General features: G+C 51.6%; 12 protein-coding genes across 48 annotated transcripts; 6 read left to right on the top strand and 6 right to left on the bottom strand.

Moving 5' to 3' along the window:
* Positions 1-7,567: 7,567 nt before the first annotated feature.
* CDIPT (CDP-diacylglycerol--inositol 3-phosphatidyltransferase) lies at positions 7,568-12,777 on the bottom strand. Of its 2 annotated transcripts, XM_054454578.2 has the most exons (6): positions 12,012-12,777; positions 11,783-11,917; positions 10,308-10,461; positions 9,783-9,864; positions 8,653-8,734; positions 7,568-8,545 (listed from the first exon to the last, which is right to left on the bottom strand). In XM_054454578.2, the coding sequence occupies exons 1-6, from the start codon at positions 12,052-12,054 to the stop codon at positions 8,400-8,402; spliced, it is 642 nt and encodes a 213-aa protein (XP_054310553.2). In that variant the 5' UTR covers positions 12,055-12,777; the 3' UTR covers positions 7,568-8,399. The 2 variants fall into 2 exon arrangements, with proteins under 2 accessions (XP_054310553.2, XP_054310552.1); XM_054454577.2 differs by lacking the exons at positions 11,783-11,917; positions 12,012-12,777 and having other exon boundaries at positions 10,308-11,732.
* LOC129015108 (putative protein T-ENOL) lies at positions 12,776-17,085 on the top strand. The gene is made up of 5 exons (XM_054452740.2): positions 12,776-12,926; positions 13,499-13,586; positions 13,923-14,070; positions 14,594-14,642; positions 16,901-17,085. The coding sequence occupies exons 2-5, from the start codon at positions 13,503-13,505 to the stop codon at positions 17,064-17,066; spliced, it is 447 nt and encodes a 148-aa protein (XP_054308715.2). The 5' UTR covers positions 12,776-12,926; positions 13,499-13,502; the 3' UTR covers positions 17,067-17,085.
* Positions 17,086-19,972: 2,887 nt separating this feature from the next.
* On the bottom strand, positions 19,973-47,872 carry SEZ6L2 (seizure related 6 homolog like 2). 4 transcript variants are annotated; one of them, XM_054454571.2, is made up of 18 exons: positions 47,259-47,872; positions 46,147-46,278; positions 45,115-45,414; positions 44,010-44,149; positions 43,550-43,751; positions 36,807-36,992; positions 35,916-36,084; positions 33,840-34,003; positions 28,075-28,275; positions 26,805-26,943; positions 25,795-25,991; positions 25,269-25,463; positions 22,010-22,201; positions 21,712-21,903; positions 21,169-21,207; positions 20,873-20,990; positions 20,651-20,747; positions 19,973-20,194 (listed from the first exon to the last, which is right to left on the bottom strand). In XM_054454571.2, the coding sequence occupies exons 1-18, from the start codon at positions 47,335-47,337 to the stop codon at positions 20,165-20,167; spliced, it is 2,772 nt and encodes a 923-aa protein (XP_054310546.2). In that variant the 5' UTR covers positions 47,338-47,872; the 3' UTR covers positions 19,973-20,164. The 4 variants fall into 4 exon arrangements, with proteins under 4 accessions (XP_054310546.2, XP_054310547.2, XP_054310550.2 ...); XM_054454572.2 differs by lacking the exon at positions 21,169-21,207; XM_054454575.2 differs by lacking the exons at positions 43,550-43,751; positions 44,010-44,149.
* Positions 47,873-48,651: 779 nt separating this feature from the next.
* Positions 48,652-68,085, top strand: ASPHD1 (aspartate beta-hydroxylase domain containing 1). Of its 3 annotated transcripts, none has more exons than XR_008494678.2 (4): positions 48,652-50,205; positions 53,153-53,266; positions 54,083-54,254; positions 67,758-68,085. XR_008494678.2 is itself a non-coding variant. In XM_054454543.2 (3 exons), the coding sequence occupies exons 1-3, from the start codon at positions 49,257-49,259 to the stop codon at positions 54,190-54,192; spliced, it is 1,173 nt and encodes a 390-aa protein (XP_054310518.1). In that variant the 5' UTR covers positions 48,652-49,256; the 3' UTR covers positions 54,193-54,352. The 3 variants fall into 3 exon arrangements, 1 of the variants encoding a protein (XP_054310518.1); XR_008494679.2 differs by lacking the exon at positions 67,758-68,085 and adding an exon at positions 54,457-54,586 and having other exon boundaries at positions 48,798-50,205; XM_054454543.2 differs by lacking the exon at positions 67,758-68,085 and having other exon boundaries at positions 54,083-54,352.
* On the bottom strand, positions 54,627-74,700 carry KCTD13 (potassium channel tetramerization domain containing 13). Of its 2 annotated transcripts, XM_054454544.2 has the most exons (6): positions 73,957-74,700; positions 71,369-71,538; positions 60,257-60,346; positions 60,112-60,164; positions 59,287-59,482; positions 54,627-55,390 (listed from the first exon to the last, which is right to left on the bottom strand). In XM_054454544.2, the coding sequence occupies exons 1-6, from the start codon at positions 74,198-74,200 to the stop codon at positions 55,154-55,156; spliced, it is 990 nt and encodes a 329-aa protein (XP_054310519.1). In that variant the 5' UTR covers positions 74,201-74,700; the 3' UTR covers positions 54,627-55,153. The 2 variants fall into 2 exon arrangements, with proteins under 2 accessions (XP_054310519.1, XP_054310520.1); XM_054454545.2 differs by lacking the exons at positions 54,627-55,390; positions 59,287-59,482; positions 60,112-60,164; positions 60,257-60,346 and adding an exon at positions 67,862-70,140 and having other exon boundaries at positions 73,957-74,377.
* Positions 74,701-86,531: 11,831 nt separating this feature from the next.
* TMEM219 (transmembrane protein 219) lies at positions 86,532-123,990 on the top strand. Of its 7 annotated transcripts, none has more exons than XM_054454539.2 (6): positions 86,532-87,265; positions 114,036-114,237; positions 114,337-114,526; positions 118,968-119,197; positions 122,334-122,504; positions 123,892-123,990. In XM_054454539.2, exons 2-5 carry the CDS (start codon positions 114,073-114,075, stop codon positions 122,469-122,471), a joined length of 723 nt encoding a protein of 240 aa, XP_054310514.1. In that variant the 5' UTR covers positions 86,532-87,265; positions 114,036-114,072; the 3' UTR covers positions 122,472-122,504; positions 123,892-123,990. The 7 variants fall into 7 exon arrangements, with proteins under 7 accessions (XP_054310514.1, XP_054310513.1, XP_054310516.1 ...); XM_054454538.2 differs by lacking the exon at positions 86,532-87,265 and adding an exon at positions 112,932-113,067 and having other exon boundaries at positions 114,039-114,237; XM_054454541.2 differs by lacking the exon at positions 86,532-87,265 and adding an exon at positions 112,932-113,067.
* A 665-nt stretch (positions 123,991-124,655) lies between these two features.
* Positions 124,656-143,150, top strand: TAOK2 (TAO kinase 2). 4 transcript variants are annotated; one of them, XM_054454507.2, is made up of 19 exons: positions 124,656-125,588; positions 128,678-128,844; positions 129,029-129,100; positions 129,192-129,293; positions 129,741-129,786; positions 129,916-130,012; positions 130,137-130,250; positions 130,340-130,431; positions 132,586-132,679; positions 132,784-132,865; positions 133,658-133,825; positions 133,995-134,255; positions 134,426-134,587; positions 136,108-136,473; positions 136,553-136,756; positions 137,160-137,399; positions 140,488-140,700; positions 141,675-141,857; positions 141,939-143,150. In XM_054454507.2, exons 2-19 carry the CDS (start codon positions 128,713-128,715, stop codon positions 142,458-142,460), a joined length of 3,150 nt encoding a protein of 1,049 aa, XP_054310482.2. In that variant the 5' UTR covers positions 124,656-125,588; positions 128,678-128,712; the 3' UTR covers positions 142,461-143,150. The 4 variants fall into 4 exon arrangements, with proteins under 4 accessions (XP_054310482.2, XP_054310481.2, XP_054310484.2 ...); XM_054454509.2 differs by lacking the exon at positions 141,939-143,150 and adding an exon at positions 141,434-141,538 and having other exon boundaries at positions 124,798-125,588; positions 141,675-141,808; XM_054454508.2 differs by lacking the exon at positions 141,939-143,150 and having other exon boundaries at positions 124,798-125,588; positions 141,434-141,814.
* A 729-nt stretch (positions 143,151-143,879) lies between these two features.
* Positions 143,880-147,078, bottom strand: HIRIP3 (HIRA interacting protein 3). Of its 3 annotated transcripts, XM_054454511.2 has the most exons (7): positions 146,437-147,078; positions 146,239-146,359; positions 145,999-146,113; positions 144,799-145,739; positions 144,529-144,697; positions 144,348-144,446; positions 143,880-144,259 (listed from the first exon to the last, which is right to left on the bottom strand). In XM_054454511.2, the coding sequence occupies exons 1-7, from the start codon at positions 146,499-146,501 to the stop codon at positions 144,096-144,098; spliced, it is 1,674 nt and encodes a 557-aa protein (XP_054310486.2). In that variant the 5' UTR covers positions 146,502-147,078; the 3' UTR covers positions 143,880-144,095. The 3 variants fall into 3 exon arrangements, with proteins under 3 accessions (XP_054310486.2, XP_054310488.2, XP_054310489.2); XM_054454513.2 differs by lacking the exon at positions 144,348-144,446 and having other exon boundaries at positions 144,447-144,697; positions 146,437-146,566; XM_054454514.2 differs by lacking the exons at positions 143,880-144,259; positions 144,799-145,739 and having other exon boundaries at positions 144,347-144,446; positions 146,437-146,566.
* Positions 147,079-147,143: 65 nt separating this feature from the next.
* Positions 147,144-156,705, top strand: INO80E (INO80 complex subunit E). 3 transcript variants are annotated; one of them, XM_054454529.2, is made up of 7 exons: positions 147,144-147,292; positions 147,447-147,517; positions 147,707-147,759; positions 151,655-151,733; positions 151,826-151,937; positions 152,311-152,427; positions 156,133-156,705. In XM_054454529.2, exons 1-7 carry the CDS (start codon positions 147,212-147,214, stop codon positions 156,352-156,354), a joined length of 735 nt encoding a protein of 244 aa, XP_054310504.1. In that variant the 5' UTR covers positions 147,144-147,211; the 3' UTR covers positions 156,355-156,705. The 3 variants fall into 3 exon arrangements, with proteins under 3 accessions (XP_054310504.1, XP_054310506.1, XP_054310505.1); XM_054454531.2 differs by lacking the exon at positions 156,133-156,705 and adding an exon at positions 155,465-155,554 and having other exon boundaries at positions 147,152-147,292; XM_054454530.2 differs by lacking the exon at positions 152,311-152,427 and having other exon boundaries at positions 147,152-147,292.
* On the bottom strand, positions 156,420-174,075 carry DOC2A (double C2 domain alpha). Of its 12 annotated transcripts, XM_054454522.2 has the most exons (13): positions 164,406-164,535; positions 163,022-163,377; positions 161,819-161,909; positions 160,888-161,152; positions 160,395-160,474; positions 160,119-160,193; positions 159,913-160,022; positions 158,090-158,216; positions 157,948-158,007; positions 157,703-157,866; positions 157,514-157,595; positions 157,331-157,427; positions 156,420-157,249 (listed from the first exon to the last, which is right to left on the bottom strand). In XM_054454522.2, exons 4-13 carry the CDS (start codon positions 161,141-161,143, stop codon positions 157,104-157,106), a joined length of 1,197 nt encoding a protein of 398 aa, XP_054310497.2. In that variant the 5' UTR covers positions 161,144-161,152; positions 161,819-161,909; positions 163,022-163,377; positions 164,406-164,535; the 3' UTR covers positions 156,420-157,103. The 12 variants fall into 12 exon arrangements, with proteins under 12 accessions (XP_054310497.2, XP_054310494.2, XP_054310495.2 ...); XM_054454519.2 differs by lacking the exons at positions 161,819-161,909; positions 163,022-163,377; positions 164,406-164,535 and adding exons at positions 166,130-166,185; positions 173,791-174,075 and having other exon boundaries at positions 160,888-161,156; XM_054454520.2 differs by lacking the exons at positions 161,819-161,909; positions 163,022-163,377; positions 164,406-164,535 and adding exons at positions 173,184-173,299; positions 173,791-174,074 and having other exon boundaries at positions 160,888-161,156.
* Positions 173,996-178,472, top strand: C18H16orf92 (chromosome 18 C16orf92 homolog). 4 transcript variants are annotated; one of them, XM_054454535.2, is made up of 5 exons: positions 173,996-174,194; positions 174,517-174,675; positions 174,789-174,876; positions 177,879-177,960; positions 178,395-178,472. In XM_054454535.2, the coding sequence occupies exons 1-5, from the start codon at positions 174,026-174,028 to the stop codon at positions 178,470-178,472; spliced, it is 576 nt and encodes a 191-aa protein (XP_054310510.2). In that variant the 5' UTR covers positions 173,996-174,025. The 4 variants fall into 4 exon arrangements, with proteins under 4 accessions (XP_054310510.2, XP_063510898.1, XP_054310508.1 ...); XM_063654828.1 differs by lacking the exons at positions 177,879-177,960; positions 178,395-178,472 and adding an exon at positions 177,130-177,403; XM_054454533.2 differs by lacking the exons at positions 177,879-177,960; positions 178,395-178,472 and adding an exon at positions 174,996-175,503.
* TLCD3B (TLC domain containing 3B) lies at positions 175,217-187,073 on the bottom strand. Of its 3 annotated transcripts, XM_054454527.2 has the most exons (7): positions 186,890-187,073; positions 186,678-186,737; positions 185,898-186,028; positions 180,241-180,324; positions 177,400-177,634; positions 176,516-176,611; positions 175,217-176,257 (listed from the first exon to the last, which is right to left on the bottom strand). In XM_054454527.2, the coding sequence occupies exons 1-7, from the start codon at positions 186,926-186,928 to the stop codon at positions 175,973-175,975; spliced, it is 930 nt and encodes a 309-aa protein (XP_054310502.1). In that variant the 5' UTR covers positions 186,929-187,073; the 3' UTR covers positions 175,217-175,972. The 3 variants fall into 3 exon arrangements, with proteins under 3 accessions (XP_054310502.1, XP_054310503.1, XP_063510897.1); XM_054454528.1 differs by lacking the exons at positions 185,898-186,028; positions 186,678-186,737; positions 186,890-187,073 and adding an exon at positions 181,217-182,082; XM_063654827.1 differs by lacking the exons at positions 185,898-186,028; positions 186,678-186,737; positions 186,890-187,073 and adding an exon at positions 181,217-181,242 and having other exon boundaries at positions 180,241-180,346.
* Positions 187,074-203,036: the final 15,963 nt, after the last annotated feature.

Raw genomic sequence — 203,036 nt, 5'->3', positions numbered from 1 at the left:
CCTGTTCTAGTTTTCTTTCTCGCTTCTCTCAGTAGGTTCCCTAAGGCCCGCTTCTCATGCCGACATTCTTGTCCAATAGCATGACCTCAGATGGTCTCTGTACTACTGATCTCAGAATCCATTACTCCAGCTCTGACCTCACCCAAGAGCTCTGGACTCATTTCCAATCCATGCCTTGATGTCTCCACATGGACCTCAGTTGGTGATCAGGCTTTGGCTCTTGCTAATAAAATGCAAGGGGAAATGACATCACATGCCCGCTTTTCCCTTTTCCATATAAATGGGTGACCAGCAATGTTCCAAGTGGAGGCTGCTCCAACCACCTGGGTTCCAGGGAGAAAATGGCATGAGGTGCAGCCACAGCTGACCTGCAACAGACATGTGGCAGGAGTGAGAAATGTTTGCTGTATTAAGCAACTGAGATTTGGGGGATTTTGTTACCACAGCATAACCTAGCCTATCCTGACTACTTTGTGTGCCTCACAGGATTGTAAGATCCCACAGGTCATAGGGGAAACTGCTCTAAATTGTATGCATGGGTCCAGGTGCAGTGGCTCACGCCTGTTATCCAGCACTTTGGGAGGCCAAGGCGGGTGGATCACCTGAGGTTGGGAGTTCAAGACCAGCCTGGCCAACGTGGTGAAACCCCATCTCTACTAAAAATACAAAAAAAAAAAAAAAAAAAAAGGCTAGGCGTGGTGGCACACGTCTGTAATTCCAGCTACTCAGGAGGCTGAGGCAGGAGAATCGTTTGAACCCCAGAGGTGGAGGCTGCAGTCTGCCGAGATCGTGCCACTGCACTCCAGCCTGGGAGAGGGCAAAACTCCGTCTCAAAAAAAAAAAAAAAATTATATGCACGAAGAGGGGCCCAGCACAGGCCATAGAGTGGGGAAGACAGAACTTGCTGGAAATACAGTGAGCTTCTGTCTCAAAAAAAAAAAAAAAAAAGAAAATTTAGATTAATTTAACTTTAAATTTTTAAAATTTAAATTATTAGGTTTAACCTCATTTTTTTTTTTTTTTTTTTTTGAGACAGGGTCTTGCTCTGGCTTGGTGGTTAAATATTTTGAATTTCATCCCAGGGGCTTAGGGTTGCCCCAAGCAACCTGTTTTCTGAAAGAAGCCTGAAATATACATTGAATTTTTTTTTCTTTTTAGACAGAGCCTCGCTTTGTTGCCCAGGCTGGAGTGCAGTGGCATGATCTCGGCTCACTGCACCCTCTGCTTCCCAGGTTCGAGCAATTCTCCTACCTCAGCCTCCTGAGTAGCGGGAATTACAGGCGTGTGCCACCACGCCTGGCTAATTTTTGTATTTTTTGGTTTTTTTGAGACAGAGTTTTGCCACTGTTGCCCAGGCTGGAGTGCAATGGCATGATCTCAGCTCACTGCAACCTCTGCCTCCTGGGTTCAAGCGATTCTCCTGCCTCGGCCTCCCAGGTAGCTGGGATTACAGGTGCCTGCCACCACACCCAGCTAATTTTTGTATTTTTAGTAGAGAGGAGGTTTCACCATGTTGGCCAGGCTGTTCTTGAACTCCTGACCTCAGGTGATCTGCCCTCCTCGGCCTCCCAAAGTGCTGGGGTTACAGGCATGAGCCACAGTGCCTGGCCCTAGTTTTTTATATCTTAAAAATTGGGCCTATGTCTAATCCAAAAAAAGTGTTTTTAGATTAAATTAGCCAGGCGTGGTGGCATGTGCCTGTAGTCCCAGCTACTCAGGAGGCTGAAGTAGGAGGATCACTTGAGCTCAGGAATTTGAGGCTGCAGTGAGCTATGACGGCACCACTGTACTCCAGCCTGGGCAACAGAGTGAGACGCTGTCTCAAAAAACATACATACATAGAGAACAGTGTGATCTCTGAAGAAGTTCAACACAGCCTGTTTTTCTCTAGCACTAGAACAAATGGCTTTTCTTTGGTTGAATACCAAAGTAATTGATGTGTTGAAGGACCCCTTTTGTAAGAAAAATCTGTGTCTTTCAACAGCAAACACATTCAGCATGGTAAGATGCTGTTTACCGAATCAGTTTCCTCTTCCACTTAGGCCCACAACTAATCTGTGTCCCAGCTTCCCTTGTCCTTAGACACTGCCGTGTGACCGAGTTGTAGCCAATGGAATGGAAGTGGAAGTAATAAGTGCTAATTTCCTGTCTTTCCATAAAAACTTGGCTCCTGCAACCTCCATACACATCATCTGCCTACATGATGCAAACAAGCCGGGCAGTCCCAGGAGCCACGTGTTGAAAATGGCAGAACCACAGAACAGGAGATGCTCAAATCCCTGAATCACCACTTGCAGGAGAGCTGTCTCCCAGTCGGCAGCATCTGATTAAGATTTAATATGAGTTAGAAATAATGTTCTTTCTTTTTTTTTTTTTTTTGAGACGGAGTCTTGCTCTGCCGCCAGGCTGGAGTGCAGTGGCACGATCTCGGCTCACTGCAACTTCCGCCTCCTGGTTCAAGTGATTCTCCCGCCTCAGCCTCCCGAGTAGCTGGGACTGCAGGCATGCGCCACCACACCCAGCTAATTTTTGTATTTTTTGTAGAGATGAGGTTTCACCATGTTGGCCAGGCTGGTCTCGAACTCCTGACCTCAGGTGATCCCCCACCTCGGCCTCCCAAAATGCTGGGATTATAGGTGTGAGCCACCACGCCTGGCCAACTCTTTAACTTTTTTGTAGCAATGGGGACTTGCTATGTTGCCCAGGCTAGTCTCAAGCTCCTGACTTCAAGTAATCCTCCTGTTTCAGCCTCCCAAAGTGCTGGGATTACAGGCGTGTGCCACCACAACCAGTCTAGAAATAAACTATCATGTTTGAGGCACTACACAGCTTGAAGTTTGTTACAGCAGTTAGGGTTATTAATCACAGAAGGAGAGCCTCGAAGACTGAAAACTGCCTAGAGGAACAGCAGATGTACAGGTACTGATCTCCCGCCCTCCGAGGCGGAGTCATTGAGTGGAACAAACAAATGAAACTTCTTACATAGTGGCGTGGTGCTCATTCATTTATTCTGAAGGCATATAGCTGAATTCCAGAAGGCTATTACTGCACATATAATGTGACTCCACTATGTTCCCTAGATCAAATATAGAGACTCCAGGGCCCAGGTCATCTCAGCCTTTCCCCACTCCCCACCTCCAGATCAAGGGCTCTGCAGGTTCTTCCTGAGCCCAGGCCAGCCACTGGACATGGAACGCAGGCACCAGACTGACTGTGAGCCACGTCCCTGTAGGCCAAGGGGACTTAGAAGCCCTCCTGTGAGTCTTCAGTGCTACCCTATAAGCCTCAGGATGCTCGGGTGCAGATTCTTTTAGACCGCCCGTGCTCACACTCTCCTCCCCAACTCTCTTTTTTAAGATCACATATGGCCAGGTGCAATGGCTCACGCCTACAATCCCACCACTTTGGGAGGCCGAGGTGGGTGGATTACCTGAAGTCAGGAGTTCGAGATCAGCCTGGCCAACATGGAGAAACCCCGTCTCTACTAAAAATACTAAATTACCCGCGGTGGCGGGTGCCTGTAATCCCAGATACTCAGGAGGCTGAGGAAGGAGAATTGCTTGAACCCCAAGTGCAGAGATTGCAGTAAGCCGAGATTGCACCACTTTACTCCAGCCTGGGCTAAAGAGTGAAACTCTGTCTCAAAAAAAAAAAAAAAAAAAAAAATCACGTATGGCCAGGCATGGTGGTTCATGCCTGTAATTGCAGCACTTTGGGAGGTTGAGGTGGGAGGATCACTTGAGCCCAGGAATTCAAGACCAACCTGGGCAACATAAGGATACCCCATCTCTACAAAAAAATACAAAAATAATTAGCTGGGGGTGGTGGTGCCGCCTGCAGTCCCAGCTACTCAGGAGGCTGAGGCTGGAGGATCACTTGAGCCCAGGAGGTGGATGTTGTGATGAGCCGAGATGGAGCTACTGCACTGCAACCTGGGTGACAGAGACCTTGTCTCAAAACAAAACAACTCAATGTAGCTGGATTTACACAGTCAGCCTTCTGATGTCACTGTAAATGGTTAGAGCCAAGGAGCCTAGGAGCCAGCCAGGGACATGGGAGTCAGGCAGGCCAAGGGCTCTGTCCTCTGGGGCTGGAGAGAGAGGACCCACCGTGCTGGAGGAAGAGCCGACAGGAAGGAGAAAGGGCTGCAGGGCAGGCACAGGGACAGCCCCTGACCCAGTCTCCTACCTCGACTGCAGCAGGCCAGGTAGTGGGGTGCCCATGAGCTGGAAATGCACCTCAGTTTTTTCTTTTGTTTGTTTTTTGTTCTTTTGAGACGGAGACTCATCTGTCACCAGGCTGGAGTGCAGTAGCGCAATCTTGGTTCACTGCAACCTCCGCCTCCTGGGTTCAGGCGATTTTCCTGTCTCAGCCTCCTGAGTAGCTGGAACTACAGTAGGCGCGTGCCACCATGCCCAGGTAATTTTTAGTAGAGACAGGGTTTCACCGTGTTAGCCAGGATGGTCTCTATCTCCTGACTGCGTGATCTGCCCACCTTGGCCTCCCAAAGTGCTGGGAGTACAGGCGTGAGCCACCACACCCACTGCGCCTCTGTTTTGTGGACCAATAGCTTCTTCAAGCACAGGTCTGTTCCTGCCACTGTCCTGCTTTAAGCCCCTCAGCGTTTATCCTATACGTGTCCCCCAAAAAGTGCGAGATGATTTACCACAGCACCATTCACAGTGGCAGGACCAGGTTAAACTGAATTTTTTTTTTTTTTGAGACAGAGTCTCACTCTGTCACCTAGGCTGGAGTGCAGTGGTGCAATCTCAGCTCACTGCAACCTCTGCCTCCCGGGTTCAAGCGATTCTCCTGCCTCAGCCTCCCGAGTAGCTGGGATTACAGGCGCCTGCCACCACGCCTGACCTTCCATGCAACCATTCAGAAGCCCGCTGGTGTGAAAGTGCTGCATACAATTAAGTGTTCAGGTACAGGCTCTGGAACCAGACTGGCCAGGCTGCCACCTCTCGGGGCCTGTTTCCTCTCTGGGGAATGAGGACAGTAACAGGGCTGTCGTATTGTGTACAACTGTACAATCGTGAGAAAGATAATGCACGCAAATAGCACTTAGAGCAGGGTAGCTTGTGTTAGCAGAACAGCACATACATAAAATAAATGTTAAGATATGGAAATGGGCTAGACACAGTGGCTCACACCTGTAATTCTAGTGCTTTGATAAGCCAAAGCAGGAGGATCACTTGAGGCCAGGAGTTTGAGACCAGCCTGTGCAACACAGTGATACCCCCATCTCTACAGAAAAATATAAAAATTAGCCGGCCATGGTGGTGCATTCCTGTAGTCCCAGCTATTCAGTAGGCTGAGGCAGGAGGACTGCTTGAGCCTGAGAGGTTGAGGCTGCAGTGAGCTATGATCATGCCACTGCACTCCAGCCCAGGTGACAGAGAGAGACCCTGTCTCCACAATAAAATTTTAAAAAGTCCTCTGGGCTCCTAGGCCACCCCAGCTGGCTTCTGCCTCGCCTCTCACCAGCTCTCCCAGCCCCCAACCCCCAGCACTTGGTGCTCCAGGCCCTGTGATCTAGATCCGTTTCTTTTTTTTTTCCCCCACCTTGACTGGAGCAGGCCAGGTTGGCAGGGATGGTGGGGGTGCCTGATGCGCTGGAAACACACCTGCTTTGTGCACCAAATTTTTTTTTTTTTTTTTTTAGACGGAGTCTCGCTCTGTCACTGGGCTAGAGTACAGTGGCATGATCTTGGCTCACTGCAACCTCCACTTCCTGGGTTCAAGCAATCCTCACACCTCAGCTTCCTGCGTAGCTGGGACTACAGGCGTGTGCCACCACACCTGGCTAATTTTTGTATTTTTTGTAGAGATGGGGTTTCACCATGTTGGCCAGGCTAGTCTTTAACTCCTGACCTCAAATGACCCACCCCCTTGGGCTCCCAAAGTTCTGGGATTACAGGTGTGAGCCACTGTGCCCGGCCTAGATTTGTTCCACTTTCTGATGTCACTGTAAATGGTTAGAACCAAGGAGCCCAGGAGCCAGTCAGGGACGTGGGACCCAGGCCGACCGAGGGCTCCATGCTCTGGAGCTGGAGAGTGCTCAGAGGACCCACCATACTGGAAGAAGAGCTGACAGGAAGGAGAAAGAGGTGCAGAGCCCAGGGGCCTCTCTGGCCTCCCTGCCTTCCCATGCCATTCCCTCAGCTAAGAACCAATCTCCTCTGCACTAACCCTTTCCTCTCCAATCCCTACCAGCCTTCTACATGGGATACCCAGCCCCTTCACCAAACCCTAAATCAGGTCCTAGGTATCTTCTACTCCCACCCCCAACGAGCACTTTTCTGTTATTGTAGAGGAAGCCAGCTGCCCAGTACCCAGTGAATCCCCTGGGCCTAGCACAGGAGTTGAGGCTCAGTACATGTCTGGTAAATTTCCGCTCTCCTGGACACGCGGGCCTCTTGGGCCTCTTGGGCCTCTTGGGCCACTTGGCTAAGCTCTCAGGCAGATAGAATGAGTAACATCTGCAAAGAACCCGCAGCACAGAGTCTGGCATACGGTACAGTAGTTTAAAAACCACAGATGGCAGGGGATAGATGCCCAGAACAGTGCCTAGTATATGATAGGAGCCCATAAAAAGAGGGAACAGTGTTTCTCAACATTACTGGAAGAAATTCAAGTTGCAGGTTTCTGGGCCCATCCCTAGAGCTTCTAATTCTGAAGGTCGGCTGCAGGGTCCAAGAAGTTGCATTTATTTTATTTTTTGAGACATCTTGTTTTGTCGTCCAGGCTGGAGTACAGTAGCACCATCATGGCTCACTGCAGCCTTGACTTCCCAGGCTCATTCAGTCCTTTCACTGCAGCCTCCCCAGTAGCTGGGACTAAGGCACACACCACCACACTTGGCTAATTTTTGTATTTTTTTTTTTTTGTAGAGACGGGGTCCTGCCATGTGAGCCAGGCTGGTCTCGAACTCCTGGGATCAAGTGATCCTCCCACCTCAGCCTCCCAAAGTGCTGGGATTACAGGCCAGGCGTGAGCCTCCAAGACGGGCCAAAGTTGCTTTTTTTTTTTTTTTTTTTGAGACCGCCTGGCTCTGCCTCCTAGGCTGGAGTGGCACCATTATGGATCACTGCAACCTCTCCCTCCTGCCTCCCAGGCTCAAGCCATCCTCCCACCTTAGCCTCCTGAGTAGCTGGGACCACAGGCATGTGCCACCACACCTGGCTAATTTTCGTATTTTTTTGTAGAGATGGGGTTTCACCATGTTGGTCAGGCTGGCCTCGAACTCCTGTACTAAATCCACCCAATCTTGGCCTTCCAAAATGCTGGGATTACAGGCATGACCCACCACACCTGGCTTAAATTTGCATTTTAAAGAAATATCCAGCCAGGCTTTGTGGCTCATGCCTGTAACCCTAGCACTTTGGGAGGCTAAGGTGGGAGGATCACTTGAGGTCAGGAGTTTGGGGCTGCAGTGAGCTATGATTGCACCACTGCACACCAGCTTGGATGACAGAGTAGGACTCTGTCTCTAAAAAAAAAAAAAAAAGGAAAAAAGAGATATTCCACAGGTGGTCTAAGGACCACACTCTGAAAAACCAACTCATTGACAGACGAGTATTTATTAAGCAGCTACTATATACCAGGTTCACGCTGGTCTTATTCTAGGGATAGAGAAGGGAACAAGAAAAGTCTGTGCCTTCATGGAGTTTATATTCTAGTGAGGGTAGAAAATATCAAGAATATAAATACATGTAGACAGTCAGTGACATCAAACAAGTGGGCGGCGGGGACACCGCATGAGCATGGGTGGCAGGAGGGCCTCTCTGTGAGGTCACTGTGGGTAGACGCAGAAGCCAGCCAGCAAACTGGAGGAAAAGCACCCAGACGGACGTCCTTCCCTAAGCTCCCTCAACCCAGGCCCTGAGCCAAGAATATCTGAAAGGAAAGCAAGTCAAATAGTGAAGTCCCACCAGGACCAGGGTAGGCAGGACAGAGGAGCCGGTGACAGGGAAGGCTGTGGATGGCTTCTTCCTTCCTGGGCATGGTGCCCCAGGCTTGCTCTGGCTGGGGGCGGAGGTCTGACTCCCCTGCCTTTCAGGAAATCTGGTCCTCACACCACCTCCCTCACTCAAGCGTCCCTAGCATCTCGGACCCCAGGGCTGAGCCAGCAGGGTGTGACACTGCCCCGTCCTGGCACCGCAGGAGCACTGCCTGTATGGATGGGGCCTCCCGCATATCCTCCGATTTGAGGCCCGGGTCCTCGGGATCCCAGAGAACGTGACGTCACCAAAGAGAGGCTGACCCCCATCCCAGCAGGTAGAACAACACATGAGGAAGGCGTGAGACTGGGACCTCCTAGCAGGGGGCAGGGAGCTGTGTGGCACAGCAAGACTCCCAGGGCAGGTGGGCAGCCAGGACCCGGGTCTCCAGCGTCACTTCTTCTTGGCGCGGTCTGCTGCATCCAGGGCAGCCATGTTGCGGGCAGCTGTGATCAGGTGGATGACGCTGATGAGCGACTTCAGCAAGGCGATGGGGGCAGTGACCCAGAGGCCCATCCGGAACAGTCCCACGGAGCCAACTGCAGGAAGGCAGCAGGGAAGTTTGGGGCCTGAAGGAGGGGGCCTCCATCTCCCTAGGCAGGCCAGATCCCCCTCCCATCCTCCTGCCCAGCCCCTCATCTCCTACCTAAAGGTCCCTCAGAGAAATGGAACAGGTAGAGGAGGCAGTAGAAGAGCTCATTCCCAGCACACAAGGTGAACAGAGCAGGCTGCACACACAGCAAACAGGCCACGTTAGCAAGAGGCAGGCGTGTGCCACCCCCTGCCCGCCAGCACTAATGAGGGCACAATCTCGGCATATTACTTCTCCTATTTTTTTTTCTTTTTTACAGACAGGGTCTCGCTCTCTCATCCAGGCTGGAATGCAGTGGTATGATCATAGCACTGCAGCCTCAAAACTCCTGGTCTCAGCCAGGCGTGGTGGCTCATGCCTAGAGTCCCAGCACTTTGGGAAGCTGAGACAGGAGGATCACCTGAGGTCAGGAGTTTGAGACCAGTCTGGCCAACACGGCGAAACCCCTCTCTACTAAAAATACAAAAATTAGCCGAGTGTGGTGGCACGCGCCTGTAGTCCCAGCCACTCAGGAGGCTGAGGCACAAGAATCGCTTGAACCCAGCAGGCAGAGATTGCAGTGAGCAGATAACCCGCCACTGAACTCCAGCCTGGGTGACAGAGCAGGACTCTGTCTCAAAAAAAAAAAACAAAAAAAACCCTTGGTCTCACGCAATCCTTCCACCTTAGCCTCCTAAGTAGAGACTACAGGCGTGCACCACTGTGCCTGGCTAAGCTAATTCAAGATTTTGTGTGTGTGTGTGTGGAAACAGTCTCACTTTGTTGCCCAGGCTGGTCTCAAACTCCTGGTCTCAAGCAATCCTCCCACCTCAGCCTCCCAAAGCGCTGGGATTACAGGCATGAGCCACCACCCCCAGCCATTATCTTTTTAAAAATCCTTCCAGAGGCTGCCTGTGTTCCTGGAATCAAGTCCACACTCCAGCCCTGCAGACCTCTCTGGCTTATCTCCCTCCCTGCTTTCAGTCCCTTCTCTTTGCTGGCCTCATTCCCACTTGTTCCCTGGAGTAATTCACACAGGCCTTCCCCACCAATCCTCCACGCCTCAGCTTACAGGCCCCTCCTCCTGGAGTGACTGGGCAGGCCCTGCTCCGTGCCCTCGCCTTCTCCTAGGCTAGGACCAGGATTCAGCCCAGGGCTTCCCACAGCCAAGAGCCTGAGGGGCGGGGTGTGCAGGAAATGCTTACCCTCGAGGTGTAGTAGATCCGAAGCACCGGATTCCCGGACAAGTCGATCATCTTGTGACTCTCACTGCCTCGGACCACAGAACTTGGGGAGAAAACAGGGGAACCCACGAGGTTTCATGACCACTACTATGCATCCAATCCTCATGTTAACACCTATTGTATAGATGGAAAACTGGGCACGGCTAAGGACCAATATCCTGCCGAAAGCCACAGTTACCTATTTGGGGGCAGAGTCAGGATTCAAATGCCACATTTGAAAGCTCCCATGCCCCTTCCTATGAGCTGTCACCTATTTGGAATCCTAGAATACCCAGCCAGAAGAGTCCTAAGAATTGCTTAATGCAACTGTAAACATGACTGAAGCTTTAAAGAGAGGCAGGTTTGGCTGGGGTCTTTCTCCAAAGCAGAGCTAAAAAGGAGCCCTTCCAGGATGCCTAGTGCCATCCCAGACACCCTTCCGTCTAGGCTCAGCCCACCCCACTGTAGTGTCTCCAACTGGCCAAGGCCCCCAGAATCGCGGCAGACCTGTGGAGGTGCAGCCAGTGACTGGCCACATCCAAACTCATGCTGAGTTGGAAGAACAGTGTGGCTCGAGGGTACAGCAGGGCCAGGTTGACCAACAGGCACATGGTGGAGCAGCGGTCCGTCAGCATGTCCAGCATGGCCCCAAACCGGGTTCCTGGAAGATTAGGTGGGCAAGGGCTGTTATGGCGCAGTGGATGCAGGACAGGTGCCCATATTTGGTTTATCACTCTGCTGCAGGGTGTAAACGAAGACTGGAAGTGTCCACCTGCCTGGGCAGGAACGCAGGCTGGAAAACAGGCTGTGTGTGAGGTCAGTGGGCAAAGGTCACCATGGCATGAACTGAGAAAGGCATGAGAGTGGAGGGAACAGGGTAGGAGGAGAGGAAAGCTATGTCTGCAACTCATCAACCCCAGAACCAAGACTCCAGGGCTAGATAAAGAGACTTGATGCCTCAGGGGAAGCCTTACAGTTGGGTCTGGAGAACAGATTAAAAAATCAGTCAACCCTCCAGAAGCCATCACCCTTCTCTCTCCATCCTCCCTCTAAGCATGCCTTCTGGAACCCCAACTGCTTATGCAGGGCACACAGTAGGCCTCCAGTAAACACCTGTTGAATACACTTTTTTTTTTTTTTCCCGAGACAGAGTCTTGCTCTGTCGCCCAGGCTGGAGTGCAATGGCGCAATCTCGGCTCACTGCAACCTCCGCCTCCTGGGTTCAAGCAATTCTCCTGCCTTAGCCTCCCGAGTAGCTGGGATTATAGGCACGCGTCACCAAGCCCGCTAATTTTTGTATTTTTAGTAGAGACAGGGTTTCACCATGTTGGCCAGGCTGGTCTTGAACTCCTGACCTCGTGATCCACCCACCTCGGCCTCCCAAAGTGCTGGGATTACAGGCATGAGCCACCGCCCCTGGCCTGAATGGACTTGTATTCAGAGAGAACTCCAGCAGCGCCACGGCCATGTCATGTCTTGCTAATCCACACCTCTCACAAGCAGTGAGTTCTCAAGAGCTAGCTTAAATCCCTTCTGCTACAAAATCAGTCCATTCTTGCTGGGCGCGGCACTTTGGGAGCAAGGCAGGAGGATCGCTTGAGGCTAGGAGCTGGGGACCAATCTGGGCGACACTGCAAGACCCGGTCTCTACAAAAATTTAAAAATTAGCCGGGTGTGGTGGCACGCTCCCTGACTAGTCCCAGCTAGTCAGGAGGCTGAGGTGGGAGGATTACTTGAGCCCAGAAGATGGGAGCTGCAGTGAGCCATGATCGCGCCACTGCACTCCAGCCTAAGTGACAGAGCGAGACCCTGCCTCAAAAACAAAAAACAAAACAAAACAAAACAAAAAACCCCAGGCCATCCTGTTCTGCTTTTTCCAGAGATGGGAATGACAGCCCTCTGACTCTGAGGTCCCGAGGAGGCAGGGGAAGGGAGCAAGGGATTGTTGGGCCCCAAGGCTGGCTGAGAGGGGTGTTTGTCACCTTGATTAAGAGCGCGAGCAGCGTGTCCATCGAAAGCGTCCAGCAGGCCGCTGAGCAGGTAGAAGGAGGAGGCCGTGAGGGGGCAGCAGGGCATGAAGTAGAAAGAAATGATGGCGAAGACAATCCGGGCATAACCTTGGAACGGGACGCGGGGAGACAGGGCAGGATCAGGGAGCCCGCCAAGGCCCCTCGCCCTCTCGTTCGGCCCGGGGCCGCGGGCAGCACTCACCGATGAGGTTGGGCACGAACAGAAAGATATTTTCGTCTGTCATCGCGGCGCCTCCCTTGCTGCCCGGGCCTGCTCTGGAGATGCCAGTGCTGTCCCAGCCCCGCCGCGCGGCCTCAGCCTCCGGCCCGGCGCATCGGCCGCACCACCTGCGCCCTGGACCCCGTCGCCCCAACCCGGCCCCAGATGCTGAAGCCCGCAGCCGTCGGGAGCATGGGCCGGCCCCGAGATGCGCGGGGCGCAGGGGGCGCGCGCAGCCCGCCCTTCCTACCCGCAACCTCCCTCGCCTCTGCCCGCCCCGCAGGCGCTCCGGGCCTCCAGCTGCGGTCGCCGCTGCTCCAGCTGCGCGTGGCTTCCGGGAACCTCCTCCTCCGCGCCCGTCGTTGCAAAATTGGAGAGAGGAAAAAGTGGCTTAAAAAAATGGTTGCGGCCCCTTTAAGGCCTATCCGCTTCCTTTCCCTTTTCCTCCCTCCGCCCCTCTCCCTTGGCTCGTACCAAAGCGCAGAGGAGGAGAGGGAGGAAGGAACCATTAACATCGAGAAAAAGTAGAAACGGAAAAGGAAAGAGTAAAAGAAAAGACCGAATAAAAATCTCTGCTTTCCTTTTGTGGAGGGTGTGACTTCCTGGAGGCAAAGATAAGGCGATAAAATTCCTCCTCCTGAGTCTTTGCATCCCCGAGAGGCCAGGAGATTTGGTGCAGTCCTCACTTTACTCCCTGCCCCCTAAGTCTCCAGCCGCCTTTACTCTCGCAGGCTCCAGGAGGCTAGAGAGGCTCCAGAGCGCCTTGCAGCTGGGTTGCTTCTCGCGTGCCCCTTGTGATGGGAGGATTAGATCGCAGGCTCCACCCTACGTCATCCTCCCAAGCTTCTCAAGCGTCTGGCGCTTGGGGTCACTGCCCCCAAGGAGGCACTTGGAGGGGTACGGAGGGGAAGCTGGAGGAGCAAACGGGGCGCGCTAGGAAATTCCTCTGTCTTTAGTTCTAGAACCCCTGATCTCCTAGCAACGAGGCTGCGGAACCTCTGCAGACTCCAAGGGTTTTATAGCGTCCGGTAGCGACACGGAGCCGGCTCCCCCTTTTCCAGCCTTCCTCCCCATCTCCCATTCCCCGTCCCCCACGACCCATACCAGAGGTCCTTAGGCCTCCACGTCTCCCCTTCTGCCGAGTAGCCCAAGGTTTCCACCCATCTGCCAGGTCTGGGGCGTCAAGTCGGCTGCCTTGGCTTGGGAAGGTGCTTGGGAGGAAAGAAGGAAGGAGAGGCCCACCAGGCGAAGGGGTGAGGGGTGGGGGGTTGCGGGAGTTCCCTCTTACTCCCGAAGATATAAAGCAACCTTTTTTATTATTATTATTTTTCTTGTGAGAGGGAATGAGGCAGTGGGATGTTGCCTCTAAAGGCCTTGTTTAAACCTGGGCCCGGGGAATGGTGGTGGGCTGGGTTCTGGGGGAAAGCGGGCTGGTTTCTCAGGTCAACTCAGGCTTCGACTGTTCCCAGGGGGATGGCGTCCACTCCGATGGGGAATGAGAGGGAGAAGAAGAGCAGCTGGCCGTCTCAAACTGCACCCTCCTTGAGAGGAGGTCCGGTGAGCACTGCAGGGTACCCTAGAGGTGGGAATGTAATGAAGTGAAGGCCTCCCAGGCAGCGGCACCCCGTCCCAGGTCTGAGCCACAAGCCCTGAGACTCTAGCCTCAACCCTGAGTCCTGAAGCCCAGACCCATAGCTCTCAGCACTAGGCCCTGACTCTAAACCCCCACCAAACCCCCCTCCCCCAGGTCCAGAGCTTTCTAGCTAAATCTCAAGGCCCAGTCCTTCAGGAGCAAGCTCCTTGGACCCACAGGCCCCAGCCTGGGAACTCCCACAGCCAGCACTCCCATGTGGGAGCTCCCAGGCTGAACCCCTCCGGCTTTTCCTTTCCCAGGCTTCGTTATCTCGTTCTGAGGAATACCTGTCCCGGATCAGTGCAGAACTCACCGAGGAGGCTTTGTGCACTGCTTGCTGCCACTTGAACCCTGTGCCCATCAAAAAACAGCAGTCACAAGACCAAGCGACTCAGATATCCAAACGCGGTAACCCCCTGCCTCAGGACCACCGTGTCTAGAGAACTGCTGCCCCCACCATGCCTGGTTCCAGTCCCTGACCCCTCCCACCCCTAGCTGAACTCTCCAGGAGTCTGTGCCCATCTCATCCACCTCACAGCCAGCCCTAGGACCTGCGAAGTGCCCCTCTCACCCGCTAAGCCAGTACCCACTCCTCACTGCTGGCCGAGAATCCCCTTAGCCCCGTCTGCCCTGGCCGCAGCCGCATCCCTTCCTGGCCACGGGGATAGTCCTTTCTCTGACTAGGGCCTCTACTTCCAGCATTCTTCACCAAGACCTGAGGCACAGACACCTGGTGAGTGAGGCTCCAAGGGAGATGCTTTGTCCTGGGAGAGAGATGAGGAACCTGGAGGGGAGAGAGTGAGGGTTTCACAATATCCCAGCAGGGTAGGGGAATTTTTGAACCGTGCACTTCCATTCTATTCTGCCCTGATCCTCAAATTCTGAATTCTCAGCCCTCTCCCCTCTCTTCCGCCATCTCCTGCTCCGACAGAAACCGTACCTGCAGCAAGGCACACCTCCTGCCAACTCCTGGTGAAAAGGTACATGCAAGGTCCATGGCTGCCAAGGCTATTCGATATTAACCAAACCTTTTGAGTTTGCACTATATGTTGGTCCCTGTCTTAGGAGCTTGGGACACAGAAATGAATGATACAGTCTCAGCCCTTGAAGAGTTCACAGTTCAGTATGGGGACAGACAAGGAAATGGCCAATTATAATACAGTATGGATAAGTTTCCATAATAGAAATGGACACAGTGGGATAGTACTCTTATCCCAGCCTCAGTTGGACAGGAAGGACAGGAGCCGTGGAGCTTTTTTTTTTTTTTTTTTTTTTGAGACGGAGTCTTGCTCTGTTGCCCAGGCTGGAGTGCAGTGGTGTGATCTCGGCTCACTGCAAGCTCCACCTCCTGGGTTCACGCCATTCTCCTGCCTCAGCTTCCCGAGTAGCTGGGACTACAGGTGCCCGCCACCACACCCGGCTAATTTTTTTGTATTTTTAGTAGAGACGGGGTTTCACCGTGTTAGCCAGGATGGTCTCGATCTCCTAACCTCATTATCCGCCCGCCTTGGCCTCCCATAGTGTTGGGATTACAGGCTTTGGAGCTTCTTGAAGGAGGTAGCACCTAAAGAAATAATTTTCCACCAGATGCAGTGGCTCACACCTGTAATCCTAGCATTTTGGGAGGCTGAGGTGGGCTGATCACTTCAGGGCAGGAGTTTGAGACCAGCCTGGTCAACATGGTGACAGAGGTTGCAGTGAGCCGAGATCATACCACTGCACTCCAGCCTGGGTGACAGTGAGACCACCTCAAAAAAAAAAAAAAAGAAATAATTTTCCAGGGGAAAAAAAAAAGAAGTTGGTAGGAGTCTTTCAAGCAGTTGGGGTTGCATGAACAAAGGCAAAGAGCAGTCTTCGCAGAGCCAGTGTGAGCATCTGTGTGTACTTAGGGCAGGGAGAAGCAGTTTAGCAGCTGGAGTCTACAGGCAAGGTAAGAGGGGCCTCAAGAGACTTTATGTGCCTTATTTAGAGTCTTACACACTTTCCTGGCTGGGTGTGGTCGCTTATGCCTGTAATCCCAGCACTTTGGGAAGCTGAAGCAGGAGGATCACTTGCGTCCAGGAGTTTGAGACCAGCCTGGGCAACATGGTGATACCCCAGGCATGATGGCATGTGCCTGTGGTCCCAGTTACTTGGGAGGTGGGAGGATTGCTTGAGCCCAGGAGTTCAAGAACAGCCTTGGCAACATAGAGAGACCCCCATCTCTATAAAAAGTTAAAAAATTAGCCAGGTGTGGTGGCACGAACCTGTAGTCTCAGCTGCTTGAGAGGCTGAGGCCAGAGGATCACTTGAGCCTAGGAGGTTGAGGCTGCAGTGAACCATGTTCGTGCCACCACACTCCAGCCTGGGTGACAGTGCAAGACCCTGTCTCAAAAAGAAAATTTAAAAAAAAAGAAAAGAAAGAAATAGTAGGAGGAGCTGGGTGCGGTGGTTCATACCTGTAATCCCAGCACTTTGGGAGGCCAAGGCGGGCGGATCATGAGGTCAGGAGTTCAAGATCAGCCTGGCCAACATAGGGAAACCCTGTCTCAACTAAAAATACAAAAGTTAGGTCAGGTGCGGTGGCTCACACCTGTAATCCCAGCACTTTGGGAGGCCCAGGCAGGCAGATCATCTGAAGTCAGGAGTTTGAGACCAGCCTGGCCAACATGGGGAAACCCTGTCTCTACTAAAAATACAAAAATTAGCCGGGATGGTGGTGTGCACCTGTAATCCCAGCTACTCAGGAGGCTGAGGCAGGAGAATCGCTTGAACACAGGAGTTGGAGGTTGCAGTGAGCCAAGATCGCACCACTGCACTCCAGCCTGGGCCACAGATCGAGACTCTGTCTCCAAAAAATAAAATAAATAAAAATTAAGCACTTAATATGTGCCAGCACTGCGCAAGGGGCTGGGGTGTTGCAGTGAGCGAAACAGAGCTCCTGCTATCAAGAGATTTTAAAAATTAGCTGGGTATGGTGGTGCATAGCTGTGGTCCCAGCTACTCGGGAGGCTGAGGTGGGAGGACCATTGGAGCCCAGGTTGAGGCTGCAGGAAGATATGATTACACCACTGCACTCTAGCCTGGCTGACAGAGGGAGACCTGTCTCGAGAAAAATAAAAAAGACATGAGCCTTGGGTCTAAAGAGTGAAAAGGCTGTGTCTCTTTTATGGAGCTCTTCCTAACAGTCAGTTTGGAAGATGAGCCCACCCCTCTTTGATGCTCTTGGCTTCTCATGCCTCCCCCTTTTTGTCCCTAGAACATGCCTCAAAACTACTCTTTTGCCACTTGTTAACCACTTCCATTTGTGGGGACCTCCTGGTCATGAGCAGCATCATCCCGAAGCCTTCAAAGTGTTCTGGATTCATCACAGGACCCTCCAGCCTCAGCGAGCAAGGACACCAACAGGAATGAAAGCGCTTTAATAAAGAGACAGGGTGTGCATTGCTCATGTGTGGTTTCTCTGGGGTAGAGAAGCAGGCCGGGGGCGCTTTTTTTTTTTTTTTCTAGATGTGGGTGCTGGATGTGGGCATACGACTGGAGTGTTTAGTTTTTAAAAAAATTTTTTGTGGCCGGGCGCGGTGTGTCACACCTGTAATCCCAGCACAGATCATGAGGTGAGGATATCGAGACCATCCTGGCCAACACGGTGAAACCCTGTCTGTACTAAAAATACAAAAAATTAGCCGGGCATGGTGGCACGTGCCTGTAGTCCCAGCTATTCGGGAGGCTGTGGCAGGAGAATCACTCGAACCTGGGAGGCGGAGGTTGCAGTGAGCTGAGATCGCACCACTGCACTCCAGCCTGGGCGACAGATCGAGACTCCGTCTCAAAATTTTTTTTTTTTTGTGGAGACAGGGTCTCACTGTGTTGCCCAGACTAGTCTTGAACTCCTGGCCTCAAATGATCCTCCTGCCTCGGCTTCCCAAAGTGCTGGGATTACTGGTGTGAACCACTGCACCCAGCCTGTTGACACAGATGAGCTCATGGATCCAAATCCAGCCTCCTGGCCACACTTCAGCACCTTAAGGTCTAGGTCTGTGGCATCTGGCAGGACTCCTCTTGCTTCTGAGGAGGCACCTCTGTCACCACCGTTGGGGATGGGGACACTGAACTATGGCCTTGCCCCTCTGAGCTTTGGGCTTCATGCCTGTGAGAACATATCACACCCATTACTAGCCAGAAAGCAGTGCAGTAGGCTTTGCTGTGCAGTTTGCGTTTAGCAATGCAAATGCTAAATGCTAAATTCATTTTAGCATTTAGCATTTGCATTGCTAAACGCAAACTGCACAAAGTTTGGCCATTTATTGGAGCCTCCTGTGGAAGTTAATTCTCATCTCTGAGCCTTAGTTTCCTTATCTGAAAAAATGGAGTAATAAATGATCCCTATCCCCTAGGGTCCTTTAGAGAGTTAAAAGACATAATTGAGTCAGGCATGGTGGCTCATGCCTGTAATCCCAGAGACATACTGGACAGTATGGCAGGAGGATCACTTGAGGACAGGAGTTCAAGACCAGTTTGGGTAACAGAGTGAACCCCCACCTCTAAAAAGGTAAACAAGTTAGCCAGGTGTGGTGTAGCACACCTGTAGTCCCAGCTGCTCAGGAGGCTAAGGCTGGAGGATCACTTGAGCCCAGGAGGTTGAGGCTGCAGTGAACTATGATGGTGCAACTGTACTCCAGCCTACACTACAGAGACATCGTCTCTAAAGAAAAAACACCCGGCTAATTTTTTGTATTTTTAGTAGAGACGGGGTTTCACCGTGTTAGCCAGGATGGTCTCAATCTCCTGACCTTGTAATCGGCCCACCTTGGCCTCCCAAAGTGCTGGGATCAAAGGGCGGGGTGAGCCACCATGCCCGGCTTAAATATAAAATTTTAATTAGGCCAGGCAAGGTGGCTCACACCTGTAATCCCAGCACTTTGGGAGGCCCAGGCAGGTGGATCACCTGAGGTCAGGAGTTCGAGACCAGCCTGGCCAATATGGCAAAACCTAGTCTCCACTAAAAATACAAAAATTAGCCAGGCATGGGTGCCTGTAATCCCAGCTACTCGAGAGGCTGAGGCAGGAGAATGGCTTGAACCCAGGAGGTGGAGGTTGCAGTAAGCCAAGATCACGCCATTGCACTCTAGCCTGGGTGACAAGAGTGAAAAAAAAAAAAAAAAAGATAAAGTGGAAAAGGACACCCCCAAGGATATAAAAAAGTTCAAATTGGTAGATGGGTCACAGCAGATACGCCTAAAATACTAAAAAGATTGGCGTGGGGGGAAGAAATGGTGTACTTGAATGGATACAAAAATTCTCCAAAGGGGGCTGAATTTTAGGCAAACTGGTCATAAGACAAATTGAAAAGCCAGGCTTGGTGGCTCATGCCTGTAATCCCAGAACTTTGGGAAGTCGAGGAAGGAGGATTGTTTGAGGCCAGGTGTTCGAGACCAGCCTGGGCAACATAACAAGATCTGATTTCTACAAAAAATTTAAAAATTAGGCAGGCACCGTGGCTTGCACCTGTAGTCCCAGCTACTCAGGATGCTGAGGCGGGAGGATCCCTTGAACCTAGGAGTTTGAGGCTGCAGTGAGCTGTGATGGCACCACTGCACTCCAGCCTGGCCAGCAGAGCCAGGCCCTGTCTCTAAAAAGAAAGAAATTGAAAGCTGTTTGCCTCCTGCCCAGCAGTGAGAGAAGACGGGTGGCTCCTGTCAGTTCTCTCCCAGCTGGGAAGAGGCCCACAAGGTCAAGCAAGACCTGGTGGAGAGGTCACTGCATCCTGGAGTGAGGCTGGTCGCAGGGAGGGCTTCACAGAGGCTGAGCCTAAAGCCAGGCTTTTTGACCTCAGGCCAGGCCCCCGGACACTGCCCTCTGCCCACTTTCGCATTACCTTTGTTTTTTTTTTTTTTTTTCAAATTGTTCCCCTTTCCCCAGCCCTCTCTCCAGAGAAGTGGTCCAGTGCTCGGTGACCACCTCCCCACACCCCACCGGCCCAATTACAAGTGGTGATTTTCTGTTTATTGCTCAAAAACAAGAATTCAGAAGCAAAGGTGGAGATACTGTGGGTTGGGGAGATGGCAGGAAGGGGGCAAGGCCTTGTCCCAGCTCTCCCCTTCATCCTTCTTCTGACCCTCCTGGCTGGAGTCAGGCCTAGGCCCAGGGCATCTGGGAGGGGGGCGCCTTCGTGGCCAAGGGAACAGTAGAGCTATTGGGGGCAGTCCTTGAGGGGTGCCCTGGGCAGGAGGGGCTGCAAGATTGTAGGAAGGCAGAGTTCCCCTCCTAGAATCCAAAAGCTGGTAGGGTGGGGGGCAGGCCCCTCGTTTGGCAACTGAGAAGAGGCGGCTTTGGGCGGCAGGATGCTGGTTTATTTACTGTAGGATCTCCAGGGCCATCAAAGCCCCCTCGTGGGATGGGGAGATTATTTACACAGCCAGGGAGGAGGGCAGCCAGGAGGCAGAGACCGGGTCCCGTACTTCCGTCTGCCTGAATGAGGAGGGGAGGGGCGTCCTGGGTCCTGCAGCTGTAGTCTTGGGGTTCAGATGGAAACTTCATACTCCCGCGTATCCTGAAGACAGACAGATCAGGTCAGTTGCTGGAGTCTGATAGGGGTGGAAGAGGCAGCCGAATGGGAGGTGGGGCAATGATCCTGGGTTTTAAAGTAACATTGACCACTAGGGGCTGGGGGGCCAGTGAATGTGTTTGGTTCATCCTACAGTGTTGTAAAATGACACAAGAATCTGAATTTCTGGCTTGTCTTGAATAATTGGGAGATCTGCCAATTGTGCCTCAGTTTCAACTATGGGGTAGAGCCGTATTCTTGAGACGGGGCACAAGTCCCCCACTTAGCCACAGTCCTCACCACTCCCATTATCTACACATGGCTTGCTGTGCTCATTGACATGGCCTCTAGGGGCAGCTAAGTTTGAAATTCCCAAGACAGAGATTCCAGAGACCTTGCGAGAAGGTTAGGAGTCCTGGGAGAGCCAAGTGGTGGCTCTTCAGGGGCAGGGGAGGTGCTTACCCCAGCTTCATACAGCGGGTTGCTGAAGTCCGACTCCACGGTGATGGGGCTGTAGGAGTGGGAGCCCGAGAAGCCGAAAAGGGACTTTCCCTGAAGCCTGGGAAAGGGAGAGGACAGAGGAGCTTATCAACAGGTGAGCCCCTGAGCTCCCCTGACCCAGGCTCCGGTGCCAGGCCCGCAAGACGTCTGCCCTGGCCGGCAGTCCCCAAGCAGGCTACTTACTTGGTGTAGTATATGTAAACGCCACTGCCGAGGACAATGACCAAGCCTAGAGGCAGCAGGATGGCCAGGGCCAGGTTCCCCCCTTCCAGCTGCCGTGATGGATCTGTGGTCTGGGTCACTACAGGAGGAGGAGAGGCCGGTGAGCTGTGGCTGGGCCCGGTCCTGGGCTCTCCCAGCCTCCTGCCCTGGGCCTCAAACCCTGGGCTTCATCCCTCCAAGGCCTGGCCTCCTGCCCCGGCCTCTGCCTTGCCCTCCCGACCTGGCCAGCCTGGGTCTCCACCTGTGCTCTCACTGACCTTCCAGTTTTCGGTTGTCCAGGAGCTCCTCATAGGCAACTGCAGGGAGAGGAGGGGGAGGGGACGGGGTCTGAGCCAGGGAGGGGAGGAGGCTGGGAGGGGCCGGGAGCCCGGTGGGGCTGGGCTGGACAGCCTGCTTCTCTCTGCCCTCTGCTCAACCTCAACTTTCTGTCTCCCTTGGTGGGGAAGAGAGAGGAGTGACCAGCACAGGGCCTTTGTCCTCTTTCTCCAGACCCCTAAAAAGTCAGGGTTCCTGGACAGTCTGAGCCAAACTAGAATTTGTCAGAGATAGGGAAACTGAGGCCTATTCAGAGAGAGCAAGGGACTTCCAAGCCAAGGCCCCCTCTATTACACCCCTGAGCCAATCCCATGACCTCACACGACCCAGGGCTTCTGGACACACCCGTGAGGACTCGAGGCCACAGGAGGAGAACCGGGAGCTCTGTGGGGTCGCCCATTGGTCTCAAATGTGCTACCTGACTCTCCCAGCCCTGTCACTTCCCGGACACTGGTGTGCCCCTCCTGCCCTGTCTGGCCAGGCACCTTTGCAGAGTGGGGGCTGGCTGGTCCACTGGGAGGGGTGGCCGGGCACACAGGTGATGGTGACCTCGCCGATAAGCTCAAAGCCCTCATAGCAGAAGAAGCGCAGAGACTCGCCCGCCTGGTAGTGGTGCTTGTACAGCGTCTGGTAGCCATTCTCGGGAACCCCCGGGTTCAGGCACGGCTCGTACTTCACTGCGGGGAGCATGCCAGTCATGTGCCAGCTGCACTATTGCGCACGGGGCAGACAGGCTCTCCCAGGGCTATCCAGCCACCCTCCCAGGGTGTGCCCCAGACTCACAGGCGCATTTGGGAACCCTATCGCTCCACTTGGGTGTGCCTGTGTCCCGGCTATAGCAGGTGAGCATGGCTGCCCCCTCGAGGCTGTACCCTGGCAGGCAGCGGTACTGGACGTGGGAGCCAACGGGGAAGCCGGCGTCCGAGGCGGTGCGGTGCCCGTTGGCAATCTCGCCAGGGTCAGCACAAGTCATGACTGGTGGCAGAAGAACAAGGTCAGGGGGAGCGAGGGCCTTCAAAGATCAGCCTGGGCAACACAGAGAGACCCCATCTCTACAAAAAATTGAAAAATTAGCCAGGAGTGGTGGCGCACTCCTGTGGTCCCAGCTACTCAGGAGTTGGAGGCGGGATGATCGCTCGAACCCAGCAGGTCGAGGCTGCAGTGAATGGTGACCACGCTACTGCACTCCAGCCTAGGTGACAGAGACTCAGTCTAAAAAAAATAAAAGAAAATCTCCCAGAAGCCTAGGGCTGGGAGAGGCCTGAGCCTCAGGCTGTTTCCTCTGAACACCTCTGCACACACACGCACTTCCCACCAATTCCTCAGAAGGAAGAGAGCATGAATTGGAAAAACTTAAAATGCAGTGTATTTATTTTCAGACCAGAATGACAGGCTTAATTTTTTTCAAAATTCAATGTATGTTATATTTCAGGCTTCGTTTAGAAAACAGTTTGCTTGGGGAAACCCCAAGCCCCTATCCTGGGGTGAAATTCTAAATATTTAACCACCATATTAGAGCATACCAGCCAAATCCCAGCAGGGTTAGCCCAACGTGGCTTGTCATCTGTGGAACAGCAGCTGCCCTCTTTAGAGGGGGCCCAGCTCTCCTGTCCCCAGTATTCTCATTATGCCCAGCCCAGTTCACTCACATACACTGCCTGCCTTCAGGAGTTTGAGTTTACAGCCCTGTTGTGAAGGAATCATAATCATAGCCATACACTGCCTGCCCTCAGGCATTTGAGTTTACAACCCTGTTGTGAAGGAATCATAATCATAGCCATTTCTTGTATATAAGCCTGAGCTACGTACCCTGCTAAATGTTTTACAAACAAATACAATTCTGTGTGTGTGTGTGTGTGTGTGTGTGTTTGTTTGTTTTTTTTTTTGAGATGGGAGTCTCACTCTGTCGCCCAGGCTGGAGTGCAATGGCACATTTCGTCTCACTGCAACCTCTGCCTTCTGGACTCAAGAGATTCTCCTGCCTCAGCCTCCCGAATAGCTGCGATTACAGGCGTTCACTACCACGCCCAGCTAATTTTTGTATTTTTAGTATAGACAGGGTTTCGCCATGTTGGCCAGGCTGGTCTCGAACTCCTGACCTCAGGTGATCCACCCACCTCAGCCTCTCACAGTGCTGGGATTACAGGTGTGAGCCACCATGGCTGGCCCCAAATATAATTCTTTGTTTTGGAGACGAGAACTTGCTCTGTCACTCAAGCTGGAGTGCAATGGTGAGATCACGGCTCACTGCAGCCTCAAACTCCTGGGCTTAAGCAATTCTCGCACCTCATCCTCCTGAGTAGCTGGGACTACAGGCATATACCACCATGCCTGGCTATATTTTTTATTATTTGTAGAGACAGGGTCTCACTGTGTTGCCCAGGCTGTTAATCTCCTGGGCTCAAGTGATCCTCCCACCTTGGCCTTCCAAAGCACTGCAATTTCAGATGTGAGCCACCACACCTGGCACAAACATAATATTTAATCCTGATTATCCTGAGAGGCCAATGTCACTGTCATCCCCTTTGGAGCCCAGGGCTCAGGGTGGTCAAAGGACTTGGCCCATGGTCACTCAGCCAGGGAGTGGCAGAGCGGGAATCTGCCCAGGTCACAGCCATGGAGCACTGGACAGGGACTCAGAGATGTGGGTCCTGGCACACCTTCAGGCTCAATCTGCTGCCTTGGGCAGGTTCCCTCCTGAGCCCGAGGCAGCGGGGCCAGCCGAACTCTCAGCCCCATCCAGGCCTGATATCCTGTGAATCCTTCCAGGGGCGGGGAGCTGTGTCCAGCCCAAATATGGCTACCTGAAGCTTCTCCCCTTGGTCCCACCATTGCTTCCAGATGCCACATGGAACTACAGCCCCACGTCCTTGGGGCTGGCTTCCCAAAATTTGGAGAAAGTAACCAGCTGCCATTCCTTTCTGCTCTTCAATTTTCTTTTTCTTTCTTTCTTTTTTTTTTTTTTTGAGATGGAGTATCACTGCCGTGGCGCAGGGTGGAATGCAATGGCACAATCTCAGCTTACTGCAACCTCCACCTCCCAGGTTCAAGCGATTCTCCTTCCTCAGCCTCCTGAGTAGCTGGGATTACAGGAGTATGCCACCACACCCAGGTAGTTTTTTATTTTTAGTAGAGACGGGGTTTCGCCGTGTTGGCCAGGCTGGTCTCGAACTTCTGACCTCAGATGATCCACCGCACCTGGCTCTTTCTGCTCTTCTAAAAGATACACACTCCCAGCTCCTTTAAATGTCACCTCCTCTGTGAAATCTCCTGCCCCAGCCCTGAGAAAATTAGCCCACTGCTCTCCCCACAGCCCTTCGCCACACCCAGGGCAGCATGCACCCTGTGAACTTTCCATCTGTGCTTCACAACCTGAGTCCTACTTCGCCGATGGGGAAACCAAGCCTCAGAAATGCGAAGTGCCTCGCCCAGAGTCACCCAGTGATCACCACCCTGCGTATCCCTCCCAGACTGCGAGCTCCATAAGAGTATGGAGGGGCTTGAACCCCCTTCGCCTAACCCCAACCCAACACGGGGCTTCAATGATGGCATTCAAATAAACCAAGTGCTCTGACAAGCCTTGGTCCTAGCAAAGTGGCTCCCTACAATTTCAACTGAGAGGACTGCGGGATTGGGGCGGGGCGTAGGACAGGAAGGTGGAGCCAAGTGTGGACGCGGGGAGCCCAGTGGGAACCTGGTCGGAGCCCTTTTAGGGGCCAAACTCAGACGCCGCAGAGGAGGGGTCACGAGGGGAAGGGGCGGGGCCATGAGACGAGGAAACAGGGACCGAGCCCAGGTCGGTGCAAGAAAGAGGGATGCAGCCCGGAGAAGATGAGAGGGAGACCCAGAGGGGACAGTTTCGGGGAACCGAGCGGAGGAGTGAGAGCCAAAGGGCATGGGGGCAGGCCTTGAAGAAGATTCAGGAAGGACCCCGAGCGAAGGGATGGAACCCAGAAAGCACGGGGGTCGGGACAGGACAGGCCGGGGGCGGGGCCCACAGGGAAGGGGCGGAGCCGAGGGGACGCGGGCGGGGCCGGCTCACTCTTTTGGCAGGCGGGCGGCGCTGCGCTCCAAGACAGGTCCCACTGGCAAGTGAGAATGTCGGAGCCTAGCAGCTCGTAGCCAGGCTCGCACTGGTAGGTGAGCACCGTGCCCCGGATCAGGTCCCCGTGGGATGCCGTCCTCCAGCCCCACTCCGGAGGTGGCAGCTCGGGGCACGTGTCGTTCCTCGGGACCTCTGCAGGGGAGGGAAGGCGAGTTTGGAGGCTGCGTTTTAACTGCGGGCTCCCTTCCAGCCTCGGAGGCTTTGCTCTGTGCCCCTCCCGGGATCTGTCTCTCTCACTCTCTCTCTCTCTCTCTCTCAGAGACAGGGTTTCCGGTCGCCCAGGCTGGAGTACAGTGGTACAAGCATAGCTCACTGCAGCCTCAACCTCCTGGCTTCAAACGATCCTCCCGCCTCGGCCTCCCAAGGCCCTGGGATAACAGGCGTGAGCCACCACGACCGGCCACCTCCCGGGATCTCTGGCCTGCCCGACCCCTGCCCATCCCGGGACTCTATCCCTCAGTACCTTTGAAGTGCAATACGAAGCCCTGGCCCAGGCCTGGATTTGGGGGCCCGGGCGGTGCCTGAAACTGCAGTGTGAGGTCGGGCCCAGAGGAGAGGAGGCGGCGGCGCGGTTGAGGTCCCCGCAGCTGGGCCAAGACTCGGGCGCTGGGACCGTCCCCGTCGAACAGCGTCAGCATGTCCCCTTCCCGCACATTCAATCTGCAGAGGGTGAGACCAGACAATGGGGCGGGGCTGCGACTGGGCCCTCCCATCCAGCTCTGCCCCATCCTCAACTCTGCTCATTGGTAGCCCCTCCTACTCTCCAGCCCCGCCCATATTCTCCTATCCCAGGTCTGGCACCGCCTCCATTTTGACCAATCATGGTTTCTCCTATGCTAGTGCCTCAGGGTTCCCCTATTCTATGGCTCCTCCCATGTCCTACTACCCAATCCCTAAGCTTGCTCATTACTAACTCCTCCCACTGTCCAGTCCCTCCTCCATCACCATGGGATCCACAGCCTAGCCCATCTCCAGCTCTGGCCAATCACAGGTCAAATTCGCTACCGCCCTACGCAACTCTAGGCCCCGCCTGAGTACCTGCTTTGAAGCCACGCCCACTTCAGCTTCTGTGCCCATCTCATGACACTCATACCAGTTCAGCTCACTGGATTCTCCCCAGACCTCCCCAACTTGCTGGTGTTAACGCAAGTTTGGGTCTGTGTCCCTGGAAATAGCTCCAGGGGAAGCCTCAGAAACCTCCAAAGAGTGAGAGGCACCAGGCCAGGGCCCCTTGTTCACAGTGGCCCCTAAGGAAGGCTGCATTGCCCTATTTATTTGTCCGAGGTTGCCTGGCTAATACGTGATTTGAGCCCGGCTCTCTCACCTCTATCCTGTACCCTTAGTGCACCAGCCTATCCACCGAATTCTGGACAGATACGCAAGAGCCAGGCAGGCTCAGAATGCGGGCTAGTGCATTGGCATGCCACACTTTGCTGAGCCTACACCCGTCCCCTCTGCAGGACCCAAACATACATCTCAACTTGGAGCAAGATGCGCTTCTCTTCCTGGACGTGCAGGCCCCACACGCAGTCTTGGCCCGGGCTATAGCTCTGGGGCCAGTCGGGAGAGAGGACCACGCCAGCTGGTTCCGACAGCTCCCCTCCACACATGGCTAGGGAAAAAGGGGTGTCAGGTTCGGGACCCAGGTGGGCATGCTGTCTCCATTTCACCACAGTCCTCACCACTCGTGATGCGTGCACCACATCACCTCGCTTGTTTCCTATTACCTATGATCCACCTGTTTCTTTTATTCTTTTTATTTATTTATTTATTTATTTATTTTTTACTTTTTTTTGAGACGGAGTCTCTCTGTCGCCCAGGCTGGAGTGCAGTGGCGCGATCTTGGCTCACTGCAATCTCCACCTCCCAGATTCAAGCGATTCTTGCGCCTCAGCCTCCCAAGTAGCTGAGATTACAGGCACGCACTACCATGCCCGGCTAATTTTTGTATTTTTAGTAGAGACGGGGTTTCACTCTGTTGACCAGGCTGGTCTCCAACTCCTGACCTCAGGTGATCCGCCTGCCTGAGCCTCCCAGAGTGCTGGGATTACAGGCGTGAGACACCGCTCCCGGCTTTATGCCTTTATCCACCTGTTTCTTTTTTCTTTCTTTCTTTCCTTTTTTTTTTTTTTTTTGAGACGGAGTTTCACTCTTCTTGCCCAGGCTGGAGTGCAGTGCTGCGATCTCAGCTCACCGCAACCTCCGCCTCCCGGTTTCAAGTGATTCTCCTGCCTCAGCCTCCTGAGTAGCTGGGATTACAGGCATGCATCATCACGCCCAGCTAATTTTGTATTTTAAGTAGAGGCAGGATTTCTCCATGTTGATGAGGCTGGTCTCGAACTCCCGACCTCAGGTGATCCGCCCACCTCAGCCTCCCATAGTGCTGGGATTACGGGCGTGAGCCACCGTGCCCAGCCATGATCTACCTGTTTCTTGCCGCATCTAGGTCCTGTTGTGTTCAATATCCAGTCCTGCTCTTAACAAACCCCGCCCACTCTCCAGCCTGCCGAATCTGTGACTTAACCCAACAGCAGTTCTCGCTCTTGAAGACATTTGGGTTTGTGACCCCTGCATTCAGTAACAAGCCCACCAGTTATTCAGCTAAGAAAACAGCCTCTGAAGGGACAGGGCTTTACCCAAGGCTTGGGTCGATTAAGTCTTCCTTTCTGAACGGCCTTGCTGGCATCCCCAGTTCAGGGCACAACGTGGACTGAGGGACCTGCCTGCGACAAGGAAGGCTCACCTTTGCAGGCCGGCTCTGTGTCGTTCCAGTGGGGTTCTGTGGGATCCACACATTCGATGGCATTGGGGGGCCCAGGGGGCTCCAGGGCATATCCTGGGAGGCACGAGAAGGTTGCCAGTGCCCCTGGGCGATACTCAGGGTCCGTGGTAGTGACGTTTCCATGTGCCAGGAAGGGGGCGAAGCAGCGATCCTCCTCAAAGGCTGGGAAGGAGTCAGTCATAACAATTAAGCATTAGGACAGGCCTCAAGGGATCTCAAATTGGGGGTGTGGGCTGAATTGGGGTGTTGTTTGGCCACTCACTGGGCTTTTTTTTTTTTTTTTTTAACAGTCTTGTGCTGTCGCCCAGGCTGGAGTGCAGTGGTACGACCTTGGCTCACTGCAGCCTCTAACTCCCAGGTTCAAGCAATTCTCATGCCTCAGCCTCCCAACTAGCTGGGATTGCAGGCATGCACCACTATGCCCAGCTAATTTTTTTTTTTTTTTTTTTTTGAGACAGAATTTCACACTTGTTGCCCAGGCTGGAGTGCAATGGCACGATCTTGGCTCACCGCAACCTCCACCTCCTGGGTTCAAGCGATTCTCCTGCCTCAGCTTCCTGAGTAGCTGGGATTACAGGCATGTGCTACTACGCCTGGCTAATTTTTTGTATTTTTAGTAGAGACGGGGTTTCTCCAGGTTGATCAGGCTGGTCTCGAACTCCCGACCTCAGGTGATCTGCCTGCCTCGGCCTCCCAAAGTGCTGGGATTACAGGCATGAGCCACCGTGCCTGGCCAATTTTTGTATTCTTAGTAGAGACAGGGGTTTCACCATGTTGGCTAGGCTGGTCTTGAACTCCTGGCCTCCAGTGATCTGCCTGCCTCAGCCTCCCAAAATGCTGGGATTACAGACGTGAGTCACTGCGCCCAGCCTGGGTTTTTTTTATTTTTTATTTTTTTAGAGACAGGGTCTCACTCTGTTGCCCGGGCTGGAGTGCAGTGGTGTGATCACAGCTCATTGCAGCCTAGATCTCCTAGGCTCAAGCGATCCCCCCACCTCAGCCTCTCTGGTAGCTGGGACTACAAGCATGCACACCCCACCCAGCAGCTCATTTTCTGATTTTTTTTTTTTTTTTTTTTTTGTAGAGATGGGGTTTCACCATGTTACTCAGGCTGGTCTCGAACTCCTGACCTCAGGTGATCCGCTGGCCTCGGCCTCCCAAAGTGCTGGGATTACAGGTGTAAGCCATTGCCCTGGTGTTGGTGGGTTTTTAAAAACTGAATGCCACTGGGTTTAGCATTCACTCTCCAGACTGTCAAAAAAAGTTCTAACACTCCTCATTCACATATTTATATTGCCTCCCTGGCCTCTGGAGGGAAGCCACTGAGCTAGCCAAACCCCAGCCACCATTCTACAGAGCGGAGGTCCATAGACCAAAAAGCCACTTGCTCAAGGTCACACAAAAGACACTGGCAAAAGCAGGTCTCAAACCCAGATGGTTTGATTCCCAGCCACAGATATTTGGCTCTGGAAACAGCAGAGATAGCAGGTAAGGGGAGGGGTGCCTTCGGAGAACTGGCTGGTGTAGGTGTATTCTCTCCTCAGAAATAACAGTTGGATTGTGATCATCCATGCTGTTGCTAGAACCCAAAATTTCAGCTAATGCAAAAACTACTCAGTTTTTACTTCAAGTCAGCAAAAGTGAACATTTGTAGAGCATTTGAGTTTCTGCCCACCTGAACGGATCTTAGCTGCAAAACTCCCTGTAAGTTAAGATTTAGGTGCCTATGATACCAATGAGGAATCCTTCTTTTTTTTTTTTTTTTTTTTTTTTTTTTTGGTTGGTGGGGGATGGAGTTTTACTCTTGTTGCCCAGGCTGGAGTGCAATGGTGTAATCTCGGCTCACTGCAACCTCTGCCTCCCAGGTTCAAGTGATTCTCCTGCCTCAGCCTCCCAAGTAGCTGGGATTACAGGCAACCACAACCACCCCCAGCTAATTTTTGTATTTTTTTAGTAGAGATGGGGTTTTACCATGTTGGCCAGGCTGGTCTCGAACACCTGACCTCAGATGATCCACCCGCCTCGGCCTCCCAAAGTGCTGGGATTATAGGCGTGAGCCACCATACCCGGCCTTTTTTTTTTGAGATTTTTAATTTTATTTTAATATTTAATTTTTTATTTTTTGAGAGTGAGTCTCGCTCTGTTGCCCAGGCTGGAGTGCAGTGGCATGATCTCACTTCACTGCAACCTCGGCTTCCCAGGTTCAAGCGATTCTCATGTCTCAGCCTCCCAAGTAGCTGGGATTACAGGTACGTACTACCACACCTGGCTAATTTCTGTGTTTTTAGTAGAAATGGGGCTTTGCCATGTTGTCCAGGCTGGTTTCAAACTCCTGGGCTCAAATGATCCACCTGCCTCAGCCTCCCAAAGTGTGAAGATTACAGGCATGAACCACTGTGCCCGGGTTATTTTATTTATTTTTAAAAATGAGGCCAGATGCGGTGGCTTACACCTGTAATCCCCATACTTTGGGAGGCTGAGGCAGGTGAATCACCTGAGGTCAGGAGTTCGAGACCAGCCTGACCAACATGGTGAAACTCCGTCTCTACTAAAAACACAAAAATTAGCTGTGCGTGGTGGTGTATGCCTGTAATCCCAGCTACTCAGGAGGCTGAGGCAGGAGAACCACTTGAACCCGGAAGGCGGAGATTGCAGTGAGCCGAGATTGTGCCATTGCACTCCAGCCTAGGTGACAAGAGCGAAACTCTGTCTCAAAAAAAAAAAGAAAGAAAAAAATGACACAGGGCCTTGCTCTGTCACCTAGGCTGGAGCGTGCAATGGTGGGATCACAACTCACAGCAGCCTTGACCTCCCGAGCTCAAGTGATCCTCCTGCCTCAGCCTCCCAAGCAGCTGGGACCACAAGTGTGCACCACCATACCTGGCTAATTTTTTGTTTTGTTTTGTTTTGTAGAGACAAAGGTCTTACTATGTTGCCCGGGCTGGTCTCCAACTCCCAGGCTCAAGTGATCCTCCCATCTTAGCCTCCCAAAGTGCTGGGATTACAGGTGTGAGCCATTGTGCCTGGCCACAGTGAAGAATCTTAAACTCATAGAACAGCAGTGGCCTACAACTCTGGAGTCAGGACTCACAACCTGCCATTTTCGCTAAAAGACCTGTGCTGTTTGCACTTTAACACTCCCAGAATCTATCCCACAATTGATTTTTGCAGATCCACTGTCCTATTTCACTGTTACTTAACCTGCAAGGTATCATGTCCAAATCCTATCCATCCATCACAGCCCAGTGCCAATTCCATTTCTCCCATGATTCATATCAAACACTAGACCCTCCCATCTCTAAGCATTTCATCTTTTTGGTCTCTCTCTTTCTACTGTTTATACAACTCCTCTGTTTCAGCCACAATGAAATTTTGTTTCCCAAACATTCCAGGCATTTCCCTACTTGCTCTTTCTCAAAGTTCCTCTCTTTCCTTTTCTTTTCTTTTCTTCTTCTTCTTTTTTTTTTTTTTTTTTTTTTTTGACAGGGTCTTGCTCTGTTGCCCAGGCTGGAGCGCAGTGGTGCAATCATAGCTCACTGCAACCTCTGGGGTTCAAGTGATCCTCCCACCTCAACCTTCCATGTAGCTGGGACTAGAGGTGTGTGCCACCACACCTGGATAATTATTACTTTTTTTAAATTTGTAGACACAGGATCTCACTATGTTGCTCAGACTGGTTCTCAAACTCCTGGCCTCAAGCAGTCATCCCACCTTGGCCTCCCAAAGTACCAGGATTAGAGACATGAGTCACCACAACTGGCCTCAATCTTCCTCTTTCAAAATATCCTCTGTTGGCTGGGCAGGGTGGCTCACGCCTGTAATCCTAGCACTTTGAGAGGCCGAGGTGGGAGGATCACTTCAGCTCAGCAGTTGGAGACCAGCCTGGGCAACATAGTGAGATGCTGTCTCTACAAAAAATTTAAAAATTACCCAGGCATGGTGGCGAACGCTTGTGGTCCCAGCTACTAGGGAGGCTGAGGCAGGAGGATCACTTGAGCCCAGGAGGTTGAGGTTGCAGTGAACCATGATCGGTCCACTGCACTACAGCCTGGGCGACAAAGCAAGACCTATTTCAATAATAATAATAATAATAATAGTAATAAAATACCCTCTATCCTTTAAGGCCAAGGTCAAATGCCTCTTCCTCCATGATCACTTCCTTGTTTCTACCCCTTCACATTCATTCCTCTTCTTCTGGTAACAGCATCCCAATTTTAATTTTGGGACGCAGGCCTTCCCCACTCCCAGTCCACTAGGTTAAGTTGGAGCCCACCAGGGAAGGCCACGTGAGGCAGATTAGCCAATCCCAAGTCTCCCTTCTCCTAGCTCAGTGATTGGCTCAGGCTAAGGCCAACCAGGATCTTAGTCAGGTCAATGAGCGCCTCTCCTGGCATTTTTGCTGCGCTCTCAGGAAACACATGAGTGTTCTCTCTGATGAGGTTACTCAGTTGGTGGTATGGGCTGGACGAGGTGGCCTATGCCTGTAATCCTGGCACTTTGGGAGTCCCACATGGGCGAATCACTTGAGCCCAGGAGTTCAAGACCAGCCTGGGCAACATGGTGAAACCCCGTCTCTACTAAAAACACAAAAATTAGCTGGGCGTGGTGGTGCATGCCTATAATCCCAGCTACTCGGGAGGCTGAGGAATGAGAATCGCTTGAACCTGGAGGAGGGGGGCTGCAGTGAGCTGAGATCGCGCCACTGCACTCCAGCCTGGGCGACAGAGAGGAACTCTGTCTCAAAATAAATAAATAAATAAAAAATAAAAACTGCCAGGCACAGTGGCTCACGCCTGTAATCCCAACACTTTGGGAGGCCGAGGCGGGCGGATCACCTGAGGTCGGGAGCTCGAGACCAGCCTGACCAACGTGGAGAAACCCCATTTCTACTAAAAATACAACATTAGCTGGGCGTGGTGGCGCATGCCTGTAATCCCAGCTACTCGGGAGGCTGAGGCAGGAAAATCGCTTGAACCCGGAAAGCAGAGGTTGTGGTGAGCCAAGATCATGCCATTGCACTCCAGCCTGGGCAACAAGAGCAAAACTCCGTCTCAAAATAAATAAAGGCCGGGCGCGGCGGCTCACTCCTGTAATCCCAGCACTTTGGGCGGCCGAGGCAGGCGGATCACGAGGTCAAGAGATCGAATCCATCCTGGCTAACACGGTGAAACCCGTTTCTACTAAAAATACAAAAAAATTAGCCGGGCGTGGTGGCGGGCGCCTGTAGTCCCAGCTACTCGGGAGGCTGAGGCAGGAGAATGGCGTGAACCCGGGAGGCGGAGCTTGCAGTGAGCCGAGATCGCGCCACTGCACTCCAGCCTGGGTGACAGAGTGAGACTCGTCTCAAAAAAAAAATAAATAAATAAATAAAATAAAAATTAAGTTGGTGGTATGTAAGTTGGCAGCTATGTCCATCACACAGGGAAAGCCTGCCTGAGAATGAAGCCAACTCAGAGGAAAGAATCGAGATACCGAGATAAATGGTCTCTGGGCTATGTACCTGGACCCAGACATGCATGAAGCTTAAACAGAGAAGGCTGCCTGGGGGAAGGAGAAGGGGTCCCTAGAAGAGATCCTTGCAGTTTTGGGGCAGGGAAGCGAGTCACGTTTCAGGAATCCCAGCGTGGAGATGAACAGGCATGGAGTTTCTGCTTCTGACTATGCTTGGTGTCAGGAAGAGGGGAAGGTGTGGCGGTTGGGGTCCGGTGGGGGAGTGGGTCACTTACCTTCAAATCGGAGGCTTAACAGCAGGGGATTGGCAGGTGTCTCTGACAGCAGCTCCACATAGAGTGACTGGGCGTCACTGATGAGACCCCGCTCGGGGACATCATCCATGTCCGAATCATAGATCACGGGGGATAGGGGGCTGCCCCCTGAGCGCACCATCAGCCTGGGATGGACAGAAACGTGACCAGGAGCTCAACCTCCCTCACAAGCTGCATCACCTCTTGCCTGCTTTCCTAACTTATTTTTATAGCTGTTATCATCACACATAACTATATGCCACACACTCTTCTAAGCCCTTACACATTCTATCTCATTTAATTTTCACAAGAACTCTTGAGTCAGATGCTATTATTGTCCCTTATTTTATAGATGAGGATATTAGGGCATAGAAAGATCAAGTAACCTGTCCAAGGTCACAGAGCAAGTAGTGGCAGGGCTGAGATACCAAGTTGCTAGGTAAAGGATGATAATGATGATGAAGATAGCAGATGCCTGACCAGGCATGGTGGCTCAGCTCACACCTATCATCCCAGCACTTTGGGAAGCCAAGACAGGTGGATCACCTGAAGTCAGGAGTTCAAGACCAGGCTGGCCAACATGGTAAAACCCCATGTTTACTAAAAATACAAAAATTAGCCAGGCATGGTGGTGCATGCCTGTAATCCCAGCTACTCAAGAGGCTGAGGCAGGAGAATTGCTTGCATCTGGGAGGTGGAGGTTGCAGTGAGCTGAATCTGTGCCATTGCACTCCAGCCTGGGTGACACAGCGAAACTCTGTCTCCAAAAAATAAATAAATAAAAAAATAAGGCCAGGTGCGGTGGCTCATGCCTGTAATCCTAGCACTTTGGGAGGCTGAGGTGGGTGGATCACGAGGTCAGGAGATTGAGACTATCCTGGCTAACACAGTGAAACCCCATCTCTACTAAAAAAAAAGTACAAAAAATTAGCCGGACATAGTGGCACGCGCTTGTAGTCCCAGCTACTTGGGAGGCTGAGGCAGGAGAATTGCTTGAGCCCAGGAGGCAGAGGTTGTAGTGAGCCGATATTGCGCCACTGCACTCCAGCCTGGGCGACAGGGTGAGACTCCATCTCAAAAAAAAAAAAAAAAAAAAAAGAGGATAGCAGACACTTTTATAGTGTTTATTGTCCTAGGCGCCATTCTAAGGACTATATAATTTCAGCACTTATCCTCACAGAAACCTGAAGAGGGAGGTACTGTTATCTCCATTCTACAGATGAGGAAACTGAGGTGCAAAGAAGTTAAGTGATTTGTCTAAGGTTGCACAGCTACACTTCCTAAGAAAGGCTTAGGACCGGCCGGGCACGGTGACTCACGCCTGTAATTCCAGCACTTTGGGAGGCCGAGGTGGGCAGATCACCTGAGGTTGGGAGTTTGAGACCAGCCTGGCCAACATGGAGAAACCCCATCTCTACTAAAAATACAAAATTAGCTGGGCATGGTGGTGCATGCCTGTAATCCCAGCTAATCAGGAGGCTGAGGCAGGAGAATCGCTTGAACCCGGGAGGCGGAGGTTGCGTTAAGCCAAGACTGCGGCACCGCACTCCAGCCTGGGCAACAAGAGTGAAACTCCATCTCAAAAAAAAAAAAAAAAAAAAAAAAGGCTTAGGACTAAGCTGTGATGCAGATCTCAACCAGGATCCACCCCAGCTGTGTCCAAGTCCCCACTTAGCCTCCCCACTTCCCTGAGGTGGGGACTTCTTTTTTTTTTTGAGACGGAGTCTCGTTCTGTCGCCCAGGATGAAGTGCAGTGGTGCCATCTTGGCTTACTGCAAGCTCCACCTCCCGGGTTCACGCCATTCTCCTGCCTCAGCCTCCCGAGTAGCTGGGACTACAGCCACCCACCACCATGCCTGGCTAATTTTTTTTGTTTTTTGTTTTTTTGTTTTTTTGTATTTTTAGTAGAGATGAGGTTTCACCGTGTTAGCCAGGACGGACTCGATCTCCTGACCTTGTGATCCGCCTGCCTCGGCCTCCCAAAGTTCTGGGATTATGGGCATGAGCCACCATGCCCGGCCAAGGTGGGGACTTCTGACCCAAGACCCAGACCCTTACCGGTCATTGTCCTCATCCAGCGAGACCCTCTCGAAGTGCAGGTGCAGCCGGCGCCCCTCAGCTGCTTCAATGACCCAACGGCAGGTGAGGTTGGGCCCTACAGCTCCCCCAGGCTCTGGGGACACGATGCGGCCCAGTGTGGCATTGTGGATGGTGCCACCACAGGATGCTGTGGGCAGAAGAGGGGCACGTTAAGGCCAGCCTGAGGTGACTTGTCCTTCTCCTCGGGGCCTCGGCCCGTTTTCAGAGCTGTTGCATTCACACCTTTGGCTGGGACCCAGCCCTGGGCTGGCCTCTGTCCCATGGAGTCACCCCAGAGGACGGGACCTTCTCCAGGCATGAGCTAGGAAAGAAACCAGCCCCGGTACAGGAGAACCCCAGGATTGACACCTCCTAGGATGGAGACACCACTAAAATGAAGACTCTCCAGCTGTGGATACTCTAGGATGGGGAATGACCAGGATCCCTAAAATTCAAAGCCTCAGCTGGGAAATCTTTAGGACAGGACTTTCAGAGTGAAGACACCACGGGATGGGAATCCCAGTAAGAGGCTCTCCAGGATAGAAGCCCTCTGGACATGAACCCTAAAAATGGCTTCCTCTAGGATGAGGACGCTACCCCAGAAGGGACCTCCAGAATGGTGACTCCCAAAATAAAATCTCCAGTGGGACACCCCGAAATGGAGACCACCCAAGGATGGAGACACCCCAAGGAGAGAGACCCTCCACATAAAGAGCTCTGGCTGCAGACCCCAGGATGGGGACTCCTCAGGGTAAACACCCCTTCAGAATGGATTTTCCCCAAAGGTGGACACCTGGACACCCCCGAGATAGGACCCTCCCAATGGGGTTCCCAGAACAGATGCCCTACCCACTGTGGCAGGAGACTCACCCGTGCAGCTGGGGGTTTCACCGTTCCAGGATGGCCGGGTGCCATTGAGGCAGATGAGGGTCTCCTCTCCCTGCAGCTGGTAGCCCGAATCACAGTGAAAGGTGGCAGTGCCCCCGGGGTGCAGGTCCGTCACACTCACGTCCCCATGGGCCGGCCGGGGAGGGAAGCCACAGCTCAGGAGGTAGGCTGCACCAGACAGACAGCGGGTAGCAGGGCTCACTTTCCCATGCCACCCTCTCGTACTGATCCCCCAGCACTTCCCCCCTCTCCTTTCAGGCCAACCTTCCAGGGGCACACACTGGCTCCATACTGGCGTACATACCGAGAAATAAGAGCTCCTCACACAGGCACCTTGCCTCACGAAGAGGAAATACCAACATCCCTTATCTCCCCCACTCATTGTAATTCACCCTCGTTGGCCTCCATTTTATAGATGAGGTATCTGAGGTTCAGACAAGTTATTCTGGACCCCGCTACTCATTTGTTGTGTGACTTCAGGCAAATCAATGAACTACTCTGAACTTCATCCAGCTGTAATAACAGATAGTACTTGCAGAGCTTGTTCAGCTCCCAAAGTGAGTCCACACAGAGATTTTGAGGTCAGCAGACAAAGATTATGTGACCTGGCTAGGTGTGGTGGCTCATGCCTGTAATCCCAGCACTTCTGGAGGCCGAGGCAGGTGGATCACGAAGTCAGGAGTTCGAGACCAGCCTGGCCAACATGGTAAAACCCCATCTCTAAAAAATACGAAAATTAGCCAGGCGTGGTGGTGGGTGCCTGTGATCCCAGCTACTTGGGAGGCTGAGGCAGGAGAATCACTTGAACCTGGGAGGCAGAGGTTGCAGTGAGCCGAGATCGTCCCATTGCACTCCAGCCTGGGCGACAAGAGCAAAACTCTGTCTCAAAAAAAAAAAAAAAAAAAAAAAAAAAAAAGATTATGTGACCTGTTTTGCAGGTGTGAACACTGAGGCTCCAAGTGATTAAATGTCTCTTTTGATTTTTCTTCCCTCCACACACACAGCCCTTCTTCCACCAAGGTGCCCTGTGGTATACACTCAGCTCCTCAGCTTCCATCCAGAAGAACCACTTGAAACTTCTTTTTTTTTTTTTTTTGAGACAGGGTCTCACTCTGTTGCCCAGGCTGGAGTGCAGTGGTGTGATCATAGCTCACTGGAACCTTGAACTCCTGGCCTCAAGCAATCCTCCTGACCTAGCCTCCCAAGTAGCTGGGACTATAGGTTTGTGCCACCATGCCCCGCTAATTTTTAAATTTTTTGTAGAGATGACATCTCAGTATGTTGCCCAGGCTGGTCTTGAACTCCTGGCCTCAAGCAAACATGGAACTTCTTGAGGAAATTTGATTATTTTGTCTTTTTGTTTTTGTTTTTGTTTTTGAGGAGAAGTCTCACTCTGTCGCCCAGGCTGGAGTGCAATGGCATGCAATCTCGGCTCACTGCAACCTCCGTCTCCCGGGTTCAAGCGATTCTTCTGCCTCAGCCTCCCAAGTAGCTGGGATTACAGGTGTGTGTCACCATGCCTAGCTAATTTTTGTATTTTTAGTAGAGATGGGATTTTACCATGTTGGCCAGGGTGGTCTCGAACTCCTGATCTCTTCAGACCTCCTGACTTCATTTTCACTGGGGGATTCATTTACAGGCCACTGAGTATTAAGGTCTTTAAAGACAAAATAGGCTTTAAAGGCACAGTGGCTCACACCTGTAATCCTAGCACTTTGGGAGGCTGAGGCGGGTGGATCACCTGAGGTCAAGAAAAAGACCCAGGCCTTGTCCTCAGGAGTCCATCGTCTACTGAGATAAACATAAGAACAACCTTCTAGAACAAAGTGGTTTCAATAAATGGTAGCCTTGGGAATGGCTGCCCATGCCCAACAGAATCAAGTCTGAATGCTTTAGTTTGACATTCAAGCCCCTTCCACAGTTAAATGCAGCCCAGCACATTCCAGGTTCAGGGTTGATCTCCCAAGACCAATAAAGCCTACACAACACAGTTTTGTGACTCCTTAAGTTTCCACCTCCATATTTTCACTTGTGCTCTCCCCCTACTTTCTCATCTTTTAAGAGATCAGACTGGGGGACTTACGTACCACCTCTTCCAGGAAGCCTTCCTGCCTCTACATCTCTCCAACAGTTACTTGTTCTCTTACCTATACACAGTCCTGCATGCATGATTTTGTCATCACATTAACCATTGTCTTTTTTTTTTTTTTTTTTTTTTTTGAGAGAGTCTCACTCTGTCACCTAGTCTGGAGTGCAGTGGCTTGATCTCAGCTCATTGCAACTTTTACCTCCCGGGTTCAAGTAATTCTCCTCCCTCAGCCTCCCAAGTAGCTGGGGTTATAGGCGTGTGCCAGGACTCCTGGCTAATTTTGGTATTTTTATTATTATTTATTTTATTATTTTTTTTTTGAGATGGAGTCTTGCTCTGTCACCCAGACTGGAGTGCAGTGACACGATCTTGGCTCACTGCAACCTCCATCTCCCAGGTTCAAGCAATTCTCCGGCCTCAGCCTCCTGAGTAGCTGGGATTACAGGCATGTGCCACCATGCCCAGCTAATTTCTGTATTTTTAGTTAAGATGGTGTTTCACCACGTTGGTCAGGCTGGTCTCGAACTCCTGACCTCGTGATCTGCCCGCCTCGGCCTCCCAAAGTGCTGTGATTACAGGCATGAACCACCGTGCCAGTATTTTTAGTACAGACAGTGTTTCGCTATGTTGGCCAGGCTGGTCTCGAACTCCTGACCTCAGGTGATCCACCCACCTTGGCCTCCCAAAGTGCTGGGATTACAGGCATGAGCCACCATGCCTGGCCTAACCACTGTCTACACTGGCCCAAGCCTTATTTATTTTGTGTCCTAAAAGGCTAGTCTATGAGGTCAGGAGTTCCAGACCAGCCTGGCCAACATGGTGAAACCCTGTCTCTGCTAAAAATACAAAAAATTAGCTGGGCATGGTGGCACACGCCTGTAATCCCAGCTACTCAGGAGGCTGAGACAGGAGAATCGCTTGAACCCAGTGGGCGGAGGCTGCAGGGAGCTGAGATTGTGCCATTGAACTCCAGCCTGGGCAGCAGAGTGAGACTCCGTCTCAAAAAAAAAAAAAAAAGGGCTAGCCTGGCTGATCAATGGGTGCAGCCAAGAGGCAGCATGGAACGGTGCAAAGACCACTGGATTTGTCATCAGGCAGACCTGAGTTCCAGTTCTAGCTCCAGAACTTACTAACTACATGACTTTGAGCAGGTGACTTCATCTCTAGGGGCCTCTCACCTATTAACGGCAATAATAATTCCTATCAGGGAAGATTGGCCTGAAAATTAAATAAAAGAAACACACAAAGCACCTGGCACATAGAAGCTGCTGAGAAAACGTTAATCACCCACCCCTCAGCCTCAATTAATGAATGACTGGGAGCCAGGGACTCGGGGATCTGGTGTCTGGCTGTAATAAACGTGCAGGTGGTTGAGCAATCTACATAACCTTTGAGTCTTTTCCTTCCTTTGAGAGATAGAACTGACAATGGCCACTCTCAGGGTTTCCGTGAGAAGCAAATGAAACTAAGGTTGGTGAAAGGGCTTTGTAATGGGAAAGTTTGCTGAACTTGGGGTGAGGGGTGAGGGAGCCTCTGACTTTTCAGAAAAGCTAATGAGGCCACTCTGGACCAGAGGCCCCAGCTAGTGCAGGTTGGGAAGGGCTGAAACAGGGCCTCGGTCCCAAAGGTGCCCAGTGCAGCTGCGAAGCAGGGAAGACTGAGCAATGAAGGCCAATTTATGCAATAGTCCTGCTTCCCCAAATGTTCCACTTAGCCTAAGGAGTCCTATTTTCAGTGCCCTGGGGAAGTGGCTGCTTAAAGGAGCCAGTGGGGAGCCATATCTTCAGATTTCACAATATCTGAAATCCAGCACTTGGCCCGGGCCCTCCAGGAATACTCTTGCTCCCCAATAACCAGGTCCCTACTGCCAAATACACGTCCCCCAGCTTGCTGGCCCCCCGATGAATAGGCACCTTTGCTATGCACACATGAGCCCCTAAGGCAGATCCCGAGCAGAGGCCTCAAAAGAGGCTGGAGAGGACATGAGAACAGGATTCAGGGTGTACCCTGCATGAGGCACACAAGGCATCTGCGGTCAGCAGAACTTTCAAGGAGGGCAGAGTGCATGACACCAGCCAAGGCCATGCGGTGATGTGAAGGGGGCATTGGCCTGACACACAGTTCTCTCTGTCTCCATGAAGCATAGGAAGACAGCGGGGTCTGGAAGAGGGCACTGGCTGGGCCCCTTTCCTCATGCACACGTGTCCGCTAGAACATACCCTTGTACTGTGGGAAGGTTCCCGCACACACAGGTAAGCATGGATGTACACACATGTGCAGGTCATCTGTCATAAGTCCTAAGAAATGCAGTCGTGCATGAATACAGCCCCGCTTTCCCGCCCCCAGAAATCAGAAGGATCTTTCTAAGTTGCAAATCTGAGGCTTTCACTTTCCTGCTTAAAACATTTCAGGCCAGGCGCCATCGCTCACGCCTGTAATCCCAGCACTTTGAGAGGTCAAGGCAGGAGGATCTCCTGAGGTCGGGAGTTCGAGACCAGCCTGACCAACATGGAGAAACCCCATCTCTACCAAAAATACAAAGTTAGCCGGGAGTGGTGGCGCATGGTTGTAATCCCAGCTACTCAGGAGGCTGAGGCAGGAGAATCGCTTGAACCCAGGAGGCAGAGGCTGCGGTGAGCCAAGATTGCGCCATTGCACTCCAGCCTGGGCAACAAGAGCAAAACTCCATCTCAAAAAATAAATAAATAAATAAATAAATAAATAAATAAAATTCAAATGAGGAGGCCTGGTGTGGTGGCTCATGCCTGTAATCCCAGCACTTTGGGAGGCCAAGACAGGTGGATCACTTGAGGTCAGGAGTTTGAGACCAGCCTGGCCAACATGGTGAAACCCCATCTCTACTAAAAATACAAAAATTAGCCAGGCATGGTGGCAAGTGCCTGTAATTAATCCCAGATACTGGGGAGGCTGAGGCAGGAGAATTGTTTGAAGCTGGGAGGCAGAGGTTGCAGTGAGCTGAGGTCATCACCACTGCACTCCAGCCTGGGCAACAAAGTGGACTCTGTCTCAAAAAAAAAAACAAAAAATTCAAATATCTCTCTGTCACACCTGCAGTTTGAAGTAGTCTGGACTGCTTACTGAAGCAGATAAGGCTCTTTATGGTCTGAATCTGACCTGCCTCCCAGCCTGGTCTCTGGCCCATTTCCCCTTCACCCCTTTCTGTGCTTTGAAAGTAATAGCAGTGACTGACAGTTTTAAGCTCTCACTGTGTACCACATGCTGTTTGTGTTTTTGTTTGTTTGTTTTTGAGACAGAGTTTCACTTTTGTCACCTAGGCTGGAGTACAATGGCGCAATCTCAGCTCACTGCAACCTCCGCCTCCTGGGTTCAAACAATTCTCTTGCCTCAGCCTCCCAAGTAACTGGGATTACAGGTGCTTGCCACCATGCCCGGTTAATTTTTGTATTTTTAGTAGAGATGGGGTTTCACCATGTTGGCCAGGCTGGTCTTGAACTCCTGACCTCAGGTGATCCACCAGCCTTGGCCTCCCAAAGTGCTGAGATTATAGGCCTGAGCCACCACGCCAGGCCACACACTGTTTTAAACACTTGACATGTATTAATTCATTTGATCTTCCCCATAATACCAAGTATTGTGATCCCTATTTTTCAGATGAGATCATGAGGCACAGAAAAGTTAAGTAACTTGTCCCAGGTCACACAGCTAGGACAATTCTGTCTTCCATGCTGAATTCCTTCACCTCATCTGGGGGTCACATCTTCTCTCTCTGAGTCTTGGAGTGTGCTTTTTCATCCACTTAGCCATCTGCCTCCCTCCTTCTCTCCCTCCCTCCCACCCTTTCCCTGGCGAATTTATCCTTCAGGTCTCAGCTTAGTCATCATCTCCTCCAAGAAGATGTCCCCATATTCCTTGGGAGAAATTTAGGTCCCTTGGCTATGTGCTGCCCCCGCTGGCGTTTCTGCCATCATATTCCTTATCTCCTTGAATTATAACCATCCAGATTACTCATCTGTCTTCCTACCTAGATTCTGAGCTCGTTGAAGCCAGATTTACACCTGGTTTGTTCATTCCTCCTCCTGCTAACACAGGGCCTGGTATGAAGCAAGCACTTGAAAAACATTTGTTGGGTTCAATGGATGAATTGTCCCTTGGATGTATGCACAGATGTGTGAGTGTGTGAGATAAGTATGTATGGGTCTCCTCTGAGGGCCCTGCCCCCCAGGGTCACAGTCAGGAGGAAAAGCCCCCCTCAGCACCCTGTGCTTCCATGGTTCTTAAAGATGTCCCCTCTATAGGCCAGGCACAGTGGCTCTTGCCTGTAATCCCAGCACTTTGGGAGGTTGAGGCAGGTGGATCACGAAGTCAGGAGATCGAGACCATCCTGGCTAACGCGGTGAAATCCCATCTCTACTAAAAATACAAAAAATTAGCTGGGCATGGGGCGGGTGTCTGTAGTCCCAGCTACTTGAGAGGCTGAGGCAGGAGAATGGCGTGAACCTGGGAGGCAGAGCTTGCAGTGAGCTGAGATCGCGCCACTGACCTCCAGTCTGGGCAACAGAGCAAGACTCTGTCTCAAAAAAAAAAAAAAAAAAAAAGATGTCCCATGTATACAGTATGGCCCCTGCCCTTCCAGCAGCACCCTCAAACTCCTCACCCTGATAGTGGATCCTGAAGCCACCGCCCCTTGGGACCCGTGGGCTCTGGAAGTGCAGAAGCAGCCGGTTGGTTGGGCTCCGAAGGACTTGTCCTTCTCCAAGCATTGACGAGTTGGCCAGGAGTCGGGGGGCCAGGCCTGGGGATCCCCCACCAGCCAGCACCAGGAGCTCCTCTTCCTGTGACAGGTTCAGCGTCTGCACCTAGAGAAGCCAGACACAGACCCACCAGGGCAAGTCAGCCAGGGGTTTGACTTCCAAAGTCCCTGTCCTGTGCCTTTGCCCTGTGTGTAGCAGCCCAAAAGGCACCACGCTGCTGCCCAAGTTGTAGAAATCTAGAAGAGTTTTTGAGGTCACCTGAGTCATCAAACAGGTTCTTTGGCTCCCAGGCCAAACCCGTGCACACCCACAGCCCAGAGGAAAAGGCTTGGAAGCTGCAGTCACATGCTTTGGTCCAGTTACCTGGATCTCAATGCCGTAGCCAGGGTAGACATGGATGCTGTAAGTGCAGTCCAGGAGCCCCAGGGTGCGGCTGGTGGGGCTCCCCAGATCTGGAGACTCGACATACCCTTCGCCCTCGGAGATGTTGTTATTACACAGAACTGAGGAGATACAAATGGCTGGGATGGAAGGAATGCCTGTGCTCTTGCCCTCCCAGCCAAGCAACTCTGAAGGCCTTCATCTACCTTCTCCTTAGCACCTCTCATCATTTTTTTGTTTTGTTTTGAGACAGGGTCTCACTCTGTCACCCAGGCTGGAGTGCAGTGGTACAATCATGGCTCACTGCAGTCTCAAACTCCTGGGCTCAAGTGATCCTCCCTCCTCAGCCTCCCGAGTAGCTGGGCCCACAGGTGCGCATCACCATGCTGAGCCAATTTTTAAAACTTTTTGTAGAAAAGAGGTCTTGCCACATTTCCCAGGCTGGATTCAAACTCCTGGCCTCAAGCGATCCTCCTGCCTTGGCCTCCCAAATCACTGGGATTACAGGTGTGCGCTGCTGTGCCCCCTCACTATCTTTTATTTTTTTATTTTTATTTTTTTTAAGTTGGAGTTTTGCTCTTGTTGCCTAGGCTAGAGTGCAATGGCTGGATCTCAGCTCACCAAAACCTCTGCCTCCCGGGTTCAAGCAATTCTCCTGCCTCAGCCTTCTGAGTAGCTGGGATTACAGGTATGCGCCACCACGCCTGGCTAATTTTGTATTTTTAGTAGAGACGGGGTTTCTCCATGTTGGTCAGGCTGGTCTCGAACTCCCAACCTCAGGTGATCCGCCCGCCTGGCCTCCCAAAGTGCTGGGATTACAGGCTAGAGCCACCGTGCCTGGCACCATCTTTAAGCAATGCTCCCTCTCCCACCTGAGCCAGAACTCCCTTTCCCAACTGTTATATAGCTGAAACAATTGGAACACTGCCTGGTACATAGTAAGGGTACAGAAATGCTACCTTTGTTATTATTATTCTCCCATCTGTACCCAGGACTCCTTCCATAGTTCCCAGCAGCCTCTCTCCCATCCATCCCCAGCGTGTACCTCTCCGGTGCTCCCACCCCCATCCCCTTGCTGTCGCCTCACCTGGGCTGGTCACCGTAGTGGTAACAGTTGTCGTGGTGATGATGGTGGTCGTCGTCTCCTCCTCTCCTCCCTCAGGCCCAAGGGGAGGCCCTGGGGAAGCAGGGCTGGGTGGGGGTGGGGCTGTGGTTCCTGGGGGCGGGGTCAGCAGTTCTGGCGCGGTGGGGCCTGCCCCCCTGACCCCGTTAGGGGTGACGGCTGTTGTCAGAGGCCCTGTCCCTGGCTCAGTGGCCCGTGGCAGGGAGGGCACTGTGACAGTCTGGCTGGCCGGAGGGGTGGCTAGCGTGGGGTCCGGATCAGATCCTGGGACAGTGCAGGGAATGTCAGAGCACAGGAGGAGCACATGGAGGACCTTGGGTGGGGAGCAGGGCTGAGGGAAGCTAGGGGTTCCCCTGCCATACCCCAAAAGCCTCCCGCACAAGGTACAGCACCCCCCACCTTTTCCTTCCCCACCCCAGCCCCTACCTCCTCCCAAGATTTCCACAGCCTGAGTCCCCCCTCTTTCTCTTCTGGTCCCTTCTCTCCACCCAGCCCCTTCGACCCTGATACTCCTCTCCCTGAGCCTCTCTCTCTGCCTCCTCACTCAGATCAGGTTCTCTCTCTGGTTATCTCCTCTCTCCTCTGTCTCATTCTCTCTAGAACTCTTTATTTCCCCATTTCCCTGTTTAGTATTCTGATTGCACTCTGATTTCATGATTCGAGATCCACCAGTTTTTGTGTTTCATTCTCTCTGTCTCTGTCTTCCACCATTTCTCTGATTCTGGTTCTCTGAATTTCCATCTCTGTTACTATGTGTCTGTTTTTCTGTCTGACGGTCTCCTAATCATTCTGTCTCTCTCTCTGGTTCTATCTGTGCCCAGGATTGACTTTCTCCCACAGTCTCGTTCTGTGTCCCCTGAATCTCACAGGAATGCAGGCTCTTTCCTCCTCTGCAGTCTCTCTCTGCCTGCTCTTCTCTAGCCTGGCTCCCCATCTCCCTGAGCCCATGTCCCTCCCTCTGCCTCTAGGCCACTCCTGCCACTCTGGGGGCCTCACCTGGCAGGTAGCCCATCTCTGGGCCCCTCCTCAGCAGGGCCCCATGGAGCAGTTCAGCCAGGGCCTCAGAGGCCACCGTGGGGGTCTCACTTCCAGGCTCTGGCAATATCTCCTCCTCCTTCAGGGGGAGACCTAGGAGGTGAAGTTGTGTGAGCTTCTCCACTTCCCCACACCCCTTCCTTCTCCAGAGAGATATTTTCTAGAACTCTTCCTCCCTCCTCCATCAGCTGGGCCTGCAGGGGCTCAGATGGTCCCAGGCTCGACTGAGGGCCAAGATCAGAGGAGGGGCTCCCAGCTGCCCTCATAATCCCCTCCCACACCTCTTCTTTCCCCTCCCCTCTCCCTTCTCCCTGGGCTGTGTGGGCCTTCATTGAACACCTTAGCTCTTATGAACCCTGGACAGCGCCAGCAAGGCAGAGGGGTCGCCGGTGCTGCCTTCCCTTTCACCTCAGTGCTGATCTCCCCCCAACCCTGGGGCTCTGCAGAGGGTCTGGCCGCACCTCCCAGCCCTTGCTTCTGCAGTGCCTGGCTTTCTCTCTGGGTTTCTGTCTCTGCAGCGTGGCTGTCTTTTCTCTCTCTCTCTCTCTCTCTCTCTCTCTGTCTCTCTCTCTGGTCCTCTGCAGTCTCTGTCTCTCTCTCTGGTCCTCTGCAGTCTCTGCCTCCTTCCCTGGAGTCTGGCTGGGGGTCAGAGTGGGGGACTGAAAATCTGGTCTTTGAGCCCTGCCTCTGCTCATCTGTCTTTGTCCATTCATCCAAGAACATTTGTGTGTACAGCGCCTGGCATCTCTCTCAGCACCTCCATCTCCCACCCAGGTCCCTCCGTGCTTCTGCCGCCTCCACAGACATCCCCCCAACTTTCCCAGCCCTCCTTCGTGGATCTAGCCCCTGAGACACTGCTAAAAGCTTCTCTCATTCATTTCCCTGCCTTCTCAATATTGAAGGTTAAGGGGCTTCGTGTTCAAGTCAGAAAGCTCTGGCTTGCGCCTTCCCCATCAGCTGTGCCTCTCCCCTCCCCCATGTGCTCGGAAGACCCAGGATGTTAAGAGAAAGGAGGGTGGAGGACCCCGCTGGACGCCTTCCTGGGGCCCACCCCCACACTCTCATGTCCTTACCCTGGATCCAGGGACAGCTCAGCAGAATAAGGAACAGCAGCTGGGGAGGCGGCGCGTGCTGGGCCCTGGGAGTCCCCATGGCGACTCACCCCGATCTCTCCTCTGTGCCTCTCTAAGTAATTTGGCTGCCACCTTTCCTCCGTCTCCGTTTATCTTTCCCTTTAATTCTTTTTTTTTTTTTTTTCCTCGTAGGAGTCAGTAAAGAAAGACAATTTCTCTGCCCCTTGGGATGGAGGGGCAGAATTGGGCTAAGGGTCGCCTGGAGCCCACCCCCCTTTGCTCAGTCTCCTCTGTCCTCTTCTCCCGGCTCTGTGGTAGAGGGGGCGCGGCTCCGGCTGCAGGGGGTGGGGCCGAGAGGGCCGAAGAGGCCGGGTGGCCTGGGTTACCCTCCTGCTCAGGCGCCTGGGTCCACTGGGCTGGCTGGACCCCAAGCTAGGGGACTGGGAAGGAGAAAGGCAGCTTCTGGGGGTTTAGGGTGGGGTCGAGGATCGGGGGGGTCCCCACTGGGCTCTAGCGGGGCTTGTCGGGGAGGGGAAGGGGTGGGTTGGGGAACTGGGAGAGCCGAAGCTCGGGCACTGGAGCTGCGGGAGGGAGAAGCTGAGAAAGGTATCGAGCCCACGTCAGATCCTGGGGACGGGCGGAGGGAGGGGCCTGGGATTTATTTGACGGGGAGGGAGGAGGAGGAAGTGCAGATGGAGGAGGGAGGGATCATACGAGCCAGGGCCGTAATCCTCACTCCCGCGGCCCCTAGGGGAGGCAAAGGAAACTCTCTGGTCCCAGCAGTAATTAGCCCCCTCCGCCTGCCATTCCAGCACATCTGGAATCTGAATCTCCTCTTCCCAGGGCGCCGAGGGGCTGCACAGCTTGGTTCGCGCCTGCTCGGCCCCCCATTATGCCCCCTGTTCACATCCAGACCTCCCACGGGGCTTCCCTTCCCCTTTTACAGTAGCTCGGGTGGAATGGGCTCTCCCTCCTCCAGGGGAATGGCGAGCTTCCACGATTGTGACAAGTCTCGTGGGTGACGGGCCGGGGTTTGGGGAGGAGAGACAGACCCCTCCTTTTCCATAAACCCTGACCCCTGCCAGCTAACAGGCGGCCTCGGCTCTGATTTTCCCTCCGGAGCGCCCTTTTCAGCACCAGCGGCGCGCGGACAGCTCCCCTCGCCCCGCCGGGGCGGGCCCGGCCCGACGCCGCCCGCGATTGGCTGAGGCCGCTTTCGGTGTTTGCCGGGCTCGCGGGCTCCTGGGCTGCCTAGGGCCAGCGGGAGTCACAGGCCGACCGACCGAGGGACCAGCCGCCCGACGGACTGGACTCGGCACCCTTGCCCGCAGTCCCGGCCGCCTACCCAGCCGTCAGTCCGCGCTCTCCCCGCCCCTCGGGACCCGCCCCTTCTTTCGCATTGCGGGACGGCTGGAGGCTGGCACCGTGGCCCCTGCGCCCCACGTGGCGCCCTTCCGGGCGGGGGTGGGGGGTGGGTAGGCACATCCAGAGACGACTCTCCCCCCTCCCCCGGCCCCCGGCTGATTTGCTGTGCCACTGGGAGGGTTCGGGGGTGGCTGAGCTGAGAGGGCTCCGGGAAGGAGTGACGTCAGGGTGAGTGGGAGCCCAGGAAGGAGCGAGTAGGAGAGAGGGAGCGAGAGCCAGGCAGGACCGCAGGGTCGGGGCTAGTGAGGAGCGAGGGCAAGGAGAGAGCAGTGAGGCCGGAGAGAAAGAAGCTGCCACGGAGGAAGACAGGCTGCGGGTTCCCGGGACTGCAGGTCCAGGCAGGGTAGGAACCGCTGCCCAGGGGAGCTAGGAGGAAGCGGGGAGAGAGAGAGAGCGAAAAGCGGGGGTGGGGAGGAAAGGGGGAGATTGAGGTGGGAGAGAAAAGCAGAGCGAGAGAGAGGAGGCTGCTGGAAGGAGAAAGAAGAGGGTGAGGAGGCGACAGAGGGAGAGGAGGAAGAAGAGGTAGAAGGAGAGAGAAGGGGGAGAGAAAGGAGAGAAGAGGGTTAGAGGTGCATGAAGGAGGGGAGAGGGAGCTTCAGCGTGGAGAGAGGACCGCGGAAGGAGAGAGAGAGAGCCCAGAGTGGAATGTGGCAGGGAAATAGTCCAGCGGGGAGCCAGGGGGCAGCCATGGAAGGGACAGGTGGGGAGCTGGGGGGACAGGGGAACTGGGGTCCGGAGGACGCCCCAGGCCTCTTGGCCAGGGCCTCCCTGATCATGCTCCCGTGGCCACTACCCCTGGCCTCCTCGGCCCTCACCTTGCTCTTCGGGGCCCTCACTTCCCTGTTCCTCTGGTACTGCTACCGCCTGGGCTCCCAAGACACGCAGGCCCTAGGGGCTGGGAGCCGGGCTGGGGGTGTTCGTGGTGGGCCTGTGGGATGCTCGGAGGCCGGCGGGCCAAGCCCAAGGAGTCCTGGGAATCCCGGGGAAGGACCTAGGACGGAAGGCCTAGTGAGTCGGCGGCTTCGGGCCTACGCAAGGCGCTACTCCTGGGCTGGGATGGGTAGAGTGAGGCGGGCAGCTCAGGGTGGCCCAGGCCCTGGGAGAGGGCCAGGGGTCCTAGGTATTCAGCGCCCAGGCCTGCTTTTCCTACCAGACCTGCCTTCAGCCCCCTTTGTGCCGCGGGACGCCCAGCGGCACGACGTGGAGCTCCTGGAGAGCAGCTTCCCTGCCATTTTGCGGGACTTCGGGGCTGTGAGCTGGGACTTCTCAGGGACTACCCCTCCGCCTCGGGGCTGGTCCCCACCTCTGGCCCCCGGGTGCTACCAGCTCCTGCTGTACCAAGCAGGCCGGTGCCAACCCAGCAACTGCCGCCGGTGCCCGGGGGCCTATCGGGCACTGAGAGGGCTTCGAAGCTTTATGAGTGCCAACACCTTCGGCAATGCCGGCTTTTCCGTTCTCTTGCCTGGGGCCCGGCTCGAGGGCCGCTGTGGGCCCACCAATGCCCGGGTCAGATGCCATCTGGGTAAGTAGCTGCCGCCTACTGACAACCTCCTTGCCTCGATGATTTCCCCCCCAGACCCTTCTCTCCGCCAGAGCCGTCTGCTGTATTGTTCTCATCGTGCCTTTCTTCTTCCACGGCTCCCTGTTGCCACCCACAGCAGCATTTCCTGAGCTTCGGTTATCTGCACCTTCATAAGCTTTGCCGTGGTCATTCCCACCTGTACTGCGTTTCTGCACCTTGGCTCTCCCCCCGACCTTTTGTTCTACATATTTAAAAGAAATATTTATAGCACTATCATCGATATTACTTGCCCTAAATAGTACTCATAAAAAGCCTGGACAACACGGTGAGACCTTGTCTCTACAAATAATAAAACAATTAGCCGGGCGCGGTGGCCCATGCCTATGGTCCCAGCTACTAGAGAGGCTGAGGTGGGAGGTTCACTTGAGCTCAGCAGTTTGAGGCTGCAGTGAGCTGAGATTGTGCTACTGCACTCCAGCCTGGGTGACAAGAAAGTACTCATAAACACAAGCTGAAATTTAAAAAAGAAAGCTTTCAACAGTCTAGAACATTCTAGTTAAGTGCTCTAGTCTCTCCGATCCTGAAGCCTACACACTTTTTTTTTTTTTTTGAGAAGGAGTCTCGCTCTGTCGCCCAGGCTAGAGTGCAGTGGCACGATCTTGGCTCACTGCAAGCTCCACCTCCCGGGTTCATGCCATTCTCCTGCCTCAGCCTCCCGAGTATCTGGGACTACAGGCACCCGCCACTACACCCGGCTAATTTTTTTTTTTTTTTTTTTTTTTTTGTATTTTTAGTAGAGACGTGGTTTCACCATGTTAGCCAGGATGGTCTCCATCTCCTGACCTCGTGATCCATCCGCCTCAGCCTCCCAAAGTGCTGGGATTACAGGCATGAGCCACCGTGCCTAGCCCTACACTTTCTTTTTTAAAAGGGAGCAAGGTTGGTGGGGTGTCAAAGTTACGGTAGCACCAAACTGAGATTTTCTTTCCTTTTTTTTTTTTTTTTTTTTTTTGAGATAGGGTCTTGCTCTGTCACCCAGGCTGGAGTGCAGTGGCACAAACATGGCTCACTACAGCCTTGACCTCCTGAGGTCAAAGGATCCTCTCACCTCAGCCTCCTGAGTAGCTGGGACCACAGGTGCCCACCACCATGCTTGGCTGATTTTTTAAAAATTTGTGTAGGCCGGGCGCGGTGGCTCACGCCTGTAATTCCAGCACTTTGGGAGGCCGAGGCGGGCGGATCACCTGAGGCTGGGAGTTTGAGACCAGCTGACCAACATGGAGAAAACCTGTCTCTACTAAAATTACAGAAAATTAGCTGGGTGTGGTGGTGCATGCCTGTAATCCCAGCTACTCGGGAGGCCGAGGCAGGAGAATCACTTGAACTTGGGAGGCGGAGGTTGCAGTGAGCCGAGATCACAACATTGCACTCCAGCCTGGGCAACAAGAGCGAAACTTCATCTCAAAAACAAGAAAAAAAAATTGTGTAAAGACAGGCTGGACCCGAACTCCTGGAGTCAAGTGATCCTCCTGCCTTGGCCTCCCAAAGTGCTAAGATTACAGGCATGAGCCACTGCACCTGGCACTTTTTGATGTCTTAAAGACTGGAAGAAAATGGAAAAGGAAATAATTTTCTGTTATTCCATGCCGTGACCTTGTTTTGCCCCCAGTCATCTCTTGTGCTGCCAGCTGGATGTGTCCTACACGTCAGGGCACACTAGCCTCAGGATCAGTTCCCGATCCTTCCTCTCTTCCCTCTCTCTGTGCTCTAAATCATGAAACCCTTCTGGCCAATCCTGACAGATGCCACATGTGCTGTTCTTTTCAACCTAGAATCCCCTTCCCCCGTACCCTGGAAAACTCCTACTCAGCCTTCAGTACTCAAGTTTTCAAGTGCCACACTTCCTCTGGGATGGCTTCCTGTTCCCCCATCAGTTGAGTTGGCTGCTCACTTTCCTCACAGCACTCAGCCATGTGGTCCTTGGGCCAGGATCGTCTTTAATCTTATACCTCTCAGTGAGACAGCGCCTATCACACAGTAAGCTCTTGAGTCAAACTGTCAGAAAGCCCAGGAGGAAAAGCCATTTCCTCCAGGAAGACTTCTCTTTTCTCTAAAATGAGAGGTTGCTGCCAGGTGCCATGGTTCATCCCTGAAATACCAGCACTTTGGGAGGCCAAAGCAGGAGGATTGCTTGAGGCCAGGAGTTCAAGACCAGCGCTGTCTGTATAAGAATAAAATAAAATAAAATAAAATAATGGGTCTGGCCAGGTGCAGTGGCTCACACCTGTAATCCCAGCATTTTGGGAGGCTGAGGTAGGCAGATCACTTGAGCTCAGGGGTTCGAGACCAGCCTGGCCAACATGGCGAAACCCCATCTCTACTAAAAATACAAAAATTAGCCAGGCGTGGTGGCGGGCAGCTGTAATCCTAGCTTCTCGGGAGGCTGAGGCAGGAGAATTGCTTGAACCTGGGAGGCGGAGGTTGCAGTGAGCCAAGATCATGCCACTGCACTCCAACCTGGCAACAGAGCAAGACGACATCTCCAAAAAAAAAAAAAAAAAAAAAAAAAAAATTAACCCTGCATTGTGGTACATGCCTGTAATCCCAGCAGCTACTCAGGAGGCTGAGACACGAGAATCACTTGAACCTGGGAGGCAGAGTGAGCTGAGATCACACCACTCCACTCCAGCCTGGGTGACAGTGAGACTTCGTCTCAAAAAAAAAAAAAGATGGGTCACACTATCCACAGCAGCGTTTCCCTAATCTCCTAGCACTTCCCTCCACCAGGACTGTATTGTAATTATACTGTAGCCACTTTCTGGAAAGAAAGGAGGACGACCACAAAACCTGGCATTTAAGACACTTAGAGCTAGCTGCAAATTGACTGGCCAGGATGGGCCCCTGGGATGGAGGCAGGAGTGCTGGATGCCCGCGTCTCTTCTTACAGGCCTAAAGATCCCTCCTGGCTGTGAGCTGGTGGTCGGCGGTGAGCCCCAGTGCTGGGCTGAGGGGCACTGTCTACTGGTGGACGACTCTTTTCTACACACAGTGGCTCACAATGGTAACGGGGTGCCCATTTTGCAGGGGGGTGAGGGACTCAGGAGCAAAGGAGCGTTGACTAGAGGGCAGCAGAATCAGGCCTAACGGACTTCCTGTCCTACCACCACCATCTTCCAGCTGCATGACCTTGAACAAGCCACATAACTTCTCCAATGCCCTAGGACCGCCACCTTCTTCATCAAGTGACTGCAAGGATTAAATGAGATAATATTACGTGCACAGAAAAGCGGTTACCAGCACGGGACTCTGGGTTCCTGTCCTACCTCTTGCACTTGGGCAAAGGACTTAAACCTCCTTATGCCTCTGTTGCTTTGTATAAAATAGGGATAATTATGGTAATACCACAGTTTGTTTTGATGATTAAGAGTTGATACATATCGGCCGGGCACGGTGGCTCACGCCTGTAATCCCAGCACTTTGGGAGGCTGAGGTGGGCGGATCACCTGAGGCCAGGAGCTCGAGACCAGCCTGGCCAACACGGTGAAACCCCGTCTCTACTAAAAATACAAATAAATTACCCGGGTGTGGTGGTGAGCACCTGAAATCCCAGCTACTAGGGAGACTGAGGCAGGAGAATTGCTTGAACCTGGGAGGCCGAGGTTGCAGTGAGCCGAAATTGCGCCACTGCACTCCAGCCTGGTGACAGAGCAAGACTCCATCTCAAAAAAAAAAAAAAAAAAAAAAATTTGATACATTTAAAGGGTTAGAACAAGGCCTGCCACTTATTTACTGTTTGATTTTATGGTGTTTGGTGAGTGCTCTGGTGTGCAAGTACCTAACGTCAGCGGCTCTGCTGTTCCTGTCCCATGTGCCCTAGGCTCCCCCGAAGATGGGCCTCGAGTGGTCTTCATCGTGGACCTCTGGCACCCCAACGTGGCAGGGGCTGAGCGCCAGGCCCTCGACTTTGTCTTCGCACCAGACCCTTGAAGGAAGGTGCTCCCTTCACACACCCAGGCTGGAGAGACACTGCGCTCAGGGACGGCTTGATGGTAGCCAGGACCTCCTCTCTACTGCGGGGGGTGGGCGGGGGCGGAGGATGGGAACTGGCTAGTGAGCACTGAAATATAAATTCTGAATCCTCTCCTAACTCCTGACTACTTCCTTCCCAGGGAGAGGCTGGGGCAGGGCCTTATGTCTTCTCCTGGTACAACCAAACAGGTACCTCCTCTTTTTTTTTTTTTTTTTTTGTAGAGTCAGGGTCTTGCTTTGTTGCCCAGGCTGGTCTTGAACTCCTGGGCTCAAGTGATCCTTCTGCCTCAACCTCCTGAGTAGTTGGGATTACATGTGTGAGCCACCACGCCCGGCTAGATACCTCCTAACACAGGCATCTCCCCGTCCCTCTCCCCAGGAGCCAGCACCAGTTTCTCAACTTATTTCAATAATTTAATAGAAAATTAAAATAATAAATAATATGAAACAGACTGAGAACGCTGAGCTGGGCAGGCCCAGGCCAGTCTAGTACAAAGTTAAGGAGGTAGGGAGGATGGTGGGGAGGAGGGGGCGGACTACCCTGCATGACGCGGGAGGCGGCTCAGACTGTGGTGATGTTAGGAAGGGCCGCACACTTTGGCATGGACGATGCACTAAAAAAAGAGAAAGGGAATTCTAAATCCCTCTTAACCAGCTGGAGAGGGAAGGACACAGGGCCAGGGTGGGGACAAGTGTTGGCTTCGGAAGGCTCTGAGCGGTGGGGCTGGAATGTACCATGTTGTTAGCAATGGGGTTGGGATGGGTGGAGAAGAGCCAAAGTGAGCTGTGCCATGCAATGAAGGGACAGATGAAGACCCTCGACTTGGCCAGCAGAGCCGGGGCAAAAGTCTGGGAAGGGGAGGGAAAGAGAGAGGGACTGGGACCCAAGGCAAGAGGAAGGCAGGGGGAGGGTCAGAGGTCAGTCCTTGAAGACAATTTGTTGGCCATGAGGACGCTCGTCGTGGGTGATGTGGCGCCGGACATGGATCCTGCGGACACGGTGCTCTCGGTTCTCTTCATCCTCCCCTCGGCCAGCCCCACCAGCTCCAGCTGCTCCCGCTGTGGCCTCCAGGAGGGCTGGGTCTGGGCCCCGGGGAGTCTCATAGATGAGGATGTTCAGGGTCTCCTCAAAGATCCGGGCCTCTGGAAATTCCACCTGCAAAAGGCCAGCCGGCCCCAGCTCCTTCCTTCTGGTGCAGTCACACAGGGCCATCCCCCTGCCTAGGGCCCCTGCACCGACACACCTCCTAGCCCTGCAGTCAGGTCCTTGGGCCTGGCCTGGCCTCTCTGCCACTCTTTTACTCAGCAAAGTCATACTTCAAGGCTCAGCTCTGAAGTCAGGCAGGCAGAATTATTTGTTTTCTCTCCTTCATCTCCTTCCCTGCCTAGTCTCTTGGTATATTTTTTCATTTGACAAATACTGAGTGAGTGCACTGCACCAGAGATTGTTCTAGGCACCGCAAAAATAGCAGTGAACAAAACAAGGGTCCTGTCCTCAGGAGGTTACATTCTAGTGGGAGGACTCAGTCATACACTTAAGAAAATATAAACTAGCCTGGCGCAGTGACTCACGCCTGTAATCCCAGCACTTTGGGAGGCCAACGTGGGAGGACAGCTTGAGGCCAGGAGTTTGAGTCTAGTCTGGGCAACATGGTGTAACCCCATCTGTACCAAAAATACAAAAAATCAGCTAGGTGTGGTGGCCCACACCTGTGTTCCCAGCTACTCGGGAGACTGAGGTGGGAGGATCACCTGAGCATGGGAGGTGGAGGTTGCAGTGAGCCGAGATTGTACCACTGCACTCCAACCTGGGTGACAGTGAGACCCCATCTCAAAAAAATAAATAAATAAATAAAATAAAATATAAATGCAGTCAAATGATGATGTTTAGGAAAAGATATAAGCTGGGTGTAGTGTCTCCTGACTGTAATCCCAGCACATTGGGAGGCTAAGGCAGGAGCATCGTTAGAACCCAGGAGTTCAAGTTCAAAGCCAGCCTGGGCAATGTAGCAAGACCTCATCTATTAAAAAAAAAAAAAAAAAGAGAGAGAGAGAGAGATACATCAGGAAAAGAGATACATCAGGAAAAGGGGATGTGATAGCCAGAGCTAGGAGTGTTACAACTTTAAGAGGGACTCCAGGGAAGGCCTCGCTGAGAAGGTGATATTTGACCAAAGGAGTGGGGGAGCGGACAAGGCACACAGAGCAGAAAGAGCAGCCTGGGGAGGGCCAGGGCCAGCGTGAGAGCTGTGGGTCAGGAGTGCACCCAGTGTCTTACTGGAAGATCAAAAGGGAGGCCAATGCAATTGAGGCAGAGATGAGAGGGAGTGAAATGGGATGAAGTCAAAGAGGTGACTGGGGTGTTCCCTTGTGTGGCCTTGGAAGCATCTAACACAGCTCTTAGCAAACTGTTTTTTTTATTTTTTATTTTTATTTTTATTTTTATTTTTTATTTTTTCCTGAGACAGAGTCTTGCTCTGTCACCCAGGCTGGAGCGCAATGGCGCAATCTCAGCTCACTGCAACCTCCGCTTCCTAAGTTCAAGCGATTTTCCTGCTTCAGCCTCCCGGAGTAGCTGGGATTACAGGCATGTGCCACTATGCCCGGCTAATTTTTGGATTTTTAGTAGAGACAGGGTTTCACCATGTTGTACAGGCTGGTCTTGAACTCCTGACCTCGCGATCTGCCCACCTCAGCCTCCCAAAGTGCTGGGATTACAGGTGTAAGCCACCATGCCCGGCCTTTTTTTTTTTTTTTTTTTTTTTTTAATTGTTTGTTTGTTTCTAAGACAAGATCTCACTCTGTTGCCTAGGCTGGAGTGCAGTGGTGTGATCTTGTATCCCTGCAGCCTCGACCTCCTGGGCTCAAGTGATCCTCCCACCTCAGCTTCCTGAGTACCTGGGTGTACCACTATGTCCAGTTAATTTTTTTTATTTTTTGTAGAGATGGGGTCTTGCTGTGTTGCCCAGGCTGGCCTCAAACTCCTGGCCTTAATGGTCCCCTGCCTCAGCCTCCTAAAGTGTTGGGATTACAGGTGTGAGCCATGCACTCTAATTACTGGTTTATCTTCCTATCTTCCCAATTACAGAGGATGTTTCTTGGAAGCTGGGTCACTGATTCATTCATTCATTCAATAAATGTTTCCTAGCTTCCACTGTGTGAAAAGGGCCCGGCTAATGGGAGATAGGAAAGAAAAAGACATGGCCTTGCCCTCAAGGAACTAACACCTCGCTGCTGATGCAAATCCCCTCCCCTCCACCACACATGATAAAACACTGTCTTTAGCTATGAAGGGAGTGTGACCAACTTTGGGGTTGCTGGATTGAAAGTCCATGAGTGAAGGTGACCCAAAGAAAGTGATGCTTAGCTTGAGTCTTAAGATTAAGTACAAGTTCATTAGGCAGATAGAAGGAAAGAATTCCAAGAGGCAACAGTGTGTGCAGAGGTAAGAGGTATGAAATAGCACTGAGTGCTTAGAGACTTGCGATGACTGTGGTGTACCTGAGGCATGTGGCTCATAGTAAGCTTGGAAGGGACCAGATGAGGAAGGGCTTGTATTTTGCTCAGCACTTCATTCCCCTTGACTTCCAGCCCAGTACAGTACTTAGCACAGAGCAGGGGCTTGGGGAATATCTTGATGATTGCCACATTAATGACTCAGGATCTACAAACTCAGAGGATGTTCTAAGAGACATCTGATCCTGAGGTTTTAAGAATCTATTTTTGGCAATGGGCCTTTCTGAGTTTCCCTTTTTTTTTTTTTTTTTTTTTTAATTAGAGTTGGGGCTCACTCTGTCTCCTAGGATGGAGTGCAGTGGCATGATCATAGCTCCCTGCTGCCTCAAATTCCCGGGCTAGGGTGGGCCCGGTGGCTCACACCTATAATCCAAGCACTTTGGGAGGCCGAGGAGGGCGGATCACTTGAGGTCAGGGGTTCAATACCAGCCTGACCAACATGGTGAAGTCTCTACTAAAGAGACTTCTCTACTACATTTAGTCACTACTAAAAATACAAAAATTAGCCGGGCATGGAGGCGGGCGCCTGTAGTCCCAGCTACTTGGGAGGCTGAGGCAGGAGAATCACTTGAATCTGGGAGGTGGAGGTTAAGTGAGCTATCACGCCATTGCACTGCAGCTTGGGCAACAGAGTGAGACTCTGTCGAAAAAAAAAAAAAAAGGCTGGGGGCAGTGGCTCATGCTTGTAATCCCAGCACTTTGGGAGGCTGAGGCGGGTGGATCACGAGGTCAAGAGATTGAGACCATCCTGGCCAACATGGTGAAACCCCGTTTCTACTAAAAATACAAAAATTAGCTAGGCGTGGTGGCACGTGCCTGTAGTCCTAGCTACTGGGGAGGCTGAGGCAGGAGAATAGCTTGAACCTGGGAGGTGGAGGTTGCAGTGAGCGGAGATTGTGCCACTGCACTTCAGCCTGGTGACACAGCGAGACTCCATCTCAAATAATAATAATAATAATAATAATAATAATAATAATAAATAAATAAATTACTGGGCTCAAGCAATCCTCCTGCCTTATCCTCCTGAGTAGCTGGGATTACAGGTGCATGCCATCATGCCACCAAGCCACCACATCTGGCTAAATTTTTTGACTTCTTACAGAGATCAGATCCCACTATGCTGCCCAGGCTGGTCTCGAACTCCTGGGCTTAAGTGATCCTCCTGCCTTGGCCTCCCAGAGTCCTGGGGTTACAGGCATAAGCCACTATGCCTCGCCCCTTCTGAGTTTCTAATGGCAACTATGGACCTCCTATACAGAAAAATGCATACACCCCCATTTCAGGAGTTGCAAACAGCCTTGAAACCCATCCAACAGGCCTAGGCTAAGCACCCTGCTCTAACCCATGACCCCCATTTCACAGAGAAACAGAGACCCACAGGGATAGGGTGGCTTGCCCACTGTTGTACACCCCAGACCCCAGGATCTGGCTCCTGCCTCCTGGTGGTGGGCTCCTTCCCCTGCCAACCTGCTTTTGTCCAGGGTCCTGGTCCTGGCCACCCCCAGCCCCCCATGTGGGCTCTGGAGCCCCTCTGACCTTGGTCTGCTTCTTCTCCGTAGCATAGACAATGGAGGTGCAGCACACCTCGGCGATTTTGCGGCCCTGCCCGTAGAAAGACCAGCAACAGATCTCGTCCCCCAGGACATCCTTGAGGAAGAGTAGCCGCCCGTGGAAGCGCAGGGCCAGCTTGTCGAACAGCTCGATGTTCTTAAGTAGGTTGTCATCTGAAGTGCTGGGGACCAGGGGACCAGGAGGCCTCAGCGCAGTTGGCACCCCTCCCTCTGTACCCCCAGAACACGGTCCTGGATGCATTCCCAGTCCTCGCTCCTGCCCAGGGCTTTGGTGCTTAACAGGGAGCCTCCTCCACCCCTGGGGCCAGGCTAAACGGGCCTCAGAAGGGAAGCCACATGCGCTGAGCAAATCCCAGCACAGCACCTCCTGTGAGGGACCTGGAGCCAGGCCACCTCCCCGGGAGTCCTGGCGTCCCCATTTTTTAACTGGGTGACACTAGGCAAGTTACTTCACCTCTTGGTGTCTCGACCTCCTCATCTGTAAAATGGAGCTCACGACAGTACTGACCTCAAGGGGGAGGACTCTGCCAGTTCCTAGAGAGAGAGCACTTGGGACAGGCTCGCCATTATCACTTCGTCCTCACCCAAACCCATTTACTGATGACTGAGCCGGAGCTGAGAAGCAGAAAGGACCTGCCCAGAGTGCCAGGGGTAAGAGGCAAAGCTGAATCTGCGAGCAGGCACAGATGTTCTTGTAGGCCCCCGTGTGGCGGTGGCCCTCGCCTTGGGCAGGAGCAGGGCTGTGCTGCATCCCAGGGTCCCGCCCAGTGCCCCGCACCCCGGCGGTCACCTGGTGTAGGAGTACTTGTTGTTACTGCGGTTGTGCAGGAGCTTCACCACGGGCTGGCGGGGGAGAGAGGATGGACGAGAGGGGTGAGGCTGCAGGGAGAGGCCCCCCCAGTGAGCCTCCACCCTGCAGGGCTTGGGGGCCTCACCTTGGAGGTGCTGGCCAGGAGCTGCTGCTCCTCCCGGGGAGATGTCACCGTGGGGATGAGGCACAGCGGGGACAGCGTCTCCCTTTTTTGCTGGGGAAGAAGCGGAAGGTGGTTAACAGCACAACCAAAGGCCACGTACTCCCCCACTTAAAAGCCTTCAAAAGCTGGTTGTGAACAACTCCAGACTCCTCAGTGGTCCGCAGGGCTCTGCAGGCTCCAAGCTCCGCCGACCTCTCTGCCACTCTCCCTTTGCTTGCTGGGCCTTGGTCCCACGGATACCTTGCTGCTTCACATATCCAGCTCGTGCCCGCCCCGGCCACTGACTGTGCCCCTGCCCGAGATGCTTCTTTGCTCAGCTGTCAGCGTGGCGGGTCCGTCATGCCATTCAGATCGCAGCTCACACAGTGCCTCCTCAGAGCCAGCCCTCCCCAGCCCCCCTGGCTAAAACAGCCTCCTCTACATCCTGCCTTTCGTGTTATCAGTTTTTTTTTTTTTTTTTTTTTGAGACAGAGTTTCGCTCTTGTTGCCCAGGCTGGAGTGCAATGGCGCCATCTCGGCTCACTGCAACCTCCGCCTCCTGGATTAAAGCAATTCTCCTGCCTCAGCCTCCTGAGTAGCTGGGATTACAGGCATGTGCCACCACGCCCATCTAATTTTGTATTTTTAGTAGAGACGGGGTTTCTCCATGTTGGTCAGGCTGATCTCGAACTCCCGAACTCAGGTGATCAGCCCGCCTCAGCCACCCAGTGCTGGGATTACAGGCGTGAGCCACCACACCGGGCCTATCAGTTCATTTTCTACACAGCAGTTAGTGCCTGACTTTTTCTAACTTTTTGTATTTGTTTATGATCTGTCTCTTCCCACCTAGGAATAACTACCTAGTATACAGCTGATGCTCTGTATTTGTTGAATGAATGAACATATTTGTTGAGTGAATGAACTTCATTGGGTGGGATGACGTTGGAGAAAGAAATCAGAAGCAAACTCATGGGCTTCTTTCTCTTCTGTCTTCTAGAATCTTCATGCCAAAATCCCTCTCACTTCTCCCAACCTTGAAAACTCAATGCGCAATTCTAATACAAATTCCAGATTTGTTTTTTGCAGAAACTCATAAGAGTCTCTAAAATTAACAGAAGAATAAAAGTCTACAATTACTTAGGCCATTTTTTTTTTTTTTTTTTTTTTTTTTTGAGACAGGGTCTTGCTGTCATCCAGGCTGAGTGCAGTGGCGTGATCACAGCTTACAGCAGCCTTGATCTCCTGGGCTCAAGCCATCCTCCCAAACTTAGGTCAGTTTTTAAAAAGAAGAGCAAAGATGAAAGGCCGACCCTGCCAGATATTAAGATAGGCTGCAAAGCCACAACAGTGAGAACGGTATCAGTTTGGGCACAGAAACAAAAATACCTGAGAAACACAACAGAGCGATCAGAAACAGACCACTGTGTATATGAGAACTGGTATTTTTAAAAAGACACCACAAATGTGTGAGGGGAATTACAGAGTATGAATTCGTCATCTATCACTGTGTAACAAACTGCCCCCAATTTAGGAGCTTAAATTAACAATATTTATTACTTCTGTTTCTGAGGGTCAGGAACTCAGTAGTGGCTCAGCTGGGTGGCTCTGGCATGGTGTCTCTTCTGAGGCTGTGGCCAAGATGTCAGTGGGGCTGTGGGCATCTAAAGGCATGACTGCCCCTAGAGGATCCGCACTCTGAGAAAGCTTGTTCATGTGGCTGGCAAGTTCGCACTAGCTGCTGGCAGGAAACAACAAATCCCTGCCATGTAGATCTCTCCACAGGGTTGTTTGAGTATCCTCGCAGCATGGCAACTGGCTTCTCCAGAGCAAATAATTCCAGAGAGGGCAAGGTGGAAGCCTCATTGTCTTTTTTATTTTTGAGATGGAGTCTCACTGTGTCACCCAGGCTGGAGTGCAGTGGCATGATATTGGCTCACTGCAACCTCCGCCTCGCAGGTTCAAGCGATTTTCCTGCCTCAACCACCCAAGTAGCTGGGATTACCGAGCTGTGCCATCACGCCCAGCTAATTTTTGTATTTTTAGTAGAGACAGGGTTTCACCATGTCGGCCAGGCTGGTCTCAAACTCCCGACCTCAGGTGATCCACTCGCCTCAGCCTCCCAAAGTGCTGGGATTACAGACGTGAGCCACAGCGCCGGGCCCCTCCATTGTCTTTTATGACCTAGGTCTGTTGGTCCTATCCAGTGAGGAAGATGACACACAGGAACGAGCACCAGGGGACGAGAATCATCAGGCTGCCTTGGTGGCTGGCTCCACAGGCCACTGCTGGCCCTCAGTGATTTCCCCCTCCCACATGCCAAATATACTCACCACCTCCCAGGATCCCCCATCACCCCATTACAGCATCAGCTCAAAGTACAGAATCTCATCATCTCAATCAGGTCCAGGTGGGGATGTGGCTCTAGCATGCAATTCCTTAACTATGGCTCCTTAAGTGCATTTCTTTTTTTTTTTTTTTTTTGAAATGGAGTCTTGCTCTGTCTCCCAAGCTGGAGTGCAGTGGCACCATCTCACCTCACTGAAAACTCTGCCTCCCAGGTTCAAGTGATTCTCCTGCCTCAGCATCCCAGGTAGCTGGGACTACGGGAATGCACCACCACCCCAGCTAATTTTCCTTAGTAGAGACGGGATTTCACCATGTTGGCCAGGCTGGTCTTGAACTCCTGACCTCAACTGATCCACCTGCCTTGGCCTCCCAAAGTATTGGGATTACAGGCGTGAGCCACCACATCCAGCCCTTAAGTGCATTTCGTATCTGCAGACCTGTGAGCTAAAGAGACAGGTCATCTCCACACTCCCAGTGTGCAGTGGTAGAGGCAGGCACAGGATAACCAGCAAGGACACTCTTGCTCAAAGGCAGGGGAAGCCGGGCGTGGTAGTGTGTGCCTGTCATCCCAGCTACTCAGGAGGCCAAGGTGGGAGGATTACTTGAGCCCAGGAGTTCGAGACCAGCCTGGGCAACATAGCAAGACTGTCTCAAAAAAAAAAAAAAAAAAAAAGGGGGGCAGGGGACAGGAGGCACATATAAGTCACACATATAAGTCACTGGTGTGTGGAAATTCTGTAATCCAGTTGGAGAAATGCTAGGAACTCTTTGATGCCTACTCTTGTTCATGAATGATTCTCCACGGCTCTCCCTGAGTCGTCCCACCTCTTCCATGAAAGATGTTTGCAGCTCGACAGTTTCATCTGCCTGCTTCCTGCTTGTAGAAGTTTGGGTGTGCAAAGCCGTCTTGTCCTTTTGCACTGGATCTGTCCCTTTCAGTCCAAGCTGGCAGTGTCTCTGCCAATATAATTCTCTTCATAACTTATTGGGTATCTTGCATGTCTTAGGGTTCACTACATTAGAAAAAAGCCACACCTAGAAATCTCTGCAAGTGACCAGGCACAGTGGCTCACACCTGTAATCCCAGCACTTTGGGAGGCCGAAACGGGTGGATCACCTGAGGTCAGGAGTTCGAGACTAGCCCGACCAACATGGTGAAACCCCATCTCTACTAAAAATACAAAAATTAGCTGGGCGTGGTAGTGGGCACCTGTAATCCCAGCTACTCGGGAGGCTGAGACAGGAGAATCGCTTGAACCCAGGAGGAGGAGGTTGCAGTGAGCTATCTCAAAAAAAAAAAAAAAAGAAAAAGAAAAAAGAAAATCTCTGCAAGATAAGCCCTTCTCTACTTTGGGCTTGCGCTGAGATGCTGAGAGACAATACCTTTAACCTTCTCAGAAGCGTGATTATTGTTTGATTCGACTGGAAGTCCCCTCTGAAGCATCTTGTTGGTATTTCTGAGGTCTTAACAAAGGACTGTTTCATCACATCCTCAGCTTGACCTTTAGACCACATTTCCCTGTATTTAATGCCTTGTATTTAATCTTTGCATGGAAGCCATTTGTTAATTTTAACATCACTTGTTATCTGGAAAGGCTGGGAATTTTCAAACCCAACAATTTCAGGCTCCTTTTCATTTAAGTGGTTTTTTCTTTAACTTACTCTCTCCTCTTCAACTTTACTATAAGCAGCAAGAAGCCAGGTGGCACCTTCAACATTCTGTCTGGAAAGCTCCTTAGCTAGACCATCAGTTCCTTAGGTATATTTCCTACCCTCCACACTAATGCAGGAGACAGTGTTGCTAAACTTTCTGCCACTACACAAGGATCTCCTTTCCATCAGTTCCCAATAGCGTTTTCCTAACTGTTCTTTAAGCCCTTATTGCAGCTGTCTTAAAGGTCACTGGACTCTTATTAACAGACTTTCTTACCTTTTTTCTTTTAATTTTTTAGAGACAAGGTCTCACTATATTGCCCAGGCTGGTCTCGAACTCCTGAACTCAAGTGATCCTCCCACCTCAGCCTCCAAAAGTTATGGTATTACAAGCGTGAGCCACTGTGCCCAGCCAATACTTTTTAACACTCCTTAAGCTTTTACTAACAATCTCCTCAAAGTCCTTCCAGCTTCTTCCCACTTCTCAGTTGTAAAGTTACTTCTACATTTGAGGTTTCTGTTATGGCAGACCCCCATTCCAGAAACCAAAGTCTGTTCTCTGTTACTGGGTAACAAATTACTACAAATTCAGCAGCTTTAAACAATAGTCCAGGTGTGGTGGCTCATGCCTGTAATCTCAGCATTTTGGGAGGCCAAGGCTGGAGGACTGCTTTAGGTCAGGAGTTCGAGACCAGCCTGGCCGACAGAGCAAGACTCTGTCTCTATTTAAAAATAAACAAATAAAAATAAACATTATCTCACATAGTTTCTGTGGGTCAGGAATTTGGGATGGGCTTAGCTGGGTGGCCCTGGCCCAGAGTCTGTTATGAAGCTGCAGTCTGGATTTTGGCTAGGGCTGCAGTCATCGGAAGGTTTGCCTGGGCCTAGAAGCTCTGGTTCTGAGACAGGTCACCAGTATGGCGGGGAGTCTGTGCTTGCTGTCGGCAGGGGCTTCAGTTGCTCACCAAGTGGACCTATGCCTAGGGATGCCTGAGTGTCCTCACACAGCATTCACATAGAGTGAGTGATCCCAGAGAGAGGCAGAAGCTGTGATGTCTTTTATGACCTAGCTTCAAAGTCACATGCTGTCATTTCTGCAACGTCCTATTGGTCATACACAAGGGTCTCCTTGGTGAGGAACTGAAAAGGTCTGCCCTATTTGGTGTGGGAGGGGACTAAACAAGAGCCTGGAAACCAGGAGGCAACAACCCCTGGTGGCTGTCTTGGGTGCTGGCTACCTCTGGACTGTTTAATACCTGACACTGGGAAAACTACCTCACCCTATGGAAGACAAAAATGAGCTAAATCCCTTCACAATCATATTTACAAAAGTGAGTTCCATTTAGATTAAAATACCCATATATGAAAAATATCCATATTTAAAACTATAGGCCAGGTATGGTGGCTCACGCCTGTAATCCCAGCACTTTGGGAGGCCGAAGTGGGCAGATCGCTTGAGCTCAGGAGTTTGAGACCAGCCTGACCAACACGGCAAAACCCCCTTTCTACAAAAAATACAAAAATTAGCCGGGTGTGGTGGCTCATGCTTGTAATCCCAGCACTTTGGGAGACCAAGGCGGGCAGATCATGAGGTCAGGAGTTCGAGACCAGTCTGGCCAACATGGTGAAACCCCATCTCTGCTAAAATACAAAAATCAGCCAGGCATGGTGGTGCACGCCTGTAATCCCAGCTACTCAGGAGGCTGGGGCAGGAGAATTGCTTGAACCCGGGAGGCATGAACTGAGATCATGCCATTGCACTCCAGTCTGGGCAATAGAGTGAGACTCCGTTTAGCAAAAAAAAAAAAAAGAAAAAAAAAATCAGCCAGGTGTCATGGTACACGCCTGTAATCGCAGCTACTCGGGAGGCTGAGACATGAAAATCGTTTGAACCTGGGAGGTGGAGGTTGCAGTGAGCCGAGATGACACCATTGAACTCTAACCTGGGGGACAGATCAAGACTCTGCCTCAAAAAATAAAAATAAAACTACAAAGCTCACAGGAAACAGAAAATCAGAAAAACATTTTTAAACAAGAAGGATACAGCATTAGGCAAAAAATGGTGAGGAATTGGACTACATCAAAATCAAGAATTTTTCAAGTTGACAGTGGAAAGCATGACTTTACAAATAATCTCATGTAAAAATGTTGAAGAGAAAAGACTTATAGGTATTCTGTGGCACAAATGTAATTACTGGTTCAGGTAAGGATTATCAATTTGTGTGTCACTGATAGGTAACTGCCTTAATACAGTGGCCAAATAATACCATATGCATTATTTTATAGTTAGCAACAAGGAAATGTAATGATGATAGAGAAATCAAACCACCATCCCCTAGATCCAGGGGCCAATTATGAACGTCATTAATGACAAGTCATATTAACAATATTACGGGTTGCTTGATGTGGCCCAACGTGAAATACATACATAATATTACCTAAAATGTATTCTAAACAAAATGTTTAGTATCAGTCATTTTATTTTATTTATTTTATTATTTATTCATTTATTTTGAGACAGAGTCTTGCTCTGTTGACCAGGCTGGAGTGCAGTGGTGCAACCTTGACTCACTGCAACCTCTGCCTCCCAGGTTCAAATAATTCTTCTGCCTCAGCCTCCTGAGTAACTGGGACTACAGGCACCCACCACCACTCCCAGCTAATTTTTGTAATTTTTATTTATTTATTTTTTTTATTTTTTTGAGACGGAGTCTCACATTGTCGCCCAGGCTGGAGTGCAGTGGCGCGATCTCGGCTCACTGCAACCTCCGCCTCCCAGGTTCAAGCGATTCTCCTGCCTCAGCCTCCTGAGTAGCTGGAATTACAGATGCCCACCACCAGGCCTGGCTAATTTTTTTGTATTTTTAGTAGAGACAGGGTTTCACCATGTTGGCCAGGCTGGTCTTGAACTCCTGACCTTGTGATCCACCTGCCTCAGCCTCCCAAAGTGCTGGGATTACAGGCATGAGCCACCGCACCCGGCATAATTTTTGTATTTTTAATAGAGATGGGGTTTCACCATGCTAACCAGGCTGGTCTCAAACTCCTGACCTCAAGTGATCCACCTGCCTTGGCCTCCCAAAGTGCTGGGATTATAGGCATGAGCCACCGTGCCCACCCAATATCAGTCATTTAAAATCTACAGTCTGGTTTACAGGAAATTAAGGATAAGGCTGGGTAATAAACCAAATGATACCGGGAGTAAACAACCAGGCAAAGTGGGAAAGCGGTTCGTTGTGCAGGACAACTGGCAGTCTCTTTAACAAGCCAGCATCGTGAGGAAAAAGGGACCCCTTGGATTGTAATAAAGTAATGCTTATGGTATTATTTGGCCACTGTATTAAGGCAGTTACCTATCAATGAGAATCCTTACCTGAACCAGTAATTACATTCGTGCCATAGAATACCTATAACTCTTATCATCTCTTCAACATTATTACATGAGACTATTTGTAAAGTCATGCTTTCCATTGTCAACTTGCAGATAACCAGACGCAACGTGAAGATCTAGACTGGACCCTGGTTTGATGAACCAGCTGTAAAAACACATTTCTGGAACAACCGCAGAAACCGGAGTATGCCCTGGACTGGATATTAAATAAAAATTTATTGACATGTAAAGATGGCAATTATTAACAACAACAAAAAACAGATTATAAAACATTTCATACAACACGATTGTATTTTGGCAAGCAAACACACACACGCACACACATACTCTCACACAGGAAACGACCTGGAAGAATATTTGGTGCTTTTATTTTTTAGATTATTTGTGTTTCTGAAATTTCTACAATTAATAAATACTGCTTTAAAATAATAAATGGTTATTTGTAATTTTAAAAAATCAAGGATTTCCATTCAATGCTAGATGCCACAAGCAGGTGACATTCTAAGAAAAAATATTGGAGATATCTACATTGACTAGAAATTTTTATCTAGAACAGACTTTTTCAACCGAAGTTCCTCATCTGAATCTCAAAAACCAGCAAATATGGCCAGGCACGGTGGCTCACACCTGAATCCCAGCACTTTGGGAGGCCAAGGCAGGCAGATCACTTGAGGTCAGGAGTTCGAGACCAGCCTGGCCAACATGGCGAAACTCCATCTCTACCAAAAATATGATAAAATTAGCCAGGCATTGTGGTGCACACATGTAGTCCCAGCTACTCGGGAAGTTGAGGCAGGAGAATCACTTGAACCCCAGAGAGGGAGGTTGCAGTGAGGCAAGATCGCGCCACTGCACTCCACCCTGGGCGACAGAGCAAGACTCCACCTCAAAAAAAGAAAAACAAAAACAAAAAAAACAGCAAATAATTTGAGTGTTTTCTGAATTTTGCTGAGAACAGTAGGTAAATAGTCCCATGCTACAGGCTTACAGGTTAATTTGTTATGTATAATCCATGCCCTAGGGCATGTATAAGACATACCCATATGTAGTAGGGCTTAATTATCCCTAGGAACTAAACTAAAATATGCAAGCATCTCCTGCTAAGCAACATGAAAAAGAAAAAAGCAGAAAATCTGGTAAAGAACATGAATAAGCAATTCACAGGAAGGGAAACAAAAAAACACTAGTGAGTATATGAAAAGATGCTGAACCTCATTAGTAATCAGAGGCATGCAAATGAAAATGAGATCACGCTACACTCATTGGATTGGCAAAATTAGAAAGCTGGATGATGCCATGTTTTGATGAGGACATGCAGAAATGGGATCTCTTATGCACTGCTCATTATGAGGATAAAGTACTATAACCATTCGGGAGAGCAATTAGATGATATTTACTAAAACGCCGTTTGCAGGTGTCCTGTTATCCAGCAATTCTACTCCCAGCTACAATCACAGGAGACTGGCACAGAATCAGAAGGGAGCATGTACCAGGATGCTCATGGTGACACGGTTTGTAGGGGCAGGAACTGAAAGGCAATCTAGGTCTCCAACCTCAGGGGAATGTATGAACAAAATATGGTGAATGAACACCACAGATTTTTCTGCAGCTGTTAGAAGCAAAGAACTAGATGTACTTGGAGCAGCATGAATAGATCTTGAAAAAAAGTGCTGAATTAAAAAAACACAATGCAACAGAAACTGATTCACAGCTTCAATGCCATTTATGGACATTTAAAATGCACACATATGCAGAACAATGCTTTAGCTTTTCGAGCATATGTATCAAAACATTAAAATTGGATGGGTGCCCCTGGGGAAAAGGAAAGTAGGCAGGGGATTGGGAATGAAGGGAAAGAAATAAAATTAAAAGACAAAAGGTTTGCATAGACCAATATTGATGAAGTGCCACACACTGAGGAGTGTGCTGAGCTGTGTGAGGTGCGCAGGGAACCTGGAAAGGAGAGAGCAGGAGTACAGAAAACTACTGCCCTTGGGAGGCTGAAGGTCAGATAGTCCGGTAGCCTGGGGTCAAATCTGAGCTCTGCTGCTTCCCAGCTCTTTCACCTTGGACGCGTCATCCAAGCTCCCTCGCGTTTCTTTTTATGTCAAACAAGGGTACAAGATGTATACACAAGCAGATAGCAGAATTGCTCCTGACACACAGTGGGTACATGATAACATTAGTAAATTTAAAACTACAGGCTGGGTACGGTGGCTCACGCCTGTAATCCCAGCACTTTGGGGGGCCAAGGCGGATGGATCACGTGAGGTCAGGAGTTCGAGACCAGCCTGGCAAACATGGTGAAACCCCGTCTCTACTAAAAATACAAAAAAGTAGCAAAGCGTGGTGGCAGGCGCCTGAAATTCTAGCTACTTGGGAGGCTGAGGCAGGAGAATTGCTTGAACCTGGGAGGCAGAGGTTGCGGTGAGCCAAGATCACACCATTGCATTCCAGCCTGGGCGACAGAGAGACTCTCTCAAAACAAAACAAAAATGCTACAGAGCAGGAATGCACTTCCAAGATCTAGTACAATGAATGTTTCTCAAATGCAAGTGGTAATTTATTAATGGGTCATGAAATAAGTAATGGGTCCCAAACAGCATTAAAAAGGAAGATTATCAGAGTACATTTCACTAAAACTATCTTTTTATAGAACTGTCATTTCAGTTACATATAATGAGTACTAAAATGCATTTTTTCCATATGGCAGGCAATCAAAAAGTTTGAAAAATATGGATATTGTCCAAAGGAGTTCTACACCTTTGGGTTTCAAGAACCAGTAAGTATTCCCTGAGACAAAAGTTGTTCAGGGAGGCCACCTTTTAATCTATAAAGGGCATTCGAAAAGAAACTTTTATAAGCTTCTCTTACTATTGTAACATAAAAGAAAGGACATTTTTAACATTGTAAAAATATAACAGAATAACAGGCTTTATGTAAAACTAACTACTTTGTACTTATTTTTCTCCCTTCCCTATCTTTCAGAACCCAAGGACAGAATCCCAGAGGTAGGAATGGACTCACTGAAGGTGACTGAGTCAGCTGTGACAGAGGTGACACAGAACGCTTATGTCCTGGCTTCACTTTCCAAGCTCTGCTCCTCAGAACCCTAAGGGGTCCACAGAAGTGGAGCCCAGCAGGTGGGGTCTCTAGAATCCCCAACCCTGTTTTACTGGGAGTGGCCCTGCTTCTGTGAGATTTCATTTGAATAAAGAATTTCACTGTTTAAAAAAAAAAAAAAATTAGAAAAAGCCCCTGGGGGGCGGAAGCCATGGGAGAATGCTGCCTCCCAGGATAGGGCCAGACCGCAGAGGTTATTATATTTCAGTTTAAATTTAGATGTTTTTCCCTAGTGACATGAGGGAGCTATTTAGGATTTCTGAGCAAGAGAGAGAATAGATCGGGGTTGTGTTGAAAGATAATTACTCAGGTGCGAGTGTAACAGCTGGACTGGCTGCATAGGAACAGTGGGAAGCAGAGAGCAGCTATTTAACCATTGCAAAGGTCCTGGCATGAGGCTGGGGTGGGGGTGCTGCCTGAGGCAGCAGGGATGCAGAAGATGGCACCTCAAATTCTCTGTGGTTATGGCCAGCCAAAGCCAGGCTCTCCAAGCCATACCCCATATCTCCTTTTTTCTGCCCTAATACCTGCTTGGGCAGCTCTCCCAGGAACATAGGCATGGGGACTCGGAAGGCCCTCACCTGCAGCGCCAGCTGGCAGTCCTCAATCAGGCCCTGCACCAGGTAGTAGCGTGCTTCGCCCAGCAGCTCCCCCAGTTCTCTGGTACTCTCCGGCAGTGGCACAGACCCATCCCTCAGGTAATTGAGGATTGTACCAAAGTGACGGCCGCTCCGGTCAATCAGCACCCAACCTAGTGGGGAGGGGAGAGGCAGAGGGAAAGATGGCTTTGCTGCGGGACCTGAAGCTATTAAATTAAAAAAAAAAAATTTGTAGAGATGGAGTCTCACTATGTTGCCCAGGCTGGTCTTGAACTCCTGGGCTCAAGTAATCCTCCCATCTCGGCCTCCCAAGTACTTGGATTATAGGTGTGAGCCACCAAACCTGGCCTAAATTATAAGAAAAAAGGATTCTAGCCAGTCGCGGTGGCTCATGCCTGTAATCCCAGCACTTTAGGAGGCTGAGGCAGGCAGATCACCTGAGGTCAGGAGTTTGAGACTAGCCTGACCAACACAGAGAAACCCCATCTCTACTAAAAACACAAAATTAGCTGGGCTTGGTGGCGCATGCCAGCTACTTGGGAGGGCGAGGCAGGAGAATCGCTTGAACCCGGGAGATGGAGTTTGCAGTGAGCCAAGATCGTGCCATTGCACTCCAGCCTGGGTAATAAGAGGGAAACTCCGTCTCAAAACAAAAAAACAAAAAAAGAAAAGTAAAGAAAAGAAGGCCGGGCATGGAGACTGACGCCTGTAATCCCAGCACTTTGGGAGGCCAAGGTGGGCGGATCACCTGAGGTCAGGAGTTCGAAACCAGCCTGACCAACATGGAGAAACCCTGTCTTTACTCAAATCACAAAATTAGCCAGGCGTGGTGGCGCTTGCCTGTAATCCCAGCTACTCAGGAGGCTGAAGCAGGAGAATTGCTTGAACCTGGGAGGTGGAGGTTGCGGTGAGCCGAGATCATGCCATTGCACTCCAGCCTAGGCAACAAGAGTGAAACTCCATCTCAAAAAAAAAAGAAAAGAAAAGAAAAAGGATTCCAAAGCCACAAAAAATCTAAATACTGATCTGTCTCAAACCTGTGCCACAGCCAAGAAATCTCTTTAAAACATCTCCAGTGAGTTCTCCCTTAAGTTTTTATACATATTCAACCAGAGAATTAATTCATCCATATCTGGTCTACAGTCAGAAGGCTCTCACCATGAGAAAGTTCTTGCAGAATTACCTTATCAATAAACTGCTAACCCCTGAAGTTAATTCTCACCATCCTAGTTAATTAAAATGTCTACCTCACCCCATCCAGTTCACTGCCATTTTAACTTTTATATTCTTCATAGAACTTACTATCAAAAAAAGAAAAAAGAAAGAACTTACTACTATCTGCAATTGCATATGCATATACATTTTGTTTACTTGCTTATAGGTCTTCTGATCTCCCACTTCCCTAAAAAAAGGGAATTTCCATAATTTTCTCAGGTTCATTTACCTATCTCCAGCACAAACTGATATTTTACAAATACTTATTGGACAAATGAATTCTTCCCTTTTTTTTTTTTGAGACAGAGTCTCTCTCTCTCTGTCGCCCAGGCTGGAGCGCAGTGGCGCCGTCTCGGCTAACTGCAACCTCCGCCTCCCAGGTTCAAGCGATTCTCCTGTCTCAGCCTCCCGAGTAGCTGGGCTACAGGCGCACACCACCACGCCCGGCTAATTTTTGTATTTTTAGTAGAGACAGGGTTTCGCCATATTGGTCAGGCTGGTCTCGAACTCCTGACCTCAGGTGATCCACCGCCTCGGCCTCCCAAAGTGCTGGGATTAAAGGCGTGAGCCACCGCACCTGGCTGAATTCTTCACCTTTGATACTTGAAGGCAGATCTCCGCCTCCCAAATTTTTATTCTCCTGCTCTCACAGTCCTCGTTAACCCGTCAAGACTCTCCCACTCCCAAACTCCAAAACTCCAAAGTCTCACTTGGGCACGAAGGGTCCAAACTTGAATGCAACACTCCAAGAAGGTAAGGTTCACCTGCCAAGGAGACCTGTCCACCCTCCACTCTGGTGTCCCTGGCAAACCCAAAGCAGCCTCCTTCTGCAATGTGTATACACAGGTGGATTCCTAGAGTGTACAGGGACCTGTGTCAGGGGAACACAGAGGCAGACAGGATCTCCCAGCTCTCCTGGCTGGCTGTTAGCAGTTCTGAAGCAGAGAGGGAAACAAAAGGCTGGGCAGTCGGAAGAAACTGAGGAAGGCTGCCAGGAGTAGTACTGCAGGCAGCAGGGCTGGTTCCCAAGTCTTGAGCTGAGGGGTGAAGGGTGAGAGAGGTGGTCATGAGGATTATGAACTGACACGTTCAATCACTTACCACAGCGCCTGGCAGAGTTAGGGGTTCCGTAAGTGTTGGTTATTGCTGGGGGTAAAGGATTGGGGGAGGAGAAGAGAAATTATGAATGAGAAAGGGGAGGAGATGGGATGTGGGGGCTGGAGGGAGCTGAGAATGAGTTGACTGGACAGTAGCGGGCAGAGAGAAGGGGCATGAGGAGCCCAGGTGGTGAGAGACTGCGGGGAACGGGAGTTGGGGTTCTGGGGATGGGGGCACGGTAGGGGCGCCGCTCGTACCTCCGGCATCGGTCAGCACCTCCACGCGGCCGCTGAACATGGCCTTGAGCATGGTGTCCTGTCCCGTGAGGGTGCGCAGCGTGGTGTAGTGCAACGAGCCGCCCACGTTCAGCTTCACGTATTTGCTGTTCGGGATCAGCGGCTTGAGACCGTAGGCGGCGGGGCCAGGCTCGAGACCCGAGGGCTTGGGGGCTTCCAGGGACGGGGCCGCGGCGGCCGCCGGGCCCGAGGCCTCCGCTGACATGCCGGGTAGCAGCGGCGGACAGCGATCCCAGGCTCTCTCCACGCCCTGCGGCCTGCTCCCGAAGACCCTCGGCCGGCCCCCAGTCCTCGGGCCAGACCGCTCGGCGCACACGCCCACTCACCGCAGCTACTCGGCGAGACCGGCCCTCAGCCCCATCTCGCTCGCACCACCCGGAAGCCGGCGTCGGCCAGCTGCGCAGGCGCGGCCCCGCCCCTGAATGGGGGGGCGGGGCTGCGAGTATGGAGCACGCGCAGTGAGCTTGCTGTGGGGAACCGGTGAAGGTTTGGCGTGTGGCTTGAGGGTTCCCCGGGCGGGTGGACGTGCGCTCCCCTCTAGTCTCGAGTCCCCAAGACCAGATCGAGGATGCGGCCGACCCCCTGCCCGATGTGGAAAGCGAAGTCTGCGCCTCGTGATTGGGTCTCTGCTGTCAGAGAGCTTCACGAGCTTGAGGAGAAACAGACAGAGAGGTCTGGGCATTGGGCAGTTTCCCGCCTCCCAGCCCCGCGCACTGAAGAGACCGTGACGAGAACTGCGAACAAAGCGCGGAGGGAAGCTCTTAAAGGAGGCCAAAGCGGCCGGGCGCTGTGGCTCACACCTGTAACCTCAGCCTGTAAGCCTAGCTTACTCGGGAGGCCGAGGCAGAAGGAGCGCTTGAAGCCAGGAGTTGGAAGCTGCAGTAATCCGTGATCGGACCACTGCACTCCAGCTTGGGCAACATAACGTCCTTTTAAAAAAAAACAAAACAGAGGCCAAAAGGGGTAGCAGTGGTGCCCGGGCACCAAGGATGGAAGGCCTCTCTGAGGAGGTGATGCCTAGCTGAAGCTGGGAAGCGGATGTGAGGGAAGAGTTCCAGGCAGAGGGAAGGCAAATGCAAAGATCCTCAGGCAGGAACACTGAACTGTTCTCTGTATTTGAGGAGCAGAGGGCTTGTGAGTGGTGGCCGCAGCAGCTGAGCAAAGGTCTTAGAATCCCAGCTAATGTCGTGGGACCTAGCACCCAATCCCAAAAGAAAGAAGAATAGATAGGAACCCACTGTTGACAAGAAGGTGCACTGAGAAGTGTTTTTATCTGACCCGATCTGCATCCAGTTTAGAAGCCGATACATCAGGGATTTAACAATCTGCCTTAATGTCTAGCAAGGGGGGTTGCTGCAGGGAAAACACAGAGTCAGAGTTCTATCTTCAGCCCTGCCAGCAGGTCCCTGGGAGATGCTAGACGAGTGACTTTTCTCTGGGCGTGGTTGGTGTAAGGGATGCACACGCAGGAGGGAGGTCGGAGTGTAAACGTGTGACGTGGGCCCGTTACTTGGTATAAATGGGCCTGTAGTGATCGGGAGCTCATGTTCTACCAAAGGGGTTGCCAATTTTCTGATTTCGAGTGTGGCGGTGTAAAAGAGAAAAGCAACTGCTGCCAGCTGGGAGCTGGTTTGCACCCTCACTCCAGAAGCCTTGATGTTGCTAGGAGCTGGCCTGGCACCAACAGCGAGGCCATGGTGGTGTCCTGTTGAGCATAATAATTTCACAAAAAACATCAGACAAGGTCACTCTCTGACTGATGATCTAGAAAAAGACCATTCCATAATTAAGCCTCAACACAGAAACAAGAACATTGTCCAAACCACAAAAATTACCAACACAATTCTCTCTCACACAGTGTAAGTTACTGCTGCTTCTTTTTTGGTTGTTGTTTTTGTTTGTTTTGTTTTGTTTTGTTTTGTTTTTGAAATGAAGTCTTGCTCTGTTACCCAGGCTGGAGTGCAGTGATGCGATCTTGGCTCACTGCAACCTCCACCTCCAGGTTTAAGCGATTCTCCTGCCTCAGCTTCTGGAGTAGCTGGGATTACAGGCACCCACCATCATGCCCAGATCATTTCTGTATTTTTAGTAGAGATGGGGTTTCACCAAGTTGCCCAGGTGGGTCTCGAACTCCTGACCTCCGGTGATATGCCCACCTCGGCCTCCCAAAGTGCTGGGACTACAGGCGTGAGCCACTGCACCTGGCCACTGCTGCTTCTTTACCAAGTACAGTTTTAGCTTGAGTCATTCCTCCCATCTTCTAGAAAAGAATTATTAAGATAACCAAAAAGAATTATCCCTACTTCCTGATAGCATCCAACCCAGAGCAAATGCCCCCCTTTTTGAACCCACCTAGGAAGTCCCCTAACGAAAGTTCCAATCCTGTAATAAGTCCTTTCACACATGTTCTTGCTGAGATGTCCGTGGTGTTCAGCCTCCCTTGTTCAACTACAGGTGCTTCCTGGTGGTCCTTGGTTAGAGGGTACTATCAGAAATGGAGGAGCAACAAAGATTCAGCCGAAGCCCTCACTGCCTGGGACTGGGACCCTTGACTTGTCATTGTATGCACACCTGAAACTGCTTATGTCGCTGAGGTGCCATCCTGCTGATGGTTGGAAGCTAATTGAGTTCTGATATTTTGTTGATACCCCTAAGCATTTGGTTTACTTTTTATTTTAATTAATTAATTAATTAATTTTTGAGACGGAGTTTCGCTCTTGTTGCCCAGGCTGGAGTGCAATGGCGCGATCTCGGCTCACTGCAACATCCGCCTCCTGGGTTCAAGCAATTCTCCTGCCTCAGCCTCTTGAGTAGCTGGGATTACAGGCATGCACCACCACATCTGGCTAATTTTATATTTTTAGTAGAGACAGTTTCTCCATGTTTGTCAGGCTGGTCTCAAACTCCTGACCTCAGGTGATCCACCCGCCTCGGCCTCCCAAAGTGCTGGGATTACAGGCGTGAGCCACCGTGCCTGGCCATATTTTTTATTTTTCATTTTTTACTTTTTGAGATAGGGTCTCACTCTGTTGACCAGGCTGGAGTGCAGTGGTACGACTCAGCTCACTGCAACCTCTGCTTCCCAGCTCAAATGATTCTCCAGTCTCAGCCTCCTGAGTAGCTGGCACTAAAATTAACCAATGCCGGTTAATTTTCTTTTTTTTGGCGGGGGACAGAGTCTCGCTCTGTCTCCCAGAGTGGAGTGGAGTGGCGCTATCTCTGCTCCCTGCAACCTCTGCCTCCCGGGTTCAAGCAATTCTCCTGCCTCAGCCTTCTGAGTAACTGGGATTACAGGCGTGCACCACCGCACCCGGCTAAGTTTTGTATTTTTAGTAGAGATGGGGTTTCGCCATGTTGGTCAGGCTGGTCTCAAACTCCTGACCCCATGATCTGCTCGCCTCGGCCTCCCAAAGTGCTGGGATTACAGGCATGAGCCACCGCACCCGGCAATGCCGGTTAATTTTTATATATTTTTTTTTGTAGAGATAGGGTTTCACCATGTTACCCAGGCTGGTCTCAAACTCCTGAGCTCAAAGCGATCCTCCCACCTTGGTTTCCCAAAGTGCTGGGATTATAGATGTGAGCCACCACGCCCTGCCAAGCATTGGGTTTATTTGGTTTTTCAGTTTTTGTACTCCTGGAATAAGGCCCCCACACTGGATTTTTGGTTATCTGATTAGATATTTATTTTGTCCTTGGTGCAATTGTTTTCTGTCCTTCTACACTCATTCCTATGGTGTTTTCTTGTCTAGTATTTTGAATATTGTTTGTCTATAAGAGGCAAAGTCGATATAAAAAGGATGGATGTAGGCTGGGCACGGTGGCTCAGGCCTGTAATCCCAGCAACTTTGGGAGGCTGAGGTGGGTGGATCACCTGAGATCAGGAGTTCAAGACCAGCCTGGCCAAAATGGTGAAACCCCGACTACTAAAAATGCAAAAAATTAGCTGGGTGTGGTGGCAGGTGCCTGTAATCCCAGCTACTTGGGAGGCCAAGGCAGGAGAATCGCTTGAACTCGGGAGGCGGAGGTTGCAGTGAGCCGAGTTTGTGCCATTGCACTCCAGCCTGGGCGACAGAGAAAAAAAAAAAAAAAAGTCTCTGTCTCAAAAAAAAAAAAGAAAAGAAAAGGAGGGCATCACAAACCTATTATTGCTGAATCTCTGGTGACCGAACACAACTTATCCCTCTAGGAAGGTAGGGATGCCAATTGTTGAGGGGTTGTGCAACTAGTTAGCATCCGAGAGTCTTATTTGTTATCAGAATTAACCAGAGAAATCACTCCAGCAACCAAGAGCCAGTAAGTGTGTCCTACAACCAGCTCCAGAGACTGTACAATTCGGAAGGTATTCTCAGACTAATGTCCTTTGGATAAACTTTGCCCAGGTCACCATTTCTTTTTTGTTTTTGTTTTTGTTTTTTGAGACAGAGTTTTACTCTTGTTGCCTGCTGAAGTGCAATAGGACAATCTCAGCTCAGCTGCAACTTCCACCTTCCAGGTTCAAGTGATTCTCGTGCCTCAGCCTCCTGAGTAGCTGGGATTACAGGTGCCTGCTACCAAGTCCGGCTAATTTTTGTATTTTTGATAGAGACAGGGTTTCACCATGTTGGCCAGGTTAGTCTCGAACTCCTGACCTCAGGTGATCCACCCGCCTCTGGCTCCCAAAGTGTTGGGATTACAGGCATAAGCCACCATGCCCGGCCCCAGGTCACCATTTCAAAGCCTTGAAAAGGATTTCTTTGGTTTTGTCTATGTCCTTGCAAACTGCTTTGTTTCATTTCTTCTGCTCAGTATCGGGGGCTTTCTCTGGCCTCTGATCAGCGATGGTGTTTGGCCACATTCTAGAGATATGAAGTTGTATAAGCACCATTCTTTTAGACCCCAGTCACAACTAAAATTGGGCCAAAGACCTGCTCCCTTCATGTTTTCTCACGATTGCAATAACTTGTACCCATATATCTCTAACTGACACAATTTCACCAGGGACAGTTTATAATTGCCGTAGCCATTTGGTGGAACTTTTGATGATAACAAGATTGTTCACTTGGGAGGTGCCTCAGAACACAAAGGGAAGAAACCCTTGTGAGATTGTTTGCCTTGTTTGTTAAAAACAAAGATTATTTTTGTTTAACATAGGCAATATTTCATTTACCTATTTTGCATATTAATAAATGCTGTCGGCCAGGCACAGAGGCTGACACCTGTAATCCCAGCACTTTGGGAGGCTGAGACGGGCAAATTACTTGAGGTCAGGAGTTTGAGACCAGTCTGGCCAACATGGTGAAACCCCGTCTCTACTAAAAATACAAAAATCAGCCAGGCTTGGTGGTGCACGCCTGTAATCCCGGCTACTTTGGAGGCTGAGGCAGGAGAATTGTTTGAGCCCACGAAGTGGAGGCTACAGTGAACTGAGATGGCGCCATTGTACTCCAGCCTGGGCAACAAGAGCAAAACTCCATCTAAAAAAAAAAGAAAGAAAGAAGGCCCTCACCAGATGTGGCTGCTTGACTTTGGAATTCCCACCCTCCAGAGGTGTAAGAAATAAATTTTTAAAAATAAAGTACCCAGCCCTTCAGGTATTCTATTGTAGCAACACAGAATGGACTAGGACAGTGTTTATATGTCAAAATCTATTTTCCTATGTTTAAACTGTCTTCCTTCTCCTTGCAGAGGGAATATAACCTTAGCCTTTTGGAGTGATAATTTCCTGTTTGTCTGAAGTAGCTTCTTCTCACATTTTCTTTTTTTTTTCTGTTCAAAGTGCTTTTATTTCTAGGAATTTACTTTAGTTTTATTTTTAATTTTTTTTATTATTATACTTTAAGTTTTAGGGTACATTTGCACAACGTGCAGGTTTGTTACATATGTATACATGCGCCATGTTGGTGTGCTGCACCCATTAACTTGTCATTTAGCATTAGGTATATCTCCTAATGCTATCCCTACCCCCTCCCCCTACCCCACAACAGTCCCCGGTGTGTAATGTTCCTCTTCCTGTGTCCACGTGTTCTCATTGTTCAATTCCCACCTATGAGTGAGAACATTTGGTGTTTGGTTTTTTGTCCTTGCCATAGTTTGCTGAGAATGATGGTTTCCAGCTTCATCCATGTCTCTACAAAGGACATGAACTCATCATTTTTTATGGCTGCATAGTATTCCATTGTGTATATGTGCCACATTTTCTTAATCCAGTCTATCATTGTTGGACATTTGGCTTGGTTCCAAGTCTTTGCTATTGTGAATAGTGCCGCAATAAACATACGTGTGCATGTGTCTTTATAGCAGCATGATTTATAATCCTTTGGGTATATACCCAGTAATGGGATGGCTGGGTCAAATGGTATTTCTAGTTCTAGATCCCTGAGGAATCGCCACACTGACTTCCACAATGGTTGAACTAGTTTACAGTCCCTCCAACAGTGTAAAAGTGTTCCTATTTCTCCACATCCTCTCCAGCACCTGTTGTTTCCTGACTTTTTAATGATCGCCATTCTAACTGGTGTGAGATGGTATCTCATTGTCTTCTCACATTTTCTTGCTGTCCATTTCATTCTCTTTTTCCTCACCTCTCTTGGAAAGCTTTAAAGATTAACTAATCAAAAAACTTTTCAGTTGTATGTGCACAGTCTTGGTAAATCCAGTCCTAAAAGAAATAGAAATGCCTAAAATGCTAAAGAAACAGAAAGTCATATATATATATATATATATATATATATATACACGTATATACATGTATATCAAGATCAGCCTGGGTAACATGTGAGACCCTGTCTATACAAAAAAAAAAAAAATACATGTATATACGTATATATATAGTGTGTGTACATATAGGCACTAAAAAGTATATTTATGTAATAGCCTTTGCTCTTCCAGTTAGAAGAAAAGATCTATCACGCCTGTAGTCCCAGCACTTTGGGAGGCCGAGGAGGGCGGATCACGAGGTCAGGAGATCGAGACCATCCTGGCTAACACGGGGAAACCCTGTCTCTACTAAAAAAAATACAAAATAATTAGCCAGGCATGGTGGCGGGCGCCTGTAATCCCAGCTACTCGGGAGGCTGAGGCAGGAGAATCGCTTGAACCCAGGAGGTGGAGGTTGCTGTGAGCCGAGATTTTGCCACTGCACTGCAGCCTGGGCAACAAGAGCAAAAACTCCATCTCAAAAAAAAAAAAAGGTCTTAGTTCCAAGACAAAAGAAGAGCTTTTGGCATGATTCAGTTAAATTTTTTATTCACTCATGTAAAAATGATGCCAGCGTGATATTTTGGTTTGTACAAGAGCAGGGTTAATTCTCTTTCTCTCTCTCTCTCTCTCTCTCTCTGAGACAGGGTCCCACTCTGTCATCCCATCTGGACTGCAGTGGCATGATCATGGTTCACTGCAGCCTCAACCTTCTGGGCTCAAGAGATCCTCCTCTCTCAGCCTCCCAAGTAGCTGGGACCCCAGGCACACACCACCATGCCCAGCTAATTTTTTTTTTTTTTTTTGTATAGACAGGGTCTCACATGTTACCCAGGCTGATCTTGAGCTCCTGGGCTCAAGCAGTTCTCCCACCTTGGCCTCCCAAAGTGTTGTGATTACAGACATGAACCACTCACTGCTCCTGGCCCTCATGATTTAAGCCTTCTCAATGTATTTGTGTTGATCTTATGAGTTAAGTAAATTGTGATGGTTTTCATAAATTGTTTAAATGAAAATTATACACAGGCACTCCTCGTTTTATTACACCTCACTTTATTGCTCTTCACAGATATTGCATTTCTTACAAATTGAAGGTGTGTGGCAACCCTGTGTTGAGCAAGTGTTTTTTGTTTGTTTGTTTGTTTGTTTTTGCGATGGAGTCTTGCTCAGGAGGCTGAGGCAGGAGAATCACTTGAATCCAGGAGGCAGAGGTTACAGTGAGCCAAGATCGCATCACTGTACTCCAGCCTGGGCAACAGAGCGAGACTCCGTCTCAAAAGAAAAAAAAAAAAACGGGAACAGCCTGATTGCTGATATGGAGAAAGTTTTAGTGGTCTGAATAGATCAAAACAGCCACAACAGCTCTAAATCTCTTCATTACTATGAAGACTGAGAGGGATTAGGAAGTGCAGAAGAAAAATTTGAAGGTAGCAGAGGCTAGTTCATGAGATTTAAGGAAATGAGCCATCTGCAGAACATAAAAGTGCAAGATAAGCAGAAAGTGCTATGTAGAAGCTGCAGCAAGTTATCCAGAAGATCTAGTAAGATAATTGATGAAGGTGGCTTACTAAACAACAGATTTCCAATGTAGACAAAACAGCCTTCTATTGGAAGAAGATGCCATCTAGGACTTTTATAGTTAGAGAGGAGAAGTCAATGCCTGGTTTCAAAGCTTTGAAGGACAGGTTGACTCTCTTGTCAGGGACTAATGTGGCTGGTCTGGTGACTTTAAGTTGAAGCCAATGCTCATTAACCATTCTGAAAGTCCTAGGGCCCTGAGGAATTATGCTAAATCCATTCTGCCTGTCCCCTATTAATGGAACAAAAAAGCCTGAATGGCCACATGTCTGTTTATAGCATGGTTCATGGAATATTTTAAGCCCACTGTTGAGACCTACTGCTCAGAAAAAGAGATTCCTTTCAAAATATTATGACAGTTCCTCTGGTCATCCAAGAGTTCTAATGGAGATGTACAAGGAAATTAACGTTGTTTTCCTGCCTACTAATGCAGTATCTGTTCTTCAGCCCATAAGCCAAGGAGTAATTTCAATTTTCAAGTCTTCCTGCAGTTGACCCTTGAACATTGTGGGGGTTAGGGGTGCCAACCCCAACACAGTTGAAAATCCATGTATAACTATTTTTCTTTTGTAGAGATAAGGTCTTAATATGCTGCCTGGGCTGGTCTTGTACTCCTGGCCTCAAGCAATCCTCCCACCTCAGCCTTTTATTTTTATTTTTTATTTTTTTGACAGAGCCTCGCTCTGTCACCCAGGCTGGAGTGCAGTGGCGTGATCTCAGCTCACTGCAACCTCCGCCTCCTGGGTTCAAGTGATTCTCTTGCTCCAGCCTCCCAAGTAGCTGGGATTAAAGGTGTCTGCCACCACGCCCAGCTAATTTTAGTATTTTTAGTAGAGATGGGGTTTCACCATGTTGGCCAGGCTGGTCTTGAACTCTGACCACAAGTGATCTGCCCACCTCCGCCTTTCAAAGTACTGGGATTACAGGCGTGATCCACTGCCCCCGGCCTTGGCCTCATATAACTTTTGACTCCCCCCAAACTTAACTACCAATAGCCTACTGTGAACCAGAAGCCTTACCAATAACATAAACAGTCAATTAACACATACTCTGCATGTTTTATATATTATATACTGTAGTCTTACAACAAAGTAAAGTAGAGAAAAGAAAATGTTATTAGGAAAATCATAGGAAGAAAAAATATATTTATGATACTGTACCGTATTATGGATACCATAAGTTTATGTCGTATGTTTATAAGATGAATCATCCATCTGAAATGGTGGGCAGCCACAGCTGCAGACCCCAATCCACATTACATATCAAGCAGTTCAACTTTTTTTTCTAATGTCATGACTTTTCCCTGCTTCTTGGAAGCACTTGCAGCATTACTAGTGGCACTTCACGTGGGTCCCATGGTGTTATACAAGGCTTATGGTATTGCACTAAACACAATAAAGAACACAGGAGAACCACAAGAGATCACTTTTTACTGTAATACATAACTTACTGGAGAGATAAACTGCTCATGTGAAGATGATTAGCATCACATGGCATTTTAAAAAATTATTTTTTCTGCTGCACTTTAAAAAATTCTTTTACTTTTTTTTATTATTATTATTTTTTGTTGAGATGGAGTCTCGCTCTGTTGCCCAGGCAGGAGTGCTGTGGCGCGATCTCAGCTCACTGCAAGCTCCGCCTCCCGGGTTCACGCCATTCTCCTGCCTCAGCCTTCTGAGTAAGCTGGGACTACAGGCACCCGCCACAACGCCCGGCTAATGTTTTTGTATTTTTTTAGTAGAAACGGGGTTTCCCCATGTTAGCCAGGATGGTCTCGATCTCCTGACCCCGTGATCCGCCCTCCTCAGCCTCCCAAAGTGCTGGGATTACAGGCGTGAGCCACTGTGCCTGGCCTGCTAATTTTTTTATTTTAAATTATTATGGGTGTATTAGTCCATTTTCATATTGCTATGAAGAGATACTTGAGACTCGGTAATTTATAAAGTAAAAGAGGTTTAATAGATTCACAGTTCCACATATGTGGGGAGGCCTCACAATCATGGCAGAAGGCAAAGGAGGAGCAAAGACACGTCTTACATGGTGGCAGGCAAGAGAGTGTGTGCAGGGGAACTGCCGTTTATAAAACCATCAGATCTCGTGAGACTTATTCACTATCATGAGAACAGCATGGGACCATCTTGGTTCACTGCAACCTCCACCTCCCAGGTTCAAGCGATTCTTGTGCCTCAGCCTCCCAAGTAGCGGGGATTACAGGTGCCTGCCACCATGCCTGGCTAGTTATTGTATTTTTAGTAGAGATGGGGTTTCACCATGTTGGCCAGGCTAGTCTCGAACTCCTGACCTCAGGTGATCTGCTCACTTTGGCCTCCCAAAGTGCTGGGATTAGAGGTGTGAGCCAAATTTTTCTTAGTTACAAAAGAAGACCATGGAGAGTAAAGGTAACAGAATGAAGATAAGGAAGATCAGATAAAGAAAACTTTAATTAAAGAGGGTATGAAAGACAATAACAGGCAATATGAATAACAGAACAAAGGGCAGGAAAACGGGTAATGCACAGCCATAGAAATGAACAAAATCATGTCCTTTGCAGCAACATGGATGCAGCTGGAGGCCATTATCCCAAGTGAATTAACACAGAAACAGAAAACCTAATATCATATGTTCTTACTTGTAAGTAGGAGCTAAACATTGAGTACACACGGACATAAAGATGAGAACAATAGAAGCTGGGGACTGCAGAGGGGAGGGAGGGAGGAGAAAGGGCTGAAAAACTTCCTATTGAGAGATGACAGTGTGCTGGCAGTCCTCACAGCCCTCGCTTGCTCTCGGCGCCTCCTCAGCCTGGGCTACCATTTTGGCAGCACTTGAGGAGCCCTTCAGCCCACCGCTGCACTGTGGGAGCCCCTTTCTGGGCTGGCCAAGGCCGGAGCCCACTCCCTCAGCTTGCAGGGAGGTGTGGAGGGAGAGGCGCGAGCGGGAACCGGGGTTGCATGCGGCGTTTGCAGGCCAGCTGGAGTTCTGGGTGGGCGTGGGTTTGGTGGGCCCCGCACTCGGAGCAGCCAGCCAGCCCTGCCAACCCTGGGCAATGACGGGCTTAGCACCCGGGCCAGCGGCTGCAGAGGGTGTACTGGGTCCCCCAGCAGTGCCAGCCCACCAGCGCTGCGCTCGATTTCTCGCCGGGCCTTAGCTGCCTTCTCGCGGGGCAGGCCTCGGGACTGCAGCCCGCCATGCCTGAGCCTTCCCCCGCCTCCGTGGGTTCCTGTGCAGCCCCAGCCTCCCCGACAAGCGCGGCCCCCTGCTCCACGGCGCGCAGTCCCATCGACCACCCAAGGGCTGAGGAGTGCAAGCCCACGGCGCGGGACTGGCAGGCAGCTCCACCTGCAGCCCCGGTGCGGGATCCACTAGGTGAAGCCAGCTGGGCTCCTGAGTCTGGTGAGGACGTGGAGAGTCTTTATATCTAGCTCAGGGATTGTAAACACACCACTCGGCACTCTGTATCTAGCTCAGGGATTGTAAACACACCACTCGGCACTCTGTATCTAGCTCAAGGATTGCAAACACACCAATCGGCACTCTGTATCTAGCTCAAGGTTTGTAAACACACCAATCAGCACCCTGTGTCTAGCTCAGGGTTTGTGAGTGCACCAATTGACACTCTGTAGCTAGCTGCTCTGGTGGGGCCTTGGAGAACCTTTATGTCTAGCTCAGGGATTGTGAACACACCAATCAGCACCCTGTGTCTAACTCAGGGTTTGTGAGTGCACCAATCGACACTCTGTAGCTAGCTGCTCTGGTGGGGCCTTGGAGAACCTTTATGTCTAGCTCAGGGATTGTAAATATACCAATCGGCACTCTGTATCTAGCTCAAGGTTTGTAAACACACCAATCAGCACCCTGTGTTTAGCTCAAGGTTTGTGAGTGCACCAATCAACACTCTGTAGCTAGCTGCTCTGGTGGGGCCTTGGAGAACCTTTATGTCTAGCTCAGGGATTGTAAATACACCAGTCGGCACTCTGTATCTAGCTCAAGGTTTGTAAACACACCAATCAGCACCCTGTGTTTAGCTCAAGGTTTGTGAGTGCACCAATCGATACTCTGTATCTAGCTGCTCTGGTGGGGCCTTGGAGAACCTGTGTGTTGAAACTCTGTAGCTAACTAATCTGATGGGGACATGGAGAACCTTTGTATCTAGCTCAGGGATTGTAAACGCACCAATCAGCACCCTGTCAAAACAGGCCACTTGGCTCTACCAATCAGCAGGATGTGGGTGGGGCCAAATAAGAGAATAAAAGCAGGCTGCCTGAGCCAGCATTGGCAACCCGCTCGGGTCCCCTTCCACACTGTGGAAGCTTTGTTCTTTCGCTCTTGCTCACTTTTTGGGTCCACGCTGCTTTTATGAGCTGTAACACTCACCGAGAAGATCTGCAGCTTCACTCCTGAGCTAGCGAGACCACGAACCCACCAGAAGGAAGACACTCTGAACACATCCGAACATCAGAAGGAACAAACTCCAGACGCGCCACCTTAAGAGCTGTAACACTCACCGCGAGGGTCTGCGGCTTCATTCTTGAAGTCAGTGAGACCAAGAACCCACCAATTCCGGACACACTATTGTTCCCTACTTGGGCGATGTGATCAGCAGAAGCCCAATCTTCAGCATCACACAGCGTGCCCTGGTAACCCCTGCATATAAAATTAAATTAAATTGAAAAAAAGGAAAAGGGCCAAGTGTGGTGGCTCACATCTGTGATCCCAGCACTTTGGGAGGCTGAGGCATGAAAATTATTTGAGGCCAGAAGTTCAAGAGCAGCCTAGGCAACACAGCAAGACCCTGTCTCTACAAAAAAAAAATTTAATTGGCTAGGTGTGGTGATGTATGCCTGTATGTCTAACTACTCAAGAGGCTGAGGTGGGAAAAAAATTGCTTGAGCCCAGGAGATCGAGGCTACAGAGAGCTATGACCACCACTGCACTCCAAACTGGGCGACAGAGTGAGATGAACCCATCACCCCCCGACCATAAAAAAGCAGAAGAAATGAAGAAAATAAAAAAGGTACCGAGTAATCAAATAATTAATCTTGTTCTGTTGTATTCCGCAGGAGAAGGTGACATATGTGTTTTCATTTGGGAAATGTGAATCCAAGGATCGACAAACAAGTTTTATTATTGTGTCAGTTACCTGTTAAGATACTTTCCTTGGCCAGGCTTGGTGGCTGACATCTGTGATCTCAGCACTTTGGGAGGCTGAGGTGGGTGGATCACTTGAGACCAGGAGCTCAAGACCAGCCTGGGCAACACAGGGAGACCTCGCTTCTAAAAAAAATTAAAAAGATTAGCCGGGCATGGTGGTGTGCACCTATGGTTCCAGCTACTTGAGAGACTGAAGCAGGAGGATCCTTTGAGCTCGTGAGGTAGAGGCTGCAGTGAGCCTTGATCATGTCACTGCACTCCATCCTAGGCAAAAGAGCAAGACCCCATCTCTTAAAAAATAAATAATACTTTAAATTTTAGAATACATTGCATGAAACTTACCATCTTGACTTTTTTTTTTTTTTTTTTTTTTTTTTTGAGACAGAGTCTTGCTCTGTCGTCCAGGCTGGAGTGCAGTGGCGTGATACGGGCTCACTGCAAACTCCACCTCCCAGATTCAAGCAATTCTTATGCCTCAGCCTGCTGAGTAACTGGGACTACAGGCACACACCACCACGCCCAGCTAATTTTTGTATTTTTAGTAGGGACGGGGATTCGCCATGTTGGCCAGGCTGGTCTCAAACTCCTGACCTCAGGTGATCCGCCTGTCTCGGCCTCCCAAAGTGCTGGGATTACAAGCATGAGCTGCTGCACCTGGCCCATCTTGGCAATTTCTTTTTTTGAAATGGAGTTTCACTCTTGTCACCAAGGCTGGTGCCAAGTAGCTGGGATTACAGGTGCCCGCCATCATGCCCAGCTAATTTTTGTTTTGTTTTGTTTTGTTTTTGAGATGAAGTTTCGCTCTTGTTGTCTAGGCTGGAGTGCAATGGCGCGATCTTGGCTCACTGCAATCTCTGCCTCCCAGGTTGAAGTGATTCTCCTGCCTCAGCCTCCCGAGTAGCTGGGACTACAGGCGCCCGCCACCACACCTGGCTAATTTTTGTATGTTTAGTAGAGACAGGATTTCACCATGTTGACCAGGCTGGTCTTGAACTTCTGACCTCAGGTGATCCACCCGCCTCGGCCTCCCAAAGTGCTGGAATTACAGGTGTAAACCACCGCGCCCGGCCTAATTTTTGTATTTTTTTAATAGAGGTGGGGTTTCATCATGTTGGCCAAGCTGGTCTCAACCTCCTGACATCAGGTGATCCACCTGCCTTGGCCTCCCAAAGTGCTGGGATTACAGGCATGAGCCACTGCACCCAGCCAACATCAACAATTTTATAGAACACCACGACAGAGACAAGGCCACTCTATGACTGTGGTGGATCAGACAAAAACAAAGCCACTGTGTACTCATGATGTCTGAACACAGACAAAAACAAGAACATTGTCCAAACTATTTAGTCCTGCTCCTTTCTCCCACCTTTCAGTTGAAAATTAAGGTACTCAGACATAGAATTACCCCTTCCCGGCCGGATGCAGTGGCTTATGCCTGTAATCCCAGCACTTTGGGAAGCCAAGGCAAACAGATCACGAGGTCAGGAGATCGAGACCATCCTGGCTAACACAGTGAAACCCCGTCTTTACTAAAAATACAAAAAAATTAGCTCGGTGTGGTGGCGGGCGCCTGTAGTCCCAGCTACTTGGGAGGCTGAGGCAGGAGAATGGCATGAACCTGAGAGGCAGAGCTTGCAGTGAGCTGAGATTGCGCTGTTGCACTCCAGCCTGGAGACAGAGCGAGACTCCATCTCAAAAAAAAAAAAAAAAAAAGAATTACCCCTTCCTTCCTGATGCATCCAAACCAAAGCAAACCCTCTTGCCTCGAATCCTCTCCTGAAACATAACATGAGCATAAGTCCTAAAATAAGTCTTTTTTTTTTTTTTTTAATTAGCGTGGGGTTTCCATATGTTGCCCAGGCTGGTCTTGAACTCCTGGGCCTAAGCGATCTTCCTGCCTTGGCATTCCATATTGCTGGGCTTACAGGCGGGAGCCACCATGCCCAGTCTAAGTCATCTTCCATACCTGTTTCTGAGATGCCTTAGAGTTCCCCATATTATGTGGGTCTGCCTCATTGCTATGAGTCCATAAAACTGACTTTGTTTTTTGTTTAGGGTTTTTTTTTTGTTTTTTTTGTGTTTTTTTTTTGAGACATGGTCTCATTCTCTTGCCCAGGCTGGAGTACAGTGGTGCAATCATGACTTACTGCAGCCTCAACCTCCCAGGCTCAGGTGATTCTCCCACCTCAGCCCCCTTGAGTAGCTAGGACTACAGGCACATGCCACCATGCCCTACTAATTTTTTGTATTTTTTGTAGACATGGAGTTTCATCATGTTGCCCAGGCTAGTCTCAAACCCCCATGTTCAAGCAATCCTCCCACCTTAGCCTCCCAAAGAGCTGGGATTACATGCATGAACCACCACACTCAGTCCACTAACGTTGTTTTAAAACTTTCTTTTAGGTGTGTTCTTGGTGGCCTTTAATAGAAGGACATTGACACTGGAATCTGGATGTTTGTTTGTTTTGGAGACAGGATCTTGCTCTGTCACCCAGGCTGGAGTGCAGTGGCACAATCTTGGCTCACTGCAACCTCTGCCTCCTGGGTTCAAGTGAATCTCGTGCCTCAGCCTCCCAAGTAGCTGGGATTACAGGTGCCTGCCACCACACCTGGCTAATTTTTGTATTTTTAGTAGAGACGGGGATTCACCATATTGGCCAGGCTGGTCTTGAACTCCTGACCTCACGTGATCCACCCACCTCGGCCTCCCATAGTGCTGGGATTATAGGTGTGAGCCACTGCACCCGGCCTGGATTTTTTTTTTTTCAGTGAAAGATACTGATTTTTTTTAAGTTGACTCAAAGCAAGTTTTAAACACTCTGTGTCCACTTCATGTTGCTATCACAGAATATCGCAGTCTGTGTAGTTTAGGAACAATAGACGTTTATTTGGCTTATGGTTCTGGAGGCTGTGAAGTCCAAGATACAGGAGCTGCCTCTGGTGAGACATCATCACGTGGCAAGAGAGCATGAGAGAGAGAAAGAGGGGGCTGAATTTGCTTTTATAACAAACCCATTCCTGAAATAATGGCATTAATCCATTGACCTAATTGCCTCTTAAGGATCTCACCTCTCAACAATATTACATCAGGGATTAACTTTCCAACACCTGAGATTTGAGGGACTCATTCAAACCGTAGTACTCTGAAATCTGATATATAGGTCTATGGGTGAGATTCCCACTGAGGGTTGCCAATTTGCAAACTTTCGGTTGAATGGTCTCCCTTCTGGATGTCAAGGTTAATACTGCTATGAACAGCTATTATGCACCTAAGTTGAACCAGGGAGAGATTCTTCCTTCCGCATGTACTATTTTATTTAATGTTCTTTTGTACTAAGTCATTCAGAACTCTCTGGACTCTCTTCATGCTGTGTAATTTGCAAGGTTGCCTGCTGCATGTTTGGTTATAAATGAGGTCAAATCTCAATTTTGCAGGAGGACGTGGATGTATGCCCATTCCCTTCACACTGTGAGCCAGTAGCCATGGGAACTATAATCAAGTACACAATAACTCCCCCATGAACAAATCCTCAGGGAACAAGCTTCATTTGAATGAAACTGGCTTGACCACAGAGGAATCTGGGGGACTTTCTGAGCTTCGCGGCCTTGTGCCGCCTCCTGACTTTAAGCTGGCTCTGGAGGAGGAGGAAGTGGAGGTACCTCACGTATGGACCTCTTTCTGGGAGCTGGGACTCAGACCAGGCAAAGAAAGGAGGTGGTGGGGAAAATTCCCCCAGAGAAGGCAGGAGTGGGCCCTGCATACCAGGTCCCCAGGTCTCTGAAGGCTTTACTAGTTCTGGGAGTGTGTGGATCAAGCCTAAAGTCTAGAAGGAATTCTAGCATCACCCAGGGCATTGGCTGGAATATCTTTAAGGACCCTTCCAGCCCTGGAATCATAGCAGCAAAGGACCCAATTGTATGACAGCTGCTTTGGCCAGTGAAGATGGAAAGACCAGGAAAAGCTTTAGGCTAAGCAATGGAGTTCACACCCCGCTAATTCACCTCCCTTGCCACATCCCTGACATTTCCCACACAATATGTCCTTCATTCTGTTCTCCAAAAAGCCATTGCCTTCCTCTAACTGACTGAGATGAACCCTGGAAACCCTGATGCCCACCAGACCCCTGCCTTTCCTCTTCTCTGCTGTTGGCCAAGGTTTCTGCCTCAGTTGCCCTGTCTGACAATACAGTTTCCCTAGGACTGGAGCTAGCCCTGGCATCCCAGAATCCCCAACAGGTGCTAGCCCCTGGAGTCAGGACTGTCTTCCTGTGCCCCTGTGCTTGCTGCAGAATAAACTGATTACTTGTAACTGCCATTCTGAATATAATCACTACCAGGAACCGCTGGCTACCTGTGACATACCATCTAGCATGGTACCACAGCACCTGGCCCAGCATCTTGGGAGGCCAAGCTGGGAGGATTGCTTGAGGGCAGGAGTTTGAGATTAACCTGGGCAACAACATAGTGAGACCCCACCTCTATAAAAAATTTCAAAATTAGCCGAGTGTGATTGCACATGCCTGTAGTTCCAGCTACTTGGGAGGCTGAGGCAGGAGGATGGATTGAGCACAGGAAGTGGAGGTTGCAGTGAGCTATGATTGTACCACTGCACTGCAGCCTGGGAGACAAAGGGAGATTCTGTATGTAAATAAACAAATAAATAAAAAACAAAGGAGATGGATTTTTTCTACAAGAGAGTTACATGCAGGGTGCTATGTACTATATAGGTGGAGACTTGCCGAGGTTCAGAGGGAATGGGAGCTCAATCCTGAGAGTGGGGAAAGGCATTACAGAGGCTGTGACCTTTGAGATTGGACTTGAAGAAAGAGAAAATGTGTACAAGGCAGAAAGAAGGGAGAAAGTTTCCCGAAGAGAGAACTGCACCAGCCAAAAATATGGAGGTATGGAGTAGGTAGAATTGTGAGACATTTATGTGACTGGAGTGAAAAATGAGAGATGATGCTGGAAAAGAGAGTTAAGGCCAGGTTTTGAAGGATATCTTAAAAAAATAATAGGCTGGCGAGATTGTGCCACTGCATTCCAGCCTGGGCGACAGAGCAAGACTCCATCTAAAAAATAATAATAATAATAATAATAATAATAGGCTGGGCACAGTGGCTCACACCTGTAATCCCAGCACTTTGGGAGGCCGAAGCGGGCAGATCACTCAAGGTCAGGAGTTCGAGACCAGCCTGGCCAACACAGCAAAACCCTGTCTCTACTAAAAATACAAAAATTAGCTGGGCATGGTGGTGTTCGCCTGTAGTCCCAGCTACTAGGGAGGCTGAGGCAGAAGAATTGCTTGAACCTGGGAGGCGAAGGTTGCAGTGAGCAGAGATTCTGCCACTGCACTCCAGCCTGGGTGACAGAGCAAGACTCTGTCTCAAAAAATTAATAATGATAATAATATATTAATTTTGAGATAGGATCTTGCTCTGTCGCCCAGGCTGGAGTGCAGTGGTATAATCACAGTTCACTGCAGCCTCAAGCTCCTAGGCTTAAGCGATCCTCCTGCCTCAGCGTCCCAAGGTGCTGAGACACTGACGGAGCAAGAGCACTGTCATCTCGGACAAACACCGCCACTTTAAGTTCCAGTTCCCTTTCTAGCCTCAAGCATTTCAAGGAAATCACTTCTCTTCTAACTACAAGCAGACAGAAAGAGCAGACAGGAAAACACAGATAAGACAGTTTGGGCACAGAGGGAGGTGGGGGCAAAGTCTCTTGGGTAACTGCCAAACTTCACCCTCATACAATGGGCTCCAGTAAAACAGTGGGCCTTAGGCCGGGCGCGGTGGCTCATGCCTGTAATCCCAGCACTTTGGGAGGCTGAGGTGGGCAGATCGCGAGGTCAGGAGTTCGAGACCAGCCTGATCAACATGGTGAAACCCCATCTCTATTAAAAATACAAAAATTAGCTGGGCATGGTGGCGCTTGCCTGTAATCCCAGCTACTCAGGAGGCTGAGGCAGGAGAATCCCTTGAACCTGGGAGGCAGAGGTTGCAGTAAGCCTAGATCACGCCACTGCATTCCAGCCTGGACGACAGAGAGAGATTGTCTCAAAACAAACAAACAAACAAAAAATGGACCTTAATAAGCACATTTCTTTCCCTTCAGGTGCACTAAGATAGGGAAGTTAAAAGCAGACTCAGGGGATATGCCTGTAGCTGCAGAAAAAAGATAAGCACAAGATAAGCACAACAAAGAGACACCGAAGCAGTCCAAGCCTCTGATAAACTCTCCCACCCTGAATCCTTACAAATTCTTAGTCTGTAAGAGAGGGTGGCTCTGACCTAACTTGGCCAGCCGCCAAGTTTATTATTCAAAATAAACCTGTCCCTGATAACTGTCAAGCCACCCTTCATGTTTCTCTCCTCTTTCTTTAATTCTTACAGCCACCATGCCTGGCTAATTTTTTTGAATTTCAGTGGAGGTCTTGCTGTGTTGCCCAGGCTGGACTTGAACTCCTGAGCTCAAGTGATCCTCTCGCCTCAGCCTCCCAGTGTTGGGACTGCTGGAGGATCATATCTGTTTCAAAAGGTGGAGCTTTCTGCTGGAGGCAGCAGAGTTCTTCAGGCAGAGCAGCTGAGTCTTGAGGTTGCTCTTTTAGGAAACAAACTCAGGAGGCGACGTGGAAGATGCATTGAATAGAGGAGAAAGTGGAGGCAGCGAGAAGGGTGAGGAGACACTGCTAAGCCCTGATGAGAGACAAAGAACATCTGAAGGAAGCAAAGGGAATGGAGAGGAGGGGAAGGCTTTGGGAAGACTGTGATGCATGGATTGCGTGGGATAAGGGCAGAGGGTGGAGTCCAGGCTGACTCAGAGGTTTCTTGCCTGGGAGACTGGGTAGATGATAACACTGTAACCTGAGATGGAGATACAGTAAGAGGAGTTTATATTAAGAAAAAGTAGGCCGGGCGCAGTGGCTCACGCCCATAATCCCAGCACTTTGGGAGGCTGAGGCGTGTGAATCACCTTAGCCCTGGAGTTCCAGATCAGCCTGAGCAACATAGAGAAATCTCATCTCTACTAAAATTCAAAACAATTAGCCAGGCGTGGTGGTGCGGGCCTGTAGTCCCAGCTACTTGGGAGTCTGAGGTGGGAGAACCGCTTGGGCCCAGGAGGTCGAGGCTGCAGTGAGTCATGATCATGCTACTGCACTCCAGCTTGGGCGACAGAGCAAGACCCTGTCTCAAAAGGAAAAAACAGAAAAAGTAATAAGCTCAGTTTTTAAAAAGAAATTGTAGTAAAATACACATAATGTAAAATTTACCATTTAACCATTTTACAGTGTACAATTCAGTGGCATTAAGTAAATTCACAATGCTTGAAAGCATCACCTTGATCTAGCTCCAAAACATTCTCATCATCCCAAAGGAAACCCCCAAATCCATTAGGCAGTGATTCTCTATTCCCCTCCGTGCCCAGCCCCTGGCAGTCCCTAATCTCCCTGTAGATTTGCCTGTTCTGGACATTTCATATGCATGGAATCATACAATATGTGACTATAGTTTATGGCTGGCCACTTTCACTTGGCACAATGTTTTCTTTTTTTTTTTTTTTTTTGAGATGGAGTCTCGCTGTCACCCAGGCTGGAGTGCAGTGGCACGATCTCGGCTCACTGCAAGCTCCGCCTGTCAGGGTTCACGCCATTCTCCTGCCTCAGCCTCCCGAGTAGCTGGGACTACAGGCGCCTGCCACCACGCCCGGCTAATTTTTTGTATTTTTAGTAGAGACAGGGTTTCACCGTGTTAGCCAGGATGGTCTCAATCTCCTGACCTCATGATCTTGCCGTCTTGGCCTCCCAAAGTGCTGGGATTACTGGTGTGAGCCACCGCGCCCAGCCAGCACAATGTTTTCAAGGTTCATCCATGTTGTAGTATATATCAGAATTCTTTTTTTTTGGAGACTCAGAGCCCCACTTTTTTTTTGGAGACTCAGAGTCTCATTCTGTCACCCAGGCTGGAGTGCAGTGGTGCAATCTTGGCTCACTGCAACCTCCGCCTCCCAGGTTCAAGTGATTCTCCTGCCTCCCAAGTAGCTGGGATTATAGGCAAACGCCACCACACCCAACCAATTTTTGTATTTTTAGTAGAGACAGGGTTTCGCCGTGTTGGCCAGGCTGGTCTCGAACTCCTGACCTAAAGTGATCTACCCGCCTTGGCCTCCCAAAGTGCTGAGATTACAAGCGTGATCCACCGTGCCTGGCCCCTTACCCATTTTTCAATTGGTCAATTTTCTTTTTCTTATTGAATTGTAAGAGTTATTTCTATCTTTTAGGTACAAGCACCTTATCAGATGTAGGATTTGCAAATGCTTTTTCCCATTCTGTGAGCTGTCTTTTCACTTTGTGGCTGGTATTTTTTTTTTTTTTTTTTTGAGACGGAGTCTCGCTCTGTCACCCAGGCTGGAGTACAGTGGCGCGATCTCGGCTCACTGCAAGCTCCGCCACCCAGGTTCACACCATTCTCCTGCCTCAGCCTCCTGAGTAGCTGGGACTACAGGTGCCCGTCACCATGCCCGGCTAATTTTTTGTATTTTTTTAGTAGAGATGGGGTTTCACCCTGTTAGCCAGGATGGTCTCTATCTCCTGACCTCGTGATCCACCCGCCTCAGCCTCCCAAAGTGCTGGGATTACAGGCGTGAGCCACCGCCCCCAGCCTTGTGGCTGGTATTCTTTGAAGCACAAAACTTTTTATTTTGATGAAGTCCCATTTATCTATTTTTACTTTTGTTACCTGTGCTTTTGGTATCATATCTAAGAAATCATTGCCAAATGCAATATGATGAAGATTTTCCCCTATGTTTTCTTCTAGGATTTTTATGGTTTTGCACTTAAGTTTAGATCTTTGATCCATTTTGAGTTAATTTTTGTATGTGAGCTAAGCTTTCTATGTGGGGTACAGAAAAGGTCTAACCTCATTATTTTGCATGTTTCCCCCACCCCCTGCCCACCAACATTTGTCAAAAATACGAATCCTTTCCCCATTGAATAGTCTAAACAACTATTTTCAACAAGGGAAAACAGTTGAAAATCAATTACTGAAAATCAATTATTGAAAATCAATTAACCATATATGTGAGGGTTTATTTCTGGGTTCTCTGTTCTACTCCATTTGTTTCTCTATCTACCCTTAGGTCAGTATCACACTGGGTTTTTTCTTTTGTTTGTTTTAACTTTTTAAATTTCTTGTTTTTAATTTTTGTGGGTACAAGGTAGGCATATATATTTATGGGGTACAGGAGATACTTTGATAGAGGCATGCTACGCATAATAATCACATAATGATAAATGTGATTATTTATCATTAATCACACAAATGATAAATCACACAAATGATAAATCACACAAATGATAAATGATAAATCACATAAATAATAAATCACATAATGATAAATGATAAATCACATAATGATAAATCCATCCCCTCAAGCATTTATCCTTTGTGTTACAAATAACCCAGTTATATTCTTTCAGTTATTTTAAAATATACAATTAAATTATTATTGACTGGCCTGGCGCAGTGGCTCGTGTTGTAATCCCAGCACTTTGGGAGGCCGAGATGGGCAGATCATTTGAGGCCAGGAGTTCAAGATCAGCCTGACCAACGTGGTGAAACTCCATCTGTACTAAAAAGACAAAAAAAGTTAGCCAGGCCTCAGGTGCCTGTAGTCCCCACTACTCAGGAGGATGAGACAGGAGAATGGCATGAACTCAAGAGGCAGAGCTTGCAGTGATCTGAGATCGCGCCACTGCACTCTAGTCTGGGTGACACAGCAAGACTCTGTCTCAAAAAAAAAAGAAAAAAAAGTTAGCCAGGGCTAGGGGTACACGCCCGTAGTCCCAGCTACTTGAGAGGCTGAGGCAGGGGAATTGCTTGAACCTGGGAGGCAGAGGTTGCAGCAAGCCAAGATCATGCCACTGCACTCCACCCTGGGTGACAGAGCTAGACTCTGTCTCAAAAAAAAAAAAAAAAAAAAAAAAAGAATGGCTGGGCACTGTGGCTCACGCCTGTAATCCCAGCACTTTGGGAGGCCGAGGCGGGCAGATCATGAGATCAGGAGTTCGAGACCAGCCTGACCAACATAGTGAAACCCATCTCTACTAAAAATACAAAAATTAGCCAGGCATGGTGGTACATGCCTGTAGTCCCAGCTACTCAGGAAGCTGAGGCAGGAGAATCACTTGAACCTGGGAAGCAGAGGTTGCAGTGAGCCAAGATGGCACCACTGTACTCCAGCCTGGGCAACAGGGCAAGACTCCATCTCAAAAAAAAAAAAAGAATCATATTGCTAAAAAAAATATTTTTTCATTCTGTCTATATGTCATAAGTGAGATGACTTGAACTCCCTAAGCATATGTGTCCATTATTTCCACCATTAAAATGAATTAAGGTGCTTGGCATGACTGTCCCCTGTTTATTAGTTCTAATACTTTTTTAGTGGAGTCTATGTTTTTTCCAAATATAAGATCTTATCATCTGCAAACAAGAATAATTTTTACTTCTTCCTTTCCAATTTGGATGCCCTTTGTTTCTTTCTCTTGTCTAATTGTTCTAACTAGGACTTCCAGTACTATGTTGAATAACAGTGGTGAAAGTGGGCATCCTTGTCGTGTTCCAGATCTTAGAGGAAAGCCTTTCGGGTTTTCCTCATTCAGTATGATACTAGCTGTGGGTCTGTCATATATGGTTTTTGTAATGTTGTGGTATGTTTCTTCTATACCCAGTTTTTTGAGGGGTTTTATTATGAAGTAGTGTTGAATTTTATCAAATGCTTTTTCAGCATCAATTGAAATGATCATGTGGTTTTTGTCTTTCATTTTGTTGATATGATGTACCACATTAATAGATTTGTATATGTTGAACCATCCTTGCATCCCTGGGAGAAATTCCACTTCGTCATGATGATCTTTTTTTTTTTTTTTTTTTTTTTTTTGTGATGGAGTCTTGCTCTGTCACCTAGGCTAGAGGGTAATGGCACAATCTCAGCTCACTGCAGCCCCTGCCTCCTGAGTTCAAGTGATTCTCCTGCCTCAGCCTCCTCAGGAGCTGGGAATACAGGTGCATGCCACCACACCCAGCTAATTTTTTTTATTGTAGAGTCAACATTTTGCCATTTACCCAGGCAAAATGGGTAACATTGTGAACTCCTGGGTTAAAGTGATCTTCCTGCCTTAGCCTATCAAAGTATTGGGATTATAGGCGTGAGCTACCATGCCCAGCCAAATACTATCTTATTACCCATTATTTTAAACTGATAACTGATGACAACTTTTTTTTTTTTTTTTTTTTTTTTTTTGAGACAGAGTCTCGCTCTGTCACCCGGGCTGGAGTGCAGTGGCGCGATCTTGGCTCACTGCAAGCTCCGCCTCCCGGGTTCACGCCATTCTCCTGCCTCAGCCTCCCGAGTAGCTGGGACTACAGGCACCCGCCACCATGCCCAGCTAATTTTTTGTATTTTTAGTAGAGACGGGGTTTCACCGTGTTAACCAGGATGGTCTTGATCTCCTGACCTTGTGATCTGCCCGCCTCGGCCTCCCAAAGTGCTGGGATTACAGGCGTGAGCCACCACTCCCGGCAAACTGATGACAACTTAACACTGGTTGCATAAACAAACAAACAAGCAAAATGAAAAATAATAATAATAAAAACTCTACACTTTAACTTCCTCCCCTGTTTTTTTTTTTTTTGAGATGGAGTCTCGCTCTGTCGCCCAGGCTGGAGTGCAGTGGCGCGATCTCAGCTCACTGCAACCTCTGCCTTCCATGGTTCAAGCGATTCTTCTGTCTCAGCCTCCCGAGTAGCTGGGACTACAGGTGCCTGGCACCACACCTGGCTAATTTTTGTATTTTTAGTAGAGACGGAGTTTCACCATATTGGTTAGGCTTGTCTTGAACTCCAGACCTCGTGATCCACCGGCCTCAGCCTCCCAAAGTGCTGGGATTACAGACGTGAGCCACCGTGTCCAGCCCCCACTGCTTTTTAATTTGGTTCCCTTTATGTCTTATTATACTATCCCTTGAAATGTTGTAGTTATTGTTTTTTTATTGGTTCATTGTTTAGCTTTTCTACTTAAGAGTAGTTGGCTGGGCGCGGTGGTTCATGCTTGTAATCCCAGCACTTTGGGAGGCCTAGGTGGGCAGATCACCTGAGTTCGGGAGTTCGAGACCAGCCTGACCAACACGGAGAAACCCTGTCTCTACTAAAAATACAAAATTAGCTGGGTGTGGTGATGCATGCCTATAATCCCAGCTACTTGGAAGACTGAGTCAGGAGAATCTCTTGAACCCGGGAGGAGGAGGTTGCAGTGAGTCGAGATCGCACCATTGCACTCCAGCCTGGGCAACAAGAGTGAAACTCCATCTCAAAAAAAAAAAAAAACAGATAATGGTAGTTTATATACCAAAATTACAGTGTTATAATATTCTGTATTTTTCTGTGTGCTCAAATGATTTCTTATTGCTCATGAACATCCTTTTCTTTCAGATTAAGAACTCTCCTTAGCATTTCTTGTAGGACAGGTCTGGTGTTGGTGAAACCCTTCATTTTCGTTTGTCTGGGCAAGTCTTTATTTATCCTTCACGTTTGAAGAATATTTTTACCAGACATACTATTCTAGGGTAATTTTTTTTTTCTTTTAGCACTTTCAATATGTCATGCCATTCTTTCCTGGCCTGTAAGGTTCCCACTGAAAAGTCTGCTGCCAGATGGGAATTGGAGCTCCATTGTGTGTTTTTTTGTTTGTTGTTTGTTTGTTTGTTTGTTTTGAGATGGAGTCTCGCTCTGTCGCCCAGGCTGGAGTGCAGTGGCGCGATCTCAGCTTACTGCAACCTTCATCTCCCAGGTTCAAGCAATTCTCCTGCCTCAGCCTCCTGAGTAACTGGGACTACAGACATGCACCAGTACGTGTGTGTGTGTGTGTGTGTGTGTGTGTGTGTGTGTGTATTTTTAGTAGAGACGGGGTTTCACCATGTTGCTCAGGCTGGTCTCAAACTCCTGACCTCAAATGACCTGCCTGCTTCGGCCTCCCAAAGTGCTGGGATTACAGGTGTGAGCCACTGCACCCAGCCTCCATTTTATGTTATTTGGTTCTTTCCTCTTGCTGCTTTTAGGATCCTTTATCCTTGACATTTGAGAGTTTGATTATTAAGCACCTTGAGGTAGTCTTCTTTGGGCTAAATCTGCTTGGTGTTCTATAACCTTGTACTTGAATGTTGATATCTTTCTCTAGGTTTTAGAAGTTTTCTGTTATTATTCCTTGAATAAACTTTCTACCCCTATCTCTTTTTCTACCTCCTCTGGTAAGGCTAATAACTCTTAGATTTACCCTTTTGAGGCTATTTTCTAGATCTTGTAGGTATTTTTCATTATTTTATATTTTTTTCTTTTGTCTCTTCTGCCTATATATTTTCAAATAGCCTGTCTTCAAGCTCATTAATTCTTTCTTTTGCTTGATCAATTCTGCTATTAAGGGACTCTAATGCATTCTTCTTTTTTTTCTTTTTCTTTTCTTTTCTTTTTTTTTTTTTTGAGACGGAGTCTCACTCTGTTGCCCAGGCTGAGGTGCAGTGGCGAAATCTCGGCTCACTGCAACTTCCGCCTCCCAGGCTCAGGTGATTCTCCTGCCTCAGTCTCCTGAGTAGCTGGGATTATGGGTGCACACCACCACGCCCGGCTAATTTTTGTATTTTTAGTAGAGACGGGGTTTCACCATGTTGGCCAGGCTGGTTGCGAACTTCTGACCTCAGGTGATCCACCCACCTCAGCCTCCCAAAGTGCTGGGATTACAGGCGTGAGCCACCGCGCCTTCTAATGCATTCTTTAGTATGTCAATTGCATTTTCCAACTCTAGAATTTCTGCTTATTTTTAGTTATTTCAATCTCTTTGTTAAATTTATCTGATAGAATTCTGAATTCCTTCTCTGTGTTATTGTGAATTTCTTTGAGTTTCCTCAAAACATCTTTTTTGAATTCTCTGTCTGAAAAGTCCCATCTGTGTTTCTCCAGGATTAGTCCCTGGTGGCTTCTTTGGTTCATTTGGTGAGGTCATGTTTTCCTGGATGGTCTTGATGCTTGTCGATGTTCATCAGTGTCTGCACATTGAAGAGTTAGGTATTTATTGTAGTCTTTGCAGTCTGGGCTTGTTTGTGCCCATCTTTTTTGGGAAGGCTTTCCAGGTATCCAAAAAGACTTGAGCTCCAAGCCCAATAACACTGTGGTTCTTGTGAACTCATATAAGTATCACCTTGGTGGTCCTAGATAAGATCCAGAAGAATTCTCTGATTACTAGGCAGAGACTCTTGTTCTCTTTCCTTACTGTCTCCCAAATAAATGGAGTCTTTGTCTCTTTGCTGAGCTTCGTGGAGCTAGGGGTGGGGTGATGCAAGCCTTCTTATGACCACCACCATTGGGACTGTGCTGGGGTCATACCTGAAGCCAGCACAGCAGTGGGTCTCACCCAAGGCCCACTGTGACCACTACCCAAATACCATCTATGTTCACTCAAGGCCCTAGGGCTCTACAATCAGCAGCTGGGGCCACCAGTCTGATTTCTCTCTTTCCCTTCAGGGCAGCGAGTTCCCCCAGGCCCTGGGAGGGTCCAGAGATACTGTCTGGGAGCCAGGGATTAGAGTCAAAAACCTTAGAAATCTACCTGGTGTTCTATTCTACTGCAGCTAAGCTGGGACTCAAACCACAACACAAAGTGCCTCCCACTCTACCTTCCCCTTTCCATGGACAGAGGAGCCTCTCCCAGTGGCCACCACCACCACTGGCCCGCAGAGAGTTCTGAATACTCACTCAAAGCCCAAGGCCTCTTCAAGTCAACTTGTGGTGAATGCTGTCAGGCCTGAGACTCACCCTTTAGGACAGTGGGTCCCCCTATGGCCCACAGCAGGTCCAAAAATGTTGTCCAAGAGCTTAGGTCTGGACTCGGGGACCCCAAAAATCTGCTTGGTATTCTACCCCACCGTGGCCGAGCTGGTATCTAAGGTGCAAGACAAAGTTCCCTTTACTTTTCTCTCTGCTTTTGTCAAGCAGTAGTCTTTCACCAGAGCCACCACAGCTGGTAATGTGCTGGGCCTTACCTGAAGCCAGCGCAACTCAGACTCTTATCCAAGGTCCACAGACACTACCTGGGTATCGCTGTTGGCTATTCAGGGACCAAGGGCTCCTTAGTCAGCAGGTGATAAGCCCTTCCAGGACTGCGTCCTTCCCTTCAGGACAGGAGGCTCCCTTCTGGCCCAGCGCATGTCTAAAAATGTCATCCAGGAGCTAGGGCCTGGAATGAGGGCCTCATGACTGCCTGGTGCTCTGTCCTATTGTGGCTGATCTGGTATCCAAGATGCAAGACAAAGTCCTCTTTACTCTTTGCTTTCCTCTCCTCAAGCAGAAGGAGGGAGTTACTTTCGTTGCTGTGAGCTATGCCGCCTGGGATTGCGGGAAGGGTGGTGCATGCACTCCTTTAGCTGCCCCAACTACTGTCTAGCTAGGTCATGTGCCATCCTAGTCCACTGGCTCTAAGGCCAGCCCAGCACTAGGACTTGCCTAGAAGTTGCAGTCCTTGTATCCTAAAATGCCTTTCAAATTTACCTAGGACCCCAGAGCACTTTAGCCTGCAGTGTCAAGGCTTGCCGCAACTTGAGTTCTGACCACTAGGATGGGCAATTCCCCTGTGGTTCAGGCTGATACAAATGCTCCCTCCTTGGGCAGGCAACTGGCTGAGGCCAGCATGGCTTTGCTCTCCACTGTGACAGGGCAGCACTGAGTTCACTGGCAAGTCCCTCAGTTCAATGCCAAGTCCCCCAGTCCATGTGCTCTCTCTCCTCCAAGTGCACAGTTTCTCTCTGTGCCACGCAGCTACTGCTAGGGGGTTGGGGAGGGGTGGTGTCAGTGATTCAAGACAGTCTTTCCTGGATGGGCGCGGTGGCTCACACCTGTAATCCCAACACTTTGGGAGGCCAAGGCAGGCGGATCACTTGAGGTCAGGAGTCACTTGAGGTCAGATCACTTGAGGTCAGGCCAACATGGTGAAATCTCATCTCACTGAAAATACAAAAACTCGCCGGGCGTGGTGGCACATGCCTGTAGTCCCAGCTACTAGGGAGGCTGAGGCAGGAGAATCGCTTGAACCCAGGAGGCAGAGGTTTCAGTGAGCCGAGACTGCACCATTGCACTCCAGCCTAGGCGACAGAGGGAGACTCCATCTCAAAAAAAAAAAAAAAAAAAAAAAAAAAAAGGCTGTCTTTCCTACCCTCTTCAGTGCCTCTTTCAGTGATATGAAGTTAAAATCAGCTACTGTGACCACTCACCTGATTTTTGGTTCTTATGATGGTTCTGAGGAGGCTTCTATTCTGCCATCTTGCTCTGACCTCCCACTACATAGTGTTTCGTTTGTTTGTTTTTGCTACTCACTGTCACCTAGGCTGGAGTGCAGTGGCCAAATCTGGGCTCACTACAACCTCTGTCTCCCAGGTTCAAGCAATTCTCGTGCCTCAGCCTCCTGAGTACCTGGGATTACAGGCGCTTGCCCCCACTCCGGCTAAATTTTTGTATTTTTAGACGGGGGTCTCACCATGTTGCCCAGGATGGTCTTGAACTCCTGGCCTCAAGCGATCCTCCCGCCTCAGCCTCCCAAAGTGCTGGGATTACAGGCATGAGCCACCACACTTGGCCCCCCTACAGTTTTTGCTTGGTTGGTTGTTTGTTTGAGACAGAGTCTAGCTCTGTCCCCCAGGCTGGAGTGCAGCAGCGAAATCTTGGCTCACTGCAACCTCCGCCTCCTGGGTTCAAGCGATTCTCCTGCCTCAGCCTACCGAGTAGCTGGGATTATAAGCGCTTGCCACCTGGCTAGTTTTTGTATTTTTAGTAGAGATGGGGTTTCGCCATGTTGACCAGGCTGGTCTCCAACTCCTGACCTCAGGCGATCCACCCACCTTGGCCTCCCAAAGTGCTGGGATTACAGGCGTGAGCCACTGCAGCCAGCCCCTACACTGTTTTGATTATGATAGCTTTGTAGTAAGTTTTAAAATCAGGAAATTGAGTCCTTCAACTTTTTTTCAAGACCGTTTTGGTATTCAAGGTCCCTTGAGATTCTGTATGAATTTTAGGATGGGTTTTTCTGTTCCACTGCACTCCAGCCTGGGCGACAGAGTGAGACTCTGTCTCAAAAAAAAAAAAAAAAAAAACCATCATTGGGATTTGATATGATTTGTTAGGAATTTGCATTGAAACTGCAGATCGCTTTGGGTAGTATTGCCATCTTAACACTATTAAGTCCTTCAATCCATGAATGTGGGATGTTTTCTCTTTTGGGGGTCTTCTTTAATTTATTTCAGCAGTATATTGTAATTTTCAGTGTACAAATCTTTGAGCTCCTTGGTTAAATTTCTTTCTGAGTATTTTATTCTTTTGATGCTATTGCAAAGGAAATTATTATTTAAATTTCCTTTTCAAATTGTTTGCTGCAAGTGTATACAATCTGGGTTGATTTTATGTCCTGCAACTTTGCTGAACTTAATTCTAAAATTTTTGTGTGGATTTCTTATGATTTTCTATATATAATTATATAATCTGTGAAAAGAGATCATTTTACTTCTTCCTTTCCAATTTGGAAGTCTTTTATTTCTTCTTGGCGAATTGCTTTGCCTAGAACTTCTAGTACTATGTTGAATAGAAGTGGTGAGAGCAGGCATCCTTGTCTTATTCCTGGTCTGAGGGTACAAGCTTTCAGTCTTTCCCTGTAGAGTATGATGTTAGCTGTGGTTTATGGCCTTTATCATTTTGAGGACGTTCCTGTCTATTTCTAGTGTATGGAGTGTTTTAATCATGAAAGGGTGTTGGCCAGGCGCGGTGGCTCACTCACGCCTGTAATCCCAGCACTTTGGGAGGCCGAGGCGGGCAGATCACCTGAGGTCAGAAGTTCGAGACCAGCCTGACCAACATGGAGAAACCCCCGTTTCTACTGAAATACAAAAAAATTAGCCGGGCGTGGTGGCGCTTCCCTATAATCCCAGCTACTCCAGAGGCTGAGGCAGGAGAATTGCTTGAACCTGGGAGGCAGAGGCTGTGGTGAGCCGAAATCACGCCATTGCACTCCAGCCTGGGCAACAAGAGCGAAACTCCATCTCAAAATAAATAAATAAATAAAATCATGAAAGGGTGTTCATTTTTTCAAAGCCTTTTCTGCATCAATTGAGATGACCATGTGTTTTCTCCCCGGTTCATTCTATTAATGTGGTGTATTACATTGATTTTTTTTTTTTTTTAAGACAGAGTCTTGCTCTGTTGCCCAGGCTGGAGTGCAGTGGCTTGATCTCAGCTCACTGCAACCTCTGCCTCCCGGGTTCAAGTGATTCTCTTGCCTCAGCCTCCCAAGTAACTGGTATTATAGGCACCTGCCATCATGCATGGCTAATTTTTGTATTTTTAGTAGAGACGGGGTTTCACCATGTTGGCCAGGCTTGTCTCAAACTCCTGACCTCAGGTGGTCTGGCTGCCTCGGCCTCCCAAAGTGCTGGGATTACAGGTGTGAGCCACTGCACCCAGCCACACTTTGCATATTTTGAAGTGCATCTATTTACTTAGCATTCGTGATTTGAATAATTTCACCAAATGAATAATTTTGGGTAGTTTGAAATTCATTCTTCCAATTGTTACACCTTGTTTGGTGTTTGTAATAAACACATAAAGGTAAAAAAAAAACAGTTTTTCTGTATTCTGCCAATCATACTTTTATATAATAAATCATCCATTTTTTTCCCATAAAAAAAAGAAAGTTATTGCTTAATGTTACAGAATTTCTGTTTGGAGTGATGAAAAAGTTTTGGAAATAGTGGTGACAGTTGCACAAAATTGTGAATATAATTAATACCACTGAACTGTGCACTTAAAAATAGCTAAAATGGCCAGGTGCAGTGGCTCACGTCTGTAATCCCAGCACTTCGGGAGGCCAAGGCGGGTGGATCACCTGAGGTCAGGAGTTCAAGACCAACCTGGCCAATATGGTGAAACCTTGTCTCTACTAAAAATACAAAAAATTAGCCAGGTGTGGTGGCAGACGCCTATAATCCCAGTTACTTGGGAGGCTGAGGCAGGAGAATCACTTGAACTCAGGAAGTGAAGGTTGCAGTGAGCCAAGATTGCACCATTGCATTCCAGCCTGGGCAACAGAGCGAGACTCTGTCTCAAAACAAAACAAAACAAAACAAAACAAAAAAAAGCTAAAATGGCAAGTTTTATATTATATATGTTGTTTACCACACACACACGCACACACACACACAAAACACTAAGAAAAAAATCAGGTAGATCCTCTTGTAACAACACTTACAGTCTATTAAGTGAATCTGGGCATTTTAAAGAAAAAAATAACTATTTTTGGTTACGGAATCAGGATAGTAGTTGCCTATGGACACGGGCAGTGGGGACTGACTAGAAAGGGAAGGGAAGGAAGTTCTTGGAGTGCTGGAAGTGTTTTATGTCTTGATTGGGGTGTTTAGATAGGCATTACATTTGTCAAAACTCATGAAATTTTATACTTTAAGACCTGTGCATTTCACTCTATGTAAATTTTACCTTAGTAAAAAACAAAACAGGCTGGGCATGGTGGCTCATGCCTGTAATCCCAGCACTTTGGGAAGCCGAGGCGGGTGGGTAACTTGAAGTCACGAGTTCGAGACCAGCCTGCCAACATGGTGAAACCCCGTCTCTACTAAAAATACAAAATAAATTAGCTGGGTGCGGTGGCAAGCGCCTGTAATCCCAGCTACTTAGGAGGTTGAGGCAGGAGAATCACTTGAACCTGGGAGCTGGAGGTTTCAGTGAACTGAGATGGACCCACTGCACTCCAGCCTAGGCGACAGAGTGAGACTCCATCTCAAAACAAAACAAAACAAAAAACATTAGCAACTTCTAATCCCTTGATGGTTTATATATACTGCAGTGATTTTCTCCCACTTCTCACTCACGTGGGATCTTATCATACAGAGGTTTTAAATTTTAAATAATTAAATTTATCAGCCTTCTTCATTTATGGTTTCTATATTTGTATGTCTTGCTTCAGAAAGTATCTCTTATTCCAGGTAATCATATTATCCTATTTTTAAATTCTATTTTGGAATAAGTATTTCTTATTCCAGGCAATCATATTATTCTATTTTTTTTCTATATTTTTATTGTTCTTTCCTGTGTGGGACATGTAGCTGGTGGGCTAGCTGGAGACCATAGGCAAGTTTGCTAACATTGCTAAGTCTTGGTTTTCTCATCCATAAAATAGGGATAATAATTTGTTTTGTTACTGACATGATTCGATAAAGTAATATTTATTTGTTTATGTATTTATTTTAGAGACAGGGTCTTACTCTGTTACCTAGGCTGAAGTGCAGTGGCAATCTCGATTCACTGCAGCTCAAGTGATCCTTCTGCCTCAGCCTCCAGAGTGGCTGGGACTACAGGTGCATGCCCCCATGCCCAGCTAACTTAAAAATTTTTGGGGGCTGGGCGTGGTGGTTCACACCTGCAATCCCAGCACTTTGGGAGGCCGAAGAGGAATTAAGAGGTCAGGAATTCGAGACCAACCTGGCCAAGATGGTGAAACCCCGTCTCTACTGAAAATACAAAAATTAGCCGGGCGTGGTGGCAGGCACCTGCAGTCCCAGCAGGAGGCTGAGGTAGGAAAATCGCTTGAACCCGGGAGGCGGAGGTGGCAGTGAGCCAAGATTGCGCCATTGCATTCCAGCCTGGGCTACAAGAGTGAAACTCCATCTTAAAAAAAAAAAAAAAAGCCAGGCGCGGTGGCTCACGCCTGTAATCCCAGCACTTTGGGAGGCCAAGGCGGGCAGATCACGAGGTCAGGAGATCGAGACCACCCTGGCTAACACGGTGAAACCCTGTCTCTACTAAAAAATACAAAAAATTAGCTGGGCGTGGTGGCGGGCGCCTGTAGTCTCAGCTACTTGGGAGGCTGAGGCAGGAGAATGGTGTGAACCCACGAGGCGGAGCTCGCAGTGAGCAGAGATCACACCACTGCACTCCAGCCTGGGCGACAGAGTGAGACTCCATCTCAAAAAAAAAATTTTTTTTGGCCAGGCACGATGTGTCACACCTGTAATCCCAGCAGTTAGGGAGGCCAAGGCAGGTGGATCACTTGAGGTCAGGAGTTCGAGACCAGCCTGGCCAACATGGTGAAACCCCGTCTCTACTAAAAATACAAAAATTATCCGGGCATGGTGGCATGCCTCTGTAATCCCAGCTACTCAGGAGACTGAGGCAGGAGAATCGCTTGAACCCAGGAGTTGGAGGTTGCAGTGAGCCGAGATCACGCCACTTCACTCCAGTCTGGGCGACAGAGCAAGACTCCATCTCAAAAAAAAAAGTCTAGATGGGGCCGGGCAGGGTGGCTCACACCTGTAATTCCAGCACTTTGGGAGTCTAAGGTGGGTGGATGGCTTGAGCTCAGGAGTTCGATACCAGACTGCACAACATGGTGAGACCCCATCTCTACTAAAAATAAAAAATAAAAAAAAAATAGCTTGGCATGGTGGTGCACACTTGTGGTCCCAGCTACTTGGGCGGATGAGGTGGGAGGATTGCTTGAGCATGGTGGGGAGGGAGGTTGCACTGAGCCAAGATTGCACCACTGCCCTCCAGCCTGGGTGACAGACCAAGACCCTGTCTCAAAAAAAAAGAAACAAAAAAAAAAGGTGGGGCTCACTGGCTCACACCTGTAATCCCAGCACTTTGGGAAGCTAAGGTGGATGGATCACTTGAGGTCAGGAGTTCGAGACCAGCCTGGACGACATGGCAAAACCCTGTCTCTACTAAAAATACAAAAAAAATTAGCTGGGCCTGGTGACGCACGCCTGTAGTCCCAGCCACTAGGGAGGCTAAGGCAGGACAATTGTTTGAACCCAGGAGGCAGAGGTTGCCGTGAGCTGAGATCGCGCCACTGCACTCCAGCCTGGGCAACCAGAGTGAAACTCTGCCTCCAAAAAAAAAAAAAAAAGAAGAAGAAGAAAAAAGGTTTAGGCAAACATGCACTTTTCTTGTTGCTTTTTTTTTTTTTTTTTTCGAGATGGAGTTTTGCTCTTGTTGTCCAGGCTGGAGTGCAATGGCGTGATCTCGGCTCACCGCAACCTCTGCCTCCCAGGTTCAAGCGATTTTCTTGCCTCAGCCTCCCAAGTAGCTGGGATTACAGGCATATGCCACCACGCCCAAATAATTTTGTATTTTTAGTAGAGATGGGGTTTCTCCATGTTGGTCAGACTAGTCTTGAACTCCCGACCTCAGGTGATCCTCCTGCCTCGGCCTCCCAAAGTGCTGGGATTACAGGCATGAGCCACTGCGCCCAGCCTGAACATGCCAGATTGTAGTTCCAGGAGGCCAGAGATCATGAATACTTTGTCCATCACTATATTCCCAGCCCACAGAATACACAGCCTGGCGGCCAACAGATGCTTATTGAATGAACGAGCCTCAACAGGGCTTTCTCATTCCCACATGCCATGCTGTGGTCAGGCTTAAATCATAACCCAATTTCTGCCACCTAATATATGTATGACCTTGGTTAAATTAAACTAGCAGTCCCAACCTTTTTGGCAGTGGGGACAAGTTTCATGGAAGATAATTTTTCCACCGGGGGAGGAATGGTTTCGTGATGATTCAAGCACATTACATTTATTTTGCACTTTATTTCTATTATTATTACATTATAAGGTATAATAAAATAATTATACAACTCATCATAAAGTAGAATCAGTGGGATCCCTGAGTTTGTTTTCCTGCAACTAGATAGTCCCATCTGATGTTGATGGGAGACAGTGAGAGATCATCAGGCATTAGATTCTCATAAGAAGCAACCTAGTTCCCTCACATGCGCAGTTCACAATAGGATTCATGCTCCTATGATAATCTAATGCTGCTACTGATCTGACAGGAAACAGAGCTGAGGCGGTAACACAGGCAATGGGGAACAGCTGTAAATACAGATGAAGCTTCTATCACCAGCCATTCACTTCCTGCTGTGCGGGTCAGTTCCTAACAGGTCACGGACTGGTACTGGCCCCACGGCCCAAGGGTTGGGGACCCCTGACTTAAACTAAGGGCCAGCTTTCCAGAATAACATCCACTTTGAGGGCTTGTTGAGTGGATTAAGTCAAAATGTTGGTATACTTGGCCAGGTGTGGTGGTGCACACCTGTAATCCCAGCACTTCGGGAGTCTGAGGCGGGTGGATCACCTGAGGTCAGGAATTTGAGACCAGCCTGGCCAACATGATGAAACCCCATCTCTACTGAAAATACAAAAAATTAGGCCGGGCGCAGTGGCTCACGCCTGTAATCCCAGTACTTTGGGAAGCCGAGGTGGGTAGATCATTTGAGGTCAGGAGTTTGAGATCAGCCTGGCCAATATGGTAAAACCCTGTCTCTACTAATAAATAAAAAAATTAGCTAGGTGATAGTGGCGTGCGCCTGTAATCCCAGTTACTTAGGAGGCTGAGGCAGGAGAATCCCTTGAGCCTGAGAGGCGGAGGTTGAGGTGAGCTGAGATTGGGCTGTTGTTGAGTTGTAGGAGTTCTTTATATATTGTAGATATCAACCCCTTATCAGATATATGATTTGATATTTCCTCTCATTCTGTTGGTTGCCTTTTCACTGTCCTTTCCTTTTTTTGTTTTTATTTTTGTTTTTGGGGGGTGGAGTTTTGATCTTTTGCCCAGGCTGGAGTGAAGTGGTGCAATCTCAGCTCACTGCAACCTCCACTCCCCAGGTTCAAGTGATTGTCCAGCCTTAGCCTCCCGAGTAGCTGGGATTATAGGCGCCCGGCACCATGCCTGGCTAATTTTGTACTTTTAGTAGAGATGGGGTTTCATCATGTTGGCCAGGCTGGTCTCAAACTCCTGACCTCAGGTGATCCACCCACCTCGGCCTCCCAAAGTGCTAGGATTACAGGCTTGAGCCACCATGCCCAGCCTATTGTGTCCTTCGATGCACAGAAAAGACTCTTTTCTCTGAATGGCCACAGCACCCTTGTCAAAAATCATTTGACTAGTCAGGGCGCGGTGGCTCAGGCCTATAATCCCAGCACTTTGGGAGGCCGAGGCGGGAGGACTGCTTGAGGTCAGGAGTTCGAGACATGCCTGGGCAACATGGCAAATGGGAAAACCCCATCTCTACACACAACGCAAAAGTTAGCTGGGCATGGTGGGTAGCGTGTGACTACCGGCTGTCTCAACTACCCAGGACGCTGAGGCTGGAGATCTCTTGAGCCCAAGACGTCCAGGCTGCAGTGAGCTTTGATTGTGCCACTGAACTCCAGTCTGGGCGATCACAGAGCAAGGCTCTGTCAAAAAAAAAAAAAAAAAAAAAAAAAAAAAAAAAAAAAAAAATCGGCCGGGTGCGGTGATTCACGCTTGTAATCCCAGCACTTTGGGGGTCCGATGCGGGCAGACCACGAGGTCAAAGATCGAGACCATCCTGGCCAACATGGTGAAACTTCGTCTTTACTAAAAACACAAAAATTAGCTGGGCGTGGTGGCGCGCGCCTGTAGTCCCAGCTACTCGGAAGGCTGAGGCAGGAGAATCACTTGAACCCGGGAGGTGGAGGTTGCAGTGAGTCGAGATCGCGCCACTGCACTCCAGCCGGGCGACAGACTGAGACCCTGTCTCAAAAAAAAAAAAAAATCATTTGTATATGCGACGGTTTTGTGCCACAAACTTTTGTGGCTGTTGATACAAACGACATGGTCTCTGCCTTAAGGAAGCCATAGTCGAATTAAATAGATTCCGTTTCAAGTAGCATCTGTCCTGTGTGCTCAGTGGGGACTGGGCCCATGTTTTCCCACATTTTACCCTTTAAGCTTCTGATCCAACGGGTGAGATAGATAGGATGATCCTGTTTAGCAGAGGGGTAAGCTTAGTCCCCTGAGAGCGCGGCTATGGCTTATGCGAGGGTACTGACAGTCAGGATTTGAACCCAAAGCTCCTGGTTCCATGTGTCATGCTACCTCCGGTCAGATGTTCTCACCTCCAAAACTTAGGCAGAAGTGAACTGAGATGCTCTCTACTGCGCAACTCTTCAGCTCCAGCATCCTATACATTAAGAAGTCACTAAAAGCCAGGGTCCACGAGAAAGGTGCAGACATTAAGCATGATCGGGGTGCACAGAAAGGCGGAGCCCGAAACACCACTCCCAGCCCCAGTGGACAGACTCCTAAAGTGGCAGCCCTGCAACTCTGAGCGGATGCCGAGTAGTCACCGGGAACCCGGGCGCGGCTGGGCTGTGCTATTGGCGCGGGTGGGGGACGCACGGCCCAAAAATGCCCGCGACAAGCTTCTGGGGCAGTTCTCGCCAGTCTCTCTGGAGGGAGCCTGTGGGCTTCTGCGACGTTTCTCGCACTTGCTCCCTGGCCTTGCTCCCGTTTCCACCCCTCCCCCGGAGGTTTTCCTTCCCGGTGGCCCCTTCCTTGGGTATCCCTTTGGTACGCCCCCACCCTGGCAGGGAGCTGCGAGGCAGGCGCCCGCGTGGCCACTGCGCATGCGGACCCGGCCGCGGGGCGGGGCCGCGCGAGGAGGAGGGTCGGGGACTGAAGCACGGAGCACGGACCCCGCCCCCTCGCGGCCCCGCGCGTGACGTCACGGGGGGCGCCGGCCTCCGCCCGGCCCAGAAGGGTAAGAGCGAGCGGCTGGCGGATCCGACGCCCGAGACCGGGAGGGGACGAAGGTGTTGCAATCGTTCGGGGCGGGGGCTTTCCGGGGAGGGGGTGCTCAGGTGCACCAGCGGCCGCGGACCCTCAGGCTCTGCCCTCCCCTCCCTTTAAACCCCTTCCAGCCGGACGGGAGGCGGGGCAGGGCTGAGCATTTGTGACACCTGCATTTCCGTGGCTCCCTCCTTCTCCCCCGACCCCTGTTTATCTCTTCGCCTTCCAGAAGTTCTTTTCCATCAGGCCGTCGCACCTTGCGTGGGAAGGAGCACCCCACTTGGAAGCAGGAGGCGGGGTTCAGACCTTGGCCCTACCCCTCGTATGTTAAAGTCCGCGAGCCTCAGTTTCCCTCACAGTATTTTTTGCCTCGCCTTACCCGGTTTTGAGGATCTGTACGAGAAAGAGAAAGGAAGTGGACATTTGTTGAATTCCTGCATGGCCAAATACCACGCAGACTGCTTCATCCGCCACGTTTAATCCTTATTACTTGGTGTTCTCAGAACTCCCATTTTATGGATTCTTAAACTCACAGAGTCAGTGAATAACAGAAAGGGATTCAGATCTAGCCGTTTAACTGCACAGTGGAGTTCTTCTCCAGAGTCTTGTCTGGGCTCTGGCTGGAACTATTCCTCAGCCAAACCCTCGCCCCACAACAGTGCTTCTGTTTCTCCAGCTGAGAAGTCTCCCTTTCAGGTTCCTTCTTCCAGCACGGAGTACCCTGCTCTGCCTCCACTTAGATTACTTCAGAAATGAAATGCAGCAAATATTTATCCAGCAGTGCAGGGAGATGAACTTTTGGAGTTGGGAACCTTGGATTCTTGTTCTGGCTCTGCCACTTACTGTGTGGCCTTGGGAAGTCCCTTGTCTTCTCTGAGCTTTCTTTTCTCTTTGCGTAAAAGAGGTGCTCTTGTCCCATTCTCCCTCTCTGTCTTCCAGCAGGCTCTCCCCGGAGGCTCAGCCCCCTCTGCTCCCCATGGGCAACTGCCAGGCAGGGCACAACCTGCACCTGTGTCTGGCCCACCACCCACCTCTGGTCTGTGCCACTTTGATCCTGCTGCTCCTTGGCCTCTCTGGCCTGGGCCTTGGCAGCTTCCTCCTCACCCACAGGACTGGCCTGCGCAGCCCTGACATCCCCCAGGTAAGTTCCACATCGCCGTACCCGCTCTTCCTTCCAACCTAGACAGGCTTTTGCTGCTAATCTCATCTCACCCGTCTCCCACCATTCTTTTGCTCACAGGACTGGGTCTCTTTTTTGAGATCTTTTGGCCAGCTGACCCTGTGTCCCAGGAATGGGACAGTCACAGGGAAGTGGCGAGGGTCTCACGTCGTGGGCTTACTGACCACCTTGAACTTCGGAGATGGTCCAGACAGGAACAAGACCCGGACATTCCAGGCCACAGTCCTGGGAAGTCAGATGGGATTGAAAGGTGAGATCAGAGGGTGGCTGTGGTGGCTCATGCCTGTAATCCCAACACTTTGGGAGGCCAAGATAGGTGGATCATTTGAGGTCAGGAGTTCGAGACCAGCCTGGCCAACATGATGAAACCCCGTCTCTACTAAAAATACAAAAATTAGCCAGGCATGGTGGCAGGCGCCTCTAATCCCAACTACTTGGGAGGCTGAGGAAGGAGGATCGCTTGAACCCAGGAGACGGAGGTTGCAGTGAACCGAGATCGCACCATTGCACTCCAGCCTGGGTGACAGAGCGAGACTCTCTCTCAAAAAAAAAAAAAAACGACCAGGTGCGGTGGCTCATGACTGTAATCCCAGCACTTTGGGAGTCCGAGAAGGGCAGATCACGAGGTTAGGAGTTCGAGACCAGCCTGGCCAACATGGTGAAACCCCGTCTCTACTAGAAATACAAAAATTAAGCGGGTGGGCTGGTCACGGTGGCTCAAAGCGGTAATCACAGCAGTTTGGGAGGCTGAGGCAGGCAGATCACAAGGTCAGGAGTTCGAGTCCAGCCTGACCAACATGGTGAAACCCCATCTCTATTAAAAATACAAAAATTAGCCGGGCATGGTTGCATGTGCCTGTAATCCCAGCTACTCAGGAGGCTGAGGCAGGAGAATCACTTGAACCCGGGAGGCGGAGGTTGCAGTGAGCCGAGATCGTACCACTGCACTCCAGCCTAGGCAACAGAGCAAAACTCGGTCTCAAAAAAAAATTAGCCAGGCTTGGTGGTGCGCGCCTGTAGTCCCAGCTACTTGGGAGGCTGAGGCAGGAGAATTGCTTGAACCCGGTAGGTGGAGGTTGCGGTGAGCCAAGATCGTGCCACTGCACTCCAGCCTGGGAGACAGAGCAAGACTCCGTCTCAAACAAACAAACAAAAATACAAAAATTAGCCAGGTGTGGTGGCAGGCGCCTGTAGTCCCAGCTACTTGGGAGGCTGAGGCAGGAGAATCGCTTGAACCCGGGAGGCGGAGGGTGCAATAAGCAGAGATCACACCACTGCACTCTTGCACTCTAGCCTGGGCAACGAGAGAGACTCTGTCCCAACCCCCCCCCCCCGCCCCGCCCCCAGCGGCCGCCAAAAAAAAAAAGTAAGGTGAGATCACAGAGGACTGTGGGGTTGGGTATCAGAACACTCAGGGGTGGGCCCTGCCTCTGACCTCACCAATGATGACCTTGGGCACATCCCTGGACTTTAGTCACTTCTGTGATTAGGGCTTTCAGTGAACATGCTGCCAACAGGGTAGGTTTTCTATGACTGCTTTCTTCCTCTGCCAGTTCTGATGTTCTTTGAGTCTGTCCTTGGAGGTAGGATGAAATGGGCTAGGTTTGACCTAATGTTTTCTCATCCTTTAGCCACCTCCTCCTAGAGACCCCTTTTTCCTTAGCATAGTTCTGTATGCCACAAAGGATGCAGAAAAAAATTAGACACCATCAATTTCCAAAGAGCTATAGTCTTCTGGGAAAATGACAAGCGATAGAGAGAATGTGAAAATGTCAGTGGATGCCAATAATCCCTGTGTGACATTTGTCCTTATCTAAAATCTGCTAAGATAAAGAGGGATGGAAGAGGGTAGTATTTCCTGACTTCTGAGGTCCTTTACAACACTATCATTCTAACATTCTCCTATGAGTATATATGTGTTGGGGGAGTGGGTCTCTGCATGTCCAGGTGTACATGTATGTTAACAAAAATAAGGAATGTGTCTGATATATGCAGACTTGGGACAATTCTTTCCCATTCTTTTTACTTTTAAATAGATATATAATAGTTTTATTGAGATATGATTCATGTACCATACAATTCACCCATTGAAAGTGTACAGTTAGGGCCGGATGTGGTGGCTCATGCCTGTAATCCAAGCACTTTGGGAGGCCAAGGCAGGCAGATTGCTTGAGCACAGGTGTTCGAGACCAGCCTGGACAACATGGCAAGACTCTGTCTCTACTAAAAATAAAAATAAAAAAAAATAGCCGGGCATGGTGGTGCACGCCTGTGGTCCCAGCTACTCGGGAGGCTAAGGTGGGAGGATTCCTTATCCCTGGGAGGCAGGGCTTGCAGTAAGCATTCTCCTGCCTCAGCCGCCTGAGTAGCTGGGATTACAGGTGCTCACCATCACGCCCAGCTAATTCCCACCCCCCCCACAAGGAGTCTTGCTCTGTCACCCAGACTGGAGGGCAGTGGTGCGATCTCAGCTCACTGGAACCTCTGCCTCCCAGTTTCAAGAGATTCTCCTGCCTCAGCCTCCCAAGTAGCTGGGATTACAGGCACATGGCGCCATGTCCAGCTAATTTTTGTATTTTTAGTAGAGATGGGGTTTCACCATGTTGGCCAGGCTGGTCTTGAACTCCTGACCTCATGATCCACCCGCCTTGGCCTCCCAAAGTGCTGGGATTACAGGTGTGAGCCACTGCGCCTGGCCAATTTTTGTATTTTTTATGGAGATGGGGTCTCACTATGTTGCCCAGGCTAGTTTCAAACTACTGGGCTCAAGTGATCCTCCTGCCTCGCCTCCCAAAGTGCTGGGATTACAGGCATGAGCTACCGGGTCTGGCCTATTACCCAATTGTTTTAATTTATTTTCTCTTGATTGCTAGTAAGGTTGAGCCTCTTCTTATGGTTTATTGTCTGTTTTCTTGTTGTCTGTGAATTACCTGTTTGTTTCCTTTGTTCTTTTTTCTTTTAAGTTATTTGTCTTTTTCTTCTTGATTTGTAGAAGGTCTTTATTCTGGATAGTAAACCTTTTGTCATTTAAATATATTATAGGTATTTTCAATATGTTACTTGTTTTTTTAACTTATCTTTCATTGCATAGGAGTCTTTAATTTTTATGAGGTTAGGTTTATCACTCTTGTCCTTTATTAAGACTTTTAGGTTTTGTGTCTTTCATAGGAAGGCCTTCCTCATTTTAAAATTAGAAAATATTCTGGCCAGGCGTGGTGGCTCATTGCTATAATCCCAGCCTTTGGGAGGCTGAGGCAGGTGGATCACCTGAGGTCAGGAGTTCAAGACTGGCCTGGCCAACATGATGAAACCCCATCTCTACTAAAAATACAAAAAATTAGCCAGGCATGGTGGTGGGCGCCTGTAATCCCAGCTACTCGCAAGGCTGAGGCAGGAGAATTGCTTAAACCTAGGAGGTGGAGGTTGCAGTGAGCCGAGATCGCACCACTGCACTCCAGCCTGGGCAACAAGAGTGAAATTCTGTCTCAAAAATAATAAAATAAAATAAAATAAAATATTCTGTATTTTCTTTAAATACTTAAGTTTTTTTTTAGTTTGTATAGTTCTTTAATACATCTGAACTTTATTTTATAAGATAACAGTTTGACGCTATGTTTTTTTCTACATGGAAATTTTCCCAAGGCCATTTACTGAGGCCATCCTTTCCCCACTAATTTAAAATAGGGTGAGAACCTTTTAATGGATTTTGGTACCAAGTGAGAAACTGCTTTCTTAAAAAGAATGAACTAGTTTATGCAAACTGACATGGGCAATGTGTATCTGCCCATTTCACTGCAGCCTTGCGAGTATTAGTATGGTTGTTGTATTGATTGTAATTTAAGTTAATTTAAATTACAACTTAATTTGTGTTTATATTGATACAAAGTTATTTTCATTTCTCAGTGATATAAATAATGGTATATGGAATACTTTATTGAATAGAATCAATGCCAAAACACCTGGTATTATAGAAAGCCTTAAAAAATGAATAGGGCCAGGCATGGTGGTTCATGCCTGGAATCCCAACATTTTGGGAGGTCAGGGTAGCAGGATGGCTTGAGCCCAGGAGTTTGAGTCCAGCCCGGACAATACAGTGATACCCTGTCTCTACAAAAAATTGTTTTTAAATTAGCCAGGTGGGTGGCACATGCTTGTAGCCCTACCTACTCAGGAGACTGAGGTGGGAGGATCACTTGAGCCCAGGAGGTTGAGGCTCCAGTGAGCTGGGATCATGCCACTACACTGCAACCTGCACGACAAAGTGAGACCCCATCTCAAAAAAATAAAGACAGAAAATACAAGAAAAGGGCTGGGTACGGTGGCTCACGCCTGTAATCCCAGCACTTTGGGAGGCCAGGGCGGGCAGATCACAAGGTCAGGAGATCGAGACCATCCTGGCTACCACAGTGAAACCCAGTCTCTACTAAAAATACAAAAAATTAGCCGGGCATGGTGGCGGGCGCCTGTAGTCCCAGCTACTTGGGAGGCTGAGGCAGGAGAATGGCGTGAACCCGGGAGGCGGAGCTTGCAGTGAGCGGAGATCGCGTCACTGCACTCCAGCCTGGGTGATAGAGCGAGACTCCATCTCAAAAAAAGAAAAAAAAAAAGAAAATACAAGAAAAGATGCGTGAAGACAGAAGCTCCCGCGTCACCTCTCATTTTCTTCCATTTCTCTTCTGTGCCTTTCACAGGATCTTCTGCAGGACAACTGGTCCTTATCACAGCCAGGGTGACCACAGAAAGGACTGCAGAAACCTGCCTGTATTTTAGTGCTGTTCCAGGAATCCTACCCTCCAGCCAGCCACCCATATCCTGCTCAGAGGAGGGGGCTGGAAATGCCACCCTGAGCCCTAGAATGGGTGAGGAATGTGTTAGTGTCTGGAGCCATGAAGGCCTTGTGCTGACCAAGCTGCTCACCTCGGTAAGAGCCTCAGATGGGTCACCAGGGTTTTGTAGACTGCCTGCTGACTGCTGTATCTTGAAGGTCCCTGGAAACAATTCTACCTTGTAGAAAAAGCACAGGTTTTATAACCCTGCCTTGGGGGCTGTGTGACTTAGAACAAGTGTCTAAACATCTCTGAGTGTCAGCTTCCTCATCTGTAAAACAGAAAACATGACCCTATCTCTTAATTCCATCAAATAAGGATTAAATGAGAATGACTGTGAAGTGTCCAGCACAATGCCTGGGACATAGAGATTTGATAAGTGACAGCTATTATTGTTTACTATTGTCTTTAAAACATTCTACCTCAAAGGAGTTCAGAAGATATAATAAGAGGCAAATGGGCTAATTGCTATTAGAGAGATGTGAGCAAAGTGTTATGCAAACACAGAGTAAGGAGCCATTAACCCTAACTTGAACATTTATGGAGAGTGCTTCACAGAGAAGGTGGCATTTACCAAAGAGCATTGTGTACAGCAGTTTATAATGCACAGAGTGCTCTCAGCATTCATTAATTCATTTGATCTTAAAATAGCCTTTTGAGGTAGGTGTTATTATCCCATTTTACAGATGAGGAAACAGGTTTAGAGAAAGGGAATGAATTGCTGAAGGCCACCCAACTGGTTAAGTGGCAGAGCCAGGGTTGCAACCCACACCTTCTGTCAGGTCAGGATGATCCTTGAAGAATGAGGAAGATTTGGACAGGGACTGCAGTAGAGGAAGTTCAGGAGAGGGGGAGGTACACTCCAGGCAAAGGCACCAGCATTCGCACAGTCCTAGAGATTGAAAAGTGTTCAGCCAGTTGTCACATCTGTAATCCCAGCACTTTGGGAGGCCGAAGCAAGGAGAATGCCTGAGGCCAGGAGTTCCAGACCAGCCTGGAGAACATAGCAAGACCTCGTTTCTTTTTTGCCTTTTTTTTTTTTTTTTGAGACAGAGTCTCGCTCTGTCACCCAGGCTGGAGTGCATTGGCACAATCTCGGCTCACTGCAAGCTCCACCTCACAGGTTCACGCCATTCTTCTGCCTCAGGCTCCTGAGTAGCTGGGATTACAGGCGCCTGCCACCATGCCCGGCTAATTTTTGTATTTTTAGTAGAGACAGGGTTTCACCTTGTTAGCTAGGATGATCTCAATCTCCTGACCTCGTGATCTGCCCACCTCGGCCTCCCAAAGTGCTGGGATTACAGGTGTGAGCCACTGCGCCCAGCGACCCCATTTCTTAAAAAAATTTTTTTTTTTTAATTAGCAGGATGTGGTGGTACACACCTATAATCCCAGCTACTCAGGAGGCTGAGGTGGGAGGATCCTTTGATCCCAGGAGTTTGAGGCTGCAGTGAGCCATGATTGTGCCACTGCACTCCAGCCTGGGTGCCAGAGCGAGACCCTGTCTCAAGAAGAAAAAAAAAAGAAAGTGTTCAGCCTTTGGGAGCACTCCATGTTGAGAGGCTTAGGAAGGAGAAAAGTCAAGAGAGACCACAGGGGTCTGATGGAGAGGCTCTGCGAATGCAGGATAGAGGGCTATGACCTGATGCTGAAGGCTGTGGGGGCCACTGAGGAGTTTTAAGGAGGAGAGAGACGTGCGTCCCTGGTGCTGGGTGGAGGAAAATGGCTGAGTGGAGGAGAGCCATCAGTCAGGAGGCTGCTGTACACTCCACTCTCACATTTGAAAATACCCCATGAGGCGCGGTGGCTCACGCCTGTAATCCCAGCACTTTGGGAGGCCAAGGCAGGCGGATCACTTGAGGTCAGGAGTTCAAGACTAGCCTGGCCAACATGGTGAAACCCCATCTCTACTAAAAATTTAAAAATTAACTGGATGTTGTTGCGGGTGTCTGTAATCCCAGCTACTCAGGAGGCTGAGGCAGGAGAATCTCTGGAACCTGGGAGGCAGAGGTTGTAGTGAGCTGAGATCATGCCACTGCACTCCAGCCTGGGCAACAGAGTGAGACTCCATCTCAAATAAAGACAAAAAGAAAAGACCCCATGAGGAGCGCAACCTGGGACTGGTTTCCAGATCCAGCACTGCTTGCACTTTTTTATTTTTATTTTTTGAGATGGAGTCTTGCTCTGTTGCCCAGGCTGAAGTGCAGTGGCACAATCTTGGCTCATTGCAAGCTCTGCCTCCCAGGTTCATGCCATTCTCCTGCCTCAGCCTCCCAAGTAGCTGGGACTACAGGCGCCCGCCACCATGCCTGGCTAATTTTTTGTATTTTTAGTAGAGATAGGGTTTCACTGTGTTAGCCAGGATGGTCTCAATCTCCTGACCTCGTGATCCACCCGCCTCAGCCTCCCAAAGTGCTGGGATTACAGGCATGAGCCACTGCGCTCGGCCGCTTATACATCTTTAAACTGTGGATCATAATGAAGTTTCCTATCTCATGGAGTTATGATGGGGGTTCAGGTTGATAATTGGGCAAGAAAGTAGTTTTTAAACCATCAAGACAAATGTTCGAGCCTGATCAACATGGTGAAACCCCATCTCTACAAAAAACACACAAAAAATTAGCTGGGCGTGGTGGCACACACCTGTGGTCCTAGCTACTCAGGAGGCTGAGGTGGGAAGATCGTTGGAGCCCAGGAGGCGGAGGTTGCAGTGAGCCGAGATTGCACCACTGCATTCCAGCCTGAGTGACAGAGTGAGACCCTGTCTCAAAAAAAAAAAAAAAAAAAAAATGTCAGGCGCGGTGGCTCACACCTGTAATCCCAGCACTTTGGGAGGCCGAGGCGGGTGGATCATGAGGTCAGGAGATCAAGACCATCCTGGCTAACACGATGAAACCTCGTCTCTACTAAAAATACAAAAAATGAGCCAGGCGTAGTGGCAGGTGCCTGTAGTCCCAGCTACTTGGGAGGCTGAGGCAGGAGAATGGTGTGAACCCAGGAGGCGGAGCTTGCAGTGAGCCGAGATTGCGCCACTGCACTCTAGCCTGGGCAACAGAGCAAGACTCCATCTCAAAAAAAAAAAAAAGACAAATGTCAGCTTATATGAAAATAATATTTTCCCTTCAGTTGCTCCCTAGATGTGGAGAGCCCTCTCCCTCATGGAGGCTCCTTCTATAGCCCTTGGACTGGATTAAGATGTCCTCCTCCTCCCCTCCCTGTACCCCTCCCTAGGAGGAGCTGGCTCTGTGTGGCTCCAGGCTGCTGGTCTTGGGCTCCTTCCTGCTTCTCTTCTGTGGCCTTCTCTGCTGTGTCACTGCTATGTGCTTCCACCCGCGCCGGGAGTCCCACTGGTCTAGAACCCGGCTCTGAGGGCACTGGCCTAGTTCCCGACTTGTTTCTCAGGTGAGGTTCTTTGCTCCAGTCCTGCGGGAGCAGGGAATGGGGTGGGGGTGGGGGTTGTAACTGGGGTAGAGCAGATCCTTGGACTTTTCCTCAAAGACTGCTGCTTCTGAGTCCCCGAGAACCTCTTCAACCACAGCTCTCCCTTAGGGACTAGGAACAATTTGACACCGTCAGCATTCAATATTTTTCTAATTACTTTAACTTTTTTATTATAAAATATTTAACACTTATGTAGAAAAGTCCAATAGCATAAAAGGACAGCTTGGCAAATTATTATAAAGTGGATACTTATAAATACCACTGAGGGAAGGAGTAGAATATTACCATCAGTCCAGAAACCCCCCATGGTCCCTTCCTTCCTGACAATGCCCCCTCTCTACCTAGAAATAACTACTGTCCTGCTTTATAATGTATTGCCACGTATGTATTCCTAAATAATATAGTTTGGTTTTACTTATTTTTGAACCTATGTAGACAGAATCACACACATTCTTTTGTGGCTGACTTCTTTCAAGCAACATTGTGATTTTAAGACTCACCCATAACTAGTTCACATCCAAGCATTTGGGTAACAATGGTGAGTTAAGAGGGTTCACATTTGATGATTCATCCTGGATATGAACCATGTTTGTCTTGCTTTTGTCCTGAAATTCTGATACCCAGTTTTATGATGGAAATTTTGTAAAATTCAACTTGAATCGCTCAGAAGAGTCTAATTGACGATACCCATTTACTGGGGACATAGTATGTGCCCAAGAACTTGACATGCACCTTCTGTCTTCCATTTAGTCATCGTTACCTTTAGAAAAAGCTGATTCTGTTAACAAGATCTTTGGAGGGAATCAGCTTCACAAACGTAGCAGTGGGTGGGGGTCATGTTGGTTAACTAGTTCACATGTCAGCTCACTAAAGGAAAAAATATTTCTGCAAAAAATCTTCACTTGTAAGAGGGGGGTGCATGAAATTTGAGAGCCATGTGTTATGCATCCAGCTCTTGAACTGGTCTCAGCTTCAGCTGGCTGCGGTGCCCTAGGAAGTTACTATGAGAAAAGTGGAAATAGTTGAGGCCCAGGGAACTGATCGGGCCAGAGGAACTGGAAGCTCAAGATCAACTCTGCTTATTTTGCTGATGGCTGGGCCTAAATGCCCCAACCACCTACTTGGGACAGGAAATGACAGGACCCTCTCAACCTTGGACTGGGGAAAGGAGGGCTTCCCGGCTCCTAGTAGACCCCGGGGTCCTGAGGCTACCTTAGTTGGGATTAAATGCCTGTATTGGTCTCTAGCTGTCACTCCCTCTGCTCCTTCCTCAATTTCTGCACACATCTCAGAGCTTCCTCTAGCAGCTCCTCGACCTGTTTTGTTGTTTTATTTTCTTTCTCCCCAGGTGTGAATCAACTTCTTGGGCCTTGGCTCTGAGTTGGAAAATGTTTTAGAAAAAGCGAAGAGCTGGAATGTGGGGGAAAATAAAAAGCTTTTTTGCTCAGTGGTGTGTATGGTGTTTATTGGGGGTTGGATTGAGGTGAGGATTTTAGGGTAGGCAGGCTTAGAAGTTTTGGGGGACTCTTTCCTGTTGACTCTCTAGTTTGGACACAGGTTGGCATAGGGCATAAGTTACTTGAGCTCTCCCCATGGTTGACCTGGCTTTGATAAACACCTGTCTTCTTTTCTTCTAAGAAATAAAATGGATAATTACAGTTAGTTGGGCGGGTGGGGTGTCAGGTCATGGAAATGCTGTGACATAAATGCCCTGTGACCTTGGCAAGTCTTGCAACCTGCAGCGCCTCAATTTCCGTAAGAGATTTGACCGATTGAGTTCCCAGCGTCGACGCGCAAACATTCCTCGCACTGGGAGGCCCTTATCCAGGTTAGATGGTTGCTACCCTCGGAGCAGTCTATTTTCCCGCCTTTTCCGCGCCCAGCAGCAGCTTCCTTTGCCCCTCCCAACTTCCATCCTGCGCGCAGGCGCAGATCGCCGCTGCTGTCCGTCCACCCGCGCCCCCTCAAAGCTTCCCCTAGCAACAAGCTCGGGCTCAGAGCGAAGGCGGGGCGAGCGCATGCGCTGCAGCTCTGTCCACCGCCAGTCGTGGGACAGAGTGCCGGGCTCCTCCCCTTGCAAGCCTAGCCCATCTCCCCGCCTTCTCCGGCCCGGGGTCCGCGTGGCGGGGAGCGCGCGCACTTGGGCTTGGCGGCCGCTGGTCTCCCAGGCCGCGGCAGTGAGGAGAGAGGGCGGGGCTGAGTCCTCTGCGGCCCCGCCCCCTTAAGCCCGGCGTCCCTACCGCGCCTGCGCGCTCCCGCCCGGTCTCCATCTTGGAATTGGGAGGAAGAGGGAGAGGGAGACCGGGACGAGACCGGGGCTGTGGTGCGGAGAGAGGCTGAGACGGAGAAGAGGAGAGGCAGAGAGGGCGCGGGGATCGTCAGCAGCGCCTTAGCTACAATCTTTCAGCTATTCTCGGAAGAGAGAAGGGAGAGGGAGGAGGCCGGGGCGGGAGTGGGGGCTGTCACCCTCAGACCCCGGCGTGAGAGGGGCCGTGCGGCCGGACGTCCTCGGGGTGGGCCCCCAGTCGGTGGCCGAAGACCTGCAGCTCAGGCCCCTGGGTCCCAAATTTCCAGGCTTTGCCCCTCCTCCCTTCTCAGATACCCGGGTAACAGTCCTCATAGTCCACATATCCGGGACTCGGGTCCCAACCTCTCTAAACCTGGGTCTCTGTTTCATAGAATTTCAAATATCGGGTTCAGGCCCCTGCGTGCACCAGTATCCGGGGTTCATTCCCCGGGCGTTCAAATATCGGATTCAGTCTCCATCCCGTTCAGATATTCGGGGTTCAGACCCCACAATCAGAAATCCGGAATTCGGCAGCTGTCGCCCTCGAGGAGGGGGAGGACTGGACCGCGAGGTCAGATTAGGTTGTCACCCCCTCCCCTCCAGGGGAGGCTTCCCGGGCCCGCCCCTCAGGAAGGGCGAAAGCCGAGGAAGAGGTGGCAAGGGGAAAGGTCTCCTTGCCCCTCTCCCTGCTTGGCAGAGCCGCTGGAGGACCCCAGGCGGAAGCGGAGGCGCTGGGGCACCATAGTGACCCCTACCAGGTGAGACACGGGGTGCAGGGGCGCGGGTCCCTGTGTCTAGCTCTGAGAAGAAAGGGTGCGCCTTTCTGAGAAGCTGGACTTGGGTAGGCCCTCTCAGGATGGGGAAGCCCAGCTGAGCCAGTGGTCAGCCTCTGGCTAGCCTTGCCTTCTGTTGCCACCCCCTTTCCCTTCCCCTTCCTCTTCCCTTCATTGTGTCTGGTTGGTGGGGGACCTCAGGTGACAGGGTCTCTGATGTCACCGGGGTTCACACCCTAGGGTGCTTCAGCTAATCAGATGGATTTGCACTTCAGTCTTCTCCCCTTCACTTTGCCCCTCACAGCCACCTCTCCTCCCTGATATGCCCCGTTCTCTTGGCTGTTCTGTGGTGTTGATTCCCATGCCTCTGATTCCCATGGTGGGTCTGCTTATCTGCTTTTCAGGCCTGGTCTGGTTGGATTTGTTGTCCTTGCAAGAAGTGTGTGTATATGTGTTTGTGTGTATGCGTGTGTGTATGTGCTTGGAGGTGCCTGGCAATGTTTTCCCCCAGCTGCAGTTACCTTCCAACCTCTTGCTGTGATGGTGTCAATAATCTCATCCATTTGTCAAATGATCTGTCTTTTACAAAGTGCTTTGACAGCCATTCTCTCATGTGACATCCCCGCATTCACTCTGTGGGGGCCTCTTTTATTGGCATCTTCCCATTTTACAGTTGAGAACATTGGGGCCCAGAGAGGTTGCCTAAGGTCACACAGTGGCAGAACTAGAATTTGAACTCAAGTCCTCAATCACATCTTTCCCTGATGCATGCCTGGTTCTTGCCATCTCTTTTCCTCTGAGTTTGGGTTTGGCCAGGGGTCCCTAGGAGTCCAGGCTGAGGTGAGGTTTAAGAATGGGGATGAGATGAGCTTCCTTTCCAGGAGGGCTTTACTCAGAAGCTTTTCCTGATGGGAGCCTCTGGCTTTTGCCTCTGCCTCATGGAGTTTTCTATCCACTGTGACCTTCATCTTTACCCTGATCCCAGGGTTTGGCCTGGATTCCTGAGAGGGCTCTCTCCTGACAAATGGTAGCACTAGTGGCATCTTTTAACTGTTCAAGCCAAGCTGTTGGGTAGAATGATCCCCCAAAGGATTAAAGCTTTGTGGGAACCTTGGAGGCAGGGAAGGAAAAATCCATATGCTGAGTGTCTGCATGGTGTTCCTAGGTATGCGATCTCATTAAAATCTTAACAACAGCTCCATGCTGTAATCCATTTCACTGAAGAGAAGACCAAGAACTGGAAGGAACTTAGTCAAAGCCCTGTTGCTGTACATTGCAGATGGGATGTACTGGTAGCATAGCTTAGGAACAGATATGGGTTTCCTCATCTGTAGAATGGAGATAACATTGTTCGTTTTGGAAGGTGGTTATGATTTAGCACAGACCTTGGTTACTGTTCAAGTGTTTGTTGTTATTATGGGGAAGGGGACCTGCATGATGTTTTGCCAGTGGGTGGCACCCCTCCATGTGGCCTAGGTTAGCATTCTGGGGTCTTGTGTTGGTAAAGAGGTCAGGAAGATTCCTTTGGCAAGTTGAGAGCACCTGCCTTTGTGTGTGGGTGTGTGGTGCTGGTGAGGGGTGCTTGGCACTGTTGCTGGCAGAAGGGAGAAAAGGGCCTGCTTTGAGCAACCTGGGAGCTGCTGAGGGCTGAGCAGAGAGCAATCAATCAGTCTCCCAGGCTATTCTGAGCCCTCTGCACCCTGGGGGCCCACTGGAGAGTCAGGCTCCCTCCTTGCCCTCCAGCTTCCAGTTGGGCTGAGGAGACAAAATTAACAACACAACAGGAAACAATGCATGACAGAATAAATTACATGCTAAAATTGTTAGGTGCTTTTAAGTAGCTAGAACTCTGCCCCAGGAGTCCAGCTCTGCTGAAGGCTCCTTTGTGCCTAAATTCTGACAAGTGCTTAGGCTGGAGCCTGTCTTGGAATCTCCTTGAGGGTTTTGGTTCTGGTATCCTGCAGGAACTTTCTCCGGGTGTTTGGCTGGGTGCCCTAGGTGCTTTTCCCAATGGCTGGAGTGGTCAGGACAGGCTTCCTGCAAGAGGGGAGCTGAGCTTGGGTTGACAGCTGAGAGAGTAATGGACACAGGCCTAACCGGGGAGCAGAAGGTCCTGTTTTCTGACTTTGGAGAAGTCCTTTTTCTTCTCTGTGCCTCAGTGACCTCACCTAGGAAATGGTGATCATGATTCTGCCCTGCCTGTTTCGAAGGGCTGCTCTGAAATCATAGTGATGGAGGACCAGCTTTGGACAAGGCATTTAACCTTGCTGAGCCTGTTTCTTTATCTGTAAGATAGGGGAAATCATAATACTTGCTTCATAAGGTTGTGGTGAGGACTGAATAGAGATAATGCTCGTAAGGTACTCAGTAAATGTTATTTGTACCTGCAAATGTCCTGTACCTGTGTGTGATGCTTATGCAATTGGACAGGACAAGTAAGGTGGCCCAGAGCACAGAGAGGCCCTCATAGCCAGATGCCATTTATATCCCTATTCTTCCCATTCTAGATCTCCCCCTGCCCTTTTTGAGAGTGACTCTGCGGGCTCCTCTGGGCCAGTACCCACTTCTAACAATGGACGGATTTCCACCGCCTCCGGCCTGGCCATTTCCTGTTCTCTTCCAGGGTGTGAGAGGTTGAGGGAGGAGGGGGCCTCAGCGCCAAGGGGAACAGAAAGGTGCCTGGAAACAGTTGGGGTATGGGACTTATGGGACAGGACACTTGGGGCTCTGGAGTGCTGGCTGGGAAGCAGAATGTTTTATCCTTGAGGGGAGATACAGGGGCTATAGGGAAATGAGAACTTGTTGAGCGCTGAAGGGGCTGGTGAGGATGCTTAGCTTCCCAGAATCTTCCTAGCAGTTTTAGGGACTCCAGGGACCCAGCCCGCGTGATCTGGTTGCCAGGGCAACTTCATTTTTTGGAGCTTTGATGTTGTTCCTAATCTCCCCCTCCCCTTCCTCAGCAGTGCCTCCCCCTCATCAGGGAATGAGGGGAGGAGATGGTAGAAACTTGGTGGGTCCCTTCCTTTCCCTGAAGGCTCAATCCTTGATCTAAGGGTCCCATTTCCATTCCTCAGGCCAGACACCACTCTCAGGGCCCCCAGGGGCCACCATGCCAGCTGGGGGCCGGGCCGGGAGCCTGAAGGACCCAGATGTGGCTGAGCTCTTCTTCAAGGATGACCCAGAAAAGCTCTTCTCTGACCTCCGGGAAATTGGCCATGGCAGCTTTGGAGCCGTATACTTTGTGAGTTGGGTCTTGGGAGAGTGTAGTAGGGATGGGAACTCTTCCTACCCCTGTGGACCTCCCAACAGCCCTTGCACACTACTCCATCACACTGGTCTTTCCTGCCTTCTTCTGCTGGGCCAGCAAGTCTTCCCATGCCCGGCTCTCAATGGGGCCTTCAACACCTTCTGGTCTGGTCCTCTAGGCCCGGGATGTCCGGAATAGTGAGGTGGTGGCCATCAAGAAGATGTCCTACAGTGGGAAGCAGTCCAATGAGGTGGGCCAGGTGCAATACAGCCAGGTTGGGGACAGGGGACTCCTGTCTCAAGATGCAGGCTGGGTAACCTCTGCCTACCCTGACCCTCTAGAAATGGCAAGACATCATTAAGGAGGTGCGGTTCTTACAGAAGCTCCGGCATCCCAACACCATTCAGTACCGGGGCTGTTACCTGAGGGAGCACACGGCTTGGGTGAGCTGGTGCCAGACTCTGGCCTGATCTTTACTCCTATTCATGCCCGTCCTTATCGTGGTCCAGTCTCTTAGGTGGTCCCTGTTCGTGGTGCTGTTGTGGGATCTTGGGAAGGAGGAAGTCTCTTTTGACCGCTTTAGTCCTCAGACATACCCACTGAGAAAAAGCCTGGCTCAGAGTGACACAGGCTGTTAGCAGGTGGGACAGGTCACTGTGGGCTGGAGAAGGTGGAGATTGAATGGGAGTTTGAAGGGATTCAGATGGTCAGTGGTGAATGTCTTGGGCCCAGACTCCGGAAACTCTCCCACCACCCCCTCATTGTCTCCAGTTGCCTTTCCTCCCTGTCATCACCCCGGGGACATAGCTTGCGTACAGGACAGTCAAGGAAGCTCTGTTTTGAGTCCCTGCCCGGGAGACTCTGATCTCTGACCCTTGTCTCTTCCTTAGCTGGTAATGGAGTATTGCCTGGGCTCAGCTTCTGACCTTCTAGAAGGTAAGTGACTCATAGGCCAATAAGTGGAGAAGGGAGAAGAGGAGGGGAGCCATAGGGAAGGGTTAAGGGGAGCTTATTCCAGTCCCAACCTTGCGCTCCCTCGGGTTGATGTTCTTCCTCACTCTCCAGTGCACAAGAAACCCCTTCAGGAGGTAGAGATCGCAGCTGTGACCCACGGGGCACTTCAGGGCCTGGCATATCTGCACTCCCACAACATGATCCATAGGTACAAGCAGCACCGGCAGTGCCTGGGAGGGGAGTGCTATCTGCACCACCTGTCACTTAGCTGGGCTGCCCCTGCCTAGCTTTCTTGAGACACATGTCTCATCCCTGTACTTTGCCTCTGGCAGGGATGTGAAGGCTGGAAACATCCTGCTCTCAGAGCCAGGGTTAGTGAAACTGGGGGACTTTGGTTCTGCGTCCATCATGGCACCCGCCAACTCCTTCGTGGGCACCCCATACTGGTGAGTGAGTGAGTGGTGGTGAGTGGAGAGACCTCCCAGGATGTTGGGAGTAGGAGTGACAGGATCTCGTCTCCTGACCATTCTCCTAGGATGGCACCCGAGGTGATCCTGGCCATGGATGAGGGGCAGTACGATGGCAAAGTGGACGTCTGGTCCTTGGGGATAACCTGCATCGAGCTGGGTAAGAACATCCTCTCTGTTCCCTTATCATCTTTTCCATTCTTTCCTGTTACTTCCCAGGCTCCAGACTACCCCCTTCTCCTAGGGATGGGATCTCAGGCCTCCAAGTTCCTGTCCGTTGTGACTCTACCCTGGAGCCCCAATACAGGCAGCTGGCAAATTCTGCCAGCTCTTAGGCCTAGAGATTTTATAGCATTCATCTCTTCCTGTCCACTACCCTGGTTCTAAATCTTTTCTTAGTGCCCACCATGTGCTGTGCCATGGACTGTGATTCTGGAGGGATAGCAGTGAATGAAAATCCTGCCCTCATGGAACTTACATTTGATTTAGGAAAACCAGGCAGGCATGTTTTCTTTCAATGTGATGAGCGCTGTGTGGAGAAGTTACAGGAGCGGTTCAAATGTAAAACAGGGAACTTGACCTAGTTTAGGGGCTGAAAAAGGCCTCCTTGTAGGAGAATGTTGAAGCCAACCCGCAAGATAAATAATAGCTGTTTGCAGAATGTAGGGAAGAGCTTTCCAGGCAGAGAGAACAGCATGTGAGAAGCCTAGAGGTAAGTGCAGGCCTGGGGAACTGGGACTTGCTTCAGTTATTTGGAACCTAGCATGTAATGCAGAGAATATTGAAGGATAAGGCCAGAGAGTTAGGTCCAAGTGAGTTCCTAAGGCCTTGAAGCCATGCCAAGGTTCTCATTTCTGTCAGCCAGCACTATTGAAACAATTCTTTAATGAGGTAGGTAACCTTTATAAAGCTTCCAACACAATGCCAGGCACAAAACAGTTGCCTAAGAGTTGCTGTTAGTTTCTCTTATCAACAACCTCCTGCAGTGATCTCTCCAGTCTCTTCTCCCTTGCAGTCTGTCTTAAGTACTGATGCCAGAGAGGTCTGCCTAAGCTCAGTGCTGTCATTTCACTCCCTGTTTGGAGCCATGAGTGGCCCCTGTTGCCTTCAAGACTGAAGCCACCCCATCCTTCCTCCCACCAACCTAGAGGCTTTGCTTCCTAAATGCTGGCCCTTTCCTTCATGGGCTCCACCCTCCGAGTGTGTCATGAACTTTTCCACTTCCTTGCCTTGGTTCGTATTGGGTCCTCTGCCCGAGGTCAGAGATTTGGACAAGCCCTTTTCCTCCATCTTCACAGTCTCCATTTACCATTTGATGCCAGGCCCAGACAGTTGATGAAAAATGTAAGAAACAGACCCAAGTATAAGAAAAAGCTAGATCTGTCCATTTTATTTCTAGTTTTTGGAAGAGATGTGGATACAGAGAAATACTACTCTACTATTGAAAAAAATATATCAAGTCTGATTATAAATGTCAACTCATACTAAGTCAATATCAGGGAAGCAATGTGGAGAAGGATGTGGCAAACTGGAGATTGCTGTTTCCACAGAAAGAGGGCAGCTAATGCTTATCTCCAGACCATTGTTATGCAGTAATGTAGACTCCATTTCACCAGATCTAATTCTTAAGGAGAAACTGGAAACTTGTATTATTATTTGATTACTACTTTTGGCAGTTAATTTTAAAAATCACCGTTTAGGCCAAAACAACATGACATTTGTCTGGGCTACAAGGGACTCTTAGCGACTCTTAGCTTGCACTTACCTTTCTAATCTCAGGGCTTTTTACAAAGCCCTTCTCTGAATTCCCTGAAGATATGCTAGCTTGAAGGCCCACTGCATACTCTCAACTTCCCAGCACTTCCCTGTTTCCCTCTTATACCAGTTAATACTTTGATGTTATCTTTTCAGTCCTATTTAATCTTCTCTTTTAGACTGGAAGTTCCTTGAGGACGGGGCCTAATTCTTGTTTTTATCTTCCCCATAGCAATTATCAAGTTATCTGCTCCCTTTGACACCTAAGAAGTATTAGTTGGGGTGATAACTGAATGGCTGTCCTTCTGCCTTCGTTACCGCTTTTGTGGATGTTATTTTCTTTGACCCCTATTCCACCCGTGTGCAGTGGAGAGGATGGGTGTTGTATTTTACAGAGGAAGGAATTAATTGAGACGCAACAGGATGATGGGAACTTCTCAAGGTCATGTGGCAAAGAAGTCAAGGAATTGGGGTTTGAACCCAAGTCGTCTCAGTTCCATTCCATTGTCCTCTACCCCCTGCCACCTCTCACCTTCTTCCCTTTCACCTTTTTCTGTAGCTGAACGGAAACCACCGCTGTTTAACATGAATGCGATGAGTGCCTTATACCACATTGCACAGAACGAATCCCCCGTGCTCCAGTCAGGACACTGGTGAGGACTGAGATTCCGAATCTGGGCCCAGGGGTTAGGCCATGGGGTACAGATGCCTGACTCATGCCTTCCCCACCCCTCTCCCGCCCTCCTGTGACTTTCAGGTCTGAGTACTTCCGGAATTTTGTCGACTCCTGTCTTCAGAAAATCCCTCAAGACAGACCAACCTCAGAGGTTCTCCTGAAGGTGAGGGCCTGCTGGCCTAGCATTCTCCTGGAACTGTAGCTTGTTAGAGCCACAGGAACCCCCAGGGAAATTAGTGGTTCCCAGTTCCTCCTCCACCAAGAGCTTCGTTGATGAATTCCCACCCCATCCCCAATGCCCAGTGGACTCTGTGTTTTACAAGATTTTGTCTACCAGACTGCCTTAATTTATTAAGTAATAAACTGTTTTCCCATCTTTTATTAATCAAAGATTTATATAATTGCCAGCCAGAGCTTCTGGTCAGCGTCTGATAACCAGGGTTGCCCCACTGATCTGATGTAATGCAAGCCAAAAGCCTGTGTAGCCTTATCATGGGTAAATGTATGATTTCCTTTAGGTGTTTTTTGAATTATCAAAAATGGAGAAGCCCCATTCCCTTCACAGACCCTTGGGGGTCTGAGGAACCCTAGTTGGAAACTTCAGATTATGTAGTTGGACCCACTTGTTTTATAATTGTAGGATACTGTATGAAGCCCAGAGAGGCCTCATGACATGTCCAAGGTCACATAGCCCTTTAATAGAGGAGCTGGACGAGAATCCAGTTCTCCTGACTGTCCCTGCCTGTCAGCCATGCTTAGAGGAAGAAGAGTCTGGGGAGTAGGTACTGGGTGGTACAGAAAATTATTGTGAGAGAAGGGCTTGGGATAAGGCCAGCATCAACCCGTGGTGGGCGTGGGCCCCAGAAGAGTGCCTTAGGCCAGAGGGAATGCCAAGGGCTGTGGGTTAAGGGCAGAAGGGGAGTTGGCAGCAGACCTCAGTGCCCTCTTCCCCCAGCACCGCTTTGTGCTCCGGGAGCGGCCACCCACAGTCATCATGGACCTGATCCAGAGGACCAAGGATGCCGTGCGGGAGCTGGACAACCTGCAGTACCGCAAGATGAAGAAGATCCTGTTCCAAGAGGCACCCAACGGCCCTGGTGCCGAGGCCCCAGAGGAGGAAGAGGTGACCCAGCTTGCCCTGACACCCCTCTTTATCCCCCATGTGTGCCTGCCCCTGCAGCTGCTTGGCCCCTTCCCCAGCCCTACTCACACCACCATCTTCCCATGCTACCTCCATGCATACGCCCCAGGGCTTCCCCTTCCCTGCCCAGCAGCCTACGCCCTGTTCGCAGGAGGCCGAGCCCTACATGCACCGGGCCGGGACTCTGACCAGCCTCGAGAGTAGCCACTCAGTGCCCAGCATGTCCATCAGCGCCTCCAGCCAGAGCAGCTCCGTCAACAGCCTAGCAGATGCCTCAGACAATGAGGAAGAGGAGGAGGAAGAGGAGGAAGAGGAGGAGGAGGAGGAAGGCCCTGAAGCCCGGGAGATGGCCATGATGCAGGAGGGGGAGCACACAGTCACCTCTCACAGCTCCATTATCCACCGGCTGCCGGTACACAGCTCACCCTTGGGGGACCCAAGCCACCTGCTCTAGAACCGCCTGGGTCTTCGCCCTCCCTCCCCAAGTGCAGCACTCCTCTGAGTCTGAGTGGCTGTCCTCAGGTAGCTCTCTTTGGACCCAGTGGCCTCTGAGCCTTGGGTGTTCCTTCTATCTCCCTCTAGGGCTCTGACAACCTATACGATGACCCCTACCAGCCAGAGATAACCCCCAGCCCTCTCCAGCCGCCTGCAGCCCCAGCTCCCACCTCCACCACCTCTTCCGCCCGCCGCCGGGCCTACTGCCGTAACCGGGACCACTTTGCCACCATCCGAACTGCCTCCCTGGTGAGTGTAGCCATCCTCACTCAGCCTGCTCGCTGTCTGTTTTTGAAGTCTTTTTAAGTCTAGAAATGATTTCCTCCCTGTGGCATGGGATTGAGTCTGGATTCTACCCTCATTTTCTGTTGCTCGCTCCTGCCTGCTCCCCTTAACCCTCCCGCTTCCCTCCTCTTCCCAGCAGACTGTTTTGGTCATATGGCCCAATCTGGGTGTTTCTAGCTTGGCAGACTCTTACTCCATTTTTGTGGCCTGACTTAACTGACATCTCCTGGTTTGCCTTCCCAGGCTCCTCTGGTGAGTCAGGTGCTTCACAGTTGTGTGCTGGGGGAGCCCTGTGCCTGTGGAGCCCTGTGCTGGGGGTGTCCAGTGCTGGGGGTGCCCTGTGCTTGGGTGGTCCTCAACAGCATCATGATAGGTTTGCCGGATTCTGTGCCCTAGAGGGCAGGGATGGTGTTCGGGTATCTGTCTCATGCCAGCAGTTAGCTCTCAGGCTTACACACAGGCCTGTGTTAACCCTCCCAGCCCCCCTGGGAGGGAAAGGGTAGGATCCCATTGGAGAAATGAGGCACCTGTGGCTCAGAGGGGCCACTTGGCCCAGTGCCTTTGCTGGCTCTCCGCTCCTGTAAGCAGGCCCTTAATCCTCTCCTAAAATCAACTCATGGCAATCTTTCTCAGTTCACAGGAAAAAGTGTTTAGGCCTTTCATAAAACATAGCTTTTCATCCATGTTTTTAATAAGCCTTTAGATCACATTCCTGCTCAGCTGCATTTGAGCGTCAACAATCCCCTTAGAGGCCACTGATTCAGTCTAGTATGTTCTTATGGCCTCTGCTTGGTGCTGGTTGTGTTCCAACAATTCTTCAGATCCCATGCGGTACTGTGCAGAGAGGTCTTGACTGCCAGGGGCTTGGCTGCCGGGACTAGTTTGAGAGCCACTCATAGAGTCAATTGAGAATGAGACCTGAGATCAGACTTTGGATGAAGGTGTCCAAGCCCAGTGTTCTTGTTATTCCAGCATCTTGTGGTCCCGATCCCAGCTCAATACTTGGGGAGTGATAGGCCGACCATGTTTGCTTAAGGGGAAGGAAGCCAACACTTATTAGATAGAGTCCGAACTTACCCCACAGCCCCTGTGAGGAGGTATTATTTCCCCATTTAACAGATGAGGGAACTGGTGCTTTGAGAAGTTAACTTACTTGAGATCACATGCTTGGTAAGTGGCAAAGCTGGGATTTGATCCCAGGTCTGTCTGACTCACTGTTTCAAATTAGTATGGATTGTTCCTACTTTTGTGCCAGGCCCTGTGCTCGCCACCTTTTATCATTCGGTCACACCAACTTGTGAAGTAGATAATATCACCATTATCCAGTTGAGGAAACAGGCTAGAGTAGCCGTGTGTGAGGAAGGTGTTAAATGAGAATGAAACCCATGAGTTGAAAACCCATGCTCTTCCCCACGGAAGACCCCTTGTGTTAATTAACTAGGGGCCAGGCTGAGCCCCAGCTCTCACCCTCTCTCCTTCCCCAGGTCAGCCGTCAGATCCAGGAGCATGAGCAGGACTCTGCGCTGCGGGAGCAGCTGAGCGGCTATAAGCGGATGCGACGACAGCACCAGAAGCAGCTGCTGGCCCTGGAGTCACGGCTGAGGGGTGAACGGGAGGAGCACAGTGCACGGCTGCAGCGGGAGCTTGAGGCACAGCGGGCTGGCTTTGGGGCGGAGGCAGAAAAGCTGGCCCGGCGGCACCAGGCCATCGGTGAGAAGGAGGCACGAGCTGCCCAGGCCGAGGAGCGGAAGTTCCAGCAGCACATCCTTGGGCAGCAGAAGAAGGAGCTGGCCGCCCTGCTGGAGGCACAGAAGCGGACCTACAAACTTCGCAAGGAACAGCTGAAGGAGGTGAGCTAGGGCTGCTTGGGGGCGGAGCCGCTAGCGAGCCCGGTGGGTCCTGACCCTGCTTCCCTCTGCCCTCGCCCAGGAGCTCCAGGAGAACCCCAGCACTCCCAAGCGGGAGAAGGCCGAGTGGCTGCTGCGGCAGAAGGAGCAGCTCCAGCAGTGCCAGGCGGAAGAGGAGGCAGGGCTGCTGCGGCGGCAGCGCCAGTACTTTGAGCTGCAGTGTCGCCAGTACAAGCGCAAGATGTTGCTGGCTCGGCACAGCCTGGACCAGGACCTGCTGCGGGAGGTAGGCATCCCAATCTCCGTTCCCCTCCCGCTCACTGGTGGATCCCAGGGACCCACCCTTTTCCATTTGCCTCATTCTTGTCTTCTTTCTCCTTGGCCCTCGAGTGTTACAGTTCAGCTTTGCTTCAGTGCTCCTTTTACTTCTGATCCCCAACAGACCCTGCCAGAATTTCCTTAGGCCTCTGTTCCCAGGCCAGGGAGGAGCTTGCCTCCCCTACACCCTCATCTCCTGCCATCCCCAGCTCCCTCTGCCAAGGAGCCCTGGCCTCTCACTTTCTTGATACTGACCAGGCCCCGGGCCCTGCGTTTCTTCCGCCATCCCCAGCTCCCTCTGCCAAGGAGCCCTGGCCTCTCACTTCCTTGATACTGACCAGGCCCTGGGCCCTGCATTTCTTCTGCCTCAGGACCTGAATAAGAAGCAGACCCAGAAAGACTTGGAGTGTGCACTGCTGCTTCGGCAGCACGAGGCCACGCGGGAGCTGGAGCTGCGGCAGCTCCAGGCCGTGCAGCGCACGCGGGCTGAGCTCACCCGCCTGCAGCACCAGACGGAGCTGGGCAACCAGCTGGAGTACAACAAGCGGCGTGAGCAAGAGTTGCGGCAGAAGCATGCGGCCCAGGTTCGCCAGCAGCCCAAGAGCCTCAAAGTACGTGCAGGCCAGCGCCCCCCGGGCCTCCCACTCCCCATTCCTGGGGCTCTGGGCCCACCCAACACAGGCACCCCTATAGAAGAGCAGCCCTGCTCACCTGGCCAGGAGGCAGTCCTGGGCCAAAGAATGCTTGGCGAGGAGGAGGAAGCAGTTGGAGAGAGAAGGATTCTGGGAAAGGAAGGGGCCACTTTGGAGCCCAAGCAGCAGAGGATTCTGGGGGAAGAATCAGGAGCCCCTAGTCCCAGTCCACAAAAACATGGGAGCCTGGTTGATGAGGAAGTTTGGGGTCTGCCTGAGGAGATAGAGGAGCTTAGGGTGCCATCCCTTGTACCCCAGGAGAGGAGCATTGTTGGCCAGGAGGAGGCTGGGACGTGGAGCTTGTGGGGGAAGGAGGATGGGAGTCTTTTGGATGAGGAGTTTGAGCTTGGCTGGGTCCAGGGCCCAGCACTGACTCCCGTCCCCGAGGAGGAGGAAGAAGAGGAAGAGGGGGCTCCGATTGGGACCCCTAGGGATCCTGGAGATGGTTGTCCTTCCCCCGACATCCCTCCTGAACCCCCTCCAACACACCTGAGACCCTGCCCTGCCAGCCAGCTCCCTGGACTCCTGTCCCATGGCCTCCTGGCCGGCCTCTCCTTTGCAGTGGGGTCCTCCTCTGGCCTCCTGCCCCTCCTGCTGCTGCTGCTGCTTCCATTACTGGCAGCCCAGGGTGGGGGTGGCCTGCAGGCAGCGCTGCTGGCCCTTGAGGTGGGGCTGGTGGGTCTGGGGGCCTCCTACCTGCTCCTTTGTACAGCCCTGCACCTGCCCTCCAGTCTTTTCCTACTCTTGGCCCAGGGTACCACACTGGGGGCCGTCCTGGGCCTGAGCTGGCGCCGAGGCCTCATGGGTGTGCCCCTGGGCCTTGGAGCTGCCTGGCTCTTAGCTTGGCCAGGCCTAGCTCTACCTCTGGTGGCTATGGCAGCGGGGGGCAGATGGGTGCGGCAGCAGGGTCCCCGGGTGCGCCGGGGCATATCTCGACTCTGGTTGCGGGTTCTGCTGCGCCTGTCACCCATGGCCTTCCGGGCCCTGCAGGGCTGTGGGGCTGTGGGGGACCGGGGTCTGTTTGCACTGTACCCCAAAACCAACAAGGATGGCTTCCGCAGCCGCCTGCCCGTCCCTGGGCCCCAGCGGCGTAATCCCCGCACCACCCAACACCCATTAGCCCTGTTGGCAAGGGTCTGGGTCCTGTGCAAGGGCTGGAACTGGCGTCTGGCACGGGCCAGCCAGGGTTTAGCATCCCATTTGCCCCCGTGGGCCATCCACACACTGGCCAGCTGGGGCCTGCTTCGGGGTGAACGGCCCACCCGAATCCCCCGGCTACTACCACGCAGCCAGCGCCAGCTAGGGCCCCCTGCCTCCCGCCAGCCGCTGCCAGGGACTCTAGCCGGGCGGAGGTCCCGCACCCGCCAGTCCCGGGCCCTGCCCCCCTGGAGGTAGCTGACTCTAGCCCTTCCAGCCCAAATCTAGAGCATTGAGCACTTTATCTCCCACGACTCAGTGAAGTTTCTCCAGTCCCTAGTCCTCTGTTTTCACCCACCTTCCTCAGTTTGCTCACTCACCCCAGCCCTAGCCCTTCGGACCTCTAGACAGGCAGCCTCCTCAGCCGTGGAGTCCAGCAGTCACTCTGTGTTCTCCTGGCGCTCCTCCCCTAAGTTATTGCTGTTCGCCCGCTGTGTGTGCTCATCCTCACCCTCATTGACTCAGGCCTGGGGCCAGGGGTGGTGGAGGGTGGGAAGAGTCATGTTTTTTTTCTCCTCTTTGATTTTGTTTTTCTGTCTCCCTTCCAACCTGTCCCCTTCCCCCCACCAAAAAAAGAAAAAGACAAACACAAATAAAATATCTGAGCGGAACTGTGCCTTTGGCCCAGGCTGCCTCTGTCTGCTTTGTCCTGCCGCCTAGCCTCCCCGGTATGCCCCCAGGCTGACCCTCGGCCCGGCTCCATGACCTCTTCACCCCATCTCCGTTATCTCAGCCCCTCTCACTCCTCAGCCTCATGCTCTCTGCCTTCATAGCTTCATTGCACCGTGACCACCACCGGCTCTGGGGTCTGGGCCCCTGTAGAACTTCACCGAACTTCTTGGTCCCACAGAGCGCCTGTTTGCGGGTGCCTTCCAGAGGTCTTAGTTTCCAGGCCCTTAGTCTCCTCATCCCCTGCCTTTTCTCCCAACCCGTTCCCTCCATGGTTCCCGGCTGCAGGGGACCAAATTGCTCTCCTGCATCAGGCATTACCCTAGTGGGTTGGGGGACGGGGCTGCAGACCCTCCACAGTAGGGGGTGCTGAGCTGGGGGCAACCAGGCGGAGTATGAGGGCTGTGGCAGCAGGATTGAGTGTGGGCCTGGCGTGGGAGCTGAGTGTGTGAGGGGCCGGGCTGGAATGCGGATCTGGTCAGGGTGGTAGCTGCTGGCCGATTGAACTTGTCAGGCCCTTTCTGGCCACCTCCTTTGCCCCTTTCTTCTCTGTGGCCCAAAATGGGGCAGCCCTTCTTACCCATTTCTCAGCTCGGTGCTTCTCTTCCTTCCCTGCCTTCCTCCCTGAGCTGCTGGACCTGGGACTTCCTGTGTCTGTCCTTAGTCGTGTTGCTTTCTTCACGGGTGTTTTGTGTGACTGGTTCTTCTCGCTTGTTCTCGTGCACGTTCTCATATTTGCTCACGTGCTTCTGTCTCTAGGTCACAATCTCTCCCTCTTTGCCTGGTCAGAGCTTCCAAGATCCTCAGTTCCCTGTCCAGTAACTCCGATGTTCTTTCTCGTGGGTATCGCACCCAACTCCGTGCACGTGCTCTTGGAACCTCTTGTCTTCTCTGCATCTCGTGCCCATCGAGACCTTCCTGATCTCTCTCAACACGATCCCACCTCTCCATGTCTGTCTGTATACAGCTCCCCCCACCCCCTCTGTCTAACATGTTTTCTGTTTCTCTCCCTCTCCCTGTCTCTGCTTCTGTCTCCTCTCCTCTTCTCTCTCTTCTCCCCATTTCCCCTGGTTGTTCCTCCTCTTCCTCCTCCTCCTCTTCCCCGCTGCCCCCATCTCCCCTTGATCCGTCCACTGCATAGTCTAAGGAGCTGCAGATCAAGAAGCAGTTCCAGGAGACGTGTAAGATCCAGACTCGGCAGTACAAGGCTCTGCGAGCACACTTGCTGGAGACCACACCCAAAGCTCAGCACAAGAGCCTCCTTAAGCGGCTCAAGGAAGAGCAGACCCGCAAGCTGGCGATCTTGGCGGAGCAGTATGACCAGTCCATCTCAGAGATGCTCAGCTCACAGGCGGTGAGGCCTGGGGTCCAGGGAGGGAGTGCGCTAGAGGCCGGGCTCTGTACTTTGCTTTAGAGAAATGGACGGTGCAGGGCATGCGCAGAGCTGGGGCTTTTTTACTTAGGAAACTCACATACTCTCCCTCTGTTTGTGTTCTCCACAATGATTTATTTCATATTCTCCTCAGTGGTTTTATTCTTTCTCTTAGTATTTTCTTAAGGTCTTGACAAAGCCATGTGCCTATTCCCAAGAACCACCAAGGAAAAGAGTGGCTATTATTTTTTCCTGGGCCTGAGTTAGTTTAATGGGTAAACAGGGTGCAGATTAAAGTGAGTGTGGCCCTCAAGCCCATTTGCTCAGACTTCTGGAGGATTTTGAAAGTTGCTGTTCTAAAAAAATGATCACACCTAACACTGGAATGGGCCACTTAAAATGTGCGGAGAGGGTAGAGAGTGGAAACGCCCCACCCAAGGCTGTTCTCTCACCCAGTCCCACCTCTCCCAGGTAACTTAATAATTAACTGTATTTTGTATTTTTTCAGTGCACATTTTGAAAAACTATATGAATTTTAAACACAGATGGAATCATACTTTACATTTACTTTCTGTAACTTCTTTTTTCCACTTAATATTTCTTGGACATCTTCCCCTGTCAGTACACCTGTCTCATTTTTTTTACAGCATAGAGTTTTCCATGGTATGGCTGTACCATAATTTATTTAACCCATCCCTTATTGGTGGACATTTAGGTTGTTTCCAGTATTTTGCTATCACAACGCTTCCGTGAACACCTCGAGCACATGTGCAAGTATACCTGGGGGATAGATTCTGCAGTGTAATTGCTGTGCCACAGGGTATGACCATCTTCCATTCTGATAGATGTTGAGACCGCTGCTTCTTGAAACCTTAGGGCCCAGGCCTACCTGGGGCAGGGGAGGATAGTGGGGGTTGGGGAGGAGATCCCTACAACTGGTTGTTCATCTTCCCCAGCTGCGGCTTGATGAGACCCAGGAGGCAGAGTTCCAGGCCCTTCGGCAGCAGCTTCAACAGGAGCTGGAGCTGCTCAATGCTTACCAGAGCAAGATCAAGATCCGAACAGAGAGCCAGCACGAGAGGGAGCTGCGGGAGCTGGAGCAGAGGGTTGCGCTGCGGCGGGCACTGCTGGAGCAGCGGGTAAGGGGCCCAGCCTCCCGGACTGGGGAGGGACGGTGGGCTCCTGCCCCCGACTCTAACCTCTGTTCCGGATGCCCCAAGGTGGAAGAGGAGCTGCTGGCCCTGCAGACAGGGCGCTCCGAGCGAATCCGCAGTCTGCTTGAGCGGCAGGCCCGTGAGATCGAGGCCTTCGATGCGGAAAGCATGAGGCTGGGCTTCTCCAGCATGGCTCTGGGGGGCATCCCGGCTGAGGCTGCTGCCCAGGGCTATCCCGCTCCACCCCCTGCCCCAGCCTGGCCCTCCCGTCCCGTTCCCCGTTCTGGGGCACACTGGAGCCACGGCCCTCCTCCACCAGGCATGCCCCCTCCAGCCTGGCGTCAGCCGTCTCTGCTGGCTCCCCCAGGCCCCCCAAACTGGCTGGGGCCCCCCACACAAAGTGGGACACCCCGTGGCGGAGCCCTGCTGCTGCTAAGAAACAGCCCCCAGCCCCTGCGGCGGGCAGCCTCGGGAGGCAGTGGCAGTGAGAATGTGGGCCCCCCTGCTGCCGCGGTGCCTGGGCCCCTGAGCCGCAGCACCAGTGTCGCTTCCCACATCCTCAATGGTTCTTCCCACTTCTATTCCTGAAGTGCAGCGGGGAGGAGCAGATGAGCTGGGCAGGGCAGGGGTGGGTGGAGCCTGACCCTGGAGGGCACTGAGCTGGAGGCCCCCGCGAGGGTAGGGGACAAGATGTAGGCTCCAGCTCCCCTCAGACCTCCTCATCTCATGAGCTTCTTGGGGCTGGCCAGTGGCCCAGGGCCAGCTTGGGGATAGGTGCCTCAAGGCTGCCTGGGAGCCCCGCCTCCCTACCATGGTGCCAGGGTCTCCCTCCGCCACCTAGGAAAGGAGGGAGGTGTGCGTGTCAAATATTCATCTAGTCCCCTGGGGGAGGGGAAGGGTGGGTCTAGACATACTATATTCAGAGAATTATACTACCCTCACAGTGGGGCCCTCAGACCTGCCACAGGACAGAGCAGGTCTGGGGCCTGAGGCAGGGAGAATGAGAGGCCACCTTACTGGCAAGAAGGATCAGGATGGGGTCTTGGGGTCAGGATGCCTGGGTCTCTTCCCCTGTTACTGTCTGACGTCCTGTGCCGTCTTGTCCTTTATCTTTTTTTTTTTTTAATTGGGATCAGGGCTGGGGCGGGGAAACAAGGGAAGGACCTTGGAAGGGGCTGCTCCCAGGCCTGGGGGGCAGTCGTGGGAGCCCCTCTCAGCTGTGGGGCTGGCACAGAGCCCCAGGCAAGCTTTTAATAAACTGTTGGTTATTCTAACAGATCTCAGGACTCACCCTTCTGTCTTTGGTGTGCGTGAAGGACTGCTCAGTGGCCAGTAAATAGTACTGCTTGTGTTTTAAAAAGAGAATTTATTGGGCTGTGTATCTAAACATTTCAGTGATTTTAATGACTTCAGGTGTGACCAGATTGCGGATCTCAAAGGTGGTCTTCAACCCCTTGACCTCTAATTCCTGTTTGCTTTGCTTTGGCTTCAAAGATTCTTAGGTTTGCCCTCCCACACAGACCCCGGGCAGCTCCATGCTCACATCTTCCCACAAGCCTCAGCCGCCAGAGTTCAGTGGAGACCTCATGTGACTGCAGAGGCTGGGCCTATAGCCAGAGGCCTAGAGGGCTGGGACTGGCCCAGGAGGTCTGGGCTTTTCCCCACCTCTTCGAGGCTAACAGCCCGTGGACAAAGTGGCTGTTTGCTTAAGGGAGAAGGCTTAAGCACTGGCTGCCCTCAAGTCATTCTATCCCCCTCCCAAGTGGGCATTAGGTTATCAGACTAGGCTAAAAGCAGAGGGGCCACTGGGCAGGCTGGCAGCACAGGAGCCACACACCCTTCTCCAACAGGGTCTGGTGGCTGTTGGATGACAAGGTCTGGAGGCAGGGACTTCTTCCAGGAACCTGGGGGAAATTAAAGGGAACCAGGCCAGGGGAGGAGGTGGAGGCAGTGACTACTGCTCAGTTTCCTGGCCCAAAATACAGGAGGTGAGAATGGGGGACCAAATTTGATGAGGTGATTACAAACACTCCTTTATTGAGTCTTAAAAAATAAACACCTTAAATGGAGAGCGTGAAGCTGAGAAGTAGCATCCCCAACAGCTTGTGTCCTTGGGAGCTGCAGTCTTCTCTGAAGGAAGCTGCTTCTGTTCCACAGACACGGCAAGGGGTGCTATGTATGCTTTGTACATGTATCAAGAGTCCCTCCTGGGGGTGGCAGAGCTCAGTTACTCTCGCCATCACTGCTGATGATGCCACGCATATGTGACCAGTCCGGGGGTGCGGGACGAGGCCGCTCTTCATCTGAGTCCAGGGTCCGTCGGTACAGCTCCCCTGCGGGTGCTGCTTCTCCTAAAGGGTTCCAGGCTGTACGTCTGCGTGGCCGGCCTAGGGGAAAGGGGAAACGAGAGATCAGATGTCTGAGAATGTCCAACCCCACCTATCTGCTCCTGGGCAGTGAGAGGAAACCCCTTACCCGAGCCACTGATGATGTTCGCAACATCCAAGGAGGCCACCTCAGCTGCCTCCTCCCTCTGCTCCTTCAGGGCCCGACACTTCTCTAGGGAAGGGGTACCTGGGGCAGAAGAAGCTGGTGATCCTCTCCTCCCCAGCAGCAAGGCCCTCTCTTGCAGCCCCAAGGGCACGCTGGGCCTCACCCTTCATGCCTAGGGCTTCCAGTTCTGCCCGGAGGATACTCAGGCGCTCCTTGTGTGAGCAACAGGAGCCCAACAGCTTCTTGTAGTTTCGATGGGCACCACAGGCCCGAATGTAGCGCTTCAGCCTCATCACAGCTGGGTGGTCCTCTCCACGGCGACCTGAGCCAGCCTAGCAAGGAAAGACAGCAGCTGAAGGCCAAGCCTGCTGGGCCCGAGGCAGGGTCTCCCCCTCTTCCCTAATAGTGGCCTCCCACCCCTCCTCACCCTCACCTTCCCTCCTTTGGCCTCTGGACTTCCGTCTGAGGAGGAAGAGGAGCTTCGTGTCCTGCCTTTCCTGGAGCTCTTCTTGGAAGAGCGGTTCTTCCTCTCCCCCTGGGGGCCTCCCCCCACCTCGCTGTCACTTACCTCCCTCTCCAAGTCGCTTTCCTCACCACTGGTGCTGCCCAGTCTGGCCATCTTTCTAGAGCCTTTAGCTGTGGGTTCCCCCTTCCCACTGTCTTCCTCGTCCTCGCTGCTTCCACTCAACCTCTTCCCACCACCCCTAAGCTGGGTCCTGTCCTCACTCTTCCTCTGCACTGGGGGTTCTCTATCTCTCCCACTGTCATCCCCACTGCCTGCTGCCTCTTTCTGCTCTTCCTCGCTGTCTGAGTCTCCCAAGAGCCTCTTTGCCTGGCTTTTCTGCTTACAGCTCCTCTCCTCCCTAGCTGACTTTCTCCGGCCACTGCTCCTGGTTCTGGGTTTCCAATCCCCCTTTTCCTCATCCTCTTCTTTCTCTTCCTCCCGCACTTCCTCCTCTCTGTGCTCTTTCTTCCCAGCTAGGATCTCCTCTTCACTCTCCTGTTCACTTTCCTTCAGGCTTTCAGTTCCTTTATTTCCCTCCACCTTCTTTGCTGTCCTCTGAACGGGTTCTTCCTCACTCTCCTCACTTTCTTCCCTGGCCTGCTTCCTACTGACTGAGGTCTTGCCTGGTGCCTGCTTCTTTACCACAGGTTTCCTCCTAGTCTTCCCCTTGTACCCCTTTTCCTCCTTCTCACTGCTCTCCTCTCCCCTCTGTGCGGGCAGGTCCCTCTGCCGTTCCTCATCACTGCTCTCCTCAACTGCCTTTGAGGCTCGCCTTGGATTCTCCGCTTTGGCTGGGCTGACTTCTGCTGCCACCCCATTCTTTGCTGGGGGTCCAAAGTAGTCTGGGCTGGAGGCTTCAGAGCCGGACTCTGGAATATGGAGAGGAGAGAAGGTTGAGACAGGCTCCTCCTGTCCCTTCTCCCTTCACTTCAGATAGGTTGCCTCGAGCCCTGCCCTGACAGTTGGAGGGGCAGCAGGAAACAGCTATCTGTACTCGCTGTTCCCGGTTCCTGACTCACTGGCCTTGCTCCCTCATCTAACGCCTGGGGACATAAGAGACGCGTGGTGAATGCTTCTTGAGTGAACCAACGATGCAGAAGGCCCCCACAGCAGGGAGGAAGCACTAACCCGACTCTGAATTGAAGCGGAACCTTTTTCTCTCCGGGTCGCTACAAGGGGTGGGAGGCCTCTTGCCCTTCTTGGTAAGGTCCAGTTTGTCTTCCCTGGAAGCGGCTTCATCCACCTGTGTGTGCGCCAAGAGGGCAAACTATGCACCAAGGCTGCGCTCACCGCGCCCCGTCAGGCCCCTCCTCCTCAGCAGCAAGCCCCGCCTCCGCCTCCCGCGGCCCAGGCTCCGGCCCGGCACACCTGCATCTTCAGCAGCTCCTCCTCCACCAGCCGCTTCAGTGCCTGCTTCTCCTCGGGCTCCAGGTGGCTGCGGCCCGAGTGAGCCAAGTACCTCCGCCGCACGATGGAATGCGTAAGCGTGCTGCAGGGACATGGTGTGAGGACGGAGTCCCGTCCCACCCGCGCCCTTTCCAACCCCATCTTCAACCCCCTGGGCACCTGAGGTCCGGGCGGCCTCGGAAAAAGCTACGGGTGAACTCCTGCATCTCCTTCTCCCGCGCCATTTTGCTCAACCCGGGATTGGCGGCTCCCGCCTTTTTTTCTTCTCGGCCTCCGTCAGCGCGTTTGACAGCGGCTCGCGCACGCGCAGTGCTGCGGCAACGTGGGGCGAGGGACCGTTGGCCCCTGGCCGCGGACCGCGTGGGCCGAGAACTTTGCCAGACGAGACTTGTTTTCCCTGGGCAGTTGGAGGGTCTCGCGGCTCCTACCCTTTCTTGGAACGGATCATTTTAAAAGTTCTCGTTAGAAACCAATTCGGCGCCGGCACCCTTTGGGTGAAACGTAATCAGCCCGCGACGCTGCCTTCCTCCCTGGTCACGGGCACCAGCTAGGCTGCTGTTATTTCGCAAGGCAGAAGAGAAAAGGCATCCTCGCGAGCAGACGAGGAACCTCGGGGATAAATCCTTTTGTGGCTTCAAGTGTCTAAGTACATTAGAGTCAGGAACGGCGCTTTCCAGCGTCCGCCATTTTTGTGGCGTCACCGCGTCGCTGCTACGCCATCCCTAGCGCAGCCACTCGCCGCCGCGCTCCTGTCCCAGTGTCCCCCGGGAGGTCGGCCCGTGCGGTGACGCCGCCTGAGAGCGGGGTACGCCGGGAGTTGTAGTCCTGGCGGCACAGCCTTGCAGCGTCTCCGGAAGTGGAGGCGTGAGCGGCAGGGCAGCCCCTGCTTGGGGTAGCGGGAGGGTAGATTCTGGGCGCCACTCCCGGGCCGGTCATGAACGGGCCGGCGGACGGCGAAGTGGACTACAAAAAAAAATACCGGAATCTGAAGCGGAAGCTCAAGTTCCTCATCTACGTGAGTGCTGCGCGGGAAGGCTGTGGGGGGTGAGGCCTGGCGCGGACAAGATCTCAGTTTACCCAGGTGTAAAGTGGGTGGGGCGAGCGGCCGCTGGTTCCGGGGCCCTTCACGGAGGACCGTTGGCCCAGCGCACCCCTTGCCCGTGATACAGGAGCACGAGTGCTTCCAGGAGGAGCTGAGGAAAGCTCAAAGGAAATTACTGAAGGTGTCCCGGGACAAGAGGTGAGGCACGTTGCAGGGGCGGAGAGCGATGTGGTTCCTAGGGAATCTACATTTGGACCCCATCCCCGAGTAGGGCCACAAGTGCATGGGCTCTTTCAAGGATCCGATGGGCCAGCTGGGAGGGACAGGGTCCCAGGAGGACATTGCTGTGCTGGAAATCACTGTCCGTCTCTCCTTCCCTCCCTTCAGTTTCCTCCTAGACCGACTTCTGCAGTACGAGAACGTGGATGAAGACTCTTCGGGTGAGCAAGGTCTTCAAAAATTGGTGGAGGGCATGGTTCCTGGCACTTAGCAAGCTTCCTGGACCCCTGCCTTTTAGGCAGTGGTGGCTGATGCAGCCCCCAGTGGTCCTTAAGCCTAGTTGCTTGCCTTCCACCTCCACCGTTCTTTCATTCAGGCACTTACTGAGCACCTATTGTGTTTCAGGCACTGTGCTTGGCACAGGGGATACAGCAGAGGCAGAGATAGGCAAAGCCCTTGGCCTGTTGTAATTTACATTCTAGTTGGGAAGAATAAGTAAATGAAGACAATAGACTAGAATTTTAGGTCATAGTAACGACCTGAAGGTAATGAAAACAGTTATGCGGTAATGATTATAGGAGAACAGGGGTTGATGAATTGTTTCTGCAAAGGGCCAGGTGGTAAGTAAGCTTTTTGCAACATACAATCTTTGAAGCATCTACTGAACTCTGCCATTGTAGTAGCAGCCGTACCCCATAGGCAAATACATGAGTATGGTTATGTTTCTATAAAACTTTATAGGCACTGAAATTTGAATTTTGTATTATTTCCATATGAAAAATTTTTCTTTAGTTTTTTTTTTTCCAACCGTTTAAAAGCTTAAAAGCCATTCTTGGCCAGGTGCGGTGGTCCACGCCGGTAATCCCAACGCTTTGGGAGGCCGAGGTGGGCGGATCACAAGGTCGGGAGTTCAAGACCAGCCTGACCAACATGGTGAAACCCCGTCTCTACTAAAGATACAAAAATTAGTCAGGTGTGGTGGCGTGCGCCTGTAATCCCAGCTACTGGGGAGGCTGAGGCAGGAGAATCATTTGAACCCTGGAGGCAGAGGTTGCAGTGAGCCGAGATCGCTGCCACTGCATTCCAGCCTAGGCGACAGGGTGAGATTGCTTCTCAAAAAAAAAAAAAAAAAAAAACACGCCATCCTTAGCTTGCAAACCACACAAGCAGACAGCAGGCAACGTCTGAATAGAGTACTCAAGAAAGGCCTTTCACAGAGTGACATTTGAGTTGGGACCAGAGAAGAAACCAGCATTCCATCCTGGGCAACATAGTGAGACCCCATCTCAATTAAAAAAAAAAATTAGCCATGTATAGTGGTGTATAAATGTGGTCCCAGCTACTTGGGAGGCAGAACCAGGAGGATCCCTTGCCTGAAAGGTCAAGGCTGCAGTGAGCCATGATAGCACTACCGTGCTCCAGCCTGGGTGACCGAGCAATGCTGTCTCAAATGAAAGAAACCCCATCCTGGGTAACACAGTGAAACCGTCTCTACTAAAAATACAAAAAATTAGCCGGGCGTGTTGGTGGGCAGCTGTAGTCCCAGCTACTCGGGAGGCTGAGGCAGGAGAATGGCGTGAACCCGGGAGGCAGAGCTTGCAGTGAGCTGAGATTGCGCTACTACACTGCAGACTGGGCGGCAGAGTGAGACTCCATCTCAAAAAAAAAAAAAAACCAATCTTGTGAAGAAGTGGTCTAGAGTTGTCCCGGTAGAATAATAAATGCAGCTACCCTGAGGTAAGAACAGGTCAGGCTTGGTTGAAGAGCAGAGGGATGAAAGAGAGAGAACACTGTTTTCATCCTTTTATTTGAATATTGTCTGCAGTTAACTATATTTTACATCATAACCAGGGCCCCACATGTTAAAACAAAGTTTAACGAAACATTTTTAAGATCACTATATCCAATTCATCTTGACACTTTTTAGACTGCTTTTTTTCCTTTCTTTTAATGCTGGTTGCAAACCAATAAATTGATTTCATGACCCACTAATGGCTTGAGACCCACAGTTTGAAAAAGCCCTAAGGTGGGCATTTGTGGGCCTCTTCCTGGGTGGAGCCCTCAAGCCACGTCACGTAGAATCACCTCTCTCCTTGCCTTTAAACATTGGTCTGGGCCGGGCACGGTGGCTCACGCTTGTAATCCCAGCACTTTGGGAGGCCGAGGCAGGCAGATCACGAGGTCAGGAGATCGAGACCGTCCTGGCTAACATGGTGAAACCCCGTCTCTACTAAAAATACATAAAATTAGCTGGGTGTGGTGGCGGGCGCCTGTAGTCCCAGCTACTCAGGAGGCTGAGGCAGGAGAATGGCGTGAATCCGGGAGGCGGAGCTTGCAGTGAGCCGAGATGACGCCACTGCACTCCAGCCTGGGCAACAGAGCGAGACTCCATCTCAAAAAAAAAAAAAAAGAAGCACATTGGTCTGAGGCAGGATTGGCATGTGGCAGCCAGCCACGTTTTAGGACATAGTGTTTTGTCAGAATGCATGATACCCATTTGCTTGCTATTATAGGAGGATTGTAGATAAGGTTAGGGAAATAGGCAGGGGCCCACTCAGGTAGGTCATAGTAGGAGGTTTGGCTTTTATTGTAGCCTCTCATCCCCTGCCTCTTCCTTCCCTAGGGGCTTCCAGTTAACATCCTGTTTGAGGGGAATTCAGGGCAGGAGGTGGGAGAGAACCCAGCATGTTCATGGCCAGAGTGGGTTGCATCTGAGGAGGAAGAGCCAGCAATACGAGCCCCACTCCTGTCGTGGAGGCCCACGCCCTGGCCAGGGAGACACTCGCAAACGACGCTTTTCAGCACAGTGTGAGGGCAGCCATGATGAGTGAGAGTAGAGGGTTCCAGGAGAGCCTGCAGTTAACTGGGCTAGAGGGATTCTGGAAGACTTCACAGAGGAGGTGGCATTTAATCTGATTCTTAAAGGGTCTGTCTGAGCAGAGACATTGGTAACAGCTTCTATAGGTGTAGCAGTCGTTTGTTCGATGAAAGATGGCCCTTCTGAGGCAGAGGCACTGAACTAGGAAATATATTTCTTTTTTGATGAAATAGGTCAGTGTGCTTTAAAGAATACAGTTGTGTTAGTTGACCAGAAAGGTACATTGAAGCCAGATTAAGCAGCACCATGAATTCATGCAGGTAGTGGGTGATGTCATCAAGAAGGATGTGACCAGGTTTGTTTTAGGTCACTCTGGGGTTGGGGGTGGACAGTGGGTGGCAGGGTGAGGTGAGACTGCTTAGCAGGTGATTTTGACGTGCTGGTGGCCTGATCTGTGTTAGTTGGCGTGGGGAGCAGTGGATGAAGGGGAGGACTTCAGGGGTAGATGAACAGGACCCTGGTTATGGGGAGTGGGGCAGAGGCAGGAGTTGAAGACTGCTCAGCTCAGAGGCAAGGAACCAGTGGCATCAAACAGCCAAGGAGTCACAGACCTGGCTTGGAGTCTTAGCCTCACACCTTACTTTCTGAGCCTTGGTGACCTCATGTGACAAGTGGAGGTGCTGCCTTTCCCATCCTTCCTTGGATCTGATGACAAGGAGAGGTGGTGAGTGGGAAGGAGCCTGGCACCCTGGCCATGCGTGGCAGGTGTGTTATGGAGGAACCAGAGCGGGAGGGGGGCTGGGGAGGCTGGAGAGGCTATGGGCCTCCCTGGGACAGCTCGAGTGTGTGGTGCATGCGCGTGCCCACTAGCTGGTGAGTCAGATTCCCCCGGGGCCCTTCTGTTGGGTTTTGGTTTGTTTCATTTTTCTGAGGCAGGGTCTGGCTCTGTCACCCAGGCTGACGTGCAGTGTTAAAATCACAGCTCACTGCAGCCTCAATCTCCGAGTAGTTCTCCTGCCTCAGCCTCCTGAGTAGCTAGGACTACAGGCACACCCCACCATGCTCGGATAATTGTTTTTGTTTTTAATAGAGATGAGGTCTTGCTAGGTTGTCCAGGCTGCTCTTGAACTCCTGGCCTCAAGCGATCTGGCCACCTCAGCCTCTCACAGTGCTGGGATTCCAGGCGTGAGCCCTCGCACCTGGTCTTCCGGTGCCCTTCTGTAGTGTAGAGAAGGTTATACCTTTCTGGGATGGACTGGGATCCCCCCATCCCCACTGACCAGCTATCTCCATCACAGACTCAGATGCCACTGCATCATCAGATAACAGCGAGACAGAGGGGACACCCAAGTTGTCTGACACACCGGCCCCTAAGAGGTGAGAAGAAGATGCATTCCTCTCGCTGGGGAGGGTCAGGTGGGGCGCCTGGGCTCCTAGCCACCTCTGACCTCCCCCTGTCCTTTCTCCAGGAAGAGAAGCCCTCCGCTGGGGGGGGCCCCCTCTCCCTCCAGCCTCTCCCTGCCTCCTTCAACAGGGTTTCCCCTTCAGGCCTCCGGGGTCCCCTCCCCATACCTGAGCTCGGTGAGTTGGGGTCAGGGATGGGAAGTGCGTGGGAGTAAGGTGGGCGTCATTTGGGCAGAAGGGCTGGGCCTTGGGGCAAGGCCAGCCCAACTTTGGGGACATCTGTCTGGGTGTGGCCCAAGTGTCCCGTGGAGGGTGTGAGTCGGGGCTGCCCCCTTCTCTCTGGTATAGGAACGGGGCCAGGCCTGACTGAGGAGAGCAAAGCCCAGGACAGCATCCTGCTGCTGCCCGGCCCTTCTGTGCTCGGGAGCCCCAGGAGCCGCACTCATCACCATCTCTTTTGTTTTTCCATCCTCCTTCTGTTTGCATTTCTTCCCCCACCCTCACCCCGGTCCACTCCGCCTCCCATCTCCATCCCCGCTCCCGCCCGCAGCTGGCCTCCCCCCGCTACCCCCCATTCCCTTCTGACTACCTGGCCCTGCAGCTGCCCGAGCCCAGTCCCCTGAGGCCCAAGCGGGAGAAACGGCCCCGCCTGCCCCGGAAACTCAAGGTACCCTGACGTGGGGGCGCTAGGGAGGGGCAGGACGGCAGGAGGACAGTCACCTGAGGGAGGCTCAAGGCGGGGGCCTGTCAGAGAATCATGAACGGTTAATTTGGGGACCCAGTCAGCACTTAGCACTGAGGGGTAGATCAGAGAAGTCTCGGCTCACAGGCTTGTATGGAGACAAATCAGGGCAGAACCAGCCTTGGGGGACCCGGTGTGCGGATGCCAGGGGTTCCGCCCTTTCATGACTGCAGTGTAGCAGGGCCAGGCTCATTTTCCCAGGGGGGGCGTGTTCTGTGATGCCAGGTAGCCCCAGACCGGGTCAGGATTATGGGATCTAGAGTCAAGTCAAGACTGCCTGTTAGAAACCACGTGGCCTTGAGCAGGTCTCTGTTACCCTCTAGGCCTCCTAGGCTTGGCACCTATAGGGCGAGTGGTCCTACTCGATGTGACCAGCAAGCGCCCCTGGAGCGCCTCCTGTTACACGGCAGTGCACAAAGCAGACCAGTGCCTGCCCTCACAGAGCTCACAGTCTAGCAAGATAGGCAGAAAACAGACCAGAAAAAATAGGTACTTGTGGAGAAGAACAGAGTGAGGTCCAGAGCGTGGGGACGCCGGGGAGACAAGGCTGACACTTAGGGCCCAGCAGTCTGGGATGTTCTTTGATCAGAGACTTACAGGAAATGGCAGCAAGCCGTGTGGCTCCTGGGCAGTGTTTCCGTCGGGCAGAGTCTGTGTTTGGGAGAAAAATAAGCAGGGAATTGGGTCCCGGAGCAGGTCAGAGGGAGGGGAGCTCCTGAAGTGCCAGTGTGCAGGATTCGCTGTGAATGAAGGCTTGGAGACAGCAATTCCCCTGGCGGGGCGCAGGTTGCAGGTGTGGAGGGGGAGTGATCTAATTGCATCTTAACAAAATTGCAGACACTGGTGGTCGGAGAACAGACTGAGCAGTGGGGTGAGTTGGGATGGGAGTGAGGAGGCCACCGTGGTAAACCAGGCCAACGGCAGAGGGTCCAGAGGGAGCTGCGGACCCATTTCAGAGAATGAGCATGGGAGTTCCTGGAGGACCTGGTGTGGGCTGTGCGGGAGAGAGGCCAGGATGCCTCCAGGGCTTTAGTCTGAGCACGAGTGGAGTCTCCCTCCCTGGAGATGGGAGGGCTGTGGGAGCACAGGCTTGGAGGGAAGCTGAGTCTGGCTGCAGATATGTCAGGTGCCATCTGGAAAGGCAGCTAGACAGCGGCCCGTGAGGGGCTGTGCATTTGGAAGCCGCCAGGCTGGCGATAGATGCGAGCCTTGGGAGAGATGGGGATGGGCTGAGGGACAAAGCGGAGTGGGGACCAACTGGGCGGCTCCCAGGGTTCTGGAGCCAGAAGCAGAATGAGAGGCTGCATTTGCGGTGGTCTGGAGTACAGGATCTGGAGCTCTAATCCCAACTCTGCTGTTTTCTCCGTGTGACCTTGGCCCTGTGAGGCTTCACCTCTTGAGCCTGAGAAGCAGAGGTGACAGTACTGGCCCTGGCTCTTAGCAGGGGGGTGGCGGGCAGGGTGGGGGGTGGCGCAGCATTGGGGGGCACTTTGAGGCTTTCTGGCTGGGTGCTGAGTCCTGAAGCGGAGTCATGTCCGGGAGCAAAGTTGTAGACATTCTGGAGAGAAGGTTTGAGAGGGTGGCCCAGGTCCATGGCTGTCGGGGGAGGCGGGCAGAAGCCAGGAGAGGCCTCAGCAGGGGGAACGTGTGAGCCCGGGGTGAGTGGATTTGGATATTCCTGGCTGAAGCCATAGTGGGAAGGGAGACAGGGCCACAGTGAAAGCACTGCCCGGGCCAGAGCAGGAGTGCTAAGAAATTGGCAAGAAGAAGCGGGTGGGGCGGGGTCACAGAAGGCCTGGACAGCGGCCTGAAATGGGAGTTTGTCTGTTACTGTCGGGGGAGCGGGAGTCCCTGAAGGGTCAGGGGAGTGAGGAGATGGAAGGAAGGGAGTCCAAGCAGAGGAAGGATAGCTGTGAAGACAGAAGCAGGTTGGTTCTGTCAGGCCTGAGTTGGACTTGGCCGGCTTTGAATCCCAGCTCTTCCAGTGCTCACCATGCGACCTCAGCGTTGTCATTTCACTCTTTAAGCCACAGCTCTCTTTCTCCATTCAGTGGCGTCATTGTGCGGAGAATGTGAGTGAAGGGATGAAAATCGCTCAGCCGGTGCCTGGCCCCTAGTAAGCAACAGAGAAATGTGAGCCACTGCCAGTCAGGCTGAGAGGACGCCACTGAGGAAGTCCAGGCCAGGGTGGGACGTGCTGCACACAGTGGGGAAGGAGAGGGGGTGGCCAGAGGAGGGGATGGTCCTTTCCAGTCATACACGCATGTCTGCTCACATGTGTACATGTGGGGTCCTGGTACAGGGCGTGGGGGTGCTGTTCAGAGTTGGGCCCCCTGTCTGTTATCCATCTTGCCAGCCTCCTATACCCTGAGGCCTGACCCACCCTGGCCCCCACACCACCCCAGCAGCGGAGATGAGGATGAGGGCTCCTTAGGAAGCAGAGAGGAGGCCACAGGGCCAAATGTGACACTCAGAAGGGCCACTGGAGACCACGCATGGCGTTTCCTGCCAGCCCACCCAGCATCTAGCCCAGGGCCAGACTAGATACTGCCCCGCAGGACCCAGCAGGCCTGTGCCTCAGGACCTCCATGTCCACACCAGGTTCAGCCTCCTCCGCTGGCACATGACCTTTCCCCGCTCCCTGGTGTCCTGAGGCTGGGAGGGCATTAACAGAAACTACCTGGTACACAGCAGGTGCCCAGTTTGTGCCCACAGACAAAGCATGGGGACTGCAGAGGAAACCCACAGAGCTCTCTAGGGAGGGTTTGTGAGGACCTGGCAGCGGGGGGGAGCTGAAGGGTTGAGCAGGGCAGAGGCCACTTCCCACCCTCAGAGGACAAAGCAGGACTTCTGACAAATAGAGCAGGATGCCCAGGTGGAGGGGCCGCCTGTCGTCCAGCAGGCGGCACTCCTGTCCCGAGGCCCCGAGTGGCACGGTGATGCACTCAGGTCTGTGTTTTAGAGCGCGCGCTCTGGCTGCAGTGCGGAGGAGCTGGATCTGGGAGAGGCTGCAGGCAGGGAGTCCAGTTAGGAGGCTGGGACCGCAGCCCAGGTGAGCTGAGAGGAGGGCTGGGCCTAGGCCACAGCTGCGGGGATCCCGAGGAGGGGCCCATCCAAGACATAATACAAGCTTCTTGGGGGCAGATAAGCCGCCGGGGCTCCTGGCTCAGGCAGCCTGCAATACCTTCCACCGAACCAGTGAGTGCCGCAGAAGAGGGAGAGGAGGAGGAGGGAGAGGAGGAGTAGGGAGAGGAAGCTGGTGGCAGGTGGCACCTCCGGGGCCGGCAGGCAGGCAAGCACTCCAGGCCGACTCCGCCTCTGGCTTAACCCCTGTCTCAGGGCAGCCCAGGCGCCTCCCTGGAGGGGGCAGGTGCCCGGGCCTTTCTCTTCCGGTTTCCTGTGAGACACCCCCATCCCCTTATCTCACCTCCATCACCACCCCCAGGCACTTGCTGGGTTGAGGCTCTCGAGGGGCTGGTGGGGGCAGGCCCTGAGTGCAGCATGGGTTGGCCCGGCTGTGCCCAGGGCCCGTTCCTCCTCCCCAGAGCTGCCCCGGGGGGCAAAGCCCGGTCTCCTGAGGCCCCAGTGCCTCCCTGACTAGTCCCCCTGTGTTTCTTCCCCCTGCTGCAGATGGCGGTGGGACCCCCCGACTGCCCTGTGGGAGGGCCGCTGACCTTCCCTGGCCGGGGTTCTGGGGCTGGGGTCGGGACAACCCTGACCCCCCTCCCACCCCCCAAGATGCCCCCACCCACGATCCTGAGCACGGTCCCTCGGCAGATGTTCAGTGACGCAGGTAGCGGGGACGATGCCTTGGATGGAGACGATGACCTGGTGATCGACATCCCGGAGTGACCGCGACATCACGCCATGCCCACCACGGCCCCGCCCGGCGCCCTCCCCATGCCAGCACACACGAGTCCAGCTTCCTCGGAGGTGTTTATTGACGCCCAGCTGCCATGCTCCGGCCACTGACACAACCAGAAAAGGCGTAAACATGCACGGGTGTCCCCCAGGAGGGTGGCAGGGGCCCTGCCTTCAAACCCCGGCCCCCTCCAGGGGACAGTTATTTAAACGAGTGGCCGGGAGCATCTGCCACCTGCTGGGGAGGCAGAGACCCTGCGATGGCCACCTCTTTAAAAGGGCAGCTGTACAGGGCTAGGTTTTTTCAATGACGTTTCTGTATTAAAGGAGTGGCTCTGGGTTTGTTTTTTGTCTTTTTGTTTTTGAGACATTCTCCTCCTCTGAACCTCCCCTAATCCGACCTCCTCCCTGTCGGGGGAGAGGGACGGGGCAGCGTGGAGAGGCAGGAGTGAGGAGCGCGGGGGCCTGGGGCCAGGCTCTGAGCACTGCCCGGGTGTGCACATGATGGGGGGTTTGCATATTTGCAGGGACTAGCGAGTCAGGCAGGAGGTTTGCATATGTGAACATAGAACTCCACAGCCCCTCATGAGCAGACAGACCCGGGTCACGGAGACTCACAAAAATAAGACAGGTAGTGCAGGGTGGGGGCAGCCCACCCCGTGTAAACGTGCAACACACTCGTGCGAAGGTTGGGTACTGGACCCGGCTCGATGGGCCTGTGCTGGGACACTGCTGTCCACTCAGGCTGAGGACAGAGCCCCAGCTGCAGGGGGCAGCTCGCTGGTCAGGGTGTGCCAGCGCTCCAGGGCTGCGTCTGGCTGCTGCAGGCAGTCACTCCAGTGCTTCCGAGCCTCGCCTCGGGCACCTGGCCCCAGGGACACGCCACCTGGGGGAGCAGGTGGCAGGGTCAGGGCCACCTCCCTGCTACTCGCCCGCCCTCAGCACCCGCAGCCAGCTCCTCCCTCACCAATGAAGTCATTGGATTTGCCAATGTCATAGTCCCAGACGGTGACTTCCAGGGTCTTGGTGGCCAGAGTGGAGAGCTCTATCTCGTAGAAAAACTCCTGGGGACAAGGCCGGCCACCCGTTCGTGAGCCAGCTCCCCAGCCCCTCCCTGGCCTCCCTCCGTGTCCCGTCCCCACCCAGGTACCTCGTTAAATTCTGGGTTGAGAGTCTTCTTCTTCACGCACGTCTTATGCTTGGATTTCTTGTCCACATCGGGCCTCAGGTACCTGGGGGTGGGGTGGAGGGAGAGGAACTGAGGGATGAGGGACAGGCCAGGCCCAACTCGGGCCAGGGCAGGCTCGCTGGGGAGGAGAGGGTCAGAGCGAGGGCTCACGTCTTGACGTAGGGGTCCGAGTAACCGTTGACGTCCATGGCAGCCAGATGGGCACAGCGCAAGATGCCTACCAGCAGTCCCCGGCGCCGTGAGCTGTAGCTGAGACTCAGCAGGATGCGGCCACGCTCCTCCAGCAGCCCCTGCCCCTGCTCCGCCTGCTCCAACTGTGGGGCACGGACGCAGGGTCAGCCTGGGCCTTGCGGCCGCCCACCCACATGCATCCCCATCCCCGTGAGGTGCCTCACCTCCTTTAGGTAACAGGAGATGCCCCTCAGCGCCGCTGACATGGAAGAGGGGGACGCCAGCTGAGGGGGCAAAGAGAAGGTTCTGGAAGCCTGGCCTCCCCAGGGCCCCCTCCCCTGGCGCCCCTGCAGCCCCCACACAGACCGGGACCTGGCGCTCGAGGCAGATGTTAAAATGCTTCTTCTGCGAAGGCTTGAGGCGGCGGAGGGGCACGCGGATCTCCCCAATAAACTCATTGTGACTCAGCTTGTCCTCATCACAGACGGCGATCCTGGTGGGGAACTGCAGTGTCAGGGCCCCTGGGGTACCTGAGCCCCGTTCCGGGGTGTAGGAAGGGCCTTGGACCAGCCCAGTTCTGCCCTAAACACTACATCTCATCTGGAAGACAGGCTGGCACTTGAGAAGGACAAGCAGATTTGCCCATTCCTCTCTCCCTCCCTCTGCAGCCACCCGGCTGTCCCTGGTCCATCAGGACGTGCTCAGCCATTGTGGGAAGCCCTCAGAAATCTTGGAGCACGCCGCTCACTGCCTCCATTCAGGGCCTGGGGGCAGGAGCCGAACACCATGGTGGATGTGGCCATAGACACAGGCTGTGAGAGCTAGAAGGGCCTTGGAGCCTTGGGCAGCCAGACGAGCACCCCACGCCTCCTCGGGAACCCCCGTCCTTTTCCTGTGTGCAGCAGACAGCCAGCCCCGCAGGGACTCACTAAGAAATGATTGCTTTCCAGCCACCTGTCCTCCTGCAGCCCCTGCCCTGCCTCTGCAGTGACCCACTACCAGGTTGGGCATCTGTGGCATGGAGGATGGGCAGATCCCAGCCCTGCCACTTCTGAGCCACCTGTGTGACCTTGGGCAAGTCACTTGATCACCCTACGCCTCATTTCCCATCTGTAAATGGAGATAGTCAAGGGAAAGAAAGAAATGTGAAAATGCTAAGCCTGGGCTGGGCCCTGGTGAGCGCTCATTTTTTGGTCTCATTCTGGTTTTGGCCTCTGGCCTCCCCTCCATTCCACCCGCACAGCCGACACCAAGGTGGTCTCTGCCGCACAGCCCTGACCATTAGGGAAGGTCCCAGCTGCAAATCCAAGCACAAAGGCAGAGGTCTCTCCAGAGCCTGGGTTTTGCTGCCCGCCACCTGACTTGAGGGAGTACTCTCCCCACATCTCCATCTCCTGGGATGACAGAGCAAGTTCCCTGTCCCTGAAGACTTCACTCCTTAAGAGATTTTAGGGGAACTCAAGGCACGGAAGGGGCAGACCAAAGCTGCAGAGGTCTGACTTAAGCCAAGGGCTCTGAGAAGGGGTCTCGGCAACCCGGGAACGTTTTTGGGAGGGGGCAGAGCTTGGACTGAACCTCAGATGAGTGGAATTTAGGCTGGCAGGAAGGAGCTTTCCAGATAGAAAACAACAGGAAAAGTTCAGGAGTTGTGGAACTGGCCAGTTGGAAGAAGGGAGTCCTCTGTTTGAGGGGCAGAGGATACTTTGTTTTGTTTTTGAGATGGAGTCTTCCTCTATCACCCAGGCTGGAGTGCAGTGGTGCGATCTTGGCTCACTGCAACCTCTGCCTCCCGGGTTCAAGCGATCCTCCTGCCTCAGCCTCCCGAGTAGCTGGGATTTACAGGTACATGCCACCACGCCCGGCTAATTTTTGTATTTTTAGTAGAGACAGGGTTTCACCAAGTTGGCCAGGCTGGTCTCGAACTCCTGACCTCAAGTGATCCGCCCACCTCGGCCTGCCAAAGTGCTGGGATTACAGGTGTGAGCCACCACACCTGGCAGGCAGGAGATATTGGGGGGCAGGAGTGGCAGGGAAGTATTTTGGCCTGCTGCCAAAGGGGCTAGGGAGCCGCTGATGGTTCTTGAACATCAGAGAGGTACGGGCTTAATGGGACATAGATCAACCAACCAGCGGTTACAGTGTCAGCTGTCCCCGAGCTGCTGCTGGGTGGTGTGGAGGGGGGCCCTCACCTGAGCACCTTGTGCGTGATGTCATCATCCGTGATCCCGCTGTACGTCAGGTCCTCATTCCACACGGGATTCAGTGTGTTCCTCTGAGTCTTCGTTTTTAGCTTATTGGCCTGGGATGTGGGGATGAAAGGTTCTCAAAAACTGTCCTCCAGCCCCATGGGCTGGAGTCATGGCCTGGGCCGGGCGGGGTGAGAGAAGGCTGTTACCTTACAGGCTCCAGGCAGCAAGTGCAGCTTGACGTAGGGGTCGGCGAGGCCATTAAAATCCATGGGCTTGAGGCCCTGGAGAGGAGGGCAGGGGAGAGGGCTGGAGGCTCCCGGCACCGCTCTCCCTCCCTCTTGTAGAGCTGGACCCTGGAGGAGCCCAGAAGGAGGGTGCAAGGGCAGGAGGAAGGAGCAGGCCTGGGAAGGGAAGGAGGAATGGGCCCCCTCTGGGGGCTGCATGCAAACCGGGCCTGGGCTTGGACGGCAGGGAGTGCCCACCTTGGCCCTGAGGATGCTACAGTGCAGAGTGCAGGAGGCCCGGTCGTAGAGAAGGTCAAACTCCAGCGTGCCCAGGGCGGCTGGAGAGAGAGGAAAGGCAGCATGGGTCGGTATGGAGACAGGTGTGTGCAAGAGGCCAGGAGGTGGGCACTGGCTGTGTGTGTCTCTCTCTCTTGCCAGCCCGCGAGTGTGAGTGCAAGAGGCTGAGTGGGCCCATGCGTGTGTGCGTCTGGGTCCCTGGCTCCGCCGCAACTGGGGCTGTGTGGGTGGTGGAGTGTCTCAGCAGAAATACTGAATATTGAGCCTTGCTGAAGCTGTAATCTCCACGCCGACTGCAGCTGTGGTGGCCATCCCTGCCACCCCCCCACTGCCCTCCTCCCCTACCTACATGCATAGCCAGCAGGGCCCATCCCCCTCTCCCCCGCCCCGCACCCGCCACGGCAAGCCTGGAGACCCCCACCAGCACATGGGGCCTCCAAGTCCCCAGACTCACTGGCATCATCCGAGTCATAGCTGTCCACCTCCGCACCATCCTCAGGCGTGGTGGCCCCAAGGAGGGCTGCAGGGGGGGCCAGAGCCAGGGGGACCAGATGGGTGGGGGCCTCCCCGCTGCCCCCTTCAGGTCCTGGTCCCCGGCGGGGGAAGTAGTCAGAGATCTGGCGGATGGGCCGGATGGGCCCGGGGCACACGTTGATGGCCATGTGCTCCTGGATGTTGATGGTCATGCGATCGCCCCTGCGGCCCCTCATGCAGCACCCCTGGCTAGGAGAGGGCATGTGAGCCAGTGAGCCCATCATAGCTAGCCATCCTGGCTAAGGGCCAGGCGACGGCCTCCTCGGTCTGCGGGGCCCTCACTGGCCTCCCTTCCTAGGTGTCGAGGGAGAGGGTGGCGTGTGCCAGCCGGTGGCAGGTGGGAGGCCTGGGCCCCTGCAGATCCCACGCTGGCTCCACAGGGGCTGGGCTACCAACCCACTCCCCGCAGAAGTCGAGGTTGCACCACCCCGTCCTCACCCACCCACCTCTAGGCTGTCCCTTTATCATCTTGCCAGCTCCTTCCTCTCCTCCGGGGCTCCCCTCGGCTCCTGAGCCTGCCTGTCCTCCAAGGGGCCCTGCAGGGCCCCGCCTCTGTTTCTCGGAGGCTCTGTCCTCTGCACCAGGCGCTGGTCTAGTCAGGGTGTCACCCATTCCTCTAGGCTCCAACTGCCCACTGTCCCCTCATGCAGCCCCAGGACCTGTCTGCCTGCCTGGTTCCCCCGCTCGCTCACCACAGCCCACGGTGGAGACCCCAGCCTCAGATGCCACCTCTGGCTCCCCAGGGGAGCCAGAAATTGCAGCCGCAGGAGAGCCGAACACCCCCGTAGCGCGCACAGGCTGGCACGCTTCCCTGCACCCTCACGCCCCCCGGCCTGCCCAGCCCCCTGCACCTGCCTCTGCCTCCAACAGGTGCCCAGGCACTAGGGGGACGGCGGGCGCAGGCTGGGCGGCGGCGGCCGGCGAGGAGAGCGCGGAGTCGAGCTGTGCGAGCAGAGAGGGAGGGAGCGCCGAGAAAGTGCGGGGAGGAGGGGGTGAGTGAGGTGGAGGCGAGGATGCAGCCGGCGCGGCGGCGGGGGACGGGGAGGGGCGCCGGGGCTGGGGAGGGGGCGGGATCTCGGACTCCCACCCGGGGCCCGCTCGGGAGCGCACGCGAGCGCACAAACACACGTGTGCTCGCGCGCGCACACTCACGTAGGGGCACGCGGGCCGGCATACACTCGTGTGCACACATCCAGCCGGGCACCCCCGCGCGCACACGCCCGTGCCCACGTGTGCACGCTCACACCCTTGCACACACCCAGGCGCGCGCTGGCACACTTACCCGGAGAACTTCGCACGCACACGCACTCGCAAACACGCGGGCTCCCTGCGCCACCAGGAAGCAGCCGCCAGAATCGCCGGGTGTTCCCCAACTACTCCTGGGAGACCTGAGCCCCCGCCCCGGCCCGCGCGCGCGGCCCACGGCGCCTCCCTCCCTCCCGGGTCCGCAGGGCCGGACCACCGGCCTCGTTGTCATGGCGACGCCGGCTCATCTCCCCCCACCCCCGCGCGTCTTCACGCCCCTCCCCCGCGGGGAGCTGGGGCCTCCCTCCTCCCCTCCCCATGTCCGTAGGGACCCAGAGGTGGACAGGAGCAGGGGGTCGCCTGTCAGAGGTGGACAGGAGCAGGGGATCTCGGGGTCTCCCGAGCCAGGCTGGGGAGCCTCACGATCTGAGGGAGGAGGCAGAGGTCTGATGCTGCGGCTTCCCCCACGCCCCCTCCCTTTGGCCGTTCAGGCCTCTCTCTTTGTGGCCCAACCCAACTCCCAGGGGCCCATGTCCCCTTACCAGGGATGGCATCTCCTTTGGGAACCACCCTCCCTCACCCTCCCTCACCTTCCCCCCTGCCATCCCCAGTTCTGCCCCGCAGGTGGGAAGGGGCGTCGGGGCTTGGCTCTGAAGGCTCCAGAGCCCTGTGGTCGTTCCCCATGGGCTGCCATTTCTCACCCAAACCCTGCCACCCCCAAGCCGCCCCCCTGCCCAGCCCTGCGCCTGCCACGGAGTGTCAGTCCACCCCTGGCCTTCGGTCTTCACTCACCTGTGCCCCACACTTACCATCCTGAAGACACGAAGGGGTTTATCACCCCTGCTGCCCACCACTGACTCACCCAACCGTTTCCTGCAGTTCCTGGGACACACCTAGACGGCTCAGGCCTAGGGATCTTGGCTCACATGCGCTCCTCTACCTGGGAACCGCGCTTCCTTAGGGAGTCACCCTGGGTCCCCTCTTCCTAGGAGCCTTCCTGGGGCATCCCGCACTGCCCCTCAGCTCCAGCGCCGTCAGGACTCCGCTCAGCACCGCTTCGCCAGTGCCTCCCCCACCAGCAGGGAGTTCCACTGGAGCGGCTGATTCATCTGGGAGTCCCTAGTGTCCCAAACTGGGCCTGGCACGAAGTCGGCATCTCTAAGTGCTGTTATTTAAAACAGAAATCTGGTTGCACGACAAAGCGAACATACCTAACACCACCTAATCTTACCCTTAAAAATGGTGAAGATGGTACATTTCGATATGGGTATTTCACGGCAATTTTTTTTTTTTTTTTAATAAGAGGAATGGGGCCGAGAGTGGTGGCGGGTGCCTGTAATCCCAGCTACTCCAGGGACTGCGGCGAGAGGATCGCTTGAGTGAAGCCAGCCTGGGCAACACAGTGAGACACAGTCTCTTAAGAAAAAAAAAAAAGTAAGAGAAATGTAAAGTCAACAACACTGAGGGGGCGGGGCACAGTGGCTCAAGCCTGTAATCCCAGCGCTTTGGGAGGCCGAGGTGGGTGGATCACCTGAGGTCAGGAGTTTGAGACTAGCCTGGCCAACATGGTGAAACCCCATCTCTGCTAAAAATACAAAAAATTAGCCGGGCGTGGTGGCATGTGCCTTGGGAGGCTGAGGCAGGAGGATCGCTTGAACCCGGGAGGCGGAGGTTGCAGTGAGCTGAGATTGTGCCACTGCACTCCAGCCTGGGCTGTGAGAGCGAAAGTCAGTCTCAAACCAAACAAACAAACAAAAAACCCTGAGATATCACTTATTACCCATAAAATGGGCAAAATCAAAGTGTTTGGGCTGGGGGGAAGCTGAGGCGGACTGATCCCTTGAGCTCAGAAGTTCAAGACCAGCCTGGGCAAAATGGTGAGGCCCTGTCTCTATAAAAAAAAAAAAAAAAAAAAAAAAAAAAGCCAGGCACAGTGGTGTGTGCCTGTGGTCCCAGCTACTCAAGAGGCTGAGGTGGGAGGATCTCTTTTTTTTTTTTTTTTTTTTTTTTGAGATGGAGTCTTGCTCTGTCGCCCAGGCTGGAGTGCAGTGGCGCAATCTCAGCTCACTGCAAGCTCCACCTCCCGCGTTCACGCCATTCTCCTGCCTCAGCCTCCCGAGTAGCTAGGACTACAGGTGCCTGCCACCATGCCCGGCTAATTTTTTTGTATTTTTAATAGAGATGGGGTTTCACCTTCTTAGCCAAGCTGGTCTCGATCTCCTGACCTCGTGATGGTGGGAGGATCTCTTGAGCCCAGGAGGTCAAGGCTGCCGTAAGCTATAATCACTCCACTGCACTCCAGCCTGGGTAACAGAGTGAGACCCTGTCTCAAAAAAAAAAAAAATCCTTAGACCCAGAAATTCCACTTTTAGGATTTTATCTTACAGATATGCCGACCCATGAGCCAAGTAATAGAAGTTCAAATTCTTTTTTTCTTTTTTTTTTTTTTTGAGACAGACTTTTACTCTTGTTGCCCAGGCTGGAGTGCAATGGCGCAATCTTGGCTCACTGCAACCCTCCGCCTCCCGGGTTCAAGCAATTCTCCTGCCTCAACCTCCCAAGTAGCTGGGATTACAGGGGCGTACGCCACCACACTTGGCTAAATTTTTGTATTTTTAGTAGCCCCGCTGGTCTTGAACTGCTGACCTCATGATCCACCTGCTTCGGCCTCCCAAAATGCGGGGATTACAGCCGTGAGCCACCACGCCTAGCCACGAAGTTCAAAATTCTTAAATGTAGCATATTCCAAAAGACTGGAAACAACTGAGATACCCAGAAGTAGGGGACCAGTTAAATCAGTCATGATGTAATTCCATGCAATGAAATAGGGTGCAGCCACAAGAGGCTGTTTTGCTCTTGTTTAGAATCATCTTTTTTTTTTTTTTTTTTTTAATATACAAGGTCTCACTACTTTGCCCAAGCTGGTCTCAAATTCCTGGACTCAAGCAATCCTCCCGCTTCGGCCTCCCAAAGTCCTGGGATTACAGGCGTGAGCCACTGTGCCTGGCCCTAGAATCATCATCTCACAGTTTCATTTTAACTTAGAAAAGCCAAGTGCAGGCCAGGCGCCGTGGCTCACGCCTGTAATCACAGCACTTTGGGAGGCCAAGGCAGGTGGATCACGAGGTCAGGAGATCGAGACCATCTTGGCTAACACAGTGAAACCCCGTCTCTACTAAAAATACAAAAAATTAGCCGGGCGTGGTGGTGGGTGCCTGTAGTCCCAGCTACTCGGGAGGCTGAGGCAGGAGAATGGCGTGAACCCGGGAGGTGGAGCTTGCAGTGAGCCGAGATCACGCCACTGCACTCCAGCCTGGGCAACAGAGCGAGACTCCATCTCAAAAAAAAAAAAAAAAAAAGCAAAGTGCAGGCTGGGCGTGGTGGCTTGCACCTGTAATCCCCGCAATTTGGAAGGCTGAGGCGGGCGGATCACGAGGTCAGGAGTTCAAGATCAGGCTAGCCAACATGCTGAAACCCTGTCACTATTAAAATTACAAAAATTAGCTGGGTATGGTGGTGGGCACCTGTAATCTCGGGAGGCTGAGGCAGGAGAATTGCTTGAACCTGGGAAGCGGAGGTTGCAGTGAGCCAAGATCATGCCACTGCACTCCAGCCTGGGCAACAGAACAAGACTCCATCTCGGAAGAAAAAAAAAAGGAAAAAAGAAATCAAAAAAGAAAAGCAAGTGCAGAGACGCATGCTTGGAATACCGCCATTTGAGAGGGAAAGAGCTTAGCTGTGTTTGCTTAGTTGTTCATATGTTGTTTCTGGAGGCCTGCACAAGAATGGTAACTGTGTCTCTTGACAAGCCGAGAGAGTGAAAAAATAAAAATAATAAAAAAAAATAATAAATACACAAAAGAAAATATAACTATGGTGACCTCTGGGGAGACAAGGCAGGAAGAGGAAAGGCTTACTTTTCAACGTGCATCCTTTTGTAGTTTTTGAATTTTGTGCCCCATGCATAGGTTACCTGTTCCAAAGAATACATTAAAATAATAAATTTTGGTCTTTTTTTGTTTGTTTGTTTTTGAGATGGAGTCTCGCTCTGTTGCCCAGGCTGGAGTGCAATTGCTCGATCGCGGCTCACTGCAACCTCCACCTCTCGGATTCAAGTGACTCTCCCATGTCAGACTCCTGAGTAGCTGGGATTACAGGCACCCGCCATCATGCCCGGCTAATTTTTTTGTATTTTTATAGAGATGGGGGTTTCACCATGTTGGCCAGGCTGGTCTTGAACTCCTGACCTCAGGTGATCCACCTGCCTCGGCCTCCCAAAGTGCTGGGATTACAGGCATGAGCCACTGCACCTGGCCAAATTTTGGTCTTATCTTTTTCTTTCTTTTCTTCCTTCCTTCCTTCCCTTCTTCCTTTCTTCCTTCCTTCCTTCTTTCTTTCCTTCCTTTCGTTTTCTTTCTCTTTTTCTTTTTTTTTTGAGACAGGGTCTCACTCTGTTGCCCAGGCTGGAGTGCAGTGGCAAGATCATAGCTCACAACATCCTCAAACTCTTGGGCTCAGGCGATACTCCCACTTTAGCCTCCCAAGTAGCTGGGACTATAGGTATGCACCACCATGCCTGGCTAATCTTTTTTTTTTTTTTTTTTTTTGTAGAGATGGGTCTTACTATGGTGCCCAGGCTGGTTTCAAACTCCTGGCCTCAAGCCATCCTCCCACCTTGGCCTCCCAAAGTGCTGGGATTACAGGTGTGAGCCACAGACCATGCCCAGCAAAATAATATGTATATATATATATATATTTTTTTTTTTTTTTTTTTTTTTTGAGACCGAGTCTCGCTCTGTTGCCCAGGCTGGAATGCAGTGGCACGATCTTGGCTTACTGCAATCTCCACCTCCCAGGTTCAAGCCTCAGCCTCCCGAGTAGCTGGGATTACAGGCGCACACCACCATGCCTGGCTAATTGTTGTAGTTTCAGTGGAGATGGGGTTTCACCATGTTGGCCAGGCTGGTCTCGAACTCCTGACCTCAAGTGATCTGCCTGCCTTGGCCTCCCAAAGTGCTGGGATTACAGGCGTGAGCCACTGCACCCGGCCAATATTTCTAAAGTAAAGGCAACCATTAGGTTTCCTTCGTGGCTCTCCAGAATAAGAAAGGAAGCAGGACGAAGGGAGACGCTGTGCAGTGTGACAGCCGGTGAGTTTAGCAAGAGGGTGTCCATGACCTGGGCACAGGGGGCCTGCAGTGAGGGGAGGGGGACACTCTGGTCAAGGAACCTGCCGAGTCCTCTCTCCTGTGCTCTCTTCCCACGGAGCTTGCTCAACCCCAGCCCTGCCTGCCTCCAGAAGAACTTGTTGAAGACAGGTGAGGATGAGGCTGGAGTTCAAGCCAATTTCAGAGGAAAATGACGGACAGTGCTGAGCCCTGCTTTGTCCAGAGATGGGAGGCTTTTGCACCAGTCACCCAGTCATTCAGTAAATATTGACTGAATATCGACTATAGATTGTGGGGACAGGGGATGGTCAGAAGTCATGGGAACTCAGGGTCCTATGAGGTAGGAGGGAACAAAGATTAACACCTCACTTCCCAGAAAAGGAGTTGTCTCAACTGAGACCTGAAAGATGAGGAGGAGTTACCCAGGTCAAGCTTGGAGGCAAGTGTATTCCAGGCAGAGGTGTGTGCCAAGGCTGGGAGGCAGTCCAGAGTATGGCATATTCAGAAAAGAAATCATTCTACCAGTCTGGTCAACATGACGAAACCCTGTCTAAAAAGAAAAAAAATTAGCCAGGAGTGGTGGCGTGCACCTGTAGTCCCAGCTACTCGGGAGGCTGAGGCAGGATGATCGCTTGAGCCCAGGAGTTTGAGGCTGCAGTGAGCCAAGATCAAGCCACTGTACTCCAGCCTGAGTGACAGAGTGAGACCCTGTCTCAAAAAAAAAAGAAAAAGAGAGAAAAAAAAAGAAAGAAATCATTGTACCAAAAAGACACCTGCACTTGTGTGTTTATTGCAGCACTATTCACAATAGCAAAGACACAGAATCAACCTAGGTGCCCACCAACAGTGGACTGGATAAAGAAAATGTGATACGTATACACCATGGAATACTATGCAGCCATAAAAAAGAATGAAATTATGTCCCTTGCAGCAACATGGATGCAGCTGGAGGCCATTATCCTAACTGAATTAATGCAGAAACAGAAAATCAAATACCACATGTTCTCGTAAGTGGGAGCTAAACATTGGGTACCTATGGACATAAAGATGAGAATAATAGACACTGGGGACTCCAAAAAAGGGGAGGGAGGGAAAGGGTCGAAAAACTACCTATTGCCGGGTGCGGTGGCTCACGCCTGTAATCCCAGCACTTTGGGAGGCCGAGGTGGGCGGATTGCTTGAGGCCAGGAGTTTGAGACCAGCCTGGCCAACATGGTGAAACCCCATCTCTACTAAAAATACAAAAATAATTAGGTGGGCTTGGTGGCACGCATCTGTAATCCCAGCTACTCAGGAGGCTGAGGCACAAGAATCACTTGAACCTGGGAGGTGGAGGTTGCAATGAGCTGAGATCGCACCACTGCACTCCAGCCTGGGCAACAGAGTGAGACTCTGCCTCGGGGAAAAAAAAAAAAAAAAAGAAAAGAAAAGAAAATTGAGTCTGGGCGCTGTAATCCCAGCACTTTGGGAGGCCAAGGCAGGAGGATCCCTTGAGCCCCGGAGTTCAACACCAGCCTGGGCAACATAGTGAAATCCTATTTCTACCAAAAAAAAAAAAAAAACTTAGCTGGGCGTGGTGACTTGATGATGCAGTCCCAGCTACTTGGGAGGCTGAGGCAAGAGGATTGCTTGAGCCTGGGAGGTCGATGCTGCAGTGAGCTATGATTGCACCACTGCACTCCAGCCTGGGCAACAGAGTGAGATGCTGTCTCAAAAAAAAAGAAAGAAAATTGAACCAACAGATCTTTTTATTCTTATCTTTTACAGATGGGATTCTCTGTCACCCAGGTTGGAGTGTAGCAGCACGATCATGGCTCACTTCAACCTTGAACTCCTGGCCTCCAGTGATCCTCCCACCTCGCCTTCCCAAATTTCTCGGATTACAGGCGTGAGCCCCCGAACCTGGCCTAACAGGTCTCAATTTGGGGTTCATTAGGTGAGAGATAAGGATCTGGGATGATTCCTAGGTTTCTGTGTTGAGAAGACCATCTAGAGGAATGATGGGACCATCCACTGAGACGAAAAGATGGGAGCAGAGCAGGTCTGGAGTAGGACTCCATTTGTGATCCATTGCCTTGGAGATGTATTTGGACATCACAAACAGACATCTCGGAGTCTGGAGCTCCAAGGAGAGGTCTGGGCTGGAAATATACATTTGTGAGTCACTGGTATATAGATGGTATTTAAAGCCACGAGTATGGATGAGATCACCTAGGCAGAGAATATAGATAGCAAGACAAGGCCCCATGCTGAGTTGGCTGGAGAAGGAGTCCTGAGAACTGGTGAGTGTGGCTCCAGGGCTCTGAGTCAGGGACAGGTGCACCTGCTGGGAGGCAGACGGAATGGAAAGAGAGAGAACTATTTGATTTGACAGATTATGAGCTCTTTCGTTGACTTGATCAAAGCAGCTTCAGTGGATTGGTGGGGACTAAGCCAGATTAGAAGAGGTTGAAGAATTGACTGAGCACGGTGGCTCATGCCTGTAATCCCAGCACTTTGGGAGGCAGAGGCAGGCAGATCACCTGAGGTCAGGAGTTTGAGACCAGCTTGGCTAACATGGTGAAACTCCATCTCTACTAAAAATTAAAAAATTAGCTGGGCGTCGTGGTGGGTGCCTGTAATCCCAGTTACTCAGGAGGCCGAAGTGGGAGAATCGTTTGAACCCGGGAGGCAGAGGTTGCGGTGAGCCGAAATCATGCCACTGAACTCCAGCCTGGGTGACTGAATGAGACTCCATCTCAAAAAAAGAAGAGATTGAAGAGTCCATTAAAGGTGAGGGAGTGGAGACAGCAGGTGTAGATGACCCAGAGTTGCCCATCTACTCTAGAATGATGCGCATCTATGAGTTCTCTCCCTTGTCATTCTTGAGGGCAGGGACCGTGCCGTGGTGATTTCTGAGCCATAAATGGAGTCCAGCCAGTGTGTAGCAGGAGCTCAGCATGTTTATGTCATGGATGAATAAATGGATGAATGGATAATGCATTGTTTGGGTCGAAATGGCCTTTACTGGTAGAGATAGCTGGATGTTTTTGAAGCATTTGAGGAAACAAAAGAAAGTCAACCCCAAAGGCCATAGGTTCTGTGTCCCTTCTCCCAGCTAACCTCAAGGAGCAGTTGCGTGTGGGCCTGGGGCACGAGCCCTGGTCCAGCATCAGGAACCAGGTTATTTATTTATTGAGACAGAGTCTCGAGTGTCACCCAGGCTGGAGTGCAGTGGCGCGATCTTGGCTCACTGCAACCTCCACCTACTGGGCTCAAGTGATTCTCCTGCCTCAGATTCCTGACTAGCTGGGACTATAGGCACGTACCACCATGCCTAGCTAATCTTTTTTTTTTTTTTTTTTTGAGATGAAATTTCGCCCTGTCACCCAGGCTGGAGTGCAGTGGTGCAATTTAAGCTCACTGCAACCTCTGCCTTTGGGTTCAAGCAGTTCTCCTGTCTCAGCCTCCGGAGTAGCTGAGACTACAGGCGCATGCTACCGCGCCTGGCTAATTTTTGTATTTTTAGTGGAGACGGGTTTTTGCCATATTGGTCAGGCTGGTCTTGAAATCCTGACCTCAGGTGATCCACTTGACTCGGCCTCCCAAAGTGCTGGGATTATAGGTGTGAGCCACCATGCCCAGCCATTTTTTGGATTTTTAGTAGAGATGAGAGTTCATCATGTTGGGCAGGCTGGTCTCGAACTCCTGGCCTCAAGTGATCCACCCATCTCGGCCTCCCAAAGTGCTGGGATCATAGGTGTGAGCACCGCGCCTGGCCCAAAAACCACATTACTGAGTCCCTTCTGCTGCCTCTCATATGCCTTGTGGCTTTGGATAAATCCCTTCCTTTTTCTTAGAAGTGATCTGCATGGCGGCTCACACCTGTCATCGCAGCATTTTGGGAGGCCAGGGTGGGAGAATCACTTATGCCCAGGAGTTTGAGACCAGCCTGGGCAACATAGCAAGACTCCATCTCTGCAAAGAAAAAAAGAAGTAGGCTGGGCGCAGTCGCTCACGCCTGTAATCCCAGCACTTTAGGAGGCCGCGGAGGGCAGATCACTTGAGGTCAGGAGTTTGAGACTAGACTGGCCGACATGATGAAACCCCGTCTCTATTTTTAAAAACTACAAAAATTAGCCAGGCATGGTGGCCCCTGCTTTTGATCCCAGCTACTCGGGAGGCTGAGGCAGGAGAATCGCTTGAACCAAGGAGGCAGAGGTTGCAGTGAGCCAAGATGGTGCCACTGCACTCCAGCCTGGGCAACAGACAGAGACTCCATCTAAAAACAAAACAAAACAAAACAAAAAATAGGCAGGTGTGGTAGTGCACGCCTGTGGTCCCAGCTGCTTGGGAGGCTGAGGTGAGAGGATCGCTTGAGCCCAGGAGGTCGAGGCTGCACTCCAGCCTGGGTGACAGATAGAGCAATATCCTGTCTCAAAAAAAGGGAAGCCATCAGTGCAGCACAGGGGAAGCAGCCCACGTCAGCCAGTCCCATAGATATTCGTTTCCCTCCTTCCCCACCCCCGCCCCGCCGCCCCCTTTTTTTCCCCTCTCTGGGCTTTTTACTTGTTTAGGAACTCGAAGCGGTTCATGGCAAGTACCCCGAGTCCTAGCCCACCTGCTCTCTGCATAGGGTTGCTGCAGAGCACCTCACACGCGCACAGATACACGCCTGGCTTTAGGGGAAGTCGCGGCACTGGGTCTGCAGAGTCCGCTGAGCACATATCTTCGTTGTGAAACTAAGGAAACCCTGGAGTGTCGTTGGGCTTGGGTGGGATGGAACATGCCCGTGACAGACAGGCCCACCTGCCAATCAGAAGGGAGCTCTTCTTAGCTAGGATGGGGCCGCAGGAGTGGAAATGGCTGTTGGGAGGTGGCAGAGACGGGAGATGGGGTGGCCACGGGGGAGCCGCCGGCCACAGAAGAGGAAACGGAGGTGCAGGGAGCGGAGTCTGCGAAGGACGCGTCGATGGCCAAGAGATGTGCCTCGGAAAGGGCCGAGGGACTTCCTCTGACCAACCCCCGACGGCCATTCCCAGCCATCCGTTTTCCTGCAGCCGCAGATGCAACCTGTGGAAGAGGCGGGAGGAGGCCCAGGAGTCCGCCCGGCTGCGCCTTCCCTAGGGTGGGAGCGGGGACTCAGGCGCGGACGCTGCTGCCACCTAGTGGGAGACGCCTGCTACTCCTCTCGGTTCCTAACCCCAGGGTCGTTCCCGGCTGAGCACTGAGGAGGGGGCGGGGGAGGATGGAGAGAGCCCTGTGCCCCTGGATCTGCGGGTAGGATGCAAGGGGGAGCCTCAGAGAGGAACCCCCGCCCCCAGGAAGTGTGCATTGCCCACACTACTTTTCCCCTCTGTGCCGTGATTTCCTCCCGTGTATAAGGGAGGCAAGAGTACCTGCCTCTGGGCTGGGCTTGGTAGCTTACGCCTATAATCCCAACACTTTGGGAGGCCGAGGCGGGCGGATCATCTGAATTCAGGAGTTCAAGACCAGCCCGGCCAACATGGTGAAACCCTATCTCTACTAAAAATACAAAAATCAGCCGGACAGTGGTGGTGCGCGCCTGTAATCCCACTCTTCAGGAGGCTGTGGCAGGAAAATCGCTTGAACCCAGGAGGTGGAGGTTGCAGTGAGCTGAGATTGTGCCTCTGCACTCCAGCCTGGCCGATAGAGTGAAACTCCATCTCAAAAAAAAAAAAAAAAAAAAAAAGAGTACCTGCCTTTGAGGGTCAGTGCAAGGGCAAGTGAACCAATTTGTGCAAGGGACTTGGCCATAAATGGGGTCCAGCCAGCATAGTAATAGGTGTTCAATAAATGCTACCTGCTGGGCATGGTGGTTCATGCCTGTAATCCCAGCACTTTGGGAGGCCGAAGCTGGAGGATCACCTGAGGCCAGAAGTTTGATAGCAGCCTGGGCAACATAGCAAGACTTCATCTCTACAAAAAAATGCAAAAATTAGCCAGGCATGGTGGCACATGCCTGTGGTCCCAGCTACTCAGGAGGCTGATGTGGGAGGATCACTTGAGGCCAGGAGTTCAAGGCTGCAGTAATCATACCACCGTACTCCAGCCTGGGTGACAAAGTGAGACCCTGTCTCTGAAAATACATAAAATAGGCCGGGTGCTTTGGGAGGCCGAGGCGAACAGATCACCTGAGGTGAGGAGTTCAAGACCAGCCTGACCAACATAGTGAAATCCTGTCTCTACTAAAAATACAAAAATTAGCCGGGTGTGGTGGCAGGCAGATAAAAGGAAGGGATTTATCCAAAGCTGTAATCCCAGATACTCAGGAGGCTGAGGCAGGTGAATCACTTGAACCCAGGAGGCAGAGGCTGTAGTGAGCCAAGATCGCGCCACTGCATTCCCGCCTGGGTGACAGACAGAGACCCTATCTCCAAAAAAATTAAAATAAATAAAACAAATGTTACCTGTGGTTGATTCAAGGGGTAACCGGAGGTGTGTGGCCCTGTGCTGCCACCCCAAATTGTGCCTGTTGTCCAAACACAGCTTCCTTTAGTTCGGGCTTTCAGCAAGATGGGCCTGCCGCATCCCTCCTCTTTGTAAATGCTGGGGCTGCCACCATTATGGTTTTATCATCAACGACATTCCAGAGGATGAAGACTGGTCCCAATCTCTGCTCTCCTCTTCTGATGAGAGTGAGGGATGGGGGGGGTCCCAGCTCCTAGCACTTTCTCCCCTCACCCCAAAGTGCCATCAGAACAGCTCTGGGCTGTGACATCACAGAGCCCCCACCTCATGATAGGAGTCATGAGGCTGTGGCCATGGGTGCTGGTGTGGGTGTGGCTGGCTGCACTAGGGGCCATAGAAACTGGTAAGAAGCTGTCTTGGGAGCAGCGGGAAGGCAGGCAGCTCTGGGGGCATAAAGTGTGATGCCCACTTAGGGACTCGGAAGCCAACCCTGCACCCTCTCCTTTTCTCTCCACTCTTCTCTCCCATCCTGCTGGTCCCACCCACCCCCCAACAACCGTGGGCCTTGTCGTGGTGCACCCAGCTGACTCTGAGGGAAATCAAGACCCTCCACAGCCTCTGCAATAAGGCTGGGTGGTCTCACAGGGTCCCAAGTCAGCTTCCGCCTCAAGAGATAAAGGCAGGGGTCAGCTTGGCTGTTGTCACAGACTTTGCTTGGGTCCTAGCACCCAGACCCAAGCGTGCCACGGCGTCAGCCCTGGGGACAGAGTCTCCGCGCTTCTTAGACAGACCTGACTTCTTTGATTATCCGGACTCAGACCAAGCCAGGCTCCTGGCTGTGGCCCAGTTTATTGGAGAGAAACCCATCGTGTTCATTAACTCAGGTATGAACCAGCTTGAGAAGGGACCTCCCTCCCCTCCAGGGCCTGGAGGAGAGCAGCCCCAGACCCTTCACTGGGCCATCAGATGGGAGTTAAGGGTCCTGCTTGTCTAGCAGGTTCCAGACCCGGGCTCTTCCATCACATCCTGGTGGGCTTCCTGGTGGTGGCGTTCTTCTTTCTTCTTTTCCAGTTCTGCACCCACATGTAAGGCCTGCCCCCTTTCTCCAACCCCACCCACCACCACCTTCCTTGGGAGCGGCTGAAGACCCCAGTTCTAGCGGGGCAGGGTGTGACCTCTCCCCTCTGATCTCCATGCCCCACAGAAACTTCCAGAAAGGGGCCTAAAGAGCCGGACAAGGGCTCTGGACTCAACCTGAGCACCCACACCCACCTCCTCTCCTGTTGATGAGCAAAAGTTCCCTGCTTTCCTCCTCCCTGACTGCCCAGCGAGCAGCCGGGGATCCTGCCCCCTCTGTTTCCCATGGCCCAAGCCCCCCACCTCCTCCTTTCCCAGCCCCAAAGAACTTGGTGGCAAGGGCCTTGGTGGCGTTCACGCAGATCGTCTTTTATTAGCGGTCTGTAAAGCACCTCCCAGGGTCCCCCGACCCCAGATTGGAGGAAGCCTTGAGAGGTCAGTAGCACCAGGGACATGGCAGGGCCCGAGGGCGCGATGTGCAGCCGATGGTGAGGGACTGGGCACCCTCGCCTGCCCCCGGGGGCTGTCAGCACTGGGAAGGCTTGGGGGTAGCAGCCACCTCCCTCCCCCAGCCCAACAGACTAGTTCAAATTTGGGTAAATAAATAAAATAAATAAGATTCCTCAAGCTGGCCTACCCTGGAGAGGAGCCGTGGTTGCAGCTGGCCACTCGGGAGGCCCGAGGGCCAGCGGGGGTTAGTTGGGGCGTCCTCTCCTCTTGGGTGATGGGGAGCCCTGGGGGGTGGCAGCATAGGGGCTGGGATGGCCTTGGCAGAGGTGCCTCCCCACATTCTGACTCCTGGTCCCCTTGAAACCCTGTCGGTCTCCCTCCCACAAGCCCTCCTGTCCTCAGTGGGTGGGAGGCGGTGCCCCCTCCCCTCCTCCAGTGCAGGGGTGTGCAGGAAGGGGGCACACTAGGGAGAAGAGGTCCCCTCTCTCCACCCCCACAGTCCCCGAGAGATGGGGCCTCTTCCCTTTCGGGGTCATCGTCAGTCCTGGGGTTGTCCGGGCAAGAGGACCCTGGCTCCCACCCCCAGCCATCAGCCCCAGAGCCCTGTCTCCACAGGGGTGGGGGTGGGGAGGGGGAGGGTCCTGGCCCCTGGCCTCAGTCCTGGGCCTGGCAGGCCGGGGGCGGCCGGGAGCGGGGCCAGAAGAGGCGGCAGGCCCCGCGGCAGATGAGGAAGAACCAGTAGAGCTGAGGAGCCAGGAGCAGCGCAGCGCCCAGGTTGACGTGGGCAGGGATGGCCAGGGGCACGGCCAGCAGGGGCAGGCCGGCGTGGCGCCCGTAGGCCCAGTACAGGTAGGGGAAGAGCAGCACCCGGCAGCAGAGGAAGCTGAGCAGCATCAGGGCCCCGTTCACCTTGTGCAGCAGCGTGTGCTGCTGCTTGTACTGAGGAGACACAGACACGGTGGCCGCTGCAGCAGAAGGGCTCGGCCCCCCTTGGCCCTCTCCCTGCCTCCCTGCGACCCTAGCAGGCAGCTCCTCCCAGACCGGACACTTTGCCAGGACACAAGCACCAGGTGCTCAAAAGGCACGGGGTGAGGGGGGGATGACGAAGGGGCCAGAGCCCTTGGCAGCAACCTTGAAGGTCCCTCCCCTTCCTGTGACCTCCCCATTGGGTTCCCGCACCCTCCCGTGCTCACTCACCTGGATGAGGATCTTGCCAAGGCAGACGAAGGGCGTGCTGACCTCTGCCATCAACATGCAACCCAGAAAGAAGTCTCCTTTCCCCTGTCGCCACACCTGAGCACAGAGGCAGGAGGGTGAGGAGCTGGGGCTCCCCCTGGGTTCTTGGGCAGCCCCCGCCCTTCCTCTTTCCCCTCTGTCACTTTGGGAGACGCTTGACTCTGAACGTCAGAACACCTGGGTGCAGGGCTGGGCGCGGTGGCTCACGCCGGTAATCCCAGCACTTTGGGAGGCCGAGGCAGGTGGATCACGAGGTCAGGAGTTTGAGACCAACCTGGCCAACATGGTGAAACCCCGTCTTTACTAAAAATACCAAAAAAATTAGCCAGGCGTGTTGGCGGGCACCTGTAATCCCAGCTACGTGGGAGGCTGAGGCTGGAGAATCACTTGAACTCAGGAGGTGGAGGTTTCAGTGAGCTGAGATCACACCACTGCACTCCAGCCTGAGTGACAGAGAGAGACTCCGTCTTGGAAAGAAAAAAAAGAGAAAGAACACCTGGGTGCAGGAGCAGGTGCATGACTTGGCTGCATCCCTCTCACGGTCCTGCAGAAAGACTGTGTCCTTTATGTAACAGGTGAGGAAACTAAGGCTCAGAGACGTGCAACCACAGATCCAAAGAGCCGCAGCCGGGCATCGTCCAGCCTGGAGCCGGGCTGCCCCCACACCCTAGTGCCCCTGAGCTGGTGCTCAGTGAACCCTGCCTGTCCACAGCTTTCCCTGGGAATGCGCTGGGTCTGCTTGGCTGTCAGTACCCAGACCCGGGGCTTCCCAGGCTCCTGCCAGCACCAGCAGGACCAAGGAGCAGGCCACCCGCACCCCGCCCACCCAGCTCCCCGGGACTCACCACCGAGAGCGGGAAGCACACCAGCACCATGGCGGCATGGTGGAGCACCATGAGGAACTCCTTGTGCAGGTAGCCGCGCGCTATGGCCCATGTGCTGCCCGGGGCTCTGGCCGCTCCGTCGTCCCCTCCATGCCCTTTGACCTGGTGCTTGTGCCAGTGACAGAGGAACATGGCGTAGATGTCGTAGATGAAGTAGGGCACAGCAAATTGCGTGTAGGCAGAGGACAGCCAGTGTCTGTTGGGCAGAGAGACGGGGTGGGGGAGCAAGGAGGAAAGGGGACACCAGTGAGTGGTGGCAGATCTCAGGTGTCAGCATGGCAGCCCTGGACAGGAGCGGAGTCTCGGGTACAGATGAGAGATCCAGAGGGGAGAGGGTGAGAAACTTGCCCAAGGTCACACAGTCACGCAGCTAGTAAGAGATGGTGCTGGGATTCAAACCTGTGGCCTCAGAACTCACCCATGTTCCTCTCTCTCTGAAGTACAGTGGAGGGAAAAGAAAAGACCAGAAGATGCCCACAGACCAAAAGGCACAGATACAGTGCCAAAATAAGCCCAGGCCAGGCAGGTGGGACCTTGCCATGGTTATTTGTCCTAACCTTACCATGAGGTTAGGACCAGCAACAGCTGAAGGGGCGAGAGTGCTGGAGAGAGAGGTTACAGGGGTGGACGCCCATTCCTGCCTCCTGGGGCAGGCGCTCTTCCAAACTTCCCATGCATACACTTATTTACCCCTCCCAAAACCCTGTAAAAGGAAGGTGTGGCCATCATCCCCACTGTACAGGTGAGGAAGTGAGTCACAGAAGGGCTAGGTAACCTGGCCAAGGAAGGGACATGGGCAGTGTGGCTCCACAGCCCTCACTGTCATCCCCACTGTCCCCAGAAGATCCGAGAGGCATCAGAGACAGACCCTGTTGGCAAAGTGAGAGGTCTTGTCAGCGCTGTTCGCCCTGCCCCAAAGTCACCCAATCTCTTGTCTGTTTTGTGTTGTTTTTCAGGGACAGCCAAGCATTAAGGAGAAAATGCAGAGCAAAAGGAGCCAAGGACAAAGAAAGTTCCATGTACTTGGAGAGTAAACAAAAATGAGAAATGGATGAACAGACAAGACAGCATTTTTCTTCCGGAGTCAGCACATTGGCAGTTTCTCTTAAATCCTGTAGTCCCGAGACTGGTCTGGGGTGGGGGCAGGAGGTCAGAGAGGCAGGACCTGGGGTGCTCACCCCACAAGGGGTGGAGGGATGAAAGCAGAGTCAGCCAGAAGCCATCACCAAACATGAGGCACGTGGAGGGGGCCGTGGAGAAGTTGGGGCTGAGGCCTCTGAGGATGGGGAGCCTGGGGCAGGCGGCCTGTGAGTGGAGCCAGCCCATTCTCCAGCAGGGACGGTATCAGGGAAAAGGGAACCTGAAACTGTGGTGCAGTGGTGTGGAGCTGCGGCCCAGAGGCAGGGAAAGATGAGAGGGGAGGGGCAGCTGCAGAGAACTCGAGGCGGGAACACAGGGAGAGAGGGCCCAAGTGGCCTGAAGGAGTCAGGGTAGGAAGCTGCCCAGAATGCAGGCCCAGCAGAGGTGATGGGAGATGGGACAGCTGGGCTGGTGCAGGAGACCAGGAGGGGCCACCAGGCCCTGGGCTGTCATGTGAGGTGTTAAATCCCATCCCCACCCTCTTGGCAATTAGGTGCTCAGAAGTAGGAACAGCTGCTGCCCTGGATTAACCCAGATCCTCCCCACCTACCTGAGGATTAAAGCAGGGAAGAAGGACAGGAACAGACACAGGGGGGCCTGGGGAGCAGGGGGGTGAAGAAGCTAAAAGGTGACCTCTGCATGTGAAGGCTGGGGAGGAAGTGCTGGATCCCAGGCTCAAGTGCTGGATCCTTGGAGCAGGGGTGGGAAGGGGCGGGCAGAGACCAAGAAGCAGCCAAGTCCCTAGGCAGGGTCTGAAGAAAGAGTTAAGCCAAGAACTGTCCTCTGCAGCTGCCACTTAACTCAATTCCCCTCGCTGAAGCCCTTCCAGGAAGGGCCGCTGCCTCACCACAGAAGAGGCAACTCATCTTCGGGAAAAGAAGAGGCAAACAGAAACAGGGCACCCCCCATCAGGGGTGTCCAGAGAATGTCCCCTGGGACTCAGTGGCTGCCACAGAAGGGAAACGGTGCTGAAAGCTACAAAGAGGGTGTTGTGGGCACCTCTAAGGCAACTTGCAATGGGCCACCCGTGGGTCACCTAGGGCGGCCGTCAGCACCACGGACAGGGCCCCTCTCCTCCCTGTCCCCCGCCTCCTGCCCGCACACCTCTGGGCCTTTTTGGCAAGCACCAGACACTGCAGCAGCTGCCCAGCCACATTTTGGCCTCTTCACCCTCATTCCCTCCCGCACTGCCTGGCCGTGTGTGGCCTTGTGCGTGTCATCTCTCCCCTCTCCTCTCCCTCACGCGTGGAGTGGGTGCCAGATGCCTGGTTTCTGGGAGGGGCTGAGGGGTGAGCCTGGCATGAGGAGGGGGCACCCCACCTGGGTGCTGACTGGAAATGGGGTCTCTGCCTCCTGGGGTGGAAGGCAGGGAGGAGGTGGGGAGTCCACGACAACACGGGAGACCTGGAAGCCGACTAGAAAGCGCTTTGAGGATCCTCTCTGATCCCTGCTCCTTCTCCCCCTGGTTCTGACCTTTAAGGACAGGACGGGATAAATTTATCCCTGGGTGTTGAGTTGCGGTTATTGCAATTAACTTGCTCAGGCCCAAGTTAAGGGCTTGGGGACTACAGACAGAGTTCCCTCCAAGATGTGGGGTCTTCCGGGATTACCCGTACACGCCAACCATTGGCACCTGGGCAGGGGGGGTCTCGCAGCACTTACTGGTCATCGATGATGTGCTTGCAGGAGGTGGAGACGATGTAGCCGGCAGTGGAGGCCATGATGGCCTGGACGGAGGACACCAGCCTGGGGGAGAGAGGGAGGTGTGCTAGAAAGGCAGAAGGGAAGAGGCGTGTGCCTTGATTTCTCCTCGTTGCTAGTCTAACAACTGCACTTTGCATTCAGCCACTTCTCGGGCCAGTCCTTGCCCACCTTCTCCCAAGGCTGGGCTGCCTGAGATGTGCCCCACCACGGGCACCTCACAGCTCTCCGGCCCGCTCGGCTGCTGTTCCTCAGTCCACCCCACTCCTTGCCACCTTCTTCCTTCTCCATTTGTGGAAACTGAGTCTCCCTCTTCTCAAGCCGGCAGGGTGTCCGTCCTGAGGTGAGACCCCATTGAGAGTGAACTGCTGGCCCGGGCCTCTCCCCACGAGGGGAGCCTGGGCCGGTTCTTGCCCCGCTTAGCTGTCCAGTCATGACGCAGGCCTCACTCTGGACCCTTTGTGACCCCAAGCTCCCCAGTCACTTTCTCACTGTCTCCTGACTGCCACCAGCCTCCACTCTGCACTCTGGCCCTGTTCTAGGGGTGTAGAGTTGTACCATCCACTCCTCCATCCCTGGCCCCCAAACACTTGCCCTGAGTGACACCTAGCTGTCTGGCCCTGGCCTCGGTCCCTAATGTCTTATAGGAATGTCTTCACCGCATGCCGGCCCTGTTTTGGAGGGTGGGAGGGTGTACTGGGAAGAAGAGAGAGGCGGGCTGAACACTAGTAGACCAGATGGCCGGGCTGGATGAGGTCTCCCAGAACAGTGAGCAAGGCAGGCAGTGAGGAGAGAGGAAGCCTGGGGGTAAAGCCCCGGACCCCCACAGGAGCTCCCAGTCTCCCACTGCTGAGGGTCCAGAGAAGTGCCAGGTCCCTTCCATTCCCTGAGAAGCCCAAGAAGCAGAGAGGGGCTGAGGGGAAGGAAAGTGGTTTACCTGGCTGAGACAATGACTGCGTCGGCCTCCTCCCAGCGTAGCTGGGGCAGCCGCTGGAGCGTGTTCTTGGAGAGGAGGAAGAGTCCGGGGAACACCACCCCCCCGGCCACCATCGGGGTCAGCATGGTGGCTCAGGACTTGGGCAGGGAGGCAGGCGGGCCGTGAAGGGGCAGGGAGGCCGAGCAGAAGGAGTTAAGGGTGGAGAAGGGACGCCAAGCCCGGGAAGGAGGGAGAAAACGATGGGAAGGGGCACAAAGGGGCCAGGGCGGGGACAGGATGGGGCCAGGGAGTCCGATGAAACTGGGGAGTCGGGAGGGGGCCGGCTGGGCAGAGACGGGGGAGGGGAGGATGGGAGAAGGGGGGCAGGAGCAGGCCAGTGAGGGATGGGGAGAGGCGAAGAGGGGATGGCTTGGTGAGGGACAGAGAGGAAGAGGGGACAGGAGGAGGAGGATGCAGATGGGGGAGGGGAGGGAGCCACCAGGCAGGTGGGGAGGGGAGGCTTACGTGAGAGGCTGGGAGGGCCCGAGGAGGCGGGGAGGGGGTGGGGGTGGGTCTGGGTGCCAGCCCCAAAAGAAGGAGGTGGGCGGGAGGGAGCGGAGGAGCAGCCGGGCAAGCGGTCAGCGGTCACCACCGCTCTCCCGGCTCCACTGCCTCCTCGCGCTGCCGCCCCAGTCCCCGCCGCCCGGCACAGACACCGCACACGGCATCATAGAGACTCCGTGCCCAGCCCCCTGCCCCCTCGGTGGGGAGGGGGAGGGGGAGGGGAAGTGGCCAGCTTGGGGAGGACGGGGGAGGGGCAGGGAAATGATGGCACCGACCAGACACCGAGAAACCGGACCTGCAGCGGCGTCTCCCCATGCAGCTCTGAGCCACAGCCGCGGCTGCGACAGAGATGGGGGGAGCAGAGAAAGAGGGAGGGGGAGGCCCTTAAAGGAACAGCAGCTGCGGCGGCACAGGGGGCTGCTGGGGACAGGGGCCAGCTCTTCTCTTGGGGAGGAAGGGGGCCCAGGGCTCCTTGGCCAGCTGGGAGGGGGCCCTGAGCTCCCACAGGGGCCTGACCCTGCTTCCCATCAGCACTTTGCAAATGCCTGGCATCTCCTCCCTCACCAAGCCATCCCTCTGTGGCCTGTCCCGGGTCCGAGCTTTGGGTGCCCACTCCAGCAGAAGAGAGGGTTCCCTGGGAGAGGGAGCAAGTGGTGCTTTCTCAGAAGGAAAAGCTGAAGGAGGGGATAGGAGCAAAAACATCTCAACACAGCATCCTCAGACGCAGAGGCCCCCTCATCCGATGGCCGGGAAGGAAGCTGACATTGGCCAGAGGGGACACCTGACTGTGCTGCAGGGCTGCCCATGTCCTGTCTGCTGCAGGAGCTCCGAGGGCGCTGCGCCTGTCCTTCCCACAGGGCCAGCAATGAACCTGAGGCTCCCTGAGGTCACCCAGTTCAGAAGTGGCAGAGCCCTCTCATTGCAGGCGTCAGAGGGGCAGGGAGTTTGGAAGAAGGGGGGACGATGGCGAGGGCGCAGGGCAGCTGCCTCTCAGGAAGTCCCAGGGAGCCCTAGGATGCCCAGGCCCTGTTCTTCAGACTGTCAGCCCCTCCTGGCCTCCCCTAAATTCCCACCCCTCTCTTTTTCCTCAGTTTCCTTAATGCTCCTAGCTCCCCTTCCTCTGCAACTTCCACAAACAGCCTAGTTTCAGAGTGGGAAAGGTGCAAGCTCCTCACTGGCCCATAAGGAAAGTGAAGCCTGGGGACTGGGCCCGGGTCGCGCTGTGGGACCTGAGCCGGAGGCACTGCCCCCTTTGACTTCTGGCCTCCCATCCTGATCCCAACTGTCCTGTGGACTTCAGCATGACAAGGGCCTGTTATGCAAACTCCTTTGGTCTCCAAGCTCAATAATCAACCCTATGGTTTGCCTTTCTCTGCCAGAGCCCACTCCTCGCCTCCCCCAAAGAAAGGCCAGGGACTGGGATTTGCTGTTTTGTGCTGCCCTCTAGCGGCATCTGTAGGAAAGCACCCAAGAAGTCTCACGGTGATTTAGAGCCGGTTTTAGAGACAATAGCGGACCTAGCTCCTTGTCCTCAGCCCTTCACGGGAGGGGGAAAGGGGATCCAGCTCCCTGAGTTTTTACTACATGCTGGGCACAGTACCAGGTGATTTCTACTGATTCTTATTTGGTATCCCTGTTTTATAGAAGAAACAGGTTTAGAAATTTTGTGGGTTTTTTTTTTTTTGAGATAGGGTCTCATTCTGTCCCCCAGGCTGGAGTACAGTGGTGCGATCATGGCTCACTGCAACCTCAACCTCCCCGGGCTCAAATGATCCTCATACTTCAGTCTCCCCAGTAGCTGGGACTACAGGCACACACCACCATGCTCAGCTAATTTTTTTATTTTTTGTAGAGATGAAGTTTCACCATGTCAGCCAGGCTGGTCTCAAACTCCTGGGCTCAAGCGATCCACCCGCCTCTGCCTCCCCACATGCTGATATTACAGGTGGGAGCCACCACGCCCAGATGAAAGCTGGGTTTCAAACCCATGGTTGCAGCCAGGCAAGGTGTCTCACGCCTGTAATCCCAGCATTTTGGGAGGCCAAGGCTGGCGAATCATGAGATCGAGACCATCCTGGCTAACACAGTGAAACCCCGTCTCTTCTAAAAATACAAAAAATTAGCCGGACATGATGGCATGCGCCTGTAGTCCCAGCTACTTGAGAGGCTGAGGCAGGAGAATTGCTTGAACCCAGGAGGCGGAGGTTGCAGTGAGCCGAGATCCCACCATTGCACTCCAGCCTGGGCGACAGAGCAAGACTCCATCTTGAAAGAAAACCAAAAAACCAAAAAACCATAGTTGCATAACCCCAAAGCCACACATGAGCAAAACTGCAAAAAGGACAGAGGCTGGGGAGGCTGGGTGATGGGAGGCCACCGTAACTACTTGATTGAAGACTACAAGGCTGGTCATGGAACTGTGGTTTCACTTCGGATGAGTAAAGACAGGCTTTTTTGGTCTGCCAGGGAATCCATGTAGACACCCTAGTAAAATCTGTGCTCCGTGTACCTCCTCCCCCCTCCTACGGTTTGCTGATAGTGCACTTTTATGGTAAGCTTTGTCACACAGGTCATAGATCTGCAGCCCAAGGGCCCAACCCGGCCCACAGACATGTTTTGTTTGGCCAGTATGCAGTTGTCAGTATAGTAGTTCTTAAATAAATTCTTAGTTACTTATCAGTATTCAAGAATTGGAAGAGGTTGGGCGCGGTGGCTCATGCCTGTAATCCTAGCACTTTGGGAGGCCGAAGTGGGCAGATCACCTGAGATCAGGAGTTTGAGACCAGCCTGGCCAACATGGTGAAACCCCATCTCTACTCAGCTACTCAGGAGGCCAAGGCAGGAGGATCACTTGAACCCAGGAGTACAAGACCAGCCTGGGCAACATGGAGAAACCCCATCTCTACTAAAAGTACAAAAATTAGCCAGCCATGGTGGTGCACACCTGTAGTCCCAGCAACTCAGGAGTCAGCCCGATTCTCAGGGAGAATCACTTGTCAGGGAGGTCAAGGCTGCAGCGAATCATGGTGGTGTCACTGCATTTCAGCCTGGGTGACATAGTGAGACTCTGTCTCAAAAAAAAAAAGAAGAAGAGGAAGCCGGGTACAGTGTGACTCATGCCTGTAATCCCAGCACTTCGGAGGCTGAGAAGGAACGATCCTGTGAGCCCAGGAGTTCAAGACTAGCTTGGGCAACATAGTGAGATGCCGTCTCTACCAAAAAAAAAAAAAAAAAATTAGCCCGGCGTGGTGGTGCATTGCCTGTAGTCCCAGCTACTATGGCAGGTGGATTGCTTGAGCCCAGGAGTTCAAGGCTGCAGTGAGCCATGATCGTGCCACTGCACTCCAGCCTAGGCAACAGAGCAAGACCCTGTCTCAACAACAATGACAAAGAATCACAACTCCGAAAACACTGGCCCACGTTCTAACCATATAACATTATCAGTGGCTGGAGCCGAGCAGCACTGGCCCTCAGCAGAGAAGGTGAGTCCTCTAGCCTATATCACCCCCGCAGAGCCCACAACCCTCATATTATCTGCAGCAGTTTTCAACCCCGCTCTACAGACACTGATTCACATGATCCTCACACAACATCTCCATGAAGAAAGGAAAGTGGGTATTATTATTAAGCCCATTTACCAGTGAGGGATCTGAAGTTCAGAGAAGTTAAATGATTCACAAAAGACCCCACTGTTGGTGTCTTTTTTTTTTTTTTTTTGAGTCAGAGTCTCACTCTGTCACCTAGGCTGGAGTGCAGTGGCATGATCTCAGCTCACTGCAACCTCCACCTCCTGAGTTCAAGTGATTCTCCTGTCTCAGCCTCCGGAGTAGCTGGGATTACAGGCACCTGCCACCATACCTGGCTAATTTTTGTATTTTTAGTTCAGACAGGGTTTCACCATGTTGGCCAGGCTGGTCTTGAACTGCTGACCTCAGGTGATCCACCTGCCTCAGCTTTCCAAAGTGCTGGAATTACAGGTGTGCGCCACCACGCCCAGCTTGCTGGTGTCTTTTGACTCCAAATCCCAGCTCCACCCCACACTCTGCTTCTGCTTTCACCACGAACTCATCCTGAAAGTAAGAGATCAGTTCCACCAGCCATGGCCCCAGGAAGGACACCCTCACCCTGGTCCTCTTACTTGGATGCTACCAGGACAGCCTCTTGTCTCTCCATCTGCAGGCTGGCGTGGTTCTGCAAGCCCCAGCGCAGGGCAGTAAAGCACAACGGGAAGAAGACGCAACCCACTGCGAACAGCAGGGTCATGCCTGCCTGCAGCCAAGAAGGCAGAAAAAGACGGTCATGAGAACACCTCAACACAACACCCTCAGACCCCCCGACAGCCTTCTTCACCCTCAATGAGGCAAGGCCCAAGAGACCCATCCATCTGTGGCCATTGAAAGCCACCAGGCAAACTTCTTCTCTAAGCTCTTTGCGTCCTTATTACTCTTTTAATATTCCTCATCCGGGGCAATTCGACATCCTAATTATCTTAATTTTTTGTTTTACACACCCCATTTAGACAATTTCTTTTCTTTTTTTTTTTTTTTTTGAGACGCAGTCTTTCTCTTGTTGCCCAGGCTGGAGTGTGGTGGCGTGATCTTGGCTCACTGCAACCTCCACCTCCTGGGTTCAAGCAATTCTCCTGCTTCAGCCTCCTGAGTAGCTGGGATTACAGGCGCCCGCCACCATGCCCAGCTAATATTTGTATTTTTAGTAGAGACAGGACTTTACTGTGTTGGCCAGGATGGTCACCTGACCTCAGGTGATCTGCCTGCCTCGGCCTCCCAAAGTGCTGGGACTATAGGCATGAGCCACTGCACCCAGCTCCTCCTACTCTTAAACTCCACCATTTTCCATCTTCTGCATGCCCCGCCCGCCACCCACCCTATGTCACCTCTACCTTCTCCCCAGTCCTCACCTCTGAGGGACAGGTTGGAAGACAGAAAGGGAGGTTGATGTTTCTCCTCAGCACCCAGAACTTGGAAAAAGGAAGGGAGGGGGTTGTCAAGATATTTGAACTTTAAAATGACATTTCTTGAAAAAACAAAATAAAGCCAAAGCGATTGTTGTTCCATTAAAAAAGAAAACAAAAGAAATAACAGGTGCAAGCCTGAAACTACATATATTTACATTGATGTCATTTTTGTTGAGAAAGACCTCCCCTCCCATCTACTCTGGGGAGCAGAGGTGTGGGGCAGGCACAGGCAGGATGAAGGGAATCAGGCCCTGCCATCCTGCCTTCCTGAAGTGGCTTCCAAGGGACCTTCTCGGGATAAAAGGAAGGTGTCAAACTGCAAAGGCACGAGGCTGCTCTGCAGAGGCAGTTGGGGAGGGCAGGAGTATGCTCTCCCATTGGTGGACTGGCTAGAAGATGCCATCCTCCCATTGGCCCCCCAGTTGATACATGTGCCCTATCATTTGCTTCCTCTGGGGGCTGGGGGGCGGTTCCAGGAAGCCTTGCCTAGAATTGGCCAATTAGAATCCATTGGTGACTTGATGGACAGCTACGTTCAGGGACAGGGCTCAAAGAAGGAAAAGGAGAAGGGAAAGAGCCGGTGCACGCCCGGGCGTGGTGACTCACGCCTGTAATCCCAGCACTTTGGGAGGCTGAAGCGAGTGGGTTATCTGCGGTCAGGAGTTCGAGACCATGCTGGTCAACATGGGGAAACCCCGTCTCTACTAAAAATACAAAAATTAGCCAGCCAGCACCTGTAATCCCAGCTACTCGGGAGGCTGAGGCAGGAGAATCTCTTGAACCCGGGAGGCAGAGGTTGCAGTGAGCGGAGATCTCGCCACTGCACTCCAGCCTGGGCGACAGAGACTCTGTCTCCAAAAAAAAAAAAAAAAACCAGCAAGTGCGGTGGTTCAGGCTGGAATCCCAGCACCTCGGAGGCCGAGGTGGGAGGATCACTTGAGGCCAGGAGTTCAAGACCAGTTTGGGCAACATAGTGGAACCCCTGTCTCTACAAAAAATAAGAATAACAGGCCGGGCACAGTGGCTCACGCCTGTAATCCCAGCACTTTGGGAGGCCAAGGCGGGCAGAACACGGGGTCAGGAGATCGAGACCATCCTGGCTAACACGGTGAAACCCCGTCTCTATTAAAAATACAAAAAATTTAGCCAGGCGCATTGGCGGGCGCCTGTAGTCCCAGCTACTCGGGAGGCTGAGGCAGGAGAATGGCGTGAACCCGGGAGGCGGAGCTTGCAGTGAGCCGAGATGGCGCCATTGCACTCCAGCCTGGGCGACAGAGCGAGACTGTGTCTCAAAAAAGAAGAAGAAGAAGAAGAAAATAGTCCAGTGCAATGACACATACCTGTGGTCCCAGGTACTTGGAAGGATGAGGCGAAAGAATGGAAAGAATTGCTTGATCCCAGAAGTTCAAGGCTGTAGTGAGCTATGATCATACCACTGCACTCCATCCTAGGCAACAGAGCAAGACCCTGCCCCCCCAAAAAAGTAGTCCTAAGTAGTTATTGATTTAAAAGGCGGTGTAGGATAAAAGGTAAAGAAGGCCATTTCTACTGTGGGAGTACCTGGACTTCAAATTCAGAGTCCACAGATAATCAAAGAAACATTTCACTTCCCTATTGCTGACATAAGGAAACAAATAAATAAACACACTGTATGGCTCTGTTTACATCAAATTCAGAAAAGCAAAACATCTATCATGAAAAATCTGAACAGTGTTTAACTTGGGGAAGGTATTGACTTGGAGGAGACCCCAGGGAACCTTCTGAAGTGTTGGAAATGCCCTTATATTAATCACCAGTGTACACATACATAAACGTTCTCAAGGCATCCTCTTAAAATGTGTGCCCCTTAAGTGAAGCTGCAGTTTTTAAAATGCTAAATTTAGGCTCTTCCTTTCTCTGAATGATGGTGGGCAAAGCCTTTATGGGCCTCAATTTCTTCATCTGTGAGGTTGGGTTAATAATAGTGTTACATCATTAAATGCTGCTTAGACTACAGGTCAGACATTGATCTGCATTCTCTAACTCTAAAACAAAAAAAAAGGCCAAGTGTGGTGGTGCACACTTGTAGTACCAGCACTTTGGGAGGCCAAGGCAGGAGGATTACTTCAGGACAGGAGGTTGAGGCTGCAGTGAGCTTTGATCACGCACGAGACTGCACTCCAGCCTTGGGCCACAGAGTGCGACTCCGTCTCTAAAAAAATTAATTAAAAATATCAAGTCATTTATCCAAAGCAACTTTGTGGGTAGGGATTATTACTGTACCTCTATTTTACAGATCAGAAAACAGAGGCACAGAGAGGTTTGGTACCTTGTCCAAGGTTAAACAGTCAGGAAGTGAATAGAAATTTTTTAAATCATATTTTCTGAATTTATTTGTCCCTATAATGTTAAGCAGATATAGAAAACATAAACTTATTTTCCTAAGGAACTGAAAGGTTTTTTTTAAAAAGGAGGGAAAAAACACCACTGAATACAATTTAGACATCCTCATTCATATTTTCAGAACTTATCCTTCTCCTCCTCCTTCCTCTTATTCTCTTTTTTTTTTTTTTTTTTTTTTTTTTTTAGATGGAGGTTTCCTCTTGTTATCCAGGCTGGAGTGCAATAGCGCAATCTCAGCTTACCGCAACCTTCACCTCCCAGGTTCAAGCAATTCTCCTGCCTTAGCCTCCCAAGTAGCTGGGATTACAGCCATGTGCCACCACGCCTGGCTAATTTTGTATTTTTAGTAGATATGGGGTTTCTCCCTGTTGGTCAGGCTGGTCTTGAACTCCTGATCTCAGGTGATCTGCTCACTTCGGCCTCCCAAAGTGCTGTGATTACAGGTGTGAGCCAGTGCGCCCGGCTTCTTCCTCTTATTCTTTTGAGACAGGGTCTCACTCTGTTGTCCAGGCTGGAATGCAATGGCATGATCCTACCTCATTGCAGACTCTAACTTCCGGACTCAAGCAATCCTCCTTAGCCTCTGCTTCAGCCTCCAGAGTAGCTGGGACTACAGGTGTGCACACAACACTCAGCTAATTTTTGTATTTAAAAAAAATTTTTAGCTATGTTCTATGGAAAGGAATCTTTGTACTTAGAGATGGGGGCTTGCTATGTTGCTCAGGCTGGTCTTGAACTCCTGGCCTCAAGCAATTCCCTTGCCTTGGCCTCCTAAAGTGCCGGAATTACAGGCATGAGCCACCATGCTCAGCCAGTATTTGCTTCTTTAGCTACTTTATTTTCTTCCCTCTGGATGGGACTCTGAAAATTAAAAGTTAAACCAAGAGCGGCCAGGCATGGTGGCTACGCCTGTGATCCCAGCACTTTGGAAGGCAGAAGGGGGTGGATCACCTGAGGTCAGGAGTTCGAGACCAGCCTGGCCAACATAGCGAAACCCCATCCCTACTGAAAATACAAAAATTAGCTGGGTGTGGTGGTGCACATCCGTAATCCCAATTACTCAGGATGCTGAGGCAGGAGAATCGCTTGAACCCAGGAGGCGGAGGTTGCAGTGATCTGAGATGGTGCCACTGCACTCCAGTCTGGGCAACACAGCAAGACTTTGTCTCAAAAAAAAAAAAATATATATATATATATATATTTATATATATATATACGAAAAGATCCTGAGCTGGGATCTGAAAATAGGCAGCCTGTCCTGCTATTTTCCCAGTTTCTGCATAGCTCATTGTGAGGACTAAATCATGCCAATGCATAGAAACTACAATACTTCACACAGTAGCCGGTAGCCAGCTACTGTCATTCTGAGCCAGCTACTGTCATTCTGAGCACCCACCGTATGCCAGGCACTGGGCTGAAATACTTTATATACATGCTCCCGTTTAATCATCTATGCCACCTTACAAATAACTTCCCCATTTTACTGCTGAGAAATGAGAGTCTCAGAAAAGTTGAATGACATGCTTCAGACCATACAGTACATGCCAAAATCGGTAAATGTGACCGCTGCCTTCCAAGTCTGGAGAAAAGGAGGCGAAGAGAGGGGAAGGCGTGAGGGGAGGAGAGGAGATGGGAGAGGGAAAAAGGGGAAGAGAAGGGATGAGAGTAGGAGAGGCAGAAGGAGTGAGGAGGAGTTGCACCCCTCTGGGGTTATTTTCTTTTTCTTTTTTTTTTAATTTGAGACAGAGTCTCACTCTGTCACTCAGGCTGGAGTGCAGTGACACAATCACAGCTCACTGCAGCCTCCACCTCCCGGGCTCAAGTGATCCTTCCACCTCAGCCTCCTGAGTAGCTGGGACGATAGATGTGTGCCACCACACCTGGCTAATTTGGGGAGTTTTTTTTTCTAGAAATGGGATCTTGCTATGTTGCCCAGGCTGGTCTTCAACTCCTGGGCTCAAGAGATCCTCCTGCTTTAGCCTCCCAAAGTTCTGGGATTACAGGCGTGAGCCACTGAGCGTGACCAGGGATGGTTATTTTCCTCTGCACCTGTGCTTACCCCGGACAAGAAAATGTGGAAGGGAGGAGTTTCCAGGCCATGAGCTGGTTAGAGTCAGGCCCGAGTCTCACTGGAATCTGGACTCTCTCCTACATTTCTTCCTTTCCTTGTCGATTTCTTCTTGTTTAGAGCAAAACAGTCCAAGGCTGCACAGGCTTGTCTGAGAGAGAAAATATGAGAGGAGAAAATTGTGGTTTTGAGCAATGGCTTTAAATTTTTTTAATAGTGACCCACAAGAGGTATCTTTTATTTTATTTCTTTATGTATTTATTTATTTATTTATTTATTTTTGAGACAGAGTCCCGCTCTGTCGCCCAGGCTGGAGTGCAGTGGCGCGATCTCAGCTCACTACAACCTCCACCTCCTGGGTAAATGATTCTCCTACCTCAGCCTCCCAAGTAGCTGGGATTACAGGCACGCGCTACCACGCCTGGCTAATTTTTGTATTTTTAGTAGAGATACCATATTGGCCAGGCTGGTCTAAACTCCTGACTTTAAGTGAGCCGCCCGCCTTGGCCTCCCAAAGTGTTGGGATTACACACGCCTGTAATTCCAGCACTTTGGGAGGCCGAGGCGGGCGGATCACGAGGTCAGGAGATCGAGACTATCCTGGCTAACACGGTGAAACCCTGTCTCTACTAAAAATACGAAAAATTAGCTGGGCGTGGTGGCGGGTACCTGTAGTCCCAGCTACTTGGGAGGCTGAGGCAGGAGAATGGCATGAACCTGGGAGACGGAGCTTGCAGTGAGCCGAGATCTCGCCACTGCACTCCAGCCTGGGCAACAGAGCGGGACTCTGTCTCAAAAAAAAAAAAAAAAAAAAAAGTTTGGGATTACAGAGGTGAGCCACGGCGCCCAGCCGAGATATCTTTTATTTTGTGACTGCAGTTCACTCACCCACACGTTGAATGGAAAACCTTTGCACAACACATTCTGACTCATTATATGCAGTGCCCTGTGGAATTTTCTAGATCATTTTTCCACCAAATATTGATCATGACCCATTAAGCCAATTTCACTGCCCACTAGTGGCTAAACAAGCCAAGCAGGAAAAACCTTGGTTTGGGGAGCAGTATTTCTCAACTTTTCTTTCATTATTGTTCCCCTAAGGAGCCCTTTTTAGACTTTTTTTTGTAATCGCTGCCTATCAAGAAAGTTTAATAACACAGATATACTGTATGTCTATTTACATATATCTTTTCCATATTAAAAAGAGTAAGATTTTTGCCCCCTTGGGGGCGATATTATCCCAGTTGAGAAGGCATCATTGTCCTAATGCTCATTTTCTGAGCCACCTTTATTTATTTACTTATTTATTTTATTTATTTTTTTTCAGATGGAGTTTTACTCTTTTGCACAGGCTGGTATGCAGTGGCACAATCTTGGCTCACTGCAACCTGCGCCCCCTGGGTTCAAGCGATTCTCCTGCCTCAGTCCCCCAAGTAGCTGGGATTATAGACGCCCACCACCACGCCCAGCTAATTTTTGTATTTTTAGTAGAGACGGGATTTCACCATGTTGGCCAGGCTGGTCTCAAACTCCTGACCTCAAGTGATCCACCCGCTTTGGCCTCCCAGAGTGTTGGGATTACAGGCATGAGCCACCGTGCCCCGCCTCTGATCCGCCTTTATACACACCAATTCCAACATCCAATGAGATAGGATTAGTCCCATTTTGCGAGTGATTAAGTGGAAGCTGAGAGGTTATATTAATTATTGAAGATTGAAATAGCTGGCAATTAGACTGGGAATCCAGAAACTTACCAATATCCTAACTCAGCCTCTAGCTTCTCCAAACCTTTGTTTCCCCACGTAAAAAAACCTCAGTTATGGTCAGTTATGGGTGTTTTTTGTTGTTATTGTTGTTGTTGTTTTTCTCTATTTGACCTAATAAGAGCAAACATTAGGCCAGGCACAGTGGCTCACACCTGTAATCTCAATGCTTTGGGAGGCCGAGGTGGGTGGATCATGAGGTTAGGAGTTTGAGACCAGCCTGACCAACATGGTGAAACCCCATTTCTACTAAAAATACAAAAAAAAATTAGCCGGGCGTGGTGGCACGCACCTGTAATCCCAGCTACTCAGGAAGCTGAGGCAGGAGAATTGCTTGAAACTGAACGGCGGAGGCTGCAGTGAGCCGAGATCAGACCACTGCACTCCAGTCCGGCGACAGAGTAAAACTCCGTCTCCAAAAGAAAAAAAAAGAAGCAAACATTTATAGAGCATTTACTAGACGTCCAGCAGCAATCTAAGCCCTTTATATATATTAACTAACATAATCTCCACAATAATCTTAAGACAGACATACTGGGGTTTTTGTTTTGTTTTGATTTTTGAGACGGGGTCTCTCATTTTGTCTCCCTTGATGGAGTACACTGGCACAATTAGCTCACTGTAACCTCAAACTCCTGTGCTCAGAGGATCCTCCTGCCTCAGCCTCCCAAGTGGCTGGGACTACAGGCTCTCAGGCTCATCACTGCCAGCTTATTTTTTAAGTTTTTTCTACAGATGGGGGTCTCGATTTGTTGCCTAGGTTGGTCTCAAACTCCTGGCCTCAAGTATTCTCCTGCCTTGGCCTCCCAAAGTGCTGGGATTATAGGCACAAATCACTGTGTCAGGTGAGACATACTCTCAGTCACTGTTCGGATGAGGAAATTGAGGCACAGAGAGGTTGTGTGACTTGCTCAAGGTCATGCAGGTAGAAAGTGGCACAAGCGGGGATTTGAACTGAGTAATCTGATTTTCAGAGCACAGGTTGTGTGTTTTGTTTTGTTTTTTACCATGTATTATTTTTTGAGATGGGGTTCTCACTCTGTTGCCCAGGCTGGAATGCAGTGGCACCATCTCAGCTTCCTGCAACCTCCATTTGCCAGGCTCGAGTGATCCTCCTGCCTCAGCCTCCTGAGTAGCTGGGACCACAGGCATGCCACCACCATGCACGGCTAATTTTTTGTATTTTTGGTAGAGACAGAGTTTCGCCATGTTGCTCATGCTGGTCTCAAACTCCTGAGCTCCAGCAATACGCCCGATCCTCCCGCCTCGGCCTCCCAAAGTGCTGGGATTATAGGTGTGCGCCACCATGGTTAGCATGAGCTAACCATGTCCTTTTTTTTTTTTTTTTTTTTTTTAACTGTCTCCCAGGCTAAAGCACAGTGGTGCGATCTCAGCTCACTGCAACCTCCGCCTCCCAGGTTCAAGCGATTCTCCTGCCTCAGCCTCTGGAGTAGCTGGGACTACAAGTGTGTGCCACCACACCTGGCTAATTTTTGTATTTTTAGCAGAGATGGGGTTTCACCATGTTGGCCAGGCTGGTCTTGAACTCCCGACCTCCAGTGATCTGCCTGCCTCACCTTCCAGAGTGCTGGGATTACAGGCATGAGCCACAGTGCTAAACTAACCATGTACTTTATTTTCTTTCATTTGAGACGAAGTTTCGCTCTTGTTGCCCAGGCTGGAGGGCAATGGTGCGATCTCCGTTCACTGCAACCTCCGCCTCCTGGGTTCAAGTGATTCTCCTGCCTCAGCCTCCTGAGTAGCTGGGATTACAGGTGCCTACTACCACACTCGGCTAATTGTTTGTATTTTTTTTAGTAGAGACAGGGTTTCACCCTGTTGCCCGGGCTGGTCTCAAACTCCTGACCTCAGGCGATCTGCCTGTCTTGGCCTCCCAATGTGCCGGGATTACAGGAGTGAGCCACTGTGGCTACCATGTACTTTAAAAGGAAACTTTTTATCACTCTGGAAAATAGAAAACCAGTACCACCTGTGATAAACAGAAGGTAACAAAAAATATACAAAATGAAAACACATTTTATAACATTCTAGCTAGATACTATAGGCAGCTGCTCATTCTGAACTGGAGGCTGGCTCTCTCCTTGTTAAAAAAAAGAAAGAGCAGGCTGGGCGCAGTGGCTCAAGCCTGTAATCCCAGCACTTTGGAGGCCGGGGGGGAGGGGGGGGTGGATCAACTAAGGTCAAGGGTTCGAGACCAGCCTGGCCAATATGGTGAAACCCCATCTCTACTAAAAATATAAAAATTAGCCGGGTGTGGTGGCATGCACCTGTAATCCCAGCTACTCGGGAGGCTGAGGCAGAAGAATTGCTTGAACCCAGGAGGTGGAGATTTCAGTGAGCCAAGATCGTGTCACTGTACTCCAGCCTGGGCGACAAAGCAAGACTCGATCTCACAAAAAAAAAAAAAAAGAAAGAAAGAAAGAACAAAAAGATAAACACAGACAGAAAGGTGTTAAAGGGTTTCTGGCAGCAAATTGAGACTTTCTCCTGCAGTAATCAGAAGCGTTGAAAGGGAATTGGAAAGAGAAAGAGAGTAGCTTGTTCAGGCTGTGTGTGTGGTGTGTGTGTGGTGCAGTGTGTGTGGGGTGGGTGTATGGGGTGTGTGTGGTGTTTGTGTGTGTTTGTGTGTGTGGTGTGTGTGTGATGTGTGTGGTTTGTGTGTGTGATGTGTGTGGGTATGGTGTGTGTGGTGTGTTTGTGTAGTGTGTGTGGTGTGTGTGTGTGGTGCATGTGTGGTGTATGTGTATTTGTTTGTGTGGTATGTGTGTTTGTGTGGTGTGTGTATGGTGTGTGTGTGTGGTGTGTGTGGGGTATGTGTGGTGTGTGTGTATGGTGTGTGTGATGTGTGTGGTGTGTGTGGTGTGTTTGTGTGGTGTATGTGGTGTGTATGGTGTGTGTGTGGTGTGTGTGGTGTGTATTTATGTGTGTGGTGTGTGTATGGTGTGTGTGGTGTGTGTGGTGTGTGTGGTATGTGTGGTGTGTGTGGTATGTGTGGTGTGTGTGCGGTGTGTGTGGTGGGGTGTGTGTGGGGTGGGCGTATGGGATGTGTGTGTGGTGTTTGTGTGTGTGGTATGTGTGTGTTGTGTGTGGTGTGTTTGTGTGGTGTGTGTGTGGTGAGTGGTGTGTGTGTTTGTGTGGTGCGTGTATTTGTGTGTGGTATGTGTGTTTGTGTGGTGTGTGTATGGTGTGTGTGTTGGTGTGTGTGGTGTGTTTGTGTGTGTTGTGTGTGTTTGTGTGTGTGGTGTGTGTTTTTGTGTGTGTGTGTTTTCTTGCTGACATGCCACCTAAAATAAACCCAAGATGGGATGCACCGCACACTCTGAACCCTTGTCGGGTGGTCAATGGGTGTTCAGGACATCCCAGCAGAGGAAGGGAGACACACCAGCCTATCCTGGCCTGGGTGTGCAGCCAGAAAGCATGGGGCCAGCCTGGGCAACACAGTGAGACCTCCTCTCTACAAAAAGTCAAAAAAATTAGCTGGGGCGTGGTGCCGTGTGCCTGTAGTCCCAGCTACTTAGGAGGCTGAGGTGAGAGGATCACTTGCGCTAGGGCGGTGGAGGCCACAGTGAGCCATGATCGCGCCACTGCACTCCAACCTGGGTGACAGAGGGAGATCCTGTCTCAAAAACAAAACAAAAACAAACAAAACATAGAGCATTAGGCAGTCCACGCGTGGAGGGGCAGTGCAGGGCAGGGGTATAGGAGGGCCCATTCAAGCCTCTGTGACTTTGGCCACCATCTTTCCTTCCCCTAGCCTGTCTCCCCAGGCAAGTCTCACCCCCACGCAGTCCTTAGAGACCCGCCACCCAATTTACCCTTGGCCTTGAGTTTACCGTTCTCTGTTCTTCCAGGTTCTGCCGCCCACAGGCTGTTTCACTCATCCTCTCCACCGGGTGCCCTGCGGAGGTGTGCAGGTGTGATATCATCGAAGGCTGTGAATAAGTAAACAATAAGCGGCCAGAAGTGGCCTGTTTCCCACATGATACCCAGGGAACGGTCCGATTCCCCCCGCCTGGGCTCTGGGGCGAGTCCTGGCCGGGGTGCCAGAGCATTTATTATTTAGTATTTTTACTTACCTGTCCCAGGTTAGGGACTGTCCCAAGCAATGCCAGTCCCACCCTCTATCTGCACACCAGAAAAAGCTGAGGGCACAGCAGGTGATTGGAGCCAGATAGCTAAGGGTCCAATCCCTTTCTTCTCACATAGACTGGCTGTGTGACCTTGGCCAAATTTCACAACTTCTCTGAGCCTCCACTGAGCACACACCAAGTCCCATTGCCAGGCCTAAGTCCTGCTTCCGCCAGTCACTAGCCTGGCATCCTTGTGCAAGGGATTCAACTCCTCTGAGCCTTGGGCTCCTCATCTATGAAACAGCAGCACCTCTACCTGGGGCTGCTGGGGTGATTAAATGAGATCTGTGTAAAGCACAGTTGCTACACACATATGCATTGTGATATTCATTAATAGTCATTAAAAAGGTATATATTTAGAGATGAGATCTCGCTCTGTCGTCCAGGCTGGAGTACAGTGGCATGATCATGGCTCCCTGTAGCCTTGAACTCCTGGGCTCAACTGATCCTCCCTCTTCAGCCTCCTAAGTAGCTACAATTACAGGCATGAGCCACCATGCCCGGCCTGTTGTGTCATCTATCTATCTATCTGTCTGTCTGTCTATCTATGTATCTATCGCAATCTCGGCTCATTGCAACCTCGGCCCCCAGCGGTCAAGCAATCTTCCCACCTCAGCCTCCTGAGTAGCTGGGGCTACAGGCATGTGCCACCATGCCTGGCTAATTTTTGCTTTTTGGTTTTGGGTTTTTTTCTTTTTTTGAGATGGAGTCTTGCTCTGTCACCCAGGCTGGAGTCCAGTGGTACAATCTCAGCTCACTGCAACCTCTGCCTCCCAGGTTCAAGCAATTCTCCTGCCTCAGCTTCCTGAGTATCTGGGATTACAGGCACGTGCCACCATGCTCGGCTAATTTTTGTGTTTTTAGTAGAGACAGGGTTTTACCATGTTGGCCAGGCTGGTCACAAACTCCTGACCTCAAGTGATCCGCCTGCCTCGGCCTCCCGAAGTGCTGGGATTACAGGTGAGAGCCACCATACCCAGCCTAATTTTTGTATTTTTTGTAGAGACTGGGTATTCACCATGTTGGCTAGGCTGGTCTCAAACTCCTGACCTCAGGTGATCCACCTGCCTCGGCCTCCCAAAATGCAGGGATTACAGGTGTGAGCCACTGTATGTGGCCTATAATTTTTTTTTTTTTTTTTTGAGACAGTGTCTCACTCTGTTGCCCATGCTGGAGTGGAGTGGTGCAATCATAGCTCACTGTAGTCTCAAAATCCTGGGCTCGGGCCAGGCATGGTGGCTCACGCCTGTAATCCCAGCCCTTTGGGAGGCCAAGGCGGGTGAATTACCTGAGGTCAGAAGTTCAAGCCCAGCCTGGTCAACATGGTGAAACCCCGTCTCTACTAAATATACAAAAATTAGCTGGGTGTGGTGGGGGAGGGGGTGTCTGTAATCCCAGCTACTTGGGAGACTGAGGCAGAAGAATCGCTTGAACCCAGGAGGCAGAGGTTGCAGTGAGCCGAGATCGCATGACTGCACCCCAGCCTGGGCAACAAGAGTGAAACTTCGTCTCCAAAAGAAAAAAAAAAAACCACCACCACCAACAACAAACAAAAAAAACTCCTGGGCTCAAGAGATTCTTCCTCAGCTTCCCAAGTAGTTGGACCATAAATACACATGAAAATTAGAAAACATGCATGGCTAATTTTTCTTATTTTTTTTTGTAGAGATGGGGTTCACTATGTTTCTGAGGCTGGTCTTGAACTCATGGGCTCAACCGATCCTTCCACCTCAGCTTCCCAAAGTGCTGGGGGATTGCAGGCATGAACCACTGCACCTGGGTATATATTTTAATGAGCCTTCATTCTATGCCATGTGCCTTGCATACATTTTCTCAAATAATCACAGGAAGCCCTGCCAGTCCCTGAGGGTCATCCGCACTTTCCACATGAGGACAACTGAGGCTCAGCGAGGTCAATTGACTTGTCTGGGGTTGCACAGATACACTGTGGCAGAACTAGAATTCAAATCCAGATCTTTCCTGGTTCTAAAGGCCTTTTTTTTTTCTCGCCCAGGCTGGAGTTCAGTGACACGATCTCAACTCACTGCAACCTCTGCCCTCTGCCTCCCTGGTTCGAGTGATGCTCCTGCCTCAGCCTCCCCAGTAGCTGAGATTACAGGCATGCACCACCACGCCCAGCTATTTTTTTTTTTTGAGGCGGAGTCTCTCTCTGTCACCCAGGCTGGAGTGCAGTGGTGCGATCTCGGCTCACTGCAACCTTCGCCTCGTGGGTTCCAGCGATTCTCCTGTCTCAGCCTCCCAAGTAGCTTAGATTACAGGCACCCGCCACCATGCCCAGCTAATTTTTGTATTTTTAATAGAGATGGGGTTTTGCCATGCTGGCCAAGATGATCTCAAACTCCTGACCTCAGGTGGTCCGCCTGCCTTGGCCTCCCAAAGTGCTGGGATTACAGGCGTGAGCCACTGCACTGGCCTACAGGTTTTTTTCGTTTTGTTTCCAACTGGGCCATTATTATTTCCAACTTATAAAATGGAAGTAATTGTTTCTGCCACTTGTGCCTCCTGTAAGGATTAAGTAAGATAAAGTCTGTGGAGAGGCCTCTGTTGACACCAGCTCTAGCTCAGCACTGCTTCTTTATTCCCCCAGGGTAATTACCTAAACACAAGCCTTTCATTTTATACTAAGGAGGCTGGTGAATCTCTTCTTAATCTCTGGGAGATGATATCGTTGGATGTCCATTGGAGGCAGCTGAAAGTATTAGATCAGAATCAGAACTGCCAGGTCCCTTCCCACGCCCAAGCCTGCTGAAGCTTCTTTCATCTTCTGGGAACTCTGCATCTCTGATCTCCCACCCACCCCACGATTATTGAAAGTATACTATCCTGTCTGCCCTTTCCTAGGGGAAGTGCGGAACTACATATGATACATCTGACATTTCCAGCTTCCAACTTCAGGGACAGGAGACTTTGCGGTTAGCTGGCTATTGTGAAGTCAGTTTTTCTCTGCCCCCAGCAAACGTTGTGATGTGGATAGAAGTGGGGCCTTGGCACAGCCAGGCGCAGTGGCTCACATCTGTAACCCAGCACTTTGGGAGGCCGACATGGACAAATCATGAGGTCAGGAGTTTGAGACTAGCCTGGCCAACATGGTGAAACCCTGTCTCTACTAAAAATACAAAAATTAGCCGGGCATGGTGGCGTGCGTCTGTAATCCCAGCTACTTGGGAGGCTGAGATAGGAGAATCACTCAACTTGGGAGGCAGAGGTTGCAGTGCGCTGAGATCGCACCACTGCACTCTAGCGTGGGCAACAGAGCAAGACTCCATCTCAAAAAAAAAAAAAAAAAGAAAGAAAGAAAAGAAAAGAAAAGAAATGGGGCCTTGGCAAAGTGGGGTGCATACATCATCCCTTGTCTTGGCTTGCCTGGCAACACACAGGCCTGGGGCACTGCCCATGCTCCTGCATAATGTATGAGCCCATGGTAGGAACAAAACACCAGCACCGGCGGGTCTGGGCACTGCAGGCCATGGACGTGTCCAGGGGCCTTGCCAAGGCTGACGTCTCTCTGTTGGCAGAATATGCAGAATATGTGTTCCTGGAGGCCTTTTCTAGGGCTGAGGTGAGAACTGGCCTCAACTTGGTCCTCAGGATTCCATCAGACAATAAGACCGCCCAAGGCCGGGCACAGTGGTTCACGCTTGTAATCCCAGCACTTCAAGAGGCTGAGGCAGGAGGATCGCCTGAACCCAGGAGTTCAAGAACAGCCTGAGCAATATAGTGAGACCCCATCTATACAAAAAAAATTTAAAAATTAGCTGGGTGTGGTAGCATGCACCTGTAGTCTCAGCTACTTGGGAGACTGAGGTGGAAGGATCCCTTGAGCCAGGAGGTCGAGGCTGTTGTGGTGAGCCATGATTGTGCCATTGCACTCCAGCCTGGGCTACCGAGTGAGACTCTGTCTCAAAAAAAAAACAAAACAAAAAAAACCGGAAGACAGCCTAAGAAGACAATCTTCTTTAGGATCAATAATGGTGACATTAGCGACAGCTAGACTTCTGTTTTCTGGGCTTGAAATGCCCTCTGAGAGGGCCAGGGGTGACCAAGAGGGTGGCTGAGACCATCTCAGTATGGTTGACAGTGGGAGGGAAGATTTGGGATCCAGGGACACAGCCGCTGGCACTTTCCGTGACTGCCTCATGGTGTAGGAAACCCCAGGGGCAGCAGCTGTGGTGAGGTATGTTGGGGTGGAGAACATGGACAAAAATAGGTATATGGCAGCATTGTTTTTAGGGGAAAATGCCAGGATTCAGCCATCGTGTAGGAAGTCGGAGGCCTCCATGGAGAGGCGTGCTTGTGTGAGCGTGCATGTGTGGGTGTGTGCAAGTGTGTGTGTGTGTGTGTGATCTAAAAAGGTTAGGAATGAAACAGGGAGGTCTGAGTGCCTTGAAAGCCAAGGAAATTAGGACGTGTGGAAAACAATGCTTCATTCGTGGATGGTGTTTGGTTTCAATTCATTCATAGAATCAGTGAGTATTGGCTGAGCGCAGTGGCTCTCGCCTGTAATACCAGCAACTTGGGAGGCAGAGGTGGGAGGATCATTTGAGGCAGGAGTTGGAGACCAGCCTGGCCAACATAGCGAGACCCCATGTCTACTTTATTAAAAGAAAAAAATAGGCCAGGCACACTGGCTCACATCTGTAATCCCAGCACTTTGGGACGCCAAGGCGGACAGATCACCTAAGGTCGGGAGTTCGAGACCAGCCTGACCAACATGGAGAAACCCCGTCTCTACTAAAAATACAAAATTAGCTGGCCATGGTGGCACTTCCAGCTACTCTGGAAGCTGAGGCAGGAGAATTGCTTGAATCCAGGAGGCGGAGGTTGCAGTGAGCTGAGATCACACCATTGCACTCCAGCCTGGGCAACAAGAGCAAAACTCCGTTTCAAAAAAAAAAAAAGAAAGAAAGAAAGAAAAAGAATCAGTGAGTATTCACCAAGGCTCCCAGGGCTAGGCCAAGTACTAGAGCTCAGGATACGGAGATGACTCAGACCAGGCCCCAGACACTTGCAGTCTAATTGTGGAGCCAGACATGGAAGTGAGGAATTCAAGTATCTTGTGAGAAGTGCTAGAACAACAGTATCTGTAGGATGCTGTGGGAATTCACAGTCCAAAGCAGCCACCTCTGCCTGAGGTTGGCAGGGAGACCTCACAGAGGCAAAACTGAGGACATGCTTGAGGGATAAGGAAGAGATTTGAGGGGAAGACAGAGGGTGTTCCAGGCAGAGGGATCAGCAACTGCAAAGCTGTGGAAATGTGAGACCCTACACACTGGTTCAGGAAGCTTCAGCAGATCCTATTGAAGGTGGCTTATGCCTGTAATCCCAGCTACCTGGGAGGCTGAGGCTGGAGGACTGCTTGAGCCCAGGAGTTCAAGACCAGCCTGAACAACATAGCAAGACCACATCTCTAAAAATTCAGAAAAAAAGGCTAGGCACGGTGGCTCATGCCAGTAATCCTAGCACTTTGGGAGGCCAAGGCGGGCGGGATTGCCTGAGGTTAGGAGTTCGAGACCAGCCTGGCCAACATGGTGAAACCCCGTCTCTACTAAAAATACAAAAATTAGGTGTGCGTGGTGGCAGTCGCCTGTAATCTCAGCTACTCGGGAGGCTGAGGCAGGAGAATCGCTTGAACCCAGGAGGCAGAGGTTGTAGTGAGCCAAGATCACGCCATTGCACTCCAGCCTGGGAGACAAGAGCGAAACTCCGTCTCAAAAAAATCAATCAATCAATCAATCAATAAATCAGAAAAAAAGAACCGGGCCGGGTGCGGTGGCTCACGCCTATAATCCCAGCACTTTGGGAGGCTGAGGCGGGCGCATCACCTGAGGACAGGAGTTCGAGACCAGCCTGGTCAACATTGCGAAACCCTGTCTCTACTAAAAATACAAAAATTAGCCGGGTGTGGTGGTGCGCGCCT

Source organism: Pongo pygmaeus, chromosome 18 (genome assembly GCF_028885625.2).
Source record: "Pongo pygmaeus isolate AG05252 chromosome 18, NHGRI_mPonPyg2-v2.0_pri, whole genome shotgun sequence".
NCBI lineage: Eukaryota > Metazoa > Chordata > Mammalia > Primates > Hominidae > Pongo > Pongo pygmaeus.
This window is presented reverse-complemented; position numbering and strand designations above follow the sequence as displayed.

Bases quoted from the DNA above. Each gene is read 5' to 3' on its own strand.
- INO80E (XM_054454529.2), top strand. From the start codon at position 147,212: ATGAACGGGCCGGCGGACGGCGAAGTGGACTACAAAAAAAAATACCGG. The intron at 151,734-151,825 runs GTGAGAAGAAGA...TCCTTTCTCCAG, and splicing joins GACACACCGGCCCCTAAGAG to GAAGAGAAGCCCTCCGCTGG. The intron at 151,938-152,310 runs GTGAGTTGGGGT...TCCCGCCCGCAG, and splicing joins CCTCCCCATACCTGAGCTCG to CTGGCCTCCCCCCGCTACCC.
- LOC129015108 (XM_054452740.2), top strand. From the start codon at position 13,503: ATGGCGTCCACTCCGATGGGGAATGAGAGGGAGAAGAAGAGCAGCTGG. The intron at 13,587-13,922 runs GTGAGCACTGCA...TTCCTTTCCCAG, and splicing joins CCTCCTTGAGAGGAGGTCCG to GCTTCGTTATCTCGTTCTGA. The intron at 14,071-14,593 runs GTAACCCCCTGC...CTGCTCCGACAG, and splicing joins GACTCAGATATCCAAACGCG to AAACCGTACCTGCAGCAAGG.
- SEZ6L2 (XM_054454571.2), bottom strand. From the start codon at position 47,337: ATGGGGACTCCCAGGGCCCAGCACGCGCCGCCTCCCCAGCTGCTGTTC. The intron at 34,004-35,915 runs GTAAGGGTCTGG...TGTCCATCCCAG, and splicing joins CTGGATGAGGACAATGACCG to GCTGATGGTGCGCTCAGGGG. The intron at 21,208-21,711 runs GTGCCTGGCCAG...CTCTCCCTGCAG, and splicing joins CCAGCCCCCACTCTGCAAAG to TTGCCTATGAGGAGCTCCTG.
- TMEM219 (XM_054454539.2), top strand. From the start codon at position 114,073: ATGGGCAACTGCCAGGCAGGGCACAACCTGCACCTGTGTCTGGCCCAC. The intron at 114,238-114,336 runs GTAAGTTCCACA...TTTTGCTCACAG, and splicing joins GCAGCCCTGACATCCCCCAG to GACTGGGTCTCTTTTTTGAG. The intron at 119,198-122,333 runs GTAAGAGCCTCA...ACCCCTCCCTAG, and splicing joins TGACCAAGCTGCTCACCTCG to GAGGAGCTGGCTCTGTGTGG.
- KCTD13 (XM_054454544.2), bottom strand. From the start codon at position 74,200: ATGTCAGCGGAGGCCTCGGGCCCGGCGGCCGCCGCGGCCCCGTCCCTG. The intron at 71,539-73,956 runs GTACGAGCGGCG...CCTCCCCACTAG, and splicing joins GGTGCTGACCGATGCCGGAG to GTTGGGTGCTGATTGACCGG. The intron at 60,165-60,256 runs GTGAGGCCCCCA...CTCCCCCGCCAG, and splicing joins TCCTGGCCAGCACCTCCAAG to CCCGTGGTGAAGCTCCTGCA.
- C18H16orf92 (XM_054454535.2), top strand. From the start codon at position 174,026: ATGGGGGGGGTCCCAGCTCCTAGCACTTTCTCCCCTCACCCCAAAGTG. The intron at 174,877-177,878 runs GTAAGGCCTGCC...CTCTCTCTGAAG, and splicing joins TTCCAGTTCTGCACCCACAT to TACAGTGGAGGGAAAAGAAA. The intron at 177,961-178,394 runs GCAGGTGGGACC...GTTGTTTTTCAG, and splicing joins CCAAAATAAGCCCAGGCCAG to GGACAGCCAAGCATTAAGGA.
- DOC2A (XM_054454515.2), bottom strand. From the start codon at position 162,159: ATGTGTGCACACGAGTGTATGCCGGCCCGCGTGCCCCTACGTGAGTGT. The intron at 160,194-160,394 runs GTGGGCACTCCC...CCTCCTCTCCAG, and splicing joins GTAGCATCCTCAGGGCCAAG to GGCCTCAAGCCCATGGATTT. The intron at 157,596-157,702 runs GTGAGCCCTCGC...CCCCACCCCCAG, and splicing joins TCGGACCCCTACGTCAAGAC to GTACCTGAGGCCCGATGTGG.
- TAOK2 (XM_054454506.2), top strand. From the start codon at position 128,713: ATGCCAGCTGGGGGCCGGGCCGGGAGCCTGAAGGACCCAGATGTGGCT. The intron at 128,845-129,028 runs GTGAGTTGGGTC...CTGGTCCTCTAG, and splicing joins GCTTTGGAGCCGTATACTTT to GCCCGGGATGTCCGGAATAG. The intron at 132,680-132,783 runs GTGAGGACTGAG...TGTGACTTTCAG, and splicing joins GTGCTCCAGTCAGGACACTG to GTCTGAGTACTTCCGGAATT.
- ASPHD1 (XM_054454543.2), top strand. From the start codon at position 49,257: ATGAAGGAGGGGAGAGGGAGCTTCAGCGTGGAGAGAGGACCGCGGAAG. The intron at 50,206-53,152 runs GTAAGTAGCTGC...CTCTTCTTACAG, and splicing joins CCGGGTCAGATGCCATCTGG to GCCTAAAGATCCCTCCTGGC. The intron at 53,267-54,082 runs GTAACGGGGTGC...CATGTGCCCTAG, and splicing joins ACACACAGTGGCTCACAATG to GCTCCCCCGAAGATGGGCCT.
- TLCD3B (XM_054454527.2), bottom strand. From the start codon at position 186,928: ATGGGAGGGGAGGTCTTTCTCAACAAAAATGACATCAAT. The intron at 180,325-185,897 runs GTAAGAGGACCA...TCTCTCCCCCAG, and splicing joins GCTGTCCTGGTAGCATCCAA to GCTGGTGTCCTCCGTCCAGG. The intron at 176,258-176,515 runs GTGAGTGAGCAC...GTGTCTCCTCAG, and splicing joins TTGGCAAGATCCTCATCCAG to TACAAGCAGCAGCACACGCT.
- HIRIP3 (XM_054454511.2), bottom strand. From the start codon at position 146,501: ATGGCGCGGGAGAAGGAGATGCAGGAGTTCACCCGTAGCTTTTTCCGA. The intron at 146,360-146,436 runs GTGCCCAGGGGG...ATGTCCCTGCAG, and splicing joins CGAGGCCGCCCGGACCTCAG to CACGCTTACGCATTCCATCG. The intron at 146,114-146,238 runs GTGTGCCGGGCC...GCGCACACACAG, and splicing joins AGGAGCTGCTGAAGATGCAG to GTGGATGAAGCCGCTTCCAG.
- CDIPT (XM_054454577.2), bottom strand. From the start codon at position 10,825: ATGGCTTCTGGAGGGTTGACTGATTTTTTAATCTGTTCTCCAGACCCA. The intron at 8,735-9,782 runs GTAAGCATTTCC...CTGTGTGTGCAG, and splicing joins GGATCTACTACACCTCGAGG to CCTGCTCTGTTCACCTTGTG. The intron at 8,546-8,652 runs GTAGGAGATGAG...GCCTTCCTGCAG, and splicing joins TTTCTCTGAGGGACCTTTAG to TTGGCTCCGTGGGACTGTTC.